At 38.1% G+C, this 288,358-nt stretch overlaps 13 protein-coding genes and 1 long non-coding RNA gene across 27 annotated transcripts in view; 8 read left to right on the forward strand and 6 right to left on the reverse strand.

Annotated features, from left to right (window-relative positions):
- Positions 1-34,402: 34,402 nt before the first annotated feature.
- On the reverse strand, positions 34,403-38,743 carry LOC109852817 (protein NPC2 homolog). Its single transcript, XM_020424330.1, has 3 exons — positions 38,540-38,743; positions 34,912-35,219; positions 34,403-34,617 (listed from the first exon to the last, which is right to left on the reverse strand). Exons 1-3 carry the CDS (start codon positions 38,616-38,618, stop codon positions 34,534-34,536), a joined length of 471 nt encoding a protein of 156 aa, XP_020279919.1. The 5' UTR covers positions 38,619-38,743; the 3' UTR covers positions 34,403-34,533.
- Positions 38,744-42,271: 3,528 nt separating this feature from the next.
- LOC109852679 (gamma-glutamyltranspeptidase 1-like) lies at positions 42,272-51,797 on the reverse strand. Of its 3 annotated transcripts, none has more exons than XM_020424087.1 (11): positions 51,736-51,797; positions 48,858-49,002; positions 48,514-48,638; positions 48,221-48,360; positions 47,785-48,017; positions 47,494-47,657; positions 45,963-46,186; positions 45,344-45,539; positions 44,808-44,973; positions 44,120-44,266; positions 42,272-44,007 (listed from the first exon to the last, which is right to left on the reverse strand). In XM_020424087.1, exons 1-11 carry the CDS (start codon positions 51,741-51,743, stop codon positions 43,819-43,821), a joined length of 1,737 nt encoding a protein of 578 aa, XP_020279676.1. In that variant the 5' UTR covers positions 51,744-51,797; the 3' UTR covers positions 42,272-43,818. The 3 variants fall into 3 exon arrangements, with proteins under 3 accessions (XP_020279676.1, XP_020279668.1, XP_020279658.1); XM_020424079.1 differs by having other exon boundaries at positions 50,868-51,793; XM_020424069.1 differs by having other exon boundaries at positions 50,857-51,793.
- Positions 51,798-53,260: 1,463 nt separating this feature from the next.
- Positions 53,261-54,836, forward strand: LOC109852983 (proteasome subunit alpha type-7-1). The gene is made up of 6 exons (XM_020424661.1): positions 53,261-53,483; positions 53,732-53,858; positions 53,944-54,057; positions 54,149-54,282; positions 54,374-54,556; positions 54,664-54,836. Exons 1-6 carry the CDS (start codon positions 53,382-53,384, stop codon positions 54,751-54,753), a joined length of 750 nt encoding a protein of 249 aa, XP_020280250.1. The 5' UTR covers positions 53,261-53,381; the 3' UTR covers positions 54,754-54,836.
- LOC109853008 (membrane magnesium transporter 1) lies at positions 54,751-56,403 on the reverse strand. The gene is made up of 3 exons (XM_020424709.1): positions 56,194-56,403; positions 55,550-55,602; positions 54,751-55,416 (listed from the first exon to the last, which is right to left on the reverse strand). The coding sequence occupies exons 1-3, from the start codon at positions 56,273-56,275 to the stop codon at positions 55,192-55,194; spliced, it is 360 nt and encodes a 119-aa protein (XP_020280298.1). The 5' UTR covers positions 56,276-56,403; the 3' UTR covers positions 54,751-55,191.
- A 389-nt stretch (positions 56,404-56,792) lies between these two features.
- On the reverse strand, positions 56,793-61,318 carry LOC109853002 (ferritin subunit). Its single transcript, XM_020424697.1, has 5 exons — positions 60,981-61,318; positions 57,763-57,881; positions 57,488-57,649; positions 57,243-57,374; positions 56,793-57,159 (listed from the first exon to the last, which is right to left on the reverse strand). Exons 1-5 carry the CDS (start codon positions 61,066-61,068, stop codon positions 57,004-57,006), a joined length of 657 nt encoding a protein of 218 aa, XP_020280286.1. The 5' UTR covers positions 61,069-61,318; the 3' UTR covers positions 56,793-57,003.
- Positions 61,319-61,474: 156 nt separating this feature from the next.
- On the forward strand, positions 61,475-63,256 carry LOC109852991 (ferritin heavy chain). Of its 2 annotated transcripts, none has more exons than XM_020424683.1 (4): positions 61,475-61,582; positions 62,137-62,241; positions 62,518-62,786; positions 62,877-63,256. In XM_020424683.1, the coding sequence occupies exons 2-4, from the start codon at positions 62,142-62,144 to the stop codon at positions 63,198-63,200; spliced, it is 693 nt and encodes a 230-aa protein (XP_020280272.1). In that variant the 5' UTR covers positions 61,475-61,582; positions 62,137-62,141; the 3' UTR covers positions 63,201-63,256. The 2 variants fall into 2 exon arrangements, with proteins under 2 accessions (XP_020280272.1, XP_020280262.1); XM_020424673.1 differs by having other exon boundaries at positions 61,478-61,629.
- Positions 63,257-63,359: 103 nt separating this feature from the next.
- On the reverse strand, positions 63,360-71,219 carry LOC109852947 (1-phosphatidylinositol 4,5-bisphosphate phosphodiesterase gamma-1). 9 transcript variants are annotated; one of them, XR_002250068.1, is made up of 20 exons: positions 71,029-71,219; positions 70,308-70,504; positions 69,612-69,761; positions 69,356-69,494; positions 69,117-69,279; positions 68,710-69,023; positions 68,400-68,606; positions 67,895-68,315; positions 67,515-67,826; positions 67,214-67,395; positions 66,957-67,134; positions 66,772-66,837; positions 66,372-66,563; positions 66,065-66,286; positions 65,747-65,953; positions 65,288-65,669; positions 65,064-65,203; positions 64,876-64,974; positions 64,708-64,781; positions 63,360-64,626 (listed from the first exon to the last, which is right to left on the reverse strand). XR_002250068.1 is itself a non-coding variant. In XM_020424637.1 (19 exons), exons 2-19 carry the CDS (start codon positions 70,480-70,482, stop codon positions 64,776-64,778), a joined length of 3,555 nt encoding a protein of 1,184 aa, XP_020280226.1. In that variant the 5' UTR covers positions 70,483-70,504; positions 71,029-71,219; the 3' UTR covers positions 63,360-64,775. The 9 variants fall into 9 exon arrangements, 6 of the variants coding, with proteins under 6 accessions (XP_020280226.1, XP_020280214.1, XP_020280183.1 ...); XR_002250064.1 differs by having other exon boundaries at positions 64,708-64,791; XR_002250063.1 differs by having other exon boundaries at positions 64,708-64,974.
- Positions 71,220-71,850: 631 nt separating this feature from the next.
- On the forward strand, positions 71,851-73,838 carry LOC109852348 (ATPase WRNIP1-like). The gene is made up of 4 exons (XM_020423435.1): positions 71,851-72,423; positions 72,511-73,336; positions 73,412-73,639; positions 73,717-73,838. Exons 1-4 carry the CDS (start codon positions 72,094-72,096, stop codon positions 73,794-73,796), a joined length of 1,464 nt encoding a protein of 487 aa, XP_020279024.1. The 5' UTR covers positions 71,851-72,093; the 3' UTR covers positions 73,797-73,838.
- A 355-nt stretch (positions 73,839-74,193) lies between these two features.
- On the forward strand, positions 74,194-91,617 carry LOC109852207 (protein slowmo). The gene is made up of 5 exons (XM_020423155.1): positions 74,194-74,445; positions 75,042-75,210; positions 78,895-78,981; positions 90,566-90,739; positions 91,203-91,617. The coding sequence occupies exons 1-5, from the start codon at positions 74,414-74,416 to the stop codon at positions 91,263-91,265; spliced, it is 525 nt and encodes a 174-aa protein (XP_020278744.1). The 5' UTR covers positions 74,194-74,413; the 3' UTR covers positions 91,266-91,617.
- Positions 91,618-104,241: 12,624 nt separating this feature from the next.
- LOC109852637 (diacylglycerol O-acyltransferase 1) lies at positions 104,242-189,119 on the forward strand. Its single transcript, XM_020423977.1, has 12 exons — positions 104,242-104,796; positions 117,468-117,596; positions 124,133-124,227; positions 138,237-138,289; positions 143,587-143,695; positions 161,274-161,426; positions 167,254-167,434; positions 169,018-169,126; positions 178,809-178,853; positions 184,778-184,956; positions 187,987-188,137; positions 188,599-189,119. The coding sequence occupies exons 1-12, from the start codon at positions 104,666-104,668 to the stop codon at positions 188,773-188,775; spliced, it is 1,512 nt and encodes a 503-aa protein (XP_020279566.1). The 5' UTR covers positions 104,242-104,665; the 3' UTR covers positions 188,776-189,119.
- Positions 189,120-192,169: 3,050 nt separating this feature from the next.
- Positions 192,170-231,793, forward strand: LOC109852584. Its single transcript, XR_002250014.1, has 3 exons — positions 192,170-192,422; positions 204,470-206,396; positions 226,433-231,793. It is a non-coding gene; the product is annotated as an uncharacterized LOC109852584 (long non-coding RNA).
- Positions 231,794-275,448: 43,655 nt separating this feature from the next.
- LOC109853085 lies at positions 275,449-282,220 on the forward strand. The gene is made up of 9 exons (XM_020424833.1): positions 275,449-278,881; positions 279,126-279,367; positions 279,436-279,613; positions 279,970-280,130; positions 280,262-280,443; positions 280,971-281,082; positions 281,161-281,343; positions 281,475-281,714; positions 281,858-282,220. Exons 1-9 carry the CDS (start codon positions 275,866-275,868, stop codon positions 281,936-281,938), a joined length of 4,395 nt encoding a protein of 1,464 aa, XP_020280422.1. The 5' UTR covers positions 275,449-275,865; the 3' UTR covers positions 281,939-282,220.
- Positions 282,221-283,058: 838 nt separating this feature from the next.
- LOC109853092 (partitioning defective 3 homolog) lies at positions 283,059-287,357 on the reverse strand. Its single transcript, XM_020424846.1, has 2 exons — positions 283,262-287,357; positions 283,059-283,151 (listed from the first exon to the last, which is right to left on the reverse strand). Exon 1 carries the CDS (start codon positions 286,633-286,635, stop codon positions 283,759-283,761), a length of 2,877 nt encoding a protein of 958 aa, XP_020280435.1. The 5' UTR covers positions 286,636-287,357; the 3' UTR covers positions 283,059-283,151; positions 283,262-283,758.
- Positions 287,358-288,165: 808 nt separating this feature from the next.
- LOC109853100 (UBX domain-containing protein 4) overlaps positions 288,166-288,358 on the forward strand; it is a 3,528-nt gene continuing 3,335 nt past the window's right edge. For 2 of the 3 annotated variants that reach the window (XM_020424860.1, XM_020424880.1), the window contains exon 1: positions 288,261-288,358. This exon is cut by the window's right edge and continues 126 nt beyond it. The gene's annotated coding sequence lies outside the window, so the exon portion shown is untranslated. The other variant, XM_020424870.1, reaches the window with a different exon arrangement.

Consider the following 288,358-nt stretch of genomic DNA (forward strand, 5'->3'; position numbering starts at 1 on the left):
AAGAGCAAAGAACGTAACTAAAAAAAAAAACGAACAGATCCGCAGTTCTCTCCAAATTGAATGACAGCGAGAAGACCTCACGCGAAAAGCATTGCAAACAAAAAAAAACAACCAAGCAGGAAGAGATTTTTAATTTAATTCATCTCGCAAATATCCCATTGCATGTCACTTTTGACGACTTTCTCGGGATTACAAAAAAGACTTTTTCACATATCATCATTCCTAATTGTCGCTTAATTTTTTTTTTTTTTTTTGTTTTACCATGAAACAAAGCGGAAGTAATTTTCCACTTCAATTATTTTCTCTTAAACTCGGTGTCCCATTAGCTATAATGCAATGACGCGAAAATAACAATGATGGGTAAAGATAAAAATTCAGTTTTCTACGCAAATATATTAAATAAGTTTGCTTTTGTTAAAACAACGTGCGTGAGTAATGTATACATCACTCATTTACAGATACATACATGACTTATGCACGTACGCACGCACGCACGCACTTGCAATAACGCTATATATGTTTTGCAACAGTGTTAATAACATCGAATACGTAATAATTGATGGTGAAGCGCGCAAGCACAATACAATGTAAACGTTAATGGTCGAGAACGAAAATATTAACGAATAATCCTTTGCATGAATTTTGGTTCAACCAATCAGGACGGCAGTACGTATAGCCGGTTGTAAGGAATTATCGCGCAAACAATCGAGAAGGCAAACACACCGAGAATGAGCCCTTCCCTTTCCTCTCATTTCCCTTTTCTCTCTCTCTCTCTCTCCTCTCTTCCTCCCTTCTTCTCTGCTCTCCTTGCCTCTCTCCTCGCATTGACGAGAGGAAGAACTTAACTAATGCAATATTTAGTTCGGTCATACAAATCGCCCCTGGTTTACGTAGTACATATTTACCCCGGCAAACACGCCTTCGCGTGTGTGCGCACGCATAACTTCGCCTTACTACTCATAATCGCCCATATATACACGGACGTGAATCCAGCAGGTCCTCGATCAAATTGAAATATTTTTCTTCGATCCATACTTCCCGGCTAATTAATTTACAAAACTGTGTATACGCACGGAGGATGGACGAAAGCTGCGCGCTTGCGCTCTCTTCCCCACAGATAACATCAGATAGCTCGCATTTCTATGTAACGAAACAATCAATATTTTGATACCGAAGTTTACATATCGCAGCAGCACCGTGGAAATGCGACAAATTGTTATTACGAAAATAGGATTAATTAGCTAGCGCAGTAAATTGCGGTGAGAAAAACGTTTCATAATTATCAAACTTCACCACTAACTGCCACGCGGCGCGCGACGCATCAAGTGTATATAGCTGAATAATTGGCAATTCCAATCTCCGTGATGAAATACTCGATAAGCGGTAATTGCCGCTATACAATGCGATTGTCAGCAGCAAATAGGGTTTTAATAGAGCAGGATATGTTTAGAGACAGCCGAATCTTTCTGCTTAAATATAAAACGCGCGTAAGTGTATGCGAGATGGTTGCGCGATATAAAATCGCAGGTGTCACCGGTGAGTCTCGTTTTCTGCTTTACAGCCTGTGACGAAAATGCCGTCCACGTAGAGACAAGTATGAGAATAGGTGCATACGTGTGATGCATTAAATATGTATTTGGCACGGCGAAGAGATAGGCAAAGAAACGAGAAAAGCGCGCGCCGCCGCTGCCGCCGTCGTCGTCCTTGCCACACACAGTGTGCAGTAACCAATTCGGCATTCAAAGGAGCGATCATCCAAAGAGAACAAAATCCTAGCGAACAAACAGCACGATCCAATCCGTATTGTATCCACAGCCCACGTTGCACGCGTACCAGGTATATAGATGGAGAACCGCAGAAAATAAGAAACTATTGCAAATTCTTTCTACCGACGGCGTACGCAAAACTACGGTAATCTCATTGTTGTTATAAATAACAACAGACTTTTTTTGTTCTTTTTCTCATTTCAAATCTTCTTCGCAGAGACGCAATTTTCGTTCACACTAAAGCTCACGTAACTCGGCAAACACGTTTCGGATAGAATTATTTGTTCTTTGTAATGTTTTGCTCCGTCACATTAAACTTGAAACAATAGTCGCGGTAAATATGCGAAGCCAGATAAAAGACAAATGATAAATATATCGAAGAAAGGAAAAGTATCAATTTTTACCGCAGATATATACTTCGGAAATTCTTCCCTCGCGTCTATCTCGACACGACGGGATGAAATGGCACAATTTTATGGCCGGTTCTCGTTTACCGCTCGGCGTATCTTATAAAATATGGATCTTGAAATCTCTCGAATTCGAGACGAGACGAAGAGATGATATATTTTTCCTTTCTTCGCGCGCCTGCACAATCTTTTTTTGACGTATTTCGACAAAAGTCGCGATTTATTTTTGCAACACTATATAAGGCTCGCGTTTCATTTATCGAGTAGTTTTATTTATTTTATAAATAAAAAATCAAGAAAATATTGACAAATTTTGGTATTTTTAGTTGTGTATAAAAGACAGTAATATAACCTGATATATCATTATTATTTCAAACTTTAGTTTTCTCTAAAAGAATTATTTTTGTTTCCAACAAAAACACCTCATTTTTGTTAAAAATATCAATAAAAAAACGTTAAAAACACTTTTATCTGTCTGCGTCCTTAGGATATTATCATAATAAACTGTTTTTCTTTGTCATTTTAACACATGTCCTGTTGTTTTGTGTTTTCATGAGCAAGTTCAATTACCTTCAATGTTCCGTAAATCACTAAAATAATTTATACGCAATCGGAGCTGTTCGTTGAAATTCGGCTACTATATTGAATTTAGATCGGTTCTGCTTGGTCCGGGAAAGTATCAAACGGCACTTTTCCTCTAAAATGCTTCAAGTATTAACAATTGGTTCTCGCTCTGTTACGTGCCGCAGGAAAGGTTTCAAATAAAAAAATTGGTTCAAGCAAATAGTTTAAATAATTGCTTTTTCAATTGTCCGCGGCTCTTCAAAAAAGAATTAGCAGCACTGCTGCGAGTCTTTTTGCTCGTGAAGAAGATCCGAGATGAAAAATTAACAAGTGTAATCTCGAGAAAATTAATACATAATTACAAATCAGAATGTAAAACTATTGCTGTTCATATAAAATTAAAAACTTTGTATTTTCCAAAAAAGAAAAAAACCGATTAATCTTACCTGTCGTTCTACATTTCTCTAAAGACACGATCTATCTTCATCTTTCTTAATGTAATCATATTTAACACAAATCGAATTCAGGGTGAATATATTTGCCATAAGCGTAATAAAGTGGTACATGTACGCATACTATATGTGACGTCGAGTTCTATATTAAGCATTTAAAATGTAGAAAAATAGATTCGACAAAGATACATTGATTTTGAGACGCGAGATATAAATACATGATAGCGGATATATTTATAGCGCGTAAAAAATAAAAAGAACTTTGAAACGTACATCACACAAATATGTATTTATGTCATCTTGTACACGGTAAGAAGTCTATTTTACTCTTGACCAAAAGACTGTAAATAGATAATTAGCCGATTCGAAGACTTGTCGTTTCTCTCTTCCCTCTTTCCATGATGAGAAATTGGGGGAAAAAAGGAATAGTAATCTCATCTTATATGTGACACCTCTTGAACGCTCTAAGAACATAGTTTAATAGGCACTCTTTATCGTCAACTTAGGACCCCACTGTCGGATCAAGTAGAAACTTCGCTATATATAAAGAGAGGGGATGAGAAATACGGGAAGCGCCCACCCCTCCACAGTGGCACATCATGTCTCCCTGGCCGTAGCCTGTCCTTCTTTTTCTTCACGTCGCTTGTCTAGGCTTGTTCTTTCTCCTTCTTTCTCCTCACATAAGTACGTCTTCGTCTTTGCCTCCCCGTTTCCACTGTCTTTTCCTGTTCTTTCTCCTCTACTTGCTCGCGGACCAAGAGGGATTTTCTTTCCGAGCCACTGGGCTTAATCGACGATCGTTTTTCATAAATTTCAACTCGACCAGAGCCCAAGGGTGACCCGGAGCCCGCGGGAACGCGCGGGGTCCGCTATTGTTTGTACGTGTTCTCACCGCGGGAGAGAAGATGTGCATTACGAGCTCGTTTCTGCTCGTAGCTCGATTTCACCTTCGTCTTCTGTTCTCCGTAAAGCGAACCGCGTGCTCCTACGAGAACGGCTTGTCACGGTTGCGATTAGACGCAACGTTCCGATGTCGTGTCGTCTTCTCCACTTCGAGTGTCCGCTAACAACTCTTATTCTTTCTTTCTTTCCTTCCTTCTCTTTTTCTCTCGCGTCATTGACTACTACCAGCGTCGTCGACGAACTGGAATCGACGGACTCATTTTGTGGGAGGTAGTTCTCTCGTCGTCCTTCGTCTTCACTATCGTTTACGCCCGTTTTATCGAAACATTATGATCATTTGTGACGATGTGCGATCGAGCGTAACAGATGTTTCGATATAATAAATATCGAAATATCCAAAATGTTGCCACGGTCAAAACATAAATTGAAGAAATTTACCAGCGACAGTAGCGCGTAATACATTTCTCGCTCGAGAAAAAAAAAGCCCGTTGCCACACGAGTGTCACGCGAGTTCACCCCTGTGGAGTAGTCTCAATGACATACATCACGAACAATCAAAATCAAATTCGCTCGACAGGATATTTATTTCAACAGCAAAAATCAAGCACTGCGCTCTTTCATTTGTATTGTTTGTACTCTTGCACATCGAGCAAGTCGGTAGCTGTTGCGAAAATGTTGCAAATGAAAAATGTGATTTTTATTTTTATCTGTCATTTTTGTTTTCTTTTTTTTCATAAAAGAACGAAAATGACAGCTAATTGGTTTCGCGAAAAGCATAAACGCAAACACAAAGTTATCAAGTTTTATGTAAATTTGCTTTTAATACGATAGAAAATGGCAGTTATACCAGCATAAAATAGCTTTTATTTAAATAATTTTACCATTCTCTCTATCTCATTTTCCAGGTATTAAAATAATAGAGGATAATTCTCAAACATTTCTCATTTATAGCATTCAACGACATATTTGCAAAGTTCTCATTTTGTTCTTAGTGTCTCGTTCGATAGTGCAGGTTAACAGAATCGATTCCGCAGACTCGATTTAAAATGGAATTTGGTTTTAACTCTATTGGTTTTTGGCTAAAAGATTAAATTACGGAGTTGTTGTTTCAGTTTTCGTCGGAGCGCACAATTTAGATTAGCGTCGATTTCACCAGCATCGCTTAAAACCAGGTTTGCTTTAATTTTGCCGAGCATTCATTGAAATATCATATTACGAAACTCTCTCGCTGTGTGCAAAAGAAAAGGTGACAATTATATTGCACCAGCTTTGAAAATCTGGAATTTAATTAAAGATCAACCTCGTATTTTTATATCAGATTTAAACGTCGAATTTACACAAGATTGAAAAAAATTTTTACTTACAATTAGATTCAATTTAAAATTGCGACTGACCGTACAAGATATTTGCATAAAAATTATAATTATATTCAAGTAATAATAATAATCATGATTATAATTTTGTTTTTGCTTTTCAAGTTGCAGTGTGTGTGTTTGTGTTTATAGTAAATAAAAATAATTAACGTCACACAATTTGCTTCGATAGATTAGATTCGAGTACTTGATGTTGCAAAGGTACAATATTGAGCAAACATAAGCAGAGACTTCCACGTCAATCTTCGATTTTTAAACTTGAAATTTATCAAAGAACTCGGCATTAAAATTTTACGCGTTTATCCCAAGACATTTTGTATAGAAAACTCAAAGAACGTTTGCTTTACATTTATTCTTAACAGAAGCGGCACTACTGACGGAAGCGTTCATCATGCAGATCGCGCGCAGGCTTGGATGAGAGCGCGGCACAGACAAGAAAAATCCGCCGCCGTCGCCGGGAAAAAGCCGGAAATGAAGAGTTTCAGGAACGATGAGCGAGCAAGCGAATGAACGAACGAACGAAAGAACGAACGAACGAACGAACGAACGAACGAACGAATAAACGAGAAATGTAGACGGGAATGGGCGTTAATGAAATTAAATAATACACACAGAAACGGCGAAATTAAAGAACGCAGGGTCGTCGGGACGGGATACGTTTAATGCCGAGAAGAAGAAATTAGTCGGAGGGATATCGCGCATTCTGCGAACAAATCGCAATTAACTGTGCACCGGGCGCGTAACGAGAGGAGGCATATTAAATCGCATTAAAGTAGGAAACGGACGCACCTTTCGACCTCGCGCTCGTCTCTAGATGGAAATCTCACGTAATTTTTTTATCCGTTAGTTCTTCTTTTATCACATCGAGATCAACGTGTTACAAAATCTTCTGACAAAATTATATTAAGTGTTCAGAAAGAGACTTGAGATTTTCGGATGTAAAAACTCCGCTCTCTAAATCATATTTGTACAATATACAGCTAATAAAATAGATATTCACACGTGTGACATAAGTCATTTATATATTTTGTAGTATAATAAAATTCGGCATCACTTACACTTTGCTGATGAGATTAGACAGCTGGAATTCTAACTATGTACACCGTTTCCACAGTTTATCAATCTACTGATTCTGTCGGTACGCATTTCACATTTATCGTAAACATCTGTCGCGATTAAACACGTATTCCAGTATTATTATATTCCAGTTCGTGACGAAACACGCGTAATTTATCCGCGTTTAATTGTGCGGTATTGTTTGCGTCCATTCCGTGCATAGTTCATTCAATTTACACGCGATACCACGCCCGAGTGATCGATGGATCGCGATCGTCCGTGCGATTGCAGTTAACGAAGTCGTTACGTTCGCATCGGCGACAGTGCTTTGCGCATTCTTCCCCGCGAGAATGGCGGTCGAATTGCGGATGCGGAATTTATTGGTGATAAATTCGAGACGTCGAGTTGTCGACAAAGAGAAAGAGAGAGAAAAAGAGAGAAAGACAGAGAGAGAGAGAGAGAGAGAGAGAGAGTTGAATTCATTCTTATTCAAAATAGTCGGTTGAAGAATGTTCAAATAGTCGTTCAAGCGTGTCGATGACCAAAGCGGGGACAATCAGCGCGCAAATTCCCATTGAGAATTGCGGGATATCGCGGCTAAAGCATTTCCGCGTGTAGGAAAATTTTATAGGAGGAAATAAAAACTCTGCGCAGGTTTACTGTGTCTGGACGGTGACGTTTATAAACGACGAATGTGAGATATCGGACGACGGTAAAGCGTTTATACTTTGATATTATGCACGATAACTCTGTGCATGTTAATACAACGCGAATATGACGTGTGCAGCACGGAACGAACTTTTATCGGCTGCATTTAGATATGAAAAAATTACATCTATTGCTCTCGCCTCGCTCGACGTAGACTTTGGCTGGTGACCATTAAGCGAACAGTCAATAACAATCTCTAATATTTATCTTACATTATTTTTGCTTAATATTTGAACTGTATTATGTCGTTTCAAACATATAGCTTGAAACGTTTCTCACACTTTTGATAAATATTACACGTACAGGTACGTATTTTTATCGTATGGACTTTATACGATTTGAGAAGTAATTGTTACGATTCCTTACGTTAATTGCAACGCGGGACATCTCATTACTTATAGTTGCCTCCCGAATTTGACATTGGTCGATCTGTTGCACACAAGTATTGTTTACCTTACGTAATGCCCGGCACGACAGCGCACAATGAGCGTGAATTTTCGCTTGACAATATGCGGATAACACGTTATGTAAATGGGGGGAAACGGGGTCCCAATTTCTGCGGGATTCAGTGTGCGTGAATCCTGGGATATTCGACGAGCGAGCGAGCAAACGGGAGAACTCACCGTCGGAGCCGTCGCCGTCGCCGTCATCGTAGTCGTCATCCTCCGGATCCAAGTTAGTTGACGGCACCTGCCCATGGACAATGGGTCTACGGCCAGTACGGTACCATTATCCGCCTCTCGCGCCTATGACAACCCCATGAATTATGCAGCGTAATGTAGACGGATATGCACAAGCGTTCCTGTGCGCAGGTTCGTGCGTTGTTCCATTACCGATGGTACCGGCGAAGACACACGATTTACCGCTCCCCTCTCGCCAGACTACCCCTTCGCAGCGTCGGTAGATTTATGTTTGTTTATCGAAGCGTAAACCGCGGCGTCCTCTCTTCTTAGTAATGATCCACGTACGCGAAGATCTTTCGTTTTCCGGGACAGAGTTTGACACGTGACAAATGAACGGAATTCGGTCGAGCGTTCTTTTTCCGAACCGCGAAATGAGTGAAGAATTTCTGATGCACATTCAAGATAATGATCATTCCGATGGCAAGAAATTTTTTGACTTTAGAATAGCTCAGACGTGAGGACAAATGTCGACGGAGAACTTCAGTGTATCTGACGGATATATCGAGGTTGGCAGGATATGCGATTTTATAGGAGAAACCGAAAACTTGACTGGATCCGAAGGACATAGTTTCGCAATAAAATACGGAAATATTTCGTCGGAACGTTTTGGTGAAAAGAATGCGACGCGGAATATACCTCTCGTCGGCATCAATAATGTACGCATATCCGTCCACTTGTTTTTCATATCGTCTACTATTAACGATGTAGTCCGATATTCCGCAAGTCGGATCGCATCGGAAACTCGCCGAATATATTCCGTCTTTGTGAAGAAGAAGCAAATTCTTTCACATTAAGTACAGAACAGAAAGATTAAGCCAAAATAGTGCACGATATACTTTTCACGAAGAGAAGTCTCAAGACAGAACATCAGTGAGTTTCGATTTTTTAGGAGAGGTAACTCAAATGATCTCTGAGATCACATGTGATATACCGATACAATTCTTACATACATTTCTTAAAAGTTTTTTTTTAATTTAAAAAAGAAATTTGAGAGTTCTCTTTTCAACTTTACGTATCGACAACATATACGTATGTAATTTTAACGAAATGAATCACGGAAATATATTGAAAAGGAACCACCTTTTGAACATCAAAATACATTTCAATATTGCAAAATGGCCGTCGTGAAACTTTCGCGACAAACTCATATTTGAACACAAACGACCGAGAATAATAAGAATTGAACGATATAAATATATTTTTCATCGTTACAGCGCAGTCTGGAAATAGTATTATGTAAGTAGTCGTTCTGAAATTGTAGCAACGAGAGTTTCAACAAGTTCGGGCAAGTAGGTTAGCCTCCTGGGACACGCGGGGCGAAAGCGTATGCAGTACAGAACCGAAGTATGGTCGATAGGTAACGAGTCGTGAAGCACGATTAAAACTTTAAAGCGTTTTCTTCGAAAGCCGCGGTAGTGCCGTCTAACGTTGGACTTTCCGTCGCTGTTTCCGAAATGCGTTTTCCGGTCGGTTAGACGCCTCGTTCAGGATGATATTACGATTGCCGATAAGTATATTTTCCTTTATCTTCTTTGCTCATCATCGAGCACAGGAATTCAGGAAGGAATTAATATCCGACCAAGTACAATCGAAAAGCTTCGGCTATTTGATGATACTCGAGATCAGTTTTCTCAAGCGGAATCGATATTTTTATTTAAAAAAAAAATAATAATAATAATCGAAAAACGAATATTGGAAAACGATATAGACGTCGCAACATAATATTTTCTTCTCATCTATATAACTATTTTTCGAGCAAAAATGTCAAAAACGGTTTTGAAATATAAATATATCTGCCACTCTTTCTCATTGTAAATTAAATATTAAAAGTTATGATATTATAATAAAGTCAAATATATCAGTTTTGTATTGTTTGTTTTTTTTTTAGCAAAATGTGAATTCTATTATTTATTTCCATCGAAACATTTTAGCAGCAGTGTAAAACATCGTAATGAATATAATATCAGCACAGTCCGAAACAACACAACAAAGCTAGCTTTGAAAAGAAAATACGTGTAAAAAATAGCCGTATATGCAGTAAGCATTCCCAAGGGTGAAAGGAAAAAACTAGCTCGGAAATTAATTCGCGTATCGCGGAACGGTCGATGTTAACGCCGATGCCGTCCCGCTGCGAGTCAGTGAAAGCGTCACTCCCCGAGGGCTCATCTGTTTGGTGAAGGGATGACCTCTGACCACTACAGTCGAGTGATCAGTTGCGCAAGAATCCTACGGGAAATCGAACATTATAACGTACAACATCAGTCGCACGTTACCGCTGCTATTCCGCCAATTGCTGTATATTCAATGTGCTGCTTATACTCACATCTACGTTAAATAAAAATTCTAACAAATTTTTTTTTAAATCAGCCACAGTTGTCAATACTAGTATATTTGTTACATAAATTCGTCATATAAATAAAATCGATTTTTTTACGGAAAAAAATCGATCTCTTTATAACATCCATTTCTGTATAACACGTAAATAATAATTGCACTCGTATTATTTCGCATCGAGATTTTAATTTCGATGATTCTAACAAAAAGAAATTTCGTGTTTTGTTACGTATTTATTTATTTTTATCAACCATCAACGGACACGCTTTAGCTTAGAGCACTTTATATTCCAGCCTGGTCAGTACAAAAAGGTTAAATAACTCGGGTCTAAAAATAAAAAATTATAAAATCGATGAAATTGTTGTAACTTTATGTTCTCTCTATATCTTAGGTGCTGTTTTCCTAACTAGTACGGGATATCAAACAGCAGAGAGAGGTGTGTGTTACTCGGGACAAAGCCGATCGATATCAAGAGAAGGTTACATGAGGGAAAAAGCACGTGTTAATCGTTATGAGACACGCGCAATAACGCGCGCGGTGCGGCGCACCGTGTTTAAAAATAGACGCCGCAACACCTGTAATAGGTACATGACATGACTAACGTGCGTAACTCAAAAATTAGAGCGGTAAACTTCAGAGTTTCCGTTCTCTGGCCGTATCAGAACAGATTTGATAAAGATCCGTACACAAACACCACCGTTCGTCTAACGCTGATTTTTCGAGCGCATCGTGCAAGACGACGTTAAATAAAAAAAAAATAACGCAACAATCCGTGTGCGATTCGATACATTCTCGGCGTGAGAACACGTACAATAAGAAGCCGTATTACGAAAATGTAGTCGTAATCTGATACTGATAATCTGATACTTTTGCACGCAAACGTGACAATTCGTGTGTAAATTACTAAGAAAACCGTAAAGATGTGTCACATTTGTTAATGTTATCACGATTGAAGATTGCATCAAGCACGATATATAAAAGACAAATGCGCATCAATCATGTAAGTTTGCGTTTTATTCGTGAAATGGCTCGATCTAATTTCCTTGTTTCCAAGATTGAAAGCAAATTAGCGTTTAGATAGCTGCACAATTTCATGCGCCGTAAAATAACGTAACAAAGATTGCATATTCAATCTTAAGTAAAACGCAAGACAATATTTTTTTATATCAAACTATATCGAGTCGTTGTGATATTGGTTGCAGTTGCGTGGGATATCACGCATCGGTGTAGCCTACCAGAAAAAGCGTGTGTAAATAATCACAATCGATATTGATTGTTGCCACTTTTATCTCGACGCTAATTAAACGTTTCTCGAATGTGTTTCATGTGACTTTATTTTAGTCACGTAACTTTAGTGGTGTTTTTTCACTCCTCTTTCTCACTATTTTTCGAGTTTGATTTTTATGCGTTATTTCTGACATTTCTCATATGTGTATTATATGATTTGTAAGACGTATATACTAGCTGTCATCGCGGTGACAGGTTGTGTTCACTGACACAACACGTTAAAATAAAAATAATAATAGCGTGCGCGTAGCTGGTGTTGTGCTAGTATTTTAAAAAGTAGTCAAGAATGCAACAGTATAATGATACGTTGTATGAACGGACTTCTGAAATATCCAGTAGTAAAGAAATTGTGACTATATATAGACGTATATCTCTTCGTATCGTATTTCGTGTCCTGCCCCGTAACCGACCTTATCCAGCGCGAGCAGAGAAAGTTTTACGATTTGATCCTGTCTATTATCTTGAATCTACGGCGCGCGAATTACGCGACTAGCGCGCTCAAGTTCCGTTTTGTCGCAAAGTTACAATCGTTGCCGATAAGAGTAAAAAAGAATAGAAGAGAGAAGAAAAGAATTTCGGTGATATTATTAATTTAACTTCAAGAGCGTTTGTTAGGAATATTATATGCGGAAAGATCCCTTATCAATGTAGTAACGGCTATCGTAAATCGGTTACGGTAAAAAGTAGCTACAGTTCGGCATTATCCTGCAGATGACGGAAACACTTTTCATGCATCTTCGAGACGCGGTCATATCATAATACATTGACACGTTATTATTTTTATGATCTGTCATCCGGTTACAGTAAAAGAATTCTCCATGAGAAAAGTCTCCCTCTTATCCCTTTCATCCCAACCCATCCTTATGTCTGACGTTGACATATCGTTCACGCCGCTCTTGACTGACGGCTCGCCATTGGTCGACGGCGTTCCGCCGTTCCTCATGATACGCAATTTCCCATAGGGGGAGACCGCGACCTATCCTGTCACCAGACGCCTCTGATCTCATCGACTTTTTATCACGCTGATGGAAGTACCTCTTATCTACGTTGTGATAAGACTCCGGGAGAAGAACCTACTACCCACTCTTTCTCTCCCTTGGTTGGAACTTTAAAGGGCCACTTCGTTCACCATTAGTCCTGAAAATACTTGAAGCATTAAATTGATAGAACAATTACGGAGGTAACCTCACACAAAGATGTATAAAATTAATAAAATATCACGTTGCGCTTGAGAGTGCAACATTGACGAGAGGGTGTGAGATACTGTCAGCTAAGTGCGCGAGGGGATCTCACTCTCTCTCTCTCTCTTTCTTAGCTTACGTGTTACCGGGGCGAACAATTAAATTTCTCACCGGAGAGACCATGAAGCGCTTCATTACGAGAAGATCCTGATCCCATCATCTTTTCATCACGCTGATGGGACAGACATTTCTTCTTCTTATCTTGCCTTGCTCGACAGCAGCTTCGCATTATTATGACAGAAATATAATTTTAGAAGTCAAGAGCGTCATCAATCTAAACGAAACGTATTGCGGAAAATGTAACGTGGATTAACGCGCTACGTTAATAATACAATTCGGCTTATGAGTATTTTCGCGTGTGAAAATTGCTTGACTTTCAATTAACTTCACAGTCTGAAGCTGCGCGTGTCGTTAGAAAGTCACGAGACATTCCTCGCGCGCGTCTTTGTCGTGATTACGAAGACAAGAATTCGCGAGAAAATACATGCCGTGTGAAATGAATAATTTTCAGAAAATATTACGCGGATGTGACGCGGCGATACTTTGTGTTACAACGACGCAACGATGTAACGCAGTCTGATATTAGATGTGATTCCTTTATAATGCCAACAATTCTCTTCTTTATCCGTGCGACTATAAACGAAGTATAAATGGGTTGCGGGAGACATGGTTTCGTACGGTACAAAAGTGAGTCAAGCTTCAAGACTCAATTAGGAATACGAGACGAGCGAGTCGGAACGCCTTATTGTTAAAGATCAGACGAGCTCGCTAGAATCTTTTGTGCATCTTCGTCGCCTAACGACGGATTATTTGCACCGCCTGGAATTCTCCGCTGCTTTAATTTAGCAGCGGTCTTTTCTCCTATGTCTTCAGAGTCATCATCTCCATCACGGATGGGAAGGTCGTGCTCTCCTCATCACTTTATGCTAAATGTGAAAATTCTGACCCGCTGATATGGCATTGCAAATTCACTTCCCACCCACAATGCAAACGAGAAACGTAACTTGACTGCGCGAGATGCGTGCGAATATTTTAGAGAGAAAGAGAGAGAGAAAGAGAGAGACAGAAAACCTGTAAACGTTGTTTTTTTTTATAAGACTGAGTGCATTAAAACAGCATTGACATGATAATTAAACCATTTTCGTGATATTCGAACGTTGCGTTTGATGCATTGTATTTTATTAAATAAAATATGTAAAGCATTCATTGATAATAAATTTGTTAAATAAATTGTCACATTTTTGTATGATATAAAATTTATATCTTCCAAAGTACGCAAATGTCACATTCAATTTAAGTTTCACATTCAGATATTTTATCCGAATCGAAATTTCTGGTTCAAAGCTGAAGCTCTTTACGTTAATTCGCATTACACATAGTTGTGTGCGTATTGATAATTGTCATTGTGGTTGAACAGTCGTGAATGCAAAAGAACTTAATGCCCGTCAACAATATCAGTTAATGATTAGCAGCATTACGACTGCGAAAGGAGAGAGCCCGAGATAGATACATTATCCGCGATATGACAACACTCATTTCTCCCGCTACTCTTTCGGGCTCTCTCCTTTTTCCTGCAGCGACCATGAATCTCCGTTGGCGGCATTGTTACGAGATCGGGAAAAACGAGCGGCTAAACTGGTACGCGTCGGATGGTCTTGGGCAGTTTCTTAAAGAGAGATCGAGAGGTCCGCTTCAATGACCGAGCACGATAGGAAGTTCACCGAGTAAAGAATAGAAACAGTAGCTTGATCGACGAATACGGCAGAGCTGAGAAAAGAGTGTATAAAAGAGAGTACCGGCGTGACAGGAAAAAGTTGGAGCGAATCAACTTTTCTCGGAACATCATCGAACGATGTGTACCCAATCAACTTTTTTACCGTTAGTCCTCGATCAAAATCGTGAAAGAAAATAGAATAATATTGTTCTCCCTTGCCGTCACTGGCGCAATTGTCAAGAATTGCTTTGATATGAAGCAGGAAGATTCAAAGCGGCTTAAGAACTTATTTTACGACTAACGAAGACGATATTTAACCGATCGCTGTACATATAAATAATGGAGTTTAAATACAACGACAAGTTGGAAAACGGTATGTGCGCCAAGTAAAGCCAATTTTCCGCGCGACATTTTGGCACAGCGCGAGTTCTGTATCGGTGTTACATGAAATCGGATGTGTCATCAACTAAGTTGCGCGATTGTTACAACTGCGAACCAATATTATTCACGGAATCGCATCAACTGGGTCAAGTTAACCGTTACATGTCTATAAAAAACTGGAGGAATAAAAGTGCCAGCGCTCTTGATCAATATTACTATATTCTTGTAATCATCTTCCTGTTCATTGTTCCGCGATTATATATATATACTGAACGATAAGATTAAATATTTCAAGCACTGATTAAATATAGACATTGCTCTATTTTATCTTCTCTGTGGCGTCATTTTCTTCTTCGACATTTAAAAGAAAACATTTAAAAATTTATAGAATCGTGAACGTCGTTTCCGTCAATTCGGGTATTTCTCTCTTTTCTTCTCTCTCATACACACAGACAGCAAATACAGTGTCTTGTATTCTTCATAAATTACACGAATTTTATTATTGTAAAAATCGCCGTACATTTGTGTAGTAATCGAACTATCGCGAACGCCGACTATCGATTGTCGAAGCATAAAGTGGTGTAGCAGTGGCCTGTTTGCAAAATTAATCACATCCAAGTGCGACGATCGCAGTTTAAAGGTGCCTTTATATTTCGTCGTACTTTATGACTGACGAGCGCGGGAGGCTGATGTCTTAAGTACAAACAATTCTTCGTTTGTTCATTTACTGACAGAAGACAAGTTTTCGAAGTCGGAGCAGTCTCTCTCTTTCTCTCGATCAATAAGATGCACCGAAAGTACCCGGATTACGCGACCCAGCCAGTAAATTAATCTGTCGTTAACAAACCGTGGCTTCCTTTATAGTTCTCTCCTCGCCTTACCCCTAGCAACGGGGGGTGCGACCAAATACCAGCTGCCATCCGAGACGATGACGGAGGCCCCAAAGCAAATTACTTAGCGCGGCGTCGCGTTGTCGCCGCGGCTCGTCTACCCAACGTTGATTGTCAAAATCGTAATTCGAGAATCTCGGGACACACTGGTATCGCGTATCGCAGCCGGATTAAATGCTTTTGCGCAAAAGCACGCAACATATATATCGTCTTTGTCGTAACAGCACGATAGAATACTGTATCAAAATATAGAAAAAATATAGACATGTATATGTATATCTCACAGTACATAAGTTTTAATTATATCTACAATAAATATAACATGTATGAGAGAGAGAATAAAAAAATAAAAATAAAAATTTTTTTTGTGCTGAAACATTTGTTTTGTTTTATTATATATCTTTTGTTTTGCATAAAATAAAACAATATCAAAATTTTTACTCTTATAAAGAAAAACTCTTCGTTTTATGTGTTATGAACATTTGTTTCACACGTCAAAACGAATGTGGATCAAGTTTTACGTGCGCACCACTTTATATATACCGTCATATCAATTCTTTGATATGCCAGGCAAATGGGAGGAAAACGTTACGTTGCTTTTACTTTATCGCGAATGGCTCCGCACAAAGCTGACTGCGAGTCTCATCCGAAAGCATTTGCCGCTGACTATAGAACGTGAAAGGACAAAAAGCTACGAGTGGCGGACTCTGCTCTTGCCTCCCAGTAAATTCGTATTTCCCGTCAGATCCGTTGATGCGCGGGGCTGAAACAAGTAGCTTATATCCTCCCCGTGTCTTACCACCTTCGCCACTCCCGCTTATCCTTCAACCCTTCCTGCCGCGCGATACGAAAAATCGACGATGGGAAATAACCAGAAATCGTTCCGTGAGACAACGCCGGAAGCGGAATCGATTCCTTCGGCGAGATTCAATCTCGATCCCTTTCCCGTGTCGACTGCAGCAGTATACCTGCCGCTTTAAGGTTGGGATCTGAGATTGCACGCGCGCATTTTCTCCGGCTGCATGTGCGTGCATCAAATTTGCGATATGCGCTCCAAACACCTGCGAGGAAACGCGACAATTTTTCGACAATGACAGCTGCACGCAACCTCAGCAAGCAAAGTCCGCGATATCGGTACACCAATATTTCTTAGAACGAAAAGACGATATTTTAGCAACAATAGATATAACTTCTTTTTGTCAAATATAAAAACCGAACACGGTTTCTCAAAAAGCAAACATAATCTTTCGTTAAAACTATTCCGGAGAAAAAGGTAAGTAAAGAAAACTATCTTGCAAAAAAATTCTTTTTCTGTTCCCTCGGCAAAAACAACACACACGCACGCGTGTAACTCGCGCGGTAGGCATAATTTCCGGACGAGCAGGATGAGATCGAGATATTTGCATGCAATTTCGAAGAAAGAAGATTCTTGCGTTCTGGAGCTCCCTCATCGCTGACAGTTATAGGACGTCTCGTTTGTAACTGTCGACGCGACAGAATCGGGCTTAAAGCCGAGATGCATCCTCCGAAAACCGACGGGGGATACATACGCCGGGGAAATATTGGATTCGATGTATCTGGAGCAAAGGGAGAGGGGGGTTGACGCGAGTTGAGTCGAAAATATAAATAAAACGAGCGGCATACAAATTCAAATACATGAAAGCTCACTTTTCTCAATGCAGTAAAGTAGGTATCTTTTTTCGAACGCGTATATTCTTTTTGTCTGAGGAAAATTGTCAAGTTGGAGCATGAATAAAATTACATAAAGTAGTAACACGTGCAATTTCGGTAAAATAATTAAAAACTCTGCAACTTTATATGCAACTTTATTCTTTGATGTGAATATTAAAGTATATAATTTTTCTTCTGTGTAATTTTCAAAATTAACGCGCTTTCTCACATATATTACGATTATAAACGTTTCTCAGACTTTATATTATTTTCATCTCGATCTCTTTTGTGCAAGAAAAAAGAAAGCTTCCGTGTGTGTGTGTGGGTGTGACCGAGAATGTAGATATAAATATATTTACGTTCCTCTTAACTAGAAATATGTCAGCTACACAGTGAATGATCAAAGGTCGTTAGCCCGTAAATAGAGAACGTTGTAGAGCATGAAAGAACCGATAACACGTCGCGCGCTACATAGATACGTTAATCGTCGCGTACTTCACACACGTGTCTATTCTGTGTTCGTCTCCTCTGGTCACGATTATTAACTATTTAACAATCGTGCGCAAACTGAACTTGTTTTTATAACGCAAAAAAGTTGATTGATAAATTCTTCTTGTAATAACAAATTACATATTTACTCGAGAGTTTTATACATGATTAATGTAACGTTTAAACTTTCATTTTAGAAAATTGAATTCGATAGAAATTAAATAAGAAAGAATGATGAAATAGAAGAGAGTGCATTGTAATGTGTAAAATACATATGTGTATATGTGTGTGTGTTAAATAAAAAATATCGTATATACAAATCTCGGCGCGTTATCGAAATGAAAATTGCATTTTACTCTTCCCATTATGATGCAAATGCGTTGCATCGATGATGACAACAGCAAACGCGACAAGCTGGATATTAACTTGGTTGACGAAGAGAGTGGTATATACTCTATAAATCACTCACAGCTTAAAACGCAAAGAGCCCACCGAACAAATATACGTCCCAATAATATTAACAACAAATACGATACGTTTGGGAGAGACGGGGCGGAGTGAATTATGTTTACAGGCCGACAGCAGTGCGGAAGTGAAAAATGCCCAAACGATAATCCGCTTTGACTATTATTAATGTCGCACGATCAATTTTATACATTTTTGTTTTTCGCCAGAACAAAAAAACACTCGCAAAACTGTGAGCGTCGAGAAACCAATTCAACAATAAGATTCTCTTATGCAAAGACGCGAGAGCGGAAGGAAGAGGGATTTCCATAGTTTATTCTGATTACAAATTGACGAATTTCCATTCCTTTATATGAAACTTTTCCGTGCAACGGCGGACGCCGATGAAAATTTCATCTCGAAAATTAACTAGTTGATTAAGCGGGAGAAATCGCTTCTCGATTAGAGTTACGCCGACGAATTATCGCGCGCTCGGCGATGTCATCGACGTGAAATAACCGCCGCGGGGCGGAGTGGCAAAAGTTTCTGAAAAGAGTGGATGAAGAGAAGGGAAAAACAAAATCGACGAGAGAATTTCTCTTCGCGCGCGCTTGCCTTTTTGCTCGCGTTCTACTACTGATCGCTATCGCACAAAGGAAGCAGTCAATGAATCGTGAAGCTCCGGGATATAAAAATTACGCGGCAATAAAACATACGATACAAGTTGCGTGCCGCTCTTCTCGCGAGATTCCGTTCTCCCCTCTCGGATTACTTGTATAGTTGCAGAAATGAAGACTTTTGCTGCGAGAAGACAATCCGTGCGATATGATCTCGCTGAGAATAAAGAAGTATATATACTTGTGTGAAACATATATAGTCGCGTACACTATATTCAAGTGATGAATAAAGCACTCTAGTCTCAGTCTTTGCCCCATGTGCGCCTCGCGTAAATGTCGGAATACGTATAATACCGCGCGAATATGAATTTAATTCTCGTGCTCTCTCTCTTTAATAAAACCGCCTTCCCGCGGGCGCGCGGAAAGCCTATTTCATCCGAGAGAAATTCCGTTTCTTGGTCGGTGGCTGTCGCCACAATCGGCCGTGCAAGCACTTGATCATTCCTCCGCGAAATTGGAAAAAATATCGCGGCTGGGTCGTACGTGTTCGCAACGAGGAAATTAAGAAATGAGATTACCGGAATAGGGTGAACGCGCACGAGAGTGAACGGGAGTCGGGAGAGAGACACGCGACAAAAGGGTGCATTACGTGACGACGGCGGACCGTGGATTGGTAGCGGAAAGTGGGACGGGATAGACCGGTCAGTGTATACGTGTATGTCGAGACGGCTAAAGCGGGTAAGAAGAAAGTCGGAAAAACTGTGAGGAAGGAAACTGCGGCGGATCGGTTCGTTAAACCACCTTGCGAAGGAAGAAAACTCACCCCGATACCCAACATCCCGCCCTCCTCGCCTCAGCAACAAAAGCAGGCGATAGCACGTGCTGCTTCGCGTATCGCGTGTACTACGTACGTGTCGTGTGCACGTCAGGCTGCAGCCAGAGTGTTCGCATGTGTGGTACGAGAACCCTGCTCTCTTCTTTGATCGCGAATAGACTCGTTTTCTCTATTTTTAAAGACGCGCCGCTCGTCCCTCGTATTTGCTATTTATCGACTAACCTCGCCGCTCGTGCCTGCTATGCCCGCTTTTCCTGCCTGCCTGCCTGCCTGCCTGCCTGCCCGCCCGTCTATGTTTGCACTTGGAACAAGTGGAGCAGCTCTGCGTCCACGAGCACTTTAATCTTTTCTTCTTTATCTGTCCGCACTCTACCCACCCTGACCTGCGCCGCCATATATGCTACACAATATTGCAAACTGAATTCTCTCACGAAACGCTATCGGTATCCCAAGATATTTACGATTAACTAGAACTCAGTGAGCAACGCGTTCAATCCTATTTGTATTTCGCAGCGCATTTGTAATTTTATAAAAAACAAACATATTAGACTTGTAGTTTTCCCTTTTTTTACATTGTTGTGCACTATTTTGAGTATTTTAACATCGTATATTCCATGTTGCGCATTGGGACGTATTTGTTTTTTTAATTTTGATTTTAATAGCAAATATTTTTTTATAGTCCCGCAACGCCGTTGTTCTCAATTTTATATTAATTAATTGTTTTTTTTACGTAACATTCTCCGATTTATGTTCTGGCTGAAACAAGAATGTCATCAATATTGAGCGAAATAGAAAAACTAAGTGAATAACACTCGACATACGAGTGTATAACGCCGTAATAATTGTTGACTCTCCGGATATATTTATTATTGTGAGTGGCAGAAAGAGAGAAAGAGAAAATGCGCTCTATATGTTTCTCCATTTTCGACCACTATTACGGCGTCATGTTACGACCACGGCGTCAATAATTAATAACGAGTTTGTCCTGCTGGCAGCACGTTCACGCCGATGTCTCTTAACAATGCAAATATTGTCGCGATATTCGCTGGAGTTGCAAGTTCAGCCGATTCTGCCATGAAGAATTATCGATTTCATCCCCCTTCCATAAAAGACGAGTGTGCAGAAATCATTGAGAGGTACGACGAAAAATGTAGGGCGCTCGGGCAAGTGACTATGTCATAACTATGAATCTTACAAGGTAGCAGACATTTCCTGTGAAGCGAACGGTAAGAAGTAAGTAAAATTGATTTCACCCATACCTGTTCACATATCAAGTTCACGATATAGTCATACAGTTGTCCCGCACAAAGATATCAACTGTATTCAATTAAACGCAAAATGTCGCATAATGTATTTAATCTCTTTTCTCTCTCTCTCTCTCTCTCTCTCTCTCTCTCTCTCTCTCTCTCTCTCTTTCTCTCTCTCTCTCTCTCTCTCTGCGCATAGTGCAGTTTTATTCCATTTTTTGTTTATATTTTTTTCTCACAAACGCGTCGAAAATATAATCGTGATTCGCGCGCTTTGAACAACCGATAGAGTTTTTGCCGGGATATTTCTGCAAATGACACTCGACAAAGGCCGTCCTTTGACGCAGCCGTCACAGCCGTTAATTGTTACATTTCGAACATGTTTTTGTTATTACGACATGTGCAGCGCGCGTTTTATGAGCGACATAATTGTGCGGAATCGCCAGCTGTCGGATCAATAAATGAGAAGAAAATGACGTGAAAATGTGCAAAAAAAAAGGCTTCGAACTTTATGTGAAAACTATAAAACACTAATACGCAAGACGGATAAGCGGAAAAATATTTTCCGAATATCGCTGTAGCGATTCAAGATGCGCGACCTCTCTCCGATTTGAGGAATTAAAGATTCTTTAGCCGAGCAACTTTGTACTCTTAATCTTTAACGCGCGCGTTAAGGGAAAGACGATTTAATCTCCGTCGTGAACACGAAGCGGATTAATAAACGAGCTGAAAGCGTCCATCTGCAGCACCGACACGGAAGTACGAAAACCTAAAGAGACATCCTTCTAAAACTCTAACCCCGGAAAGCTCCGTGAAAGTGTCCGGGCGCCCGCCGCCGCGTTCGTATCTAGAAACGGCGGGCGTTCAAGTACTTGCAGAATCGCAGTACGTGTCCGAACTTCCTCGACTCTCAACTCCCTCCCGGTTCGTTGTCCGACCTGTTAAGTTCTCAAACTTGGAGCCTCGTCTATTATAACGGCCAAGTTCCAGTCTGTCCGTCTATGCACACCATCGTGCATACCCTTTAATATATTCGCGTGTAACGTGTCGTCGGCTGGTCGTTTCCCCCGTATACCTGGTCGGCGCTTGTGTTCCAAGCCTTACGTCCTTTGAACGTGAGGTCTGCTCCTGTCATAAAACAAGGCAACATTATCGATCGAGGCGATGCAAAAAGTATAATACAATATGCGAATGAAAACTTTAAGTTAACAGTGGTGGACTTTTGTGTAGAGAGAGTAAAGACTTTTGCGTGTGCGCGCGCGCGCGCACCAAGATAATATATTATGACAATATGCATTTCTGACAAAAACAAAGATTGAAAATGGGGAAATAAAACGAAGTTTAATCAAAAAAATTGCTCTTTGTATTTGATTTCCTTTGATTGAGTATTTCCAAAATATTTAAAATATGTTAACAATTTTAAGAATATATTAAAAATTGTAAAAACTGCAGGGTGCACGCCAATAAACTCGTGTGAGAAATATTATACTCGCATTATTATTTCGCACCGATATTGACTCTTATAGAAGCTTTAAATGTCTCGATTCGTTCAAATCGAATCTCTTTCCGTTTTCCGCCGGAAATACGGATAAGCGACCGGAGTCGTCGTCAATCTCTTGTGATCACCGGAACGAAATGTCAAGACCCTCTCTCCGCCCGATTGACAGGATAGAACATCTTCGCGCCTGAATCCTAGCGCTTTAATCGAATTCCTGAACTTGTTTAGCATCAGAAACTGAGTCAAGTATGAGGAACAATTGGCTAAGAGTAACGACTGTCACGAATAGCAACGAGCGCAAAGAGAATACAAAGAGCTAGAAAAGTTTTAATTGTCAGCTGTTAATAAATAATTTTTTCGCTTGTGACGAGAATTGTGAGAAAAGGCACTTTTTTTTTTAACTGAAACATACATTTTACTTGACTTTGCTAGAGATTTATCTGCAACGATGACGCAGACTTGTTTATGCAAATTGCGCGCAACCGGAAACACGCCGGATAAAGAAAGAAATTTATAGACGAGACTTAGCAAGACGACTCGCTTTTCGCACAAAACCGGCTTCAATTCGGTTAACGATTTTCATTCCTTTTGTGTTGTGTGAAATCAGCGACGAAATCAATAACAGAGACAATTCAAAGAAATTTCACATTTGTGAAATTTGAGTAAACGTTTGCGCGCGTTCGACTGCTTTACACTGGTGGCGCCAAGTATAAGTGGCGCTCATGAAAAATGCAGCCCGTGCGCTACGCTATGCAATGACTTTGAGATAGTTTGAACTAGTTCGCAGTGACATACAGTGTCGACAACGCCAAGTAGTTAAACGGACGAATGTCATTGAGCTACTTGAGGGTGGGGAGAGGGGGGAAGAGAGATGTGCTATTAAATCGACCCCGTCAACGAACGTCAAAGAACACCGTGAAGTTTGTTCTTTAAACAACACGAAGTGTCATCGGGAACTCGTCAACGTAAATCAACTCGAATAATCTGCCATATTTCATTAAAAAATATTCACGTATTTTTCAAATTAATGTATTCGAGTTCTTTTAGCGCACAATTTGCTGAACATACTCCGCATCTACAAAAATCATAGATCGTGTAAACTTGCGACTCTGAATATATTGACGAAAGATTAATTTTGATTCAAGAATGCATATTGATGCGATCAATTCTTAACGAGTAGTTTAATTATTTCGAAAATCCACGCGACATTGCTCGATTACAAACAAATGAACAATGCAGAACGATTTTTGTAAAAGAGGACGCCAAGATCGAAAGATTGAATACTGTTCTATCTATATAATATGTAGTTCTGTAGTTTCTAATATATTTGGATTTATATACATTTATATACGCGGTGTATAGATGAAGCAAATTTGTTCTCAGCATTAAACATTTTTCCATTTACCATTGCGCCAAAGTTTTGCGTTATATTGTGTTTTTATGTGACCGCGAAAAAAGTCGAAACACGAACGATATAACAAGGTTAGAGATTTTCACAGCACGTTATTTGTGTCTTCGTACATACAAGTGCAATTGTCTGAAGGTTTTTCACAAAAATAATTGGACGGTCGACGATAGACGAGGAAAGACGTACAAAGAAATCGCGCAGCGAATTCAACCAACGTAAGTGCTTGATACGTTTCCGCAATATTCTGTATCAACAGTGGTATTTCCCCGTAGCATCGACCGACAAAGAACCGTGCCGTGGTATTCCTCTCAAGTAGCTTCTTATTCCGCACGTAATCATTCACTATGGATTTGCACAAATGTCTGCTCCGTGAGAATCGCGCGAAATCATAAGTCTTCCCACTTTGAAATTCGCGCATATTGTACAGTAGATATAATTTTATAAATGTCAACGCACAGTGTGTCATTTTACAATTTCTCAGTTGTATGTATCTATACACACACACACACACACACATAAAATTCTCATATACAATTTCCTCGCTAACGACAGAAAAATTAATAACATCACCCATTTTCTACATCACAAAATTGCAAAAACGAGCTAAAACAAATATTAATATATAATAAAATATTAATATGAGCAACTGTCATTGCAAATACTTTTTCACACGAGTAAATATAATATATAAAATGACGATTTATAATACTTGCGCAGATTACGGATTGTTTTACGAATAACACGTTTTATTAATATTATGTATATCACATAATAAATTATTTGATTTTTTTATTTTTTATAAAACAAAAGAGAAAACTAATACTTGACGTTCTCGGCAGACAATGATTCGAGTTAACGATGTTCCGCAATATAACGAGAGAAAAAGACAGATAGAGATAATCAATGCCAGAAAGTGATCGCTCGCTCGTTTTTCATTGATTGGTCCTGGAAAAAAATATATTGTTTTGCTTCTAGTTGTCATCGCGCGCGCGCGCAACATTTCTCTGTCATGAGAAACAGACGAAAATAAAATTGAAGTCTGTCCAATGTACCGATATAAAGTTTGGTCCTATCTGATATTTTCTGCACAACGACACAACAGAGTATAGATATAGGAAAACGGAGCAAAACTATAATTTCGAGTTTGTACAAACTTTTACGTACAGAGGCACGCCGAAATTCGACAGCGCATGAAAAATGTAAAACGAGATCAGTGAATGCTTCCGATACGAAAAACTTAATTTGATCTTCCGTGCAATGATCACTCTTCTTTATTGATTTTCTTTTCTAAATACTATTTTTTACAACAGTGTTGATAAAAATATTAAATAACCGCTAAATGACAAATAACAAACATCGAGAGAACGCTTGAATTAATTGAAAACGATTTTCGTGAAATCGTCATTCTACATCGTCAAACGGTATCGAAAGTTAAATATTAATTGATCGACGTAAACATACACCGGCAATTTGCTACAAACATATTTCATATTTTGCATCGACCGTCATGTGCGCGCAGAATCCGTGAGGAAATCAAGTTTGTTAAACGCTGTATCCGGTATTTGGTGTAACGATAACGACTAAAAAACAACCCCTGTTACAAGCGATACATAGGAGGCATAAGGCTATAATATCGCGCAACCACGATCTTTCGTCGTTGTGCGTGCATTGAAATGTGGTAACTGCGTCTTAACGCAGGAATTGCAAAAAAGCCGTATATACGTACCCGATTTCTCGTCGACGGTGGTACCGCTCCCAGCAACGTATGAGGCAGCCTTTGTTAGTCCGAGAAACAACAACACTGCACTCCACATGTTTTCTCGTTATTCCGTGCAAATTCCGTCACAAAAAAAGTTTACCCCGCGACGCAACGTGTGGTCGCGGCGGCTGGGATACGCACTTCTCTTCTCAGGATCTCGGACGCGCGAGTAATTCACGGGATTCACGTGTGTGAATTGACCGTCAAGTCATTGTTTCAAAGTCACCACTCGCGCAAGTCACGCTACGATCGTCACCACGGCTGATTCCATATTCCTTTTCGCGTTTTCTATAAAACGGAGTCACAAACAACGCTGCGCACTCGCAACAATCATCATCACTGCTCGTAATAATCTTCAAACAAATCCGCGCAGCCGCGGATTTTTGTGCGACGGTTATCTCTCGTGATGAAATGTAAACGTGTATAACGGATGATTTCTTTGGATCTAAGATAACCACCGCTCGTCGATGAGAACCTCTTAGACTTCGGCGGTTTACCGGCAATAAGCGCTTTGGGTGCCCGCACGCTCGTGTACCTCTTTTTTGTCTCTAATTAAACTCTAATTAAAGCGCATTCTCTCTCACGTTTTTTTCCTTTTTTCTCTTTTATTTTTCTTTGTTCCTCTTCTTTTTACTCTTTTCACAACCGTGCGATATTAAAAAAAATATGGTATACGCGGTATGGTATAATCCCCGTAGCGGTGGAAAACCTGCCGCACTTCCGGTCTATCTAAGCGCCACCACCGCCGATAACCCGCAACCTTCACCATGGTACCTCCAATCCCCGGTGACCATGGTACGACCTGAGGGACAGATCATCATTGTCGAAGGAACAAAGAGCCGTGGAGAACGGCTGGAGAACGACGTTCTCCACCGAGACGCGCTCGATATGTTTTCTTGATTTCTTACTGCAACTTGGTGAACGTGAAGAATCTACAGTATCAAGATGATATCAAGTAGTTTTGCTCAACAATATCTTTCAAGTTTTATTATGTTGAACAATGACACACGGATGATAAGAAATTTTGTTTCTTGGCAGTTTCAATGGCAGTTATGTGGCAGGTACTATCACGTTCGTACATACTGGGAAATTTTTGTTATTATGCATCATTTGTAGATTGCATATAATCGCATTTATCTATTCAGTTAATTGTGAAACCTGATGTCCACTTTGTATACGAAGTAGAATAATTAAAAGTACGTCGAATGATCCGCGTCGAATCGTTAATTGTTTTAGTGATTAATAATTGCTTGTTCAATATTGAAACGCGAATATTTTTCGAAAACCGAGAAGAATTAAAAACGGGTTCACTTGGAAATTCTGGTTTACCGTTCGGCACACGAGTTTGTCGATGGCGGGCGATCGCAATATGTATAAAAACCAAAGAACTGCGGAGATGTTCAATCACGCCGGACTACCACAGATTTGGGGGTTTTCCTGGAATCGGTCCAAGTAACGACCGAGGGGACGCAAAAGCCTGCAATCACGTTGGGACAGCAATGGTCGCGAACCACCTGGAATCGATTCGAAGGAAGATTGAAGGAATCGACGAATTCGATCACACAGTCACCTTGGAGTTTTCATCTCTTCGTGACAAATTGCTAGATCGCTCGTGTCCAAAACACATATATACATTAAAAATTTTAAACACATGCGACGAAAACTGTGTGAACTTGTTACGTTGAAAAAAAAAAACTAGTCTTTCTCTTTTTTAACTTTAAAGATTCTTCTCTTCTATTAAGATGTTCGTTTCGCGAACGGCATGTGCGTGTCACGCGTCAAATTCGGCTCATAAGTGTCATCCCCAACGTCTGAGATTTCCGAGGAAATGAGGCAGCGCGGCGCGCACGTTGATTTTTCGTGAGTTGCACTTGATAGCTCTTTTTTTTTTGCCGGTTAACGCTCGATTGTTTGCAAGCGGCACGGAGGGATGCGCGACAACCACCCCTCGCGACGCAACATGACACGGGAACACGTGGTTCTCGACCGACGGCGGACGGCACACTGACGGAAAAGACGAGCAAACGGCGCCGCGACGAACGCGCAGCCTGCAAAACCTCCTCCCGAGAAGGTGGTGGTGTGTGGAGGTGGCGGTTGGAGGAAGAGCGGAGGGCGAAGAGCAAAGGAGAAAGGGGTTGCACCACCACCGCCATCACCTGGAGGATACTACGGCAGAAAGGGATGTCTGTTTCTATATTTAAGGGAGCGCGAGTATATTCGAATAATGCAAGTCGCCAGACGAGTGGGCGAAAAGAATAGATACACATGCTTTTTGGCACCCCATCGCGCTCCCCAACTCCCGCCTAATAGAACGATATGCAGAGTGCGGCCGATGGCACCGATAACTGTTTACCTGAAGCTTTGCCAATCGGATATTTTATCCCGATTGATAACGAGATTTATGGAAAAAAACAACATTTGATTAATTTGTTATTTATTAATTTTGATTGATATTATGTATATAAACGACGTACGCGCGACTGCGTATGCTCAGCGCATAGAAAAAACAATATAAAACTCACTCTCCCACTCGATTCGAAGTTTCAAAAAGCATTTTCACATATATAGAAAGACATATTTAATAGACAAATAATTACTATTAATGCGAATTTATGCTCACTGATAATTGGCTGTGCTTACGTAACGTGTGTTCACCTTCAGGGGATGCTACTAGTTTCTATCTAAGGGAATATGTACTACTGCATATCTATATGCATGCAAAACAGACGCCTATATATAAATGACTTATAAACTGTGTATATATTATATATAACTATACATATATATATATATATATATATATATATTTATACATATGCAAATGTGGATAATTAAAGCTAGAAAAACAAACGCACGAGAGAGGAGGCAAAGCAACACTCGATTATTTATTGTGTAAAGCGGTGCAATGCAAAAATAAAGAATTTACATTATAGTTGTAAAATAATGACCAGCGTAAATTAAGCAGGTCGCTGAAACTGTTACGATATCCATGTAATTAGCCCCGCCGTAATATTTGCATATTACTCGAAACTTCTGCGCTGGAATGCGATGGTACGTATGTTACCATTGTGCGATACAAAAGGTCAAAAGCAACAGAAACAGCGCGTAATATTTGATAAAATACCAAGATATATCAAATGCAACAAAATAAATCATCTACCTTTGAATAAGAGAGTTTTTGTAATCATTCGTTAATATCGCGCATCTTATTCAATCTGTGATGTATATTATTTTCTCGTTGCGTTAAATTTGCCAAAAATTCAAAAAATACATGTCTAATAGCTAGCTGAACGCAATGTATGTACATTGCATCGCGCGCGATGTAACTACATGTTACTTCAACATATAAGCACTATTACATCATTATTATAATAATGTTACATAATAAGTAATCAAATAAATTAACATCTCGCGAGATTAAGTAGAAGACTGTTTAATTTAACGATGACTTTAATCCTCAAGACATGCATGTCAAACTGTTCCCTATACCTACTTTTTGTTTTCCCAACATAAAGAAAAGTCATAAAGAAAAGGAGAAGAGACGGTTCAAGATATCTCAAGAGTGACCATTAAATCCCTTGATCTGCTAACATTGCGCGAGATAGTTCGCCTCGCAACTCTCAACGATTCGCAATATTGTTCCCGATCTCGAGAAATTGCTTTCACCAACGAAGAGAGGAGAAGAAAACGTTCTCCTGACGGTATTCAAACGTCAGACAATAATTTAAATCGATTTGTAAGACCGCGACTAATTTTCGCACTGATGTTAAATCCGTAAGGAGAGAGAGAAAAGATCGGACATGCCCGCTCAACTCCAACGTTGACTCTTGATAGTCGGGTTAAGGTGCTGGCGAGTACTCGCTCGTCCGTGCACGAGTAGTTGCTTTCGGTTCAATGTCGAAAACGGTTTATAGTGGTTTAAGAGGAATAGAAGTCGGTAGCGCGCTAGAGATGGTTCAGAACGGGATGAACGAGGAAAAGGAGGAGAAGGAAGAGGAGAAGAAGAGCGCGAGAGAAGGAAATAGATCGAAATAGAGTGAGAGACTTCGGGACGAAAGAGGCGGATGAGAAAGCAGATGCTCCCCAACTGGTGTCACGGATCATGGTCATCTTGAAAGCTCCTGAAAGGCTGAAATGTCCCGCGCGTCCTCTGAAAGTTATCTCTCCGAGAAGGGAATGACTCACTCTGCTCGTCGGGATCACGTGGACTCACTCTTGCACATTTGTGTGTGTGTGTGTGTGTGTGTAAGGGCGCGTATGCGGATATAGTGTGTAAATATGTAGCAAGGATCCCTCTCGAGAACGAAAAATGGCAGGTACTTTGTGGATGACGGTTTCATCCGGAGCTCGTTAACTCGTTTACTTGTGTCACAACTTTCGTTTCTACATTTTTTTTGTACGACCTTTCATCGACACACTTTTTTTGTCCGTATAATTCGCCAATTTCGCGAAATAATCGTGTGATTTTTTATTACAGAAGTAATAGTAACAAAACTTCTCTGTAGTTGTAAAATGGCGGCAATGGCACAATTTGTTCTTCAAAAATCTTGCTTTTTTAGATACTGATACTTTACATTCGATGCTATTTGTTATGTTTTAGGCAAGCAAAATGAAAATGTCGCATAATTTCATTTTGTCTACTAATCACGTTGTAAATAAATAAAACTTCTATCTAGAATATATCACGAGAAAAATTGTTTCTAGAATGCATTTACTATCTAGTTTGTCATTTTGCAACACTTAAATTTCTATTTTTTTGCTGCATCAAAAGCTCATAAACAGTGTGGTAACGATCCTGCTTATTTTGGCGTTCAATGTGTGTGCGTTGTATTTCCGTTATTTTTGCATAAATCACATTTAATTACTACGAAGCATGAGATTTCGTGACATCGAAAGAGGCACGAACGCCACCGCAGCGGTTATCGTCCCGTGTTCGCGTCGATCACCTTTCTCGTGAAACACGACCACTCGATACTACCCGACACGGGAATAATATTTCGCGGAAAATAATATAATATGCCATTGTTACTATGTTATGTCGTTAAAGATCGCGCGAGCTTGTTAAATGCCGTAGCAATCGAAAAGACCCGAACGCGACACTACATCCAACGACTTCGTTCACGCGAACATAAAGTTTTGTGAATTTCCGCGTCCAATTTTTACGACCGTTGATTTTATTCAGCCGTAATACGATCTTAATTGTAACTTTTTGGAATTTAAGTTTCTAACAAACTTTGAAACATGTATAATAAACAGCAATTTTACAAATATTTGAAATTTTTATTTCATGTCTATTTTCGTATAAAAATCCGTGCTCTACAATTCTTTTCCAAATAAAAAGTTAGTTAATCTGGCTCTTTGAATATTAGTTCTATATTACATTCTATAGTACAAACTTTTTAAATTTTACACTGACATTTAAACTTTTAGAATAGGGAGACCCAGACGTAATAATGTCGCGGAATAGAAGATTGAAAAGTTAATTGAATAAACGCAGCTTATAAAACTCTTGAATAGAGTATCCGCGTGCGGTCAAATAATGTAGGTAAAAAACTAGACTGTTATAAAATAAATTTGATGTGGCGTGTTAAACTGTTAACTGCTACAAATGAAATAACAATAACGTAAAAGGAACAGCAATCACCAATTTATTCTGTAGTGAAATCTTTCATTTAATAATTACATATATATATATATATATATATATATTTACATATTTTAAATAAAATGATCGTTAGTGCGACTGATTCGTTAACAAATTTGTCTCTCATTTAATTAAGGAATTATTTAATATTAAACGTTAAAGTGTTTTACCGAAATCGATAAATATATTATATTACATAGCATTTTGCAATTCCCGCGCGATGTTCCTATATAAATTAACTTTTGGTCGTAAAATTAATTTATGCAATGTAAATTAGATGCTGACAAATGTGCTACTGTAATACTGATACACGTTAATTAATTTAAATCACATAGTTTATTTACTATTTTACATAAATGTCAAATGATTGATGTAAATCGTATGCAGGTCTTTCGATGACTATATATATATATATATATATATACAATATATATATATATATATATATACATACAGTGAAATGTTATTATTTGTAATTAATTACGCCATGAAAAGCAAATATATTGTTGATTAATATTTAAATTAAGTAATAAACAGGAAATAATGTAGTCTATTTATATCAAACAGTTTTTACATATTAGTCTATTTAAATCAGTTTTACGTAAAAATCTGACTCATTTAACGAACTAGATTATATTTGACATATATTTCTTAAACAAATATTAAATCTTGGATTTAATGTTACAAGAATAAGAGAGAATGATTGTAATGATTATATACAAAGTTGTTTTCGAAAATGATGAAAATCGAGTTTTCAAGGTTTATAGTATCGTAAATGAGGCGTGTACAAATCGCTGCTGTTATCGCATATTCTACACATTTATAAAATTATAAATTGAACTTTATTAAAGCGTTTATTAAAAAAAAGAAAGTACACACAAAGAATTATTTGCTCACTCAATTTCTTCAGCAAAATATTTTTACATTTTATTTGCTCTCAGGATATGCAAACAGGAATTCAACTGTATATATAGATCGAAACTGTGTGTGATTTGCCAGATTTGAGATAACTAATGTACAGGTATCAAAATGCGTTTATACGCGATAATTGGAAGTAATTGGCTATATTTAATGTAAAATCTCTCGTCAACCGAATGTTATGTATCAGTGCGATATTAATTTATTGTTAATAAATATATGTATACATAATATTGATTAACATTATTTAATTATCATTAATAAATTTAATATTTTATTTGGCATTTTCAAGATGATATATGCACGCGTTTATGCGCGCAAATTATTTATTTGATATTTTATTGACATTCATCATCGTCGCTTTCTGCAACCGCGATTACGTTACGTGTATACATATCATATAAACGTAACATTCCAGATACATGCAATCATTGTCGAGCTATGCGTTGTTACCGAATATTGTTGTTTGAACAACTATCTATTATTGTGTATCTCAATACAGACAGCTAGTTTTTTAATCGCCACTAGCAACATTCATTCTCACACACGATACGCGATATTCATACAAATGATACTCAATTTACTTGCACCTATTTTGAAAAAATGGAAAAGAGAGAATAACGTAAGGTGATTTAACGGTGTGTTACCAATCACATTTATATGAACTGTACATTTTAAATTAATTTATAATAAGAGATTATGTTACATATATCATTATTAATATTTATGATTTTATTTCTATTTTTTCTATTTTAGTATATTGTTTCAAGCAACCGCAAATATTTATTAACAACATGTATCATTCAGATTGTAATAAATAGAATAATCTCATTGAAAACTTGCGAACAATCCAATATCGTAATTAAAGAATCACAGTGGTCACTACATATTTGTAATTATTATCCACATTCCGTCAATTGAAATGTAATGTTACTATATCGGCACGGTCCTGTGGGTTACCATATTATGTTAAACATACGTTGCAAATTCTCTGTTTCTCTCTTTTTCTCTTTCTCTGTATTTCCAAAAGTTAGTTTTGTTACAAAACGAGCAGCTCATATATTACATTTTCGTTTTTGTTTTAAATTTTATTATTCAAAAACGTTATTATTTTATAAACGTCTTTTTAAATAGTCAATGAATTGAGTGCCTATGTACACATGTTCATACATACATGCGTGCGCGCATGTGTGTATACAGGTGATGATAAACAATCATACAAGTAGTGTATATTCGTAATATATATTCTTATCTACATTTTTTCTGTTATATTATATGAATGCAAACACACACACAGACTTTTGTGACTTACTACATATGATGGCAAATTGAACTGAATTTTATTTTATCGTATATAATACTTACTAATATGTAATAGAATTGTTATTTTTTGGAATAAGTTGTGGGGAAGCCGCCAATGTTTTTTTTTATTTGCACGTATTGTTGCGATAATAATATATTTAATATTTTATAATTAATAATATACTTTTTAAATACGATTTTATGATCATAAAACATGTTATATATATATGTATGCTTGTGTGAATAGTTTGTATCGACTATCGGTAATATTGCAATGATAAATATGTATCGTAGCTGTGATCTAAATTTATTAGTTGATGAAAATTGTAAATTTAATACATATATTAAATACATGTTCTTATATATTTATAAAAATAAAAAAATAACACATCTAACATTAAAATATACCTAGAAATTTTTTTATATATTATTTATAAAGCTAAATATGTATGATATGTTAAAAAACTGTAAAAACTAAAATTTATATGACGTGTATCGTTTATTAAAAAAAATTATGATTTTAGTTTAATTTACGACTTAGATACTGTGTAAAAATAGGTGGAATAAATATAATTGTAGAAAATTAAAATTTATTGTGTTTATTGTATTAAAAATTTTATCTATATGTCATCTATAAACATCACATAATTAATGTATTAAAAAATGTTACATGTACATATTTCACACTGTGCATCTCTGAAGAATTATTTTGCATAATATCTTAGACATCATACGATATTCTAAAATTATCTTATAAATATTTATTAAAAATATTGAATATCCATAGAAAATTTAATAGATATTCAATAAATATTTGTGTTGCGTTGAGAATTCTGTATATTATTATTTCATTCCCTCTCTCTCTTCCCCTGGTTATAATTAAATTACGTAAGTCCAAGGTTGCTACTTCGATAACACATGCTGTGCAATGCTTGATGGAGTCTATTTTGTAATTTTCGACGGTACCTCAAAGCATATAAGTTTGTCATTACCTTCTCGCAATGCATAACGTACCACTAATGCAACCTGTAAACAACATAAACATTTATTGAGACAGAGAAGTTTATCAGTTACGAAAGAAACAAGCTGTACATAATTAACCGATGATGTACGTAGTCTTTACAGAACCCGATCTTTATCAAATTATCCCAAATTACGCTTGACTTGTATTATTATATAAATGTCTACTTAACTAGTACTAGTGTAATAAACAGATACAATTATAGTGCAGTAAACAAATATACTTTTACGATCTTATCATTTATTGCACACAATAAATTAGAAGATGCAAACAATATATAAGAAGATTTGCAAACTTACTCTGGGATACAATGCTAGAATAGGAAAACTGTTTCTGTAAAGATATTCTTCGCCTTTCTCAAGTGGACATCCAACTTTGGTGATGCCATCAGGTTTGTAAATATTATCACAAGCATTTGTTCCGTCTACTCCGACAAAAGGCAAAGGTACGTTAAAAAGAATAGCGCCTACTTCATTAATTAAAGTCTCGATAGTTCGATTGGGCACGAGTTTGATTTGTATGGTAGCAGTTGTTCCTTGTTTTAATTCGCACGTAGGTGTCTCACAGTTAGATACGCTGATTTGCGTGGAATCCTCGAATGGAACTTCTGAAAACAAATGAATCATTTATACTAAATCAATAAAATGCAATTATATAAAATTGCACTTTTTACGTAGAAATTGCCAAGATCGTTCCTCAAAAAAAAAGTTTTATCTTTTAATCTCGTATTTAAAAACTGTTTTTGATATTGATAGGCCAGCAAAAAGAGCAACACAAGATAGTAAATAAAAAAATAATAGTAATAAAACAATTAAAATCACATATTACTTTAATTAATTTATACAATTATACAAAACACAAATTTTCAGTCACAAATTATTTTGTGGAACATTTTGAATCCAAAATTCTTTTTTCACTAACAATAACAGTAAAAAAATATTGCAATAAAATCAACAAGATTAAAACAAGAAGTTAAAATTGCGCAAACACAAATATATGCAAAACCGGACATTAATAAAACGCTTGCTCGTCAGCAACGCTCCTTCACATTTTCTCGCAAAGATCAAAGGTTCTGAGCAAAAAGTCACTTCTTTAAAATAATCTCTTTCTTGTTAATTTCATATTGCGATATTTGTATTGTTGCTTCAGTGGCTTTGTATGTAAGTTTATATTTGTATTTTATTGGGTAATTACACTCAGTGATGTTTTCTTATTTGAACAAAATCATAACTTAAAATTAATATATTGTACTCGATTACACACACAGTACATTTACACACTCGTTGATGTAACAGTTTTTTATTATGTTTAGTTGAAGAGAATCTGCTTATATACTTACTAATCTTTTTTTTTATTTCCTCCAATAACTTTAAATTGAAGGTAGATCACCTTGAGACCTGATCTCCTTCGTCGAGTCTCAAAGTCAGTGATATACAGGGTGTCTGAAAAATTGACGCAGCCAAAGTGTAAAGATAGATTGAATCAATCTGAACAGAAAAGTCTTGTGATCCAATGAGCGTGTAGAAAGCAATAGTCTAGATTTTGTAGGCGTGTATGATTTTTAGTTGTAAAAAAAAAATGGTTTACTTTATGCAATCTCTTAAGAGATGAAGAGAGCAAGAGGCAGAACAAATAAACAAGTGTCTTAGCAACAAAAGGCGGAGCAAATAAGCAAGCAGTGCGTAACTGACTGTAACATGTGACACAGCTTCTTGTAATCACCTGATTTTCATACTAGAAAATCATACACGCCTACAAAATCTGGATCATTGTTTTCCACGCGCTTATTGGATCACATGTATTAATTAATCACTCAATAACTATTGCAAATTTTGTAAAATGACACACAACTTTTTGGTTCAGATGGATTTTAATCCAATCTATCTTCACACTTCGGCTGAGTCAAAAGTTTTCAGACATCCTGTATAATAAAGAATATACACATTGAGTAACTTGAAAATTTACTCTTAGTGTATGTATACTAAAGAGATATTCGTGTTAACTATTCCAGTTTAATTTAATTAACGGAACGCAAAATATGACATACATATCTTGAAAAGTTCACAAAAAATATCAAAGGAGAAACAAAAATTTTCTATTTACAGATTTATAAGTTAATGTAATATATCATTTATATAAACAATTATTGACTACTTATTAACGAGCTGTCAAGTTTTAAATAATAAACGATTTTTTGTAAAAGTTATATACGTGACTATAACGTTGCGTGAATATGAGTGTATTTAAGATAGATAGACGTGTTACGTGTAGTTACGTGTTGAAAGATTATTATGTTTTTATGATTATATTTGTAAATCTGAAGGTCGTTACGTTAAAATAGTTAGCAAAAAAAAGATAATAAAAAAGGTAATAACACACCTGTACTGTAGCGTCCGTAAACAGTGACGTATAAATATAAAAAGACATCTGTTTAAATATAATTTTTGTTATACAAATATTTCTTCTGTCATTTTTGTTTTGTTCCGTTTTCTTACGTGCAATTATTGTGCGCAAATAATAATCAAGTTGTTGAAAGAAATTATATTGTTTATAAAAAAACATGCTTTAAAAACTTGACATGTTTTCGAATAAGGAAGTAGAAAAATGACATCATACTCAAGTACGCAATTTTCCATGTTAATATCTAAGAAGACAATATAGTGGTTTTATCGGTTCACGAATCGGCCACAATTGTGTTTTATAATAGACATGCTGCATACTATATACATATATATATGCGCTTCTTCCTGCTTTCGATTACACGTTTGAAATATAGCGAAGAGTACGTTGCTTTGTGTGAAACTTAAACGAATCAAAATATTTACGTACTGTGTGTAACCGATATACTGTGCAGTGAACACATTTTCACGTAGGTTTCTAATATAGCGTTGAAATTCTACCGGTAGAACATGTCAGTGGTAAATTATCGTTCACGTTAGTATTCCGCTCATCACTTTCACCGCATGTCAATTATGTTTTCCCGTAAATAATTACACGGATATCAATAACAATACTGTTAGCTTCGTTACCTCGTTCACATTATGTCTTCGATAATTAAGCAATCATTAAGCGCATCGTACTCGTGATAGCAAAATTACGAGGATTACTAGAATTATAGGCATGTGTCACAGCACGAAAGGACACAATCTTCGACGTAATCGCTCAATATCCATTTGCTCTGCTCGCGTGATAATTTAAAATGATCTCATCATCTACTAATTTTCAAGGAAACATCCTGAACAATGTTATCATATAAAATTCTAGACGTTTACATTTCTTCGGTTTGTACAAATAAAAAACTAGAAAATGTTCGAAATATTAGTTGACATTTTATTTTCATGCGATATCAGAATAGTAAACGCAAACTATTAAAGCTATTATCGGTCGGCATTGATTTTATTTTACGATTTCTGTTTACAATCAAATAAATCAAATTTAATAAAATAATGTTAGGAATGACCTCTAAATATTAAGAATTGTTTAACGCAATATCAAAAGTTATCATAATATCGTTAAGTTTCGCTTATATAGACACTTAGCGATATCAGCGAATTCGCGCAAAGAGAAGCCATAATTTTAAAGCAAACATACTGGCCTTTCCACTAACTTCAAGAAATAATTGTAAGTTTTAAGTCAATTTTAAAACTATTTCTATAAATACTACTCACAAGACATGTACACATATATTATCTAAAAAATTTTACTTAAAGAATTTTATCTACTAAAGATATCTTTTTCTTGCGTTACTGTAACAAAGAGAAGAAGAAGACGTCTTGATATATGATACAATTGAAGCAATAAAATTTGTAGAAGTAGTAAATTTTAATTACTTTTAAACAGAACTTTTATCAAAAACAATTGTTTATTATACTTTTTATGCGTGTGTATTTTTTTTTTTTTTTATAAAACTTGGCGTATCTTACATACCTGAATCGCAATGATTAACTACTGTTGCACTGGCGAATACGACAACTGTCGCGAAAACTAGAACCGTTTCTCTCAGCATCCTGGTGAAAGTATTTTGCCACTGCGTTTACCTGTTCAGAGAACGTCAGAACGATGTGCCAGTGGGTCCAATCAGACCCAGCTCCTACTCTCGACTGACAACTGCGGACTGAACACGCGGTGCGAAGCATCGTTCCTCAACTCTTGCTTATAAAGACTTCGTCAGACATTTAGGAAGGGAGTAACAAAACAAAATATCAAAGTTCGCGCCGATATACAACATACGTGTTAATTTTAGAAACCTCTCACGTATAACGGAATTTTTCGATGAAATATGATTCATTTCTTGTAATTGGATGTAATCAGTAGAAAAATGAGAACGTTCGGCTTTTCTACTTGGTATCATATCTACTAAGACATTTTTTTAAAATTAGTATAGATTGTTTCTTCAGTTTTCTATTGTCTTTTAATATAAATTCTAATATAAATAACTAATTTGAGAATTTAATAATAAATAAATATTCAATATCTCACACACTTAAGATATTTTTTACATTTTATATACTTATTAGATTTAATTAAAAAGATAAATAATTTAAAATTGATTAAAAACAGGTCACATCGTTTGGTAACTCCACTATTTTTACCTCATGTTCTGAAATATCAGAACAAAGGTCACAATCCTTTTTTATCTTGTAAACACATTTAACAACAAACTACTTTTCGAATTCACAAAAAATTTAAAAATAGTCTGTGTCTGACACAGGCTCTCAAGATCATACAATGTATGAGGATAAATCAATGAAAAACAAACTTTATCCTTGTTCTTTATTATTTCTAAATTTAAATTTTATTAAAAGTGAATGTTTGTAAGAGTGACACATCGAGAGATACACGTGCACAACGTACATGATTAAAATATATTTATATTAATCGAAAACACATACTTTTAAATATTATAAATATATTTCTTACATAATTATTTTAAATTTTCTTTTTTACTTAGATATTAATAATTATAACATAACTAAATTGTATGAAGTAAGTGCTACAAATTGCCATATAATACTGACTTATAGAATCAATATGTTAATATTCTTACGCGTTGTTAATATTGAAATTATAGTAGTTAGTATCCAAGATTAACTACACAAGTTTTTGTGAGAGAAATATAAATATTCATGCGACAGATAACTGGACAATTTTTACGTGCAAACGGTCTGTGTTTTAATCGGAACCAGCAGTGGCTGCTTTTCATAATGTTTGATCTTTCTTTTTTCTACCTTCGTTTCGTTTACCTCGGCACAACAAAACGGAAATGAAACGGACTACCATGGTCACAAGAACAAAGCACAGGAAATTAAGAATTTCTGTCCACTATCTCGTGTCTCTTTCTTTCTCTATTTTCTTCTTTTCCACTTTTTTTTTCTCTTTTTCTCTGTGTCCCGCTTTTGATTCTTGCGCGTCTTATTTTCAACGACAAACGGGAATCTCGATTAATGTGTTCGTGAACCGTACACTCTTGAAATTAGTGCAAACACGTCGATTTCATATCGGTCAATGTATTGTATTTTGTCGAAACTTGACTCGCATATGAAGCGTACGAAGAGCCTCTACGCAAATCACACGATCGCACACAGATTCTCTGTCGATTTTACATGTGTAAAATACAGACAAAGCAAAAAAAGCAGCAGTTGGCTCTCTCTCTCTCTCTCTCTCTCTCTCTTTTCCTGTTTTTCTGTGGAAAAATACAGACGTATAATTAAAATAATCACAATCATAATCGGAATTTCCAAGCGCGGAGTTTGCTTGGTGTTTCATTTATGCTCCGTTTGTTCGTGACATTACCATGTCAAAGTGCACAATGACTTTGTAATGTCTCCATTCTTGGAAAATTGCGTTATTACACGTGATACAATAACATCGAATATGTAAATTCAATCTCGTGCGGTTTGATGACTAATGAAAATCGTTTTCAACCAATAAAACAGTCCTCTTATACGTCAGACAGTTTGATAAAACAACGTGCTTGCTTTACAACATGTGTTTTGGATAATTATGTATGTTGTACATTCTGTTCGTGAGATTGTGAAATAATGTTGGTTTATTTGAGACACTACCGTGAATTATACTGTCAAACCAACAAAGTGAACAGATGAGAAGTCTGGTTAGTCATGAAACTTAAACACTTTTGCATGACGATAGAAGCTCGTTTATTCAGCTGTCAAAAAAGTTAATAAAAAAATGCATAGTTTATATTACATACATTTCTGTCACATACATTTTTTCAAATACTTAAATATGAGATTTCTACAATTACGTTATTGTAAAATATGTGTTGAATTTTAAGAATGACTATTTTAATTTTTTTCTCTAAACTGTCTATTTTATTCTGTACACACACATATATTCTTATTTTATAAATTGCATTATCTAAAACCTATATTGCAACAATTATATTACAATATTCTAATTATACAAGAAAAATACATTTAAAAATAAAAATACAAACTTTTTATGTTTAAATTTTTTGTTCTATTTGTGAGAAGATGGAATGGATACACAACTTGCGAGCGCGCACATATTCATACATACACATACAAAGATATAATATGCGGAAGTAAATAATAAAGGTCACATGATCGTATTAACGGACAAAGGTATGTATTTTATATTCATGACGTATGTAGATACACCGAATGTACAATGATTAAGATAGAAATTCAAGCGGAATATCAATTATTGTAGCGGCAGATTAACCTTGAAGAAACTATACAATTTCTGAAACAAAACAAAGCAGACAAACGACTTTTTATGTTTACAATTGCACTCTTCTAAATACAAAAAAGCAGTTTATTAAAAAAAAGATTGTAAAGATTGTTTTACTTATTTTTTATTTAAATAACATTAACATTAACTATAATATTAATTATATTGTTGCCAACATTTTGCGTCATCACGCGATAAGAAGTAATGACAGTTTGATTGATGAAAGGAGCAATGCTTTGTAGAATGAATGGAAACACTTTGTTGATTTCGAGGTTCAAGTGGCAGATTTAAAGAAATCGATGCGATTCGGGCGTTTTAAGAAGCTCCGGACTCTGTATATTTGTATTCGAGTTCTATAATTATTGTGAATAAAACGCGTGTTTAAAAAGTTCTTAGCCTAGTTTTTCTTCTGATCTTATTTATTTTAAAGTCCAGACATCCGGACGTAACAATATTAATATTATTGTGTATGTGTATATACAGATTTTATATATGTATATACATATACGTACATATATATATTGTATCTATCATATACGTACGTATATTTCAAGAATGTCGGATGTTTTAATCACACAACATCCTACATATATCTATTGATATGATTATCATATATTTTTATCTACGGACTACTACATATCTAATATCGACATACTTATGTAGACAATCTAAAAAGTGATCAGATGTCTTTTATCATGTTGAATTACTTATTATCTCTTAAAAACATTCTTTCGTTAGAAATTAGTCCAAATTTAAAGTTCTTTTTTCTAGCCATATAAATACTGTCTTCAAATAGGAACGTATAGCACGTAGCAACTCAATAACAAAACAGACACAAAACGAGTCAGATTAAAATGTTATAGATAGTGTAATTTCTTACTCTAATATATTTTTTTAAATAAATATTAATAAAATAATGTCAAAAATGCAAACAAGTTATAAACTATATTTATGTTCTCTTTTTTAGACGTGCATTATAATTAATTTTTTCTTTAAGTTTGTTAATAAATATATCAATACTTTTAGATAATGCGTGTTCGTATATGTGTGTGAATTAAGATACAACAGTAATATTTACGAAGCATAGAAACCTATGTTATTAATTACAGATTATTTTTGTTTTAAAATTTGTTATATAAAATGACTGTTTTTTTTTTTTGACATAGCTAAAGTCATAGACATAAGTAAGACTAGAAATTGCGTCAACAATGACGTCGCTAAAAAAAGCGGGACAATGTCGGTAGGATGTTACGCGAGAAGGCTGAAGTGAGCTTCGCGCGAAACAAGCAAACGCGCGCGCTGAATGTGCGACGTACGCGAATTTTGCCTTGTGGGTATCTTATATGTAATATAAAAAGTTGCGTTTCTTATTAAGATTTCCTGAATTAATATTATAATACAAAAAAATATATAAATAATAAAAAAATTGACTTCCAAATGTGTATTTTTATTTTACACGCAAATGACACAAATGTATATACACACGATTTTATTAAGTTAAGCTGTTACATACAGCATTGTGTGTGAATTCACACCGTTAAATTCCGTTAAACTTCAGAAAGAAGCGTTCGGTTATTTTTGCCGATTCACGAATTCACAAGATATAGTTACAAGTCGCGAAGCGAATATCTCGCAATTTCTAGTCTATACGTCTATGACTAAAGTAGAAAGATAAATTGAGTCAAGTTGAACAAAAAAGTCATGTATATACTTTTGCAAACTTTGCAATGATTAGTAAACTATTAGTCAATGAGAGCGTAAATATTATATATGAACTATACAATTAGATGCTCATTTGTCTAACGGACGTTATATCTGTGCAAATTATACTATATCTAATCACATAGAAAATTTGTCTATATAAATAAAATACTTGTCTTCCCGAGATGTTTTTTTTTTAACGCCAGATTACTTGGTATACAGATTTCATGCCATGTAAGAAAGTTATTGGTAATTGTAAGCATAAAAGATATCTTACAAGTACAGTATCTTACTAATACAGTGGATCCAAAAAGTATTTGTACACCCACACTTAATAATAGTGCACATAATAGTTTGCCGTTGTATGTCTTATAATAAAGTTGGAAGATTAGCATTTATATCGAAAAAATTACGGAAGTTCGAATGCATATCGATGTGTCATGAGATAATTCAATACAGAATGCAAGATTAAAAACTTGTTTTGTATTAAAAACTTTAAAAGAATTGTGTATTTTCTATGTAAAACGCAAGTGTACTTTTTTGGCATTCAAATTTATGTATTTTCTTTATTAATTTTTTGTAATGCGCATTATTAAAAAATGTTACTCAGCACATAATTGACTATTAATGAATACTGTTTTTGTTAATATATCATTTGTTTATATAAAGATATTGTACAAAACCTAGGTGTACAAATACATTTTGGATTTATTGTAGCTTATTTTTAACTATAGCACACGCAGAATAATTTCTCTAATACAACTATGGCGTTCACTCTAACAAAATACTTCCTAAAATCCTGCTGTCTTTCCTTGTCGGCGATAATCGGAATTTGCAGTTATTTCTCCATTTTCACTGGATACGGCCGTAATCGCGCTGCCAATTCCAGTAAAAGTAGAAGTGTTATGTCCGATTTTGTCTAGATAATCTAATACACTATGACAAAATCCATGCTCGTTCTGAAGATTCATAGGTAGCAACTGCAATGTTTAAAAAAATTATATATGTAAGATTTCAAAATTTTGTTCTAATGTAAAGAGTTAGCTTTAAGTGTTTCTTTGCTTAAACGATTTCTTAATTGTTTAAACTAACTTGGTGATGAAGTCTTCTTGCGTCAATTGCCTCTTTTATGTCATATCCAGACCAAAGATTCAAAAGCATTCCGATCGCGACACCGCTTGTGATTTTAGTGCCGCCGGCTGCGCCAATTACTAATCTCACATTGTTGTTTTGGTCGACCTAAAGAAGAATGGCATGATTGAATTAAATGAGTTCACATTAACTGCTCACGTGATAACTCATGGCTGCGTCCCAATATTCACTGCCAGTACCGGAAATCTACATCACATGTGACGTAAAGTATAGATTTCTAGTACTGCTAATGAATATCGGAATGCAGCTGGTATTGTATGTTGAGTAACTATGCTTTCTCTCCAAATTATATTGTAAAAAAATTTTGTTACGGAAATCTACTAGAAGTTCGTGCATTTATAGCAGAATGAGAAACACAGAAGTAGAACCAAGAATAGCAGTAAGAAAGAATGAAGAATCGCTTTGATGATCGCGCGTGCGAATTGTAATTAATAACGTTGAGCAAGGCGATTCTTAGACTCGAGGTTCACGTGACATCACAATTGTTAATTGCAATGTTCTTGTAAGCATAGTTCATTAGATCTTGATGGTAATGTACAAAACGTCTAATTGTACGGTGTTTCTTAAATTGTTATTTTTAACAAATTAGTTAACATTTCTATTTGCGATATATACACAATAGTCTTACTACTATAGTCGGACACATCGAACTCAACGGTCGTTTGCCGGGCGCAATAAAATTTGCCGGTGACGGCGGGAGTCCAAAGCCATTGGTTATATTGGGCGAACTAAAATCGTCCATCTCGTCGTTAAATATTATACCGGTGGATTTCGAACGTATCATCGCGCCAAACCTGTTAAATAAAGATGCTTTCAGAAGGATACAATATATTGCATTATGTAATGTATTTCTGCGAAGTTACACTGTGGATTTTTCCGCACTTGAATCGTTTTATTTTTTAAACCACTTGCAAACTGTGTTTTTTTTAACGGAAATATCAGATATATTTCGAAGACAAAGCAACAAAATTCAATCGACGTTTTTCGACATCAGAATTTTTAACGTATCTCTGTTACGTAATTAACGAACGTGAAAATAAAGCTGCTGAGCGAGAATTTCCGCGATTTAATCTGTCTAATTTAAATATTTTTATTTCCAGTTTTCTCGTAATAATTTGCGATTTTCTGTTTAATTCAAAGATACATCGCATATAATTTACTTACACCTGATTAATAGTTGATGTAACAGAGACGGCGGAACCATCAGGAGCGAGAACGGAAACGTGTGCCGTTCCTGAATCTGTGCTCGTTTCAGTAACAGCGCCATACTCTTCCGGATCTTGACTCGTACGATCGTCCTTTATTCTCTCTTTTATCATTTCCGCGTAATCGTTGGACGTTAAATTGGCAAGCACCTCGTCTGTACAAAGAAACGGTTCTATATTGCATTTAACTTTCAGAGAATTGACGGGATTTTAGCAAATTATGTTCAAAATCATACTAGACAAAGTCAGACCCACATCAGAATTTTATTCTCTCTTGATATTAGATCTCGCTTTAACTACGTTGCACTACGCGGTTATTAGGCGCAACGTCGGACGCTGCAGTTCTTGGAAAAAAACGCGCTGAATCGCGATGGTACGTGCGCAATAACATTCGGAGAACTATTTTCCTTTCTTTGTTTAATTATCATTACACGCATTAATGTTACGATAAAATTAAAAAAAAATTATACTCTACAGAAACGTGTTGTTAAAAAAATGTTTTAATAAGACGAAATTTGCAGTAGAAATATGCGTGTTAGATTTTAATGCAATTTTAATGTAGAAACAAAAAATCTCACTTATGCCTTCAACAAAATCAGGATCTCCCAACTCGGTTCTTCTTGCATAAGCCCATTTAAAAGTCTCCACTATACGTTGCCACATTATATTCTCATCATTTACAGGTAGAAGTCGACGAAGGACGTTCATTACGAACATCAATATTGCACCCGAACCCGGCGGTGGAGCACTGTATATTGTCATTTTCTCCATTTTTAATGCAATCGGTTCTCTCCATTTAACTCTGTAAAAAGTTTCCGTTATCAATATGGGTAACCGTAACTAACACTATTTTTTGTTTATATGCTTTTTGTAATCTCAAATTTAAGAAAATAATTACATTATTCTCAACATATTTATGATATAAAACTAATTTATGTGAATACTGAAAATTTTATGTAAAAACTGAAAAAAATTTGTCAATAAAAGAAATATTCTCTATTTTCTTTCACATACAGATTATATATATGTATATTTTTACGTTCAGGCGTAATAATCAATGATTAATATCAATATCGATAATGCCATGTAAATGTACTGTTGTTTCTTATACTTTTCTTAATCAAAAATCAAGTAATTATCTATTGATAATAAATTCTGAGTGATTATCTATTGATAATAAATTCTGATTGAAAAAAAAGGAAGAGAGCAATAAATTGTGAGATATGTTTATCATTATACGTATATTTTACTTTAATTAATTGTTTTATCACACAACTCTTTTATTTTAATTCTGTTAAACTTTAATAGCATATTTGTGTAGATTTCGACATTTTAGAAAATATTCTATAATTAATTATTTCACTCATTATAACTTAATTTACATCTTATTTATAAAGCATGTTTTTTTATCGATATTGTGGTTTGCTGCTTTATTAATTTTTTATGAAATTAATTTTTCAATTCTTGTAGAAAGACTTATTTGTATATTACATTTTAAAACGTGTATAAAGTGTAGAAAAGAAAGTTAATTATATCTTATACCGTGTATTTATGTATGCATTGACATTTCGCTAAGATAAATATTTTGTCGATCGGAGATCAATTAGCAGTTTACAAAATCAAAAGTTACTTTACAGATAGAAAACAATAAGGCAACCTGATAAACGTCTTTGAAAACAGAAAATAACGGCAAACGCTTGCTGAGGAGATGGAGAGTCCACAGCCATCGAGATCGAAGCCAAGTCGAACGAATTTCGAGCAAGAACATTTATATTATTTACTTTCATATTGAATCTTTAGTTCGTACTATTTTACGAATTACTTTATATTATCTCTATTCTTATAATTATTTCTTATCTGTCAAAAAAATGTATGCTATCATAACATTTTATCTGCAAAAAAAAAATTGTATGCTATCATAAAATCTTATCACAAAAATGTATGCTATCATAAAATTTTGCTTACTTAAAGACTGAATTATAAATTTGTAATTACTTTTGCTACACATTTCTCTTTTGAAATAAACAGTCAATTTCGCGCTTTACGAATATCTAAAAGTTGAAAATATCCGAAAAGCTGAAAACAAAAAAAGAAAATATTAAAACTTACTTGTAGTTGGCAAAATCCTGTTTTGTGATTATTCCATTGAATTCTTTTATCTCTTTTACTAACTGATCGGTAATGGTGCTGTTGTAAAATATGTCAGAGCTACCACTATTTGCTATCAATCTTAACGTGTCTGCTAGTTTCTCTCTTTTTATTTTGTCTCCCGCCTATAAATATTTTCTTCTTGACATCTTATTTTCTAGTCATTTTTTATAAAATATTCGTTAAATAAAAGACTTGTCTTAAGATTAAAAAAAGTAAACAATTTGAAAAATGAAGTTAGATCTTACTCACAACCCACGTTTTATTAGTAGCACGATTTATAAGTATTTCTGCTAAACTGCTTTCGTTCTTTATCATAGGTTCCTTCTCAACTAAGTACGCGGCAAGATAATCATTAACGAGGGATCCATCCTTGCACAATTGAATGGTGGGTTCAAATAATTCACGCCATGGCAATTTTCCGAACCTTTGATGCGCTTCCCAATAGCCTTTGAGCTCACCTGGTACAGCGACTGCCAGTCCACCTATTTAGTATACATAAGTCTCAATTACATATATACATGCATTCGTAAAATATACATAAAGATATAATAAAGTATTTTATAATTATATGCACAAATCGATATAGAAAAACAGTTTGTAACGATAATGTAATTGTATATATACATATATATATACAATTGTAAATATATCGGTCAAGAAGCTTTTGTGCATGAAAAAATCTCACCATACATGGATAGATGGGCATTGCCATCAAACATGTTCTTGTCCGCAGCGCTTGGAGCAGTCTCTCTTGCGTCTAGATAATACGCTTTTTTGGTTTTTGCGTCCCATATTGTCATAAGAAATCCTCCACCCAGTCCCATGCTTTTAAGTGGAATATAAAGATATTCTCAATACATGTATTTTCATCGCAAAAATTGTATAAAATTAGTCAGATCTCGTTGAAATGTGAGACGTGTCTTGCATGATAAATATTGACTGAACTGAATAAAAGCGTGATGTAGGTAGACAATATACCTGTGTAAGGACGCGACGCCTTCGCAAAGAAGTGCCGCTATTGCTGCATCCACTGCTGAACCATTTTTAGCTAAGATATCGGCACCAATTTTTGCACATTCTTGGCCATTAGTTGTCACGGCGCCCTGTTATAGACATGTGAATATTTGGATTATATATGTATATACTCTATACGTATATACTCTATATACATATATACTCTATATGTATATACTCTATATATGTATATACTCTATATACGTATAAAATATACATAAGATTGCAAAAATCAGTTTTTCTGATACTGCAATTTTGGTTAAAAAAATTTGATTTTTCTTTTTTTCATTCTGATTCCTAAGTATTACCTTTGTATACCTTCCTAAATCGGAAGAACTGACGAATTTCGCGCCGCATTTGGAGTCTGCGTTTATAAGAACGATTATTATTATCGCCACGATAACAATTACAAGTGCGAATGCTGTTAATAAAAATAGCTTTTTTTTTTGTATTCTGTAAAAACAAAATAGAAAAATGTTACAAAGACTTACATAATAGATCGAAATTAAAAAAACATTATACAACAAAGATATATTTTCTCATTTAAATTATATTTTCGCAGTTTATTGTAATCTAAAATGTGAGTTTTTAAGTTTTATACATGCAAAATTATTTATTTAAACCAAAAAGTTTGTTGCAAACAATATTTATAATTGCAAAATAGTTTTTATATTCTGTTATTTACTGTATTGTTGTTCATATTGGCCGGTTTTATTGATATATTATTATTATTTTATTGATATATTTTTTTTTTGTTTTTTAATAAATATAGTTGTGCAACTGATGTACATACAAATTGAAGCTGAGAACAATAGAGATTTTTAAATTTATTAACACTTAAAAAGCTTTTGCTTATTCAAATCTCTCCCATGAGTAAGTACGGCTCTGACAGTTGCCATGACCGCATTTTCACTCAACTCACGGTTATAAGGATCTATCAATATAACACGTAATTATATGAACAATTATTAGTATGTTTAAATTTGTACATTGCACGATCATACGTAATCATATATCACAGAAAGTGTGTGCAAACTACAACAATAATTTTATAACAGCAATTAAAGTCTTGAACGAGACGAGATATCATCATAAATATCGCGCTAAACCGTCACAATAACAAGGCTGCGTGATCAAAGCAACTATCTATAAAAATTTTAAATTATCTTATAAATATTTTACAATTAGTATTCACACGATTGACAAAACTGTATATATATATTATAACTGTGATATTATTTTAAAATTAATGTATTATTTGAAAATCCATCGGTGCGAGTGCAGTATGTTTTTGTCACTACTTTGTCGCACCTTTACTGCTTTAAAGTAAGAACGTGATTCAGTTATCATTGCGTTGTCGCACATTTACGCACGAGGTACACAAAGACAATTACTATGTCATTCACTGATCCAAGACTATGTAACGTATGTATGCATGTATATTGTGTATGAGCTTGAGCGTTGAGCTCCTATATATAACGTAGCATACATCTCGATCTGTTTTATATACTCTTTTATCTCCAATTCAAAGTTACGAGAAATAAAAACCACACTTCTATGATTGATTTTTGAAAGATTGTGACTAAATGTATATATGTGTGCGTGTTGTAAATATTTATTTACTTAAAAACTAACATGTAAACAATAAACTGTAATAAATAATAAAAATATAATTAATAAATAATATTAAGTACAATATGTATTATATACATGTATAAATATATGTATATCATATTTTAAGTATCATATTTTTTACACATATATAGAAATAATTGATATGAGAAAATATACAACTATATTTTTTAAACCCACTTTTTTGTTACATTTGTTCTTGTCTTTAAACTCAATTGTAAACATATACTAAAGATACGCGACGTACCAAAAATAATCTAGTATATCTATGTAAATAATTGAGAAAATAAATTTCTTGATTTTATCTGTGAGGGTCGCGAATTAGCTATCTTATTTATTCAATATGTTATCAAAGCCATACATTTAACATCAGCCTACTATATAAAGAGAGAAAGAGAATTCTTTTTCTTTTTAGATAGATAAGAGTTTACAATGTACGATATCTTGTATTGTTGTTTGATCATCATTTCAAATTTATTCTTCTATTTCTTTCTATTAGAGCAAAAATGCATTCATAGCGCTATTATTTAAAAATAAATTGTATATGTAATTTTACTTATGTCAATCGCTAGTTAAATGATTTTGTAAATGTAGCAGCAGTTAACAGCAAGTAACGAGTGTTACATAAAACGCAATACTATCGATAAATTCTCAAGGTAAAAAAATTTTTTTTACCGATAATATACCTTGAGGTTTTCCATTTCATTTAGTTTATTTGAAACATTGAAGATTTTCCTCTTTTATATGTAATGATTGCGTTCTTGCGGCTTTAATTGCACATAACGTACTGATTGCACGTGATTACACATTGCACATTGCTCATATCGAGTAATCTCATCTTTTATTAACGCTTAATACGTTTTGCAGAAACTTATCGTTCATTATTATATCATTTTTATTATTACTTTAAAAGCAAAAGAATGACTAAGTAAATTATTTATATGTATATCAATATCAGCTATAATATCAATTTATGATATCACTTGTCATAAAAGAAATGAACGATTATCAATTAACATTTTCAAAATATAAGGTTTTCTTTTACTATATGTTAATTCTCTGCGACATTTTATCAGAATTTCTTGTAGAAATAATTAAACGTGTTTAAATAAATTATTTTTTCTGTCTTGATTAGATTGAAAATTATACAATTTGTGAGCAAAAAATAAAAACACGATATAGAGCACGTTTGATCTCATGACATCTGGTATTTTTTAATTCAGTATTACACTATCCTAAATCACAATGCATTTATACGATACAAAGATGTGCGTTTTATTTATTGAAAGTACATTCGATAAACGCATTCTTGTTAATATCTTGCGTAATAATAATTTCCACTGTCACAAGCATCACAAATAAAACTTTTCACACTATAAAACGTTCTTACAGCGTTAAATCGTAAAAACAATTTGATTGAAAGTTGCACGTTAAAAAATTCCTATATAGTTTTTATAAATCGAAGTTTGCAAAAATATCGCGCACAAATTCTGACGTTAGCACTTTTGCTGGCTACCTGAACACATGAAATAGCAAAAAGGAAAGTATACCGACCCGATCATATTGCACAGTATTGCGAATGTAGTGAGCGTGACAGAGCGACCAGCCTTGACTAAACGTTTCTCTAACCGGATGGTTTCTCTTATAAGAGTATAAGAGCGATATTATCATTGGATACCGTTTCCATTTATTCATCCCCACTCTGTCCACTTAAAAATTCTGCAAACTAAAACTGATAATTTATTTATTTTTCTATTTTTAGCACATTTTTGCTTCTTAAAGATGTCTAAATCAAAACAAACATTATTAACATAGTTTTATATTTCTACTTTTTCTCTCAACTGATATTAAAAAACTAATTATAACAATTTGAAACAAATAAGGCTTATAAAATCAAACTAGAGAAGAAATAATGTGAACCAATAATGTTATTACTGTAAAATATATATTTTATTTATTTAAACATATAATTATTCATGTAATTTCAACTGAATTTCAATTCAAAAAGTTATCTTAGATGCTTGGTTTCTAGATCACATGTAGATAAAATACTCCATTTGTTTTTCCATGGAAATTAAAAAATCTATTGTAAAAAAACACCTTGGCCAGAATTAAAAAACTTTTATTTTACATATGATATCTTACTTAAACAGTACAGAAAAGCCAAGACATCTTAAAGATGTCTAAAGACAATATAATATAAGATAATAAAATAATTAGTCTCATGTTTCGGTAACAGATTTGATGATATATTATTATCATCGATAAATTAGCAAATTAAAATTAGCGGCAAATTTCGAGATCTCGCAATTCTTCAAAAGATCACTGTGATGTGCATTATGAGTTTGACATATCTGATCGTTTTTGTTATCAATCTGTCGTCAATTTGTGTTCGATATATTGCTTGGAATTTGTCGATTGTTGCGAGCATTTGAGAAAATCTGTTTTTGAAAGAAAACGTGGCTCAAGGTAAATAAATGGCACTCATTTCTTTCATATACAATGTCGTGCATTTGGGAGGAAAAAGTTACATGATTTAATTCGTTCCCGCGTCATACTCTTGGATGTTTGCTTTGGTCGCTATGGCACGTAAAAAATCTTAGAGCAATAAGACATATAAGCAGTAAACAAATCAACCAATTACATGCTAGCATTTTTTTGAATATAGCTTATTAATCGAGAGACTGCTATCCTGTGATTGGTTGCTTATGTTTAGTGTTTTTTTATGATCTTTAAAAGTCACGAGTTGCGACTCTCTTTCTGAGAGGCTTTCTAATCAATCTTAAATCGCATAGCTGCATAATCTAACCTAACATAAGACTATTTGGACCAATGAGCATTTAGCATACACTAAGTTCAATGAAAAAAGAGAATCGGCTTGCGCATAAAGCTTTTTACTAAAAAGCCTCAAACTCTACAGCCATTGGCTGCCAGCAAGTATTCCGCCAATCCTGCGCGCAACGTTATCCTCACTTTGCCCGATTTTCTTCCTCTACACGATAAGATTCTCTTCTCTCTTTAAACCTAGTATAGTTCTATTTATCATCCGAGTGAAGGTGCTAGTATCGCAATATGGCGATATACCATCTATACTTGCAATTTGCAACAATTTGCTGACTGTATACCATATACTATTAAAAAGGGTAAAGTCATTTTGAGGTTTCTGCAAAACACAGTGAATATTTTTGACAGTTGGAATAATGTCGGCGAGATATGACAGAGCAATTACGGTATTTTCGCCGGACGGACATTTGCTCCAAGTGGAATACGCTCAAGAAGCAGTTAAAAAGGGATCGACAGCGGTACGATCTCTCTGAGCACCTTAACATAACCTTCTTTCTGTGTGTCACACAAAAATAACTTAAATATTATACACCTGTATGTTTTCTATTTTTGTTATTTGGGCATTCTGTTAGCATTTAAATTTTATTTTTATTTATGTCAGTTTTGTATCATCTTACATATGTATGACTTGCGAATTTTCTAGCATAGGTTAAATACAGCTGAATTTTGTCAATATAATATATACTTTTATATGTTAATTGAACAGGTTGGTGTGCGTGGAGCTGGGGTAGTAGTTCTAGGAGTAGAAAAAAAATCTGTAGCCAAACTGCAAGAAGAACGTACTGTACGCAAAATATGTCTGTTGGATGATCATGTAATTATGGCCTTTGCAGGTATTGCATATAATAGTGATATAAAAGTAAATATTAGTTAATTGTTCTGTTATGACAAAAGATAGTTATCTATTCTTTTTAACAGGTTTAACTGCGGATGCAAGAGTATTAATCAATCGAGCTCAAGTTGAATGTCAGAGCCACAAGTTGACAGTAGAAGATCCTGTTACCTTGGAATATATCACAAGATATATTGCAGGTGTGTGTAACCAATATTTATAAGTGTATACATCTATAAGAGACAAGAATTTTACCAGAAACAATGTTATCATTTTTACGTTTTTTTGTAGGTTTAAAGCAAAAATATACACAGAGTAATGGTCGTAGACCTTTTGGAATATCTTGTCTTTTAGCTGGATTTGATTACGACGGTACAGCGCATTTATATCAAACAGAGCCATCCGGCATATATTACGAATGGAAGGTATATTAATAAGATTCTTCCTACATATTTACTCAATGAAAGTTTGATGTACATACTTAATAATTGTCTTTATAAATGGCTCTCTTTAAAGGCAAATGCAACAGGTCGCAATGCTAAGACTGTTCATGAATTCTTGGAAAAGTTTTACACTCCTGAAGAAGTATCTACAGAAAAAGGTTGTATAAAATTAGCGATTAGAGCGCTGCTTGAGGTAGTACAATCTGGACAAAAAAATTTGGAAATAGCTGTAATGCGACGCGGACAACCGTTGCAGGTATTTTTAGCAAATTGTTCGATATTTGAATAAAAAAAAATCAATTTTTACTTTATAATATTAGTGAAACTTTATAAATTAGAACATGTAATCTTTTTTTGACGCAGATGTTAGATACAAACACTATAGGTGAATATGTAACAGAAATCGAAAAGGAAAAAGAAGCAGAGGCGGAAAAGAAAAAGCAGAAAAAGTGATGTCATTGTACCCCATTGTGCACGCTTTTATTGTATCTTATTAATTTTTCTTATAAAATAAATGAAGTACACATTTAAGACGACATATAGACAAATGAGAAACATTCTAAACCTGTAAGACTTTTTACATATTCGTATTTCAAAATTATGTGAAACATGTATACAAAACTTGTTCCTCGTGTAAAGTTCACAATTTAAGTTATGTGATTACAGAAGATCACAATTTCTGGTATCAATGTTGGTTTAGTATAGTACATGATTAATTAAATCTCATATCTATACAAATATTCAAGCTGTATTGTGATTAATAATGATGCTAAATTTTTATATATTAAATTCTTTTAAATATGCGATATTTTACATGATGTGTAAAAAATTTTACTAAGCTACAGATGTTACATAATAATCAACAAATGTTTGCATTTATTTTATATATAACTAATGATGATGATGATCAGTTTGAGAAATCGTTTCATCTCGAATATGCAGTGGTGAAAGAACTCTTCCACGATGATTAAATACTTGAAATGATGGCAGATTCCTCAATGTTTCCCAAGATTTATTTTCCAAATCGACAACTGCTCGAATTTCTTTGAAATCACCGGCAATGTACATAACTCCGTACATGACAATAAATAAACTGACTATACCTTGGATTAAGATCTAAACAAACAGAGTACCATGAAAAAATATAAAATATATATCATAGTTTTTAATTTATAAAAGTATGAATACACATTTTAGTACAATATATTGCTCAATTCTGTATAAACTAGCAGTAGTGATATTAACTCACATCAATTGGCAAAGTAGTAAATTCCTGTTCAGTAATCCGCAAGTAGGAACGATCTGTAAGTTTAAAATAAAACTTTTTAATGCGTTTACTCTAAATTTAATTTTTTAAATGTATAAGTAAACAATCTAACTTTATAGACTTGAATTTACTTTGCTTTTATCGCGATATGTGAAAAAATGTGCTTATGACCCAGTTACCGATCGCTTAATACGCGTATCAAGTACTATATTTGTACTAAATGGGCTTAATCTCAATAATGCCGTTTAAGCTAGTATGATACGTCTTCTTCATCGTATCAAAATGGCTTAAAAATATGCGTATCAAACACGTTTATAATGGTGTAAATACCAGAATTATACGTAGAAAAACAAATTTTATTTGATTCAGATACCAAAAAGATGTGCAGTGTAAACTAGGTCTATATCTAGTGTATGTTTCACCAATATAGTATAGTACACGTATAGTAATGTAAATTATACACGTTTAAATGTGCATTTAGTGACATATTTACAAATAAAAATTATAAATAAAAGTAATATAAAAATATGTTATATACTTCTAATTGCAAGAAAACAATATTGACATTTGCCTAACCTAGAAAGCACGAGAAAAGATCGAATAAACAAACTGAAGCAGATACTTACGTTGTGCTGCGGAATAAGCTGCGTGTAATATAGACATAAATCCTACAAAAGTTATAAATTTATGCATAGCCGTAGCAGACATGTTGATAAATAATATCACAGATTTCGCGTATTGAAATTCCGCAGTTTATTGCAGTAATGCACACCGGATGCGTTCGATTTCAAACGCGTTATCAGCGTTATTGCGTTGTATTGGGCGCCGCCATATTGAATGCGATACTAGATACCTCTAGTTGGGTCGAATAGAACCATATATGAAATTTAACCGCTCTTACCAACTGATTAATTTAACTTACAGTCCGTTTTTAAATTTGCTCTTGAAATGTAGAACAAAGATAAACTGACGCTTAAAGCGCGTCCAAGACAAACGCATTTTAAGTAGTAACGTGACTTGTCAATTCTGCTAAACAACTAACGTGAATGGTCAATTTTAGTAAAATAATCAGCTGGTTAATTAACCAGAATTGGCAAGACTGAACCAAGATTTTAATTCTAATCAAATCGAAGAATTACGCCAAATTAACGCAGCATCTTAAAATAATGCTCGTTTATTAATTTTTTTTAAATTTATTTATAAAGGGTAATATGTTTATTACAGATTAACAAATATTGCATCTTTTTTTTATTTCTATACATATTATAGGCCATATTTAGAAATAACCTTGAAGCAAAAACAGTTATTATACTTCGTAAAAGAAAAACAAATATACACCAATTTTAATTAACACATATATTGTATTCTAAATATGGCCATTATATTTTTTATAAACACATATATTTGTAGGAAAGAACTCTGAACTATCGAAACGCTTAGACTTCACCATTCAACAATTTCTTATCAAATAAGAATTCTCCCAAGGCTCCGTGCGTTTGCATCAGTTTACTCAATACTGAGATTTTGCCAGCGAGATCACGTTGCGCTTTATATTGTTCATCCAAGAAATCGGTAATGAGGTAGTCAACCAACTGCCAAAAAAAAAACATTGCGTTGAAGTAAAAATCAACGATCGTTTATATAAAATTAATTCTTATTTACAAACGACGCTCACATGGTAGTCGTTGAAAGAAGGCTCATTTTCACAAGTCTTGATTATGTCACGAATGCTGCGTGTAACTTTAGCCTCTAGTTTTAAAGCCTCGGTGAGAGCTTTCTTTCCATTTAGTTCTGTGTTGTTGGTTATCTGTAAGATTAAATAACATAACTATTTATATTTAAGATTTTTTTTATCATTTTTGTTCGATATTTTTTTGTAAGATATCCGTACACACACAATTTTTCTAAGAGAGTACTCACTATTGGAAACGTAATAAGTTTGCTAACGTCATTGGTAAGTTGCCCACGCATGAGCAAATATTCAATTATTTTTATTCCATGTTCTCTTTCTTCGCTTGCGCTATCAAAAAAGAATTTGCTGAAACCTGGACGATTGACAGTGTCACGTGCAAAGTGAGCAGCCTGAAATAAAACAATAAATAAACAGAAATCGTTTATTATTTGCTTGTGTTTAATGTAATTATAGCAGTTATGTCAAACTATAAGTACGGAAGCAGAGCAAATAGTTTGTGTACCATTGAAAGATACTCCATGGAAGCATTAAATTCTACACTGACTTGTTTCTTCAATGATTTTACACATGGAGTAACTATGTCTATCCATGAATTTGTAACATTAGAACTTCGAAGTGAGCCTAAAACAGAAAATAAAGTAAAATTAATTGTTATATCTATATAACATAAGAATCATAAAAGTTTAAAATAACTTTCTATAAATCGCATAATAAATTTCTATAATTGTATAAGAAAGAATTGTTTAATATAGTTCATCTTTAATAGATATAAAAAGAGAACAAGGGTTTATTTTATCAACATGTTATCGGAAAATATATATTTTATCAGTTCGTGACTGATCAGTCGCATTGTCGATAGCATCTCTTGAAGATAAAAGTAAGATGAGGAATAAGCGTTTTTTCATTAAAAAAGCAATAAAACTCTATTATATAACAATTTTATACTTTTATGACATTATATATATATATATATATAGTATATATATATAGTATATATACTATAGTTTAATTAGAAGTTTACACATATATAAAGTATAATATATACATATATACATAATACATACATATGTTAAAATCGTTTTTCCTTGTATCATGTAAAATAAATTTATAATTTGAATTACACTTATTTTATATCTTTATAATGAATCATATATGTATAGAGAAGAAGACTTTTGGAACATAGTTAATATCATGCAGTCAATATCACTGACACATTTTTTTCAAAATTATCTTTCAAAAAAACAAGATAGTCAAAATGATAAAATTAATTTATTATAGATATATAGCAATTAATTTACTGTAAAAATAAATATACGTGTTTGATAAGTGTTAATTATTTGGTAATCTTGTGATAACGATTAATTGGAAAAGGAAGACTTTTGCACAAATTGCGGATAAAACATTTCAAGTGTAGTTGATAAAAAGAAATTTTATGTTATTGACAGAAATGTCTAGAAAGATCTAGGCGGAATAATCGTTTATCCTCTCCCTTCTTTAAGGCAAGATATACTCGATAGATCGAGAGTTTTCGGCCATCGCAGCGAGCATATGCGCACAGAAAGACTATTGAAAAATATTTTATTATGCATTTTTAATGGATTTATTAATGTTTGCCATGTTATTCTTTTTATCTCTCCACAAGACTCAATTTATTATTGATTGAATCATATTAACTTATTGTTTGCAATATCATATTTGTTTAATACATGTTTAATTATGTTTAATTTGATACTCTTATGATAACAGTTATAAGAAAAAAAACTTTGTTCATACAAAGTGCACGAAACATACCAAAATTTCGATTACATAAATATTTATGCGCATTTATTGACTTTCATGATATTTTTAAATATTTGTGTATTTAAAATATCGATAAATAGATTAATGTAAGAATCAATATAACATTGAATATGTATAGTTTAATTTTATTGAAATGTAACGTAATTTTATATCACATACTAGGGGAATACATTTCAAGTTTTCTTCGAATATTCTTTGGTAGAAGAATAACACGTATGTTATGTATATAAAGATTTGTGAATTCCGTTACTGTATTGATGTTTATGATTGTAATATTCGTATATGTTCTATTATTCATAATTGTGTATTCATATAAGTTGAGTTTTGTGTAGAATTAAATTGTACAGAAACATATTACGTTACACCGACTTGCAATGACTTATTTATTAATACTTGGATTATTTTTGAACTTTAGATTCTTTGTTCTTTCTTACATATTTCATTTCACAGTATGGATTCTGTAATAGCATACTTTAGACACGACTGCGTATTTGACTACGTATATAGATTTTTGTTATCGTTATCATGTAATTGATAGTGACTTTCCTGTAGCTAATCATATTTTCTGCGTTTAGTTCCTAGTGTTTTTCGTTTACACTCTGTGAAATGATAACGAAATGGGGTCGTAAAAATAATTTGATAAAATCATGACATTTGTATAGAAAAATACTGTAGATAGTAATGGAAAAATGCTTGAAATTATTTTGATTATTGCATGTGCGTCAGAAAGATCAAATATATTTGCTTGTCAACTTTAAACACTAGACATAATTGTGTGATAGCAAACATCATATTAATATTATTAAACTTGCATTTGAAATATTTTTCTAGTATATTATAACATTTTTATGAAAAGATCTAAAAACTATTCCTTTGTGAACTGACATGGATTTCTCAGACCCAGTCAGTTCGACTAGTAAGCTGTTTTGAAAGTCATTTCATGGAGGGCTATGTTACAATGCATATACCAATGCACGTACTATTTTCATAGTTAGTTACTCAAAATATATCATTGGCATTGCAGCATCTAATATACAGTTAACTCAGATATGTATATCATATATGAAAGATGTTTCAACATATTCTTTGTCAATTGCACAAACTTGCTTCAAAATAAAAAACATTTGATAAGCATGACTCAAATGGATAAAGGCTATCTATAAAACAGTCATGTTTTATATATCATCCTCTAAATATATGATTCATTAATATATGATTGACATTATCTCACAGAACAAAGGAATATATTTATAATAGTAATATGTGTAAAGCAAAGTTTTTTTTATATTGTAATTTTATTGTTCAAAAAACCAAAATGTTATCTTGTATAATATATTAGTGAAATATTTTTAACGATAAATGGTCAATATTTTCTCAATTTTTATATAAGATACATATTTACTACGTTTTCTTATAACATAGAAAAATAACAATTTGTAATAATTTGTTGTAATTTCAATCACACAGAGTTAACAGAGTAGAAAGTCAATTGAAAAAATAATCTAAGTCTCGTTTGCTTAATCATAACAAGTGATTATTCACACAACTTTGTCGAATCATCTATCTCTTGCAAAATATGTGTGTATAAAGAGAGCTTCGAGACGTATTTATTCTTATCGTATCAAAACGTATACTGTATAGTAGAATTATATATGACAGTTTTTTCAAACAAAATGTTTTATATTGAAATACAGAAAAAATATAAAATTATATCTCTTTTATTTTGTGGAAAGTTAACATCGAAAGTCAACGTTTTCAGATATGACGTATTCACACAGTAGCATGGCGTGATACGCATGTTACAAATTACGCAGTACGACAGCGGCGAGAGAGAGAAAGAGAGAAAAAGAGAGGGAGAGAGAAAGAGGCAAATAGACGAACTTGACGTACACAATTATAATTGTTTTTTTATATACTTACATTTGAGCCTAGATTCTTGCTTTTTCTCCATTCCAAAAGTGCCGCCGATACAGACCAGAGCGATGAGAATAGCATAAATCAGCTTCATTTTTGTAGATCGAGCGATGACAGGTTATAGAATTACTTCTCTCAAGGAAAACAGAAAGTAAAAAATGTCTTGCGGATGGAAGCACAGCGAATCGTTCCTTCCGTTCAGAAGCAACCTTTATACGCACTGGTATAGAAGGCTGCTTTCATCGGAGATAAGAGAGTACGAAGACTGTTAAACGCGTTTTCTGGTCATCGATCACCTAACAACAATTCGTCTCGTGAACACGCGATATACATTCGCACTTTAACCGCAGGCGGAGCAAAGAGGGCGCTAGAATCGACCCTCTTGCCGTCTTACCGCACCACACTCCGCGTCATCATGATGTGATGCGCGCGAAGCGTCTGCGCACGCGTCGCACCACCCCTTTGTCAGCTGACGATGACGTGCCTAAGACGGTGAAAAGTCATATCTCATCGGGGCAACGTTCATTGTTGGAAGAACGTCGAAGCGAGAGTATTCACGTTGCTTCCTTCCTATCGTCGAATTCGCGCACCGTTTCACGGATAGAAAGGTACTCAGGAGGTCATTCAGGTTTACGTCGATAATATCCTTCCGCACGTACGTAAGATAAGATAATAATCCGAAAATTTCGGCATGTCACATGTATATCGCGCGCACAATGCTCCGCAGGCGACGTGCGGGGCGTATTGCGCACTTTCGTCACTGATATATGCGATATATATGTACGTGTACCACGGGATATATAAGCATTCGTTTCAAAACGCAAAAATCGTTCACGGTTATTTTTCGATTTGAAATCAATTTACGAGCGACTGATTTCGATCGCGGTATCTATTTAGTGTATATCAGTTCCACAAAGACATTACGTATCGTCATTGTAGATCAAGAGCTTGTTGCTCATCTTTTTTTTGCTTCAAAACAATATCGCGGATGACAACATCTTATACGTTGTATTTGTTATAGTATATTTAGTAATATATATAGATATTATAAAACACGCAACAATTTTCAATGCGCACACACATAATAAGAAAACTAGTTTTTTATAGATTAATTGTATATACATAAATTTATATTTGTTCTATAATGCATTAAATTTTACAGCAAAGATGTTGTTCTACGGAGTATTAATTGGTCTCTTGGTAACTGCCTCTGCACAATATTGTTATCAATCTACTTCAGATGCTTGCTCCTCCAATCCCGTAAAAAGTATGTAAATTATTAATTTTTATCAAGTCATATATATTTTTGTTGCTTCTCTTTCTTTCTGTGCTATACTAGTTTTACATGTTTTTTGCAATGAAAATTTAAAAGAATGCTTATCTCGAAAAATTATTTTATAATAAAAATGGAATTTAATTTGTTGGTCATCTTTAGTTTTTTAATCTTTTATAAAGAAAATCTAAATTATCTAAGTTTAATTTTACATAAATAAATAACAATTTGCAAAAAGATTGTGACAGAAAAACACGTTTACAATTTTAGATCCTGTTGAGTGTACTGCCAAGTTCGGAAAGATTAATGATCTTTTACCTGATCTACAATCATATGCAATGAGTAGTATCGACAAAAGTTACGAATTCTTATTGATGTCCTCTCATTTCGGTAGCTATGAAACTAATCGAGAAGGATTTAAGAAATTGTACCGAAAATTGTCAGACAAAACATGGGAACATGCGATAAATATGATCAAATATATTGCGCAGCGTGGTGGCACAATGAATTTCATGGAACCACCGAGACTAAGCAATCCCGTAAGTGTTGATGTAGCATTCAGTTTAAGCTTATACAAGATCGTGTTTACAAGAAAAAGATATTGAGATATCACCGCTTACTGTTCACAGGACGACTTGAATGACAACAGCTCAAATGGCAAAGTATTTGAACTGATTGAACTGGATAGTTTGGCCAAAGCACTTGATAGTGAGAAGCAACTTGTCAATAAAGCATTGTATATCCATAAAGAAGCTCAGCATCAAGTAAACAAAATGGATGCAGGTGTCGCTCATTATATCGAAGAGCATCTCATAGAACCATTGTCCGAAAGCGTGAGACAGTTAGCAGGCTACTCAAATGACTTGAAGAATATGCTTACAGTACATGAACATAACGATGCAAGAGGCGTTGCTGTATTCTTGTTTGATGAATATCTTTCTAAGTCTTTGTAAAAAACCTCGAATTTATATGTTATATATTTAAAAATTACATTTATTATTTTCTTCTATCTTCAATATCGAAGATCTTTCATGTAAAATATAAACAATAAAACTCTTAGAGAAAATTTATTTTTTATGTTCAGTAGTATAACACATGTGTATCCTGCAATAAATGAAATATTAATATCTACATACATGTTCTTCTTGTTTTTATTAATCGTTTACTACCGATTTTATATGTATGCAGAATGTTTTTTAATGAAATTGTTATATATATTTAGCAGTGTTTGCAACAAGAATTTACTACGTATAATTTACATTTCTTCTTAATAAAGAAATCTAATTGCATTTGTTCACGGCACATATGTGATATACGTATAGGCACGATATATTTTTCAAGTCTATTCAAAATACCTTTTGTGTATACAAAGATAAAAATATATTGTGTGTACACTCAAGAAAATCAGATAGTACAACATGTACAGTACAATTGGATATTAAAAGATAGTAAAACATATATAGTACAATTGGATAATAAAAGATGTATACCGGTAAATATTGTAAATTTATAACAAAATAGAATACACATACGTATGTACGCATAATTATTCAGATATTTCTCTGCCAAAAAGTTCCACAATAGAATAATAATAATAGTAAAATTAAATATTTGCTTATCACGTAATTAAGAAATATATTGACATACATATTGATACATACGTACATCTACTTTGGACTAGAAAAAATAGATATTTCGTATATTTTAATTTTAGAGATTTTTAAAGTTTTGGAATATGTTCATTTTTGTTTGTTAACCACTAGTTTTTCAATTGTTTTGCATAAATCTGTTACTATATTGTAGTATATTATTAACAACCACAGATTATACGCAAGCATTACGATGAACCATTTGCTATTATTGCACACTACTATTTATATACGGGCACCACATTCTGCATTTTCTATTAAATGTATCACTTGTTTATTATGCGTACAATTTATTACGCTAGTTGTAACGTCTTTGCGCCACACATTATTATAGACTTTTCTTCTAAATTATATTGAACATTTTTTTCGACACACAGAAAGAGTTACTCTTTTTTTCTAGATAGTTAAACAAATAGTAACAAGTATAAAACAATAATTTGATGAACTAATTATTAAAGGGAAGATAAAATATTATTTCAGTCGTTATGATATGCAATATGTCTCGGATACTTAACAACGCATGTTACGAAATATATAAATTATTAAAATTCGTGTCTCTCATATGTAAAACAAGATGAAGAATAGATCGATCTAGTAATTCGCGTATGTATATAAATTTCAATATGAATATGTACAGTCTTCTACGGTCTGTTAATTTTAAACATACGTATACATATTATCATAAACTACATTGCGATATGTGTATATCAATCAAGATAGTTTGTGTTATCTGTAATGAACGTGAAAGTAAAAATTATCAGTAAATTCTTGCACATATAAATCCTATTTTATTTACACACACATAACTTACCCTTTTGAATCTGAATTATAATTGGCCAATATATCCAATATAACGCAAAATTCTCATGTTGATTTATTTTATACCTATTGAAAACTTCTTACTTTTTATACATAAGATGAAATTATATATAGATGTTAAGTTTTACATATCAGTGCAACAAGTGCAATTTTTTATTACCGATAAAGTTATATGTACTAATAAAGAGGCAAGCTCAAGATCTTCACTATATATGTTTTTTAATGGAACACTTCTATATCCCGATCTCAAACAACGCACCTAAAATAAGTGTTTATTTAGAATGAGAATGTGCACAAATACGAACTTAATTCAAGATGTATCTTTGATACAATTAATGAAGTACTCACCGGGTAAGTAGCTTGTCCTATAAAATTAGTATCGCCAAACATGTCTTCATCTTGCACTAAAAATCGTATAAGAGCAAAATATGGATTGAATATCTCAAATTCACATGTTTCATTCCACATAGGATTAAACCCATTGTCAGCTAAAAATTTTAGAATCATAAACGTAATTGTTAACGATTAAAGTGCTGTATGTGAACTTGTAATTTAAATAGAGTAATGCTAACATATTGTTCTTGTTGTTAATTTTGTTCCAGAATCGTAGTCTGCACCTACGATCTCAACTTCGACAGACGGACTGGCCATACCCCTTCCCGATCTCATTAAATGTCTTGCTCCGATAATTTTTAAATTAATTTTAAGCGATTCAACACCATACAATGTACTTTTATCATACGGATTAAAGTTGTGTCTGAACATAATATCTGGTTTCAAGAGATAACCACAGTTGCCATTTTCTTTAAATTTAGCTTGATTTAATTGCATCGATTTATCTCCAGTTTGATAATTTAAAGCCACCATCTGACAACCGGAATTCCACATTGGTATAGGACTATAATTGGATGAATCAAAGCGCTGTCCTTTTGGATAAACTCTACTAAATTGAATCTACAAAAAAGAAATAATTTGTTTTTTAACATTCTAGTCTGATTTGTATGTTAATATTTAAATTCATCCGTATATACCTGATGATATTTTAGAAAAAACTTAGTCTCTTGTTGACACATCAACTTTTCAGCCTTTGTTTCAGGAAAACTGCTCATTTCGTTGAACGTAAATCCCTTAGCTCTTATTCGTTCTATGTTAAATGCGACTGATCTACAGTATACTATAAGATTGGACATTTCCTTAGCTATTCTCCATGCTCTTTCCATTTCTTTATGTTGACTTTCCTAAACAAAAAACAATATTCGTAATGTCAATATGTATTTCAAATGAATATGCAATATAGCGTTTGAGACAGTATTTAAGATTTTTTTGTATAAAACAGACTATGCATTTACCCTAACGCTTGCATTTTGTGCGGTCTCTTTGATACTTGACATCCATTCTAACGCAGTATCTTTTGATGGCGTCGCAACTTCAAATACTGAACACATACTAGGATTTTGTATTCTTAAAATCCATTCTAAACCCGCCCTTTCTCCAACCGTTAATTCTACCACAGCACCCATGATATCCAATGAACCTTTCTGCAGACTGCCGAGCATCATAGAATCTGTTGACTAAAAAAAAATACATAAACTATTTTTATCAATCAATTTCAGATTAATGACACATATATTACATATGTATATATATGTAACTTACATCTCCTTGATTTTCTTGTTGATTAATTTGTTCTACATAATTGGCAGGAAACCAATGTTGTTTTTTACCACCATAATCACCTCTCCACCATCCTCCACTTTGTTGATTAACATTAGTAATTATAGCATGTTTTACTAATGTTAATTCGTCGTCTCTTCTAGCTTTATAATCATAAATAGCCTTAACCGTAACCTTTAAAATTAACAGTTTTAATAATTTTAAAAAAAGAAAACAAAAGACATACCTTTAATAAACAAAACAGATGTACTTTAAAAAGTAAACATATACATGTTCGAAAGAAAATTTTTATATTTTTGATTATATATATTACAAAAATTAAAATACAAGTAGAAAAAATTAGTACAAAAACTAAATATTGATGCATTTTTGTAGTACTTACTTTTGATGTGAAACTTGTAGGATCCATATAACCCGGCATAGCATAAACAGATCCATCATCGTTATCCTAAATAGAGAGAAAAGCAAAAAGATATATACGATATTTTTTTTACATTATTTCTGTTAGACATATATTTATGTTACAAGAAAGCAGAAAAAAAAGTACAATACATTGAGTATGCATACCAGTCCTATTCTTCTAATAACATCTTGATTAACAGGATGGCTTAATTTAATTTTTTTGTACAATGGATGCCGTTCGTAATAATTTACTAATTCAACTAAACTCTCGAACTGTACAGTTCCCATGGTAAAAAGCCTTCCTTCAAGTTTTATTTTGCAATGTTTTATCTGTTTTTCTGCTCTATATAAACAATAATTTAATAATTATTTCAATGCGCAGACTATACAGTCGTTATTTATTACATGGGTTTTTAACATACCTAAATGAAATTGCGTAACAATTACTTTCTCTTTCGCTAGGTCTCACTAGGAATGCACCGTCTGTAGGTATACGTTTCAGCATCTCTTCTGCCGCAATACGAGTACAGTCGGGATGCCACCATTCTTTTTCCTCGTGTTTGTTCGGTTGAGGCACTGGCTCTTGTAAAGTAATTAAAAATTCCTGTACATCAGAGAGAGAGATTTATTATTTTATATAACTTCTTTTTTATTTCAAAATAAATATTATAATTTCAATTTAAAGATTCTCAAATTTTCACTTTATATTTGTTTTTCACTTACTTGGCTCCTAAGTGGATGATTACGGTAATGAGTAATTAAACTATACAGACTGTCAAAACAATTAGTATCGATAAGATAATATTGCGTCTGGCCCATTTCTTGTTTCAGTTTAATACGACAATGATTCACTTTCCCTTTGCGCCAAAATGATAAACAATAATCACCTACGAATGTGACACACTGTCGCACTAGAAAAGTACCGTCTCCGAGATACGAATAACGTCGTAATAATTCTTCGGCTTCCTCTCTTCCTCTTGCTAATTTTCCATGAAACCATTTTTCCCCAAAATGTAGCTCATCATTTGGCGCACCCTTTAAAATTAACAATAAAATTAGTTTCTACTATATCAAATATATGCGAATTTTCTAATTATACGCACATCCGACGTTCTTCGAACACTGCTTTCTTCGTCGTCGTCATGTTCCGTTTCTTGTGATCTTGAAAACGTATCTGTATAAAATAACTTCTGTTGTGTCAGTACAAAGAAATGAGGATTCCACTCTCTATCGACAGGATCTTCTAAGTAAAGAATCCCATTTTTCACGGTATTTCTAAGATCCATCTCTTGTCTGCTTTCGTCATTTCGAACAAGAAACGAAGATTCATCGACACCATCAGGAAGCTTCTTGTGTTTTAGCAAAATTTTTCTACGTAATACATAAGGAGAAGGTAAACAGGTTTCGTTTTTGTCAACAGGCTGCACTAACAGCATGTCACCAAACACTTCTTGCATAGTTGTTGCCATTTTACGTTGTTGCGGTAAAGTACAATTATCCTCAATAGACAAAATAACAGGATACCTAAATAAACAATGCATATTGATAAAAAATAATAAAAGTATGGTTAGTTATATATATATAACTATTTTTTATCCTTAATCTTACTCAGATGTACTAAAAGCATGTTCCTTAATAGTTTTAATAACATCTAAAAATTTTATTTTAGTAGTGAGAGTGTGTCCGTGAAATATAAATGGCATTCCATCCGGACCATCCCAACAATCAAGCTCTATACATCTACACCCTGCTCTCAGTGCGCGTACATAGGCCTGACAACTGCTTTCGCTACTAATCTGATCTCCCATTAAGTATCTAAAAATTTATAAATAGAATGTGTTACATACATATATGCACACGCACGCGCGCGCACACACGCATACGTTGAAATTTTCTTATATTTTTAAGAAGTACATACGTATTATGCGATGATGCTATCCAATAATGTGCAAGAGGGCGAGTCATGTCTTGAGTAACTTGATTAAATTTTTGATTCCAAATATCATTTTGTTTGGAAAATAAAAAATCTATAAATTCCGAGAAAGTAAAATATGGTTCTTGTATATCTCTTTGAGGATCTTGCAAATATTCTCTAATGAAACGTGATACTTCTAAGTCATTTTTCCCTAAGCTGTCTTGTTGTTCGGTTATTAGAAAGTTCTGAAACTCCTGAAGCGTGACTGTTTCTCCAGTTTTGGAATAATTTAATAGTTTATGCCAATCTGCAAGATTCTGTCAACACAACATATTTATATAATATAAACACAAATAAATACTAATAGTGATAATATATTTGTAAAAAAAATAATATAAATGTAAACTTACATTTTGATCAAACATTAACTTATGATACAAGATAACAAAATCATCAAAACCGAGCTCATTTCGATTTCTTGTATCTACTTCTTGAAACAATTCCCTGAGTCTATTTGTGGCAATTTTACAATTAACTCTAGGCAAAAATGCTTTTACATCCTTTAGTGTAACCCTATTAATTATTTATTAATTAAATATGGCGCATATATAATAAAATATATAATAAAACTAAACATTAGTGTACTAACGTTTCACGAGAATTTTCCATTGCATAGAACTCTTTTCTGAGCCATCTTTCAACTTGTAATGGATATGGTGCATTTATAGTATCTTGTACTAAGTGACGTAATCCTTTAACCCATAACTCACATTCTTTCTCACTAAGAGCTAGTGAACAGAAGGAAGTACTCATTTCTCAATATATCACACAGAATAAATAATAGTTGTATCTTTAACTCACTAATTTGTCATGATAGTAATAGGCTATTTATCAGATATATTTACCAGATATGGAAAGAGATTTCAGTCTAAATTCCGATCCATAATACACAACAAAACATCTTAAATTTTCAATTCTTTTAGCATCTTCAGGCCATTTTTCAAAGTCTTTCGATTGTTTTCCTATCCTAAGTTCTTTAACTTCTCTAATTTCCACTGTAAGTAAATAGAATATCTAAAATTATATATAAGATATACCACAAAGTACACATATTTCAAGATCAAACATTAGAAAAAAAAGTATATGTCTATATATATACATTTATATAAAATTGAAGGGAAGGATCTCATTGTATACATAATATACTTAATGGTTATAGAAAATTAAACAATAATATAGAAATACTTAAGACAATTATGTTCAAATTATTGCTATATAAAGTATTGATTATAATAAATTATAATATTTTGAAAAGAAATAAAAGAACATTTAAAAAGTAAAAAGACATTATTGGATACAATCCATTAATGACATAAACTTAATTATTATTAAAAACTCACCTACATATAATAAGCATAAGAACCTTCCCTTCACCTTACTGTTCTAAACCTTCAGTTAATATTTTGTTCATTTTTGCTGTAAAGACATATCCATATAACTATATACACAAGAGATTACAATATACGTACTATCAAACTATCAAGTAGCTAAATTCAACAACTAGTTCAACAAGATTTATAGATATAAATGTAAAATCTTACCAGACCCATCAAAAGGTCTAAATGTTGCACTTCGTGACCAAACTATTTGTCTAGTTTCTCTTCTTATCATAAGAGTTTTCTTTTCTGGTCTTTTTCTACAAAAAAATTTGGTCACTACAGTACCCCTTTCCAGCTGACTAATGATTTGTTCCATTTCAGGAATAATCCCATTCATCTTGATAAACTATATATTTATACTGTAATATAAATTATATAAGTTACAGTACTTAAAAATTTATATTATTTTAGTTTAGATTGTTACTTCACACATATACCTATATAAATTATATTCATATATACATATATATCAATTATTCTAAACGACTCAACCCATAATTTGATTTTATTTTTGTATCGTTACACAAAACTAGTAATTGTGATCAGATTAAAATTACATCTCTTGTGGCTAACATAACTATTTCTTCTAACCTTTACATAAACACGTAAACATAACCTAGCACATTTTTCTGGAAATGCGATATAACATGAGCGAATATCTACAGGATATGAAGTGACTGATAATTCTAGCTGATAAGAAGAAACCGTTTCTTTCGTGGACACATTTTGAAATTTTCTTTGCTCTCTTGAGAATCAAAACTTTTCAAATTGAAAAACTTTATAATCACGCGTTCCTATTGCTGCACCATTATTTTTTTTCGCGCATGCGACAATTTTTATCACTCATATATCGATGTCTATATTGCTTAAATATATATCATACCTGTCTTTTTCTCTCTCTGCAAAATGATACACTATTGATTATACGATAAAAAAAAATGCTTCACTTATCGTGTGTAGGTATCATCCACAATTCGCGTTTACACGAATTAGAATCCTCTGATTGTTTCCGGTGCTACGTGACGTTTTCTTTCATGTATATATACAGGGTGTCTGTATACTTTTGACAAAGCTTTGGCCAGAGAAAAGACTGAGAGCGGCCAAAGCCATATAAAACACAATAAGTTTTTCCTTCTGTAAGCCAGCGTTATGTCCACAGGTGATGAACATTGACAACTACATAGTTATTTCCACAAGCGATTTGTCGGTGGGTACGTTAAGGTACCTTTTCATATACGCAGCATGCTGCGTCAGCAAAGCATTACGTGACTCAAATTGTCCAGAACTGCTTCCGCTACTATACTTAATTCGATGCCATTCTCAATGTTAATACTTGATTTTACATAGAAATACTTGAGCAGTAAAATTTTCGAATATTTGTATTCTGTTATTACCGCAAAGTGATATTTTGTGCCGGATACAAAAAGATTCTCTTGCCTTTCATCTCGTCCAAGAGCGAATATTGGACATTTGGTATATTGATGTACAAACAAGTCTATATACCGATGCACTTGCACATAACACGGAATAGAACCATGTCCACTTTACATAGCACGGAATAGAATTATTTTCACGTTTGTGCATAACGTATGTACCGACAAGTCGTTCGTGAACATGGCTATGTAGTTGCTAGTGTGCATCACCATGGACATTGCGCTGGTGTACAGGGCAGAAAAGCGATTACTCGTTTTTGTACGGGCCTGGCCGCTCTCATTCTTCTCTCTGGTCGCAAACTTGTGACGTCAATGGCGACACTTGTTTCCTTTGTCTAATCAGAAGGGACTGTCTTCCTGAGAAACTCTATAGGGCACTTTGTGGTTTTATCTTATTTTTTATAACATATACATATATATCTATATAAGATACTTGTAAATATGTATTTATATAAATTACCTATGTAAATAAAAATAATGCGTAAATCAACGATAATATAACCGAAGAAAATCAGATGGAAGGAAAAAGTAAGAGATTATTTCCTTTTGAAAAGGATTTGATAATGAATAACCAGACCAAGAAATTTAAAGTGCACACAAATGAAATGTCGAACAATATGGAAGATATATTTGTATCTGAACATAATTTTACGAGACATTCACAAATGCTATTCTCAGATACAAATAAGGAAAGTGTTTCACTTGTTGAAAAAATGAAACCAATGAACATTGCAGCTTATGTAGGGCAAAAACAAGTTATAGGTCCGGACACTGTTTTAAGTTATTTATTGAAAAAGGGAGAGATTCCTAGTATGATATTTTGGGGACCACCTGGGTGTGGAAAGGTAAAGTTTGGTTTTTATTTTTCATTTTTTGTAATTTTATTTTATATGTTTTGTTTTCTTCTGATAAATATGTATATATATTTTTAGACATCTTTAACCAATATAATAGCACACTTAGGTATGAAAATGATGGGTAGTAACATACATATTATAAACTTATCTGCATCTAGTTCTGGTGTAAAAAATGTAAAAGATGCTGTTACTGTAGCCACAGATAAATCTAAAATTGGGTGCAAAACTATTGTTTTTATGGATGAAATTCATTGTTTCAACAAGCTTCAACAAGATATATTCTTACCACATATAGAAGCAGGGACATTTACCTTAATAGGATCTACTACTGAAAATCCATTTTATAGTTTAAATCCAGCTTTGCTAAGTCGCTGTCGTGTGTTTGTGCTACATAAATTAAGAGAATGCGATATAATAGAGATTCTTTATAAGGCAATAAAGTGCATAAAGGGAAGCATACTTGACACACAAAATATAAATGCACATCAGATTAAACTTTCTTCTATTTCAAACCTTGACTTTTATATTGATAATAAAGCAATACAGTGGCTAGCAGAAGCATGTGATGGTGATGCACGTGTAGCTTTAAATACTCTAGAATTAGCAGTGCTTGCAAGAAAACCAGAGAGGCTAAAAGCATCGTATAATAATGATGTTACAATAACTCTACAAGACATTAAAGACAATATAATAAAAGCACATGTACTTTCTGAGAAAGAAACCAATCAAACTCATCACTTGTATTCTGCACTTCATAAATCAATAAGAGCTGGTAAATCAAATGCTTCTTTATACTGGATGGCCAGAATTATGGCAGTTAAAGAAGATCCAGTAAATATTGCAAGACGGCTAATTAGGATATCTAGTGAAGATATTGGTTTAGCAGATCCTGATGCCTTAGGTGAACACAATATTAATTCAAAAATATTAATTTTTTTTTATTGTTTTTTATATATAAATTATTCTAAAACTATAGGTATTGCTGTTCACACAATGTATGGATGTCAAATGATTGGTATGCCAGAGTGTGATGTACTGTTGGGACAATGTACAGTCTATTTAGCAAAAGCGCCAAAGTCTCGATTGATATACAACGCATTAAAAGCTGCGGAAAAAGTTATTTTGGAACATGAAGGTCTTCAACCTGCTATACCTTTGCACATGAAATGCAACTCTGCAGAAGAAAAACACAAAAGCAGCAATGGTAAGAGTTTTTATTATCTCTGTAATTAGTAGTGATTACTTTTTACTTTAATTAATTTTCTATAAACTTTTTTGCAGATACTAGAAATTTACTGAATCAAGAAAGTTGTAATAAATCTTGTTTACCAGAAGAGTTACAGTATACCAATTTTTTTTAAGGAAACCAAAGTTTGTAAATAAAGAAAAACATTTATATCAAATATTCAAGTGTTTGTCTTGTGTATTTTGTATTTCATCTCGAGTGAACAAGAAAAGTTTTGGCTTTTTTCCCAAAAAATAAACATTTTGGCATTACATTTTAACTTAAACGATCCCAAATAGCATTGTTTAACAGAGTTGTTTTTGATGTATTAAAAGAAAGTTTCGGATTTTATCGGTCTTTTTTCCTTCCGGTTCGAGATCTTCAGCTGCCGCCACGATTGTTACTTATATTAGCTACCTATGTGTGCTCAAGTGGAGTTTATCACAGCGCGGCAGAATTTGACGTTGGCGCGCTATTACTACAATCGATATCGACCTAGCGTGACGTCAAATGTGTAAAATCGCCGGCCATTGGTTGACTACACAGCTGACGCTTCTTGGCTAGCGAGGGGCAAACGGAATGTCAGCGTCAGCATAGTCGTGGTCACACAATTAAACTTCTTCCTCACTTACATCACATCCTCAAAGCGCTCGGCGCACGAATACTCAGAATTGTGATATTCACACACGTTTCGCGCTTTAAATTTATAGTGCCCGGCCTACATGCAGTTTTGTTTATCGGAGTCATAACACTATGAAAATCTGGACATCAGAACACACTTTCGAGTGAGTACACAGTGCATTTCTAAAGGAATACATAGCATATCTCTTTGTTACTTGACACAACTGTTCACGTGAAAGTCGTAGAAAGCTAAATTTTGTTTTAATAATTGCTTACAAGGCCAATAATAGCCACCGTTTGGAAGATGTACATACGTGTTTGAGTTAAAATAAAAGCTTTACATTGATTTTATATAAATGTTATTTATCTCAAAATTCACTCAGTCATTTTATTTAAATTACTGCCATGTGCTGTAACAATGTGTTTGTGTTATATTTATTCATGAGATAATGCCTTGATTATAGTATACAATGGGATAACCTCTAAAATACTTCAGATCAATATATAATCTTTAATTTGTTATATAAATTGTTTTTGTTTCTTTAAAAGAAATAAAGATAATTATTAATACATTAATATTACGTAATAATACATTAAAAATTGACCTACCACAATTTAAACTCTAACCTCACTTAACTTAATCTTTAGAAAGAAAGTCATCGTAGAAAGAAAATAATTTAGTCTGTATAAAAATAATTGTTAAGAATTGTGTACTAATATAATTTTTTAAGATTAATAACTTAAGGAAATATTTTTGCAGTCATCCATGGGAGACAGTAGCACAGGCAGCATGGAGAAAATATCCAAATCCTATGGTGCCGTCAGTTATCGGAGCGGATGTAATCGACAGAAAAATTATCAATGGTGTTCTTCTCACACATAGACTTGTTGTGTCTACACAATGGGGTTTTCCTAAGTGGACGCAAGCGGTAAGGATTTATAAGTTAGATATTAGAGTATATTCCTTGAATGATTGAATGCAAAGAGTAGTAGTTTTAGACACTGCTTAACAATGTCAATCTAGTATATATCTTTGTTTTATTATTGAACCACCAATGCAATTAGTCAACAATTATCAAATCATAATGTATGTTTATTTATACCATATTGTATATAACAAGAACAATTCCTTGACTGCATATTTTATGGTAAAGAAGTTTTCTACATAGCTATGCTATTGTGTAAAGAACTATTTGCTGAACTATTCTTATATATATCTTGTTATTGTAACAAAAGTTCTATTACGTTCTCGAGTAGCCACGACATAGCCACGTGGGTGCTGCCGACCTGCTGCAAGGTCGTTGCTCAAGACAGAACCTTTATTGGCTGAGAAGTGTGCGCAAATCGGGATAACCTTGCGAGAACTTATCTACAGGTTCATTGATTTTTGCAGCTCTCTCTGGCGGAGCGCGAATAAACTTACTTCATTCACTCGTACATTTATCGTAATGGATCTGATTTTGTTCATCTACATTCATGAATAAGTTATTGATTTGCACCGATTACATATTTTTAAGAAAGTTTTATATTTTATTTCTCTTTTGCGTAGTCACTTAATTACTGTTTTATTTAACAGAATACGATACAATGTAGAACGAACAACCACAATTATAGATTACAACAGTATAGATTCGGTTTTTACTTTTTTATTTTTTTATATAATTATTTTTTTTCAATATGTATTATATTTTAGTACGTTTACTTTTAAGAATTGAAATACAACTTTACAATTTTTTGTCTTGAAGTTCTTAGAATTAGTTTTGAACGCAGTAGCGATTGTTGCAACGTAATTATCTATTTCTGGTAATTATCTATTTAACGTAATTATCTATTTCTCTCTAACGATCATGCTAATTGACATTTGACTTTTGAACGAAAGCTGTTCATATATCACGTAGCAGTATTTTAAAATGAAACATTTGATCATTTTCGTCAAATTTATTTTTACTCTAAGTATCCTATGCACGTGTTTTCTTAATTCTTGGCTCTTAAATTCTCATTGATATAGCGTGTACCCAATGTATTTATATCGATTCTAAAATATATATATAGCTTAGTAATTACTTATTTCCGATTTACTTAATTTTTTATCTTGCTAGAATTTTTGTTTTGTACTTTTGTAGACTATTTGTTCATTTCTCTTGTCAAGCGATTTTGCACCTCGATACGCATCTTTCTTTTTTTCTTGTCAGCGTTGTTTTTTACGGTCGTTTGCACAGTGAAATTGATATTGCACTGATCTGCAACGAGCAACAAGAAATCAATCCATGAACCAGCGTAACAGAATCATCCACCTCTTTCGGTATACAGCCCGTAGCGAATCGGCAAAAACTCCCGCGCCGCTTACCCCAAGCTTAGCAATCTCCGCCAGCACGTCGCGGCATCGCAGAGACCCGGAAATTCGAAACTTTCGACAAACGCGCGCAAAAAGAAGGTGCCAGGCTCCCGGAGAATTGCAAAACAACATCCGCACTAGCATCAACTTTCATAATGAGCGCGCTCTCAATGTTACTCCGTTTGGCAATCGTCCAGTCGCGACGCGCTCGCCTTCTGGAATACTCGGGCGGCGAACTTCCATCCTTTGCTATTTCATGGTGTCTTCGTCGGCATACTGAAGATTCCGGGGCGTCGAATCCCTTTCGGCTCGGCGGATCGCTTCCTCTCGTCGGATTTTCTATAAGCTCAGCCATTTCGCCGGGTCGTTTCGTTGTGCAACCACCCGCTTGAATGACCCGATTCACGGTATCTATGCATAGGGTGTGTTCGAAAAAAAGAAAAAACTACCGATATACAAGTAATCGTTCAATAATTGGCCGGCGATATTGTTGTGTACGATATAACTAATTGAAAAAAAACAAGAAAACAATTATTTTCCGAATAAGAAAAATATATATACGTGTAAATTGGAACTAAAAAAAAATTCTGAACTAAAATTCTGCTTGTTGTTTAAAAATATACAATAACAATGCATTAGAACAGATACAGTCAAATGTAATAAATAATGGTATCTATTTTGACTACTCCGGAATGAATATTCCTGCAAAAAGTTAAAAGTTGCGGTATTTAGAGACGTTCGAAATTACTTAACGGGTGGAAAAGTGCGAAGGACCGTTTCGACTGCGCGGCGCTTTTACCGTTTTCAACGCTATGTTGCACTAACCAACGCGCTATTCCGAGTAATTAGTAGATGCACTCGACAACGAAACGCGCTCTGAAAAAAAAAAAAAGGAAACACCGCGTGAGGAAACTTCGCTTATCGCGTCTGTTCGCCTGAAATGCTCGAATTGGCGGCCGAGCAACGTATAAGCAGACCGGTTTATTCGAGCGGCTAATTAGAATATGCATAATTAATCGGCGCGGAACAATAATTAAAGTGTACTTAGTATACCGGTCCAATTAGCGTCTTTCTAATTACCTAATTACTCATGTTAATTTGTTATTAATATCGCGCCGTCGCAGAAACTTATGGGAAGTGCCGTCCTATTTCTTCTCAGTCGGAATAGACCAGAAATGCCTGAACATTTATGCTTTCGAATTATTTATTGCCGGCAGTTAGATCTAATTATTGTTGATAGATGGAAATATTGTTGCTGCTGTGTTTGACTATATTGCGACCATGTGTACATAAATTCTCGGTATAAATTACGTTACAGAAAATTAGTAGCAATAAACAATCGCAATAAACTATTTTATTATCAAAATAAAATTATTGATTGTTTTAGTAGATAATTCCATAATTCTTTTTTAAATCTTTCATTTAGTTATAAAGAAAATACTACAACGTTCAGGTGGTTTATAAAATTAATTGTCGTTTGACTTTTGACGCGCAACCAAATAGTCGTTTATCGCTTTCTGTGTTCAGCGCTGTTCACATAAATAGCGCTTGTTTATTTAATTACACTTTGTGTATCTCTACATACACACATATAAACATACTAATATAATGTAGCACGTTTCAACAGAATTTGTTGGTATCTTTCTGATATTAAGTGTGAATGCTATTATGTACGCAATATCTGCAACTGATATCTTATTAATGCTATTTGCAATCAATAACTAGCGAAATAATTAAATATAGAGTTAATTATTTACTGTGTGTAATATATATGTTGTGCTTTATGTGCTTGCACTTAATTACAGAGTTGTGTAAATTGATACCGAGCAGCTCTATGAGCGCAAACCATACTGATCGTACGTTACTTTTTACGTAATTTTTTTTTGTTTCTACTGCATAATGTACACATTTTAATAAGTAATTTGCCAATTATCACAATTTTATCGCGCACTTCTTTTTTTTTCTTTTTTGTTCTACCGAACACGCTATGAAAAAGTCGTGAAATCGAGTCGAAGTAGCTCTCGAAGACTGAAACATGCCGTTGAAGTTTGGAAGGCTTTATCGTTGAATTCAATGCGGAAAGTTCGAAACCGGAAGTGCTTGTCTATAGCACTTCCGAGATTTTTATCGGTGACCGAATCGGTTTTTAGCAGTTTGCCAGCCAGTTCTCGCCGGAACTACATTTAAATTGTGTGGGCTTCTCTTTTTATGCGAGCAAGACTTTTACATTGATGTCAGAGCTTATTATGCGAGCGCACGTTTCCTCTTTTTTTTACAGTTAATCGGTAACGCGCACTTGTGTTATGCCAGTGAACGAAGCGAGGTCGATCCTGTGAACAGACACATGATTCTCAGAACACATAACGTAAGTATCTTACTTTTTTCTGATACTAAAACATCTGTGGTCGAGAAACCATAACGCTTTTTCATTATTCAATAATTCTACGATGAAGTAAACATCAGATTATCGTACATTGTTCAGGACATTTTTTAAATTTTATGTGACAATTAAACTCGTTACTAATAAAAATGGTTTCTCGGCGAACGCTTCCAAAGATAGAATTACATTTTTTAGTATTTTTGTACTGAGAGAAGAAATGCATTTATTGAGAGAAAACTTTTCTCGTACAAATTGCTAACGTTTCCTACGGGGAGAGTACACGTTGCGTAACGCGAGAGTATTTATATATCGACCGCAAAAGCGATATCTCCGTAATTCAATATCTCCGATCGCGTTTCCAATATGTGGAGCGATTGATAAATATCCGAAATGACAAGCTGTCGTACAAACGCTACGTGCGATAATGAGTCAGCGTTTGATATTCGTTCTTCTGAAGGATGAAACTTGTCAACGACAATATGACACGTCTACGTGTCATTTCGGATACTTATTAGTCGCTCCTCTCGTATGCGCAGAATTTCATCTCAAAGTCGTGAAGATCTGGAATGGGTCTATCAGCATTGTATGCACTTTTGCTGCTTAAGTAGAATTAACTGACCTATGATAAGCACTACGTGCTTTTTTCTTACGTGCAAAGAAATAATTTAAAAAATATATATATATATTTTTGTTATCACGCACAATGCGTAAATCTCTTTGCTAGAATTTTCGCACGATCGGTTTTGTTTGAGCATTAAATTTTCCCCGAAACTGAACAGTATAAGTGATAAAATTGGCAATTTTTGCGGGCGTAGAAGCGTACCCTCAAAAATAATATTCGTCTCGCACTCCGACGAGTGAATATCAACGGAAGCGTCGTGTCGAAACGCATCGGCGGTGGCAACGCGCACGGTTTCCTCGTTTCTGCGACGGCAAAGCGAGAATTTTTGGACGATTTTTCGACCATGAGACGAAATTGCAAATGCGTCGCGATCCCTGTTGCGAAATAGCACTTTAATAGAGTGTCACGTAGAAAGAAAGAGAAAGAACCACAAACGGTCGTTCCATTAACACGTAATAAAAGCATTCTTTTTGTAATGTTGTTTCTCTTTACATATTTTGTTGATACGATAATACAAGTATTAAAAATACATTGTGAACTCCATTTTGTAATATTTTAGATTTAAAATTATTGTATATATAGATTTATCGTATTGAAGTTTATATTGAATTTCATGTGTTGACGCTTAAATTTGTCGTACTATATGTAACTTCGTTATTATTTATAACGATAAAATTTGATTTTGTTTTTTTTAAGGTATACAAAGTGCGCATACAAAAAATGTTCATATATTGAGAATTTATCTCTGTAGCAAAGTCTCTTAAAAACCTAATCTTTTACAATAATATTACAACAGTAAACAAAAAAACGGATTATAACAAAAAAAATGTATAATCTCTCTCTACGCATATTTTTATACATAGTCACACATGTGCAACACGTTTCGGATAGAGGTGCACCGACATAAAATCGCCGGATTTTTTCCGAGCTGCTATCAGAAAACGATTTTCGAGCCCCGATTTACATAACATCCGTTCCAAGGAGTATGCATAGTAAAGACCCTCAGGAGAAGTATCTAGCTGCAAGCTCGAGGAGATCGACGCGTCTGAGATCGGAGGGCGAACGTGTGTTGGCGCGGGAGGAAAGGAGGAAAGGCGGGAACTGATGCACGCCACTACCGCATCCAGAAGGTTGGATATGATAGGTTATTGATGCGCGCATTACCGGGGGTTGCATAGCTCGGAGAGCTCCTCGGTAGGGTGTATCAGGTGGGGTGTCAGAGAAACGGCGGCGGGTTATGGCAAGCCGAGGGAGGCAAAGAGAAGAGCGCGGCACTGGTCGCGGCTCTCTCCCATTCGCGTCGAAGATCATCCCTTGCATCGTCGACGGAAAAGAGACCGAGAGAAACGCGAGGTGGTAGATGCATTACTGGTATGATGAACGATCCGCAGGTGGCTTAAAGCAAAAGGAAGAAAAGCCTCTCCTTCCCCGCATTCGCAAGGAGCTGTTACGTCGACCTTTTATATCTATCGAGATTCCGTATGTATCATGCGCGCAGTACATTATATACCGACGATCGGACTCGGACGCTTCGGTCCCGGCTAATTCGTACGAGAGAGTGTGCTTTCACAAGCGGGAAAAATCGGCGTTCACTGAGCGATGCGCTCGCGCGCGGCAACTGAAGGATAACTGAATAAGATGATAGAGCGAGAGTAAATCGCCTTGCGAAGATCGTTGTGGTGATTCCATTAGCTATATGTAATGCGCGATGGTCGAGCGGCAATTCACTGTTCACAATGTTTAGCTGTGATTAATGACGAAAATATTAAGTACTTCATAGTTTTATACGATATTTTCGTTATTTATATAGTAAAATGTTATTCTCTATTGATTCTTCATCTCATTGTTTCTCTATCGGCATACATATCGGGGACTCAAAAGTGATACATTAAATTGTGTATAAAAGCGAGCAGACGGTGTATCCGTTATTGTGGCGTATGTAAACCGATAGGACGGGCAAAGACAAATCGCGCAGCGTCTGAAGTATTAATGCGGTATACAACGCGGATACAGTCACGCATGATCGATTCCGCTTCGAATCCGAAGGTGAATGTCGCCGACGTCGCGCTGTCGCAATAAATTCGCCTTTATCCGCTCATCGATCGTTTTACAGGTGCAATCTTGCCACCTTTATTCACGCCGATGCGTCACGTATAATATACACGGTCGTCCCACGGGCTTACACGCTGCAAGACGGCGAAATACAGTCTCGCGCACGCACTACGCAAAGTATCTCCCAACAACTGCGAAACGAGAAACGGAAGGCGATATAGGCAGAAATCCTTGCGCGCATGTTGCGCCACCGGAGAGTGCTATGAACGGCATGCAGTTGTGATGCCTCGAATGAGACGGTCTTTCACTGTGTGTTACGACTCCATCTTTCGCTCGCGGAAGAGTCGACGTCATTCTCCTAGTTCCTGCCAACCTTCTTCTCGATGAGGAACGTCTCCGCAATTAAGGCTGCGGCTAAATTCCTCGGTATGTGCGCTGTTCAGCATGCCAGCATGCTTTCAGGATTCACGTTGCGTGCGTATGTGTGTACGTGACTATGAGAGAGATTAAGTTTACTTTCAAAGCAAACATTACACAAGAACTTCCCCGAAGAATGTCAATTATGTTTTATGTCAGTAGATGAGAGACACATTGTATATTATAAATTTACAGTATATTTTTTCAAGTTTTGTTAAGTTCCTTTAGAGAGAGAGACATGATACGCAATCTCCAATTGATTGATAATGAGAATTCTTTCGCCATTAATTCCCAATCAATTAGCGTTTGATCTCCATCGTGAATCATCAGTGTGCGGCACTTACTCATGCAACTAACTGTTTTATGTCAGTAGACGAGAGGCATTTGTAAATTTAGTACATTTTTTCAAATCTTGTTAAGTTCCTTTAGAGAAAGAGACATGATACGCAATCTCCAATTGAATGATAATGAGAATTCTCTCAACATTAATTCCTAATTAATTAGCGTTTGATCTTCATCGTGAATCACCTGTGTGTGGCAACTTATTCATGCAACTAACAGCATTTCCATTCTATTTGTCGCATCTCTTCGAAGCGTATCTCTTATTATTATGATCCTATTTTGATCGCTGATCATCGGTAATCTATGAAAATACGCTAGAGCTGAGTTGTACACTAGAATTAGATAATTCTCTCGGGAAACGTACGTATGTATATTTCCTAATGCGCATGCACGCGCGTAATGCAAAGACAGACACGTGCGTGCGCGTATATATATACTCCGATTGTAAACGCGAAATGCAGCTTGGTTGTATGAGAAGAAAGCAATGAGCGTGTTTCGACATAAGCTCGATAAAGTCCAACCGGGATATAACTAGCGCCAGTCGAATCTCCGGAGCGAGCGATATCTTTTAGCTATTTAGTCCCCTTGCTTTAGTAAAGCCACCGCGTTGCGTATACGTGACGCATATGTTGCACCGTAATACGCCGTTGATCCCACTAAGTACACGCGCGATACATGTACGTCACGTTACAGGGTCGAACATAATGAGGGGTAAGCTGGATATCGTACGGGGAGATCATAGGTACCCGGTACACGCAACTATTAAGACGATCGTGGTCACGGCTCGAAATAATTGAGTCATTGAGCGCGCGGAATTTGACGGAATTTCCGCGCTGGGGCATTAATTGGTCATTACATACGAGATTAATTTTATATTTGGATGTTAATTTATGAGGAGAATCTCATTGCGTACACATAGTCGTTAAGTGATTACAATTTGTCTCTTTGCCTACCCGTCTTCAACGTAATTAAGTTGATACAAGATTCGAGGATGCCGACGGTATAGTTGGTACAGTGGAATAAGGTGTTTTAACGTGCCGACCCGTTTAAGCTCGGGCTAATGAAAATATCGCGCTGTCCGAACATCGCAAATATTGCGCTGCCATAAAATTGCATATTGTTAATTTATAGCGATATGGGGGGTCTTCCTCGGCGCGCCTCGCGGGAATTCACGGGCGTCATTGTTTCATAGTGAATATATACGTCGGTGCAAAAACGATGAAATATTTTCCCGCTGCTACCGAACGGATATTATCAGATTATGGAACGAACAGACGCGCGCTGTAAGCCGACCGCGCGCGTAGCACGTGTCTGCTTGCACAACGTTAATCGCATACACGTCTGTTTAAACCCATTCATCCTTTTCTACCATTGCTCGCGCAGATGGGGCGTCTTGAAGCCCACCGTGCGGCTTAACTTATCGCGCTTTCACACGTTGTACGGCAATAATTTGCTCGCAACTGTTGATAAGTGTTGTATATATCGTACTCTTATTATCAAGACATAAGAAGATAATAATAAAATCAAATTATAATTGAAAACTTTGGACTGTAGTAATTACTCTTTCGAATGTACTATAAATATAGAACAGCCACATTGTGGTGTCGTCCGAAACGATAATGCTTCGAGCGTAGAGATCGTCACGATTCTGGATTGCAGTTCACTTGCGGGAGTAAACAAAGCCACTGTTAGTATCTAATACGATAAAGCAAAGTTGTATCCCGGCGTGCATCAATTAGATTTCGCGGAACGAAGACAAACGAGCCGCAAGTGGACTGCGAGAAAGGGATATTTCGACGGCAGCGCGTGGAACAGACATCGAGTAAGAGAGTTAAAGGGGATCAACGACACTGTCTCTACACAACACACAGGCGAGCTCGTCCCGTGACACAAAATAAAGTTACCATTTTTCATTAAGCCGACCGCCCATATTTCAATCGATACGAAAAGTGCTGGCGCAGCTCATTCTGCATTCGTACAAATATACTCTCGCGCCGGGTGAGACACGTGGCGAGGAGACACTATAGCGCGCGTTGAGCCGCTCGCAATTTGTTGTTTTTATGATTTAGAGCACCGCACATACAATAATTCAGTCTCCTGTGCGTCCGACACACACACACACACTTTTTCTCTCTCGCTCGCTAGTCTCCTGTCGTCTCTTCTCCTCGCGTTCGACGAGAAGAGGGCGAGGGAGGATTTCCCTCTATCACCCAAATCCACGGGGAGTCCGCGAGTGCGAGCTAGAGATACATCGCCGATACGCTGCGCGTCCGTTATTAATTCTCGTCCTCGATGGTGAACGGTCGAGCATCCCCATCGCCACCGTCGGGCCATCCACCCTTTCTCCTCCCCTTTGTCCATCTCGTCCCCGTCGTCTCTCGGTGTTCTCGCGCTCGCGCACGGAAATTCGTCGTCGTGCGGCGTCGAAGGCGGTGGTGCGACGCGGCGCGGGGGTCGTTAGCGGGAAATACACACGAGTCGTTGCCGCTAAAATATCGTTCCGGTTTCCTTCGTGCCCGGCAACGTATTGCGATCCCTGCTTACACGCGGGCGTGCTTGATTGATTTACTAGGTCTCTGTTTTTGCGGGATTCCCGGGAAGCGCGTCCCGCGCGCGAGCCACGAGAAACGGATGCGTATTAACCCTTCGGTGACGCGCATTTAAATCATCTGGATTCGATGGGAACCTGGTTTTCTTCCGAATTGCCGGGACGACACCGCGGGATTTTATAAGCACGTCGCGCTTCCGAGTGATGGATGGTCGGCCACGTTTGTCTCGCGGCTTGCGTGTGCGTTTAATCACTCGCTGGCTTAATTTCAGTCGGAAGTTTTAGCAATATCCAATTTTCAGAATAACGGCTCTATTGAGACAAATAGTCGAAAAAATAGTACATCTCTCTATTGGATTAATTGAATTAAAACAAACTTAAATGTTTTCTCTCGCGCAAAATCGTCAAACTATTATAGTCAGTCGCGAATATGCAAAGTGCGGAATAAAACACACAGTCGCGTTGTGCGTCATCCGCTTGATTGCGAGAACTCGAGCCGCTAGAAGTTCTCGGTAACACGTTCTAATACCGATTTGTCAGCAACGCCGAAACCCGCTGAAATCGGCGATTACCACGCGCCTCGGAAGCAACCGAATTGCATCGGGGTCGATCCAGCTTCCACAGGCTGTGTGCCGCCCGGCAGATTTGGGCTTCCGGCCGCGAAACCCTCTCGAGGCATCGGTTGGTATGGGCGAATTGCGAACACACCGGGCCCGAACAATGCAGCTTGCGCAGCCAAATCCGCAAAGTCCTCTCAATTATGCGGCGATGCTAATTACTCGCGAGTACATGTTGAAGGAGAGAGCTCGCACTCCACACAACTACTCTTCGCTCTGCCGCAGTCTTCCATTCTCTGTTCGTAATAGTAAAGGGTGAAACGGAATCGTGGAAATTCTCGATCGGGAAGTAGAGAGACGCGTGCTCTACAATGATCAGGGAAGAGAACCTTTCCTTCATCATTCAACGTCGTTTTAATTAGCAAAGTTTAAGTCAACATTTCTGAGCCTGCCTATCACGGGAAAATGGATATGTACCCACGTTTCATACATCGAAGACTTGAAAGATTGTTATCTCTCTTCCATCTCACTATGATGCTATCTATTGTGTACATTACAAAAGTATCTGCTCATAATGACGTACCCTCGAACGCACATTGTCGTATGAATCTCGTGAAAATATAAATTGAATCAATACTTGTATTGCAACCATTTCTTCGCTTCTTGTCGCTCTAGTTCAATTTACGAAATAAGTCACTGTTTCTTCAAACTGTAAAATGCACTTTGCTGATAAGCGCCGCGCTGCAAATCGATACAATGCTTTCAAGATTGCCATTCAGAAGTCGTCCGAGAGGTATCTCGCGCGCGTCTCGCTTGATGCATCAAACGGGCGCGGTCGCGTTGCAACGCTCGCCGGTAAATGGAAAGCAAACGAGGGGTTTTGGCACAGAGGCCGAACGATTGGCAAACATCGGTTTCGACGCGCGACGAGAAAAATTTTCAATTAACCGATGCATCCGTGGCATCGCGTAGTTGCGCGCGTTCGCCACCAGCACGACGACGCATCACCGCTTTTCGCGGTCGCATCGAAAAAAAAGAGGCCAAAATTAATTACTTTCGGCGTCAACGACAGATTCGCAGCTGACGGGACGATCGATCGTCTCGACTGATACGATTAAATCTCGTCGATTCCACACCGTCCCCGTTTCCTCCGTGTCGTCGTACATTTTTTTTCCTTTTTACGATATTTACGCGCGATCTTCGCAATGTCGAGGCGTTGATAAAACACAAAGACAAGAAAGATTATGTATGATTTTGTTGTTCGAAGAACGTCGGCGCATGCGCGCGAGTAAACTTCTTTAGATATTCGTCGCGGAGAGAGAGAAAAAAGAATTTATTTCTGCTGGGAAATGCGGTTATTTCATGAGGATACGCTATAGAAATTAAATATGATGTTCGCTGAATTTCATCCACGTAGAACGCACAACTGCTATTAGCATAAATCTGAGTTTTTTTTTTTTTATAGAAAAAAGATAATTTTCGTTCCACAAAAAGGTGGCGAAGCAAAGTGTCAAGACACAAAAATCCACGGAACAGATTTGCAACGTTGACATCAATCATCTCGCGTTACATTATTATCTATTTATGTGTGCAAAACTGTTAGTTACTAACTGTCGCAGTTAGTACGTACTTAAATGGTTACAAGTTTAATTCACGTACAACCATTAACATATACATTTCTCTCTCGAACATTTTTCTGAAAGAAAGAACTTGAAACGTTTCTTTTTCCGCATTTGGATAAGTACTATTTGGATATAAAAGTGACTCATTTACTCTCTCTCTTCTCTTTCATTTGCAATAAGAGTTGAGAGAAAAACGCTTGCTTTTTCATGTAACCGGATTGCTGTGATTCTGCCTGGCATTAAACAAAGCGTTACCCGTGTCGCGGTTAAAAACTTCGTTTTAACAGGAGTACGATTACACTTCGTCACAAACGCGACAATGAAACCCCTCTCGTCAATTATATTATTTTCCATTTGTCTTTCTTCCGTTGTCTGAAACGTTCATCCCCGCGCTTAAATCCTTTCTGCTGCAATGCTTAAATTGTTCGAGGTTATCAATAGTATAGTGTAGAGACGCAGACGTTTAAAAAGTATATTTTCACACAAGCGTAAGAGTAGTAACTATGTCATATTTTATATACCGTGTTAGTATTTTATATACTGTGTTATGAGAAAGTGTTATTTAACTGATTAAAACAATTATACTGAAATCGTGGCGAGAAATATTCAAATTCAATGTTACTAGTCGGGAAATAATAGAACGTGCTCGACTCGCGAACGTAATGTTCTTTCCACGATGGAAAATTAAATACAGAGCATAATAGTAGCAACAACAATGCTAGTATTTTGCATTTGCGAGTTTGCCGTTACGGCGCAGCGCAACGAGAGCTGCAATAACAGTATCTTATTTAGATAACCAGTCGTATACTTTAGTAACAGCCCTTCAATTGCCGACCTCCCCTTTCTTCGCATTCCATGACCTGTGTATACTTGGAAGTACACTGGCGGCAGATCTGGAAACTGTCGAGGAATACATTACTCGAGAACAGCGAAATTTAATACCCTTTTCATTTTTCGCTGGTTACCGCATTGTGTCTTGTCTTCATATTTCAATGTTCTCGTAAACGTAATATCGTAGATATACGTGTGGAACACATTTCTCAGGATTTCGTAATTACGAGACGAGTATCTCTATCAGCGACACTCCATAAATTTCGAAATTATCTTCCTTACAAGATCGCAAAATTACGTGTTTACAACAGAGAACTCGGGATCAAATAATCTATGTATGTGTCCATCAATCAGCATCAACTCGTCGTCGCGATATAATTTCGCAATCGTGATATCGTATCCAGTATACGCGATTCCGCTGTCGGTGTGCGTGGCGTTTCATTTCCCTCGAATTTAATCGACGTCTTTGTTCCTGGCTCGCCATCCGTGAGCCTCGTGAAACGCAGGGTAATGTTAATTTTTCGTTTCTTCTTTCTCGCGTCGGCGCGTTGGAAACCCGTCGTGCCGCGAAGCGAGCTGAACGGCCACGGTGTAACACACACAGTCGGCTTCACTGATTGCCAATATGGCGAAGTGCAGCAGAGGACCGCGCTGTTCTATATCTAGGATGGTCGCGGACCCACAATGTGCCGCGGGCGTTAATTTCCTCGTGAAACGTATTGCGCCCCTGCGATTCAATTGTTCCACCTCACAGCGCTGCTACGCCGCGATGGCTCGCTCGGAGCTCATAATGACGTTGCCCTCCGCCGGCCTCGTGTTCACGCGTTACGAGACCGTGTGTGTAAAATGATTTGAGCACAGACCGTAAGGCCCATTCCACCGCGTATAGTTATTCTAGATGTTCAATTTAGTCAACGGTATTACGCGCGAACGCGATTATTTTTTTTCTTCACCCTTTGGAGTGCCGACTTGCTCTCATGACAAAAATTACAACGTACGAATGTATAATTGGAAGAGAATATCTGTATCTCCTGGGAGGTAATATCTGTGTATATATCAGAAATAACAAACTGAGAACAAAATACATGTTTTAATCATGTCAAAAATTGCTTCGTCGTACAATTTCATATAATTCATCATTCTTGGCCGCATCGAAATTGAGTTACCGAGATTGTTTACATTTGTCATGGGTAGGAAAAATAGTAAACAATCACCGCCGCGGTTGCAATTTTCGGATTGAACAGCGCCGGAAGGCGCGCGCGCACGTGACGTGCATGCGAGTGATCGAAGCGAACGGTTTTCTCGCCGTAAATTTACAGCGGCGAAGACTATAACAGCACCAACAGCAAATACGTTTTAGCTAGTACAAATTCTATGACAGCGACATAGATTAAACTTTAGGCCTCGGGGTAACTAGCTCGAGGCGTTCGGTTGTCGCTTTCAATCCACCTCGCGTTTCCACCCCCTTCGCCTTTATCGCACAAGCAACGCGCGCGTTGATTGTTTCTCTCGCGCTGCAGGAAACAAATCCGCGCGCGATGACAACGCGACGGGCGTTGCACTTTAACACGCTTCGCCTACCAACCGACGTGTTGCGACGCAACAAAAGCGCGCTGCACATCGCTCCGCAGAGTGCTGTTTGTCGCTTTCGCGTGTTTACGCACTGGCGCACTGTAATGAATTCGAGATGGTCTCCCAATGCTGCTCTCTGGATTTGTTATCTTCTGCATTCTTCTTCCTATTCAATTAGTCGCTGTATAACAATAGGTATGCATAGCATATAGTTGCAGCGGCAACGTGCTGTTGCGGGATTGCGATACATCATGATCGTTCGATGCGGAGTTGCAGTATCACGATCCTTTTTGTGAGTAATTTTTGTTGGAGCGCAATAATATCGCGTAAAGTCATTGTATTCAGATTTCATAATTGAATAAGATAATAGATAATAAGTTTAAATTTAAAGTACGTATCATATAATTATACATTATTTTCACGAAGATATATTACTTGAGTCTGTTTGGATGATTAGTTTAGACTTCTACGAATAAATTTCGTCAAAGTCGCAAAAAAATTTAATCATTTTAAAAGCATTGTTTTTGAAAGTTTGCATTGAATAATTTCAAGTAAAACAAGAAAATTACATAGGAAGAGGCATGGAATAAGCACGGATGAGCTTTTGTTCCGTGAGACAGGAGCAACTGCTCGTTTGCAAGCTTGTTTCATGGCATCGATTATTCAAAGATATGTCACTTTTGTGAAACGTTCCATCTCGATAATTCCGGCTACTCATCTACTCTGAGGGTTGCTAACCCCACAAAGTGCATAACAATGGTCGATATATAAACGACCGAAACTCGAGTTGCCGCACGAAGCTAATCGAAAGAAATCTTGAAAGTTTCATGACGCAGTATATACGCTATAGCGTGACACGAATGTAATACACCAAGAAATAGATTTTTGCCGATAAAAAATATTAAAATAAAATTACTAAATATTTGCATTATTTTTTTACAACTTTTTACCTGTACAATGTTCTACGTTTGCGCTAATCGGATCAGCTATTGTTACTTTTTTACAGTTAACCTTTGGCAATCACATCGCTGTGGACGAAGCTGTCAAATACACGCCGCATCCGGAAGATCCTAACAAGACATTACTCACTCAAGAGGCTGTAGTGACTGTAAGAGGGGTACCACTAACCAACTATATGGAGGATCTCTTAGCTTCAAAAATTTCCTTCAATGCGAGTAAAGTAAGTATAATTTCCTATTAGATATTTATATATTACATTTCGTACTCTCCTTTCTGAGAAATCCAAAAAATTTCAAAAATGTTTTAATAATTCCATTGTGTGAGCTTTATTTTCTAAAATATTTTCTACTTTCGGGCAGCATTAATTGGTGTATTGTCAATGTGCGATTTCAAGTAAACTAGAATTTGTGTTTTTTATCGGGCAAAAGCTAGTGGAATGCGGGACATTCCGAGAAGAATGCAGGCTGTTCGAGAAATTTTTCCATTGCGTACTATTATCGCGTTTTCAATTCAACGAACGATGTCAAAGATGTGTCGTAAAAAATGCCTCATAAAACTTTCTCGTACGTTCGCGCGTTCCATAAAAGTTTATGAGTGACAGCTTGGCTGAAATGAAATTTCCGCGACGGACTTACGGATTTTCGCGGATGCATGTAACTCTTTTTTTTTTCCTTACGTTTGAGGGCCGACAAGGGTTGGAATGGGTGATCAACAAGCTCGAATCCGAGATGAAGGAGTTCGCCTGAAAGGCTCGGCCGCCGTCGCGAAACTTGTGAACTGCCGTTATCAGCACAACACGAGCGCCGGCGCCGGTGGGGAGCGGCAACTTCTAGATCGAACGATTACGCGGATCAGAAGAACATTAACGTCCCGGACTTCGTCAGAAACAAGCAGATGATTCGCCGCGGGCCACGTAGATCGCCTAATTGAATTTTGCGGAACTTGTTAACAACCGGTTTACAGGCGAATGTTCTCTTCTCTTGAAGAGAAGAACTTCGTACATAGCAATCTGCAAGAATCTGTTAAGCGACGAGCAAAAATGATTATTTGATATAGAGACGTATAGAGACGTATGAGAGAAAAATGCGTAGATTTAATGTAAGTAAAGAAGTACAACATTGTTGGTTTGGCAGTTGGGCTTTCGACGCTTTTATCCTGTGTATCCACATACCTCTGACTCGGCCGGCTGAATAATGCCGACTTACAAATGTTCCGTGAATCTTGGCCAGTTCCAATAAATGTGGACGTCCTTGATCGACAATTTATAAGAAAATTAAAAAACCGAATGTGTATGTTATAGGTATATATATTTATACAGACATATGTACATTTATAGTTAATTTAATCGTACAAAAATTTTAATAAGTAGTACATTTGATATCTTACAAATGTAAACAAACCGTTGTTTTTGTTTGCTATCCTTCCATTATACTCTAAAATCTTTTGTTCGATTTGTCACATATCGGTTTACTTGGTAAATTGCAAATTGCGTCTACAAGTCTACTGCAAGTTCAAATACACGAACGATCCCATTGACTAGCCGAAGACGAACAATGCAGACGCAGACCTCTACGAAACTATGTTTCCCGCAACTATGTTCACCGGATTCCTTCTCAACGAGGAGTCAAAGCTCTTTGATCGCGGCGAGGAGGCAACTTACGACGCGTTCTGAAATCGTTGCGTGGTCTCTTTGACGCGTCTATCACATCATCCGAAAATTACACCGTTGTCGCGACCAATTACTTTTCAAGTTTCTCTTTAGACGCTTTGTCGATGTGTCGAACATTTTAGTTAATTTCTTTCTACATTAACTTTCACGCTGCATTGATTTAAGTTAAAATATTTTGTTTCTTGAACCGATAATCCTCAATTTAAATGCAACGATCGCTTTTAAATCTCAATTACAGAAACATGAAAGCGCTCTTTGGCTATAAAAGAGGCACCGAGCGATGTATCAAAGAATTCAATAGACACGGAGGAGTCGATTTCGCGTACGATCTATATGCGAGGTTTTACGCGGGCAGGTCGGGATGCTTTAATTTAAGCAAGTCGACACACACGTCGAGAGGACGTTGATTTACCTATGAACTCAGCGGTTTGATACGAAAATCGAGCAGACATCAAGCAGGGGTGCGTGGGACGCGTATTACAAAGGATACTGCTCACCGCTCTGTGATCAAAAGCTGTCAATATTTGTCTGCGTCGAGTAACAGAGAGGTCAGCAATGAACCGTAACATCATCAATTATCCTTACATACCACCATCAAACGAGGCTCATGTTAAATTTGTCTTTCTCATTCTACCTCTACTCTCCGCGTCCACCTGGCTCGATACACCTGGTGGTGATGATCGGCAACAGAACGTGGAGTCCTTTGCGATGGAAATTATGCCTCGATGACCGAAAGCAATAATGATTCGGCCGAAATTCCAGCTCGTTCGATCAGAAACTGCTCGGAATGTCGAATCCGATTCTCCAATAGCGAATCAATCTACCGCGCGTACGATGTGTACTCTACACATGGAAGTACTCGGTAGCCTGCATGAGTGCTCTTGAAAGGGTAGTCGGAACGGGGAAACGTCCAGAGAAGAGAGAATATCTTGGAATGTTTCGCGAAAAGGGTTGCGAAGCGGTGGATATCACGACGTGTGACGTATCACAGTAGGTTTTATCGTATTGCGAGAAGAATTGATCAAACCTTATACATATCTAACGAAAAGGTCATCACCTTCGATTTTCGACATGCTATCGCATATCGAATGACTTGAACGTATTACGCGTGTATTAAATATCCACGTTGGTATCGCAGCGAAGGTTCGCGTTATCTACATTTAAATTACAACGTTTTACATTAGAGTAGCTGTGAATAAAGTGGCAATACTCCAGGGAGCTCACATGCGCGTTTTTCGGAAAATCGGAAAGTGTCACCCGCTACTTGCCCGGGAACTCGTGACTCTGCAATGAGACTGCGAGACGGGAACGCGGGGAATGTCGTCGTGCTCTCGCTCCTTCGGGTTTTCAGCGTATGTATCCGAGCTCGTAAAAAGGATTCGCCTTTCAGTCGAATCCTGTTGCCCACCTCCGGCGTTTCGCGTCGGTCTCCCGTTTCTCCCGCGCGGGAGAGGGTGAAATTCGAAGAATCGTCGAAGGAGTTCATGGTTTACACATCGTGACGGCGCTCTCTCGTCAAAACCCGTAAAAGCTCTCGGGGACGATCAACTCAGAGAGCTAGCAAACGGTCAAGGAGATCCTTCACGCTGTTGCCGATTCACGACCTCGTGAAAAGCTATCCGCCGCAGTCTCGGCGTTCGTCTTATTTCCCCCGATTCGCTCCGCTGCGTTTCTTGGCGCCGATGGCCTCGAGGGACCACGGGAGCGGCGTCGATTTTGTTCCAAATAATAAATTTGACCGGCCCGTTCGGACCTACTCCGCCGCACTGGTCGGCCAGTCGAGTGCCCTCCTGGAAAGTTTTAACGGCTGCTTTATTTCCATCGGACGTTTTTAAAAGTTTCGAGGACGCACTTCCGCGTGCTTCGACCGTTTCCGTCGGTAGAATCTGGATCGACGGGGAGAAAGTTTTCCGACTGTGCAGCGAAAAAAAAAATACATTTTAAATTCGAATATAGTTCTCAGAGCGGCGAAGAAAAACGTATTTATATAGTGACGAGAAGTTTTGAAACGGGTCAAACGGATTAACCATTAAAATTGCGTTATTTCTGTATGCAGTGGTATCATTTCTGGATTAAGGAGGGATCGCGTAATCGTGATTTTAATGCGGTATTTTTTTCGGATTATCTACCGGTGTTGCTGCTCGTCAAACTCTCATGTTACTTGCATCAGTGGATAAAGAGAATTGGCCACGAACTAGCACCCGATGTTCGCAAACTCGGTATATTTCTAAACCAACTTCGTCAATACATCCCCGCTTTATCCTTTCTGGGAAAGAACTTTTAATGAGTTCGCGTATACTGTTTAAAGATTTAAAGTTTTGCGAGAGCTTCAAAGAGATCGTGCCACGCTTCTCTAAAGTATTACAACAGGGGCAGAGCATTATTATGACGTACAGAATGTCTGCGATATTACATCGTAAAAATTGCCTCCGTATTACCTCCTCGCTGCTCGTTCCTTATCAAATACTCAAAGAAAAGTGCGTACTCTCTGAACGGAAAGAAAGAGAAGCCCTCGGGGCTATCTAATAAAATCACAAGAATCCTTTTGATATCAAGAAATAATTTTAATTACACTTAATTTTGATATTTGTGCAGCAAAACTTTAAGGGAAAGGAAACGAAATTTAAATATAACCAACTGAATAACTCTTGGTATCAGACAAAAAAAAAACTCAGTCTGCGAAACCGTTCAAATTGTACGTTTGATTTTACATTCTGAGCGTTCAAAGTCTCCTCACCGCGAAACTACGAAGATAATGGCGATGTGATTGTAAATACACGTGACGAGCGCGCATCAGCGAACGGCGGCCACGAAGAGAAAAAGAGAAAGAATGGATAATCTAGTTATAAGTAGTGTATATATTATTTTTTTTTTCCACACGGGCACACTGGTAGGATATCTGCTTAGCTAAAGTTGATCGCACGAAATTGGCAATATCGTTGCGTATGACGTAACTGAACTATGCGAAGTGTTTATATAAAGCAGATATATACGGATGATAACGGGAAACGTCGAGCCATTGTGGACGACGCGGTGCATACGCCCGCTCTATTAGCATACAATTATCTTTATGCTTCTTTTATGATTCATATTTAGTACCAGCTTCTTGCCGCCACTCGCGTCGAAACCGGCTTAAAGTTAGCGACATTTACGATCGCACTTGTTCCAAGACTCGACGTATCCCCGTACCTACCTGCCCGTTATCGGGCCCACCACGATTCGCTCTTGCACTCTTGTTAAACATGTCCTTGGAAAGTACTTTCGAGAACATGCGCCACATCAAAATTTATCGCCATACGTGCGAAAAGTCGATAGATGCGATAGGCGTCGATTATGTTTGCTTCGTCGCGCCTAAGTCGACGTGACTGGTCCCGAGAAGATTAAATATAAATTATTAAATGATAAATAGGTAGATTAAATTATATATCATCGCGCGTGCGTTTTGGAACAAGAACGTGTGTGTTTAATTGTACATAAAACTCTAGTAAAAACAAGCGAGTGTGCATGCTTCACACACAGGTACACACACACAATGATTTTATATAATAAAAAAAGTATATAAATGCAAAGAAAAACAGTAGATAGTTAATATAAAATTTGAAAGAGATTTCCTGTTGTATAATTTTCAGTGAGATTGTTACAGATAAAAGAAGAATGTATGATTAAGAGAGATGATAAGGAAATCTTCTGCGGAAAGAATTCTATAAAAAGTGATCTACTGTATATATAATAGAATGAATACTGAAAAATAGGAGCTAAATCACAAACTGGAAGATCAGATATTGTACCGATTTTTTATAATACTATGTAAACTCTTTTATAAAACTTGATGTAAAAAAAAATATGAAGATTAATTTTCAATAACAAATTAAAACATTTTGCTGTTTTTTTTTTTAATGAAAAAGACCGGTTTTTTTTCTACTTTCAATTAGTAAATAATTTAATTACATGACAACGGTATTACTCCGATGACACTACGGGTTTTGATATATGCTTGTTTCTTTTAAAACAACAAATGAAAAAAGGTCAAAACAATAAAATACAATAACGCAAGGATAGCATACCCGCATAGTGTCACCCGTGTATATGGCTACGATCGTGGCTCCAATGACCCGCCATTGCCACTGGCTACGACTACCCATTAATTTAATTAATACGCAGCCATTCGCACCGGCATGCAAGCGACCCATTTCCGCCCTTTATTTTGCTCCATTTGGGTTTTACTTTGACGAAACGCCGGATCGAGTTTACAAAACACATACGCGCGTTTTCAGCTGCGCTATGCCGGACCCACAAAATTGCATGTTTTGCACGCCAAACATCGAGGTGGGAAAAGAAAAGAGGACTGTGAAAAAAAATATATTCAACCGCAGACAGCTGCCGTCCAAGTTAATGAGGGTGTCTATAATAATGTATTCTTTATTAGAAGTAGCTAAATAAATTATGCATACAGAATATTATTTTTAGCGTAGCATCATGGCCAATATTTTGCTTTAGATTTTTAGGAAAAAATATAAATAATTATGAATAATTATTAAAAAAGTACAAATATAACTTGGACTTTTCAAACAAAAAAATATTATCTATTTTTTGAGAAAAGTTTTGGAAAAAGAGCTTATTTCAAAATTTACAACATACAAACAGAAGTCTTAAATAATGTAACGAAAATGTATGTGTGCAGTTTGTCATAAATATACCGTTCGTGTAATTTTATTACGCGAGTAATAAAATTGCATATTTACGTTTGTACATATCATGGTTATAAATTTTGCCTTATACACGTTATCCTTTAATACCACTAGTATTACATATGTTATACGTATATTCTATATTTCCCTATTTATCTATATATTTTATCTCGTTGCTCAGTCTCAGCATATATTTATTATTTACATTGTGTTACACACTTTATTACCTTTCCAGTATCTTAGCTTAAATGAAATTTTGTGCGACGAGCGGAATATGCGAAAATGGAGAAGCGGTTAGTTTGTTTGATATTCATTCCTTGCTATTAATCGTGTTCAGGAGTCACCATCAGCGTAGACAACCGCCGTGCAAACATACGTGAAGAGCTGGCTGGCTGAATATCCTGCGATCCCGACGAGGCAGGAAGGTGTAAGTACCGTGTTAGTCTTAGGGGTTATGTCGCAGCTAGCAGAGCTAACTAATAGCCTCTTAGCCTCGGCTTAGGAAGGATCATGCTGCAAGCGACCGCACCCTCCTTGGCTCCTCTCAGACTCCGGAGCAAGCCCCTTAACCCTGATGCGATCCTTAAACCTGTACGAAGCTTGCAAACGGCCGATTTCCTTTTACATCCGTCTGACAATGGATTAGCTTGCGTCGTTGACTGATTTTTATCTTAATCTAAACATGAATCGCGCGTATATAGACAGTACTCAAGATGTATGGTTTAATCTGATAAAATATATGTTTCTAATACATAATGTTCATTAAACTGAATTATAACTTTAAATTTAGACGTGCAAATATGTTATTTCGATGTTTTACTGATTTTCTTAGTAAATAAGTTTGAGTAAAACATGTGTGACTAGTTTAGGTACATGTACTAATGATGAAAAACTAATATATGTGCAGCATGTTTCTTGAACAGTTTAAAAAAATGTGCAAATAAGAAGTAAAGTTCGCTATGTTTTGTTCTTTACGCGTAGAAGTTAAGTCGTAAAGAGTATGAAACTTGATAAAAATTACATGGAAGAGAGATAAAGGCAAAGAGTTGCAAAAATAAAAAAAACAGTGTAATAGTCTATTACGAGGCATCCGAAGCATTCTTGTCAGGTCTTTTCTGAATTCAGCTATCAAAAAGTTTCAAGTACAGTATTAATAAAGAATGTGTTCGTGTACTAAAATAAATGTACACCAACACACATATACAGTTTACTCGCCGTTCCTCGTAGTCGCCTTTATGCGCGGCGACATTTTAAAAGCAATAACCTTTACGAGCGTTTAAAGGGAGTTTCTTAAAGCATTAATACTACAGGTGCATATGCATCACATTCACCAATAATTTCGCGGATCTTTATAGCAATTTTCACCTAAGGCGACAAAAGAATTCATTGTGCGAGAATAATGATACCCGGCACGTAATAAACTGGCGAGCGGAACTTCGCTAATATATATCGTCGATCACAATACGTATTGATGTGAAAAGTGTTTTGGTGAAACACATCGGCGATAGTTGCATCGTATTTCTTTGCCAAAGAACAATATAACGTCATTACCGTGTGGCGCACAATAAAGAAAAACCTTTATCGACGATAACGAAATGTTTCCGATCCCGCGACAAAAGATCGATACGACATACGTAAACAAATCTACGAGAATTTGAAGCCGCTGGTTCTCTACATGCTATTAATTAATTAAATTACGTTTAAGTAGCCGAGACATCCAACTGGCGGTAAATAACAGAGCAGTCGGCGGATGTGTTCCGATAAACTAGAACGTCTGGGCCGCCCTAATTCGAACGTATATGCCGCCGTTTATTTCCCGGTGAAATTAATTCGAGCTCGTGGAAGTCCGCTCGAAAGGGGCCGAACAGCTCCACGCCGGTGATATTTCAAAGCTGTGAAAATTCGTCGATACAACGGCGACATCGAACGGAACTTGTCTTCCCTTTGGACTACTAAATAAATTAGCTGGCACGTTACGCCCAATCGTGATCGAGTGATTTTTCACGTCTCTCGCGTTCACCGCGCATGTATATTTATTATATAATTTCGAAGTATCGACCCGCGCGTTTATATCATCCGTTACTATCGCGTCAATATGTCGATATTTTGTTACTTGTTCATCGTTAGAGATAATTATTACGGATGCAGAAATTTACGTAGAGTATATTAAATTTTTTATTTGAGCAAATAATGCTCTTTGTAATAATTATATCTCATATAATGAATATCGCGTAAAATTTATTACAATTAGAAAATCGCGAATATGGGAAGTGAAAATAAACCATAACGAGGGTATAATAGATTGCGAGAAAAGCCTGATCCTTCCGCGCGCTCGTAATTATGATAGTTTAATAGTCGGCGTATAACTAATCGCGACTTGTGATCTCCGGGAAATGTCTTTGCTGCGAGCGGACAATGATGATACCACGTCGTTCGGGTGTACGGTGTCTGAATACGAAGTGTAGCTCGCGGTGACTGAATCCGCCTCGAGGATGGTTTACAGAACAAGGGGGCAATAATCCCGGGGACGGTGACGGTTCGACCATTATTGTGAAAGTTTCAGAGTTCGCTCTTGGACTGCTAAAGTTCACCGAGTCGTCTCATCCGGAGACGACTGACACACGACCGCGAGACAATAAGGAATGCAGCTCAATGTGCCGCAAAAGTCGCTAGACATTGACGGATACTCGGAATTTTTTACTCGCGATGTATTACGTCATATTTTAAGAGCGAAATGCACTACTAGCTCTCTGCGAGCATTTGTCTGTTCCTCGCGCGTCACACAATAAAAAAAATCGTATACATATATTATTATTATGTTCCAAGTTCAAATTGCATCTCTCATCGGATAAAACTAAATTTAGTAATTTTATTCTGAGTTTTTGTGACACAATGTACACAAACATTGTAGAGATTGATAAATCTAAGAAGAATCTTGAAAAGATCAAAATCTAGAGACTGTGAGATTGCAACAATTGTGTTGGTTATAACTGAAAAATGCAACGCATCGTATTTGCAGCTGTTAAACGATCGACAAACACTATCAAACGTGTCAGTCATTTCTTGCGAAAATTTCATTTCATGAAGAAAGCTTATAATTCCTCGTAAATCGATTTTCCTACAACGATGCATGCTTGCGTTTGTCGCAGGAATTTACACTGCCGATTCTCGCGTATCGTTTGATCATTACGAGCGATCGATATGAAATCACGGGAATATATCGCGCAATTTTTTCTATCGGTCTTTTTATGAAAGTAACGTATCTGACGGAATACGTACACGCGCGCATAATCGGTTGTAAACTCTCGAAACAGCTTCGCGCAGTCGTTCGATCGACTTCCGGAACTCGTGAAGATCGTTCAAACGAACCGCTTAAAGGCGCAGATAAAGGAAAGATGATCGAGAAAATGTGACAATAGATGTCACATATAATATTTTTCTGTGATCATCAAAATGTGCGCAGCAGTTAGTAAAGAGCTACAACCTTATCGTAACGCCTCGCCTGTGGTTTAATGCTTATGTGATCACGAAGTCTATTAAAAAACAAAATGAGTTGCAAAAGATGTAATGTTCTCTACTTTCTATTAGTGTAATTTTCTTGAAAAACTCGTACATTAAAGTGATACATTAAATTTAATAGTGTAATACATTACACAAAACGCGTTTACATGAATGTACTATGTTATTCTAATTCACAGATAAAATTTAAAAAATCCACTTCGCAGATGTCGTATCGAGTTCCAGTAAAATATTCTGCCACTCTCGTGATAAAAGAAATTGTTATCTTTCTTTTAGTGAACAAAACGCTTTAAAACGTGAAATTTAAACTGTCCGAAAGAACAGTTCTACCACCACTTTTATATGTAAATGTTCTTTTTTGGATCGTATTGTTTAATCGACTATTCGTCGACTCGTATAAATTTACGTTCGCTAACGTTTTAAACACAGAGCAAGCGTGATTTGATATCTTGTCGTAAGAGAGTTTATGTTGTACGAACAAATGTTTATTTCGCGCGAACAAATGTTCTACAAATGTGCAGACAGACCTTTGTTCTTCTTTCTCTCTCTCTGATACATTGTATTTAACACTGATTAATATATTTTTATCAATAAAGCCCGATTTTTTCATACCTTTCGATAGCTATCCTCTGGATAAAGATATACAAAAAGATATACTTTATCTTTTAGATAAAGTTATTGAGAACTTATCAGAGGTGAAAAAATTGGGCATAAGTCTATCAATACAGAATAACTTAAAATAACAAATTTTCTATTTTTTTCGATCATCGACATCTTAATTTTAAACACTATCTAAATATATATTCTACTCTTATACATATATTATATCTTCCATCCTTTCGAGGAAATACAGGAGTATCGAAACGTCATCAAATAATAAAACCTCTAGTAGTTTCGTGCGACATATGAAAGCGCGCGTGCAGAGTCATGACGCTCGAAAATTCAACCGTAAATAATGCATTGTGATGAGTCTCCGGATATCAGAAACACCGACAGAATATCCCATTTCACGAATATTCTAAACCGCCCGTTAAAAGGCGACTCCGACTGCAGAGAGGCAAGAGCAGTTCCCAAATCCCTTTAACTTTCGGCGTTGGGGCTCGGCAGATGTCTACAGGTTACTCCGACGACATGTAACTACCTATGTGGCGTAACATGCTTGCCCAGTAATATCCGCGGTTGTCTATAAAGGGAGTTCACAAACGACTTCTACCCTTTTCCTCTCACCGCATTTTCCCTGCCGTCCTGCAACGATCACGCGCGCGGAATGCGCGAGTTCCCGTTGAAAAGCCTGCGGGAGCAAGTATAGATGCGCGACGTGTAATGTTGCTACGTGCCGATCTAGCCGCTTCTGGTTTTGCAGAGCGAATGCGGTTTCGCGGAATTGTTTACGAATTTCTGTGGATTTCATGTCGGTAAATATGTGGCCGCACCGTGGAAATTAAATTTAATTCATGATTCTAAGTACGGTCAAACCTCTTATAATTTAAGAGGTTCGACCGTACCTTTCACTTCTCAAACATCTTCTATATTTAAAGAAACTGTTCTCTCACTTTTCAATTTCTTTAATCCTGTACTTTTACTCTACTAGATACAGTGGTAGAGTGAAAAACAACATGCACTGATCACGCATGTGTAGACTGAAATAACTGTTAGTGCGCCATTACGCACTCGTGCACTTTTTCGCGCAAGCGCTAGATTTTCCACAAAGTGAAAATAGAGGAAACAGTTGAAGTTGAATTATAAGAAATCCGACATGTTTATACTCAAAATTAAGGTGCAATTGAAAAAAAATTGAAAATTTGTTATTTTAAGTTATTCTGTATCGGATAGACTTATTAATAAAAATACATTGATTGGTGTTACAAAAAATCTGAGATATTACAAAGTAAACATTATGGTTTGACTTAAGTATACTTAAGTTATCTTTTCTTTATCAAGTTGTCATAACAAAGTGACGATTTGATGATAAGAATACTGTTGAAGTTTAAAATCAGCCTGAAGTGGAAAACGGTTCGTGGATATGTATGGCAAACGTTTACGAGAAGGGAAATGGTGCTCGCATTTACAGTAGTTTACATTTTACAATAATCTTGAACTTTGATGACCGCGAGTGGAAAGCGGAATGGAAAGGTAGATTGTACTGCTGCTACGTGCCAATCCGCTTTCTCGAGGTTTTCGTACAAACGCGATTTTCAGTTGCAAGCCTCGGGGTAAGTTTACCAAGGGTATATGGGTAAATATGCGACTATTCTGTTTTTCCGTACATAAGGATAAGTAGTTTACCATCGAACGAATGTTTACTTGGTATTCTGTGGTCTCGATAGACTGCCAGTGGAATACTAAAAGTCTATACAAGATTAGTGTTTGTTCTGCGCTTGAATTTTGAAATTGAATTAGATTAAAAACTTGGATTAATTCAACTGAACTAATATTGAAAAATAAGTTGAAAAAGTTCTTGAACAACTTTTTTATGTTTTATTCATGGATTTCTCCTTGGTTGGCGACAGAGAAAAATATACGTTATAAAATATCACGCGCTTTACGTACATGCCTTTGGAGGGATTTCGATTGGCTTCGGAGAGAAAAAACGGCCTAAACAGTTTGCAACCCATCATTTCTTCCGTATAATAACGGATCATGAAAAACTCACACGCGTCATCGCATCGTAAGCCCGCAATCTACGTTGGATGGAAAGAGGATCCCTCATACATTTTCCAAGGATCTTTACAGCTCTCAGCGCCCTGCAACCGTGTGTACTTTAATTAGCTCGACGTTCCCCGTCTCGTTTGGGTTGACGGTACCTTTCAACCTTCTACCGACCGATTCTACGGAACATTCGCGAGATTGTCTCACGTGCCGGAGCACAAGCTTTATTTGCCCTAAACTTTGCCGTTTCGAGACTAGAAGTTACTTGAAATCAAAGTTTAAGCGAAGTGACAGCACTGCGTTATCTTGAAATCTTAATGGAAGTGACGACACAGTGATCATCTCGTTGTCGATGGAACTTTATTGTTTGGGATGTGTCACGATCGAATGTTTGCAAACTCGACCACTACTCGCAACATTGTTTTATCGTAATTGGATCGTAATGTGAGAAACGAGTGTCAAATGACTTGACAAAATTAGAAGCTGCTTGTTACAGTATACAAGCTCATGACTATTTAGAAACATTCCCATTTATACACAAACACACACACACATAAGCATTACTTACAAACCTAAATTTTAAAAAATACAACACTAAACTAAAAAATAAACATAAAAATAATTGACTAATTCTTTTTCTTTTTTTTACATGTACATTCAATAATACATTTTATAGTACTTCGGTTTACCGTCGGCTAATATTTAAACTTAGACTGATTCTTCGTTTTTCAAAAAGTATTACAATAGCGTTTTTTGCGTTATATTCTAAATTAAAACTTAGCTTAGGACTCTTATAAGTATTTAAAAATGTTTTTCTATTCCGTCTCAAACGTTATTATCTCACCTTGTCAAGATGTGAATAACAACTTTCTATTACTGCGTTACAAAAAACAGAAATTCATAAATACAGAGATAATTGAAACGTGATGTGATCTCTTATTACTTATCTAATATCAAATACGTGATATTATCGAAAGGACTTTAGACTGAATATTTTATTTTTACTAATTCGAACTGACTTTCGATATCTTAGATATGGCAAGTGACTTTCTGAACATGATCTTTGTCGATTCTGCTTCAAAGTGAATGAGCTTATTGATTTACCACTCGAGATTGTTTATTTGTCGTAAAGGACAAGTGTGTACGCTATTTGTATACAAATGTTGCGTAAGCACGTGTGCCAGCGTGATTACGCAAATGACTTCTAGCTTAAAGACGACTACTTAATGACGATAAATGAACGTTATCTACCGGAAAGGAAAAAAATAGTGTGCCGAGAGTCGTGCCAGTAATCATTATGACTGTACAAATACATGTACATATTACGAAGAAACCACGGCTACAAACGGAGATAAGTTAACGCCGTTCGCAACGTTTGACGTGCACGCCTCTCGTGCGTCGACAAGAAACTTTCTTCTTATCAACATTAGTTGTCGCCGCTGTCGCACAAGTCTCACGAACGACGGAAAGAATCGCTCAGAAACGTGCCGGCTCTCGCTTTCGTTCCTACGAGTTTCTCTCTTTTCCGTCTCTGTTGCGTCAACAAGCGAGATTCCTGGCGCGCCGCGTATAGTATCACAAACACGCGTGCTTGTGCGTTCTACGTCGTGTGTAACACAATATGACGACATTGACGGCCGAACATGAGTACGGCGATTTTCGAATGCGATCGCGCAGAACGAAGAGTGTCACGAGAGCGGAGGAGATCCAGAAGGCGGAATTAATGGTCCGAAAATCGCAACCTGACAAACCGTAAGTACATACACACTGTTATGAATTAGTCTCGCTTGTCTGCTCGTACGCTCGAGTGCCCAGTCATGCCTATCAATTGCGGTATCCGTTTGTCACGATGACACTATCTGCGAAATATAGATACGATGACGATGACAAGAAACGTGCACTGTCCCATGATGACGATGAAGACAACATTCACCACATCGCCAAATACGCGACGGCGCGATGGTTTTTAGTAACCGAAACGCACGACATAATAGACGCGCTTCGTTTAACGTGCGCATGCGTGCTGCCTTAAAGTATCTGGCGTGGCGCCACGGGAGGAGATGTTCGTTCTCGCTCCATCTTGCTCCGTTCTGTGTTCCGCGTCTCACTTCGATATGTATTGTAATCGATGCGCGGAGGTCAGCTGTCTGGCGTTTTGCGTGTGCGGTTGCGAGTTACAGCTCGTTTCACAGATACATCGCGTAGATATATATCTGACAAGCTGATTGTGAAATAATGAACTCAGGTATGCGCACATGTTAAGAAAAAAGCAATAGCAGAGCCGTCCGACGTTCGTTATGCAGATTTTTGCGTTTTTTTTTAACGTGCGCTACACCTGACTTATCTATCGTGTTAGATCAGACTTTTAAAGAATATAAAGTCTATATACATTGTGTAAAACTTGTATCTTAGATTTTAGATTACAAATCATATTTTGAATAACATTTATGAAGCCAAATAAAGCGAAATGAATTTTCTTATTACGCTTATAAAGTGTGTGATAATATATTTCTAAATATAAAAATTATTCTCCAAACAAACTGATGTAATATGTTAACACAATTCGGACACCGACGATACATCTTCTCGAAAGTAAAACTTGTTCGAAGCGAATATTAAGCAATATTAAGTAGTGATAATTATTTTTTCGGAATGTTTGATGATCACACTTGATGTGTTGTTACATCATTAATGACACGTTCAAGTACATACGTTGCTTCACAAACCGAAGGTCAAGTGTATATAAAATATTTCAAAATGGCGTGTACATGGAGCATGAATCTTTCTTTTCAAATGTGAGATTATCGATATAAGCTACACATAAAGATAATTTGCACATAATTTGTACATAATAACGCTGCAGGTTATAAATATCGTTTTTTTCGTCAGTGACTTATTGACATTGTCTTATTTCTATAAGATATAATGAACGTGAGCAACCATTAAATACAATTGAATTAATTCAAATAAATAAGGGTTAAAATGTACATTTATAATTTGTGAAGATTTGATAAAAATGTCTTTTTTATTCTTATAAAATAAAAAAAACGAATTTAGTTATGGAAATAGTATTATATCACTAACTTTTATTTTATGCAAAATTATGCACGGTTTTTATGTACATGTGATGGTCGATCAGTCGATTATGATCTGAAAGCCTTAAGTGATGTTGTTTGCGTCGTTCATTTGACCTCGACGCTTCAAATAATAGCGTGGCATTAAAATTGTTTCGACAGCACGTTGAGAATATACAAGATATAAAATTAGATGCCTATATTGCGAGGAATATCGATCATTAATAGTGCAAGCAATTATTCCGAAGTTAGGCACTTGCTTGACTGGACAAATCTCGTTTGTCAAACTGGAGCATAAGTTTCTTCCCGATTGTCTATAATTAATGCACACTCCTTGCTACTTTAGAACGTCACGTTCGGAAACGATCTATTCTATTCGAAACGTCCATCAACAAAGTCAAGGTAGAGTTTGCGTGCATTATGCTTACAACTTTGACTGTAAATCAATCTTTATTCAGATCGATCGCGCAAATTGAATATTGAAATTTGCATTTTGTCTCGTTGACATCATAAGTCAAGTCAAATTTAATAAAAAAAAAAAAAAAACAGATTAGAAAGTTTATAATGATAAATATGTGTATTATTGGAATAACATTTAAGAATTCTAAAAACTTTACACAATTCTATTCTGATGAACTAATAACTTTGATCTTATATCTCATCCGTATTCTGAAACTACTTTCGTCGACTGAATTTTGCAAGATCGTAGGTCAAGGTTAAGGACAGCGAACTTTCGATCACGCAAATGCACGAACAGTTTAAACACCTCCGTGCGCCTGGTGCGCCTAATTAAGCTCTGGGCTGTGCTGAGGTTTTGCTTCGACGCCTTGGCAATCCCTTCACGAAAGTAGTCGTCACTCTCGAGCGACTTCCGGAGCTACCGACGCGACGGTGGAGTGAAACGCAGAGCAAAGTACGCGCGCCGGAAACACCACGTTCTCGTGCCGTTAATTAAAATGTTAATTTAGGTGACGCAGCAAAATCGTTCTGATGCAACGTGGTCGTTAAGCTTCTTCTTATCGATCCACCCTGTGTGTGTTTATACACATCAGTTTTTCTATTATTCGAAATAAAATGTGCACATACACAATTCAATCAAGTTTTTATTTTTCAGAATTATTGATTTTTTTCATATATATATATATATATGTATAACAAAAGTATTTTCGCAAAATCGCGAGCTTTTTCTTTTACATTTCTTCTTAATTAAATAAGCGTCCAATGAGAATTATTTCTTACTTGAGGAAAAAAAAGAATATTTTTTTGTGCTGCAGGTAATTGCAACTATGCAATTACATGAGTTCAGGAATTCGACTGCTCTATTATCAAGTACGTTTCCCGCTTGGTCGAGCATTCCACTAGCAATGGGAACCTAACAAATTGATAGGTCATTCATGATTTAACTCGAAGTATAGAATACATGCTTTGGTAATCTGAATCGCTAATCAGAGTAGGTCGATTTTGTATCAAATTGCTTGCGCATTAATAGAACGTTATCGACGAATAATATCTAATGAAAGAGAATACCGAACAGGGTACGACAATATTTTTCAGTATCATACATGTTTTGTGAACCATAAAAAAAGCAATTAAAAAAATTTTGAATAATAAAAATCTTGCTTTTAAAAGATTTGATTAAATTACTAGCCATACAAACGTATTTTATTTATATGCTACGAGGGTACGATGGAACATACATGTGATATTATAAATATATTATTTAATGTACATTTTCAACTCTTATACACAGAGGTTTCATATTGAAAAAATACGAAATATTTTTATAATTATTTGCAGTGATTTTGTAGTACAATGTAGTTTGTAATACATATTTGAATCTATATAGTTGCAAGAACTGTTACTGTATGTAATTTGGTTTTATTAACAAACGTTTTTATTAACAAAAAAATATAGTATCTTTATTATTAAAAAGAATCGTAAAATTAAATAACAAAATACTATAATAATTAAACGGAATATATTATGAAATTGATAAATAACATATTTCTAATATTATACTCTATAATGGTGGATATATACTTCGATGAACAAAAACACATTTCTCATGGAAGTATCTGAAATCACCTATTACATATTTTATATTATTCTTTCTTGTAAAAAATATATCGCGCAATTTGTTACGCGTTAACTTTTTTACGTGTCTCTTTTCGCATAGACATATGTGTTCTATTGCCGGTATCCCGTGCCTCTCACTAAGACGGGAGGAAAAAGGGAAAGACAGAGTAAAAGCCACTCCTCTTCGGTACGATATAATGACTTGCAAACAAGAGTTTCTTGTTCTTGAAAATGGCGAGTCTCTTTTACCTTGCCGCGTCGCAGCTTCTTTTCCATTTCGCGATCCTTCTTTAGTCTTTTCGGCCCGCTTTCTTATGTCGGCGAATTCATTCTCGAACAAACGATTCTTATATTTACTCGCGGTGTGTTTGTCGAGCGTTTTCTCGTGTTTTCGTGAGTTTGCAATTAGACGCGCGATGGCAGTCCGGGCAATATCGGATTCTCGTCCTCTTCTTTTCGCGTGCGAGCGAGCAAGGTTTAGAGAGAGGCAAGGCGGTGCAAGAAGGGCGGTACCGGATTGCTTGCCAGTGTATTTCCGGAATGTCCGGGATTGACTTCGGGGAGTTTCCGATCTCTCTCGTTCCCGATTTCGACGTAGCGCAGTACCTAGAACGTGTTTGCCGAATCGATTCGGCGGTTCGCTTTCGCCTCTTACCGTTAAAGGGAATGGCTATAAGTTTACCGATGCATTGTTTAACCACGTTGCAACGCTGACTCAGCGGAGCAACAATCGATTACCGCCGAAGACAAGATACAAATTGGTGTGTTCCGCTTTGCATGTTGTTAGAGAAGATTAGCGGTATCAAATATTATGTCTAAAGTTTGCATAAACTAGTTTAGTTGAAGAGCCGATACATCTTCTAATAAAATGTAAAATTAAAAATGACTATCTTATAATGAAAATATTTTTAAATAATAAATGTGTAATGATCACAATTATAAATAAATAAAATATAAAGAAATTCCATACAAGATGAAAAAATTTCGATAAAACTTCCTAGATAAATATACCATTCTTTGGTGATTAGAAGGGTGCGCGGCATATTGAAGTGGGGATCTTGCTTTCAAATTTTAATTTACGCCAAGCTGCTCTCGCCGCATTATTATCGCGTGCACCGATACTAACTCCAGCGTCAGCTCTATGTGCGCCTACGCTCCGACCAGGTAACGCGTTTCTCTGGCAAAAAGCCCCTTAATAAACCCTGAAACCACGCGTCATCCCCGCGCGGCAGGCGGCAAATTTTCGCCCCAACGTTCAACGTGCCGCAGCAAATTTTTGCCTCTCGTCTACCTATTCCACCGCTCTTTCCTCCGTCGCGACTTTTTTTGCATTTCGTCGAGTTCGGCAAAAACTTTTAATCTCTCGCGAGCCTGGCGTAGAGGACCGTCTCGCGTAGCACCTTCGAAACGGATGAGGATTAACGCTATTGTGCTGTCAATCCCGCAACCTTTTCTACTCAGTGCCGCTGCCTCGCAATTTTTATCACCGTTCTTTCTTTTTCTTCTGTCTCTTGGCTCCGGCCGACCGTTTCCACAGTAAGATTGTAGGTGGTGGATTTCGCGCGCGAAATCAGGCGGAAGAACAATGGCGGCGATTACGCCGACGGAAGGGACGGAACGATCCGGATTAGGAAGGGTTGCGGTTTTTTCGCGGTAACACAACGTCGCCGGAGCTTTTACTCTGCTGAATCGCCGCAAAGATGACGTGTCGGATGATATATATATCTCGCAGATTTATATTTAAAAAATTCTAATATCACACTTTTTTCCAAATAATTCAAAACAATATCCAAGAGTCAAGTAACATATAATTTATATATATTTGTGTTATATAAATCCTTTACAAACCGGTTAATCTTTTCATTGCGTCAATCACGCACGTGTAACAAGATAAATGTCACTTTTTGTCGTTGCGGCGTCGCGCCGTCGCGGTTGATAAAATCGAACAAAGGTGAACAAATAGATATTTTACGTCGAGATAAATGAGTGACATAAACATAATACGGCCGTATTTACTGCATCTTCGCAGCACACCGAGACCCGCAATTATACCGGCGCAACCAGTAATCACCGGGTCAAAAGAAACGCAATTTAGCCCGACCGTGGCCGAGTGCAAAGCGCGCGTTCGTCTGATTTCGCAAAAGCGGAAAAAGCGATCGTGGCATACGACCGACTTTAAATTAACTTTTTTAACGCTTGTCCGATTTGTGCGAAGTCTGTCGCTCACGAGAGTTAGGTGAGAAAATTTTGATGAATCTTCGCGATGCGAATATGAAGATTGGAGATGCTATTAGATAGAAGCGGCGTTAAACTAAAAGGTAGAAAAAAACAAGATGAGAAGACAGATGGATGTTTGTATATATAGGCAAGTGGGATAAGTGGATAAATAGACAGATAAGGAAAGAGTAAATCGAACGCGGAGTAGCATGAAGACAGAGCGAGCAGTAACGCAAAATGAATTGGGAAGCAGGAAGAAGATGATGGGTAATCGATTTCAGGAAGTAGTCGGAGATGCGGAAAAAGAGGCATGGAAGATCGAGGTGAACGAAAGCGAAGGAAGAAAGGTTTGTTTAAAGTACCATTTAATTTCCTTTCATGAATCATTTAGAATATTCTTCTGTCAGCGCCGTCTCTTATTCTCTTTCGTTCGCTTTCCGACTCACCAGCCGGATGTTGTAGCGGAGAGAGAAAGAAGGAGAGAGAGAATTCCCTTCTCATTACACGAGTAATATATGTATATCCGTCTATCGTTTAAATATTCACAAGACCTTCCGGTGTCAGGAAGATTCGCGAGGAAGATACCATCCGGTGTAGAAGGTCCCGGCGGCCTCGCGCAGGGTGCCATTCTTCCATTTCACCCTTTCCATCGGCTGCTTCTTATCCTCCGGCTCGTCTGTCCTTGCACGAACAACCACTCCTCGCCATTTTCTTACAGAGCTTGAGAAAGAAAGAGGAGAGAAGGAGAAAGAGAAGAAGAATGGCACGAGTGGCGTTTCCTTTGTCGGGGTGGCTCTCAGACCGAGCCGAAAACAAAAGATTCGGCTTTATCTTTCACGAAGATGCGCCGTTCTAACGGGTGGCTTGTAAAGTACACGGTCTTCAAGTTGACGTTTCGTGCCGTTTCGACTGACTCGGTTCCATCTTAAAATTCTCAACGGCAATCAGATAAAAAATGTACTTTCTCTCTCTTTCTCTCTCTCAAGTGAAACGAAGAAATTACTAGACGTTACATTACGGATAATGAGAACGGCTGTGAAATCGTATTACCACTGAAGAATATGTTACGAATCTCTCTCTCTCTCTTTTTGTTAATATACAGACAAGTTCTGTGTTTGCATGAACAACTACAATCATCAAAACGTAGTAACATTTTCTTGTAATGAAAATTTGTTTGGCGAAAAGTCGAGTGCTAAAAACAAAGATGATCTTGCGCTTACAACTTAAGAAAGATTTTCTCTTCTCAGTATTTCTTTTTCTCTGTTAGTTTTTTTCTAAATATATAATTTATCCTTATATTATCGAGACATTTAATATCTTGTGTGTGTTTAATATCTTGTGTGTGTTTTTTTTATTTTTATTCAACGTACTTGCTTCAATACAACGATTATCGCATTTGTGCTGCACAAAAATATGCAAATGAAATACGAGCACTATCAGGAATAGCGAATGTCGGACGCGCGTGGAACGGCGCGGAGTGTGTTGTACAACGGAAAAATGATACTTCGTAGCTTCGTACGCGAACATGTTGCGCCGTTCACAATAACGAAAGAATAATATTCTTTTAATCTTGGCGCGCGATATTATTCCGCGACGTCGTTGGCGGGAAAATCACGTAGGCGCGCTGAATGTAAGTCCCTAAATCTCGGAATAATTCATGCAACTCGGTGTGACGCGACATTAGTCATCCTTGATATGCTGAATAATTATTACACAGATAGATGCGCAGCGAGACATAATCGTTATTATACAGAGTAAGGTACATGATTTGCATATCCGTTTCGATAACACTAGGCAAATAATTAACCGATAATATATTAATGATGTGCGCTACGTTTCAATAAAACTGAAAAATAACAAAGTTTGTATCGATTATCTAAAATCGGTACACATTTAATGTTTTTCCAATATTCGTGATTTCTTACTACTGTGGAGATAAATGTGCGCAGTTTAATTTATCCATTTGCGGTATTAATCGTTCTGTTTGTTATTTCCAATAAAATTGTTCTCGAAAAGTGACACACATAGCGTCAAATGGAAAAACGTTGGTTAGATCGCAAATATACCGATGATGGACAGTGAATCAAGAATTTATCTTGATCGAATTATGTTTTGTGTATTGGCTTTTTGCAATACGCATGAGTAATTACACAGCAACATATCCGCATTTTCGGATATTTTCCGACGCAAAAATGCGTTTTTTCTTTTATTTTGTTTTGCGCGACCATCATATATCGATTATCCTCATCCCTACCGGTCAGTCTCATTTTTATGTCCACCCTGGCGGGAGTTTTTTGCTCGACAACTTCACGAGTGTACATTTTTTTCAGATAGGGGAATAACAATCGTCATATTTTTAAATTAGAACGCAACACGAGGATGCCAATGACGTTTTTTGCGCGCGGCTCCTTTTATTTTGTTTAAAATCTGCCCGCGAGCGTGTGCGTTTGCATTTTTCAATACGACGTGAGTTTCGAATAAACACGATTTTTGTTTCAGGCGCTGTAAATAATTCCATTTGAAAATTGTCACGGGTTTTATCGGTTGCGACCTGCGTTTGCTTGTTTGCTTTTTTTCGCTCTATTTTCGTGCACGTACGAACTTTCGAAGTAATTTGCACATTTAATGGCGATAGTCTACGTTCCCATTAAAATCTTTAGTACAAGCGTAAAAAATGGCGGAAGAAAATTCCATTCCCATCATAACAGGAATCTGCAACTCTCTGTGGGATGTAATACTTATTAGTACGGAATGTGATAATGTGATATTTTTTATATTAAGAAAACATTTTACAACCTATCACACAACTGCCTATTTTTTGTTATAAGACTTGTCAAAGTAAAAATAGATTAAAAATTTAAAAAATATATAGGAAAGGATTAGTTTGTATTATTTAATATTATTATTCTAAAAACTATACATGTGTACTCTTTAATCTTACTAAATTAACTTCTCAATCAAAATATAGCAATTTCTATTGCAACACAAATAAGAAATAAATTCTTTTATTTTTATTTAATGAAAGGGCATTTGTGACAATGATTCAAGGATGGTGGTGGGGCTGGGGAACTTGTCATGCAACGAGCGTCAAAACGATGAAATCAATCGTTATTCGGGCGCATCAGTCGGTCATAACTCAGAATTCAATTAAATCCACAAATCGGATTAAAGTCACGTCCGCCATATTGATGGAGAAAAACGGGGATCTTCGTCAGACAAGCAAAAACCTGTCGCTGAAGTTGCACGCGCGAACGCGGTATCGAAGATCAAGGAACGCGGCGGATGTTGGCGACTACGTGCCGAAAACTCGTCGCGTTGGCGGAAGTTTCGCTTAAGAAGAACTTTTTCCGGGGCTTGTAATATGTCCACTACAAAAAAGCGGAAGCGATTTGCCTCGAAACGGTAAGAAGGTGGCGCGCGCCCGAGGAGCGCGTCTTAGTTCCGAGCTTCGGAAGAGCAACGACAACTTAGTTGGTTGTTTTTGTTCCTCTGCGGTTTGTTCAGAAAGTGGACTGAAGTATGATATTGCAACTTATCCCGCGGATGCCGCTCGAGCTACGTGAAAAAGTGCCGTCAACAATCGCAATAAATCATCCAAGAATGTACTTATAGCGCGAATCTAAACTTTAAGCATGGGTTTCTCTTGACAAGAACATATTATCTATCCTAATGTGTTACTTTAAAATATAATTATTAATATTAATGCGTGTATACACACACATACACAATCTGAATGTTATTATAAAAAAACAAGAAGTCAAATATCGATAAAACTAAAAATCTCTACTTCTCTTTTCTACACGATATCAAAGACGAAGATTAAAGACAAGGTACGTATTACTGTGTTTTTGATATCGTCTGTTTCATACCACATGATTCAAAAGTGATAAAAGTCGAAAGGTCGTCGTTAATGCGCTCTTGACTCACGTATCTCACGTTTCCCCAAAGACGTCGGACGCAACATTTCGGACACATTGCACTCTCATGCATATGGAATTTCCAGGTGACACGTCTGCGCGTTCTGTTCGCCGTGCCGTCCCAATACCAGAAGCGCGAGAGATAGCTCTTCGTGCGCAAACCGCCGTTTCTATCGCGGCTCTATTAATTATCGCGATCTGCCATAAATTCTGAGTAATAGTTACGGCGTACAGGTCGAGAGGGTTTATTAGGGGTGCTGTTGTGCGGGGTGCTGTTGAACGAGGGAGATGCGCGACGATGCTGAATACGTGCAGAAACCGCGCCGGTGAGGGTGGCTGCGGGTAATTACGACAGAGCTCTATATATAACGTTCGCCTCTGTTACAATTTTGTACGCAAAACCAACGGAATTCTTCGCCAGACAAATTGCGTCGTCATCATTATAAGAAGTCGCGTCGTTGTGAAAATGTATAATATTAGCAGCAGCTGAGAAACTTCGATGCTAGAATTTGAATAATTACGAACTAAAATAACAGAAGTGGTAGAGAGATAGAGAAGAGAAGATAGTTAGCGTGTTACATTTATGATTTTAATTAGAATTTATCTACGTTTTCGCACAGTCAAAATCATCACATTTGCGCTTAGAGGAAATCTTGTTTGGAAATCTTTCAAGAGATTCCGAAGCAAATATTTATATTTAAAAGTTAAATTGTGCAGAGTAGTTCGAAAGATATATAAATGTATACGTATATGTATATAAAATTCGATTTTATAGCCTTTCGGTTTTCGCGATCCTTTGATTCTCCAAATTCTGAAGAGATCCGATCTCAAGGATACATCTTATCGCCCCGAGTTTCTGCTAGGATCTTTCATGTAAATACTTAAGACGAGAGGTTCTTCCATAGAAGTGGTATAGGAGCGTCTCGAGATCTTTCTCGATGATGGCATAATAGTAGCGGTCACGAAGCAAGAGGCAATCGAGAAGTCGGCGGAATCGAATCACTTGATATGAGATTTACTTTCTTCGGATACATATATATGTATATATCGATTGCGAATACAGTTGTTACTTTTCTAATGATTGACAAAAAATAATTCGCGAAATAATCGAGACGTATTTTTATTATCAAAATGATTATGAAAACAAATAACCGCAATTTGAAGAAAACGAGAGAGAGAGAGAGAGAAATTATAATTATTTATCTAAATTTATTTATGAATTCAAGACAGTGTTTGACTCGCGAGAGACATGGCTTCCTTTAAACACGCTTAAGAAGCCTTTCGCGTGAAACTCATCTTCAACGATATGGTAATATGCTGTTAACAACACTGTGAGAAAATAAACACGTTTAATTTCGTTTTAAACAGTTTTCTTAGTTTCGCAAATGATCCCGCAAAGAAGTAACGTCTCGATACGTTAAGAATATTAACTCTGTTACAAGTAACTTTTCGGAAGACACAACAAAGAGACACACATACACAAGTTCCGTCTTATGATCATTATATTCCTTTGTTCTTCGCTACGTAGACCCACTCACCGCGCGGTACCGCTTCGAGATCCTTTTAGTATACGCTCCTTTCAGCGTCGTCATGTACGTCCAATAAGCACTTTAGATATCGGAGATTCCATATGGTGCGCCGCTTCTCTCGCGTGACTTACAAGTGCGCATCGCCGACTATATTCCGTGCATGAAATCTGAATGGTATCTTATGGCGCATGACGGAGAGTCGCGGTACAAAACCCTCTTGTGTCTTTGGCGTTTCTCCACGGCTGGATTATATACCGGATCCGTCTTCGTAATTGGCTTCTGCGATCTGCGTCTATCATCATCGTGGGTTGCGCGCTTGCAAGAGTCGACGAGGACCATCGTATAAACTTTTTGAAAGGGTTTTGTCTTGCGGCACAAAACATTCAAGTGCCACTCGTATCGCCGATCGATAAAGCGTCCTCGCGATTCATGACAGCGATTGGTCGTGTCGGACAAGCAGTTGCTGTGCCGTATCGCTGTGCCGAGCTAGCGAAAAAATAAATAAATTTCTTATCGAACAGGGGAAAACACTTGCTAAAGTTGTTACTCGCTCGAGAGGATTACAGAATGAGATTGTCGTTTATTTCTTTCGTACAAAACTTTTGTACAAAATTTAATTAATGTTTTAAAAGAGGAAGTTTCTTGTCTGTTTATTTTTTTTACCTGCCAGTGCGAACTTGTCTTTGACACGCAAGTATGCGTAATTATTTTTTAATGACTCGTCGAAGTTTTTTTTTTTTTTTAAAGAAGCACATTATACTGAAAAGAGAACTAGTTTAACGTAAGTGAAAGAGTGAAACATCTACAGCCATTTTATATATTTTCGTGACTGCGTTATTGTTTGTACTTGCCTATCTGAATGTCTCGGCGGTCTAAACTCCAAACAGAATTTGCGATGCTCCGAATGCTTCTGTTAGATGCAAAATACCGTTTCACCGAGGAAAGCAAAGTGAAAGGGTCGTGACACGGGCAGCAGTAATCTCGCTATGATCGTATGTTGTAAACTACATTTTGTTACTGGAGTTATACGCGAAGAATCGTAAATCCCGTCGAGCGCATCCCCGAAGCAAATCATCATGCGTTTCGAACATCAGTCACGCAACGAGCATCTCTCTTATTGTTAGAAAAACGACTCATATCATATTTGCCGCGTCGTCACGTGTGAACTATACGTCAGTCCGTAAATTGATATAAGAACATGTATAACCGTGCGATATGAAAGCTTCTTTATTGCTCTATTCTCATCCGTTGCGCGACGTTCGTACGTCTTTCTTCATACTGTTCACGCACAAGGGACATTTTGCTAGTATGGCGCCAGAATGAGAATATTCTCCTTAATACCTTCTTCTCCTTGAGCGACTCGGCGCCCGGTCTATTATCGAATTTCCGTACTATAGTAACGAGCTCGCTATTCACAAGGAGAACTATGAAGGGCCGAATAAGAAACACACATGAGAAAAAGCATTATACTTATAATTCTATTTTTAAAGAAACTCTATTATTACGTAATATATTTTACTTGTAAAATTATCAGACGGTTTGCTACATACATATTGACAAACGAGAATATATAGAAGCGGATAGTTCGAGTTCTTTTATTTCTTTTACAGATGTCATCGTCCAAGAGATAGCCTCTTCTCGTGGAGTTCCGGCTTTGATAACTTCACGGGATTCGTCAACTGGGGTTTCTTACTACTAGGCATTGGTGGTATTCGGTTGCTACTGGAAAATTTTATAAAGTGAGTATTTCTGAAATTGTCAATAAAATGCTTTGCTCTTGTATCTAACAGACGTGACACACTTTGTTGGATCATAAGTAGTACTTCACAACATATCTGTCCACTGATTGATAGAACATTTAAATAAATAAAGAGTTAACGAATTGTTCTACAGCTATTATTCGAATTTATCGTTTATTATTTGAATTAATTTATAAATTGTATTTTACTTACGAAATTGAATAGAGAACATTAGAAATCGGTAGTTGAATAGTTATTTTGTCGTTGAGATTTCGATCTAAATGTTATTCCGTGGAATGTTTTTCTCTTCTAAAAGACACATTGACGGAAACCCTTCGATCGTTCGGATCGAGATAAGTCTATTTCGAGGAAAAAAGAACATAAAAGGAGAACTAAACGCTATAGGCGATCGTGTTGGATCCATCGGTCCTAATAACACTGTAAAAAAAGAGGAAGTCCTGACAAGCAATAGCTCCATCAAGAAGTTGTTACTGACCCAACGGAGGTGGAACAGGGTGTCTCCACATGGGGTGGTCACCAATGGGTATTCGATGGGAGAACAAAAGGCGATCAGAAGCTCTTTTATCGGTTTGATGGATGCGCTGCCGTAGCAATTGACGGCGCGCGACAAAAAGAATCGATTGCCGACTAGCTGACAAAATTGAGTTTGTCGTAACTGTAACTGCTACAGCACGATTATTCGTCATTCTTCAGGCGCGGTTACAAATCGATCATGTAAGTGGATGTTATTTGGTGCTTGTCGGCGATTGTTGGTAGGACGTATAACGTGACAGATTGTCAAGTGGTAAGGTTGCACGATCTGTTTCGATGAGCTCGTATTTGATCGAAAACACGTTTGCAGGTGGAAATAAATTTGATACCTGTAAAGTTTAGAAACTACACATTATATCATTGCCGTGTGATATTGTGTTTGCATTGACATTCGATATTAACTCTATAAGATTTTTTATAATAAAAGAAAGATATAATAAGAGAGAAGGATAAAGAGAGGTAGAGAAATAGGATAAAATAAGAAAAATCAAAATATTCTTTTATCAGATATATCTAAATTATTCAACTTGCAATAAGATATAGAAATAATTATAAAAGATAATAATAAATGTGCATATATGAAAATATAATATATATTTGAAATACAAAAATAAATATTTAAAAAAGACTGTGACAGAATTGAATTTGAGTTTGATATAAAATAAATTATTACGTATGTCAGTAATATCGAGTGAAATAATCTATGCCTGTCATCGTGATAATTTCATTTGTCTTTTAACGTTCGTGAAATTTATGTACTTTCTACTATGAATTATTCGATTGACTTCTCAAAGTGCCGATCGTTACTTTTACGCTACTTGTGAAAGGAAGAAAAAGATAAGTGCGAGTAATATCAAATTAATTTATGGATGGCGGGAGTAGGACTGACCGTTCCTCACCTTTTCGAATCGAATTAGCCGTCGTCTGCAGCACAGCGATGGTTACGAGCTAGCGCTTGATTCCAAAGCTCAGACAATTGAAATTTAAAAGCTCTCTTCTATTTTATATTTATAGACTATTTGGGAATCAAATATAACATAAATCTTGACTTTTTCTCACATGTTCGTTAATATATCAAACAAATTTAACGCACAATCAGTACAATTTATTTATATTTATATTTGTTTATTTATCATAGGATTTATTTATAATACTTAATGATTAATTATTTAGTGTTATATTTTTTAATTATAATGTATTTAATATATTTTTATTTTAAATTTTTTATTCTTATATGTCTCACACGTAGATGCATATGCACATGTTTCCTGGGAATTTTTTCTGACGCTTTTTTAAGCATTAACACCTCAACAACTGACATGCGAATACATTGTGCCGCGGTTAAACATTAATTAAAACATTAATTAAAAATTAATAACACTCTCACTAAGAAAGGTAGAAAAACTATTATAGGAGCTAGTTGATGCGCAATAATTGCGATTACTTCTAATTTCATTTAATTTTAATGAACATATGTGTTTGACAACAATGATTGATTTAACTAAGATTCAACTAAGATTGCAGTATCAAAGATAATCACTGTTTTATTCACACATTACTCGTGCCATTACTCGCGCGACGCTTCCAGGATATCGTTCTCATACATAGTAGTAAGTTAGCTGCCTTCTTTTCTCATAGCGAAAGAAGAGCGTAAGCGTTGCCCATGAATAATTTCAACGAGATTTTTATCGCCGTTGTAAACTCTCGGCCTCGCGTCCGGCTGCTCCTAGGGGCGCGTAACAGAAATTTATCACGCTCGTTAAGCGTGGAAAAACTTTTGAGAGAACTTTTGCGACGTAATTGCGCGAGGTAGCCCCGACACGCTTCATACGCGCCTCAAACAGCTGCAGGCGGCCTAAGACATTGTGAGCCGTTTCCGTTCGATGAAAATCCTTTGTGAAATCAGTTTAAAGACATTTCATTGATTTGCTTTTAATTTGCTTTCTAGAAATCTTTGAAAGATTTTAAACACTGCAGAATACTTTAAAAAAAGATATATTTATATGTATTGTAAAATAATTCAAATAATTTAACAAAGCATATGGTCCGTTAAAATTAATCTTTATATGAAATTTGTGATCAATAGATATATGCCTGCGGCGTTTTATCGCGCCTTTGTATTATATAACGTAACGCTCAATCGGCCAGATAATTTCACGTGCGATCGCATCACCGCTTAATTAACTTATCGGCGTTTCCGATGGAGCACTTCGGCAGAATCGTAACCATTTAATACCGCTGCGTTCTCGACTGATTCGTTTCCAGCTGATAAAAAGTCTTTCCTAGACTTGATTCGCGAAGAACAAGAACAAAAGGCGGCCGAATCGTAAGGATGAAGTTGTCGACACGATTCCACTGCGATCGAGATTAATTGATGCGAGCGAAGGTATGGAAGGGGGTATGAGAGGTCGATTGGCGACTGAAAAAAAAATACGTCGGTAAGAAAGCGGGTAGATGCTTCTCTCTGCGAAGTAAAAAAAAAAAAGAGCAGCAAGAGAGCTCAATTAATCGAACTCCCGACGAGAGGTTCCCACGCTATCGATAAAAGCGCGCGCCGGGCGGATAAAGAGAGTTACTCTTGAAGTTTCTCCTTCTTTGTCTTTTGTATCCACGGATCGCTCGCGAAACTTTTTCTGAGATTCGCCATGCAGTCATAATTTATGCATTTTCAGATCCCAGATACAGATGCGCGCTTATTTCATGGTTCGGTTTTGTCGATTGCCTCGAATCATTTTCTATCCATTTGTTCGCGTCTGCATGCGTTTCTTTTTTTTTCCGACTATATTTGCTGCGTAAGTTCCTAAAAATGTTTCAAACTCGTGATATTCGAAAAATTGCCGCTTTCGCCGTGCGATTATAAATGATCCGACAAGTAAACAAATGTAGGACACAATTAATTTGGTCCTGTCATAGATTACATGTATACTTGATATATATGGTTTTAAATATTTTGGATTTTTCACAGAAAACGTATTATGTATATTTTTTTATGCAGATGATGAAAAATACTGCTGTATTTCTGTGGATATAAAAGTTTTTTTCTATTTATATACAATTTTATGTCAGTTTTCACTAGATGGTACTCATCAAATTAACAGAAAACGGAGAAATGTAAGATTAGTGAATCATGATGTTTTTTTTATAGAAGCATCAGTTATGACACTGATAAAATATTGCACATCAATATCACAGATGCATCTAAATGTGTCACAGTGGCAACTTTTTCCAATGTTCTGTTTTATCAATGATTTTCACTCGCGCGTCATGTCAGAACATAAAACTCATTTGCTGTGTTCGACTAAAGATTATTGGATATTATAGTCGGATATATTATTGTGCAGAAAAAGAAACTGACATCTTCAGAAATCAGATATTATATAGTTTTTAATATTTTTGCTTAAGATAAACAACCTCAAATGTTCTTCGTGAAAAATCCATGTTGCTGAGTCAATCCCACATTTGAAACGAGTTTTCTCAAGTCATGCCATTAATTCGGAAAAGTATCATTCCTTGCGTTCGCACAATCGCAGAAGCGAGGAAGACGTTTTTGTTCGCCGCGCGTTTTATTAATATTTAATGCGAATTGTTCGCGCGCCCACAGTTTCATCCAAGTCGGTCCCATATTGGCGCCATAACTCTTTCAATCTGGTTTTCTGCGCGCTCTTGCGCTCCCACTGAGAGTCACTCCCGGGGTTCCGACGTTTCCCTCTCACCAGGTTCGACGTGAAATTGGGGATTTTATCGTGACGCTGTATTAACGAACTCCGGCGGACGGAGAAGCGTGGATTTAACGGTCGCTCTCGGATCAAGACGGCTATTCCCGCTGGGGAAAGAAATTTAATATCGTTTCTGCTCACTCGCGTCTCGGAACGATGAGTTTCGATAAGTGTGATATCCCCTTAACTTTCGAGCACTCGAAAAATGTTTTATGAGACTCCGTATGTATACACGCGTATATCGAAATCGAATCGGTTTAATCATTGAACGATCGAACGAATGTGTTTTTTTCTCTTCGAATCTTTTTATTTCGCCAAAATAAATATTTACTTACGAACTAGATCATTAAACGGTAGTTTTTTTGCTCGTGGTTTCGGCAATTTTTTTTTATTATTTATCTTTTTAATAAAACACAAAATGTCTGTAAAATTTCTTCTAGTTTTTGTTATTATAAAATATTACTATTCTCTATTATCTGAGTTCAATAAGTTTGAGAGATGTAAAATAATGAACTGATTGCTTGGTGTACGTTCGGAGAAGATATATGTCAATGTTTGCTTATTTATAGGTTATTTGTGACTGTATTAGGTCACAGAGCTTTAACTATAGCCCAAAATGTTGTGATATTGAAGATGGGGCTTACATTATTGATGTGCGTATTCGATGTTTGTGACACGCGAGACTGTTTTCGTAAATTATCACCGATCAGCTGTCACACGGCGCGTTACACCGTTTAATTATGAACGAGAGTCATATTTTTTACACGCCGCTGTCCAATTATCGTAAACTGCGTCAACATGACGGATTGCATTTTCCCAGAGAGAACTAGGTCAGTGATTGCGCCCCAATAAATATTGTCTCTCTGTAACAACCACTCCCACTTCGAATACTTTAATTACTCGACCCATAAGCCTCGTTTATCATCGTTAACGGAGAGAGGGAGCGTACGACCTAAAGCCATTAATGTACACCGTTACCTTTTTTCGGCCGGTACATCTATCGTGTCTCGCGAGAAAATAATGTTTTCGATGGCTTAGGTCGATACCATTGCAAATTACGTTTTCAGACTAATATTACGATAAAACATACGCAAAACACATATTTTTATTCCACAGTAATGATAACTACCGTCGAATATATTTGTATATCATAAAATAAACAGAAAAAAGAAAACAAAGGTAATTTACGCATGTTATTTGCGAATTATCTTCTCTTGCTGTAATTTTGATTGCGTATCGGCATATATTTGCGAAACATATTAAAATTATGTAAATCCTCTTTGTATATTTTGCCCCGCTCTTTTGTAATCAATATATAGATTTTTATATTATAGACGAATGTGTACACATACAAACATAACGTAATCGACTATCATAATTTAACATATTCCATTTATTTATTACGTTATTCGACGCATCCTGTTTCTGCATAACTTCGTTTGATCTACGTGCAGAAATTAATATATGATTCGTATGAAATTCGTGTGTGTAGAAAATGCCATTTCACGAAATTGCCAATAAATAATCCCAGCACGATTTAGTCGAGGGCATCGTTTATAATATTTTCCGACGTGCGCCATCAAAATAAATCACAGACTCGAATCAAGATCGCAGTCAATCACGAGACAGACGTTTTCTACATTTCCACCGCGCCGGTCTTTCAGGAAAATCGTTTTATTTCCCAGCCATGGATTTTCTCTTTGCATGGTGCGATGTGGCGGTTATTATTTATCACGAAAGAACAAAGGAACGCGCTCAAATCTGCGTCTTCTTTATATTTTCTTCCTTTCTTTTGTTTTTTCTTCAATCATCTCTGTAGAAAAGATCGTACTAAGAAACAAACTATAATAATAATGAAACATTTGCTTCTCGGTTTGTATGTTAATATATCAGTGGTAAACTAAAGATTCTAATGAAGAACGTCGTGTGAAGGTGATTTTTATTTTTTTTCATGTTTATGTTCTTTTTTCATATTTTTCATTTTACGCTTAAACAAGATGTGAAAGTTGCTGAAAAAACAAGTAAATATCTTTCAGCAATTGTATATTTTATTTATTTATATTTGTTAGCATTTTATAATTGATTTGTGATAATACATTATCTCTAATTATATTATTAGACTTAATAGATAGTACATTGCCTTCGTTATTATTGCTGTAATATAAATTATAAATAGTAATGTATATTCAAGTATAAATTATATATGGCAATTATTACATAAAGTGATTTTATAAAAATCTCTCATTTATTTTTTTTATTTTCTTGCAGATATGGTATCAGAGTGGATCCTTGGCAATGGTTTCTTTTTCTCAGTGGCAAAAATGACGGTGGCGAAGAATATCCCTCGTTGTTGCTGATATGCTGTAAGTAAAACTGCCGATGTGTCATTTTAGTTTAATGAAAACGGAGCTGTCAATGCTCGTGACCTCAATTATAAAGTGATCGACAATTATTGTAGAAAGCTTTTGATTGACGTTACTTCGTTCATGTCAACAGAAAAATGTCAGTTAAAAAAATTACTTTTAACATTTCTTCTATTATTAAAAAAATTGACATAATTTCTTTTTCTGCCAACTTAGTTTTCGTGTTTCCATGTTTCCACGTTTTTTTGCCTATATTAAACATTCTATAATATTATTTCTCGGATTGTGAAACTATTAAACACAGAATTAATTTATTAAGTTGGAAAAGACTATAGGAGCGCCGGACGGAAATGTTATTAGATTACAAAATGCATTTTATTGAATTTATTATTTTACATTAAAGTCATACGTTTTTTTCTTAGAATTACGATGCTAATACGAAAAAAATTGATTACGTAAAATGATAAATTAGTGGCCTTGCAATCGTTTTTCTTCAACAAAACCTATAAAATCGAGCTTCACTGAGGGAGAGAAAAAAAACTACAGTTCGGACTCTAAATTCCACTTTATTGTCGAGGACTTTTGCGGTTGGTTCTCTGGTATTCGCGGTAATTCAATTTCTCCGTTTTTCCCGGACGCCATACTTTTTTAATCTTAGGTAACCTATATGTAATGTGAATACATGCTTCTGAACATAACGACATGTAATACCTAGGTGAAAACGCGTAATGACGCGCACCAGTTTACTCTAAAAGAAAAGATAGAAATATTACATGCGTTATTTTATAGAGAGAATGATGAACTATCCGAAAATGTAAAGTCAAATTTTTTCTTGACAGCTGTCCGATAACATTCGATCTGAAACTGGAACATATGTACGTACAAATCAATAATAAACAAAAAAAAACAAAATATCGAGAACGCTAAGAGAAAAAAAGAGTTTGGCAAAATAAAGAAAAATAAAGAAAAAAATACGTGGAATTGCGTCGTTGACAGTGATACAAAACGGGGAAAATGAAAGCCAGTCTGGCAACTCGAGCTTTTGTTTTAGTTCTCTCTCGTTACAGTGCGCTCATCGCAAAATTACAAAAAGGTAGAAACAGTTTGGCGAAGTAATTCCCCATCTCTCCAGAATTTATCGATTCTGAATATTCTCTAGGTGATGTTGGTTATTCAGAAGCGATATTTGAGCGTTTTTGCAACGCGGTGTATAATTTGCTGCGCGTTTGGCGCTTTCGCATTTCCGCCACGCTCGAGAAGTTCTCTCAAAGAATCGTTTTCATAATTTATGATCTGCTGTCTCGGGTGTATCCGTTGCTGACATTATTGTTTCACTCGGTGCCGATGTCTGTGCATCCATTTTCCATTTCGTTAAATATGCGCGCTGTCACGTAGCAAACAATACCAAGCCTTTGTCAGGCTAGCTCAAAGCGAGCGAGTCCAAAAATTCAACGAGTTTCTCACAAACCAAAAATTCAACGAGTTTCTCACAAATGTATAAATTTCAAGATATACGTATCATGTCTTTAAACAGCAAACATATTCCTCGCGTATTGTCCCTTTAGTGTCGCAAAGTGCGCTCGCTTGTTGCGTTTTCACCCGAGGTTGCTGCATCATAACTTACATCCGTGCAATAACCGAGCACATGTGCAGTTGCGAGCGCAACTTTCATGCACGATGGTTGCAGACTAGACATTCAAACTAAAAAAAAAAAAAAAATTGCGAAAAGCTTTGAAAGTTTAATAACTTATAAAGTAAAATATATAAAACATTGCAGAATTTAATAACATGAGTTTTTCTCTCTTTTATTACTTGAGATTCTAATACGAAAATAGTAAGAGAAATTTATGTTATAAATCTACTTTTTTGCCATTTATATCTTCTGTTACAATACAGATTTATTAGATAGCGTTAAAAATAAGAGTAACTCGCGTCTTTCTATCAAAGCGTTATTAGAATTGATTATTATTTTGAGGATTTTTCTTAATTCCGCGTTTTAAGAAAGAAACATTTATATAATTTATTTTCCAAATAGTTATTTTTCTGTTATAAGAATTTCAATCTATAAAGCAGATTGAACGCAGGAAGCTTGTGTCAGACAAGCCGCCACGGAGGGTTGCATCATTTACACATAAGGGAAGGTAATGCTCATGGGAAACTACGGCTAATAGCTCCCGTATTTTAGAATCTGCACCGTGCGCTGTTGCTTCTTCCAACGGGATACTAAACTCGTTTTCTTTTTACAGCCAACCCTCAGCTTTCTTTCTGCCTGCTCCCACGACGCCTTCCACGGGAGCAGACAGGATGTTTTGTTCCTCGTATCCCGCGCAACCCTTCGCATAATAATTTTCATTGCGAGCGCGAGCCGAAATTATTTTTTAAACGGAAATCTCTCAACGAAGTCGCTTTGTGATTAGGATGTTAATTATTCGGTAGATTAAATTATTTAGGAAGTGCTTCTCCCGGAGAAAGAAAGAGGACGTAGTTTTATTTTAATTTGGGTCAACTATATTTTTTTTTGTAGTATTATTATATCTTTATTGAACTTGCACGACTTGTCAACTGGAATAGCGCAATCAAATGCGAAAGTTCAACGGATTTCAATAGATCGGTATATAAAAAATATATAGAGAGTTTGAAAAACATAGGATTGGAATTCTGTTGTGTACCTTTCAACGTGAAAAACACTGAGCTAATAAAGTGCAGTTTGTTACCAATGTAAAGAATATCTATAGTTCATATATGTTATTTACTTGTTTTTTATTTGGATGTATATATTTCTAGATGTGACATTATTTGACAAACATTTTGCTATATATTATAATATGTACATATATACGTGTATATATATATATATATATATATATATATATATAAAGTTTATTTTATATTATGTTTATTTTATAACGTTGAGACGAAAAAAACGTAGGTCGTTACCTACTATTAAAATAATTTATTAGATTATCTATTTTCTGATTTGTGCTTTTCCTTATACATGTACATTATTGAACTTTTACGTTAACCAATAATTAAATATCTTTATCACAATGTAAAAATAAACATTTTCAGTGGTTTATTTCTTCTTTCGAAATATAATTTATTCAAAGCAAATTACTGAGGATAGAAATACCTATAATAATTTAATTTAGCTACAAATAACGTCACAAAAAATGACACAAAAAACGAAGAATTATATAAAATCGAACGTCGGCTTATCTTTTGTTCTTTCGGTTTAGACCTTCGGGGCTTGTACATACGTCCGGTACGTGTAGCGGGCGTCCGTTTAGCGGTTTTCCGAAAGTTCCGAGACAGGAAGTTCCACGGTAACTTAAAGTTAACTGTAACTCAATGCTCACGGCCCTCGAGCTGCGTAACGAGTACGGGGGCTAAATGTGAAAGGGTGTACCGACCATTGCCGACTACCAAGCTAACCGCTCGTGATAGCTCACTGGCGCGGGCGTGAGGGTTTGTTCTCATAACGTCGGGAACATCGTCGGCGCCCTGCCGCGCCTTGGCGTATCTTACTCTCTGTTGGCCGAATGTTTAAGACCAAACCCAGCGCGAGATTTGCATGCCATGTCTGTGGATTCCACCGCGGCGCGCCAGAAGCAACCGCGCCGCGGTAAAACAATTAACAATGTCTGCTGTAACAGTTGATCTTCCCGTACGTGCTGGTCCGCGAAAACCTATCCTTGGATACAATAAGTTTAGCTAAAACATCTCATTTTAAAGTTTCAAATAAAAATAATATTTGTTTATAATATTTATACGCACACATATTTAGTTTTATTTTAATATTTATTTATTTAGTTTCAATTTTGATACTTGCATATATGTTTACACACAATGCATTTTTTACTTATATTATTATATACGTGAAAAATTTATATATTTTTTTGTGTATGAACAAACGCAAAACTTAGAAAAACTTTTTATGACGCGTCACAGCCAATTTAGAACTAGACGTTATGTACGTGTGTTTGCGTATGTTCTTTTCTCGCATTCAGTCGTATAATTTTTTTGTTCCATTTCTACGACATTTTTATAGTTTTCCTCAGTTGTGCCACGCGTTTTAGTAGTTCAGATACAAAACTTCTTTTCAGCGCCAGCTCTTTATTAATATTTTAAACTTAGTTATACTTTGTTCCACTTGCCGCAATTTCTTTTTATCTTTTTGTTTCAATTTAATGAACTAGATTCTTCAGAGTAACAAATATTAATTAAAATATTAGAAATATAACGATATAAAAAAATAATAATTTATTCTTTTAACAGTGTATTAATAACATATCATTCGATTATTTTTGTAAGTTTTAAACCAATTTATATTATATCTGAAAAAATTTCGTACCTATTGAACGGTTGAAAAATTGATCTTTGTGTTTTCTTACCAAATACTATGGTAGGTAAAACAATTCAAACTTTTTTCGTTATCTTGTGTCCAATTGTGCCGTTAAAATTACAGAGGTACCGCTAGAGAGTTTCACGAGAAGTAAAATTTTAAAAGGGCCGGTGCGACCGAGCTATTCTGTCGTCAGCGGTGTGAGAGAACTCGCATGATAGGGATCGCTTTCGCGTTAATTTCAAAAAGCGAATCTCCGGGCCAGGTTTTCACGCCGGACGTGATGTTATACGTTTCGCCATTCGTGGTGGTCATTAAAGCGCGGAATGGAAAACGGAGGAGCAGGCCGTCATATATATGAATTACTTAATCCGTGCACGGTGCAGCACGGCGCGCGAGTATAATCGAATTAAATGCGAGATTGCCCTCGCGGATCCCTCCGCACGCATTTGCGCTGTTTGCGTATCTTCCCCGTTTATTGTCTATACCCTCGGCCGAGCTAAACGTAGACTTATTATACAAGTGCGCATCGACCCGAGCCGTTGTGCGCTTTTTTTGTGCTCCTCTCTCGTGCACTTCTGATTAGAGATACGGCGGCGCTGTGTGTACATTATCATTCTTCCGCGTGCTCTTCTTTTTCATTAGAAAAATCAGCACGAAAGATAGGAACGTTAAATCACACTGCATCATTAGAGCGTGGATAAAATAACGCGCTGAAATTTTTTTGAGATTACATATTATATATGTTGCACATATATTATTACAAAAATTACAGAAATACGTATCCACAAATTTAGATATACGCCAAAAGAAGAAAGAGATAAGGAAGTGAGAGAATGTATGTGCGCAGTTCTATTTATTGATCGGGTAAATAATTAATAAGTTCCGGATAATATATTGGATGACTGACGTGATGAGTATGAACGACAGAAGCTGAAATAGGATATGAAAAATTCACCTATATCCTTTTTCTCAAAAATCACGAAGAAAACCGCAGAGTAAGCAAGAGAGAAAAAAGTACATAGACATGTGTGATTTTTTCATATTGATTTCTCTAACGCGCGACTTGGACATTATTTTATTTTACAAAATGTTTGTTATGTACAAATTAAACTTGGAATAATAATATATAAAGTGTATAATATGTAAAGTATTGGAACACTACAACACACAACTTCGGAATGTTTATCCATTATTTTACCATACTGTTTAAAATTGATTATTAATGTAATTATAAATTGCTCGAAAATTCTTAACAGATATTAAAATGAAATATTCCGTTACGGAAGAATTAAGAACATTATGAGCTTTTTTCATGACGATAATAAGCTCTAGAGGTAAAAGGCCTGGAAGATCATTCTGCCGCAATCGTTTCAGAATTGCGTTTATAAATCTCTTCTGTGCGTTGCGCCCGAGGACGAAAACAGGGTACCGCCGGTTAAAGCTCACGGAAGCCTCCAGTTCAAGCGGCGCGCAAGCCCACTTCTGGATTAAGGAGGTATAAAGAAAGATAGAGTGGAAAAAGGACTTGCCCGGTAAGGGAGTGAGAAGTAGAGGCCTGGGGAGTGAAAAGAAAGAACGAAAGAGAAGGGCGGCGCCGTATATANTATATATATATATATATATATATATATATATATATATATAAATTGTATATATATATGTATGTATATATTTTGTACATAGAGTCCACTGAAGTCGGAAGACGGGGTATGAAAAGGAGCGATTTTCCGTCCGCGGTTTACGTTGCCTTTTTATCGCCAGTAGCGGGTGGCGCCGGCACCGTCACTAGCCGGAGGGTTGTCGAGAGTAGCCTGAACTGCGAGCGTCGAGTGCTAATTACGAATAATTATGAGTGCTAATTAAGGCCTTCTTTTGCCACGTCGTCTCACGGCGGCGCGTCAGCGTGCGACACACGCGCGCTTTTATGTCTAGTATAAAACCCGCGCTAACGCTCGAGATGTAAAAATAATCGGTTTAAAGATCGCGTAAAACGTTTTTAAAAAGCAAATTGAAATATTTGATATACGGTGCGATAGATATTTACACACACACACACACACTCTCTCTCTCTCTCTCTCTCTCTCTCTCTCTCTCTCTCTCTCTCTCTCTAAGCGGTGTTCTTGTTTAATTAAGATGCACACAACATGTGTACATCCGATTTTATTGTCTTTTAAATCGAACTTTATTATTAGTGAATTTCCATGCAATTTTGACAATTAAATGAAGATAAGAACGCAAACTGGAGTTAAAAAAGTAGAAATAATATCTATTGAAATATCTATTTATTGAAAGAAGTATATCTCGCGACAATCTTCATATTATCTTTAATTACTATATTACCAAGGAAAGATGAGAGTAGGAACGCGGCAATAAGACGCGCCGCTCCGCTTGCCGGCGTTTATCAAACTTTCATGAAACGCGTCGGAAGAATGTCGCCAACTCGATGTCAGAATCTAATTAAGATCCGCCCTACCGGGATTTGATATCTCTCTCTCTCTCTCTCTCTCTCTCTCTCTCTCTATCTATCTATCTATCTATCTATCTATATATCTCTCTCTCACTCTCGCTCACTCATCTCTGTCATTTCGCGAGCTGCGCTAGCCGCCTGAGACGCTTCGAAAGATAGGAGAAGACTCACCGTGAAAAAGTAAAAGTCTTAATTAGCGGCTGAGATCGGAGTGGTGTTCGAGGAGGAGGTCGATTATCTCCGAGCCTGCGGATACTGCTACATTCGCTGTCGCTGTCTATCTCGTACCGACGTACGATGCTACGTTCTTTCCTCGTGTTTCTCTCTCTTTTTCTCGTTCCGATGAGACCTCGGAAAAATTTCATCCCGTTAACACGATGGCCTCGTCGTTATGTGGCAAATCACCGCAATCCTTTAAGGCATCCCTTTCATTCCTAGCAAAATATGTGTCGCGGCGTGAAGGCAATTTCTTTCGTTTGCTTTTACGTCTAGCTTTTGGCACATTCATGACCCAAGGAATACATATCTGCTGCAATTTATCCGTTTTAAGAGGGTAAATTCTTTATGCGCACAAGAAAAAGCACTATTTTTATCATTATCAATCACTCATTTCATCACGCTGAAAATATCGGAGATGTAAAATTAGTATCCTGGTAATAAAATTCTGTAGTTATTTTGACTAAAGTTCTCGCTTTATTTTGAGTGATTTCTCAGATAAAAAAAAATTAATAAAAAAAATGTTTCGCTGAACAATCTCAGACTGGAGTTTAAAAACTAGGGTAAACCCCTTTTGCTTTACAACAAATATTCAGATCGTAATAGATCTGAATTGCCTAATAGCTTTATTTCAGGAAACTTTCTAAAAGTGTACCAGTTTAGTTAGTTTTTTTGCGAGATAAAATAATTTATTTTGCTTCTCGTAAAAAAAATACGTTTCTTTTTGTCGCAATAATAGCTCTTGTTTGCTTTTGCACTGAGTCTTATAACGTATTGCATGGCAAACATTTAAGAATAAACAAGCGTGACACCAAACAGCCCGAAATATTTCATTGATTTTTCGACGCTGACATTCGCCGGCGTTTGTGCAATAAAACGCACTCGGACGTTGGCCGCCGTTCACAACGTCGACGTATCATTTTAACGGCGACTGTCCATCAGCTCGTAAATCCGACTCGCGCTCGCCGTGAAACAAACCGTTACTCGTGAAACATTGTTTTTGGAATATCAGGTAGAGTTCAAGAAGATCAAAGAAAAAATGCATATGCTTGTGACGAAATTACGGGGCGCAATCGCCGCGACTCGGTTTGCTACGCGCAATTTTTTTGTCACCCATTAACCCTCTCACGCCACCCTCGCCCCTCTCGTCAAAGCCCATTTTTTTCACGCTTAATTCCTCTCGGACGAAGTGAACTCTGAGGGCTTTCGCGATCATGCCCCGCGGTCCGCGTGAAAAACTGGGCGAATTTCCACGACGAAAAGAGTTCCATTAATATCTATTAGCGAGCCGTGCTCGACATCGGCCGGATTTATACGTCTCTTTTCATTCTTCGCTGTCTGCCTTTCTTTCACTATCTCTCCTTCTCTCTTATTCCGAATCCCTTCCCGAACCTCTTCTATCCAACCGACGTATCGACGAAGAAGAAGAAAAAAGACGCGAAAACGGGTGAGAAAAAGTCGAAGGTGTTCTGAAATATGAGACGTCGTTTGTTTTCATTAATTAACGCCAACGCTGAAGTGCCAGACACCAAAACCGATACGTTTTCCGGATTATCAATATTCCGGCAACGATGCAAGCCCTCGTCGTGTGTTCACGACCAGTTTTCATTTTCACGCACTCCTATTTCTGCTTCACGTATTCCATCATGAGAAAACACACAGGAGAAAGTTTGTCCCGCAGCGCTTTACGAGTTCTATGGTTAGACTTTTGAATGTGACATAATTAGTGCACGGTTTACATATTGCAACTTGAAAACAAAGTTTTATTATAAACTACAAACATACAAGCAAATTTATTTTTTCGTCATGCTATATTTTATAATGTGTTTAAATACATTTATATGTTACATCTGAAAAAATAAAGAGATGTAGATCCACAATAAAAGAACACAAGATAAAGACAGACTCGAATGAGAGCCAAAAAACAGAAGTGATAGTGTGTTTAAATAAATTTATTTCCAACATATTATGACAGACGTTTTTTTGTGACGTTTTCAACCGTGAGATTTTGTGATATATACATTTTACTGATTTATTTAATTTATTATGATACTTTTACTAAGAGCATCAGTTACATCACACAACGTTCAGATTTTTAACATATGCTTCTTTTTTTTATGCTTCTTATTTTCTTTATTGTCACTTGTATCTAACGTTACATAAATAGAAGCATCATCGAAGCGTTTTCACTGGTGCGTCTTATTCACCGGGCAAAGGGGATTGTTTTCGTCGCTTTATTTCAATCCTCTTATCAAAGCGGCCGTGCTTCCAATTTCCCGGGTGCTTTCATGCACTTTGAACGATGCGCTTAATTCACCGAATAAACGCCTCTCCTGTGCTTTTTCTCTCGCTCAGCCACGCGCGATCGTAATTTGCTCGAAAAAGCAGTACCTACGAATCGTCCGTGGTCGAGGCCAAAAAGCGGCAGTGACTCGTGAAGCGTGTTCGAATTCAAAAGGCTCGTAATTAGTCGACGTGAGCATGTTGGAACAATCGTCGCTTGACCCTCGTCCATCGCACTCTACAACGGGCCGGTTTGAAATGTCTTTCCATCCGAAACCTTCGTTTCCGGCAGCAAAACACAGAAAAAACGAATGAAAATCGACATAAATAAATAAAAGGTCGGAAAACTCTTGGAAACGTGCACGCGAACAAATAACTGCATTTTGCATCAAAACTATTTGTAACGTCACTATATGGTTAATTTTATTTGAACAAAAGTAGATTTTTTTTCGCTTCGTCATAATGCGTTTGTTATCGCGGAATGCGACAGCAGAATATATAACATTAATGTAAATTTTGATATACGTGAGCAACAAACAAGCGAGGTCGATTATCCTCTTCCGTAACATTTGTTCTCGTAAATCAACTTATCATAGAAATTTGTCCGGAAAACGGGAAAATATTCATTGAGCTGCATAAAGTGATAATGACGTCATTATCAAAGTTCACAAAATGTCTCGGAAATGAGCTTGCCTGTATTACTCGTTCAATAGGATGAGAGATTACAAAAGCCGTGCTTGATTTATCGAATAAAACACGTTTTATGCAACAAAATGAGAAAAATTATAATTTTCTGTGCTTTATTATATGATTTATTATGACGATACGTATATTCGTGCGCGCAACATCTTTTGCATTGAAATATTCATCCCGTTAATTGAAAATTTAATTAATCGTTGGAGTGACTTGACTTTTCAAGCAAAATAACATAAGGAAAAAAGTTCGATAACATGGCAATTACTGCATCTCTAATTATGCCTAATGTGTTCTTAATTGCCTGCTTTACATTTTATATATGTCACCTACTCGTTACATTTGTTTTCTTTGTTAGCTTAAATTAATTTGGGATTAGCATGCCGTAAAGCTCGACGCAACGTTTACGTACTTAATAACAGCTGTAAAAACAAAAATATTCACATGTAGTCATTACAATAACATATGATAGTTGCGTGTTGCAAAACACGGATAATTATGCAGAATGCTATACGAGTTTGTGACCTATATTTTGTAATATAATTTTTTCATGCAAATACTTTTGTTACGTCTGATGGTATATGCGGTTGGTTTTCTTTGTGAGCATGAACATGACTTAAAATAATAGTGCGGCATAATATGCTGAGGCCACGTATGTTCGCTGTTTAAAAAAAAAATAGCTTTCTCTATTCATAATGTGAATGGATACACCAAAGCTGTGTGCGCTATGTAACGCTATGTTCGCTATGTTCGCTAGCGATAGATTCCGTCGTGGAGTGTTTGGCTCTCAGCTTAAAATCAGCATCAGCTGTTGACCCGACTATGAGACCTGGCAGATTCACTCGACTTGCGCAGCGTGACGTCCACGTGCCGAGATCTAAAGTGAGTTGCTTTCACCAATGCTCGATCGTATCCAGGAACCAGAACATAACGTTTTACAAACCTGTTACATTTAACGTTCGTCACGCAACAACTCGACTTTTATACTGCACACATTTATTTCCGAAGTGATTGGAAATTAACCAAGTAAACTACTTTTATTTAACTCTCATCCTACCAGAAAAAGCGTGTGTAAATAATCACAATCGATTCACTCGATATTGATTGTTGCCACTTTTATCTCGACGCTGAGTGGACGTTTCTAGGATGTGTTTCTCGATTCATGTCATACATATCAAGATGCACGGTAGTGTCTCGCGCCAAGTTTACGTGAACCGAAGTCGCGTTCGAACGGCGCGAGGCACTCGTGCATCTTATACGCGAAATTCATGCGATTGAAAATGGAGATCTTCATGGAGCACTATCTCAAGAACGACTGAACCGATCACTTTCGTTTTAGTCTAAATCGCTTCAAAACAAAAAACACTAGAAAACAAAAATATTCTTGCGTTTCTTAAAGTCACGTAACAGAGAAGAGAGGAAAAGCCCCACGTGACTAAATATATATTGTAGATATAGAATATTATATATAATATTGTCTGTTTTACTTTTTTCCCTGACCTTACTTTAATCACGTTTTTAAAGACACGTGACTAAAGTACAGTCATGTTACTTTACTCACGTGTTGTTTTTTCACTCTCCCTTTTTTCTATTTTTCGAGTTTGAGTTTCATGCGTTATTTCTGACATTTCTCATATGTACATGTGTATTATATGGTTTGTAAGACGTATAAACATGTAATTTATTATATATTTATAATATTATACTTTATATTGTATTATATGTATTATATACATACTACAGTAATGTCACTGACCTCCGCCGCGCGGCCTTGGCGCGGTCACTGACCTCGGCCGCGCGGCCTTGGCGCGGTACTGACCTCAGCCGCGCGGCCTTGAGGGGTCACTGACCTCGGCCGCGCGGCCTTGGCGCGGTCACTGACCTCGGCCGCGTGTGTACGGTAGGATCACTGACCTCGGTCGCGCGACCGCGGCAGAGTCACTGATTTTGGTTGTGTGATTACGGTATACATATATATATATATATATATGTGTGTGTGTGTGTGTGTGTTATATATAGATGTAGAATATTTTATATAATATATAATATTTTATATATATATAATATATATAATATTACATATAATATTATATACTAGAATATTATATATAATATATATAATATTCTCTTTTTTACTCTTTTCTGTGTCATGTGACTTTAGTCATGTGTTGTTTTTTCCTTTTTTTTTATTTTTCGAGTTTGATTTTTATGCGTTATTTCTGACATCTCTCATATGTACATCATGTGTATTATATTGTTTGTAAGACGTATATACTAGCTGTCATCGCGGTGACAGGTTGTGTTTACTGGCATAACACGTTAAAATAGAAACAATAATAGCGTGCGCGTAGCGCGCGCTTGTGTTGTGTGCTAATATTAAAAAAATAAAACAATTTTGAAAGAAAGTACAAAGTTTGAGCAAAATATGATATAGGCGGTTTTTACTTTTTATAAGACGAGAATTTTACTTTTTTATTGAGATGATAGCTAGATGTTTCTCGGAGTTGAGAAGATTACATTTCTGAGTGGAAGGAGAGAATAATGCGTAACTTTTATTAAAACAGTATAACTCGTAATATTAAAATATTTTGATGCCGCGGGCGCTTGCATTTCTGGATCTCCAGATTTCTTCGACGCGATGCCTTCGCGGTTCGCAGAATTCTGCGAGTTTGCCTATCATCCGGTTGCATCTTTTAAACTTATTTAAGTTACGCCCATATTTTATCCAAGAACGGACGATGCCTCGAAGAATACGACGAGCCAGTCCGCAGCGAAATTTCACTGAGCTATAGCTACCGCCATATCGCGTGTGTCCCATCCACATCGAAAATCCACGTAATCTTCCGAAGTGTCCGCAAAGCGATGCAGAGAAACGATAAGTGGAACGGTGTGAAATAAAAAGAGAAATTTTGTGTTTCGTCAAATCCGCCGTTGGGAAATCGATTCTCGAGTAATCCCGTTCGGTCGTAATTTCGTATACGATATTGAATCCGATTTAATATCGAACTGCGTGCCTTCGCTTGCAAGTTGAAGTTTGCAACCGGATATTATCTTCACAGTTACTGCAATCAATTAATGCCATTTTCTTTGCTGAGTTTTTTCTCAAAATAGATTATATCACTTTGCATGTTCTACGTCTTCAATTACAATTAAATCCGTCTAATTTGCTTAATTAAAATAAATCAAAGATTTATCTTACTTGAATATTTAATTTTTCTCGTATATATAGATATTTGTGACATTGTACTTTATACATGTGAAATGACATTACATGTTGAATTTAAAAATAAAAATAGTTTTAGATACATACATATAATAGATTATGTTTATTGCTTGTCTTGAAATTTTCGGAATGCAGCAGTTTGTTGGCATTCAGCAGTAGAAACGCAATTTCGCACAGACGATTCTGCAATAGAAATTTGGATGTATAAGCGATTACGAAGCACGCGCATTTCTCGTTCTTATTTCGCGAATAGAGTTGGAATCGGGGACGATATTGTTTTCCGCGAGCTCCCCGGGCGCGCGCGCGCCGGGCTCGGCGTACGCGACGTCCAATCGTACTTCCGCTTTATATCGAGTGCTATTTTGGATGATTTATCGACGAGGCGCTTTCGTCGCTGCTAGCTCGATATCGGCTTCCTCTCGTTTTTTTCCCTCCCTCTCGATCACCGGCAGCGTTTATCCTCGCTGCGCAGCCTTCGCCACACTCTACTCTCGTTTCCTCCTCCTCTTTCTCGTTCTCTTCGTTCTTTTCTCTCACTCGCTTCTGTACCATCACTCTGAGTGACAAGCCTTTGTCACTTCCTCTCTTCAACCCGCGCAGCTGCGATCGGTCGGCTGTGCACTTCGAAGTTCAGATCGGTTTTAAAAAGCGAGAAGAGGAAGGAAATAGAATGGGAAGGAGAGTGCGAGAGAACAGGGAAACGACAAATTCGGACGAGGAGAGAGACGACAACGTAAAGCTGTATGATCGATATAAACGACCTCTTTTTGTTTGTTTTTTAGATTCTACCGTGCCGGTGGCCCTTTGTCTGCTGATCGAGAAAGGACTGTCTGTGGTGAGTGAATTTTTCTTCCAAATATTTTGGTATACATATGTATAAGAGGCGCGCGAGCGGAAAGTGAGCAAATCCAATATCCGGGTAATCGACTGAACGATAGTCGCGCGATACCGCAACTCGTTCGACAAGGGAGGCGTTACATTGTAATTTATTGTCTCTAATAGCGTCGATGCTTTCGCATTGTATCGATTTGAAATAAAAGAATCGGCGAGGTCGCATCAGCAACAGCTTTGTAAAATTTTACGTGCGATTAATTCATTTGTTTTCTCTCTATGCGATCGACAAAATACGCATTGTAGAATTATTCACATAGTTTTTATTAATAAAGAAGTAGAGCATTTTACGCGGAACATTTTAAATATTTGTATAAAATGGTATTTAAAACATTATATAAGTAAATAAATGAAATGTTATAACGCATTTTATGATGTTTGTAATCCACAAATCTAATTTACAGGCGATTTATCTTTAATTATAAATATTTACAGATATTTCTAGCTAACTTATATTGTATTTAGAGCAAAAATCATAATGCTAACAAAGGCTTGATGATAACAAGCGCTATTGTCTTTGAAGTTCGCGCTTCGAAATAAAAATACGAAAATAAATACGTCCGAGTTTCATTTGTATGAAATCCTAGGTGATCAAGAACGAGGAAGAAAATTCTCGCCTCGAAGAAAAGTATCCGCGTCTGTGTGCTTTTCCGCTTCTTGCAACATCCGCGGCGAACATTGAAGAGAAACCAAAAATAAAGAGAAAGACAAAGTCAAAGAGAAATAAACACGAGAAACTCAGAGACACACATGCGCTTTTCACTTCTGACTGACCACTTTTTTTCCAGATAGCGGGACAGAGAGAACTTTAAATTAATAATGATATGGAGAACACTCGCGCGACGTAAAACTTTCCGTGTAACTATAGGAAAAAATAGAAAAACAACATCAAGGGAGACGTTTGTTACTCTTTTCCAAATTCTCGTTTAGACTTTTATATCGTTAAATTGTTGACTTCACTTCTGCGTACAATATTCAGAATCCTTGTATTTATCATACAACGCAATAAACATTTTGTTTCATGAACTATTTTAGTTTGCATGAGAAAGAAAGAAATATTTTTTTATTATTTTTCTCCCTGTTCGTGTATTTTATTCTCTTGTCATGACAAATACTCAAGATTCCATTTAGATGTGTGTGTTTATCTTTTTGTATTTATCTTTTATATTTTATCTTTCCTTTATATTTTTCATTGTACGAATTCTAACAAACTTAAACATAAAGGAAAAATAAATAAACACTTTTATGTCACAACTGTTTTCATTAAAAATAAATTGAACTTTGAAATGATACTCTTTCACGATAATTACGTTATCAAGCATCGCGGTCTGACAATGAAACTTTTACTACTCCCCTTAGACAGCAGTAACGCCTAGGAATACCACTTAAAGTTAGTACCCAGATTATTGGCCGTAACTCGAACGAAGTTTAGCGGACAAATCAATTCGATCGGTTGGCGATTCCATGGCCCAGCAGATAAGAGCGACGATATTTTTCCCGGTGCCGACGGTGAAAGTCGACGCGTGTGCGCGCACGATGCCATATATAGTCCTTTATCTGCACCGATAATGCCAATAGGCGGGATTTTAACGTTGAGTCTCTCGCACGTTGCTCCCTTATCTTTGAGTCGTAAAGGTGATCGCTGAGCGAGTTTCCGATCATCGTCGCAACGTAAACGTTGATTCTAACTATCACGCGTATTAGCGATGCTGTAACAGACTCTCTCTCTCTCTCTGCGTCGTTGTGTATTCCCTTACGAGTACGTGTTCGCCAGTTAGCTCTGTATCGTACAAGTTACGTCTGCGACGTAAACGTACCTACCAAACAAGGTTACATTATCAGTAATTGTTTGACGATGAAGTAAAAAACTCTTCTTTTTCTTCAAAGAAAGCCCGTTCTCAATTTCAATATTAATTCAGGCTCATATATAATAATACTCTTATGCAGAGAGTTACAGCCGTATCTGAATTATTTCACACGCATTACGTAATCGCAATGATACATAATCAGCTCGATACCTGTAATTTGCAATGTCCAAGCATCGTATTCAATTTGCACGGCTTCCTTTCCTGAAACGGAATATCGGCATTGACACATAAACGATATCTAGACACGCAATAATTACAGACCTTGCTGATTAATCGTTGTTCGCTAATCGACTAATAATTTGGCTAATGATGAAAATATAATTACAACGTTGTATGAATAATCCGATCGTTAGCACCGGGCCGTACGCGCAGTATTCTGTATGAATAATATGTAGCAAATTAATTCTCAGACCTCCACCGCATCGAACGCGCGGATAACTTATGCTTGCGTTTTCGCATGCATTTCGCGTGCATTTACGTGATCGCGCTTACATTCGAATGAAATTGTCAGGTTTTATTATGCGACCTGCTCGCGCAATTTATTCTGTTCAATAATTTAACGCGCGGCGGCTACCCTATACATACATTTGATGACACGGAAAACTTATCGGGTTACGTTTGTTTGTCGGGTTGTAATTTTTTTTTTTTTTTTTTTTTTTTTACCGCCATGTCAGCCGCGACAATGATATGTACCGGCCGGTAAAAGTATGACCGTTATGATAAATGTATACATTTTCAAAATGTAGTGGTCCGACTTTATTCACGCTTATCTTTAGCGAGTAAATAGCGCAAATAAATATGTCACATAATCAAATGTTTTCATTTATCAATGCGTTACACTGACGTTACGATATAATGACATAATTTAAAGACTGTTTTAGTAATTATAACATCGCTTAAATTAGGAATAAACGTGCGCATCGACTTTCAGTCAAATTCTCACATTAACCTAAAGTTTCGTCTGTCATGCGTTAAATATACATTGTGACAAGCATTTATAAATTTCCTTGTCATCAATTTTGCCTTCTTCGTCTCCTTATTAAGCTTACATCATGATGAAACGAATACGAGAGAATCGTGTTAATTCTACTGTATTTTCCCGCGCGGAAAAGTACGGTGTACGTCGCATAAATGTTTAGGCATGCAATATGCCGGGGATCCGTATCAAATTCATAGCATTCTTTTGTACATCATAATTGGGTCAAGCGTAAATATTTGACCGGACAGGAAACGTTGAGCTTCGCCCGTTTTCAGCGTTGCCTTGTGAATGCCGAGTGATGTTTGAATCGCGAGAGATCCTTTTATAACCGTTAGCAGCTGCTCGTCATCGCTTGTTCGTTACACATTTTTCCAATTTCATTATTTTAAAAATACATGCGCGTTGCACACACACACACACACGTTGTTTGCCTTTCTACCGTGTATATATGTATAATTCGCATTTTTATTGAATTAGAAAAAAAAATATTTACGCACACACATATGAAACATTGCGCACACAGAAATTTGAGCATTTAAGATTGTGAATTATGCCAATAACTGAAGTATTGTAAATTGCCAAGCTCTTTTAGTCTTCTTCATCTCACGAGAGAGACCGGAGCTCATTAATTACTGCAGGATTCGGCAGACAACGCGCTTTCGACGAAGAAATTTCTTCTTAACGATCCTCCGAAGATCGTGCATTCTTCACCAGCTGAGTTCCAAGGGAGCTGTAAAACTGCATTCTTTATGAAATCTATCTTTAGCCTTTAGAGATAATTACTTTAGGTACAAAACTTCGCGAAGTGCGCGAACGAAGGGTGAGTCGCCGGTTTTTTTTGCAGCACACAATGCGCGCTCTGCACGCGGCAACGAAATATATTTTCCGAACGACGAGTGTTTCTCACCGCGAACACATCGGCGTTTGTTTTCGCGCCATAATAACTCGCCGGTGATAAATCACGCTCATACGATACTTTGTCAAACTGGTCTGACAGCGCGTTTAAATAATTAACCTTTTGTCCCAGACGGGTGTGTAATTTTTTATTGAATCCTGTAACAGAGAGGCTCAGCCAACTGTGCGATCTCGCACGTATATGAAATAATGTGATTCAATTTTGTGAGCGCTGATGACGATGGTGATTTATATTGGCTCTTTTGTAATGCGTTTTGTCCTAATAATTAATCTCACACTTAAATATTTATAATTTTTATACTTAATATTTATAAATTGTCTAACATTGAATATTTATATTAATTTATTAATGATCATCTTTTTTTCTTTTGTTCTCTCTCTCATAGTTAAAAAATAGCATTTTAAAGAGAGATTAACATCGAAACTCGAGGGTATTTAATCTTAGTAATCAATAATCTTCTAATCAATATTTATTACTTTTCCGCGTTACTGATTTTTCACTTGTGATTTGTGCTTGATAGTTTGAGAAACTCAAATATATTGCGTATATTTTTGATATTTCGGAATTATATGTACAAAAATTGCGTAAAATCAATATCGCACTTGTAACGCATTGCGTTTAGTACTATATAAAACTAACGATCGGAAAATAGAGAGTTTTTTTTATGTTCGTTTGGTAATACTATCTTGAAATTTTTTATTATTAATAATACAAATGGTAAATGATATCATGTTCACATTTTATCAATCAATCAATCCACCATACTGTAACGTGAGACAAAAGTTTAAATAATCCACTATTGTGCTGTAACAACGTTTAACTTTATATAAATTTTGCCGCAGGTGTGCCGGATTACATCTCGCTTCCGACATATCACGCATACCAACGTGGCAGTGATTTACACGTATCAGAATCCTGTAGATTTTCAGTCGAGCACGTTGGAAGCGCAAACAGAAAAACATTACTGTTTGCTTGATGAAAAATATAAAATTATAAATATTTCAGCGCGTAACTCATTTAACTGTAATAAATTTCTGCTGTTTCTGCACGTTTCGTGACATTTACGTCGCGTTCAATTATTTATACCGACTTATCCGAATGAATAATCTTTCGCAGCTACAAAACGTTACATGCTTTACATATAAAATAGTATGAATAACGTTATTTTTTTCTTGCTCATTTTAACTCATACGTGTATATATTCTTCAAATGTATATAAAACGCGCGAGCGTGTGGGTGCATGAGTATACTTAGTATTTGCTAAACAGAATCGCAATGTGTATCAAATTTTTTATTTTTATCAGCAGTGTTAAAAAGAGAATATTTATATTTATTACAAAATATTATATTTATATGAAACTTGCTGCGTCGCAATATCATTGTCTCTATAATAACTTTGACTCCCGCAGTTTTGTGATGTACCACGCACCATGTAACGATCCCTACCGTAACTTGTATCTCTTTATTTTGTGTCGTAGAGTATCATAGCTCACGGGCCGGGAATGGTGTTCCACGTCATAAACCTCGTCGTGATGGTACTGACGCCGATGGTGGTCATCCATGTGAAGGATTCCGGATTCAGCTTGGGTAAGCGCCATTTTACGTATCGTTTCACTCGTGAATTTCGCGTGCAACCGCATCCACTGCGATATTACTTACGTGCCGGCATGAACGGTCGCGGATCGATCGCCGGCTAGCGTACGGATGTACGTAAGTAATGTTGTCGAGTTACCCGAACGCGCGATTGGAATAATACCTACTATATAGCGTCGTCGTGCATGCAAAGAGGCGCGAGTTTATATGCAGTCACTCGGTACACGCTTCAAATCGTTCGGGTATTCATCAGCCTTGCTTATCGCATGTATCCACTTTTTTTTTCCGTGACATACAATTAATTCCTAATCTATTTGCTCACGCTACGTTTCTTCCCGCTGTGCACCGTAGTGCGTGTACGCCATTATCGGTAGGTGTCTACGAACACACGTGTCCATTCATTTATGAAAGTGTTAACGTGAGCACTTTTAGAACCTTATACGACAGGGTGGATAGTTTTTTTAAACACCGTCATCTCTCTCTCTCTCTCTCTCTCTCTCTCTCTCTCTCTAATTGTACAGCAGTACAATACCGCAATTTGCCGAGACACTGAACGACTAAACTCATTATTTTTAACAAATTGTGCGCTTATTTTCATTATGTGAGAAATTAAAGGTACGCGTCGGATTACGAAATAACAGATTTTTAATTGCTCACCGTTGCTACGTCCATCGTGCGGTGAAAATTCGTTTTCGAGAAAGAGAGAGAGAGAGAAAGAGAGAGAGAGAGAGAGATCGTGCTGCCGTATCAAAAATTCTATTTAAATGCAATACGTATGGTCATCCGCGCAAATCGAAGTGCCAGGGGAGAGTCACAGAGAGTTCACATGCAAATGCAATTATTCGCGTGCTCTCTTTTACGTCTACAACTTAATGAGTATTCGCGCCGTATATTAAGATAGATAACTAATATATATCACATATTTTTTATCTTGCTTTTAATGAAAAGCGCGTGAGAGAAAAAAAAAGATATCGAAGTTTGCGTAATTAGAGCGCGCGTCTCCTTCATAAATTAAATCGGAAATCTAATCGCAACATTACTCTTTTTCCTTGAGATTGCGTGTCATAGTCTTATCCCGTTTGGAGAAAAGCAATTAAAATGTAGCTGCGCCAAAGCAACGCGTTTATATCTAATTAAAAGAATTTAAATTAATTCTCATGAAGAAAGACGTGTTCTTCGCAAACGACCGATCGATTCTATAGCTTTATTGTCGCGCGTCGCGCGCGCGATCTAATTTACTCTTTTTTTTTTTTTTTTTTTTTTTTTTTTTTTTTATTCTGAATGACGAATTATCTCAGACAAAAGTCGGAACTTTGTGGAAAATTTCCTGGACTTTAATTAAAAGATCTTTAATCGTAGTCGGAGCGGAAGAGACGCCGAACGTAATAAGTCGGTGTTCTTCCGGTAATCACGTTCAGTATTTTCAATATTTCTTGAGCATTTACATACTCAACACAGAAGTACCAGTAAGTACTCGTGAGAGTCCTTCTCCGGTTTCTCGAGTGAACTGAATCGTATGCTTCTCTTGACATTTGTAAGAACACTCGAACTGAATCTTGTATTACCAACTTTATACTGTTATCGAGTATATCTCTACCGTTCGTCTTTTTCCTCTCAGCAAAACTGAAGAGGCTTTTGATTCTGTTGCGATATTCGGCCGTCAATCGTCTCCGATATGGTCAATGGGAGAACGGGAGATTTGCGGATCGATCGTAAGTTCAGATAAAACGAAAGAACGCGAAGAACTTGCGGAGAATAGAATTGTCAAAGCCCGAGGTATTGACAAGAGAAGATCCTTTTGTTTCGGAAGAGATACATTCATCTTTTAATGCTTGTATGTGTGTTTGCAAGGAAGAATTAATTTCTCTATAGATTGCTCGAATGGTGAAAGACGTATAATAAAGAGAAAAGAAAGTTAAAGACGACTCTCTCTCTCTCTCTCTTTCTCAAAGCAAAATTGTAGAATTCTCCGTTTTTAATGTTTCGAATATCAAAATTCTTGGTACAAGTGCAGATTTTAAGACGTTATAATAGATGAATATTCACGAAACGTACAATATTAAATTGCGAGTAATTTGAAGTTTGCGGTCGTGGAAAGTTTTCTTGGCCCGCGGCCACCGCCACTTCACACCAGAGAATTTCCAGATTGAACAGTAACGGATGACAATGAAACTTCGAAGTTGGATCGAAGCTTTTGAACTTCGACAGGAGAACATATGACCTCCTATCATCGGAGACGCAGTGTAGTCGAAGGTGAAGGATCGTCATGCTTCAAGCTCCGCGAGATTTACTTCGCCACTGCGAAATTGTGGAAGTGTTACTGTGGATATTGGCACATTTGAAAACTCGTTACCCAAATAACTCTGATAGTTACGAGTTTAGGTTACTGCAAATTGGATACAAAATACAGTATAACTATGTAACGATATATATTCTCGATCGGGAATTAATATGTTGGAAAAAATAAATATTGCGCGAACAAGAAAAGGTACACCAAATTTATTATATACGTATTATCGTGCCAATGACAAAATATGTCGGAAGAAAGATTTGTGCGGAATTTTTATTGTACTTAAAACATTTTGCATGTATATATCTTGCATATTACGATGTTTGCGATATTACTAAGGCAAACCGTCGTAAAACATAGCGCTCGGAGAAGCATTAACGTCGAGAACACGTAGAACGTGATAGTTGAAAGAGAAATTCTCTGCGAAAATCTAGAAATCTTTGACGAGCGTCCAAGAAATCCTTAAGAGCCTTATTCTCCTTTTATTTTCGTCCGTAAATCGTCGTAGACGGGCATCCTGGGAATATCTCCGTCGGTGTGAATGCGTCTTTACGTCCCGACTCGCGTAAAGACATCAAGACCTCGGTGTCTACGTGAGTGAATACACTTTTGAGTGCACACTCTCGTATACGTCTCGCATGTTGAAGGGTGCATCCCGGGCAAAGGGGAGACGAAGAGTACTACTATTCGGCGGTGCGGAGGGAGAGAGAGAAAGAGAGAGAGAGAGACCGTGAGAGAACCCGAGTCGTCCGAGCACTTGAACCAAAGCCACTGCACTCCCGCTCGCGAGGCGCACTCGGCTACGACTAGGGGAAGTTTTAAGAAGCGCTTAGGCGGCCCAAACTCGTGCGAATCTTTGCCTTTCGCGCCGTTGCGGCTTCCAGAGCTACCTCTCGCGCTTTCACGTCGCTGATATAAAAGAACATAGTTGCAGTAGATCTTTCTTAAGCGCGCCGACACATACATTACTCTCTTCACATACTACGCGGAGAATCTATTTGATACATTAGCATATACGTATGTTGCAATTTTTATTTTTATTATCTATTATCCTATTTTTTCGAGAGCGACACTTGCAATTGGTAGTCATTAAAAGAATTTCAAGTTTGGTTAACAAATTAATTCGATTTTTTTTTTTTTTTTACGTTCAACGGGAGAATGCTCAACAATTCGCCATTAAACGGTTCGTTGAGTTTTTCTGATTTCACCCGTCCGTCATTGTTTCATTTCGCGTATTCACTTCGATAATCGCCAGACGCACTCGGCACAACCGAGTTTTTTTTCCTCCCTCGAACGCGTACATCGAACGATTTAATTCTCCCGAACGAGCTTCTCTTCCGGACGAACAACGGGGGAGTTGGAACACGCGAGGTACTCGCGAAAAACTATAGCGCAGAGGCGGACGCGACACGTAGCACAATGCCGTCGACCGCCGCAATTACGATGGTCGATGCAAAAGGACGTCGAATTTCGCTCATTCGGAAGTGCTCCTACATCGTCCGACGAGTATGCCGTGTTTTTTTTTTTCTATTGATACTGCGAAACGTGATACCCGATAGAAACGCGACATGGACCAGTCACGGCCTTTCGACCGCTCTTTTCCTCTCTTTCTCGCTTTTCCGATCTGTCAGCACGCCGCTGCTCTCGCGACCGTTTTCGCACGCGCTCTGCCCACATTTTCCCGCGTCGTTCGCGTGGCAGATAGCCGCAAACGCAGTAAAAGGCGTCGAGTGTTTGCCGCACGGTTAAGTGGTGCCATATTGTTCAGAGAGGACCCTTGCCTTCGGTTGAATGATTGAAACCACGTGTCGATATAAATACAATCGCATGTGTCATCGCGTCGAAAGCTCGCGGACCTCGAAAATGGAAAGTCAATACGCGATTATTAATGATAATATCTGATGCGATTATTAATAATATAAAATTTAAAACTTATATTTTTGCGCACATATGCGCAATGAATAGTTTTTAAATGAAATATGTAGGTATTTTTAGTGAGTGAACGGTAATAGAACTCACAATCAGAGTAAAAAAGTCACTTCAGTAGAAAAGCCGTTTATTGATCCGACACGTCAATGAAACATTTCGTTGTATTTGACCTTTTATGTATTCATTGTAATTCTTTTTGATTAAAGTAGTTATTTACAAAATAATTACCTTTGCTTTTTATGTTTGCTAATTAGACAATCTCGAAATTGTTTTATTAGTAGAGTGGCCGAAATTTAGCTTAAAATTAAGTTTAACTTGAAATTTGGTTTGACAGAAGCGAAAAGTTGTGTTTTAATTAAAATTTTGCACATATATGTATATGTATTTTAATTAAAGTGATTTTCTCGTATTTGGTTTACCTTCTCTAATATGTATATTTTTTATTTTACTTTGTTCTTTGTATACAAAAAAGAGAACTAAGTTTTTTATTTCAACTACGGAATAAAGCAAAAAATACATATCAAAGGTAAGAGCAGTCATGAGAAAAAACAAAATTGCATATTTAATAATTGAAAAACTAAACGTTATAACTCTTTTTCTGGCTTGGAATAGTTAATTTTGCTATTACTGAACTGATAATTACGTCAGTTTATAAACTTTTGAACTTTTTACAATATTTTTTATTATTTGATAACAAAGTGTGATTTTCCAGTTTAATAATGTATATTATTTTTAACCTTTAATCATTAGTGATTATTTAATCCGGTGTTATCTCGACGCAAACTCGAATCCAGTCACCTGAAATTACCGGTCTACCCTCGCGGTATTTGCAAATTCTTGCTGCACACTCTTCGCGGCGAACTGTCACGAGCAAGAATCTACTCGAGCGCACATATACCTATACATACATATATATAACTCGGGCGTTCTAATAATTCTCCGCCTCCACGCTTTCAATTTCGCAGGCGATCCATAAATTCGCCCTCTAGGTGCCACTTCGTACACGCATCTTGCTGTGTAAAGGTCGATTCACAAAAGTCCATGCGGATTTTTATACGAATCAGCTGGTAATGATAACGCACTAATGATAATTAACTTTTAGCGCTATAACAATTACTACATGAAGTACTAAATGAGAAAGGAGAAAAACGATTGTATTTTTCGAAATGTGGTGGTGATAGGCGGGCATGTGTGCGCGTGTGTGAAGCAGACCTCAAGAGCTCTCGCGTTTATCGGCGGAGGTGAGCCGTTCCTTCGGATACTCCGCTAACGGGAGAGCTGTAACGAGCACACGACAAGTCTGAAAATCTTGACGCGATAACGTCAACCGCCAGATGGAAATGCAATATCGCACCCCACGAAACAAAAGCCGCGAGTGAAACTCTTTCACGAATTAAGGCAGGCAAACGCGTATTCCGCGTCTCTTGTTTACGCCGGCGCGATATTCGCGTTAACGTCCACAAACGCGAAACGTCTTCGTCGTATATTATTACGGCCCCGTGACGCGAATGTTGCGATATTCCCGCGCGCTTTTCCCGGTCGTCGCAGCTTTCGCTGGCAACGTTAATCCTAACATGAATAAGTAATTAAACAAGGAGGATTCTGTTGCGGAATAAGAAATAGACTGCATTAAACGATAAGAATAAAATGTCTTTTATATTAAAAGTTTGATATTTGTGTGTGTCATATAATTATATTTTAAGTGAATAAAAGATAAACATGTAAACAAAAATTTAATACCCTCTGTGTATTAAAAATATTATGTATTAAGTGAATAAATTGTTATACATGTTTATTGCATGAGCATATCATAAATTACGAATTTTTACAAATCATCTTATATCCATGTCATGCGTTTCTGCAAGTTTCGGATAAAGCTCTTCGCGTTTACCTGACAAACGCGACGTTACCGAGTCGGAGATAAAAGCTTTACGTGGAACGGAAATTACGTTCGAACATAGCCGGAAGCGCGAGCAAGCGGACGCCTTTCCGCGGAAATTTTGAATAACAAATCGGAGTCCGCCACCTAATTCGAAAAGACCTCTTCTTTCCTTCGTCCGGCTCTAGCCGGAGAAAGACGGGTCGCGCGGAATAACTATTTCGTTATTATGCTTTAATCTATTGGCGTCTACTTCAGCAAGTGAGAACTTCCGTCGGTGAATATTGCGTGCAGTCTCTTTAGGATTAGTTTTTGTCGCGTGAACAACAAACATGTAGATCTCGCGTTTCTCTCGCGTGCGCGTTTTTTTTCTCAAAATTTTTGACGATCTTTAATAATTATTTTTAAATATATTTACTGATTAAAAAATCTCACAGAAAACATTTAAAAACTATAACTGTACACTTTTCTAACGCACGAAACAAGTTCCTTTCCCTATCATCAATCCTTCTATCGTTTGAGCCGCCTTTTCTTCCACATTACCGCGAGCGTTGTGCTAAGACTTCGCTCGGTACTCTTTGGAATTACAAATTATGCAACGGCAGTTCTTCGGTACGCCCGTTCTCCTCCGATGAGTTCCACCAGAATTACAAATTGCGTGTCCAGACACTCCGCTTCTGTGTACAGAAGGGTCGCGCGGAGGTGCTGAAGGATACTGTTGGTTTAGGTAGGATAGGGTAGGTTGGAACAAAGGAGTACAGAGGGTGAATTAGATTCAAGTTTCCCATGTTCTGAAGTTCTAACGTTCGTACGATCGACGTGGAAGTGATTCGATGTGGAAGATTGCTCATCAGAATGTTTATCTGCAAAGGTTATAAGGGGAATGTACACACCATCAAGTAGATGGAAGAACGGTTGATTTTTCGAAAACAGCACGTACCGTGGAAAATGAACATTAACGAATTCCCGACGTCGGCGTCGTTTGTTTTCGGGAAATTTCCATAAAGGTTGGCACGACTCGAGATCTTGGTTTGCGATAACAATCAAGTGCTATACGCTGAAGAGATTGTATCGTGAAAACACAGGGGAGAAATAACATTACATAAATAAATAATGCCGATTTGATTATCATTGAGAATATTTTATGGAGTTTAACTCGCACGATGAGAAACTTATTTCATTGGCAATTTAAATAAATATATTATGATATAAAAAAAAGAATACTAAGTAGAGAGAGAATGTAGAATGACAAATTTGTTTTATATAAAGAGAATAATTTAGAGACTTTCCTTTCAGTTACTCAAAATTTCTTTTTTTTTTTTTCACTCTCATATGAAACATAGAACTTTCTTTAGATACTGAAGATTCAAATGTTCAGTTCACAAAGTCAACAGATCGATTCTACTTAATCATCGATTTTTATAAAAAATGATCGAACATAACGGTTAGGTAATCACAAAAATAAAGAACAAGCTACTTTACTGTGAAAGCAGAAAGCAAGGATGGCATCACTTCAAATCTTCTTTTTCCATTTTATCACGTAATATGGACACGTAGTCGTTCGTCAACATCAAAGAAATATCAAGTCCGTTTGTTACTTTGTTCCCGTTAATTTGTTCGAATATCACTGAAACTCGTTTCGGGATTAGAACGATGAGACGAATCTTCGAAATCGTTCTGGCGATAAATGAGAAATCCGTTCCGATATTGATCTATATACTTATGCATGAAGCGCGGAATCGTCTTTGACAAGAAAATTAAAAAAAAAAGAGAGAGAGCAACACGTGCACACAGAAATAAACAGGGAGGGAGAAAAAAAATTTGACAAACAGGGAAGAGGGTGCAAGAATTCATCTCGTCGGCGGAGCCTGTTAACGGGATGCGCAGCCAATTTCGTAGACTTCAAACGAGCGGCAGGCTCGACGTAGCGTGAAATGTCGCGAGGTAAAGCGAAGACGTCTACGCGTGCGCGCGCGTAATATCACACGCGTGTGCCAAAATGACGATCTTCATTTACATACGTAATGAGACTGCAAACTAAATTTCCTACTACTGTTTGTTCAATTAGTAATACTGAGACTCATGAAATTATTTGCTTATCTATAATTAATACTGTACGGATACAACTGAGAATTAAAGGTACACTATAAATGAATAAAAAAAACGCGAGAAATTTTTCGTCTGCGAAGGAAGCAGTAAATAATTTTTGTGTACCTACGAAGTTAATTTTGTTTTGAATAATGTATACGTAGCATAGTATACGAAGATTACGTAAGAATACATAGATCGTAAGATGCTCTAATCCTGTTACACAGGATAATCCAGTCAAAATTAGGCTACGAAATTGGTTCTCGCACGGATAATGCGAACGGAGAGAACAGTATGCTTGCGCGCGCGTTACAACGGGAGACCTCGATGTCGCGGGGAATTCTACGGAAATGAACGAGTCGCTGGTGGATTTCGTGGGTTCGAGTTTGCTGAGGAGAATCCGCTTTTGTCGACGCAATGTCACGTCGAAATTCCAGTACACGTAGCCCGCGATGGTCTAGAATATTAATAGTTACGGCTACGACATTGCGTACTTTCGAATTACATTTTTATACCACACCGATAGTTTTCAAAGAGTAAAGAATTTTAATTCACGAATATCTTCCAGGATATTAATGCCGGCACGTTTACCGAATTCGATACTTTTAAGTCAGTCGGTCGTTCGATAATCGCGCGTTACACGACACACGATTTTATTACCGCATTATTAACGTAGAAAAAAACTTTACCTTTGAAATCCAAATGAGTCTACAATTCGCACGATCCGTTTAAAAGGTCATATCACGGATGTATTGCGACACGGTTATGAAAAAAGATTAATTTTTTTTCGCTTAACCTTTAGATCGCCGGCATTTTCCCGTTATTAAAAACATAGTATTCTTCCCGCAATATTTGTATATAAATTTGTATATAAATTAGAGTGTAGTATATTACGTGGAGTGTTCTCTCTATCCTAGGTTTTACTTGGCTCCGATCGACTCCAGGCCGGCGGAGAACGGAAGTGAAAATTTATAAAATTTTCAAATTTTGAAAGATAGTGTTTCTAGGGGTTTTTCACATCGCTAGTTACATTTTTGAGGTCTAATTGCAAAAATCTTTCAATACAGTAGCATTGTTACTGAGCTAATCACGTAAATGTAAGTAAATGTACTTCAGATTACGGCGGATTCGAAAGCTAAACTACACCGTCCAGCAACATATTTAGATTTTCTAAATATTTTGTCTCACAAGTCAAGCCAGATGAAAAAGAACTCTTTTCCAAAATACAATATAATATTAGCGTCTTCATAGCAATGCCATGCCGGCGGTCTAAAGAATTTCAAATTATGCTTTCTTTCGTATAGATCGTTTCGACATGTTCTGTTAGCTTCAATCGGATGTCGCTCGTACATCCTTGCGAATTCGACAGGATTCTTTTTCGCCACAAACATCCGAACGGGTGCTAGCATAGTGTGGATGTCTCGAAGAGCGTCTCGCGCGAGAATAGCCCGAATTTCCGCAGGGTTTCGGGTCAGACCAAGAACGTCGTACCGTGAGTGTTTCGCACTGCGGAAGCGAATGGTGTCTCTGATCGTGCGGATGGCGGCCCAACCGTGACACGTTTCGTCGCGTGAACAATGCACAAGTGCGGTCACTCCCGCGATTCCAACGTGCATTCAAGCGTCTTTCCGCCCGTTGCAGTTTCCAATTAACACCCCAACCGCGAAAGTCCCTCATACAAGTACGTTCTGTTGTCAATGTTGTGGACGGTAACACCAATCGTTATCTTGGTAAACCATCGGTCAAGGCGTCAAGTTTATAACTTGTTATAGTCTAATTTATATGGAGATTGATTCGAATCGTACAAATATGTGTTCCAATTGTGATGCATTTAAAATATTTAGTTTTCACAATACTCGAGAGGTGTGCCTCGAAAACGGAAATAACATTACGCTCATGCGCGCGTGAAATGGATGGCATTTTGTACATTCTGCTTGTGACTAAAAACGCGCTGCAGCGTGCCGAGAAGTCACAGAAAAATAACATTTTCGACCGGAGATTGAAAATATAGGTGAAGTGGGAAAGGGGAAGAGGGAGGAGATAAAAACGAGTTCGATGTGCTCGCATTGGTTGTTCGAGAAGTCTTCCTTTCACGCCAACTCCCCCAAAAGAGAAACATCCTTCCATTACAAAACGACAAGCTCGGTCTGGCATTCTGGAGTTGTCTATTGACTTCTTGGCGAAAGATATCGCGCTCTTTCCTGGCGCGCGCGCGCTCGCGCGCTCGCTGGTGAAATAAATGCGCGTCTATTGCCAAGAAGTGTGTATTGCATTAAATCGCAAGGCTCTCGCGGGACTCGTTATCAGTAACAGAAACTCGTATAAAATTCATTATTTCAACATCACATGTACATAAAATCATTCCACTATAGAAACACTGAAATCGTCATTTTGTCCGCGAAGTTCCAATTGAACGTCTCGACGCAAACGATGCGGCGCGCGTGTGTACAGACGTGCGTTAAACGAATGCGTGCCGCCTGCCAAGATTCTGCTTCACGCACGGCAGCGGCTGGGTGATTACGCCTCTTTGCCAAGTGGATACCGTGCCAGAATCAAGGACGATTCTGAAAGATCGGAAAGGTCGCGATAGAACGGGGGAAGAAATCGTCAGGATATAAGTAGGGAATTACGCGTGTTAGGTGAATTATGACCGACGATCGATCTCGAAATACATACGTCTGAGTAAAAGGTAAGATTCCCGAGACGGCAAATCGGGGGAACAGATTTATCGCTCGCATCCGGCCGGATATCGTCGAAAATAAAGAGCTCACGCGTTTCTGCCACCCGCATGGCACCGCTCGAGCGAAAAACTTACGTCACGTCGCAAATTGTTTGTGAAGTCTCTACTCTCGGATGTAACACGAGAGAGATCGTTCGCGTAAGATTGATAGATTATCTTAATCGGGCGACGCGACTTACTTTAGAAAAATATCTTAAAAACAGCAGTTAAACGTTTATTTAGGTTTAATATAAATTATGAAAAATTAAAAATATTAGTATTTAAATGAAAATGTAAACGCTCGACTGTGCGATAATGCGAGCAAAAACGAAAAGATGCGAATTTATTGGTAATCAAAGTTCCAGACAGAGCTGTTACCTTCGCGATCGGAGTGTGATCGCAAATGGGAATTCTTCCAAATTACCACGCGTATAAACATCCGCCTGGATAAATTTCGAGAGATTTTATTTAAATTCAGCAAAAACTTGTTCGGGATAAATTACACAAATTAATAATTCAGACGCAAAGATCGACGCGATATATTTTCAGCTTCTACCTCTGCAAATAAATTGCCTGCAAATATGGATTTTACATGTACTGCGTTACCCAGATTAATTCTAGCATGTTGGTTAAATTTGTTGAAAACGTGCGGTCGTTTCTAATTTAGTCTTGATTAAATCTGGCAAAAAAGTAATTGGTCGGCTGTAACAGCCAAAAAGGTGATTCTTTTGAATCACAAAATGGTGCTTGGTGATATGCAAATTATTATAAATTGACAATGACAAGAGTTTTCAATCTATAATACAAAACACTTGAATAAAAGTTAAAAACATTTATTGATGTTTTTTTCGAATAGTTTCGGAGACACGTATAGAACCAAAAAAACATATACATAGACTTTTGCAAATCGTTTATATAACGTTGTTGCGATGCATCGTCGTTTATTGGTTCCCTAGCAGCGTTAGTTTGTTGCGATGACCGAGAATTGAAATTGCGGGGAGTATGTACGAAGTAGTTTCGCGCAGTGCGAGATATAGCTGTAAATACTGTTATCATGTTGCTTTCCATCGAGATGGCTTCAATCGATGCCCGTGACATATCTCGCTCACGGTAACTCATTGCGCGGAATTATACGCTCCGCCGTTTACCGGCATAATTATGCGCCTGCCAAACACCGCAAAGTTTCGACGTGCCGAAATTTTGTAACACGCAACTTCTCTCGCCAAACTGATTTCGGCCTTCATTCACGGAAGTTGAGCGCCCGCGCTAATTGCGTATTGTTTTATTAAATTAATGCGCGAGATATCACGCTGTCGCATTAAATTAAGACTTCGGCAATGGCTCGAGCTTGGTAATTATCGGAGAGCGTGGAGGAAGAAGCGACATAGACGATAATATATATATGACAGAGACATGCGTCAATAATTAGTGAAAATAAGTAAAAAGTTACATTATGTTACATCTTTTTCCCCAAAAAACATGTGTTTCTCGAAAAACAATATCTGTAATATATTACATCTATATATATCACTTTCTGCAAAAGTTGTAAATATTTAAAATCATTTTAATTTGTTTAAATATATGTTTTTTTTTCTCTCCGAAAGAAATAATATCAAAAAATATAATATTTTTGTTATATTTATATTTGTACGTATAGATGTTTTTTGTTCTAACAGTTTCTGCAAAAATATTCCACGGCATTCTTTAACGGAAAATCACATCATTGTATTGCAAAACCGAACTTAATATCGTTTCGCATAATATGAAACGTAAAGCGCTCTCAAATTTTTTTTCACGCATCGATGTAGAACGAGCGAAACGCGCGCAATCGAAAATGCGCAGCGTCTCCGATTACGTTCGCGTCAGAAATATACTGTTTCACCGTGGCAGACAACTCGATTCCCTTTTTACACCTTCTTTTCCGATCCCTTTTTTCTGAGTGCATCGATTTGTATAGCTGGTGTCTCTCGGAAATGTTTCGAGCGCTGCAGTTTGCGTCCACGTGTTGTCACGCCAAGTACATACACAACGTGCACGCGATGCAGAAACGCGCGGCAGCTGTAACATTGTTCGCCTCGTCGTGTACTTCGATATCGCGCCTGACAAAGGAATTAATCGAATTACATCGACATGAGAAAGAATATCGGCTTCTGAAATAAAATGCGCGTTGCGCGCGCGCGCGCAACTACGTTTTTGTATCCCGCGTTACAAAATACGCAGCCGCGCGGAAATGAATTCTGGTCTTTTCGTTCATCTGCCGCTTTTTATCGTGTATCAGACACGAATTTCCACAGGCGATTGTTTATTTCGCAGGAACAATATCGCGTGCAGTATTATTATTTAGCAGCGCGCGGTACATGCGAACGGTGAAAATACTTCAGCAAAATATCAGACCACTGGTTTCCGATATCTCTTTTTCAGTACCTTATGAAAGACATTTGACGGCTACAGTCTTCTGTTTACATCACAGTTGCAATAATCAATATGTAACAACAAATATTTATTTATTTTAAATATATGAAAATGAATTTTATAACTTTAATTTTTTTATATTCGTAGATGTATAAAAAGCTGAAAAATAAAAGAAAAAGATCTTTCGAAAGTGAAATTGGGAACAATGAACGGAAGAATAAAGAACGAAATACATAGTTTAAAGAGCAAGTTATCTTACTTGATAAGATTCTTTGGTGAGTTTTATTGTAGATTGGTCTACAACGTGTCTGTGTGCAAATTCACGCGAAGTTTCATTGTGCTCGCTCGCGAGATACACGCGCGGTGCCATAAAGGATGAAAGCTGGATCGACAGAAACGCACTTCAAGAAGAACGTAGACGTTAGATGCGTTTTCACGCTCGTCGCCAGACGATCCAGCAGATTGCTTCATTTCAGCTGACGCGTAGAGATGGATTCTAATCGAATGGGTCCTCTTTCACGTGTCAGGATACATTTGCACATGTAGTAGCGCACGCCCGAACGCATCTAAAATACGTCGGAATTGACGTCAGAAGCGTGAGAGAAGATAGTGCTAGAGAAAGAGAGAGAGAGAGAGATAATTGGATCTAAAGTACTGAATATTTTTGAAATGATTATATTTTTTATTATTTGTATAATGTTTTGATACTATTTAACTCTTTGCATACAGACACGGGTCTCTTAGATCCACTCAAAAATTTCAAACCAGTGTTTTTAATAAAAATTAATTTTTTTCATACACTTATATCTTTGAAACTACTAGAGATTTTTTCAATTTGGTTTTTTTTCAATCGACGCAGAATTGTTCTAACTTTTGATTCACAAAGACAAAATTGAAAAAATATTGATTTTTTGCAGAGATATTTGATTTTAAAATCGCTTGGGTCTCACAGATCCAGTTTGTATCAAATGACAGTCGTCATTTTTGGAAAAGTTAATTTTATATACAATATACTTTATTTTTTCTTTTTACAATTTTTATTTTATACTTTCTATCTCTTTCAATTTATATTGACAGAAACTTGTTTAGCACTTCATTCTCTTTTCTTTCACGCTTCTGATACGGAAAGCCCGAGCTGATGCATTTTGATTAGAAACTATTTTCGCGTGCGCTCCCCGAAGTGAAATAGTTCGAGACACTTGGTCTTGGCAGAGGAGAATACGTGTCGAGTATGTCCTCTGTGAGCGGAAGTCTTGATCATTGATCTGGCTTCTTCTTTTATACTTACTCAGAGTAGTGCACGGAAGCGTGCACGATGAAATTCGCCGGGGAATGTTATACCAAGCGCGGTCTCGCTGGAAATTGTGTTTCGCTGTTTGTTCCTCCGTCCGTTCGGGGGCTGACATTAATTTAACCTCGTACGAAGTGTGTCTAAAAAGTTCCGCCAACGCGAGCGCGAAACAAAGACAGATGACGTTAGCAGAACTGAATTCTTACCTCTCTGTAACATTTCACGGCGCGTCTACTTGGAGAGAAAAGAAATACAAGTGTCAAATAAAAATGTTCCCTTGCGTTGCTGATAGGACCGAATGGGTTTAGATCTCACAACCAGCATCTTGGCTCATATTCTTATTCTTTGGTTTGTTAGTGTGTAAATTATCAAACTATAAAAGAATATATGCATTGTGTTTTATATGTATGTATTTTTTTTAAACAATAAAGTCTCTCTTATTTTTTGTTACATTTTGACATCACAGTTTCTTTCGAGACTGTGTTTTGGATTAGAATATTTTTGTCGGAGTTTATATATTTTTCAATTTCACCAGATGGTAAATCTTCTGATAACATATACAAATTTTATTCGAAATATTACACTGCGTATCGGAACAGCTTATCGACACGGGATACCTGTGGAAAGTGAGAAAGTCGAAAATGAGATGACGGAGTCGAGAATTGTGGGCCTCGAGGTATACCAGACAACAATGGTCCGCCGATGAGAACTGGCAATTTCTCAGTTCGGCGAACGACCGTGGAAAATTGAGAAACTATTTTCGTTCGCGGTACGTCAACCTCATCGCGCACCAATGGCACAATGCACTTCTGTCAATACGCCCCGACCGTACCGGGTGTAACAGCGCGATGGCCTTTCTCGCCCCCTATCGGCCTGAGCATTTCACAGTGGTGATTTTTTTCTTGTATCGGATAAAATATAGCCCCGGCACTTCGTCGTCGAACGTACGGGAATTTAATGACTTTGCAGAGAGACTGAAAAGTAATTTTCCATCAAGCTGTATCGGTCCACCGGGACACGGTCGACGGATATCCGTCGCGTTTGCACTAAATAACATCGCAGAACAGCTCGCAACGTAAGTGAGTCTGGAAGTTAATTCCGGGACTTCGGACGAAGAAATATGTTCTGCCGTCGAAGCGAGACAAGCAGGTGGAAATAAATGTGTAAAAAAGCAAGTCACGCAACGTCTAATCATTCATGTTACAATTTTGCAAAATGCATTATAGCGAAGAAACGACTATGACAAACATAATAGATTTAACACATATATTTCTACGTCCTCTATACTAAAATGTGGACTAGATCGCAGTCCCCATTTAGTTTTGTAACAGACAATATACACAACATGTATGTACCTATACGCATCACGACATTTGGCAATTATCTCAGCGTGTACGAGCAGTCGATATTCGCGTGCGATAACGGCGGTTGTCCAAGCGAGTACTCGTGCGGACGATAAGCCATAAACGAGCAGCGGTATACACTAAAATGCGTCCCAAGGTGCGTTTTGACTACCGAGCAATTCTAATACATCGAAGTTATTGAACAAGATTAAAGTGGATTCTCCTGGAGAGAATGATAGATATTCTAATTTCTTAAAAGGATTTTTATTCATGTCGTTAAAGTTAGAAGCGATTACAGTGCGAAATAATATCTGTTAACTCGCACGTGATACTCAACATATCATTTCTGTTTACTTAGTAATTTTTGAATGGTTCTCGGGAACAATATGCGTTTTTTGCTCAACAATGGGAAACATCGAAAAGAAAAAAGAAAACGGGATGAAAAAGTAGAGCGAAGACAACTCTATTCCCCTTTTTAGTGCTTCTGCGTACGCCAGAGTTAGTTAGTTGGGGTGCCACAACCCGCTGGGATGGCAAACACACACATGGGAGGACGCATATTTCGCAGAAACGCTTTGGCGCTTTCGTGCGTTGCCGACGAGCATGTATACATTAACGAACGATACCATCGCCGTGTAATATTTGCTTCGGGCTTTCTCGTTTCCCTATTATCGCCGGTCGACGTTGCGGCGAGGGCTGTCGCTTTCGATCGCTTCAACAATTGTGATTTGCGCCGCCACCGTTGCCGCCGCCGATTGTTACGTGCACGTAACCGACCGATCTACTTTATCTGTTGTTTTCCTGTTCGATAGTCCGCAAACTAATTCTAGCAGAGTGGATGGGTAGTAAAGCCAGCCTTCCTCCCCCTCTTCCTCATCGATCGTCCCTCATGACGCTTAATTTTCTCCCGGTGTATTTATCCAATCTTCCCGTGCCCTGTCAACGTTCTGAGGTATTAATAACGCAAGAGCGGGGATAAATTTTCAATGACAGCCGGTGCGCGCGCGCAGGCAAATGGTTAGGGGATGCAGGTGGCGAGACGAGCACCTGCAAAAGCGAAAGGAGTGGAAGCAGAACGGTTTCGTTCTGTTGAAATTATGTCCTTCCGCTCGTGCGGAATCTCGCTACCTCGGGATCGGGAATAGCCCGGTAACAGGCGCGATTTAATTAAGATACGAACAATCCGGGACGCGAAGGAGGTCGCGCGCCGGTACGCTCGATGAAAATATCGGAAAATATAAAGATCGTGCCGACGTCGCCTCCGTCATCGTGTCTGCAGTTTTCCAACGGCGCGATTACCGGCACCGCATAATAATAACGGACATTCTCGAGATCACGACGAGAATATCCGGATCAATAATTAAGCGACGGAGCCTCCCTCCTCCCTCCATCTGTGTAAGCGCGCAAATCTGCGATCGTCATGGACGCATCACGGAAGATGCGAAATTTTCGCGAGAAAGCAAGCGATCTATCACTCTGGAATTTAAACGATAAAGTGCGTAGAAAAAAAATGACACATTTATACACACACATAAAAAATAGGCAAATAAAAATATTAACTTTATGATATCCCAAAATATTTTGTCTCTAATGCTTAGTATCTTACGGTTTGTTGTTTCAGTTGGTGCGATGTATGTGTGCATGCTGTATGCCATACTGTTTTTAAAACTATGGTCATACGTGCAAGTCAACATGTGGTGTCGCTTGAGCAGCCGAAAAAAACCCACGTCAGGTCAGGGAATAAGACGTCAGCTGTCTTGTAATAATCTCCAAAGTAAGTACAAATTACTAAATATTGTATTTCATATATGTTTTATTTTTAACGCGATATTTTAAAACACTCTACTTATATGCTTTACGTAATAAATAAACATGAATATTTAATACGCGGCGTATTACACCACGTACGTGTGATTTTATTTTCTGTTCAAAGACGCATTTGAAAACAAAAAACCAGAAAAAAGATAAAGTATACTTTAACATCTTCTCACGTTTAATTTACGAGTTATTTTACGTGTGTGTCATTCTGCTTGCTACTTTGCAAAGAACTCTCAATAGCTGTGCACAAAAGTACGTCATTTATGACGCATACAAATTACTACCTTTTTTACGTGTAGCATATGCACGTCCGTCGCATTTGTTTTTACAACTGTGCGATGCGTCTCATCGATGCCACCGAGAATCGTACTTAGCGGATTTCCACTCGCTCAGGCGGAAGCCGAGTGACGTAAATCTTCGTCGTTACGAGCGTCGACATGCATATTCGCGTTTACAGGTAATGTTCACATCCAAGTAGTGCAAACACATCCTTCGAATCGGTAATCCACTGCACTCGCGGTATTTGCCCGCTTCTGAAGGCGCGTACACATCGTCGCGGCATACCGCATGTGTATGCGATCCGTTTGTACGTATGTGCGACATGTATGTGTGCGTATACGCGCGTATGCGTTTGCATATATGTATGCGGTGAGGAGAGGAAATAATTTCCACCCAATTTAAACTGCCGATCCAAGCCCGCCTACGTTTCCGGTGTCGGACGCACCGTGGTATATCGATTATTCAGACCTGGCCAACAAAGTCAAATTATACCAGCCTTTCCCCAATAAACTCACCGCTCGGAGTATTAACCCTTTCCCGCGACACTCTACCTGTCCGTGTTATAGCGACACTAAAGCACCGCGCATGGTGCGTTTGCACTTTTAATCGTGATTGCGCAAACGATCGATTTACACGCTCGAGGTGACGGAGTTGATTGGCGCGTAAATGTCGGAATAGATTCCGATTGCGTTTAGGCCTATGCGCGGCAGTCTATGATTTATGTGACGTCACGTGACTCTCTCATCTACGGAGATATCCTACCAGAAAAATAATTTTACATAAAAATAAAATAGTCGAAAAATGTTACTCAAAAATTTGTTTTAGTTTTTTTCATATTTTTAAGGTAAAAGTGTGTTTATTATTATTTTTTTCTCTTTCGTAATTCTATAAACGCGAAAAACTAAAATTAATTCTGTACGGGGATTGTGTGCGCATTGATTGCAAAAATATGAACGTTATCGACAAGATGTTCACGCTTCATTGAAGCGAGAATTTTCACGCTGGACGTGCAATTTCCAACTTTCCTCTAAATTTTGGCGTTCGCCAGCATCCAGGGTCGGGTCTCTCCGCGTTTCGCACCGAAAATTAAGATAGATATTCTCCGATATATGGATATTCGCGTTCGACGTTTTCGTTCGCAGCTAATTAGTCCGTTATTCGCTCGACCGAGCCGCGTCATCTTTTCGCCGGAGAATGTTCTAATTGCAACGCAAAAAAAGTGACGTAGTCTGATATAATTATCGGGTAGCTTCGCGCGCTTGCGCTACGTCTCGACGCTCGGTGCGCGTCTCATCGCGACCGCATTGTGACAGCGACCGGCCAATCGATCGATAGACAAATGCAATCGACAAAAGCCCGCCTCGGGACTCCGTTATTACGACCACGAACTTGTGTAATCTAGCGCGCACATGGACGCCGTGTAATTTTCGTTCTCCTCTACCCGGTCCGCATTTCTCTGGCACGTCGTATTATTACGTCCCGTAATGACGACGTAGAACCAGCCGCGGCGCCTGTAACCGCGTATACGCATCGCGAAGGTGGAGCAGCTCTCGCGTTTTTGTTCGCGTCACGGCTCGATCGATTATAGGAGAAATGAGGCTTCTTCTCGACAGCCTCGCTTATCTCAGAAAAAAAACCAAAACTGCTTTATTGCTAAATTTATGCGAAAGTTCGTACTTTACGCCGCGCACAACGCACACAGAAATTTTCTTTAGAAAATACAAATGTGTGTGTGTGTGTGTACATATAGTTCTTTTATACAATGCAACTTTTAATGAGAGGAAAAAATGAGATGAGTTAAACGGGCACCGAAAATGATAATTAGATGTAAGAATGTAACTACTGATTAGGGGATAGTAGAAGTAGCTGAAATAAATAGAATAGTATCAGCGAACAAGTGCTTAATTTAAGGCAAAAGTAGACGTCGATGTTGTATCGCGACAAGGATGCGAGATAATTTACGAGTCTGCAGGATTGCGTGGTCGAAGATCGCAGGCAATCGTATCGATTGGAGGAAGGTTCTCTTCCTCGGTAGCACCTCGGCGCTTAATTTGTGAGACTTCCCGTTCGAGCGCCGTCCTCGTAAGAATGCTTGCTTCTTTCATCCCCCTCGCGTTACCTCTGTCTCGATATCGATCTTTTTTTTCTCCGTTGTTCGTCTACCGTTTGCCAGATATATGAACGAGGGGGTGGCCTTTAAGTGTGAGACATCCCTTGGCACAAAGACGAAATTACGTCGGCCCTCGAGACACGCCTATCCCCTCGGGCCGAGATTGAAAAAAATAGAAATTACACCCGTCGCAAACGGAAGCTCACCGTTCGATCCACAGCGTTCCCACGAGGCTTCATCCCTTTCTCTTCTCGCCGATAGCTACGATTCTCGACCTTCCAGCATTGTACGACCTTCCACGAAAACGTGACGAGAGCCACTAAAGAGGTCCTGTGAACGCACGAAGGGCCCATCTTACGCAATCGAGGAACGCGGTTGACCCTCACGTACAAGGTTGACGTCATGAATTTCCGTATATTCTCTTCTTTACGATGCAGTATCTTTTATTTACCGCTGTCGGATTGTTGAAGCAACTATACGTCAAATCAAAACAAGAGAAAAAAAAGTCAATGAGAACTCAGCGCAGATGTAGATAGATACGCAATATATATATATAAATCAAGATCAAAATTATTTTAATTAATGTATTATCTGCAAATATTTTGATCTACACCCACGCTAAATTCTTATTGACTTTTTTCTCTCAGGTTTTGAATTGAAATCTCAAGAACTCAATTTTCTATTTGTCAAATACTTGTATAAATGGTTCGTTACACTTACATGTGTACAAGATATTCCTAACACGATTTGATTATCGACATTGCTGAAGACACTTGATTGCTCACTTGACGATTCTGGTTTGTACGCGTACACATTGTGTAATTATAGTTGTGTATAGTGCATCACCATTATCGCGATATGGCATTCTAATACAACGACATTGCTTTATGATGCAGCTGAGACATCTCTCAGCATTGAGATAAGGAATGTCATGTTCTGTCAAGGATATGTCAACGAACGGCAAGACAAGCTTGCCGCCTGCCACAGACAAAGAAACATTTTCTCGAGACTGATGCTTTGCTGTTGTTACAATCACTGACCCAAAAACAACTCTTGTGAAGAATGAAAGAATAGTCACATTAACAATAACTAGAATTTGTTATTTTTAAGAAAAATTCGACTGAGGTATCTATATAAAAAAATTCATGTGTTCCGCGAAGTGCGCGTTTTGGAGCCGAATGTATCGCATCTATTGTTGCTTCTTTTCCGCGTTGCCGATTAGTTGGTTGGTTGATCGAGTCGAATCGAATCGATAAGATTGAGAGAGTAAATAATGAAAAGCGATTTTGAGACAGTTTGTCGTATATGTAGAGAAAATTAAAAACGTAACTAAAGTCACGTGACAGGAAAGAGTAGAAAAACAACACGTGAAAATAACGTGACTGTAATTTATATTATATATAACATTAAATAATACATATTATACATTATAATTTATTATATATTTATAATATTATACTTCATATTGTATTATATGTATTATATACATACTACAGTAATGTCACTGACCTCGGGCGCGCGGCCTTGGCGGGGCACTGACCTCGGCCGCGCAGCCTTGGTGGGGGGCGGTCAGTGACCTCGGCCGCGCGGCCTTGGCGGGGTCAGTGACCTCGGCCGCGCGGCCTTGACGGGGCACTGACCTCGGCCGCGCGTGCACGGTGGGATCACTGACCTCGGTCGCGCGACCGTGGCAGAATCACTGACTTTGGTTATATACTAGAATATTATATATAATATGTATAATATTCTTTTTTTTATTCTTTTCCCTGTCGCGTGACTTTAGTTACGTGTTATTTTTCCATTTTTTCCTTTTTTTTTACTTTTTGAGTTTGATTTTTATACGTTATTTCTGACATCTCTCATATGTACATCATGTGTATTATATTATTTGTAAGACGTATATATTAGCTGTCATTGCGGTGACAGATTAAGTCTACTGACACTACACGTTAAAATAAAAGCAATAATAACGTGTGCATAGCGCGCGCCTGTGTTGTGCTAGTATTATGAAAAAATTCAACTTCATATTTTTACACGAATAATAAAAGTATACACAAGTGGCATTAAATTATTATCATACAGTACTGCAGACCACATAATATTAATTGCGATATACACGTTGTAATTTTGCGTGTCAGTGAAATGTGTAATACACATTCGAGCATGTTGTATGGTCAATCAACCGGAAAAACTTCGAATAAATACAAGCAAATCGAGTTGCAGAGAATGGTTTTTAATTAATAACTCGACGGCAAAGAGTTTACCAATGCACGGTGTGGTCAAAGATTACAAGATTGGTCAAACGAATTTACGTGAAATATTAACGAATCATTCAACTGTTTTCGTGTTTTTTGTTGCCCTATCTCGCGGTTTTGCTGCAACTTCGTGTCTTTAATCGTTCACCGAAATCGCGTCGTAATTTCGTTATTTCTTACGAGAAAGTGCATGAATTTCATTACGCTCTCAATTTACGATACTCTTTTTTTGTTTGCCTGCAAGATACTTTGCTTACAAAACTCACATTGTGATATCGCTAACTTGTTACAATATGTGTTTTTATAGTTAATTACCATTTTCTTTTATTATTTAGTATTTACATTATGTTCGATGTATTTAGTTTTTCACTAAAACAAAGAACTGAGATTCGCGTCGCGGTATCTCAAACGACGATGCTTAGAATAGAAGACTTGTCGGTTTCGCGTGACAACGGTTCCCGAAATGAGAAAAAGAAGTAACGTTTATTTCGCTGTTCGGTGAAAAGAGAGAGGGAGGAGGGGAGAGAGAGAGAGAAAGAGGGGCGCGACGCGATGTTAAAGGGCAGGTGGAATTTAATTTGGTCGAATTCCTCTACATTTATTACGAAGGTCGTGGAGCAACGGGGGCTGTTCCGCCGATGTGGACGTCGATCGGCGTCGCGAAAGCATAACCCCGCGAGCAGTGCAAGCCCGGCGCGTCGCGACGCTACCCGGCGGGCGGCACGCTGTCGAGTTTCGAGCGCGGCGCGGCAGCCGGCGCGCAACCCGAGCTTATTTGAATTCCAGATTGGATTATTCATCGGATTTGGATAATTGAGGGGATTCTATCAGTTACTGGTCCGCGTCGGGGTGGGATTAGACGCGCAGATGGGAATCTGTGCGCCTAGCGCGGCTCCCGAGGAATTCCGAGGTTTCCAGCCAAGCGAATCGCGCGAGCATTCGGTTTCGTTGCTTAAGGACAGCTTGAGAGACTCGACTGGAGCGATCACACAAAGGAAGATAGAATTATGAAACTCCTGGAAATTCTCGAGTCTCGATTCATTATGTATAATCTCATAGACTGCGATCTGGTTGAATGTGATTAATGAAATATATGATCGCACCGACAATAACAAGATTCTCATTATCTTTTGTTACAGCTTCCAACGTGAAACACAGTACGGATGACACCAGCGATTTGGAACACGAAGTAAACGGTCAAGGAAACGCATTGGTGCAATATCCCGATAATCTGAACTTTATCGATCTTTATTATTATATATTAGCGCCTACTTTGTGTTACGAATTGAACTTTCCCCGAACACAGCGGATTCGAAAGAGGTAAATTAAAAATTCTTGCAAGTAATTTGCTTATTCGCCGTATATTTGATTAATTCAGAAATGAAAAAGAATATTTCAAAATCGTAAATTTGTCGAAACTCTCTCTCAGCGACAGATTTTTTTCTCCGATTTGATTTCTTCTTGCGAAAAACGACATCTCTGGTCTTTGTTTCTGTTTACATGTGTTTTCAGAATCCCACCTGGTTCGCTTCGAATGGGAAGCGAGTCAAGTGGAAACTTGATATTGTCTGAGTTAGGTCACGCGAGCGCATACATTGCGTGAGGCGTATAAATCCGTGTTTGCTCTCAGATTTCTCGTATAGATTTCGCCACGACAAACCCCCGCGATACTCTCTTTCTCTTTCTTATTTTATTTTCTTTTCGCAAAGAATGTCAACAGAAGTCGACGGTCTTCGAAATTCGGGAATTTCAAAGTGAACAAATTTTTTTTATTCCGAGAGAAAAATATTAAAGAAGAGAATTCTTTGTTCGATTTTATCGAGAACATGAGTTACGAGCGTCAAAATTGAACAGTTTTACATTGTAACTTAAAATTCTTATTTCCATATTTCTTATTTGACAAATATGAGTTAAATGTGTTATATTTTTACATATTTATGAATAACCCTTCATGGACAGACTGGGTCTCCTAGACCTACCTAAAAATTTCAAACCGATGTCTCTAGTACAAATTAGTTTTTTTTAAAAAACGTTTACATTTTCGAAAATACTAGAGATTTTTCTTAATTTTTCTTTTTTGATCGATGTCCAAACTTTGGATTAAAATAAATTGAAAAAATATTGATTTTTCGCGCAGATATTCGATTTTCAAGTCGTGTGGGTTTCACAGACTCAGTCTCTCCAACTAGTTGGCGTTTTTGGAGTCTGTCCACAAAGAAATAATTTAATTGAATATGTACGCATAAAGAACGATCTAATTTAACTATTGCGTACGTAACTAAATTGTATTTATAACAAATCCAACTAAATTCGATCATTATATGAAGCTTATCATATTTTTCCCTGGAAGCTCGTTCTTTTGACTATATCGTCGCGCTTACCAGTTTTCATAGCGCACTTTTTCCTTTTGCGCCTTCCATGTAGCCGCTTTCGTCGAAAAGTACATCCTGCCTTTACTTGTCGCCGGCAGTTTATCGGAAACGAAACTCACGCGGACAACGTACCGTCGAATAGGAACGTCGTTTCACGCGACAGTACTCAAAAGTCGTATTTTCGATTTTTCGTGAATCGGTTTACGGTTGAGAAAACGAATGCTAGGACATTAACGAGATCAAGAAAGTTGATCGGAAATCGGTTTTGCACACAGTCGTCGATACAATCTAGAAACAAATAGATGTATAGACACTAGTGTCGCATAACGATCAATGTAATGGAATCACACGAATCAAGACATTCGATAAATCCGATATCTATTGTAACGTGTAGTAAAAAATTTACACGTATATACACACATCGGAAATAATATTTTATGACAGAGAGAGTCATATGTAGAAAATACTTAAAAATACTTGTTTTACTAAATGTAGTCTTTTTTGCACAATCGAATATTATCTTATTTACAGATTTCTGATAAAACGAATTCTGGAAGTCGTAGTAGGATGTCAAGTGGTGTTGTCACTTTTCCAGCAATGGATGATACCTTCTGTAAAGAATTCATTAATTCCTTTCAGTGTGAGTATTTGTTATATATTTTATTATTTTGTACGTCGAAAAAATGTTTAGTTTTAATCTCTCTGTGGAAAAATTTAACATAGTGCGGTTTAAATTCATAAAACTTAAATTAAACTTTATAAAAAAGTATGTACACATTTGACGTCTTTCCGATAAATCAGTTTTCATAAACTCTCGACGCGCACTTTTCCATGCAACTTTTATTCCGAAACAACGTAAATAATAATTTATTAAATGAAATATCGAGTTTATAATTATTTATGGAACTAGGCACAAATAAATCAGGGTAACCGCAAGAGCGAAACAACCGATAAGATAGAAGTCGCGGGAGACGAGCAGAAGTGTAATTTGGTTTCGGCAAATAGGTACGATCAATCTTTCGTGTAATTCTCTTGCTCGGAAATTCGGTAGACACATAAATATACGGCAAATTTTGCATCATACTGAACAAGCTATTCTCGAGCTTCCAAATTTTCCCCTGCGACAGAATACACAGGAAAGAGGCAGTTGTCGCGCGTGCACAGTTGCAGTAATATTGTTGCGAGTTACACCTATATCAGGCAATATACTCGTCCGTGCATAATATCGCGAGTACGATGTAAATTGCATTTCTTAAAATGCTGAACAGATGCGAAAAGGAAGGAAACTAAGAGTTTCAGCGACACGTACAAGGTATATTTTTTATCGCTTACGTTTTCGCTTGGAAGTCTTGCCGGTATATTCACGATGTTAATAACTTTGTCGCGAGAATTCGCAGTGTCTCCGTCGCGGCAACAAAACATTTACAGCGGAAACGATATATATCCAATTTATTTTCGCGGCGCGATACCGGTTGGCGGGGGCGGTCTTGATAAAAATAAACGAAAGTGAGGTGAAACGAGAAGAACGCGTCAGCGGCACGTCGTTTTTCCCGTTCGCGTCGCAATAATGCTCGAGGCACACCATCAGTTTTTATCTCGCGCGGAGTTAAATCCTCCGCCTTGATTTGCCAGTTATATTTGATATCGCGCGAGTATATGACGTTATTTTCGCTGCAGATATACCGCCTGTCCAACCGGACGATCCTTCGTCCGTGAGATAAAGGTTAAATACACTTGCGGAATCTGAAATCGTTAATAGTCATTTATTTGTCATAAACGCGAGTTTTCTTGCTTTTCAACGACATTTCCTTATATTACTTGTAGGGTGAAAATGTCTCTACGTAGAGAGACGTAAAACAATTGGTTTGTAATGTCATTATTTCGTCAATACAAATCAGCACTTATCAAAAAATCATCGATGCACTTTTCAGTATACTTGCTCGTGTTTTCTAATAAATTATGAAGTATGTATATTACGAGGTAAATACATAGGATTAACTAAGATAAAGGATATTATATTGGTCAGGAAAAGATCTACCTCTCTCATTTTTTCTGACAATTTTTCTGATATTTTTCCATGAAAAATATAATAAAAACAGACGTGTGTAGTGAAAAGATGCGGCAAATTAATTAAAAAAATCCGTACACACGCACGGAACGGTTAATTAGCCAATTATCAATCGTCGTCAATGAGGTGTAATAACGAACGCTTAATTAAGTAAGCTGCATTGGTGGATGAAATAGAAGGCGCGGGAGGAGGGTTGGTAGTTTAAAGCGCTAATTAGAGAAGTACGAAGAGCGCGTAATTTGATATTTATACATACTTCATAGCCTTGCACGCGTGTTCGTTTGTCGTTCTGACCGGTGCAGCAGCAAACTGCATGTATGCACGCGTCGCGTCGCGCGACGGATAGAAATTTTCCATTGCGTGGCCGTGAGAGAGCCATGGATTTAAATGAGACCTTTTACGCGGCCGGGTTCGACCGCAGCTGATCCGCGGCGGGCGTCCGCGGTTCACCAGCTACGCCCATATTTCGTACGTAATGCTATCGAAAATCCGGATTCCGCTATCGATCCGCTAGAGCTACTGATAATTCAGCCATTCGTACTTTAATGCCACGAGCGCAATAGATTTTTGTTAAATTCGTTGAAAAATATTCTTCTCCTTTTATAAATGCGACCTGATGAAACGGGATTGATGAAATGTTTGTCGTGCTCCTTGTATCAAAAGTTGATTCATTTGATTTGTAGAAAGTGGGAACGCAAATGGAAATATAATTAATTTTCGATTAAATTCGATCAATCCACGACGCTTTCTGATTTGCAATCATTTGTGCAAATACGGGCAAACAGATTGGTACGGCAGGCATCGTAAACATATCATTTAAAACGCATTCAGATCAGATATTCCAATTTTCGCTTCCATCCGTGATTAAAAATTAATTGCTCTTTACAAGGGAAATATTCACCATATAATTGAAATAGCTTTAATAAAACAGATCGGCTGATACTAATATGTTAACATTAATGTCCTTGACACTAAGTTTGTTGAATAAACAACAACGTAAAACACATCAAAGCAACAACATATAAACAACACACAATATTCATCATTTTGTATCACATACTCGTATTATTATCACAGAGCAGTCTTTTTGAAAGTCCGTAGTTTACGCGTTATCCACAGTCGAGCGCATTGTTGCGCGACTTTGCTCTATAGCTGCTCCTTTCGCGTATAACATCGCCCGGTCGAACTTTCGTATTCTCTTCAATTAGTCATCCGTTTTCTCTCTGGTGAAGTTAGCTTTCCGTCGCTTCGTTCGGGACAGGATCCCGCGCAGGATTATTAAGCGTTTCCATCGTCTCGAATCGAGATCGACACGAGCCACTCAGCGGGGAAACCCGGGAACTCGGCCGCGTGATTTCGCGCCGCGGACAAATTGCTTCTGCAAATCGTTCCGACGGTCCTTCCCACCTCCGTCTCTTCCTTCCCTCTCTCCGAACCATCTTCCATTCATTCCCCAAAGAGACTCGAAGGAGGAAACGCTTCGATGGGGACGCAGCGGGAAATACCGTGGTGACGACAGCGTTCCCTCGCCTTGCTGTGATAGAAGCGCACGAAATCGCGATATCGACCGAACGCAAAGTAATTGCCAGTGCTGCTGGGAAGTTAATGTCGGAGAAGGGGCTGGTGTAAACCATCTCCTTCGTCCGTTTTCAAACGCTCCCGGCTTCGAGATCGCTTTTTGCGCGTTATTCTTTCTTCGCTCGGTGAGAAATTGGATCTGATAATTGCAAGTTGCGATTACGACAGTTCTCGATCGAGCGTCCAGCTGGCACGAAAGGAAGACGTACTTGCTAGATTTAGCTCGGCGTGGTCTGTCACTGTCGCCGACGTCACGGTAGCGAGAAAGAAAGGAGTTCGGAAAGCGAGAAGGAGACTGCGCGAGATTAAGAAATTCACGAGGATATTGCTTCTGCCAGGTCACGAGCCGCGGGGAGAAAATTGATAACTGCGGATGATGCTTGTCGAAGGGTAATCGCTTTTTACCTACCGGCGATGCTTCAGGCTGAGCCTCGTTATTCTTACAGACCGGAATGAATGGATAAGAAGATCGGCGCACGGGCAGCGCGCGACCGGAAATCCCAGCGATTTCCTCTGACAAGCAGCCGATTAACCCTTCCAGCGTTGAGAAATTCTTCACATTGCGTCGTCTGCTTCGGAAAAAGTGCCGCGTCGATCCCGTGTGAAAATCATTCGCGTGCGACACGTGTGGATAATTTCGCTCGCTTTATTAATTATTCGCTAAATATAATTACTCTTAATTTAATCTTAGTTATCGTTTTGTTTATATTAGATTTTATTTGCTTCTTTTTTCTTTTTTCTATTAACAATTACATTTTTGTTTTCGTTACACTGTAACAACGCAGTTCATAAAAAAAGATCATAAACGATTTCTTCGTGACAAAAATGCAAAGATAACAACTTGCTTTTCCATAGCTTTTACGGAATTGTGAGGCGTTTTACCTCGGAGAGATCGATTGAGCGATCGAGAAATGGTGAAGAGGGTGCATGAAACGTTGGCTTATCGCCTCATGGCACACTGCAGCTTAAAGGGATGAGCGTTTAAAGGATTTTCGGCGGTACGTCGAAGGTGGTTACTCGAGAAGCATGCGGTTTTATGACGGCTATCAACGAAACATATGGAATATCTTTCTGGAAAAGAGAGAGAGAGAGATTTTCTATATATATATATATATATATTACAATATATCTCTGGATACGGAGAAAACTTGATTTATGTTCCTAATTTAGTATATATATACAAAATTACAAATATTATATACTTTCTTATAAAAATTAAAACACACTGAAACATATCAATTTTTATAGAAAAGGCAACTTTTACATCTAAGAAATAATTATATATAAATATTTCAACAAAGGAAAAAGAGAAAGCGGATCGTATTAAAAAATTTTATTCGTTCGCAAGTTTTTCTTTTCTCTCCGTTTTCTTTCGCATATCGGATCTTACCAAGGTGCGACCGGTTAAGAAGCGAAATGGGAGAAGCTGTCTGGGGTATGCGCGCCGCTCGCCTATTGCTCCTTTTTCCTCCTGTCGGCAAGATTCCAGACACTTGACCAACGTTGTCGAGGCAGAATACCAGAACCCGGTACCTCGCACCTTCTTATATCGAAGTCGCCGATATGCGTTCGTTGGCTGGACGGAAGTTCCGGCGCCGAGTTATGACGCTGCAAAAATTCTTTCGCTGTGATAAGCAAGCAAAAGAAAACGCTGTCAAGGCGGCAGCTAATAAGTAAAACGGTGAGACAGCACGTGACTCGAGCATCGCCGGGAATCGGACTTTCGCGAAAGAGACGCGCGCACCTTTTGTCGGTGATTCTTTATTCAGATATAAAAGGACGTATATGCATAAGCATATTTCAGTTTTCAAATTTTGTGCTGACATTTTATGTGAAATTCTCTTGTAGTTTTATCAAGTTTTTCCTAAAATCTGTATCTCTAAAGGAACTTTGAATTCTGATGTTGTATAATCCGTTTTTGTGTAAGTACATCGACACAGTCGAAACTTCAGTGTTATTCCGAAGTAGTTTGGCAATCCGCTCACTGGACGTTATTACAACCAGCCGTTTAACGTTTAGCGACGTTAACATTCTCGAACTAAGAGACAAGACGGCAAAATTTTATTGGCGACGTATCTTTGTCGAAACGAAGAATCTCAAGCATGTATTTCTTTGACTTTTAACTGACGAGCGAGAAGCGACGGAGCAATTGGTGTTGTGCGCGGAAACATGCTACGGAAACATTTCAATCTTGTGGGGTGGTCGTGATCAAAAAGAGTCCCAGAGAAGTTGAGATAAAATCTCTTGTAAAGAAGAGACTCAATTGTCTCACGACTTTGGCGAAACTCGTTACAGCCGCGGAGCCAGTTATTGTTCCATCTTTTTTTCTCGGCCTGTTTGTCGCGACGTGGGAAGAGAAAATGCAGAAGGTATTTATTCGACCGCTAACTGGTAACGGAAGACGTCGCCGAATGGAGAACAGTGGAGGGTAGTTGTCCGCGGAACCCCCTTTTTGCCAGCGCTCCGGCACGAAACACTTAAGACCACGTCGAGTGCCTTTTAATCCTATTTGTCTTCCACCGCGTTCCAGTAGCGTAGTCTGGAAGTGCGACTCTGGAAGTTGTCAGATCGAAGTAAATATTTTGGTTGCTGCCGGAAAGGAGTTGAGTTAAATTCTAGGAGTAACACACACACATACGGGCGTTAATTCGCCGAAAAACAGATTTGTCGCATAAGACAGATAGAGGAAACTCGACGGAAACTCACTTGACAAACGTTAATAAACGCTACTGTTTTTCGCGTGGCGAAAACAGAATTTATTACGGCGTTTCCTTTGCGAAAAAAGCGCGTAAAGTCGTCATATCTCGCGTGTCCCGAATTTATTGTTATTTCTATTACGCGATCGGTTCTTTTTTCGAACTCTCTGTGATTTGCTATGTCAGTTTGCAGCTGTCAAATACTGATGAAGAGCCGTTGCAATTTTCGCTGTCAATAAGAACTTCGTTTCGAGAACTCGCTCGATTTAGATGACCTTTCGGCAATTTTATCAGCAGATCAAACATATTCACGTATTTTCCTATAGCTCGTAAAATTCTTCAAACATTTATTTGCGTACGTACGCGATGAAGATTCGATAACGTAAGGGCCGCAATGTCGGTACGTAAGCATCTCTCGTTCGCGCCATTGTCAATCGACCGGGATTCAATTCGACTGGAGCGAATTCCCAGTATCTCGAGGACTCTTCCCGGCAGCGGGACAAGGTGTTCGTAGATGCAAAGCCGTAAATCTCTCGGCGCTAATTGAAACGACGGCGGACGAAGGAAACGACCGGCGACGAACAACGGTAGGAGGACTCGTTTTCCCGATGGCGCGCGATGCCGAGGAAATCTTTTCTCACTTCTCCCCTCTTCTCGCATTTATCTTTCGTTTTTCTCATCTTCTCTCGCAATCGCAGCTCTGCAACGTGAATATTCGTTAGAGCATACCAGCAGCAACGCTCGCTTTCACACCGCCGCGAAAAGAGCATCAACACTCGACTCGTAAAGCCAACAAGAAAAAATGACAGAGTAAAGTCGTTGAAGAAAAGTTTTCAGAGCATTAATACAGTAAATAGCTTTGCAACTTCAAAGCGCGGTTTTTTTTTTTTTTCAAATCTATTAGTGTAATTTTTCTGATATTTTAAAGTGTAATATGATATTTTTTAAGGTGTAACACATCATACTCATTAACACTTACAAGGTGATGTAGATATAGAGTAGATAGTGAAAAGAAAGGAGAATAGAAAAAAATATAGATGAGGCTCGGGTAGTTACACGTGTTTTGGACGCGATCATTCGGAAAAAAATCTACTCTTTATTTTCGAGTCTTCAAACATCTTCCGTCACCTCTTCTTTTCATCCGTCTCAAGTGCTGCTATTCATCTACAGAGGCTCTCTCGAGTCTCCATCGTAGCTGCAAGCACCCTCGCAGTTTCACGCAGAATGCAATCACTGGAAATGCGATTTCATAGTAGGTAATACATATCTTGCAAACCGTGCAACAATACGAACAAACATTTCGCTATGTATTCGAGATGGATTGCATTTGAGAGATAAATTTTGTGTTTATTTTGTTTACCTTCTGTATCTCTGATGATTTGTACAGAGAAGATAGAAATGAAATTATCGTTATTGGAGACAACTGTAATAATTAAAATATTTCTTGACGAAAAACATAATTTGTTCAGATTTGTATTTAATAATTATTCTACTCACGCGTTTTTTTTTTTTTACACTTTTCTAGATTAGTTTTTTGCCATCGTTTTCCTTTAAACGGTTTTTCTTAATTGTTCAATAACTATCACGTTTTATAGCACATGTGTACAAGCAGCCGAGCTTGCTATGTCTCGGATCGTAATTATCAGACCGCGTTACGTATCGTGTCTCATTAAGCCGCGCCGTAAAGTTGGCGTTAAGGAAACATGAAATTCTCGTTGAGACAACTTGTTGCTGTCGTAAAAAAATCATTTTCTTCGGAATCGTTGTTTACGGCGCAGTCTTGAACTTTATTGGTACTCACTAAAATCCCTTAAAACGGTAATTTGCAATTAGTTTTCGAGGTTTGCTTTAAAAGCTTATTGCGATAATCAAACGCATTGTCTGTCATTTCTGCACAAGCGGATAGAATTTGCGACACACGTTAATCGTTCCGCGCATTACATATTTGACTTGCGGATCGCCATATAATACGGTCATTCTCTATTTCGTCTTTGTCGTTTTTCTATTTAACATGTCACAACGGCGACATAAATGCGAGTGATTTAATTAACATCGTGTTGCCACTGCGCGTGTGCTACAGAATATTAACTGTAATAACGGCAATATGTCACGATAATTGCAATTAGCGTGATCCAGTTGCGTGTGCTTCACATTGTCATTTCAATCCGCTCTACGTTGCAAAATTGGGAAACAAAACCCATTGTCATTCTCAATTTTTTAATTCCATTTTTGTTATTTTTCAACATTTTGGACATTGGTGTAGAAATTTATGTTCGCAAAACTAAAGATAGACTTCTCGAAATATGTAGATATTATATATGAGTATCTCCTCCTATATTTTTCTTATATTTTGTCACAAGTAGAGTAACAAGAACTTCTACGTATTAGATTCAAATAAAAATCTTTATGTTATAAAGATTTTTTAATTAATGTGTGTAATAATATTTCTTAAACAAATTGTGTGTTTGTTTGTAATTTTCTGTTACGTTTTACGAAAAGATGTTACTCGGTTAAAAGGAAATGCGACTAGTGGCGTGTAGGTGCACGTAATAATGACGTGTTGAAGTCGAGGGTAAGCTCCACGGGTATTTATTTGCAAGCATGGTGTACAAGCACGGCTGACTGTTGTAGCATTTGGAGGGACCTCTCGCCGACAATCGCCACTTAAGCGGAACATCGGGAAATGGGACAAGCTTCCTTCCCTCGTGTTCAATTAGCGCCGCGTACGAAATATCAGTTCTATCGGCGGAAAGCTTTTCTCTCTTTCTCTCTCTCTCTCTCTCTCTCTCTCTCTCTCTCTCTCTCTCTCTCTCTCTCTCTCATTCGGCATACACCGAGCATATAAATCTGTATTAGATAGAAGAAGAAAATCTCAGACGTCTGCACTCGGTAGCTACTGTTAAATCAAGTTAAAAGTTCGCTGTTTAATTTAATAGGGTACATCTTAAGAGCGTTAACTCGGATTTGGAATTCCGGTAAACTTCGTTGATTAATTCATTTATAATTCAATTGAATCTGTGAAAAATATGAAATTCACTTACTCTTATTATATAAAATTTTGATGTTGAAAAAAAAACATACACACTTGTGTGGGTACCTTCCAATATATGATATTCGGTAATGGAATTCCACAACCTCGCTGTGTGTGTAATGGAATAACTTTATTTTAAATATATAAACGTGAAAAATAATTCACGCAATAAGAAGATGATGTTTATATTGTTAATAATCTTTGCAATGTCACATGATCTAATTATTTATCTTTATATGTGTAAATATTCTGTCTCTAGTTAATAATTTTTATCGCATTTTTATAGTTTTGCACATCTGATAAAATAATATTATTTAAAGTGAGATGTACAAAATATCACTATGAAATGATATATTAGCATTGAATAAATTAAACATTGCAGTTTGTTTTCTCGATATTGACGTTAATTCAGTTTTGCATGAAAACAAAATCTTCAATTGTACTGCAACAGAGAATGGCGTATATCGTATATATAGAAATGCGAACAAATATTGCATTCTTTTCAAAAAAATTGACGATACATTTTATTCGATTTAACTTCAACGCGCAACTCAAAAATTCCCGCACACATCGCGGCCGTGGTCTGTCGTATTTTTTGTTTTTTTTATTTTTTTTATTTTGCAGATTTCGTATCACGCGTTTTTCACGCGTGACGTACAAAATAATTCAGTCCCGGTGATCTTGCAGTTTATTGTATTCACGATCCGAAATCCAATTAGAAAGTTACATTTTGTAGTTTGTAACGTGTTTCGCCTATTCGCACACACACACGCACACACATACACACATACCGCCTCACCTCTAACTCTTGCATTTGTTTTGCGTTCAGCTTTGGAGCATATCTACCTCATTCCTGCTCTCTCTTTCTCTTAAAGCAACCCTTCCGCACGTTTCCCACGTATTTACCTTCTACATTAATAATCTCGTGCCTCTCTCGTTTGCGTTGCAGAATATGGACGTAGCCAAGGCCTCGGAGCGTCTTCTCAAGCTGGCGGTGAGTACACACATATATCTACGTACACGTGCAAATTTATAAGCGCATAACGGATGAGTCCGAAACATCTGTATACGCTGGAAGTCGACAATTATCAAAACTTTATTGTGATTAAAACGAACATCTCATGAATGACTCGAAACTATTAAACGTTATTTAATATACACGCAAATATTATTGTTTGCAAGACGTGAGACATTCATGTTATTTTATTATATGTCACGGTATTTCTATAAGACATCAGAGAGAATCGAAAATATATATATTATTTTTATTTTATTATTTTATTTTTATATTATTTTTTCTGAATTCTTTCTTTTAAAGATAAAAGCTCATTGTCATATTATTGTTCATGCTCTGTAGATAGATACTTTCAATTTTCCGCGTTAGATTTTCTTTCCTTTTCCTTCGCGCACACCTCTTATGGGAAAAACCTCGGGGCAATATTTGCGAATTCAATCTTCTCCCCTCTTACAACTTTTCGTCTGAACTTTGTCACGGCTACGAGCTCGTTCGACAGCCGTGGAGAACGCAGAGGCAGAGAAAACTCGTATCGAACTATGTGTCGTCGATAAACGCCGCGCTTAATGCAACATGTTGTAAATCCACGTGGTGCATAAGTCTGCAAGCTGACGCCAGCTTTCCCGTGCGAACTTTGAGCAAGAACATAATCCGGAATGCCTAAGATAGGATTTTCAGATAGATAACGTAGAATATTCAGGACCCTTCATAAAGACTACTTAGCGCGATTTAACTATTCATATCTCGCGGATAATGTCGTTTTTTTTTTATTCGCCGATTTAATAACTCGCGCTCGTTTTACGTCTTTTTTTTTTTTTTTTTTATTCGTAAGAATGGCAAGAGACGGTTAACTTCAATGGTTTCGGTTAGAGCACTCACTTTACGATAAGTTGGATCTGTTGCACGTCGGAAAATAAAGTAAGCTATCCATGAGAACGTGAAATAGAAATGTTGTGTTTCTTCAAGAAAGAGCGAGTCTGGTAAGGATACAAAGAAGGCCCTGTGAGAGCTTCGGGCTCTCTCTTTCTTTTTCTCTTTCTCCATCTCTCTCTCTCTCTCTCTCTCTCTCTTTCTCTCTCTGTTGTGGAAAGTACGCCGGAATCTATGAATTCCTGATTTAAGTTTCGTCGTGCGTCGGCCGTATTCCCGTGACGCTTCCGGGTGAAATATGCACGCTCGACGATGGAAAAAGGTCGTTTGTCGCCAAGTCCGCAGGGAGATCGATGCACAACGATACACCAAGGATGTTGTTTTCATACTTCCGATTCCTTTGTTTTTTCTTTCGGTATAAAAGCAGTTTGTTGGAAAGTGCACGTAAAAGATAGTACAAAAATCTTAATTTTTTTAACATAACAAAGTTTTGCATTTTTTAAACACAGAAATTGTAAAATAATCCATAGAATTAATAATCTATAGAGATCTCTCTTTATTCATAGATATATAATTTGTTTGTTAAAAGAATGTACAAGACTCTCTTAACTAAAAATAAATGTTATTTGTACATGAAATGTTTTTATTGTAACTTATCACAAAATTGAAGAGAAAGTTCTCTATTATTCATATTTCGTTGTCTATTTTAAATTCTGATATCTGTTAGTTTTTTGAGAAAGCGAGAGAAACGTAGGTACGATTGTTTTAAAATATCCTACGCATCGGGAACGTATATTCGTAGCGCAAAAAAAAGACAAAGGGAAAAAATGAACCGATATGCGCGCTGCAAGGATTCGTTCATGCGAGCGCTATAGCGCTCATCGTGTCTTTTTATTCGTGTTCTCCTTGCATCGCGCGCCGACACGCTCTGCTACTCTTCGACGTTCAGATCCGGTCCAAGCGATTCCGCGTCCGTTCATTCGCTGTCGCTCGTTATTCTCTCGTTAGCTCGGATGCTTCGGATCGGAACTAGCCGGCCGTAGTGTTTCGAGTGCTGGGCGGAGTCCAGTGAACCGAATTCAATTATATGAATTCGTCCCAAAGCGACTGTCCTCGGAAGCGTGTATAACGCCGCGCGCGGCCAGACTTTCTCGTCGCCGAATTCGACCTGCCGTTCGGTAGATGTCGATTATTCGCGATTAAAACAGTAGACCGACGGTCGTGCATGACCGAGTTTTGTTATGGGACTTCCGTTCGCTCTCCACGTTAATTGAGCCGGCTGTACTGTTAATTATCACCGCACTCGTCGCGATTCGTGTCGTCAACTTTTTCCGACGAGATGTCACAACGCGCGACTCGGATAACTGCAATGTGAAAATACACGTAAACTTGTTTATAAACAAAATTAAGATATTAATATTAAATATTTGTCTACACGTGAAACATTATTATTACGCGGTGACGCGGCACGTAATCTCTGAAAATTTGCATTTGTCATTGATTTATATTCGCAGCTCGATTTGTAAACCTCATATATTAAGATCAGAATCTTGAAGTAAGATGCAATTAAATATTACGTTGAACACAGTACTAAAATATACGTGTGCAAATCGAAGCAAAGCCATGTTTGAGGAAAGATATCGTGTCTGAATAAGGTCTCGAGAGAAATAAAAGCATCGACCGTCGAAACAGAAAAAGAATTCTTCGACGCGTTCTTTAATAACGCACGAAGGGAAGAAACCTAACCTCGGGGCAAAATAAATTCTCCCCTGCACAAGGGCGAGAGTGTACCCTAAGGTGAGCATACGTCTGGAAGAAAAGTTCTTTCCAATAAGACGAAGCGCAAAAGGTTGCTCATTCGCAGCGGTCGTGACATAATGTTTATTTTTACGCGCGCGGAAAAAATAATTGTTTACCGATCGTCGAACCGGTTTCACTCTCTCGATCTTTCGCGCATCCTTACTTTTCGTTTGCACCGCAAATAGCCGGGAGATCTGTCGTAGACTTTCGTGACTGTCGAGGGTTAATTGCGGTTTTTATGTACGAAGTCGAAGAAACGGGGCACAAAGTACAGGACAAGACTTTAATCTCGTCGTAATGGAGAAACGGCATTTCGCTCTGCTAGCGAAGCCTCTGCTTTCTCTTTTCTCTCGTCTTTCGTCTCGATCTCGTCGCTCTTTACACACTTTGCGTGCCTCGTTCCGAAATTCCTTTGACTGTGAAAATCACTCGAAAGTGCAAAACGGCTCGTCACTTCGTCGCTTTTATACAAAGATTGTAACTATCAATGGACACACAGTATAAGTGTGTTCTTTAGACGACACGAAAGATATTCTCGCGTCAATATACGTGGCATATACTGCCTTCAATATCAGTCGTTCCCAATTGTATAATGTGTTGATACAACATTGTTACATTTGAATTATTTGTGAATAGCGATACGAGCGCTCGAATATTCGCTGTCGATCAATACCCATCTTTGGTAGAGTTCTTTCCGAGCAGTCTTGTGTCGCTAACTTTGATTATTCAGCGTTTGCATATTTATTCGCATAATATAGCTTCGCTCTCGCAAGCCAATAGCTCTGGTTCTCGGTAAAGTTTAAAAAATTCGATCTACTCGTATTTACATTCTCTATCCTGTTATTACTGGGGTATATCTTTCACATGTTAATGTCCTTCGAGACCTAGCAAACGTAAACGTCTCCGATAGACAGATATATGTCATGCATCCTCGAAACACGAAGAAGGGGAAGGGAGGGAGAGAGAAAGAATAGCACTCCAAGAGTGGCTAACGTCAAGCGATCGAGAAGAAAATGGAAAATATCGATTATCGGCGATGTACGCGCATAGAATACATGTTCACCTCGTTCTCATTTTTTTATTTATTTTTTTCTAAATACTAATGACGCAGATACATCGATCTGTTTGAGCACTACATAGGTACGTATTGATACGCACGTGCAGAAAATTCACGCGCGGATCGTCCGTAGTAATTCGATATTCTCCTGCATTATCGATGAAAATCGACCGGCGGATGGTGCACGTAAGCCAAGCACGCATTAATGTTATGCGGTTGGCGATGAGATCAAGCACGAATCGGACGGTATTGCTAGTTTCTTGCGCGACGAACGATGGTTCCGAGTCGTGCATCAATATGAATGAAACGCTCTTCTGTTCGCGCGCAATCCGCGCGCGCGCGATGTCTCGTAAACCATTCGCTGGTTTCGATATTAGATCTTTCTTGGATCTCGACATTAATCAGTAATCTGTATACGAGATCTCGGGGGAAAAAGAAGAGTCAATTTCTAGATAGAAATCCCTCCGAAAGGAAGAAGAGAGACATATTGTGGAAAAAGATGTACTTTTTCGCATTGTGATACAGAGAGAAATTCAAATTCTAACAGATATACGAATACATCTCAAGATCGATACGTATAAAGATTTGATAAACAAAGAAAGATTCCGAAATTCTAAGAGATAACATTTCGCAGAACTTCAAGACGTAGCACGCGGATACATAGAGGAATTTAAAGGATTCGAACATTTCGAAATCAACATATTTCCGCCTTCAAAGTTTCTTAGTATCGATGAAATGCCATACACACGCGTGAGCGCGCGCACGTATCCTTTGGTCGCGTTTCACCGGCAAGATTTTACATCTTCCGTATAACCCCTTGGAGAGCAAGCGCTTCCTTCTCAGATAGCCTCTGGCCAAGGAGGCAGCTTAAAGTTTACCGCTTTTCCCTTTGTGGTATCGTCGACGTGTCTCAAACGATTCACTGGCTTTTGCTTTGGCTGCCTTCAGCCTTCCCCTCCTCCCTTCAGCATCGTCATTCCCTCTTCGCAGATCCCAACTCCTTCTTCGTCTTTCTTTTTCTCTTTCTCGGTAGCATCCCCGAGTAAACGAAATTAAAACGCCGAGGTAAGTTTTCCCGGACTACCGTGGACGCCGGAAGAGGTTGCTGGAGACCGGGAGGAAGTGCTGAAGGGTCCTCTGTCCTTTTTTCGAGAAAGTGCCGCGGATGCTTCGCGTCGCAAGAGACTTGACCTTTGTGTCTGGCAACATTATTAAGTCTTTTGCTTCGCGTGAGAGAGCTCGGTGGAAGCACGCGGATGATACCGCAACTCGGCGGCTCCGAAAATGGCATCCGAAACGAAATAACTTCGAAATTCTTTCCCGTGAAGCGAGCAGTCCGTCGAGAAATTTTCGCAAAGGTATTCGTCTGATGTTAGGTCGAGCCTATACTTGTTCTTTTTTTCCTTCTCGTCGCGCTGCTTCTTTGATGCGGAAACATTTATTTTGGTTGTTTTGCTACGGAAAATGTCAACAATGTTGCGCCACAAGGGAAAACAATCAATCTTAAAGAACAAAATCTTGAGATAAAAGATCCAATCAACTGTCAAGAATAAAATGTAAATATATGTACAGAGCGACATTGTATAGAATATATACAATCGTGTATTTTCTCTTTCTTACAGCTCAAGAGAAAAGAGAAGAATTATATATTCAGAAAATATAATTTACAATCAGATGGAATATTAATATTTGAACAGCACATCGCATTATGCATGCGATAAATGATCAAAGAATCGGTTTAAATTACTTCCATTAAAGCGTAATTAAAGGAACAGACGGGGATAATTTATAAGTTCGTTATACACAGTCGTCTCACTTTCATCTGCAGATGCGTAAATAATACTGCAATACGCTCGTCTCCGTGCGCTGATTACCCTCGTTTCAGTTAACTTTTTCCGGCGTCGTTATCGGGCATCGCATTTTATTCACTCCATTAAAAACATATATAGTCAAAGAAGGAGAGAGCTTTGACGATTTTCTTCTACTTTTCTATAATTGCAACTTCTTTCTTTGCTTTCTGCATTTCGGATCTATTTTTTTCTTTTTTTTTTCTTTTTTTTATATTCTTTATTTATACCCTTATCTATTTCTGTAGAAATTTGTTTCTGACAAAACTGATAGATAATACTAACAGATGATGATAAATAATTTACATATACATGAATCTTTGCTTCAGATACCAAATCACCTAGTATGGCTTTGTTTCTTCTATCTGACGTTTCACTCCTTCTTAAATTTGATGGGCGAGCTGCTACACTTCGCGGATCGAAATTTCTATTGCGACTGGTGGAATGCCAACAATATCGATACTTTCTGGAGAACTTGGAACATGCCAGTTCATCGTTGGGCTGTACGGTAAATAAAATATAATGTTTATTTATAATAATATTTGATATCTGACATTTTCTCGCGTATACATTGTATTATCTTTTTATTTTCAATAGTTCTATTTTTATTTTTATTATTGTTTTATCTCGAGATTCCGCTGTAACAATTTTCTATTTGTGTTAAAATTCCTATTTGTAAGTTAATATTTTTATATGTAATTTTTTAGCTCATGTATATCAAATTTTATTCTATATATATATATAAAATAAAATTTGTGTAACACACAATTAACTTATAACAACATAGTCAAATATACGAAAGATACATGCAGCTGGAAATTTCTGGTCCTTGAAAACACTATAGCTTTTTTTTTTATAAACAATCAGACAGAAACTCGCGAAAAATGTAATTAAATCTTCTTAAAGCAGGGCATACTCATTAACAAAGTTTAACCTTGCTTAAGTAGAACAGAGAAAGTCGATCAAAGGTCCGGTTTGTAACGTGACTATCTCTCTTTCTCTTGTTCTTTTCTCTTTCTTGTGTGCTGCTCTCTTGCGCTGTTTACTCTTGCCATCTCTTTGTTCCATAACACTCAACTTTCTCGCATAGAAGGAAAAACTCTCCTTTACTTTGCGTACTTCGCATCTTTGACTCGACTTTTAGAGATAATATGATTATATAATGCAATACGCATTTTGCGCCAAAGTCTGTTTCACACCGGCCGTCATTTTGACGCGAAACACTCTCAGGTAACATCGGGGTCGTGCCAATTACGTGCAAGCATCAAGCAAGCAAAGAAAATGACATCACATTACTGTTTGTTTTTATTTTTGTAAAATCGCTTATTGTTTTGCAAAATTATATATATAGAAATTTTATTCTAACTTAATAAACTCGGTTACATATAAGTTAAATAAACACATTTATGCGATTTAAATTATTTTATGCTTTTAAAATTACGAGAGAAATTTGTATATGAGACACGTGAAAACATGTTACATTAGATCGTACACGTTATTCGAGAGACAATATTTTGTCTTGCAAGGATGAGCTTTCGTGCGCGCAAAAACCTTTTATTCCACCTAAAATGTCTCCTTCAACTCATACATCTCAGCTGTCGTCGCCACATTAGATTATACATCCCTCGCTCAATACAATCAGCGAACTTCCGAAAGACTTTTCCAGCGGGCCTTCCATCTTCCACGGTAACCCATCGCACGTGCACCTAACAACTCGAGCCCATAGTGACGACCTCCTTTCACGAACCCGCGCCGAGTTCTTTGTAGTTCGGGTAGTAGCCCAAAAGAAAGTTTAAATCCCTGTAAAAGTGGTAGCCGTACGAAGTTCTTATTATGTGACCGAGAGAAAAAGAAGCCGTCGGAATTGCCATGTGTAAACTGCAGGGATTTACCATGAATGTCATATGAAGAGACGATTTACCATACTTTGTGTGTCATGAGATGATATTTTGCTCTTTATGAAAACAATGTAGAAAGGATCTTTTCTTGATGATATTGCGGAATACTGCTTGCTTTAATACGAATATATTGCGACAAAAGCACTTAATTTTATCACGCTTAAGAAAAACGCTCGTTTCTCGAATTAGTCATGACAAACGTATATATGTAGAAGAGCAGCAACTGACATCGTGCGACTAGAGCGACACTGTGTCTTACGACGCATTTCTTATATAAAACGTGACACGTAACGCGAAAATGACTCGCCATGTTTTCCTTTTATAAATGATATAAAAATAGAGAAAATAAGGTTTCACACTAAAGAGAGAGAGACGTCGCGCGAATTTCCGCGACACGAATTTCCAAGTCTTACTCCAAAGGAGCTCGGCGCTCCTTTTTTATCCCCAACGACGCACCTGCGCGGCTTACGGGGTCGGTCGTTTCTGTTTTTTTTTCTTTTTTTTTTTTTCCTCCGTTCTAACCGAGATACGCAGCTGCAATTGCAAGGCTGCGACTGGCATGCAGCCCATAGTGCGCGCGGGAAGGGGAGTCGAGGTGAAAATGGAAATGTTCCCCGGACGACGAGGGGAGAGAGGGAGACGACGCAGACGTACGTAGGTTGACGACAACGTCGAGGCCGACGACGACTGCGGAGCGTCTTTTCAGCGGTTTGTAATAGGAAAAGCCGATACGCATCGCGATGCGCACTTAAGGCTGTTTATTCCTCGCGGCACTTATAATACCTCTATAACTGCGAATGTTCCCGAACGCTTCGCCGCGAAGAAGACGCTCGCTTTGGAAAAAAAAAACGAGGAAAAAGAAAGGACGATGAGACGCGGAGAAGAGGAATCGAGCAGCGAGAGAGAGTTCTGAAGACACGGTAAAACGCGCACACTCTTGAAACCCTCAAAACTGTCGTCGGCGACGTCCGATCTTTGAATTTTCTTTCCTTCCGCCATTCTCTTCTCTCTCAGCACTTCTTTTACCGCTCCTTTCTCCCGGGACATACTCCTTCGCGCGTTTTGCCTTCTTTCTGATGCAGCTGCACCGATAACCAGACGGCTAACGATCTTGTTCCGAGTTACCCGTTTCTTGTCTCGCTATACACAAGCTAGACCGATAATGGGGAAAATGTCGCCAATCTTGGCGAAACTTTTCCGAATATCGCTTTAATTTTTCGGTACCTCTTGACTTCGCGCGTTTCGTCGACTATCGTATTTACCTTATCGGAGCACAGCTTTTGTGTGTATTCTATCGTCTAAGATTCTGTGGCAATGCATAGTCCTTTGTGATGCCGATAATAGCATTGTCGTTATAACAGACAAGCGTGCTCTAAACGTGCTTCTCGTTATCAAGCTTAGAATCACCAATTTCAATCGCAATTAAACCGCGCTGTTAGAGTATTTTCTGTCGATTTGATTGTAAAGATTTAATCGAAATGTGTTTTTTTCTCTTTTACAAAAGCTAGAGACGTTATCGAAAAAGGAGTCGAGAAAGAAAATTTGATGTTTATCTTCAAATGAAAAATAAATTTTATTTAAAAAATTTTCAAAAACACAAAAACTTTCACATTACGTTTATATATATTTATATTTTACAGACATCTTTATATTCCGATCGTAGAGATGGGCTACGGTAAGACGACAGCATCGGTCACCGTATTTTTTATCAGCGCCTTTTTTCACGAATATCTCGTAAGCGTACCTTTAAAAACCTTCAAGACATGGGCGTTTATGGGTATGATGGGACAGGTAAGAGCTTCGAGCGTTTACCTCGTATGTATTGTTGACTGTGCAAATATTGATTCTAACGTCGAGAAATTCTTATTGATCCTTCAAAGACCATACCGTACTTCAGGCATTTTCAATAACACTCGTTCAAGATCAGTTGATCCTAAAATAGAATTAGAACTTTTTCAAGCTATGAGAGAAAATACATATATATATATTTTCAGTTAAATAAAAAAAAATATATATATATATATATTTAAAACATAATGTCGGACCATAATAGACTTTGTCATTGACATGTCTCGTAGTTGTATAAGTGATATAGAGATTTCACAATTGTGGACATTGCAACATCATTCGCTATGCATCTTTACATGAAATTACGTTGCGCATTACAATACGTCATGTATGCACATGCAAGATTTAGTTCGCGCTCATAAGTATGGATATTCTGGTCGTGCAACGCTAATTGTTCATTCTAGATACCACTGTCGGTGTTGAGCAAGATGACGGAGCGATACTGTGGCGCCAGATGGGGCAACATTGTCGTATGGGCAAGTCTCATCATCGGGCAACCACTTTGTATAATGATGTATTATCACGATTACGTTGTAACTCATTTTGGCGAGACTCTGATCGAAGATTATTCCGTGGTGTAAAGCAGATTAAAAGGATGAAAAACGTAAAAATGCGAAAGAAGAGAGAAACCTCAACGAACAATCTGCGATCGATCTATTCTCCAACATTGCCTGTTTTATCGATCGCAATTATTCACTTGTCTTTTAACAAGTACTGTGCGATGATTTGCCTCCATTAAAAATTAACACAATAACGTGAAAATGTGCCTTAAATATAAGTTTAAGTTTTTTTTTTTTGAAGATTTTTTTTTTATTCATGAGAATGTAGAGGGTGCGATGTGAGAATAAGAGACTTAAAAAATGCAAACAAAGGTGTCTCGAGTTCGATGATAATATTATTATTATCTTATATTTTAGAAAGATAATATACTATACATTTAAAATATAAAAATAATATAGTATATATATAATATTATAAAATATCAAAATAAAGTTGTAAATATTATCACATGTAACGTAAAATTATTGAGTGTAGGCTTAATAATTTTTATATAAAAACTCTTTGGTTCGCTCTTCATTATAGTCGAGCGAATCTGTTGTCGAATAAACAAGATATTTCATACGAGTCTTGTTAAATTTTGTTTCCACACCTCAAGAGTGGCCGCGGGGTCACTCGGGATATTATTCTTTCAGCTTTAAGAACTAGAAAGTTGTCTCGTGAATAGTCACGAAAAAAGATAGCTTTTTAAGGGCGAGCCCACATACAACTTTTTCTCACTAATGAGGCGGAAATTATACATATGTAAGAGGTAAGATTTTACATATACATACACACATATACGTTATATAAGATTTCCCTGATAATACATATTTCAAAATACAACGGAAAAAATTGCCCTTGCTTGAATATATAAAAATTACTAAGATTTTATTTTATGTCAGAATATTAAGATATATTTAAAAACTTGATTAATTAAAACTTCATATTTGCTAAGTTTATCTCTTAAATTTTACGGGTTTTGAAATTTTAGTTTATCTTACGAATAAAATTTTTTACTTCAATACATAGTTCAGTTTTTCCAAAAAATTTATTTAAATAATAGTCTTCTTGTTTTCTTTTAAATTTATATCATATAGCATATAACTTTAATTTTTAATAAAACAAACAAAGTAAACAACCAAGTAAACAGCGTATATCTGTACAAACTATTTGTTGTCTGCGGGAATAGTTATAAAGCCACGTCACGAACAAAAAAGCTGAACCCTCGGGAGAAATACTTCTTTGAGCTCTGACCCTTGGGTTTTTCTTCTCCTTGATGAGCCTGGATATCATGATATGTGTGTCTCTACGATGAATTAATGACACTGAAGACTGATGAAAACACGTTGGTGGCAGAATGATATATGTACAAATATCCACAAAAAAACGTAGTGTCAGAATTCCATTTTTTTTTTTTTTTTATAGATAAAACGTCGTTACTGCTTTGTGTGACAGATATGTTATTGTCGATATGCAATGCAAAATACTAGGGCATGCAGTCATTTGTTATTTAAAAATAACCGTGTTGAAATGAAAGACGCTTTGTATAATTTTTTAACACCACGCACGTCACAATACGTATCACCTCTTAATCTCTTAAGATATTAAGTGGATAAGAATTTTATAGGCATCTCACGAGAGTGAACGCGATGCGTGTCGACCTTACTTAGGATCGCAATCTTCTAGAGCGACAGCATATCTTCTACAAGTATATGTGTCGTCATAAAAGAAACTTGCGTGTAACATTAAACGTAGACTTCTTATATAAGTTGCAATTTATTAATCAGATAAAAGGAAAGGGACACGCTGGAGTTTAAACATGTATATATGTATCTCCTAGAATAAACTGGTATTTTTCTTTCCACATCTCTAATGCGTCAAAAGAAATCTAATCTGTGCGTATTATAGTTATGTTTTACATAAAATTACGATAAATTATGTCTACTCTATATTCTTCTTAATTATTTACGTTGCAATTTTTTCTCTTACATATATACCTTTACATTTACATTTCACTATTGGCAAAAAAATGGAACAGTAAAATTTTTGTGATATCGGAAACTTTTAAACTGACAATTTAATATTTGAAATATCGTTTCGCTCGCTTTTTTCCTAATTCAAGCATATTTACATACAATATAAAATATTTTCGCTCTCAGAGGAGGATTATAAAACTTGTTACTGTCAGGAATCAACGTTTAATCGATCGAGGGCGACGTAAATGCAAATGTCGAGAATTAACTCGACAACATCTCTTCGAAAATTTTCCGAATTGTTTTCAGAGTTAAAGTTTCGTGTTGCGAAGATATTTTCTCGCTAGTAGTAGCAGAATGCCCGAATGTCTGTGTCGCGCTGCGCTCAACAAGTTAAATCTTATCAGCTTGCCGGTTTGACTTTAGCATCATTATAGCGGTTACCTGTTAAATTGGCATTTGCGCCTGACGTGGTAAATAACTTTGTTGGCGCCGAAACTCCGAAACACGAACACTTTTGTCGCTCCAAGCAGCTGAATTGTTCCGTAAACTGACACGCTCGAGAGTCCGCTTGAAAGTAACATAAAAGCAGGAATTACTTCTCTTGATACGTGGGACTTTTAATTTAATTGCCTCCACGGCGAGAACGCGGCGCGCTCTTAAATTGACCCTACATAAAAATAATGAAAAAAAGCAGTCGCGAGAATATCTCTACCATTTTTGAGGCACGTGGCTGACGTGTACTGCGTTACAATACCCGTTGGACGCTTTTTATGACGAACGACTCGGCCATTTGCGAGAGCAAAGCGTGAAATTCATAAATACCGGCGCGCTGCCACGTTAATGTTAATTTAGTGTCGAGTAAATACAACGATAAAGAAAAATTTAACAACTTTCCACCGGAGGTTCACATCCCGTCGTACATATATTTACAATTACTCACTTTCACTTTACCAACTTCGGCAAACTTTGCGCAAAGGATCAGATCTTTGATACGCATATCCTTGAGAAGTGTAAGTATACAGCGTCCCTACAGCGATGAGATAACGACGATAAAGTGACACGTCGCGGGAAAGCGTATTTTTCCGCTTTAATGCGATTGCAAACAAAAGATTGAAGTAACCCATGAAGGAGGAGAGCCCATTCTGTTCGCTCTCCTATCTAGAGCTCGCTACACCAGGCGACGAAGCATCCCCGAAGAATGCATCGCTCGGTACCTCGAACGAACGCTCGCGTTATCCCATAAGGTGAGCCGTGGGGAGAGGAGAGGTTAGGGGTTGCGCGAGAAACGTTGGAGAGGGGATGTCTAAAGGGTGGCGAGGTGGCGTGGCGGACTATGATGGTGGAAGGGTGGTCAGGGGGCACAGGAGGCGCAGAGTGAGCGCAACACGATGCTATAAGGGCGGGTACGCGGCGGAGTCTCCGCAGTGAGCGTCGCGACGCCTCCGTGGAGAGTGTCGCACGGGTCGCACGATCGGTGATCGCCGGTGCACGAGGTGTCCCGCTCTTGTCGCGAATTACGCCAACGGTGTGAAGTGCCGAAGGAAGTTGTTACGCTTCTGTCGAGCCGCGAGCCCTGATAAAGGGTAAAAGAGCGGCGCGGGGCCGGTGTTCCGCACCATAGAAACTGCAGCTGCGTTTCGATCCGCCCGGAAAAGCTCTCTCTCTGTCTCTCTGGATGACCCAGGACGAACTCTGCGCTGGAGCGCAACCAGGTTGGTTTTTATGAGATTCTGGGAGGCGGAAACCGGGCAAAGAAACACGGAGCGTTTAGACGAGCGAGCAAATGAGCGAGCGACGTTTTCGCGTTCTGCAAAGACTACCACCGAGTCTGCCCTTTGGAAAATAATACATACGCTTTGCCGGAAAGTCTTGCAGCGACAAGCTGAATAACTACCGGCATAAATACGTCAAGTGTAATTTATATTCCATTCAATTTAAACGTAGCGTCGTTGGAAACGAAATAAGGTAAGCAAGATGGGACAGAGGCATGTTATATGATCATAAAAAATGGTCGGTGTATTCATTCAAGAGAGAGATATATATTTTCCGGTTTAAAAAAAATATGAGATTTCTTTCTCTTACTTAACGTCATTTGATGAACATGACTCTGTTTCATTTTGCTCTGTTTTATCTACTTTATACTTTTCATACATGACTGCGACACATATACCAAGAGCTTTAAAACAGCTCCGTATATTCTTTCTCTCTGATAATTTGTAACATTAATGATAATTTAAATATTAAATAACAAATAACGCGGATATCGATGAAGACGTGAGCGGAATTAAGAGTCACTATATTACCCATAACGTATTCCATAAGTACTAATTAATGAAAAGCAAACGCACGCGGGTTTTGCGCGAATAAAACATTTAATAATCCCGATAACACGTAGCCGGAAGATATGAACTGCCGATCTGAGCGTCGTCTCTAATGAATAGGGGGAGATTCACAATGTTCCTGTTTATTCCGTGAATGTATGCCATTGGGTGGGTAAATTCGATTCCCTCGCGATATTTACTCGGATACGAGTGACGTACATTCGAGTAAATCGAGCCGCGGACGATTAACGAAAGCCGGATATCCGAGAGTGTTCTCGACGAGCAGACGTATAGTGGATCCTTTTTGCTTTCGCTCTTAGATGCACGTTATTCTGTATTTCTCCACCGATTTCAATTACGATGCTACGCTAGGATCACTCGTTAAAGAAAACGCAGAAAAAAAATATATTACTAATTAAATGCGCTCGATTATTCAACTTACATCGATGTGAATTTGTTTTTCTTTTTTATCTTTTTACGCGGCACGTCTTGCATAACTTTTATAAATTGCTTTACAAATTTTTTCATATGAAAGTCAGTACTTCAGTTAATTCATACGTTTATATCATGGTCTATTTTATGTACGATCTCATTCTACAGAATGAATATTTCGTAAATCTAGAAGTGAGATAAAGAGACAGAGATAGAGAGAGAGAGAGAAAGAGAGAAATTTAAAACAATCAATTGCAGTAAATCCAAAGAAGAGCATATCCTTCTGAAAAAAGGACTAGATTGACTGATACTAATTAATTGATTGATACAGCTTTATTATTAATTGCGATAACTTTTCAAATTAATAATTCAAAAATGTCATTGTATATCCCGGTATTCTGAGATATAAAAATAGATTGACTAATCATTTTTTACAAAGTTTTCATTGATTTCATTTATCATTCAGACAACAAAGTTTCTTAACGGCAGTTAAAAAATGTTAATCTCGATACACCTATACATAATTATACACATTATTATAGTTTTTATTAATTTGTATACTTTATTGAAGCACTAATATACAAAATATTCATTATTAATAGCTGCCAGTGGTAGAATAATTTCTTTGGAAAATTTTCTTGGAGAAGTACGCACAAGCTTCATTTAAAAATTAATTACTTAGCACCCGAGTTTACCTGCAGCACTAAACGGCAGCGGTTAGTTCGCTTTAATGCGCTTCGTTTATAAACCTCGTCGAAAATAGTCCAAGATCGATCAGCGCTGCCACGACTCATCGGTTTTCCTTCTGCCGTTTCTTTCTCGTCTCGGGAAACCGTCCCCTCATTCCGGACGTCCGATAACAATGACTCGACGTTTGTTAAAAGCCACGCGCAGCAATCTCACGTGCAAGAAAAATGGTACTGCTCGTCTGAGAACGAAGTACATGTCCGCTACCGACACATGGAAAATTGAAACGATCGTCATCGACTGAATTATCGTCTCTCACGCTTGAATGTACGCATTATTACTATACTGGTAATGAACGCGATGCGACAATTTCTGAAGAAAAGAGTTTTGAGCGCGATTGCTTGTTTTTAGATCAAATTTCCGCGGCAAAAAAAAAAAAGAGGTTTGAGGTAAAAATTTACGCGATTGAGATGACGCAAAAAGTTAATTGAACGCGTTTTGATGTATAATTCTCGAGTAATGCACACACGAAATTATAGTGGATATTAATCTATAGTTTGAACAGTCTGATCTATTGTTTGAATAATCTGAGTTAATCTCTATTGAGGGAAACTGTATATGCAAATCGGAAGTTCGGTATCTTTACGTTAGCTCCTTTGCACTGTCCCTTGGGATTATAATGCGAACTACTTTGGTTATATCGAAGCGGTGAATGCCCTGAAACCATCCACGTCATGACGGGCCAGATTATGCAAAATTTCAATCGATTAATCTGTTCCCCACTGTTCCGCGAACATTGTCGCTCCGTCATCCATGAATCGCCTAAGATAACAAATATAATTTATCATATTTCCATGATTAGTAACAGGCTGCTACGTTGTCGGAACTACATATTCAAAGGTGTATATACCTATCTTGTAAATTTTTGATAGCCCGAACTATTATCAATATATACATGTATATACGTGTACGTATGTGTGTGTGTGTGTGAATTAACAGCCTCTAGCGCACAATTCTCTGTTATCACAAAGTCGATAGAATAGAAATGTGCGATCATGTTGATCGTGCAACGCGTTTATATAACACACTCGCAACTTTTAACCTCATACTGCGAAAATAAAGGCCGATTTCACGCGTAGAAGCGCGTGTGGTGGATTGCATTTCCGTGAGCGGAATCATTACAAAATCGGCGTAGCACGAGCGCAAGTGGGAATAGTTATTTGCTGTTCGATTGCCGAATGATCGCTTGACCAGGCTTTTGACCCAATTCCCGACGGTCGTTACCGATTCAGGATTATCCGACGTACAGATAGTCTCGTTAATGGCGGCCCGTCAAGCGCGACACTGTCGGTTTACGAAACAAAAAGTGGTACCGTGCAAAACAGCGCGCAGACAGTTCCGGTAAAACATAAAGTGGATATTGCGCCTTTTATTTTAATATTCATCTCAACTAGAAAGACATTAAACAAGAGAACTTGTTTTTATGCGATCGAAGCTTCGGAAAGCTTGTGCGATGTTTAACAGTTGGACGTTTCCATTACTAAAAAAACTAATTGAACGTAAAAGCATAGAAATACTAGTAGAAAAAATTAAAAAACTTTAAGACATGTTGATATATCAATCATATATACATATATATATATTTAGTAAAAAATAAATATGAAAAAAGTGAAACTATTTTAATTAAAACTTGAGATGGTTTGTTAAAAATGAGAAAATATGAATACTTTTAATTAAAATGGCAGAAAAAATGCATGAAGGTTTTATTTTTGCATTTAATACTGCGAAGTTTTCTCTAGTAACTGGGAAGGTTAAAATTTCTATTGCTATATGTGGACTTTCTCCTGCCCTTAATATTCCATTATTTAGTTAGTATTCAGTTTCACGGAGAGAGAGCCAATTAATTAAGTTAGACAGCTGGAGACATATTGTCAAAGTTCGAGAAGCGAAGCAAAGGTTCATCACCTTGCCTCCAACAATTTATTCTTAGTTACCAACTTATTTTCATTCAGTTTGCAAATTTCTATGTATTAAAGTCACATTGTAGTTTTATTATAAACAACCAAGTTTTTAACTCTTTGTAAACAGATCTCAAAAATGACCTACGAGTTGGACAGACTGGGTTTGGGTGAGACCACGCGACTTTAACATTGAATGAACTTAAAATTTTTCCAATTTTATTTTTCGGAATCGAAAGTTTAAACGATTCTGCGTCGATAAAAAAACAAATTGAAAAACTTCTTAGTAATTTCGAAGATAGATAAGAGCGTTTAAGAAAAACTAATTTTTACTATACTATACTATTTTAGAAACACCGATACACAATTTTTGAGTGGGTCTGGGAGACCTATGTCTATCAGTAAAGGGCAAGGAGCTACGTTTTCGAATATCGCTCTTCTTCGCGACATTTTGAACAAAAATTTTTAGGAAGAGAAAATAGAACGGACCAGAGATATGAGATTGAGGAAGCGAGTGGGGTGTGAAAAAGCGATATGAACGGACGTGAGCTTACATATATATGTACATATATATATATATATATATATATATATATATCGAAAGGAGAGATAATGATGAAGGTTGGAAGCGAGTGGTTACGAGAAGTGAGAAAGCGTGCTCAATACGTGTTTTCTTTATCATGTTTTATCATCAAATCGTGAGGTAAACGGAGTGCATATCTGACTTGAAGCACGGTCAAATTTTTGATACCTGTTTAATATATATGTATTGGTTACATTTTGCTTGTTTTTACACAAAAAAGATAAATGTTTGTAAATTTGTGTTTCTCTCGTTCTTTTTTTTTATATATATAAATACGTAGAGTTTATATATATATATTGTATATAAATACATAGAGTTTATCTCCATATTTCCCCCGGTTGTTGTTTTGTTGTATTATTTCACATTTTTCGTGAGTTGTTACTACAGCTATGTATATTGTTTATTGCGTTTTTACAGTAAAATTTTACCTTTCGTTGCAGTAATTTTCTGTGCACGTAAACATATTTTCTGCGCACTGGCCAAAAAATCCCTTGTTGTAACGCCCGAGCGTAAAGTCAACGGACTGTGATGAAATTTTTAATCGTGAAATCACGGGACCGTCGCGTCGTCACGAAGTGCCAATTTCTGAATTCGCCCTTCGTTAAACTCGTCAAACAACCTTGCCGAGGGAGTACTTTATCAAGGGCTTGGTTGCTCAGCACACACCGAGCTGTCATCGACTTCTTACACCGACAATGATTTTGATGAGGGGAAATAAAATCGCGCGAACAGCTGGTTGAATCAAGTAAGAGCAAATCGGGGGATGCAGTGGAAGAAAAAGGGCAATGGCGGAGAAGGCGATGAATCTCATCGTCCGGCGGCGTCAGATCGTAAATAAAAATGAATCGTCGTCGACGTGTCAAGAGCGATAGATCAAAAGGTAGTAGGCGATCGAGCGCGGCGAGGAAAATAAAAGAGAATTACTGAGAAACGAGATAAATCAATGCTCACCCCCTTCTATCTATTTTGACAGGATGTTGGGCGACGTTCGGCAAAGGACGAATGTGTGGCAACGACGAACGTCACGCTGGCATTAGAGCGACTACAGTTCGTGGTTTGAAATGAACGCGATAAGGGAAACACGTGTTGAGCACGCTTTCTCACCCTCTCGGGAATATCTGTCTCTCTCTCCCTCTCTCTTTCTTTCTCTCTCTTTCTTGCCTCTTCCTTTATCCTCTAAGCGCTCTTGTCGCCGACGTATAACCACGACACACTACTTTTGAGTTTCTTCACTAGAAGTCATATAACGTTATTTTCTGATATTACGGAAGCCTTCTTTTCTACAACACATTAGAAAGTAAAACTCATTTATAATAATGTCTATCAAATTTACACTAATGTGTTACCAACAACGAGGAAATCGAGAAAGTTGTATGTGCAAAAATAGTAGAAGCATACACTTTTGATAACAGATCCTTCTTTGGTACAGAATTTAATTTGAAACTTGGTTAACAAGGAAAACGTGAGGGATTAACGAGATAAAACAAGCAGAAATGTAGTATTAAACTTTTTTGCAGAAGTTTATATTTTGGGAAAATAACTGAAAACTGGTGTGCACTCTAAATATTTCGGCCGAGTTTTAAACCCGGATTGAATTGTTATTTAATTAAGTATTCGTGTCAATCTCATTTGTTAGCTTCATTTTTATAGTTGAAATCTAATAAAGTCGAGCAATCGACTCGAATGTAATTTACTTCAGTATATCTGTTTTTAACATTGCTATAAAAGACAGAATAAGATTGGAATATAATACTGATGTCACGAAATTTCAAGAAATAATTCCGCAATTCGACAAACGGTCTTACAATTTCGTTTGTAAACTGAAAATCACGTCATTTACATAAAGTTCTCGTTAGCATGAACGACAAATTCTCACCGATTTTGATAACAATGCGAACAATTGCGAAACTTCTATATCTCGTAAGTAATATATCCCAAAATCGTCCAACATTCAAGAGATCCGGTTGGAATACTCTTGAAGATGCGAATATACGAATGTTATTCGATGAGATCAAGAATAACGAAGCCTTTTTAAAAAGTCGACAAAAGCGATTTTTCTCACGGGAAACGTTTTTAAATTCGACCGTTCGAATTTCAGGTTTATTCTCTCTGTGCGCGTGATATTTATTCATACACTTCCCCCTGCGTGCAACGCGAATACATTAATCTTTATTCACAGCACGCGTTTGAATTAGCAAAGTTTGCTCGCATATTTCAGAATTGCGGGTAACAAACGCTTGTATTATTTACAACGAGGAAAATGGCAATTCATGTATGCGGCTTAACTCTCAGAAAATACCTGTGATTATAAACAACGATGAAAACATAACGTTATATAGAATGTCTCGTTCGATCTGTGGTTTAAATTCACATTGTAATGTTGAATATAAAACAAAAACAAACAAGAATCTATTCGGTTAATTGCTGTAACACTTGTTTGTTTTAATCTTCTAAAAAAAAAAAAAACCAATCCGCGAAAAATGCAAATGTACATCGGTTGCTGTTCGATCTTTGTTTGATATTATATTTGCATATCGATTTTATTACTCCCACTGAAAACGGTGACTCTACGTGGTAAAGAAGTACTGTCATCGACAAATTCTCGATATTTGACGTAGCGTAAACGAACGCAATTTCGATTCGCGCGCTGCAACGGAAACTGTCCAAAGGAAATGCGTACAGTGAAGCGAAAAGAGACGCGGATGTGTTTGTGTATCTGTGTACGTGTGTATGTGACATACACGCATCAACGAGAACGTGTCCTTTCGAGGGCTAAACATGTTCTGTTCTTTGATCCAATCGATCGTTTTTGAGAATTGAACATTCCTACAAAATGTCGAAAATACATAGTAATATTAATTCTGAATACATAAAATATATATATATATTAAAGAGTTATACATTTATATTCCACAAATTTGTCAAATATGATTTTGTGATCTAATTAAAAACTTGAAAATAATTGAAACTTTGTTTAAAATTTATTTAAAAAATTAAACTATACGTTATATACAAATATGTATCTATATAGATATTTGAAATTATGTATTCGTAGCGGCGTTTCATTGATTACGGGGTTTACTACTTGTGAGTTGTTACGCGTCGCGCAGAGAGCGGAGAGATACGAGCGTAACGAGTCATATCGTTTTACGACTTTATCCTTTCCCATCCTCGCCGATGTCAATTTCGCTTCTGGACGTGCCCAAAGTAACCCGAGTTGTCACGTATCCAATAATTTCCCGGAGCTTTCGAAACATACGGTCCATCGCTCGAAACTTCTGTCCCTCCTGTAAATCACATTAAGCCCGGCAAGTCCACCGAGTGCGTGTAACTGGACGATATATCAAGCCATAACCAGGCGAGCCCGAACAAGTTTCCCTCACGCTTCTCTCTCTTCCCCTTCTCTCTCTCTCTTTTAACGAATATACTTAATTTCGTCGAAAATTCGAAAAATTCTCGCGATATGAAACGCTCGATTGTCGATATCTCGGTTTTTTTACAAAAGCGAAAACCTATATTGCTGCACAAACATCTGTATCTTTGTAAAATATGAAATAGAGATTGCAGTAGTGTCTATTATATCACGTGTGGTGAATACAATTGGGAGAGAATAATTTTTTTAATTCTAATAAATATATATAATATTTATATTATATAATAAAATAAGTGCAACTACACATCGGGCTATATATAATTAAAGATAAGCTGCGCATTTTGCTGGAGCGTAAATCGTAAATGAAAGATGTATCTATACATTTTGCAATGCATTAATACGCACAATTTGTTAATGCGATTTATTCAATTTCCGCGCATTTTGTAGTATTCAATGCCCGCAATCTGATATTCCAGCCGAAAATATTTGTGCTGTTCGCTTTGTCGATGCCATTTAAATTACCGTTCTCACAGTACGATATAGCATCTTCGCCTCCGCGTCTCAGATCGAACGCTCGATAGCATGCCGATAAATTACTGAGGAAGAGAGCATCGAAGCTATTTTATTTATTCATTCGAGCGGCTCTGGAGCTCTACCTTCGAGAGACACGTAGCTTGGAAGAGATCGACCCGACGAGGATATAATCGCTTTAGCTGCGTCACTTTGAAGATATTAAATATAATGCAGTGTATAAATTAGTAATATTATTAAATAAGGTATTCAAGGTTATTTTGCCAAGGTGTGTTGAAGTCGTAGTCTATTTCCAGACTTTTTATGTAAATTATGCAAAAAATTTTTAGAAAGAAAACATGTAAGAAATCAATAAGAATATATGGCATACATGTGTAGTGAACCATCAATAGCCGTTCAAAGTCTAAATATCTCAGTAATATTCACGCGCGCGCGCGCACACACACACATATATTTTTTCAAGTTGTAAATACAAATAAAATCTTTACTGAGATAGAACATTACTGAGATAGAACATTACTGAGATAAAACATTGGAAAATTCAAATTTCTTATTTATGTCACAGCGTTTTATATAATTAAGATCAAGTGTCATCTTTAAACGTCGCGCGATCTCCTTGACCGTTTTACGTTTAAATATTTACGGAAGCTCGTTTAATAATCAGTTCAAAGCCAATAACACCAAACGTTTAATATTTCGACGCGACGTCGTCAATGCAGAGACGCTGTCGGCGCCGATTTCTAGTGAATCGTGCCTGCGACATTTATCTGTCTGGAATTCCGTGAGAGAACGGCGCGGTCTTGGAAATCCTGTGTGACATTTCAGCCGGAAATAAATGGGAATCTTAAGCGTCGCATTGAGACGCCGGCGCGCGCGCTTACACTCCCGCTGAAGCTATCGGTATTCTAATTACTCGCAGCGCGAAAATAGCGAGGAACTTGGGGCGCGTAATTACACCGGAGGACGCCGCCTTATTAAGCTATCTCATTTTCTTTGGCGAGCAGCAGGCCGCTCGATGGCTTTGCCGGCCGTACTTCTTCTTCGAGTTTTATCCGATAAAAGCGCCGCGATCTACGAGCTTGGGGGGAGGGAGAAAGAGGGGGGAAGATCTCCGGGATAGCGACCGGACGATGCACGGAAGTTCGATGGTCAACGTCGACGATTACCGCACGACAGCTAAAACAGAAGAAAAAAGAAAAAAAACAAAAAACGCTGTCGCTTTTTCCGATTTTATTTTATTTAACTTTCGAAGGGGTCTACCGAACGTAAACTCGAAACTTTACTTGCCCCGGGGACGCGCTTCCAAGGATACTTTTGAAAGAACGATACGGACTTAGAGTTTGGACTCTGACGACGTTAATAACAACGCAGTTCTTGTTTTTTTTTCTCTTTGTGTAGTCAGTAGGAAAGATGATTGAAGATTGAAATTAATCAACATGAGTCTTTGAGAACGGCGTTTATACCCGCGGGCAAATATATACAGTCGCTTCCGAGAAAATTAGAATTCGCTGAGAAATGCGAGGTGTATACATATTTGATATTTAGTCAGGCAGCGTAATGCAATTCGCAAAAACTTTTGCCCCTTTGCAAAGTAGTAATTTATAAATTTAAGAAAATTATTTTCGTGCTATATAAGAGTTTGTGATTACACTAAAATTACATATAGGGAAAGGCATGAACATTTTATTTCTTCTTTTAGTTTTTATACATGGAATTTTAGATTCATCGAGTTCTCGGCAACACAGGAAGCAATTTTCGTGCGCCAAGCCAGACGGCAATGCTTCACGCGACACATTCACGCACCGATACTATCGCGAACGACTTTGCGGAGGCACAACTCCGCGAGAGTTCGTCACACGAACCATTCCGCGAAACTTGCTCCAAACGGCCGACGCCTGTTCGCCCACACTTAGCAACTTTTCTACGGGGGTTCCAGGTCCGTATCTAAATCACTTCCCGCTAACGATAATCTCGGCCTTAAAGGGCATAAGCTTAATCGTGCCGTGCTAATTCCCACTCGAAACTCTCCAGACTGCAATAGTCGTAACATTCGCATGAGAGCCCGTGTATGAGAACGTGCCAAGGAACCTCACCATTTTGAGGGCTCGTTCTCGAGGTCCTCTTACTGTGCCCGCTGTGTGCTTTCAGCCGGCTTAGAGGCACGTAGCCTTTAATCGTGAACTTTATGTAATGCGAACACGAGCGCGATGTTTAAGGTCATGTACAATCTGTGGGAACTTAAATTCTAATACGCCGGGATTCTTCGGTCAATGCGACGAGCTAATTAGCGCGGTCTAATGTAGAGTCGACAAGGCGATTTTGGATCCGCTATATTCCACCGTTTAATTCTAACGACCGGTGCCCTGCTAATCTCCCGAAATTAATCACCGCTGATGTAAGCCAGAAACGCTCACGGTCCGCGTGCGACGTAATTTCCGTCGGCGGCGCTCCATTCTCCTCGTTTGTATCCACCACTGGGATTTTCAATAGATATGGCGCCAGCACACTCGAGAACATTTCAGAACCGTTCTCCGGACCGCCTTGTTATCTTATAAATGGCGTTCCCGTCACGGCCACGCGGGTTTGCTTTAAGAACTCTTCGTGCTGCGAAATGAGATGCATGCTTTCTTTTGTCCAATAATATTGTGCGATACTTATTTTATTTTGCGTGTTAATCTCACAATCGTGTCAAAAACTTAATCACATATTTTCTTTTTCAACTACATTTATCATATAAATAAAAATTAAGAAAATGAAAGGAATCATTTCTCGATAGTTTATGCGAAAACAACGTGAATTAATGGAACACTATTAAATAACGGTTGTATTGTTGTTTTTGTAAATTAGCAATTGCGAGTGAAAAACTAGGCATTATTTCTCTCAACAGCAGTTAAAAAAATACATATATATTTATATATATCCCGTACGGTACAAATAAAAATATAGGTACGGAGACGTAACATTTTTCTATTCCCGTAACTCTCAAAGAAAGAACTTTTTCCCCACAGGCGAGCGGCGTGGCTTGAAGCATTGAGAGAAACAATGAAACCGCATTCACGGGAAACGATATATTCGTACGTGACCGTTGTGAAAAGGAACGTGTTTTCTCTCAGACGTAATAACGCAATTACCAGCGGATCCTAGATTAAACGGAGAAGAGTTACGGAAAAGAGGGAAGGAGCCCCGGCGTCCGTCCGGCCGGTCGGTCGACGCGCCGGCGCTTATACGCGAGTCGACGGAAACGGGATGAAGCGGATGGAATTCGAGAAGCGGAATCCGGGATAATTCTCACTTAATCCTCGGACATAGCCCTTGTGACGAGCCATTCGTTACGTGTCCTTCTCTTCCTCCCCACGGCGGAAACAAGTATTTTCGTCGTGGTATCGTTGGCCACGCGCGCGGGTAATTCCATCTCCGATATTGCTTTCATCTTTAATACACTCGAAATCCATCTACTCACCTCGAGACACATTATATCGCGATCGATGAGCATTGGAATCGAATCGCGACCGTCGATCGCAGTTTGCCAGTAGAACTAAATCGTTGAACCATCTTCCCTTCTCTTTTTCTCTCTCCCTCTTTCTCTTCCTTGTTTTCCAGAAGCATATCTAACTTTCCTACGACAGAATAGTGCTTTATATTAGTGTTTATGTGCTGCTTGGTGGCACTATTTTGGTGTAATTTCGTGTAATTTCACGGAAAATGAAGAATCAATGGTGTTCTTTTTCCTTTCCTTTTCGCTCGGTTGCTGTAATATCTCTATATATTTGTAGCGTATATAATATTAGATATATCAAGAGTGGGTAAAAATTTTATATATAAATATATATCAGCCTCTGAATTATGCTATTAAACATGCAATTATCTTTTACAGATGCTGCGCAACGATACGGGCAAATGAAAAATGTTGTTTGATCATTAAGAACTCCACGTTTGATCGTAAAAGAAGTCTCGGGTGAATAAACCGTGAAGTGCCAATATCTGACAAATAAAAGTTACGTCGGCGTATATAGACAAGCGACGCTATACAGAAACGGATGGGCTAGCGTTCGTCGGACGGTAAAATTGAAGCAAACTTTGACGGCGCCACGAACGAGCGTTTCTCTCTGAAAGAATGAGGCTGTCGTGTGAAAACCTATTCGATCGAGGAGAATTAATTTTCTCTTCCGGTCATCGGGTCGCGGCAAAATGACCGAGCTGGCGAGATTAATAGCGTCTTCATGAGAGCGCGAATATCCCGTTAGTCGCTCGATCAGCGAACAACAAGCGATCACTCTTCGATCCATGATTGGGTGCGAAAGATACGCCCAAGTAAAACGACTAGTCGCATCGGAACGAAGTTTTCTTCGAATCAACTCGGAAGACGAAAACAAAAAGAAACAGATAAATTACACTACTTCATATAATTTTGAACTCTTTTTTTGTAACAACATTTCTTCACAACATTCTTTTTAAAATATCACAAATGCGATGGGAGTTTCTCAAGCAACGTGATATCTCGTGAAATTCTAACAGTGCAAGAAGAAATAGACGGTGTTGGAACGCAAGCCAAATCGAGGTGACCAAGGGTCGCGAATATCATCTGGCAAATAGCAAAATTCAAAAGGGTGTAGCATCGTCCATCCTGTCGGCTGCAATCCTCTCTATTTTGCTGGCGGCTCTCTCCCGGTCATTCTTCGTTCTAAAATTCTCATTTCAGCACCGCCGCCTTGCCATTCGGTGTCCTCCCACGTCGCGAGCATAAAAGTATAACGACTTGGGGGCGCGTTACGTCCGCGACTCAAGAGGCGAGAGCCGCGATAGCGCGGAATCGTCCGGTATAATCTCATAAAACCCGTGGGAGAGTTCACACACACACACACACACACATAGGAAAAGTAACGAGTAGACGCTCCAAATTGCACTTTTCCGATAGTTAAAGAAAGTACAGCGAGAATATCATCACCTCTCGAAACAGATAAAACGTTTGCAAAGTACGAAACGTTCGCAATTTACAAAGTAAACTTGAGCAACACGATATAGTAAATTGAGATTAAACAATCATACTGATAAGATCGTGATAATGATAAGTTACATTATTTTATGCAACTATTCTGTCTTTATACTTTCAAAGTACACGCAACGTGATAGTGATAAAACGCAGTGCGGTGAACCGTAAAGCTCTTACCGGTTCGACGCGAATTCCGAAGAGAACGCTGTCCGGCGTGTTCGACACGAGAGAATTCAATCGCGAAATGGACCGCGCGATATTTGAATACTCGCGTTGGTTGTAGTAACGTGGTGAGTTTAGTGAATCCCACACACCTCGAAGTGAGTATTGTGATCGAACAGAGTCCATTTCCGGACAACGCCGATACTTCGATACTCGTCCGATGTTCGTTCGCGCACCTCTCGAAACTTGGACAGATCGCAAACAGTCGGAGAGAGCTTCGGGATCTCTTCTTTGCTAAAGAATCGGGCGAGTTCGCGCGTGTAATTTGTTATACGTGGACACTGAAACGCGGCGAATCCCGAAGATGGATCACGTGCACGTAAGGTCGAGGAGCTCAGCTTCGAAGAGCAACCCGACGAAAATGGCTTGCGAAAAAGCGTCGAGACGTCTCAGGACAATTCTCGTGAAAGCGTCCCGCTTTGGTGTCTCTACGACGGAAGTCGCCAGATTACCGGCGGCCAAGAAACTTATTCCGCAAAGAGATCACGGCTGGAAACTGGCGGTATTTCTTCTGCTTATGTTCGGAGGCGGAGTCATCGTCGCCTTGATCTGCACCACCAGGAAAGGATGCTCAAAACTGGAGGATATTGTAAGTAGAACGCGTTCAAGTTTTGTTATACGCTTTGTTACATTTGAATTTTCTAATAATAACGTGCTTCAACACACAAATAGAACAAAACGCGGAATAAAAAAAATGTATAATGTGAGAGTTAAAATTTGCGTTGATTAGAGACTAGTATAAAAAACTTTATTAATTCCAATTCAAAAGCTACATTATTAATATCTATTGGATTAATTATTTATATGTTCGAGCATAATGGTATACATGCAAAATTTAAAATAATACAAGAAATATAAACGAAAATCGTTAAATCATGAACAATTTCATTTTTGAGAGATTAAATAGTCGCATTTTCCCGTAAAATTCGCTCCGACGATCGCAAATACGTGACTTTCTAAAGAATTTCATGAAACTGTGAGAAAGAGAGAAAAAGAGAGGTGGATATATACGTATGTGTGAAGTATCTGTCGTATGTAACATGCGGTTGACTTGAGTAAAAGTCACACGTCGTACACATTTTCCAATGAAAGGGGCGAACGTGAAGTTTCGCGTGTATTACGAGAAACTATTTCCGTCAGAAAGAATTTGATGTCACGCTCTGGTCGGACAGGAACTGTCAGATCTTTTCTCGTAAAATATATTTCACCAAAATTCGCCTAAATTTCAGACCACCTGTAGAATAAATCCCTCGTTGCTGGAAATGTATTCTCGTTGGTTTCACTATTTAGTTTCCAAAAAAAAAACCAGACAAGTCGAGAGAGAGAGAGAAAAAAACGCGTGTGATAATGAAAAATTTTTATAATTTATATATATAATACATAGGTTATTTTGTTTTTAAGAATACGAGAACTTGAAACAGAACTTTCATCGTTGCATATAAAATATGTACACATGGGTGACATATTTTTAAATGCTTATTTTTTGTACTAATTTTCTTTAAGTAACTATATTATGTTATAAGAATTATACTTGATTAGATTCTTCTAGATCTCTTAAAGATAATACTTTCGAGAATAGAAGATATTTTTTTATTTTAAAAACCTAATTCAAACCAAACTTATTTTTTACGTCAAATAATACAATACTTATGTTATCTGTACTTGTATTTCATCTGTAGCAGAAAATAAGAAATCGTGCATTTTTAATTAAAAATTTAATATTTAATCATAATAGAACAACATAAAATCAACGGCAAATTCAATTTGCCGAGCTCTTCGTCTCTCGCATCTTCTCGTTGTCACATGCAAGATTCCCGACCGCAGGCCGCTTCTCCGAGGCGCACCGCAACCGATTCCTCGCATACCTCGTTCAATCTCGCGAAACAAACCTCTGCGGAGTGAAGCGTGCGAACCACGCGTTATGCACGCGCGCTAGCTATCAAGGGTGTGCGAAAGCCCGACAAAACGGGCGATATATATATATGTATATATATATAAAATATATATATGTATATATATATAAAATATATATATGTATATATATATATATATATATTTGTATGTGTGTGTACATAGATCCGTGTAGCGGCGATGGTGGCAAGGCGTTGGAATCGTGTTAACGATGTTTCGCGCGCAGGGAGGATAGTCGGGTGCGCTGGAATTACAGATCAAGGGGTTTCTAAACAATTACGCTGTCGGCGGGAGGTCAAGCCTGGAGTAGCGTGACGTTAGAGGCTACGGCTCGCAGGAACTGAGGCTTGCGGCCTGTGGCTGGTTGCGGACGAGGGTCGAGGCTAACAGGAAGTGCTCTCTCACTGGCGGCCAATGGGTGGCGGTGGGTTACAACGTCGACCGGCACATAGCGGTAGAGGAGTACTCCTCTTCTCTGATATTCCCCCGGGAATCACCGCTCTATTGTGTCCCCGGGCAAAGCGGCACGAATATAGGCGCGTATATAGGATTGGCGGATTCTCTCGCCCGCACTCTCTGTTGCCATCGAACATAGCAACCGCAACGAGGAAAGTTCGCCTTTGAATTCCGGATTGACAGCGATTTTAACTGACGTGACCGAGCCGCGATTATCGCCCGCCGGCTGATTGGCGGTTAGAAACATCCCCCAAGCGCGACTAACGTTGCCCTACAGGCTAAGAAGAGGGTGCGAGCAAGGAGGATGAGGAGAGAGAATACACGGTCCCTTGAACGTTGCTTACTGGATGTTAAATAGGATACTCTACAAGGTCGTTGCTGATGGATCCAGTGGAAAATCAGGGATTCTCTTTGATCGCATGGTCAGTAGTCAATTGCTCACGTATTGCTTATGCAATCCTCGTTAAAGCGCACGGCTTTGATCGTATCCTAAATCTTGTGCTAAGTGTAGGACGATCATACATAATTTATTCGAAACACGAGCGCGCTTTAGCAACAACGTATTTGTGTGTGTGTGTGTGTGCATGTGTGTGCGCGCGCACACACTTGGTCATCAAGCTGTTTCTTAATAAGAAAACTAAATCGAAAATATGGAATAAAAACAGTTACATAACACACATATTTTATCTTTTTATCTATCGTGTGTTCCGCCAAGAATTTGCAAAGATCACGTTTTTATTGATCCTTTTAACTGTATATATGCGCACGTATATACTATGGTTTTGACATGCAAAAATAATTTCTCGAGTCACCGTGCTGGTACAGTTCTTCGAGTTTGCCGTATTAGTCTATAGTTGGCTGCGCAGGTTGTTCTACTTCACGATGGATCAGGGCGGAGAGGACGGATTCTCTTTGATGTCGCCGTGGTTGGTAGTTGCTTGCGCCGTTGCTTATGTAAAGCTTGTTAACACTGCCTTGCCTAACCAGAAACGGGTGCCGTCGATTACGCGAGAACAACGGATTACTGCGGCAAAAGCTAAAAGGGGTACTCGAGCAAACACTCGACGAATGCGAGACGCGTAAATTGCCATATCTGTGAAATTAGAAAGACAGCAGTATCTCAGCGCATTGACGTCGTTGTACTCGGGCTAAAGATTAAAGCACATCTTACTCTATCCAATTACTCGAATTGTGGGATATTTACCTCGCGCAATTTTCTCGATGCTTTTCACTTATTAAACGCCAAGCATTTGCGTCTCTATCAAGACAGAGTCCGATGATACGACAGTTTTTTGCACTGAAAAAGGCGGTTGACGCAGAGTACGTCGCGTCACTGTTTATCCGAGGCAGCAAGCCGCGCGGTGTACAAAATCTACGGTAACGCCGTCAAATCCCATCACGGACACGGCTGTGAATTTCGCTCCCGGCCATCCCCACCGCCGTTGCCGCCACCGCCGCCGCCGCCGCCGTACTCTATTTACCTCCGGGCCACGTCAACCTGCGATTACCTTCTCGCGGTGCGTTCCTACCGTGGTCGCGCGGTCCCTCAAAGCGCGTATCGGACATTCATGAGTTCACCCGAACGCACGCAGCTCGGGTTGTACGCAATATGCGAGCAGGGGCGAACACGGGGATGCGTGACGGCCACCTGTGTGCGCGTACGCATGTCGGAGGTGCACACACATGCGTATACAGATGCGTTATCGATGAGCACGCGACCGCGGATCACCGCGACAATCTCAAATTCCATTTACATCTTTAATGCCGAGGCAACTAAAAAAATCGCCCGAATGGAAATTCCTCGCTTTCGAATGAGGCCGAATCTGATAGAGAGAGAGAGCGGGCAAAACCGACAGAAGTAATATTTACCCAACGGGACGAGATTGACTACCATCGTTGAATACAGAACATTTTTACGAGTAGAATTCGGGAATTTTGTTGGAGTAGTGCGGCTAAACGATAGCGGTGTGTCACTGCAGGATTACGTCGATGGGATATGCAATGTTTATCTAATAGAATCGAAACTGGATGTCTGTTTTGAATACGGGAAGTTCTTTTGCAACTAGGGAATTACGCAAGCAAAGCCGATATTTCTGTTGTACGCGCGAAACGTAGCGCTAGTTTCGACGGATGACATCGAAATTTATCTTTTGGGGATCTATTTATTATATCTTTCACATCGCGATTTATTACACAGACATCCGCTTATTCGTTTAACCATATTATCGACATAGTTTCATATTGAACTTAACCAACAGTCTGACAGTAGTCGAAGTCAACCATATTTGCTCCCTTTGATCTATTTCTCTTTAGAAGTCGTCGATTCTCGAACGTAGGTACTTACTATGCTTTTTCCTAGATATTCTTTCAATTTTCTGAACAATGCTGACACAGGCATCTGAACGAGTTCGACTCGAGTGTTTCGTGGGTAACATCGTCACGAATCGGACATTCATGATACCTTCCGTTTCTCATCGCCGTTGGTGGCGAGTGCATACTCGTTCGGAACAGTGCACGCGCACGCATCGTCGCACGTGTGCAACGGCTACTACGTGTCAGCGAGCGGAACACGTTCGCGACGCGAGACAGTTGCTATCTATGCCGACGTGCCACGCACGCGAACCAACCGGAGGCCGCCATTCGCGGACAGGTTCACGCAGGCCAGCATAATTCCGGAATAACTCGGACAGCTGCGTGTGATACCCGTCAGATCATATCGGTGCAATATCCCTGCCGAACCACGTCACACATTGGGCGTCCGTGTCCCTTTAGCCGGCTTACAATTAATTAATGCGTTAATTTATCTGTTCTCGTTCCACGCTCGAACAGAGAGAAACTCCGGGACTCTCTCGGTATCGGTGGCGCGCTTCGCGGAGCGTTTAGCGAGAGTAAACAGGATGTAAACTGAACGCTGATCGATATTGACTCGTGTCATCAAGGTCCTGTTTGTCGCCCTTGTTTGCTCCCACGGGACATCCAGCTCGATACGGGCGCGCGCGGATAATTCTAATTTTTCCAAAGAAATTCAACACCATCGATTTCAGCGCGACAAGTATATTTTCACAAATATGTTTCACGAATAAACGAACCAGGGCGGTGTGTTAATTCTTTTGTGTTTATTTTTCAATTGCAATTATTTTTCCGATTATAAACGTGACGGTTGTCTTGAAAATATTTCAATGTGCAAAAACGAACACACGAAAAGAGAAGCGTCATTATTTTTTTGTCAAGATGTATGTGGGAGTAAATCCGATGATACATAGCTAGGAAAAACGAGTGCTAAAGATGGGCCGCATTCGAATGTCGATCCGATTATCGCACAAGCGACGAACGACTGTCACCGGCCATTAGCGAGGCCTCGAATTTCAAATCCCGTTTCCGTGATTACCGCGGCGGAAACGAGGCGGAGAAAGAGAAGAGGAGGAATTGAAGGGAAAGCACGGATCTGCGGCAGCTGGCGGGCGTTCTAGATCAGATCCCTTTCCAGAAAGTCGGCTTTCGAATGTCAATTTCGGCCGCCGATGCTGAATTCCTGACATTTACGGCTACGTGCCGTCCTGACTTATACCTACGTCGATAGGTATCGAGGAGAGAATTTCCCAGATTTTCTATTTGAGCATTCACCATTTGAGCATTCTTCCCGCGATCATCCGATAGTCTTGATGAAAGCGAACTTTTTATTCGTCGAAAGACGTTTCCTTTACGCACATCGAATACATTTCAAATAGTTGAGATCGATTTCTATAAAATCTGTTTTTTTTTTTTTTTTCTAAGTTATTAGTGAACGTTGCGCACTCTTAATGCGTATACCGCGCGAACTAATTACTTTCAAGCTCTATATCATCTCTATATTACCAGTTTTAAACTCTGCGAGCGATCGTCATGTTTGCAGATATAACACGGCTTTTCCCGTTAAACCACCTATTTTATTTCCACCGATTGCAAACCTCGCGTTCGTATCAGACAAAATGTATACGAGCGGCGGTGCAACGTCGGTGGTTGTTGTCGGCATTTCGAAAACATTGTCGCTTGTTCGATATAAAATACGCGGGAAGGTGTTGGAGGGAGGAGAAGGAGGAAAAACGAAAGGTGGACGGACGAGAAAGCTGGAGAATACCGTGGCGAGAGATTCGAAGAGCTGGCGGATAGATAGGCGCCGGAGCGTAACTCGATATAGCTGCCAGCAAGCTGCCGGTATCGCGTCCCTCTTTCCCACCTTCCGCTTCCCTCCTTCTTTACCCCGCGTTATATACCGTGTGCTGCTTTCTCTCCTCTTCCCACCAACCTTCTCGGCGCGCTCGGATGCAGGAATATTCTCCATGTAAATGCAGCATCGATGTTTTCTCAGCGACGAGGCCTCTCGACGCCCAAGTCCCGTTTTCTGCACATCGCACCTTTCCCTTCTCAGCGACTTCAGCGTTTTATTTCACGATCTTGGAATACTGCAGCTGTTACACCATCGCCGGCACTGATAGGGGACAACTGCTCGATATTTCCGGTGAGACGCGTCTTGGTGCATCGACCTTGAGCTTAGATGACGGCGACGCACCATCGAGAGAGAAGCAACATCGAGATATCAGTGTCGGCGAAAAACTAGAGAGAGAGAGAGAGATCCGCTTTTCCATCCGGACGGAAAAGCGGAGGTCGATATTCGAGCATTCAAATTTCGACGTTGAATTTGGTACCGCGTATAAAAGCGACCGAATGGCCATTTCGAGTCGCTCGATTTCGAGTCATGTTTCTGAACTTCGAAATTTAGGTCAAAGTAATTTTCACGTTTTAGAACCCAAGAAACGAAAATTCGACAGAAGAGGAAAGAGCTGTTCGTCAGTTTTCTCTATACAATAATTCCGTTAGACTCGGAATAACACGTCTCGAAAATTGACGGAACAAATAAAAAGATCGTGTTATGTCTTTCTGGGAATAGTAAGGGAAAACGGTAAGTCAGGACACATACGCGATCCTAACTCCGCGATGTTGTAATGATCAACGAAGCGAGTCAAAGTTGGAATTTGATTCTACGAGGGTAGCATCGTGCGTCGCATTAAATTCAAGCCTGCAAGTTCGACATTCGGATCGCAGCAGATCGTATCTCGGTAACATTAATATGTAAGACGTAAGAGCCAATTAGCGGTAGTTCGGTTCATAGAGCGAGGAGTTCTTACTTCACCGTCGTAATGGCGGCTTTGACGCGATACGCGTTCGCCGAAGTTTCCGAGACGGCTTTGTCCCGTCGTTTGCGAGAACTCGAGAACTCCATTAGTCTCGCGCCGTGCCACGAGCATTCCCGAAAACGGAGCCACCCTATTGACCGAGATCCTTCTCAGGGAAACTCCTGGAGAATGCGCCGGCAGAAACGGCCTTGAACTTGATTAGATCCTTGCAATTCTCCGAAATCCTTTTTTTCTATTTTTTAAATATGTTATAGAAAATTTCTCCAATATCTCTTTGGAGGAATATCACCAAAATCAAAATTCTTCGTGTTTGACGTAAAATTAAAATTCATAAATTACTACTGTGATCATAAAATATAGAAGATGTGTTATAACTTCGCTCATTTTTCTTTTGCAGTATGATTTACAATGCAATTTTGGTAATATCAAGTGTCTGTCGCTCGCGAGATACGAGGAGAAAGAAAAAAAAAACAGAAGCAATTTCGGCGACGTAAAAATAATCAACGCGACACAAAATATCCAATACATCCGTATGGATGCGCAGCGAGAACGTCGCGATATTCCAGCGCGACGGTTTATAATAAATTCCGGGGGGCAAACACGTTGCGTGCGATATTTAGAGACGCGCCTATATTGTGCGTCACGCTCGCGCCAATATTGCGACCATCCCACATCCCGGACACGTAGCAATGAAATTACGAAATTTGCAAACAGACGAGATGCACCGACGGATGCGACGCGGTGTCGGGCGTATATTTTCCAGTATCCGCGCACAGGCGCGCGAGACCTGTTCTTCCGCGCGTACCAGAAATCGAAGTGGCTTTGATTAGACGATGAATCCGCAACGTTTGAAAACATCCGCAGTGAATTAGTCGTGATTTTCACGACGAAGATTAGACTGCGCGTCGTCGTGATTTTCGTTGACCTTCCTAGCCCCCGAGAGCTGTTCGAGAAAAGGTCGCTCGAGATGAAGTTGGTATCGACCCGAGCGTTAGCCGACTAATTACTTTGATACGAGTTTGGCCATGTTCGACCACACCCTACCGTGACTATCGTTACGCGAAAATCGCTAGGTCGACGAATGGTCTGTTATTTGCGCTCTTTTAAAAGCAATACAGCGTCATAGCGTAGAATACACACAGTTCCTGTTCATCGCGATAACACCTCTATTTTCTGCGTCGAGATAAGAATATCTAAATAACGCGTCGGTTGTGACGGACAGCGTGTCACGAACTTAGTAGATTCTTAATCTTTCTCTATCAGATAAGAGAAATTTCGCGGTTTTTTTCGTTTTTTTCGCTACACCAACACGCTACAAAAATGTACGGCGAAAATAATGTAATTGGACAATTCTCGCTGAGTATTTTCACTTCAAATATGATTTGCGACTTTCGTTGAATGAAAAATAGTCTACGCCTCAAAATAGACGTGAAATTTGCGCACGCGTATTAGCGTCTCGTTGTCGATCGCTTCGTGAAACATTAGCGTTTCATTAAAATCGCATTGCAACCCGAATTCATAACGCCGCAAATTCATGTTCCGGCAACTCGGGTTTAAGTGGACACCGGCAGAAGTTGGACGCGACCGACGCCTGTGAAAGTTGCACCTGTGGCAAGAAATCCATTGATCCACGCGGCACATCCATTCGTTAATTGCCTCCCACCAATGCAAGAAACTCCTCGTTAAATGTCTTTCGTAAAAGTTCCGAACGCGAATTATCGCTGATCCTTGCAGCCTGCTAATCTCGTTATCACCGATTCGTCAGATCGCAATCGCACGAGATTCAATGTACCAATAGTGCTCGAACGTTGATTGCAATTCGTAATGGATTCGAAATTGAATAATGAAGAAAGGAACAAAATCTTTTTGCGCGCTCAAGAAATTACGGAACATACTATGTATATATATGTGTGTCTAAAATGTTTCTACGTTTAGCGTCGCGATGAGCGTCATTTTCCGAGTTTGAAGACCATATAAAAGCATTGTAGTTGTAGCTATTACACCTTTAACGTCTTTACTAGAACCGAGATTGTCTTACGCGAACGTAAACGATAAAACGACGAGACGGAAGCCAGCAGACAATTTTGTTCTCGCCTGACGAGAGTTTCAAACGAACCGAGTAACGGTAGCAACGACCTACGCCGGCGTTCCTGGCAGCAGCTGCAACGTCGGTGATGACTGCATCAGAGGACGAGAGGGATGCGGACGAGGGTCTGCGCTTTCGGTAGCTAGAGGTTGCGAGTGCTGACGCGAAGAACCCGTGCACGTATTGCAAACTAACAGGCACGAGACGTCTGAAAGAAATTTAGCTGGACGTAGCCTGTATCTGCTACATCAACCTAAATTCAAGTTTGTAAGTTTCTCGAATTACGAAAAGTTAATTGTTCTAGCATGCGATCGAATAACCAGATTGTCGTTTTTCTCTCTCTCTTTCTCTCTCTCTCTCTCGACGAGCAACCTGGCGTAAGGAAAACAAAATTGTTCTTTCTTGTCAATTAATCACGTTTCGCTCCAGTTTTTGTCCTCTGCTCTTTTCGGCTAACAAGTTGAAACCAATTATTTGAAAATCAATGCTTTGATAAATAGTGTACGCTTGTCCACATCCTTGTTTCAAAAATCGGGAAGCAAATGGACTACACGTCGGATGTCCGTTGCAAAACGTTGTTTGCACGGAGTACGACAGCCGATCAGTGAAATTGCGACGGACTGTGAAACTAGTTGAACGAAGCGTAATTACGAACACGACATCACCCCTTCGTCTTTCGCCTCTGCAAGCATGTCTGTCCCCCGCACAAGCGCAAATGTTGAGAGAGAGAGAGACAGGTTTATTTCGGCGCGTGTGTAATTGGCCGAAAATTCGCGACATGTCGATACACATTATCAAGAGCGCTCGTATGTACCACATTATACGTTGGATTTACGACGGCATGTGAGTAGCGAGACGTGGCGAACTTGTCCGTGAACTTTGAAGTGTGTTTTAGTGTATGCACGCGAAAATTGGTACGCGAATTTGCCAGGATCGCGCTTATAAATCATATTGATAGTCGAGAGTGTCAAATGTAACAATATGATTTGATTTCCGTTAAATATTTTTTTTTCAAAAAAAGCCACATTTGTTTGCTATTATTATCAATCATTTATCATTTATTAATATTTACTGTTATTTAATCAATTTTATTTTATTTAAAGTTTACAATTTGTATTTTCAATTACAGCAATTAGTTGAAATTAAAATAAAAATTGACAATTTAAAAAATTATGTTGGAAATTGTAATTTTTTAAAATAAATACATATGTACAAACTTACTAGAAAATATCTATCAATAAAATCGCGCACAACGATATATCAACGATTTAAGATGTTATAAAATATTTTTTTGTAACTACGAAAAAACTGCGTAACTCTCAGAAGTATCGGATTGAAGATGGAATCAGACTGGAAATACAAAAAAAAAAAAACAAAAAGAAGAAGAAGAAGAAGTAAATTCGTCCTGAAACGCCACGGGCGATGCTCGAGAGTAACTGGCGACCGTAGGTAATAACTTGAAGACGTCCACGTGGATGCCTGGCACGATCGGGAAATACGACACGAAGGGTTGCAGCCGCAGAGTCAGTGGCGGAAGGTTGTCGGGAACGTGTGCCCCGGGGTTGCAGGGGAAAAGAGAGAGCCGAAGAGAGGAATGGTTATGGCAACAATCCACGCGGCTACGAAGACAAAGGAGAGGCACCGAGTGTACGAGGAAGAAAGATAGAAGAACGGAGAGAGTAGAGCACGCGCGAAATGGGTAGTGCGAGGGTAGAAATCAGCCGGTGGAAATATTTTAGCGCCACGGGCGAATCCCTTGATGACAATTCCAGCGCGCGACCAATGCCGGCAATGGCGGTTCTCCGCGAGCGGCTCTTTTTTTTTTTTGCATGTCGCCTCCGCGTTCCACGCGCACATCTCTAGCCGGAAGCGAAATTTCCGTATTATGCTTTGTGTGCATCGTGTGCCTCGATACCCTGCGGACGCTTCTGTTGAAGCTGCTGCTTTGATCATCGATTTCCAAGAGAGAGAGAGAGAGAGAGAGAGAGAAAGGACATCGCGTCGCTGCTGCGCGTGGTTAGCGTTTTGAGCGCGCGAGGCGAAACGTTGTAAAGGCTCGTTAAATTGAAACGCGTATCTTTATCCTTCTGATTTCCGAGATAGACAGTGTTTGAGACTTCGTGCAGAACACGTTTTAAAAACTTTTCTTATTAAAAACCGTGTAAAGTATATTTCGAAATAACCATTTCTGTTTCATGAAATGCTTGTTTTTTGTTTCTCAAAAGTCTGTAATATATTTATTTATTATTTTTTTAATTTTAAAATTTGTGTGATAAAAGCAGGAAAGTGTGTTTTTACATACATAAAAAACCTGGAATTCTCTTTCAATGTAACTTTCGAAAATTTTGCTTGTACTTGAGCATATATTGATTTTACGTAATAGTATCCTTCAAACGCGCGTTTCAGTAGCCAATAAATAAATAGCTTTTGCAAGTATCTCTCTGCGAGCATTATTATATGAATGTTTGATAGTTGTAAAATTGAAACACACAAATTGCGCGCGCAAGTGTATTTCGTTGCATCCGACATTTACCGGTGAGAGAGTCTGGGTTTATAGACACGAGGATGGGCGGTCGTCGATGTGGAATCGAGTGCTGTTAGTAAACTCGCGCGTTGGTGAGAGTCGCGGCACAAAGGCTTCCGTAACACGATGTCGTTTACTCGAGAGTGCCGATCAAAGCGTCCGCGAACGGTCAGTCCAAAGATATCGAAGTACGCGTCGCGAAGCGTGACACAGGAATTTTGCTTCCGGTATTGGTGTGAGAGCTCTATTTATTAAATCTTTTTTTGCGACATTATTTCCTCTACCTAGATTAAAATGTCACGTTACGCGTACGGTGTTGTTGTTATTTATTTTTTTTTTTTATTTTCGCATTGCGTGTAAAAGTGTACGTGTTTACAGAACGAGTTTGTCTCTAGTATATTTTTTTTGCTGTGATACCTTACGTATTTTAATTCATAATTTTGCATTTTACTTTAGAAAATATTTCTAGAGATGACATTTAATTCGAACATATTGTTAATCTTGGACATTTGTTATTGATAGATAGAATATTACTTTTCCAGTAAAAAATAAATGGTTCGCGTATACGCACACATACACATCTACATATTCATTTATCACGCCGAGTTCAAAGAGACGTGTTACAACTGTGATAAATCGCATTGCTTCAAACTGCAACTATTACTTGTTTTCAGTCTGCGAATATGGAAATTTACAGGTTGATCTGTTTGTTTCCTCTGACGTTTATAAACTGATGCGTTGAATAATTCAGGGGCACATGCGTATTGATTTTTGTTATTAGATAAATGGACGGCTTTATTGTCCGTCGGATTTATCGATGTACAGTTTACGCGATTTCGCTTTATTAAAATAAACGAGCGTTGTAAATAAGTCGCGTGATGTAAAATTGAAAGGGCGGATTGCGTAGCGCTACCAATCTGCAGCAATGAAACCTTTTGATGGCTCTAAAATGAGAATTGCAAATATTGGTTTATGGGTTTAATCCCTGGGGTTTTTTTTGAGCCGCTTTGCGGTATACTATAATCGAGAACTGTAAACGATTTGTAAGTAAATAGAAGGCGATTGCATCAACGTAATTACGATCGAGACATATGGTACAATCAGCAATATGGCAATAGCGTAATTTGATTGGATTTATTTCTCTCTCTCTCTCTTTTTTCTGAATATGCACAACTGTTTATTTTGGTTAGAATAAAACAATGTATTAAAATAAAAACGTAAAAAAGGTGAAATAATAATAACAAACAACAGTTTGAGCAAAACTTAAAAAAAACAAACAAACAAACTTTTGTAGTCGGAATAAAAACGAGCCGAGATAATTTTCTTTTCACAATCATGTACAATTATCATTTTATGTTTATCTCATAATTACAACAGTAATGTTAACACAATTGCTGCAGTTTATGTAACAATAACATGTATATAACCGTTATAATATATTGCACTAAATTATGTTAGGTTACGCAAACAATAATATTACAATATGCGGTTAAATTGCGTCATTGCGTGAAATACACGCGTGCAAACGTATCGTATATCTGCAAATAGAGCTGCATAAATATTATTTACCGCATTTGTGCACGAATCTCGTTAGCGCTGCGCGATATGCGCATTGTTTTTTGCGCCGAATGAAATTATCGCATTCGTGAGCGTCGCGCCTTCTTTTCCCGGCGAGGCAGTAAGAAATGCTGGTGGCACGTCAACCACCGGCGATTTATTGCTAATTATTGTTCCGCGTGGAGAGTCCGGTAAAACCGCGAAACGAGCGAAATGTCCTGCGCACGAGAGCGACATGCACACGTGAAGCCCTGACACGCGACCGCCGCAGACCGTGTATAAAATCGCCGGCGACGTTGATGGATGCGAAATCGGACCTTAAACCAACCCAAGGGAGGCCCCCGGCTTGGACCAGTCTGCTATACACAGATATTAGAATAACAAATGGTGCCCGGAGATCTCTAGCTCCCTTTAAAAAAAAGAAAAGTGCCGAAGGAGAGCTTACGTTTTTGCATACTTTGCGCAATTTTTTGCCAAACAAGTAGGCACTTTTATGGTGACTGGAAGAGGACTTTGACGAGAGACTATAATATTTCACAGAGTATTTAGAAACAAGAACCGGCGCGTAATGTAATTTATGCCGAGTTCGAATTTTTAACTAAATTATAGATGCGATTTATAATGTACATGATTTTTTTTACGTAATTATGTATATATGTACATACACGTTTGAGTCAAATATCTTTTTTGTATTGAGTTTCCTTTCTCGATAATGAGATGTACGTCGGGATTATTTCGAATTCCGAGCTTGTTCGAGGCATATCGGGAAATTATGCGGCTTTGAAGGGTTCGCACCCCACGTACGTGAGGTTTGAGGAAGGGATAGAGATCGACTCCAAACGCAACACGATATCAATTTGGGCAATTAAACGATCCCCATCTGCAAGAGGCTAAACGTGTTATCTGCTCGGTTATATCCGCAGCCGCAGCCTCCTCGTTGTATCGCGCCGCCCCACTCCCCCTTATAGTATTTCCAATCCCCCTTGCTATTTGCCGCGAGTCTGCTACCCCACCGAAATCCTAAGGGGACGTATCTATCGGCCTCGTGAAACCTTGTTACATGAGCGCGCAGTTGGCGCTACATTCTCATATCGGCGTTGCTATCCTTGGAGATGTCACTGTGATGCTGCTCCTGAGGGCACTTCTCAGACCAAATGAGACCTCGGAACACGAATTTCGTTTGGAAATGTACGTTTTGTGTGAAATAAGGGCAAAAGTTTTACTTTCGCACAGATATTGAAAGTTATTGAATTATTTTGTATAAAAAAAGAAAACTTTTTAACGTATATCGAATTCTTAACAATTTTTTTATCTGGCTTTTATTACTTTTCCATTATTTACCTAAATAGTCTTGCACAAGATTTCGTTATTTTTACTATTTATACAAACATTTATTAATTCATTTTATTTTGATATTGTGAATGTCATCTCTGTTTTAAATTCTTGGTTCTTCCGACGTAACGTTTTACGAAGGATTACGAAAACTTACAAGAGATACTCATCTTGCGAAGCAGACGAAACCGGAATCGGAACTTGCTCCGACGTCGCAATTTACCAAGTCACCGTCGGAACTCTCAACTTCGTCTAACAAATTCGAACAAATTTTAACCCGGGTATTTCGTACGACCGCGAAAGATGACGTTCCACATGCTGAAAATAGATGTTTTTTTTCCTTAAACTTTTGTATCTTCAACTTTGTAAAGTTGAATAAATTTCCAAACGATCGATCACATCATAAGTATTGGCCTTGTACATACTGAGCATCTCAGTTTCACGTTTTTCTGGACATTGACTTTTACAGTTTTTATACTTAAAAAAAAAATATTAGATTGAGTTTTTTACTTTAACTAGCACAACACAAGCGCGCGCTACGCGCACGCTATTATTATTTTCATTTTCATGTGTTGCATCAGTGAACACAACCTATCACCGCGATAACAGCTAATATATACATCTTATAAACTATATAATACACCTACGAGAGATGTCAAAAATAACACATGAAAATCAAACTCAAAAAATAAAAGAAAGAGAGAAGAATGGAAAAACAACACGTGACTAAAGTTACGTGACAAAGAAAAGAGTAAAAAAAAAAATATTATACATATACATATATTATATATAATATTCTATATCTATATATAATACACATACATACACACACACACACACACATATATATATATATATACCGTAATCACGTGACCGAAGTCAGTAACACCGCCGCGGTCGCGCGGCCGAGGTCAGTGACTCCACCGCAGTCACGCGACCGAGGTCATTGACCCCCTCCCACCAAGGCCGCGCGCCCGCGGTCAGTGACCCTCCCCCACCAAGGCCGCGCGGCCGAGGTCAGTGCCCTGCCAAGGCCGCGCGGCCGAGGTCAGTGCCCCGNCGAGGTCAGTGCCCTGCCAAGGCCGCGCGGCCGAGGTCAGTGCCCCGTCAAGGCCGCGCGGCCGAGGTCAGTGACCCCGCCAAGGCTGCGCGGCCGAGGTCACTGACCTCGCCAAGGCCGCGCGGCCAAGGTCAGTGACATTACTGTAGTATGTATATAATACATATAATACAATATAAAGTATAATATTATAAATGTATAATAAATTATATGTATAATATGTATTATTTAATATTATATATAATATAAATTACAGTCACGTTATTTTCAAGTGTTGTTTTTCTACTCTTTCCTGTCACGTGACTTTAGTTACGTTTTTAATTTTCTCTACGTATACGACGAACTGTCTCAAAATCTCTTTTCATTATTTACTCTCTCGATCTTACCGATTCGATTTGACTCGATCAACCAACCAACCAATCGGCAACGCCGAAAAAAGGCAATAGATGCGATACATTCGGCTCCAAAACGCGCACTTCTCGGTTCAAATGACTTTTTTTATATAAGATAATTTTTGATACAATTTTAGTCAACAGTTGTTTTCTGCCACAATAGTTAAATAACAGTTTAAAACCCATTGCCTTTTTTTTAAACTCAGAAAATGTATTTTCGACGAATTTAGTATCCTCTTTCACTCGAGCCGCGAGAGCGCAAAAAAATAGATGCCACGAGTTCGGAAAACCGCAATTCCCCGAAGTAACTGTTGCATTTTAATGTAGTGGTCGAGCTTCAGAGCAAAGTCACGCGCTGGTAAAAAAAATCTGTAACGTTCTTCAATCTCCTGTTATGAAGAAGTTCATGATTTTTTCACAATCGAGCTGGTCCTCGAAATCATCGGGAAGTGAAAGTTTTGTCAATGAGTTGCAAAATTTTTATTGGAAAAAAATACATCAATCTCAAAATGAGGATGTTTCTATTCGAAGCGCTTGAAAACTGAAAGTGTTAAAGAAAAAACAATTCAAAATAGTATTTATATAATTGCTTTGCTAGTCATATTTGTGTACAAATATTTTTACACACGAATAACTCGCCATTTTATTCTTACTCTTCTTTTCTCTATCAGTTGATAATAATAAACGGTTTTGTAGAAAAAATAGACAAAATATATATTTCCTCATATTTGCACACTATTTTACCTCAATTATTTGCAAAGTTATAACAGACTAATTGTAGAACGTAATGAAAATACAACTATCATTTAGTGAACTAACATAAGTAAATATTTAACAACCTTGATAGTTTCTGCAGATAATTATATTACAGTAGCAAAGTAGGGTATTTATTAATAATGTGCTATCGTCATTGTCCTCAAAATATACTGTTTAAAGATTTTATGATCTTTGGAGAAATATTCGGAGTAGACTATTAACTTTATTCTGGTCTTAGCCGCTAGATTAAAGTGAACAAACAACGACTCTACAAGAGCGCGAGTAATCTCTTTGTCGACCTTTCATAATGGTCGACGATGGGGCTCGTTTGCAGCTGTGAATCGCATTTGTAAGAAATTATTTTTACAAAAAGAACGGGTGAGAAAGAAAGAGAGAGAGAGAGAGAGAGAGAGAGAGAGAGAGAAAAGAAGAAGAAAAACGGTCTACTATTAACCATCCGCACATTTCTGATATCAGCGTGCTAAAATTCAAACACGCGTAACAAATTTAACGTCATCCCCGTTTTCCCCTTCATTCTTGTTCGCCAAAAAGAAAAAAATATTGTATGAAAATTCCAGAGAAATAACACACACCGAAGTTATGCGAAAGTTTTGCGTTATCGGTGAAAATTCTGAACCTGTGAAATTATCACGAACAAAAAATCACTCATACTCAACGATCGAGTATCATCTTTTTAAGAGACTTTTAATTATCGATACGTGAATGTTGATGCTAATTACACGTCGCAAACAGTTACAGCATTCAGCAGAAAATTTAAAAGTGAAAGCATGTAAATCCTAGCCTGTTTATAAATATTTTTACATTAAATTCAAATATTGTAATAAGTATTTTATCTTGCAATTCGTATCGAAAGAAAAAAATTCGAGTTCGACTTTTATATTTTTATCATTGATTCTTCTCTATTTCAAGTTTCTTTTTAAGTATTTTACACGTACATATTTCTTTAATACTCAATTTCTCTCTCTTGTATGCAGAAACGTATAATTGCACTTTTCTTCTAGACAATGCAATACAAAAACCGTTTACTGACGGCTGACCCGCATCCCATGCGAAAATAAGTGCATCATAACTCTGGCGAAGCTGGGAGCCGCCCCATAAATAGATAAAACAGCGCGACTCGATAGACATCATAAACGATTTACCAATAACGTCGGCACGTCCATTCGCGTGCTTTCATCGCCATTCCATTCAGAGATCGATTCTAAAGCCATCTCGATGAAAAAAGATGCTTCCGTAACGGAAAGCGAATACTAATATTTTTTTTATTATTATTGAAGAAAAGTATATAGACTCAAGTTACTTATATAGTGAAACCGAAAATATTTTCTTTTGTATATCAAAAATTCAATTTTATATTCTCTACACTTTATTTACACATATATATACATATCGAAAACTTGTTCTTATAGTATTTGAAGTATTTTGTGATTGTTTATTTTTTGAATAGAATTCACACATTACTTTTTACATTATTCTCGATATTGGACAATATAAGCAACAAATATACATACATGGAGCAGCCAGTGCTCTCTGGCTACATTGTTGCTGGACAATTCGAACTGCACATGTGTCTGTTTTGGCATTTATAGGAGCATTTATACTAGCTGGTGGTTATACAGCGGTGCAGAGATAGTTAGGGGGCGCGATACTATCGGCGAAGGCGCCTCCAATCATTTCCCAATTAACAGCTAATTGCGTACAGTCCCCGATAGAAGCAGCTATAGCTTCGGTTAACTGAGAACCTCGCTGGAGAAAGGGGAAGATGGAGAGAGAAATGGAGAAAGCAAGTTCTGGATAGAGTGGAAAGGAAGATAGAGGGTTAGAAGAGAATATGACAGTAGAGAGGGACGATTTGCAACGTTAATATCCAACGATGCCGAACGGTTTGGGGCGCAATATCGGTGATCGTGCAAATTGCGATCGGCAATAGCGATCTTTATACACGGACTCGTGCGAGGGATAATATAATAGTGTCATTAAAGATAGCGCCGCTATTCCACGGTCGTATTGTTATTGGAAAATCGTCCAGCGTCGCCGTCCTACGGAGTTAAGTTTCATTTTTATAGCCCGTCGCTTGATCTCCGCTTTTATAGCCGCGGATGATAGATTCCGATAGAATTTTCATTTCTGCAGGTATAGCTAATTTCTGTTCGAATGCGATAGATAAAGATAATATGTGTGTGTCTTGCTTAATCTCGGTTTGAAGTAATTTATAATAATTTTTTCAACAAATATGTGTTATTGTTATTATTATACATATGTATATATATATATACATATACACACAGTATATTTATACGTATACATACACACAATATAAAAAAAACGCAAAGATAGTTAATAGTTATAAACTACCAAGTGCACAGTATAAACTAAAAATATCTGAAAATTAATACATTTTGGAGATACGTTATTTTTATAACTGCAATTTGCGTAAATTGTTATATCGTTTATTGGATATCACGTAGTCACGTTCTAGCGCACTTCATATAGTTATAGATATCGAAAACTGTTTTCATTTCTAGCAAAATTCAATTAAACAAGCTTGAATCTTTCGATATTGTCGTGTTAGAAAAATAAATGACGATTGGGCTCTCTGCAAATATCAGTTCTGACGATTTGATTAATCTTGAATCTCTTGTTAACGGTGATCTCGTCGATTTAATTTTCTTTTTTTTTTTTCATCAATGCCGAACGGACTCGCAAATCAAATTTTGTCGGAACTGTACGTTGCTTAAAAACTAGTGGAAAACGGAAAATAGAAAAATTCAATTAACTTACCGTTTCGTGAAACACGCATGTATCATTTGTACAATAGTTTTGACCCGTCGGTATTAAACTGTCTAGACTTTTCAAAAATATCTCCCCGGTAATTTTCCGAGTTTTCTTCTTTACAAAGAAAAAAGTAAAACCAGACATTGACGGAAAAAAAACCGATGGAAACTGCAGCAGCGTGTTACGATACAGACGCTGGTAGTTTTCCTCCAACACGGAAGTTTATGCGTTTATCGTATTGGAAGCAAAAACAGTCCAATAGCCGCGCGTCGCGACGATCCGTTGGCACTCGCGTGCATCACACTCGAATGGGGCGGGCGCGCCGTTAGTCACATCAAGCAGAAAAATGGACTAATGGCCCGGAGGAGTTAAAACGCCGAAAATGGCACAGCGCCGTCCGAAAGGCGTTAAACGACGAGTTCTCTCTCGTTAACGTCCATTGTCTCTCAGGCGGATTAGCCGCTTTGTCGATTTGTTACGCTCCTCTTCTTTTCTTTCGTTTAATCCGTCGTGACCATACACATATGTACGTTTCAACGAGAGACGCCGCGTCTCATCGCTCGCATTTTCGGGTGTTTCAGAGTCTGGCAACCTAGCCGTTGCGGCCCATTATTCCTCGGGGACCCATAACGACGATAACAACGATGACGACGACGATGACGACGATGACGACGACGGCGACGGCGACGGCGACGGCGACGACGACGACGTCATCGGTGACAACGATGGCAGTAATGAAGAATCGTCCGAACATAAAGTCCGTCACGTGTCAACACGGAAGCAGCTGGCCGAGCAACGATCCCGATACGAATTATTCAGACGGCCCTGAAACTACTTCAAAACGGTGGGACATCATACTCAAGTGTGCCCGATGGCGCGATTCGTCGTCGCCGGATGGTGTCGTGTTGGAAGACAATGGTGGAGTGACGATACTTAGAGTGTGTTGAGTGACTGCGATTGATCGATAAAGTGTGATGATACAAGGCACTGTATCTTTTTACAGATAGTTTGCCGAAGAGAAATGTTGCGTGACGTTTGAGACAAAATAATTGCGTGAACAAATGACGAGCGATGCAGCAAAAGCAATTTGTATTGTGGATCGAGAGAGAACAAGCACTTAAACTAATTTCTTGTTCAAACATGTTTTATTTACACGTTTTGAATTATATATCGTGTGTTTATTTTACATTAAGTTTATTCAAAAAAAACTGATTGTTGATATTGACATTTGTATTTACAAAAAAAGCTTCTTGTAATTGTGTACGGAAACGCTTGAGACTCAATTACGTGGGGAAACACGAAGTATTTTCGAAAGCGAATGTTTCTCTCTCGAAAAAATTGGACCGAGTCGGTATGTTGCAGCGAATGAACATGAAACGCGAAATTAAGGAAAACTACAAACGAAGCGAACAAGAAAAATAGAAGTTTACGAACTCCAGTCGGTCACGCACGCGTTTTCGCGTGTCTGAAACGAATAACGGAAATATTCTTACGTATTTATATTTGTCTCTCTTGACGTTTTGTTTCCGCGATCACATAAATCATACAAATTATCGCAATTCTCTGCGGGATATATTCTATACCGCGTAATAGCGAATATTACAAGCAATTTGGAAAAATAGCGAAAATAACACCCAGCGAAAAGATCGGACAGAAATTTTTACCGCACCTCTCATTCGATTCGCGATAATTTGTAAAAATTAGATGTCTCTGATTCTTCTCCTAAATACACTTTAACTAGAAACATATATTTTTATAACTTATTTTTAAAAAAGCTAGAAGAAGAAATATTATAATATTCCAAAATTTTAACGATCATTATGTTATATGATGATATTTGCTACATAATGTATAAAATATTTCCATCGCTTCTGAATAATTTGATATTGCCAAAGATTGCTTCTATATTATGTGAAGAAGGACGGAGCAGTGTCGTACATACATACATATATATATGTAACAAATTTATCAAATACGTCAAAAATATGACAGAAGCGCGAACGCGAGACAGAAAGGGAAGGAGAATCAGAGGAAAGCCGTCCAACAAAGTAGAAAAAGTCGATTCCCCGGTGACTCGGACACGCGTCATCGCGTGTCCCGGACAAATTAGCGATCCCTGACTTTGCTATGGCTGATTTATTCGTCGCGGTATGCATCGTTCGGGCATATTATCTCCGTCCTCGTCGGGTACATGGGCTCGGGGATTGAATATGTGCAAAAATCGCCAGGAACAGCGCGTAAAAGTTTCGCGGGCGGAAGGGCTTTAATCAATTCCCCCGGCGTTAATAGAAAGTAACTTCGGATGGTAACTCTCATTCGCGCTAATTTAAATTTATGAGAACTTTGAGTTAAATTCGATACAACATTTATTGATCTTTATTGAATAATTTCATTAAGTAAAATATTGCTTTTGTTAATTAATGTCATACACGACGCGTTTCATTTGTTACGGGACACATATTGAAAATTAATTAATTTCACCACATGTCGATTTAATGATTCGTTAATTGTTATTTTCATTTTGCAAAAGGACGATTATTATTTTTCTTTGTTCGACATCTGCTCGCGCCGCTTTCAAATTATATCCGGGGTATAATGTAGGCGGAGGTTAACGAGACTAACACGCTAACGATGCCAGCGTTAATTACCGTCCTGGATAGACCGCCTAATCGCCGGGCGAGTGGACACACTAATTACGCGCCCGATGATCGAGCGGATCCCAATTCAGAATCGGTGAGAAATCGCGGAATCAGAGATTGAATTCCTCGTTTGTTGGATGTTCGCGGTGCGAGTCCGTACATTTGTACATTTAACAACACGCACAGATTCTCTCGATCCATCAATACAGCAGTTTGTATGATAATCCAAATACACAAGAGTTCTGTTATTATTGGAATTGTTAATGACGCAAACGAGAAAGATGTGTTTTAAAGACGTATAATTCCGTGTGAGTTATTGATTTACCTTATTTATTTGAACTCAAAAACTGTTTGTCTCTTATTTCAAACATCAGTGATTACCAGTATAAAATTTGCAATTAATAATAATCTGTGTTATGGATTAAATTGGCGCACAGACGTTCCGTACATTCAATCGCTTGATTAGACACGAAGTTCGTTTAATGTGAGATTTATTTCACATTTTGCCTCGTTACGCGATGAGTGCGATTGAAACTACAATATCGTATATGCATCTCAGTTTTTATACACATCAGGGAAAACGTTGCATCAGTCTCGTCACGGAGCTTTTGTAATGTAGACAAAGTGAGCGCGAAGACACGTGTGTGAAAGTGCACTAGATAATAATTCAAACACAAACCGTTTATATATTTAAGAGAATCCAGAAGTAACATTTTATAAATTAATAGAGCTTGTCGATGAGTGACATAAACAAATATCGTTGGCCTAAGGTAGGAGCGATGCAACGCTTTTTATGTGTGTATACTTGTGATAGGTGTAATTGCGCGATCACAAAACAATGGATTATCAGTCCTCGATACCATTTAAGAAATTTGTACGAGAATGCAAATTACATTATATATATATATACATATATACAATACGCCGCAAATTTTTCATCAAAATGTACAAATGCTTTTTTTCTCATCAGTCGGCAAAACGAATTCTTGTGAAGATGCGCGCGCACGTGACGTCCGTAGATTCGCCTGCTCGATAAATGCTCGAAGACACAAGAGATACGCGGTCAGAGAGAGAAAGAGAAACACGGCGTTGCAGTTTAGATTTACGATAGATAAACGAGACACTTAATTCGTAAGATAGAGTTTCCTACATAGAGATAGCACGCGAACGAGATGCGCGCCGAGAATCTAATCGCTTAAGACACACACAATACACACACACACACACACACACACACATACATATATCGACACTACTCTACAAGCGCAGCATATGTGATTTTGTAAATACGTGAGTGCAACGAGTGTAGCGTCGATTCGAGACAAAAATGAGAACGACGTCTCGCTTGTATTCTTTCCCATTTCCTCGCGAAGAAAACGAATCAACGAAGAACCCGCTCGATGATTGTACTGCCGATCTTTTCTAGAGAGACAACGATCGCGTGAGCTTGGCTTCTTCTCACATGTGTATGTATGTATGTGTTTCTCTCGATGTATATGCGCGGTGTATATGCGTGTGTGGTAAATTCGTGCGAAAAAGGATCCTGCAGATGAGCAGGTGCAATGTCCAGGAAGAACGAGCGCTCGCGATCGCGGAAGTATTTCTCCGGCTTGTCCAGACGTGCGTGATTACGTGATGATGAAGAGGTAAGGAAAGATGAGCGCGTGTAACACAGGGTAGACAATAGGGACCATCGAGAGAGAGACTGCTACCAGGAGCGAGCGAACGCGATGGCGACGCGCGAGACGGCGAATGTTCGTTTCATGAATATTTCAACATCCGTCGACGACGGTAAATACCGAGCGTCGTGAAATTATGTTCCGCGAGCCAGTCGACCCAAATATGCGTTTTTCGCGACAAGAGGTTTCCTGCGAAGAATATTATTCCGCGACACAGCATCGTTTCGCGAACGAGAAAGAAAAGAAATTTCCTTGAGACCATTGTCGTGAATGGCGCAGAAATATAACGTAGAAATTGTAGAAATTGCAAATTTGTATATCACTTTTAGCTGGAACCGGTCGCGGAATATTTCACGTGTTAATGAGAAAAAATATCTATCTCTCTTTCTGTTATAACGCTCTTTTTTTAAAATAAAAAAATCTTGAATAATCTTTTTAGATAGTTAAAAGCGCAATATACACGCAAATCAATATTACTTTCGACTTTATATTCCGCGAATATCACAAAATCGTAATTCTTTATGGAAACATATGGAATCCGGAAAATGATAATAGTCCCGTTGCGGGATTACAGCACATATTACATTTCGAAGTATAATGGAATGTTCGAAAGAGCGTATTACCCCGCGCCGACAGCGTGCTCTGCGGCATATTACATTTTCAAGTATAAAATTGTTTCACGGTGCCGAGTCTTTGAATTTTCCCTCAAAGCTCCCGTCTCTCTTTTCCGGAAGAACGCAATCTCTATTCCGCGGACGCGTCGTGTATACAAGAGGCGGGCCGAACTTTATTACGGAGGAACGGCGCGCGGTTCTCGACGACTTGCGGGCGGTTCTCGATCGACCGTGAACGGGAATTCATTCGGCACCGCAGGAGACCGAGGTTAGTAAACCTCTTTCGTTGTGGGAGGAACGGGTCAATAATGACGACGAAGCAGCCTCGCCTCGACTCGTGGCTGAATCGCGCGTCGTCGAGGAAAAAGAGCGCGAGAGGACGACGCGATAGAGGAAGGGGTGAGAGAGAAGAGGGTGAGAGAAGCGAAAGCAAGGGAGAGAACGTGCCACCTGTTACACCCTCGTCTTCTCGGACTCTTCCCTCTCTCCGGATGGTCGGCGTGAACGTAAAGTCGAAAGTTCGAGGTTTCCTCGGCGCTCTTCTTCGGTGGGAACTGGCTATCGCGGAATGTTTTTCAAGCGACTCGCCAAAAGTTTTCGGTTGAAGGGATTTCTATTTGCGCGACGGCTAATTCAATCGCCCTCTCATCCGGCCATTACTGCAATTGCTCCGCGATTTATTTTATTTGCCATCTTACGTAATAAACTTAACGATCTTATATTTGCGATCTTAATTTGAGTGAAATGGTTCAACGCGAAAGTGGATTTTAAATTGTTGTTTTCGCGTCGAGTTTGCGCTGCACGTCTGCCATTTCTTCGCCCATTCCTGAGCATCGGCGATCGTGACGCACCAACTATTTCGTGGGAATTTCTTCTTCGAGATACGTACGGCCACGCGGCAGAACGGAGAGTGGATCGACTTGTCTCGACGAAGCGAATTGTGAAATCGTGCGAGATGGTCAAACACAATAAGCTTGGAACTATGTACTCAACATGATAAACCATGTTCGAATAAAACTGTCACATAATATAGTGGCTACTTTATTACTGCCTCAACCATAAACTCGATAAAAACTTGATGTCGACGTTTTGTTATTATTAATTCTTCAGCAAGACTGCATCTGAAGCAAATTAAGGTACGTTTAACTTTTTATTCGAATCATTGCCACCCATCAACGAACTGTTACATTTTGTGTTGCGATGTTCTTTCCGCTTGTGATCGTATCTGAGATGCGGATAACAGATAGATATTTTCGCCGTATTGACATTTTCATATCCGTGTCATTTTTTTGAAAATGAAAGAATTCTTAAAAAAAAAAAGAGAAAGAGAGAAGTGTGTGTTCAATGGATGAAGGGAAAGTACGGCGTGAAAAGAATTTGACGTCGCATCTCTATTTCGTCCAAGAGCCACGCGCGTTACTTTCTATAAAAGTGTCGAATGCGATATCGACTGATATGTGATCAATGCAGCGCTCGCGCCTGGCTGAACGATAAAAGCGGCCGCGAAATAGAGGCGCGTCGGCCTCGCCTTTTAGCGCATCGCACTTTCGAATGTATCGCGGCTTTTATTGCGCGTCGATGCGTTTTTCACGCTCGATCGGCATAGCAAACTACTCAGTATATATCCAGAGCGACACCGCTCTCCTTCCTCCCTCTCCTCTCTTTTCTCGTATATCCCCGCGAGCTTCATTCAACCACTATCTGCGCATTCTTGTTGCTCCATAACCGTATAACACGGAACTGTGTTACTCGATAAACTACCACGATCGATCAAGCTGGCCAAAATATGTCGACACGTCAAATGCAACCGCGTTTTTAACATCTCGAACATTTCCTGGTTTTCGGCACGTCCCGTTTTGAAATAACGATGCGCCGCGCGCCGGGGTGGTGCATTACTGTGTCGGTGTTATACTCTTCACGGTCGCTCGTGAATCAACAAAAAAAATTTGCCGGTGCTGTTGGCAGAAATACGGCGGCGTTTGTCGCGATGCTTCGCCGTGTAAACACAGCATTCGATAAAACTTTCTCTACTGTCGATTACACCGATAACAATGCGTCGTTGTGCATCAGACTCCCCCGAATCGATTATTTAATAATCGGCCGCGTTCAGTCCTGATCGCGCACCAATAAAATCTGCCGCAGACAAAGCCTTATCAAAAATTTCATCTCGCGTTAAAACGTCGATGAGTTAAATATTGACATTGGGTTTTTGGAACACATCACCACTCTCTTCTGCTGTGTTGCATTTATACACGACAATTTGGATTTTCGAACAATACGGAGTCTGCAGCTTGATTACTCGAATAGTTTATTACTGAGACGTTGTGTAACTTAACGAGTCACACAATGCAACTGAAATTTCAATATTGACGATTGTTTGAAACGATTGAATTGATTGTAAAATCATTGTAATCGCTTCAGATTGTATTACTAAAAGCGTTTACTACTCGTTATAGGTACTTTGATATTTCTTATTACGGAAAAAAGACAGATTTTTGCTAGATTAGCAAGAAATTAGTTACTATAATTAGCAAAATAATTTGTTCGGTCTATTGAGATTTTTGCCAACAAAGTGCTTTGTTGATTAAAAACAAATTTAGTAGACACAACAAATTTTTCTTGTTAGCCATATACCAGCAAAACTTGTTTTCGTCTTCACATTTCTAGTGTTACGTGTGCTCGTTGTTATTGAAAAAAGTATAAATTTTACATTGCAAATATGACGCAAATATTTCTACGTAAATATCTTGGAAATTCGTGACAAATTGCATTTTTATGTCTCTGTCTAAGCACTTTCTACAACTGCGCACAACGTATGTTTGAAAATTTATTTCATATAAAAAGCATTCTCAATGCTTGATAGGCAATCATCCAGTCTGTCAGTGTTCTAGCTACTTCATAAACCTTTGTAACCATGTTACCTCTCTATATAGTTTCCCTTATCGATCAAACGTAGGAAATATGTTACTACATCGAGAGAGAGAGGAAAAGATAGAGAGATAGAGATAGAGAGAGAGAAAGAGAAAGAGAGAAAAGGAAAGCCAATGTTCTCCCAACAGTGGAATATTTTATGATTTTCATTGTGCCGCCGCGTTTCCGTGTAGTCAATCGGGGAATTTTTCCTTCGATGTTTCATGCGCGTCCACTTTTGCAACATCGTGTACCATCGCAGCGTAAATAGCTCAGGGGAACATATTTTAAAAATCTTGCTTTATTACAACATGCTCGATTTAGTTTGGTATATATACGCACGTGTAATAATATATTACTAACAATTACCATAGCAAACATTTTGGTTGTTCAACGCGCTTATTATGTTACAATATTAATTACAATTTTGCATAATGCGTTTTGCAAGAAAGGAAGTTGCAAATTAAAACTGGTTACAGTAAAAAATATCACATCGCAACTTTTACATGCGCAATGACACGATAAAAATTTGTGTTGCAAAATAAAAACACAACGTTGAAGAAGATCCATCCTTTTTTTCGCAAAAAAATAAAAACATGTTACTTTTTGTGTTCAATGTAATTTCTGACAGTTTGACATGTTAAAGTTGCATAGTACGATCCTATAATCCGCAGCTCGTCCGCACTATCAAAACGGTCTAACGCGAGAGGATACAAATACGTTTTTTATAGAGCAGTCGTAATAGCGGCAGAATCCCACGGAAACCTGGAGATAAAGCACAAATGGAAAAGGTAGAAATCTCGAGGCCTAGTACCCTCAGGACGATATCACAAAAAGTCATAAAAAAAATCCGCTATCCGGATTACCACGGTTACGACGTAGACGAGAGTTCACGACGGATAATAAACCATGAAATAACCGAACACATATCAGTATAGTTGCGGATACGTCTTCCCGTTACAAAATTGCACTGTCCGTTAAGAAGATATTCGTATATACGAGCACTTCACATATACATATATATATGAAACATATACCAACATATTAAAGAAAATCTTAATACGTGCGCATATATTCACACGCGTTTACGAACTTTCACGCAGCACACATATGCTGTTAAAAAAAAAAAAAAGAATAAGTACGATTAACTAGATTACAGTAATGTGTTGGCTGAGAGATACGCATCACACAGCAATCTGGTTGGTTGTATTTCTTGACGTTTGAGTTGTGATACAAACTTCAAAGAGAGAACAAGAGAACTACACGAAAAAAAAAAAGATTTGCTAGAATAGCAGTAAATGAGTTACTATATGGCCAGCAAAAAACATTTGCCAAGTTTATTAAGATTTTTGTTTTGCCAACAAAACATTTTGTTGACGAAACAAAAACTTTCGTAGAGTCAACAATTTTTCTAGCTTCTAGACCGTATAATAGCAAAACTTTTTTTTTCCGTGTACGCACACTGTATATTGAAAAATTAACTACGTCTCTTTCATAGAGTAACAAAGACTGCGCGAGTTTGGAATATCGTCTGCATTTTTAAAACAACAAATGCTCTGGGGAGACATGCGTGAGGATGTGGAGTATGGGACATTGGGCGAGATGGAATCAGGATTACGGCTTTTTAACGACGGTCGTTAAGCCGATGTTTTTAGCATAGTGCCAGAAACCTGGAACTGGTCAAGTCCCCCGGGGCAGTTTCCTATTTTGCGCAGAATCAAGGGAAACACATGCGTGAAATCGGCAAACTGTACTTAATACGCGCATGCATATGACACGCTAAGTACATACAATGCTGATACCAATAGCCTCCTCGAGGACTCTTTAACTTATCGTTCGTATAACTCACTAAAGTTTGAGAAAATTAGTGTTTCTCGACCGTTTTACCGAGATTGTACGATACACTTTAGAATAACGCGCGAGCTCGCACGACGTTTAATGACGAAATTTTTTACGATCCACTTACCTACTACGCGACGAAAAGTTGGAACAATATTCGTTTTGCATTTTATTTTGATGAATATTTTGTGTGTCGAAACTGAGTTGTAAATCACTTCCAACTATTTTGGCAGTATTTTTATGGATGTAATTTTAGTATCTATGGTTTGGTGCAGAGAGATATGACACAATAACACTTCGCGAGGTGTGTCTCAATTTGCACTTGTAACGGGAAATTTCATATTTCGCTATGTGAATTGTACAGTTGTTCAAGCATGATTTTATGTATTAAACATTAAAGTACAGTGAAATTTTACAAAAGCTTTCAAACAATTAAACTAAACATTTCAATATTCAATTCTATTAACTGCAATAAATATGTGAAGAGAGGAGTAACACTCGTCGTAACACTTGGTCTGCGGTATACATATTGTAACGATAAACAGCATGCGTAATTCTCATGTTCTCTCTCTCTCTCTCTCTCTTGACTCGAGTAGATATACATTTCATCAGAGTTATCTTCCATATTAATAACAATTCAACGTTCACGATTTGTATAGTAAATATACGGACGTGTGTAACATGTTCTCGAGATAAACTGAATTGTCTATTTTTCAGCGTCGCCATTGTTAATTATTAAGGTAAAAAATTCGGAGATTAAAAATTCAATCATACCGCGCGCAACGTGTATTTCCACAGCGGGCTTTAATAATTTCCAACACTTGTTCCTCGCGGGACAATTCGTAATAAGTATTTCAACGACTGCTCGTTAAGTTGATGATTCCACTGTGATGTTCTCTCCCTACATTCGGGGTAGTCAAAGTCGGCCGGTATACTCACGGGGCAGTTTTACACCGGAAAACTTGTTTACGTTACACGCCCTCGTTAAAATATAAAAGCGTTATGCACGCGCGTGCGAAAACACCGGTCAAAATTAACTTTTGTCAGGTTTTTGCGAAGCACGTTTGTTTGGAGGAACATTTCCGGCGAATATATTCTCGCGAGCAGATATCCGTCTTGGAGCAGCGTCTCAGCGTTGAAAAATGCGATTCATAATTAGACATTCTCGGAACTCGCGACAGAAACCGCGCGTAGCAGACGGCACAGAAGTCGGAAAACACATTAAACTCTGAACTCTCTCCTTGTCAGCGATAATGCGCCGGAAATGTAACGTGTCTGGCATGCTACTTTCTCGCTCGTAATATCTTGTTCGCCGTTTCATGTGCTGGAAGGTAAGTACTTTGTTGAGGTTGGACGAGATGTCTAACGCGCCGTGAGGCTAACTGCGAGACACCGTTGTTTGTGACAAATGTAAAAAAAAACTGAAAGAAAACCTCGCAAAATTTTCTTGAGATAACTCGAACGTCAACTAATGAATCCCCATCTAATTATCAGCTTATATGTAACTTATATACATATATATACATGTTCCTTCTTAGCTAATTGTACAATTACACGGTTGCAAAAGAGAGAGGAAGTTTCTCATCTTATCTGTGAAACACTTGACTGCAGGAAGTGCGGATAGAATGAATCAAAGCTCTCTCCACGGTGGAAGTTAGCGGAGGTAAGTGCGCGCGACCGAGTCCGGGATACAGAAAATTTCCCCATAACTCTTCTCGTAGCACATTGCGAAAAGCGTTTTCAAGAACGCGGGAATTGTTTTGGCTGCGCGCGTCCGCGGTTGAATGCCCACTTGTTCGCCCATCCCACCTGGCGCAAGTTCGCGAAGTAATTGCTACTCCGTAACGTCGGAGCTCGAATGCAACTCTCGCTGTGCGCGAGGTAACTAAAAAGCTATTACACACCAACCAGCAGGAAGACGCACGAGAAATCTTTCGTTGTGAAAAGCCTCAAAAGCCTCGCGCTTCTCCGGCTTCTTACCGGCTGGCGAATCCGACGTTGTAGAACTTTTGAGCTCTCTTCCCGTTGCGTACTTACAAGACCGCTTACAGAAGGAAAAGCCCGGCAAAAGTCTTACAATATATATTCGCATATCGAAAATGTACATAAATATATTCTACATTTGCGTGATGCATTTTCTCCAACAACTTTATTTACTTCTCAATATAATTTATTCATTTGATGTTGCGAAAATGTTATTCAACAAAAAAATTAAAACTGTTTCTATTCACACACACGCGCGCGCACACATACACACAAGCAGTTATTAATTGCTCTTTCATCATTATCGCTTTAATCGCGTACTTGTGCCACGTCACGGTTTCGCTCGTATCTCAACGTGTCTGGAAAGACGGATGACGTACTTCCCGCGTGCGGCGTATATCGGATGTCGCGCCGATTTTGCAGCGCGAAAGACACACACGTGCACACACGCGCGGCTACGCGGGATGGTGCTGCGAAATTTAAGCAAGCGCACGAAAGCGACGAAATTGAAGCGGCGCATGGAAATGGCGGAGACACCCCGTGACAGAGACGTATACAGGGAGGGTCGACGATTTGTGTCGCGTGAGCGTCGGGACGCCGATACCCCCTTCCCTTCTTCTACCCTCGTTCTCTGCCACACACTCCCGCACACTCACTGCCACGGCGAAGGCAACCCGGGTGCGATGTTTTTCAATCGATCGACGAAACCGTCGGTCGGCGCCGCGCTACTTGGTACGAAAGCGTATGTATGTATTTTATGAATTTTTTACAGTCGCCACGCGCGTTTTATCGGCGTCGCCGTCCGACGCATCAATTGTGCGCCCGCGAATTTGCATGATTAATCACCGCGCGTCGCGTGCCTGCATCGGCGGGGATCGGTTAAACGAACGATGACAGATGTGTCCGTAACGAATCTGGTCGCGCAGAATGCATCGTCGGCCAGTAAATTATGTATTTCTCGAACAGCCATGGTAGAGTTAGGATCGCGAGCGTGACGGTTATATCTGAAATTACATTGCGGATATGTCGAAATTATACAGTCAGACGCGAGAGAAATAAACTATCATGTTGGATGCTCGAATTATATTCGCCACTTTTCTATGAGCAAACATTAATAGAATTCCGAAGAGAAATGATTCACATCGTATGGATGCATTTGCATCGTGCATATGCATCTCGTAAATCCGATCAATTTGTTTGCTGATATAAAATCCAAATGTTATCAAACGAATCTCGTATCTCTCATGGTAACATATTTATATTAGCATGAATATTGCAGCAGAATCGGGTGAAAAAAATTTAATACATACTCATGAGAAAAAAATTCATTTAATTTATTTCGTTATTACATTTCATTTTTTCTTGTCACACGTCCCATAGATGCACAAAGTTCGCAACGAACAAGTTATTGCGAGCTCAATAATGTGGGGAAGAGGAATATTATATAATTATAAGAATATATTATTTAAAAAATAAGTCTATACTAGGTTGCGGTATTATAGACATGACCCAATTTTGTAATAATCAATAAAACAGCCAACCATTTTCGAGTATTATAATTCTCTTAATTTACACACGCGCTTTAATTCCATTTTTTTACGCGTGCGGTATGTATTTTTGAAAAAAAAAAAACAATTTGCAAAACTACGTAATTTATTTTGTTTGTGCTAGATTATATAAGTTTCAATTATTCAATCGATTATAGTGGCGTTTAACGACACATTAAATTATTAGTGCCTTATTCCTATCTACAAGCCATTAAATCCAGATCCATTATCCATTCTATACCACACGCGCATAACATGGCGCTTGTCGCATCGATATCCCCACGGTGAGCGAAAAGTTATTTACACCGATGGTGCCGGTTCGTTTGAGAGCGATACATATGCACCGGTACATGTACACACGTGCGCATGTGTCACGGAGGCTTAGCTTGCCGTCTAGCACGGCTCCTGTTCTGGAATTCTGCGTAGATGTATCGGCCCAGCTGGATCTAATGGTCATTTCACGGACGAACACGCGTCTATTCTGCGTACAATAACGACCAAAATTCCTCGTTCTTGCGCTCTCGCAGTAATACGGGGATTATATAATCGCCATAAAATGAATACTATTATCACTGAAAGGCGATTTAACACGTATTAATTTCATAATTGTTCTTTAATAAAATAGACGGATTAAAATCTAAAATGAGGTTTTTGTAATTTTGTTAATCTTGTGTTTTTAACGCAAATTTAATACGAAAGACCGAATGTCTGACAATACGCGGTGCTTATCTATTTAACGCGTCGTTTAATATAACATGTGTCAGCAATATCGATTGTTGTCGGATTAGTTGTGCGACATATTGAACTCTCATCTCTATTCTCTCGTTTCATACATAATGATACACACATTTATGTCTCTTTTTTTTTATTGTAATATTATTTTATTGTAAGATTATTACATTTATTTAATATTTTGAGTCTGTGTATAAAAGTCGGTTTGTTCCAAGTTTTTTGATGAAATTCTCTACTTTCGCTACAATAAATTTCTATACTTTCGCGTAACTCAGCTACAGGATCTCATTACAAAATCAGCAAATGTTGAATTCTACTCGCAGTCCAGTGTTCCTTAATCCAATTACGATCAGTAGAAAGTAGCTTGTATCTCTCTTTACTTCTTCATCGTTGTTCCGCTCTTTGCTTCTTCTTCTCTTCTTCTTCTTCTTCTTCTTCTTCTGCCCGTAACCGCCGTTTCGCATTTCGATTCGTGGAAACGAGCTAGGGACAATCACGGGAGAGCAAAGCTTTACGATGTGCTTCAGTAAGTTCGTTAAACTCCTTCACTGCGTCGATCTCTCCCGGATATTTCGCTTTCCGACTCGCTCGTGCAATATAAAATAGCGACGGCATATTTTCGTCTCGCGGGTTGACCCGGTCGTATTTAAATCCAACAGCATTTTGAAATCCCAATCCGTTTCTCATTCCTCTTAAGAGTCGAGATTATGACTGTGCTTATACTGGCATTTCAAGCCGACGTGAGAATCGGGTCACCACGACGCCTCAGCGCCAGCGTATGGATCATCATGTCGAGTGGCTCTATTAAACTCTCGACTGTAATGCGATCGAATGGCAAGCAGGCGTGTCATTAGCTCACGTATCCTCTTCTGGTTACACGTAATATTCATGATCGATATGTTGTAGTCATTGTATTACATCGCGCAATAAACACTTCGTTTAGTACGCGTTTGCGTAAATAATTCACTTTTAATTACGTTGCGTTCTAAGACATTATTAATAACATTGCATAACATTTTCTCGTCACATTTTATTGCATTTTAATTTATTAAATGCACAATCGAAGTAACGTATATTATATATAAGTTTTATAATTTCTAGTAAATTTTTTACTTCTAATAAGTTTTTATTTTTATACATGCTTTGATAAAAAAAACGATAGTAAAAAGAGGTGCTTTTTTAAGATTCTCGGACGTGTCGGCGAGAAGATTCTTCCGACGATGCATTATCTGTCCTTTCACAGGAATATCACAGCACGTCGTGCCATTGTCAGCGGCGCCGTGGTCGAGTGTCAGCAAGTACTTCGTATACAGGATCGAGATCGTGTTACCATCAAGGGATTAAACTGAACTAGAATTACTTGGGATCACTGAAGGATAAGGGAAGGATGGCCAAGTGATTCCCACTCTCTTCCTTCTGTTCCTCTTGAGAGTTGAGCTTAGACGGCCATCCGGAAAGAGAGAGGATCAGACTAGGCGAGAGCAAAAGACGTGTTGAGTTCAACAAGGGTGGGACGTGGGTGGGACGAGGGTGGGATGAGTTTCCTATTCGGCTTGATGAGCGGAGAGCAACGCGCAAACTTAAATGGCAGTTGAGAAATATAATTTCCCCAGCTGTCAAATGTGTGTAAGCCAGAATTGTGTCGTGGCGTCTCACCTCTTCACCACGCAACAGCCACCGTCGCTATTACCGACCGTCTCGCCACTCGAGATACTCGTTCCTGCTTTTCAACCTCACGCGACGCTCGTCCACTTCTGGTTGGCCCGCGCGCGCGTCAATTTAGATTTTAATTACATAATTGCATTAACGCGCTTGACGACACGAAAACCCACCTCGGTTTAAAATCGTTTTATCCTCTATACGTGACGGGATCTGGTTTGTAATCGTTGCGGAAAGAGAGAGAAAGAGAGAGAGAGAGAGAGAGATAAAACGGATCGATCGCTTTGGTAATTGTCAAGCGTACAGTTCATTGAACGGAAAAAAGTCAATGGGTTTTTATTGCAGCATATTTACCGCGAGTATCTTATCGCGCACTTTAGCAAATCACATACAACACGTCGCTTCGAATTAAAACCGCAACACTTCAATTCGCTTGATGGCTCGTCAGTAATCTTACGAATTCAGTTCACGGTCATTCGGGACGCGACTCCCACGCTAGCCTCTCCGCATTGGCAACGAATTCGTCCTTATTCCCGATGCTCGGCCGGTCTTTTCGTGTCGGCAACCGCAGCTACGATACACTCGGTCGATTTTACGAGCGGCACTGTTTTACGATGTACTTTAGGGAAACTGCGAGCGGTCCTTTTCCCTAGGTGGCTACCTGGCCACGCATAAATACGTATCGGCAATAATTCTTTTCCGTTCTTTCGTCACTATCTCGATGGGTTTTCATCGATCGCACGTGCACGCGTCAAGTGACGAGGATCGCGTTCTATTTGAAAAGTAAAGAAACAATTATAGAAGAATTAAAGAAAGAAAACAGAAGTCTATTTTCCGAGAAGACTCTCTCTTCGCTCTTCTCACGTCGATCGCGCAAAACCTTGTATTGTAGAACAAATAGATAAAAACTTCTGACTGTGCTCTCAAACACAGTGAAACACACACAGTGTGTATTTTTGGTGGAAGATTGATGGAACATGGTAAAAAGGCAAGAGTTTAGATGTGTCTTCAGTGTATACAATTGTTTTCTTTTCATTTGTTTGAAATTCATCGAGCGCGGACGCCCGCAGGAATGGAACAAGTACAAGAAGAAATAACCGAGAGATGTGCTATCACATATCAAGCTTTGAAAGAGATGAACCAACCGGAAGAGCAGCGAGGAAGAAATGAAAGTAGATTGAGAAAGGGAGACGGTGTAAGAGAGCGCAGCTGCGCGCCGGATTCTATGCTGCACTCATCCGCCCGGCTCGTTCATTTGTTTTTTGCGTCCGGCACTCCCGGCAAACCGCAAATCCCCAATTCCCACGGGCTCAGCTCAGGTGGTAGGGGAACCCAAAAGATAGAAACGACGATGAAAAAAGGGAATGTCGTTGGCAGGGAAGAAAAATCCAGAAGACCGACCGCTTTCGTTCGAATGGCGAACCGCCATTCTTTCGAGGATATTCTGCCAAAATTCTTTTGCTTTTGGACGTGAGTTTTGCCGATGGGATCGATTTCGGTCGTCAAGGTCGCCGCAAGCATGTTCGCGGTCTAGACGGTGTCCCGAATCTCGCCGCGAGCGGCTGACTAAAGTTGCGCCGTAACTACTGCGAAAGTGGAGCTCTTTCTGTCAAGCCTTCGATCGCGTACTAACCGTTTATTATATCATACCGCACATTTTTTTTCCGAGAATTGAACAAAGAAATGTCAACGCTGATATTTATAAAGAGACATAAATGTAGGAAATGTCAATGGTAATAAAGCAATTAAAACAAAATTGCATACATATTTTATAATATGCGCATATATTTTTATATGACAGTATAGAATGAAGTTAATCAACGTTCTCTTTATTTCGAGTTATTTTTTTTTGTAATTATAATTATTTTCAATACGCCGTATTTTTGTCTTAATCACACTCGACTGATGCGCTGATTTATTTTATATGATAAATATTCTTATTTTAAAGACATAATGTAAATTTACGACAAAGTGTTTCAGACGCGAATAAAAATCCACGATCTCAGTAACGCCCTTATCAGATTCTCCGCTTATCGAGTGGCAGATATCACGGACGGTGATTACTGCCTTCATCAAAAATTCTTACGGCTGTCTCGGATCAAGCCGTCCTATCACGCGAATATCTAACGGCTTGCATTCATCGTTAACGCGGAGACATCGCCGTGCGCTGAATAATTTGTCGCCCCGTAGTTACTGTAAAGTACCTTCTGCTTCCTGGTACGATGGATCGATTGTTCCGGAAGAAGAACGAGGATTGCCACACGATAGGCACATAGAAAGATACAAAACAATGTGCCTCCAACACACATGTTTTATCGCGTCACATGTCTCGACGCGATCAATTGTGGGAAACTTGCCAGCTACATTTTTTATATTATATACAGCATATATTTTATTTATTACGGTGTACAGTTATTGTCAAACAATTATTTTTTACAACATTATTACGATTATTACGATTATTCTACATATTATTATAAATTGCGTATTAAATTAGTTTTTCTTTCCTGAACAATTACGCTAAATAAAACTCACAAGCATTATGTTAACTGGTAGTGGAATATTTATTATTTGGTTTAACTAAACTTTTTCACTTAACTATTTTCAATTTAATACATTTATTAACGTTTGATAAAAATCTACGTTATTAACAAACGATATAGTTACACATTATTATATCTATATATAATGACATCTAATAGAGGATTTTTGCTAATTAAAATTGAATAATCCGGGATTTGATACTGTATAGCTATCGCTCTATTGTGTTCTGAATAATTCCACAAAGTTGAATTACGACTGATCCTCTTAAATTCGTTTACCTCGTTAAACTCGTTTGATATTATACTTGGTGGATACAGTGGATGTATCTATAATTGATTCATTTATCCTAACATATATGAATAAATTGACAAAATGTTGCAAATCGGTCATAAATAGGCGCAAAATTTCATATCGCCGCTTTATCGTCTCGCCGTGTACAGTATGAACCATGATTAACCTCTTTGACACATCGAGTACAGTACGCCGATAATTACCGTGGCAGGATGATCAATAATTCCCAACTGGCAGATTAATCGCAAAATTTCTCGGCCACGCAATGCCAGGGACAAACGATCCTTTGTGTTCTCTAGTCGAAGGTAATTAAATAATTCCGAATTATTACTCGCTCCCAGAGGGCATTATTATTTACAACTGCGCCATGTATGTATCCGTGGGTGCTTACAATATTGCGGCTAACAATGTTAGGACAAAGCATTGTTTGCCGCGAACGTGATGCATACATCAACTGACCAGCCCATTGAATCTCAGCTATTTCCTATTTAAGGCACCGAGACCTTTGAGTAGCCGAAAGATGCGTAAGAGGAATTTCGACGAGTGAGGATGAGTTGCGAATAAACAAAGGGCTTATAATGTGTTACATATATCATATATATATATTTATCTTAAATATTTTTTAAATATACTCTATTATTTCAAAACAATTTACACGCGATATTTGTAGTTTTCAATAACACAAATAATTCTAATGAAAATATATAATAGGTATATACGAAACATGCACATAAAATCTATCTTGTGAAAGTATTTGCAAGTGTATTAGCATTTTACAAAAATCTCAGCATACTTGATGTGGATTTAATATATTCAGACAGAAAATGGTGGTGATTCAGATAGTGAGCTCATAAAAACAATAACCGTATAAATCGTAACCAAAGAGACGAGTAAGTGAGCAAGATAGCAACACAGAATCGAAGAGAGGACTCATCGTAAAATCCATATCGCGCCGATATATATATATATATACATATAGTGCCGATCGAAACAGAACGGAGTCAAAGCGAGCCGATACACACAGATATACACGGTCCATACACGAGAACGCAACGAGCGTTAATCGTCGCGCCGTCGTTACGTTAATTGGCCGACGACGCGGCTCCCGGCAAAACTGATCCGCAGCGCAGCGTCGTTAAGCCCCGATAATGATGTTCGTGGTATCGATTTTGTATCATCAAAGCGCGATACACGCCGATCCCGGCTCGATCATGACACGAACGACGTGCGTATTATTCACACGTCGAGTCGTGCTCTCGTCACCTCGAAAATTTCGTCCGACGCGCCCTTTCAGGATTCTCTCGCCGGTTATCAGCGGGCGTCAAAGGGCAAATTGTAATGCGGCCCGATCGTCGTCCCGACGCCCGCCTGGAATTCGCGGTTGTATCGTTTGGAACAAGATTATTATTAATAACGTATCACACACCGGGAATTCCAACGTGACCGAGCGGTTTCCTGAATATCTTCGCACGATGAATATGTTATTATGCACATGATACATATTTGATAGAGAGTAAACACGCTGGAAATTAATTAAAACAAATTTTATCGCGCGCGTACAACTCTATATGTTTTTATACACTCAAAGAAAATTATTTTTTTATGAGTTTGTTATTCATTCGTGCCTTCGTGAGCGAGGATTAAAATTTCATAGATTTTTTTAGAATATTATTGCGTGTACGCGCGCACACATCGATCTTATGCTCTTATGAATAAATAACTTTGTTTGCAATAATTTGAAAAATCAAAGTAAATTATACAGAACCGCATATTAAATAAAAAGTAACGAAGTTAAACAAATATTGATATATGTGTGAGCAAAAGATATTATTTACTCAATAAGTTTCATTGTGTTCGTTAAACTTATACCAACTAAAATATAAATTAAATTCTTTATTGTGTTTGTCACATTTGTGTTTGTAATTCACGATTAACAATTTTCGATTTTGAGTCTCATCACTTGAAACGTAATAATTTATGATCAGACGTGAACTGGAAAGGAAATACCCACGAAATTAATACCTCGTACAGAAATGATTTCTCTTTCTTTTTTTTAGAGAAAAAAGGAATAAAATATTTGTTATTTCCATTAGATGGGCAATCGAATGAGATTCAAAGTCTTTTTATTCCCCGTAAAAACTTGCGGTTTTTTTTTTTATTTCTGCAGAGAAACAGAAGGATGCGTGACAGAAATTGTTTGAAATGTAATAGGACGCCGAACTTTGCGATGGGAATATCACCATCTGTATCGAATATTGTAATATCGGTTCTGTAAAAAAACACATGAAACATATACTGCGAATCTTCTTGAGATGACATAAATCCTGTAAATCAATAAGACTAATTCCGCACACTGCGGGACTATTGATTCTCTCGGTACTGTACACGTGCGTAATGTCTGTAATTCATCTAGTTACGCTATCATAAATACAATAGGATGTCGAACGGAAATTTAATTAATCTGTTTTGCGCTTTATCAAGAAATGACGCGCTTGTAATTAAAATCAAGATCAATTTGTTGCGACGTCAACATAATTGTTATTTCAATAAATATTCAAGAAAAGATCGAAAAATACAAACGCATCAGTTTCGCTCTTATTGAATCATTTGACACATGTGTAAGTAGATATTATAAAAATAACAATAATTCTTATTTTTTTAATCGATTTTGATACAAAATTTGGAAATATACATGTTTTACGATATTTATACGTTAGTAGGACAAGAATGAAGAAGATGAAGACTTGTTTTCAATCGCGTATGTAATTAATTTAAACCGCGTCAAGCAGCGTCGCGAGAAATTTAGACGTTTGCGAGACATAATCGTATCGACGGATAGCAATGAACGCGATCAAAAAGTCGTAATGTTGCGATTCGCAATTCGCTCGTCGACGCGGCGATAGATTTAACGACGCGACGGACGACGAATGGCCGTTACGTCTCTCGCGAAACGTGACTGGTCAGAATCATAAGCTACTTTAGTCTAGTCCAGTCGTAACAATCGTGTTGTCGACAGCACAATTGCTACGCTATACTTCTCTCTTTAGAATAGACGGGCATTCACGTTGCTAAACAGAGTTACGTGACGCTCGCCACCCACCCCGTTCATCGGCCGTATTTACTTATAGAAAACGCGCCGTAATAGAATATCTATATACCTCGACATTTCCATTTGCTTTATTCATTTCCTTTGTAGACTAACTCTCTGGCGTGATGAAACAAGTGCTAATGATAAGTCACGAAGATCGTGCGGAAACTGTGTTACGTAGCTTTCGCGGTTACGTGCGCTCTTGAAAGAAATGTAAAACACACAGAAAAACACAACATTTCAAGAGTGTAGGGCACTATAAAATATTAGTGAAACATTATTTTGATTGGTTATTGTTAATTGCTAAGCCACACAGACAATTGTCAACATCAAAAAAAAAAAAAAGATCAAACATGTTCCGCAGCACATACGCTTTATCGATGCAATTATCGTCGTTACATCTGGTCGTTGCGCTTTGTATAATTTCGTCATTTACATTAAGTATTTATCTAGCAGTGTAAAGCGCATTTGTTTGTCGATCGATAGAGGGGATTTATTTGTTACGGCACCGCGTATTTCATCGCAAATACATACATACATACATACGCTGACCGTTCACGGCGTTATTAGTTTGCGATATTTTCCAGCGACGTCATGCAATCAGATGAATGGAAATATCGCGGTCGTGATGCAATCTGTAGTAGCGCGAGGAGAGGGCGGTTATACCGCATGACGCACGACGCCGGCGCTGGCCAAAATCATAAGCCGCCATGACTAGTCGAGATATAACACGGCTAGGTGTTACTCTAGGCTTGTATCACACAGCCCCTTTGCACGAAGAGAGTTCCGTAATTCTCACCCTACCGCTTGGGTGACTTATGGTTTCATCGTTCGCACTTACGCTCGAAAGCCGCGGTGTTAGCGAGGTCGTTGTATGTACGTAGAGAGAATGCTATAAAACAGTTTATGTAGCAAAAATAGTCAGAGACAGTGTGGAAAATGACAAAAGACGCTTGCGAATATAATGCTTTGTCAAGCGCTTAGTCATCGCAAGTGTTATCGCAATAAAAACTGACTGTTGGGAGTTTCTAATTTCCACGTTTCGATAATCGTCGAGAATTAATCGTTTCCGCTAATAGACATCTGTCTTATTTAAATCTCTGCTCTCAAATTTCAACGTCTCAGTCATAAGTAATGAAATTATCAATTATTTCGCGCCTGTAATAGACTTTGATTCATTTAAATGGCCGATCAAGGAGGTCGCAACGCGACTATTTATAGTGCGGAGGGTGGCTGCTACGTCACGCGTAACGTACCGTCGTCGGGGGTGGAGAGGAATCATAAGCGTACCGTCTAGTCAAGACATAACACCGCCCGTGCCTTGCAACGCATTTCCCTTCGTCGTTGTTCTTCGATCCTTCGGGTTCTGCGCCGTGTTCCGCGGCGGTGTTTCCGCAGATGGAAGCCGGCCAAGTCGCGTCGGGAGAGTTATGGGTCTGGTGCGCGACGGCGGGATCAGGGGATCACTTACCGCGCGATTTCTCGAAGACTCGAGTCAAGGGGTTCGTCGTGAAGTCGCGGACGATTGAAGCCGCGAGTTTTGCTCGATATACACGCATTTCGAAGCGTTGCTAATGAGAATTACTTCCGTGATTAAGAGACGATAGGAGTACGAACGATGCAAAATAAACGACCTTAAAATAACGGGCTGTGTATTTACAAACGCTTGAAAAATGTCATTTGATAACACTTTGTAGTAATTATATAATACCAGCAAAAAACGTAAATAAATCAGACGTTCGATAATGGTTCTTTCGACGAATACCCAATTCGTCAGACATAAATAAATGATAAATGTGATAATAATTAACAATGCATAGCAATAATATCTAACAAATATTGGAATTATGTAAAGTTGACCTCTTTCAATGAGGCACCAGGTGACAAATAAATTATCACGCGACAGGATTGTATACTTTATTTGCGGACGGGAAAATAAATAAGTCGCGCGCGGCGCGCGCGTACAAATATACGCATTACGTATGTAGGTGCCACCAACGTGTCGCCATAAAGAGCATAAATTTATCGCTAATATCAATTTCGTCGATACGGATTTGCAATCGATGTTACGTGTGTGCGCCTGCGAAACCGTCCGCAAAACGAATAGGATTTGTTCCGTCGTTTCGCTGCGGGCGAATACATACACCATCCATTATATCGGATGGGTATTTATCGCCGGGGCCGTCCAGCGTCCCCTCGCCAAGATAAAACCCCCGAACGCGGCGACACGAGGTGGATCGGTGGTGCGGCGGTTCCGATATCGTACGTACGTAACTTCCGTTCGACAAAACCCCTGCCCTCTCACTTGAGATACCGCGATAAGGTTATTCGGTCCCGCCCGAAATCGTGCGACACTTCATCGGCACCGATAACAGCATCGCACGCTAATTGAACGCGAGAGCCACATCGAGAGCATGGACGTGTATCATTATCGGGAAAATATTCATCGCTTGATTTACCGATATGTGAGCTGATATATATGACGGGCGATACGGGCTGCGGAATAAATATTTCAGCGTGTCTCGCATCGATTAAACTTTCAAACTGTAAGGTAAGTTAGGAAATAATATAATAATTATCACAGCGAGTGGAAATTTATAGATTTGTGACGTGCATTGAAGCCTTTATAAATTATTACTTTTCATATCTCATTCGATTCCTCTACTGTCAACGATAAATTGCATAACTTGGGCGAGAGAGATTACTTTTTAATTTAATTATTATAAAATTAAATTAATGGCATATCAAATTAAAGTTTGTATTAACAAAAAGAGAACTTACACGATATCGGAAAAATTAACGATATCCAACTTAAGTTAACTGTTGGAAAAGTTATACTTTCTTTCGAACACTAAATAACGTCATAGTGTCTTTATTCATTGTGACGTGAAGTTACCAACACTGATCATCGTACCATACTTTTCGCGTTTCACTTATTTACTCGCAGTTACCCAATATATCAGATACTTATCTTCCTCTACACTTTGTTTATCGCTCACGAAGGAAAAGAAGTCCGCTCCCTCGGCGCTAGGGCGAACTATTTACGGAACTCTTGCAGTCTGCAAGGAAATAAGTAAGTTTCGACTGCTGTTGCTTCGATCACCTTCTCCGTGTTGCTCCGTGGTAAGAAAAAAGTTTCTATGACTTTCGCCCGAGTGTCGGTGGAAGAACGAGAGGAAGCGCCGGCCGCCGCCGTTGGGATACATTGTCGTTCGTCGTTTCTGCACTCCATCCACGTCTTCCGGTCGCTTTTTATTGTCGGCGCACGAAGGTACGCCGCAAAAAGACATACGACCATGGCCGCATACCCAATAATGTTACGGGACGATACACACTGGCGCGGTGCACCACCACGCGCCAAAGAATCGAATTCCATCGGCTCGATCCAGAAGAGTAATCGAGCCGGTATTGAAATAGCAATTCGTCGCAGCGCGAGTAGTTGCGCGGTTTACCATTTTCTCTCGAATTCGTGATCATTTTTGGCGTGAGCAATGAAGGTTCGATAGTCCTCATATCGAAGGTCGCGCTCGGTCGCGAAATGATCACGGTAATCATATCAACTCTCTGTCGATGTATGTGCGGAACAAGCGAAAGGCAAATATGAATTTCTGACGTTATACAAGTCAATTTGCATAAAATTCAGATTATTGCTATCAAAAAAATTGTATTTAATTATTATTACTTATGAAACACTGAAAAACATTGTTGTTGAAAAAAAAACAGAATACTTTTTTTCTTTTAACAAGTAATATAGTTTCTTTTTTTATAATCGAGAAACGTACAACAGTTACTCATCTATTTCTTTTATTTATATTATATAATGTTATAAAAAAGCTATTTAACGAGCACGTGGAAAATAACGATGGCTCTTCTCGATTGCGTTTACGACACTTCGTTTACGATGTTTCTTTTGTGCTGCGGCGAGGTATGAGATGCTTCTCGCCAAGACTGCATAAAACAAAGAGAACACACGTGAGAGAAAGTAGCGCCGATAATGGTCGGAAAACAGCAACCAACTGGTGATACCTAACGAGCTGCCACCGAAGAAGCAAAGAAAACGATGGAAGAATCGAAACAAGCGTGAAGAAACGACTTGAAACGCTCGGGCAAAAAACCGGACGGGAGAACGCAAGATTCCCGACGCTGTTATAAGTCGAACCTTTTCTCTTCCTCATCCGCGTCCAGGTTTCTTGTTTATTGCTCCTAAGTGGGCAGCTTTACGCCTCAAAGAGAAATAATAAAGCAGCTACTTTATCCGCTTTTCTATAGCTGCTTGCTTATCCTTCGACCTATTATTGCCGTCACGCTTTTATATATATATATATATCCTACGATGTTGTAACAGTACACTTTCTCGCGTGCGCACACACTTTTAGCAAAATTATAATTTCGTAATTATCTCGGATAGAAAAACATTTTTGATTCTTAAAAATACATAAATTTTATATTTTTTTTGCTTTATATATCTATAAGTTATACGCGTGTACGTAAATCGTAGATTCAAATAAAAAAAAGATTAAAAAACTGCGATGCACATTAATTAAAAAAAAAAAAATTCAGAGATAGGACAGTGCTCGTGTTGACTTCAAAACTGCTGTGCCGTTTATAACGACGGTTTATAACGATGTACGGGGCACACAGTGACGATTTATTAGGCTCGCTTTCCCGCAACGCAAGCCGCGACGCGAAACAAGTAACAAATGGTTGCTTGATCGTGACTGCTACGTAGACCGGCCGATCCGGTCCGCGTTTGACACGCTTCGCATCCGCTTGAAGCCGCGCGCGTCCCGCGAGAGGCGCATTTATCGTCTATGCCGTGTGCGACCGCGGCTGCTCCTTTTTCACGAACAACGACACCCGGTAAATCATAACCGGGTCGCCACACTTATCACGTACGAGCACCACGTATCGCACGGAGGTCTTACTCCGATGCAACGGCGCTTTATGGGTTCCCATATTCCGCACGCGCGTCGCCGCGCTATCGTCCTCGCAGCACGTGCGCCGCAGAAACCCGGGTGATTTCTATTCATCGATCCGCGCTAGGAGCTCGTCGCGCGCGCAGCTTATATATATGGGAGTAACAGCGGTTTTATGGCGAAGTGCCCGTTCGTCGCACCCCTTCAGCGTCAATTGTCCTAGTTATGTCTCTCTTTTTATTCCTTCTGCGCCTTCCTTTCGTCACGCGCAACATCACGGATGCAGCTCGGATAGGCCGCAGGTGTTAAGCTCTTCTTTGCGCGCTCGCACGCGAAATGTGAGCACCATTTAGTTGTTTAACGGTACATTCGATTAAGCTTATCTCGCACGCAACGTCGTTTTGGAGTATGTAAGAGTGCCTTATTGTCTCTGCTCCCGCGCATTGAGCGCACAAGTTGCAAGATACCAAATGATGGAATTATAGGAGTAGTTAGTACGTAATGCTTGACTAGTTATCTCGCAAATTTGAAACTAAAGTTTGCTATATTCGCGTGCGCGATACGTCAATTTCATCGGTTATCGGTTATTTAGCGTATTATCAGGTGGAGTGACCTATTTGCTCCTCGCGAGCCATTAAATAACTGCTTGAAATTATAAGGCATCGCGATGTGAATCCGCGTCCTAGTTTCGCGCGTTTTTCCGATTATCGATCGTGGGTGGGGAATCGCTGATGGAATAAGAAATGCACATCGACGTTGTAATGAAAATATTCTCCTCGATACGAAATAATACGATTTTCAACTTTGTCTTTCAACTCCGTCGCAAAATCGTGTGTTATCTTATTTGTAATTTAATTATATTTTTTTAAAGTCTGTTTTTGCACTTGTTTTACTGAAATTTTCACTGAAATCGTTCTTGTTAAATCAAATTGTATGGGAAACATGTAACATCCAAATTTGCTTTCCATTCAATCAATAAATCTGCCAAATGTACATATATATGTATATCTTACGTCTAACTAACAATGCATCTGTACGTGTATATATATATATATATATATATATATATATATATATATATATATATATATATATATATATATATATATATATATATATATATATTTGTATATGTATGTATATATATATATATTTACTTGGTCCTCAGCTCGCAATCCATAGAAACATTTACAAATCGCATTACTCTGCAATCTCAAGAGAGAGAGAGAAAGAGAGAGAGAGAGAGAGAGAGAGAGAGAGAGAGAGAGAAAGCAAAGTAGAAAAGATCGAGATTCCCATTCACACCTGCCTTCGTGCAAGATTTATTCTCGGAGATTCACCGCAAATCATCCCTTATACGAAACTCGGCCTTCATCCTTTTCCCTTATCTCGAGCTTTCCGAGCTTCTTCTGTCATATCGGTTTTTTTTTTGTACGTGTTAGTATATTCTCGCATCGTTCTTTTATGTTAGTGACAAATTTGATATTTCGCTCCATTCTCGAATTTTTTAGCACATGCTGCACGTCGGAATACGCAATTTTTTTTTCTTGTTTAAGAGCTGGAAAGTATTATAAATCATGGCGAAATATCGGAGCGACACTGATACAAACGGTTAAAAAGCGCTAAATTTTTGACGAAATACACGGATAGCACTTTCCATCGAACTCGACGTTTCAGCGTCGCGTTATGTCGAGCGTCGTTTTGGTGGTTGAGGGGAAGGGGAGAAGGGAGGGCAGGAGAGAGAGACAGAGAGCGAGAAAGAGCAATGCGCGATAGCGCCAGTCGCGCATCGCGTTGAATATCCCGGCACAAAGAGCGGGCGGCTTCGGAACGATGACGCCGGGGTGGAAAACCGACCGGGGGAAGAGAGAACGAGGAGAACAAGCGCGCACGTTCCCCCGTTACATTGCGTTACAAAGAGAGCAACCCGTCCGACGAAATCTCTGTCAACGTTAATGCGGGTTCCGCGGTGCGTTAAAATTCCTCGACGGCGAAACAATATTGGCTGCGCGCGCTGTTTCGCGATCCGTTCCCTCTCCCCGTTTGTAGGCGAATTGTCGTGAACGTTTTTTTTTTTTTTTTTTCTATTTACTTCTGTTATTTTCCTTTATTTGCGATCGACCATTCATCTGTTCGCGTACACCAAAGTGCTTTTTTGCGCGCGACGCGCGCGATCGGATCGGGATTGAAATAGGAATGTGATAGATTCTTGAGTGGGCTTAAGCGCGAAGTTTTACCACTTCGATAAACCGCAACCGGTCGATTCGTCGGGAATCACTCTTACAGTGTAAACGACATTATCTCTCTTCCGTGGGATACGCTTTCCGACGCAGACGTAAAGTTCGAATTCCAGCGAAACGGGATATCTGTGACGTTCGGCCGCACGGGCTTGTCTGCTTCCGCTTTGACAGCGCTTCAACTCTCAGCTTATGTCGGGCATGCGAGAGATATTAGAAATATCCCGCAAAATATCGGAAATACAGCGCGCTTCTCTTTCTCTCTTTTTCAACGAGATTTCAAAAGAACAGTCGAACTGACAAACGCCTTGCGGCACATCGCGCCGTGGCTCAGCGCGATTTAATGATATATCTATATACCACATTACTTGAGCATCAATAATTCAACCATAATAACAATGCGTCGCGCGCGGTTCATCGGCCTGTAACAGAAAATTGATTCCACGGCTGCATGCTAGTGACCGCGTGTGTGTGAGGCGATATCAAGTCAATACCCGCCTCGGAAGCTAATATCTTGAGTATACACAGCCGTTACTCTTGGACGAGAGGATGCTTGAATTATAGGTACTCCGTTTGAGGGATGATTCGCAGCTGGACCTGGTTAGTCCTCCCTTCGAGCTTATTGCCGAATTACCTGAATCCCGTACATGTTCTCTCAGTCGCATTCATAAGCCTCGATATATATTTGATTATCTGAATTACTGATTTACTGAATTACTGATCGAACAAATACACACACAAATCCAAAGATCAAGTAATACAAACCGTAAACATCAATAAAATCTATTCTTATTTTATAATCACGAAATATATCAAATAATTGTTTTATCGCACAACAAAAAGATCAAATTAATATTGTAACAGTTATTGAATTATTAATTTTTTTCTCTCTACTTATCGCGGAAAAAGATAAAAAACCAGACAATGTTACTATTTCGCGTGACTGCACGCGACATTACACTTGACACTGAAATCAATTCTAAATAAATTAGGTGAGTCGTCACACGAGTAAAATTTATTTGATAGTATCGGACAACGTGTATACGATATATCGTACAGTATTTTCACGATATCACGAAGACGTCGCACGAGTTCTCGGCGATTCTTCTTTGTTCCCAAATGCTCTGCGCTATATAGAGTCACATTGTATGCATTGAAATACTAATACCAATGGAAATGCCAAATCGACCAAACGTTTCTCTCTAGTGCCGAATTTCAGTTTTGACGTCTACTATATTTTTCGTTTTATCTTATACGTGCGGAACGTTATATGGACGGATTATTCGCTTATCGCTTGACAGGCGAAATCAAGGAAAGAAAGTAAACAGAATAGTAGATGAGACGCGGCTGTGTGACAGTTGAGTTTTTAGCGAACCAGCTACACAATGAAACTTTTATTTAGCCGACCTTGCGTGAATCGAAACCGGCTTGAAATTCCGCCTATATTCGTTAAACCTCACTGTCAGTCACGATGTCAGATACTCGTGTAGATACAATGCTCGTCGTTTTATCCGCAATTACGATATATGTATATGTATGCATGCGTGTGCTCCACATTGAGTTTTCTTTTTCAGTTTTTCTCATGCCACTTTATTCACATCGTTGAATCCCCTTTTGATTCCCGTCTCCGTCCTCGATGATTGAATTCTCTGAGCGAGCAGCGCGTTTCGCTGTAATGAGCTACAATCATATTTCAATTCGATCATCGGTCGTTTCTGCTGTAACCTATGATTGTAATATTGATGCGGGGAATGCAATCTCCCATATGCTGATAAATGTAATATACCGAAGGAACGGAAATTATGCATATTCGTATAGTTGTGCGAGAACACGTGTGTACGAAATATCACAGTGTAACAAACTGTGTAACTTCTGTGATATATTAACAATGTTGAATATTGTAAATATAAAAATAAAATAATAGAAATAAAAAAACTCTTTAAACACAAGACGGAGTGTGTATATAATTAATGATTAATTTGAATTTTAACTTATTGATTGATGTGCGTTCTTCTCCGATATTAAACATTGAATCGAGATGTTTCGAGACAAGATGATAAATTTGCCGGGGATAGGTATAGGCGTACAGAACCGATAGCGCGAAGCGGGAAAAGTCCCCGCTCCCGTCTCATCTTATTAGCGAAACTTGAAAACTGCAAAGTCGGCTCGTAACACTCTAGATCTCCCCGTGAGAGAGCCGTGTGTACCCGACGAAAGGCGACGATGTCGTCGGCTAAGGACGTTCTGTAAAGTTGCCTGATTTATGAGCGTCGACGAGGTAACGCGAAGGATTCCGACGTAACTTTAAACATCTCGCCCGCGCGCGCTCCTTTTCCCTATTCTCTCACCTTCCTGATCCTTTTAGTCGAATGAATAGTTGGCACCGAAGTTTCCAGTCGGCGGCGTTATGCCCACGTGCGCGAGCGGCGCGCACCTGCACGCGAGAGAACGAGTCTTCCGAATCTTGATTAATGTAATCAGGATAGCTTCGTATCCACTCCTCCGGAAGATCCCGACAAGCTAGAAATCGTGTACGTGTTTCTCCTCGTCCTGTGAGTTCTCGATTGATGAGACCCTGCTTAGGCTAACAAGCCACCCCGCACACACCACTCTATCTTGCATCAGCGCGCATTGCGCCAAAAGTTTAAAGAACATGGTTGGTCGTTTAAACAATATTTTTATACACATGTGTGTTTCATATCAGAGAAACAAGAAAAAAATATATTCCTTCATAATAATTACTCTTTTATAATAATTTTATAAAAATACACTTTTTTTATAAAATATGGATACTTTTTATATTATAATTTTGCGATAATGCTCTATATATGTATCAGATAAAAAACCAATTCGTTAATTTCATATTATTAAATATGAAATAAAAGAACATTCCAATATGTATGGTTTTATGTCACGCGAGCTGAATATAATTCACGTAAATCGTTTTGCTAAAGAGTTTATTCGCGCCCTTCTTCTTTCCGCTAATTTGCTGAACCTTTGTTCAACTCATTACGAATGTATCTCGTTTCGAACGATGAGAATACGAAATACGCACGTGCATACCTTTTCATTCCTATCGATAACATTGAAAGAGGCTCGTTTGCAAGATCGAAAATCAACACTACGTGTGTGTGTTACGGAAATACGTTGTTTCAGAGTGCTCGTTCCGCTTTCACATCTGTCGCGCGAAAATTGATCAGCTGCATTAATCCCGGTATTAGCGCCAATTCGGTGCCGCTAATTGGTCGGGTTGGAAATTCGAGTCTGGCTTAAATTTTAAACTGGATCTCCGCATTTCGGTTTCGTCACGCGCGGTTTTAAAGTCGAGAGAACGGCGCGGAAAAAATATTTCGCTTCCGGCAATACACACTCGGTCAAGCACGTCCTCTTTAGTGTTTGTTTGTGCGACGAATATCGCGCGATTTATTACACAGATCTGCCCCCATTCTCCCTCTCGATTTTTTGATATCTTCTCGCACACGCAAGGCTTCGCTGATGTCGATTACGTTTAAAATAAAATTGTGTCGGCGCGCTCGTTAGACTATCCGTAAGCAAGCTCTCGTTGCGAAAGTTTCGGCAAACTAAAAAGTGTAATTAACAATTAAACTTCGGGTCGTCGTTAAATCCGCCAGCAACGGATTTTTTTACTCCGTAGGGAAGCAATTTTCATCCGTCGCTTCTTAATGAATTATTTTCGAGAAATTAACTCAAAGTGTCGAGCAAGACAAAAGTTTACGAAGCGGCCGACGACTAGCGCTCGGGAGAGAATCCCATTTCTCGATGTCAGAAAAAGAAACGTCGCTTGCAGGTGTAAGAATAAAATTGTACAAATGATGCCAACTACGATAAAGAGAAATGCGCTAAATTCTTTCGTGGCGCGATAACGTCTAATATACTTCTCGATTAATCGCCGTTCCGTAGCTCGATAAAGTCGCTCCAATGCAACGTAAAATATTGCATGCATTTACGTACATAGGAGACCTATAGTTTAGCAAATAGCTTCACGCGGTTCTGCTGCTGCACTAAAATCACGGGACGATAAAGGACGATTACTGTGCCGCAATTGAGTGTGATCAAAATTCTGAATTGAAACGCGTCTGTGCCCACTTCCGGACGGATTTTTGAAGTGGTTTCCGTCGGTGGACGCTTCTCTGAAAATGGAATCCCGCCGCGCAACCGGCCGCGAATTACCAATTCGGAAATGAATATTTTGTCATTAACTTTGCGCGATTCCATTGTAGTAATTGTGAACACTTCCGGCCAGCGGGTGCCAAACCGCATAGCGCTACAATCAATTACGACGGCGTCATGCCACACTCCATATATTATGCAGCACATCGAATGTCCTGTCAAATAATACCTATACGTTTGCAATCAAGCGTTGTGCCACTCACACGAGTGACGTTCAAATTTAAAGGTTTGTTCACACTATCGATGTTTTACAGAATACAATTCAAAGAAGAATTTTGAAAAAAAGAATTCTGTATATAATTGTTATAAATTATTTAGATAAAAATGTTTATATTGTACATTTCTGCTGTACTATGTACATGATACATGAAATAGTTTTATTGATTGATTATTATATTATATTGTAATTATTATATATCTTTAAAATATTGCACAATTTAATAATAAATTATAAAATAGAGTGCAGCAGCAAAAATATCGTTATGAGAGAAATTCGAGGCTACATTCTCCGCACTATCGTGGCACAGCATGTCCTTTTAATCAAAATTTCAATGTATCACGTTGTGATATCACGATGGCCATAAAACTTCGTCGTGTATAAGCGCAAATGTGAATTAAGCTTGAGCATATGCACTCGCGCGCATATGTGACATAGAAGAGAGAGGGAGAGAGAGAGAGAGAGAGAAAGAGAAAGAGAGAGAGAGAGAGAGAGAGGAAGAGAAGTGTGCGGCATGTCAACGCGCCGCGGCGTGCGCCTCGATAAATTGGCAGCGTTAAATTTAATGTCATTCATTCTAGGTGTGTGCGCAGAGTGACGTCAATGTCGATGCAAGCCCACGCGCGTTTTACACGCGTGCGAAACACCCGCTTCGTGACGCAATCAGGGTCGATCCTGCACTTTCCGAGGCTCTTGTGCGTGTACGCATGTGATGTGCTCTTATGACGAGGCGTAAAATTCTGTGACGCGCGCAACGTAAATTAAAACAACTTATTTTAACAAAATGTTGGAGAGATGTTTTACACTAATGTGTCTACATTTTGTTTGTACAAAGTGAGATATTGCAGCATCGAATTTTGTCGCTTTAAAACTTGCGAAACCAGTAAATTAATAACTTGGATTGTCGGTGTAATAAAATGCTCGTTGTTTGAAAACAGAAATTTAATTTTCGTTCTAGATGGATTTCAAATGACATATGCTTTAGTTACGGATAGAATCGACCCTGAACGAATTACATCGGCCGTGTGCAATATTAAATTGCTCACGCGCTCGTAATAAAACTGCTCCCTTCCCTTTTTGTCGGAGTCGTCTATATCTCTTTGCGGTAATGCATGTGTAAATGTTTTCGAACAGATATTTTGACGAAAATAATAAATGCGTAAAAGACTTCGCCGGTGAAACGCGGATGAGCCGTATTTGATCACACATCTGTTTTTGACAGAACAATAAGTGTGACATCCATTATAAAGAAAGAACTAATATTTTTTGCGTCACTTTAATCTTTGGGTATTTTGTAAATCACAAATATTACACCAAAAAATTGACCTAGAAACATGAAGAGATTATCAGAATTAAGATAAAAAGTGTTCATTCAAAAAGTAGCTTTTACATCATATAATAAATTATAATAAATATTTTATATCAGTATCTCTTAATTTTTAATCTAAATTTAATATCTATATTTTACAAGAATTAAAATAGATATTTCATCAATTAATGGAAATTAGCAAAATTAATGGAAAGCTGCACGTATGTACGCGCAACATACATAGAGCACGTGTAAATAATCGCGTATTAAATTTATTTGGATATAAATACCACTAATCCTTTACCGCGAGATGTAATGCACATTACCGCATAATATTGCAACACCGAAAAGTGTCAAATAAATGTCTAGAAATTATTTATGAAAATTATTCCAGATGTTTATTAAACAAATTTATTCTTATAACAATAAACATAATATTTTGATGATAATGACTCAGTAATATGTTTAAAAAATATATCTTAAGAAAAAAAAGATATTTTTTGATTATTTCTTACGGACAGGATTGACAAAGAAATAATGTTTTAGGCTAGGCCGCGGAAGCGTGAAGCTTTCTTTCTCGTGATTAAGCAGGCTCTTCTGTTCCAATTTTCATGTAAAACGCAGTCCTGGCACGTTTTTTTTTTTTAGAGAAGCACGTGAATCCGAGGCGCGGACGACGCTGAGTAAGCGTCGACTCTTTGCTGCTTTTTCCGGTCGGATACTCGTGTTCCGGTGGAAGGAAAAAAATCATATCTTTCTGATTTACTGTTCAGCCAAGTTTCATCTCGCGTGTTCTCCAGACACGTGGAATTCGTCCGCGACAAAAACGCACTTGCGCGCGTCGCTCCTGGCACGACCCAATATCTTTTTCGCTCGCGAGCAATGTGGCAGAAACAGCGTCTTCTCATTTACTCGATTATGCACCTTGCTCATAAATAACGACACGCGACATCGAACATTGTTTTTCCGTTACGAAGAGAGCGATTTAAGGGATCGATTTGCGCGCTGGTGAAAATACGAATTTATACACAACAGAAATAGATCCAGGTCGCGAAAAGTCTTGATGGAAGTCTCGATAACACAGAAGCTATTTTCGTACAAAATCTAACTTGCAAAAGTATATTTGTATTGAGACATTTATAATGTGAGAAGAAAAATAAATGTGCAAATATATATATAATTTTATTGCATCTCGTTAATCATCTTTCTAATTACGTCGGAAATAAATTTCAATCGCGAAATTTGCAAGAGACAAAAAATTAAAAACAAAAGATAATAAACGCCAGGTATTTCTTATATGACGTGATACGAAAATATACGAACGTAAAAGCAAAATGCAACTTGCTGGCAACTATCACCTACATCATTCCGCCTCGTCGAGCCCGACGTCCCTTAATTCCATTCACTCCGATGGCGTCTTTTACGCTTGAGCGAGTAAACGTATCAGCCATATGCTCGAGCGCTGGATGGAAAATATTGTTTCCCGCGATGTTATAACAGCGTGAGAGCGTATCTTTCTCGGGAGGTTCATAAAGGGGAAGCACAAGTGTCACTCACTCGAAATACGAAGTTCTCTGTAAGCAGAGACGATAATTGAAGCTTCCGCAAGAAGATCCGTGTTACTGAATGTCTTCTTTTTACCTTTTTCTGAGAAAAATCAGAAGGAGGTTCTCTCCAATACATTGTGTAGACGTGCTTTTCACAGGTGCGAGAAAAAAAAATCGAGAAACAAAATAAACTTCGCACAGCACAAATGTTACAATGTTGGTTACTACAAATTAATTACAAATACAAATAAAACAAATTGATATTATCTTTTCGGTGCCAGACATAAACAATTATCTACGAGTTGTGCAGACTGGGTCTGTGAGATCCACGCGACTTTGCGAAATTTAAGTTTGCATATCTCCGCAAAAAGCAATATTTTTCCAAGTACATTTTTTTTAATCGAAAGGTTGAACAATTCTGCGTCGATCAAAAGAAACAGATATCTAGTAAAGACAATGATTTACAACTTTTGTGTAGATCTCGGAGATTCATATCTGGCACTGTGAAAGGTTAAAAACGTGACTTTAGTCACGTGTCTTTAAAAACGTGATTAAAGTAGGGTCACATGACATGGAGGAGATGTCGCGCTAAATTAATACCTAGTAGAGACACTGGTTTAAAACTTTTGAGTGGATCTTGGATCCAAATCTGGCACTGAAGGATTCGTATTCTTTACACATATTTTACCATACACGTCAGGGTTATTAAATTGCAAATTGAAAAACAAGATTTTGACTCGTAAATAGGTTTGATAAATAAAGAAGGTAAAAATGCACGTAATATATTTAACTTTAATAACAGAACGGCTCTCTGTGCGGCGTATAATAATATCAATTACATATATAACATGTGTATATAGCTGATATCGTGCTCTTTTTTTAATGGAGGAAAAAGAAGATTCACGACATTTGCACACGCGTGTCGTATCTCTCCGGGATCGTCTTGTCACGCAGATCAAGATTCCGCGGCGTGCTTCGCTGGGAAGAATGACCCCATAAAAAGTTCATAAAAGCGCCACTGCGAGAATATGCTGGGGACCTCTCGCAAGCGAAACCCCTCCTCTTCAGTCAGCCGCTGCAGCTATGGCTCGTATCGCGCTTCCGCGTAGCCGCGATATAATGGACCGAGGCATTTACTGGAATTTTCATTTTTCCGGTCGACCTCGCGGAAAATCATAACCCGATGCGCGCCTACGACGCCATAAGAAAAGTCCGCTGACGTTGTCATCGTCGTCGTCGTAGTTGTCGTGCGGCGACATCGGCATCGTCAACATCTCACCACAAGCTGAAACGTACACGCCTTGAAATTCTTATGCTTCTCTACCTCGCCACCTCTTTAAATTCTGGCGTATAATCGCAATGAGACTTTATGGGTTTTTTTCTCTTGAACAAAATCACGGTCGTTCGTGTGATTCGAACGATGAATAAACGAACGACATAATAGAATTTGTTATTTCGAGAGCAAATTTATGTGGACGAGTGTTATTAAGGCAATTCGATAGAATTTTGTTGATCATTCTTCCTGATTATTGATAATGTTAAGAACGACGACACGCAGGGTGTGCAACGAGAGTTGTATTTTAAGAAGACTTACATAAACTAGAGGATATACATGTAAACTCTCTTTTGTTCTTATACAGAATTGATTGAACACAAAAGAATGGAACTTAGTATCGCGAGATATAAATGATTGAAATCGAATTATAATTTCTGCGAGCACACACGTACAAGAACATTCATTCGCTTTGTACTACTAAAGGAAATGACGATATTGCGCGGCCGTGAGTGCGATAATTAAAAAGAAACATGAGACTATCTTACAATTACTGATCACTTTTACTACTTACTACTACTACTATATTACTATTGGCGCAATCCCAAAAAGTTGAGAAACATTCTTTGACAATTCTTGCAATCTTACTTATTTTATTTTCGAGAATGAGAATCACGGATTAAATTGTTTTCTGCAACTTAAACACGCTTTTATATTAATAAGGTGGATTAATGGTTTTGAAAATTACAAACGTCACGACTGGAAATTTATATTGATGCAAAATAGTGTTTCAAAGGCATTGTCTCCCACTTAGTACGGCTTTGACTACTTAAATATGATAGATTGCGATATTTTCATAGCATAAGTAGATATCTCTACTTATATTAATAAATCTGCCGTCACTATACAACAGCAATAACCGATATATCCAGTCGTAGATTGTAAGGTATAATGGTGGATAAAATTTTCATAGCGCAGCATATTTCGGAGTGAATGTTTTATTGCAATTGTGCCGGCAAACTGTTCCTTTCTCTGTGTGCGCGTTCTTCCGCGCAAACGTATCGATCGTGACGCGATAGAATGTCCCACAGTTACTGTGACATCTATTATCCCCAGACTCTTTGACGAATTTGTAGTCAATTTGCTCCGTGAGAAAGTTTATCGCAACTTCATCTTGGCAATCAAGTTTTCTATTAAATTCTTATTACGGCAAAGTACTTGCATTGGAAAAACTAAAGAATAAAATCCTTGTTCACTTTTCTTTCCATTTTTCTTCTCGAAGTTAATTTAACTAAAATCCTTTAAATCTCATTCTGATGAAATACTGATATTAGAATGTTTTCCCGTGCGCTATTTATATTTGAGTTACAGAAAATGTGTCACGTCGCATCGTAGAGAACATAATGAAATATCTAAAACTTCTCTCGTACAATGTTTCTATTTTGAGTGACATTTTGAACATCGCGAAATTTTACGTGTGTGTGTGTGTGTGGGCGAGTCAGTCGCATACTTAACGTCAATGCATGTAATTTTTTCTCTTTACTTATTTTTGCACTCTAATCTCCGTGTTGAACTGTGAAAGTGATTCTCAATATCTCCGGAGCAATCTCACCGGATTTGCTGACAAAGATGTCACGTTCGTGTCTTGTATCTCGTCGAACAGTGAGAACGAAGAACGCACTTGAAAGTTTAGATTTCTTCTCGTCCGCGTGACGCGTATCCGGACGCGTCATCGCTCGCACAAATCGAAAACTGAACTGTAGCAATGGAGTTCGAAGTTGTTTCTTCCCGACTGTTTCTCCAAGTTGGCTGAAAAGCCAGAATCTCGGATCGCACGACGACCGTTCAATTTCCGCGTGTCGTTAAATCGCGTAGAGGAAAGACCGGGGAAAGAGAGAGAGAGAGAGAATATCGATTCCTCGATCATTCTTCCCATACACGTCCCGCATTAAAGCAAGATAGAGCAACTTTGCAGGATTCACGAAAGAGTACGCATGGCAGCTATAGTGAGTAAATGCAAAGGGAAAGGACTGCATCGCGCGCACTGCACGTGAAGTCTCAGAAAATACAAGCGCGGTTTTCGCGAACGAAAGAGCGTAGATGTTGCTATATAGCGCAGCGATATCCAATCGTGATATAGCGTTGAAGATAAGTACTGGCTCACACTAAGGAGAAATTTCATTAACTTAAAATATTCTTCGCGCTAGAAAACGCATATGTGCGTTTCGCGAAGTTTTTACCAAAATAAGATAAACGCTATAAATTGTTTAATTTGTCTTTAGATGTCATATCTAATGTTTCACGAGTTAGAATAATTAAATACGTTTTTATTTTCTTAGTTTTTAACGGTTGTTTTGAAAATATCGCAATTTTCGAAATTTACGAATTCGCGTAAAGATCTGCTCCAAAATGCCGCGGCGCGAAAGTGTTGAAAGATACAAAATTTAGTATTAGATATATATACATATATATATATGTTCTCTCTCTTTAAATGCATGTTAAGTTTGAATCAAAGAAAGCTCAGCCGAAAAAACTTCTATACAAGAAAAACGCGAAAAGAAAATAGGATAATAAAATGGTAGAAAAGGAGAAGAAAACTTGTAAACCCAACAGGCCTCTGAAATCTTGGTGTAAGCACATTGAGCCAGCCGATATTGAAGACGGACACGAGTAAAGCAAGCGCAACGAAAGGTGCGGTCGCTTTTAAATCGTTGGGCATGAATGGGAGCGAAAAAGGCTTTGCTGTAAGGTAAGGTAAAAGATATACTTGCACGTAGGTGGGTATTCAAAAAAAGCGATACAGTTCAAAGTATTCAACGGTGCAGGACGCATTGTCAAAACGCACTGCTCAAGCGTGCCAAAAATTCAGCGAAAGAGAGAGAGAGAGAGAGAGAGAAAGCAAAATGTGCGGCAACTGCGACCATTCAAAGATTCAAATTATTCCGCGTACATTTTCCAGAACGCGGTAGTCAAGTCGCGATTTTCTGCCAACTGGGAGTGTAGATCGAAAAGGGAGAGAGCAAGCAGAAAGAGGAGAAATCCGGTCGGTATCAAGAGAGTACGAAAAAAGAGGAAAAAGAAGGAAAAATACGATATTACGAGTTTATACCGGGTTTCCGGAGCCGGTACAAGAGTTTGTTCGGGTTCGAGTATTCGATTTTAAAGCATCTCTCTTGGGCGAGCATAACCGTACTATCCGTACCTTGCCATACCCGTGAAGGTGGGCACTCATGAAAATATATTGCACTTTCCGCCGCGGTTTACACGTTGCATTCTCTGACGATTGGATTGAAAATCGATCCCCCGCGATTGCGTTATTGGAGCCGACAGCCGGGGATCTCGCAGACGGACAAGATGATACTTCTTATCGTCTGCTTGTCCTTCCTCTTATCCCTCTCTACGGATAGGTGAATCTTCTGCCATAGAAGCAACAATTTAAACCGTTAAACCTTTATTAGATTCCCTTGATTGTATCGTCAATCTTCTCCAAGACAGCTTTCGTTAATTATTTCTCAAACTTTTCCATCAAAACGTGTCAGAGAGATTTTTAATATCTTTTATCACACACACACACACACACACACATACAAACACGTATTTTTTAAGAGAAACACAACACAGGCGCGCGCTACGCGCACGCTATTATTGCTTTTATTTTAACGTGTAGTGTGAGTGAACTTAACTTGTCACCACAATGACAACTAATATATACGTCTTACAAACAATATAATACACATGATTTACATATGAGAGATGTCAGAAATAACGCATGAAAATCAAACTCAAAAAATAAAAGAAAAAAGGGAGAATGGAAAAACAACACGTGACAGGGAAAAGGGTAAAAAAGAGAATATTATATATATTATATGTAATATTCTATATCTATATATAATAGACACACATACGCATATATGTATATATATATCGTAATCGCGTGACCGAAGTCAGTAACACCTCCGCGGTCGCGCGACCGAGGTCAGTGACTCCACCGCAGTCGCGCGACCGAGGTCAGTGACTCCACCGCAGTCGCGCGACCGAGGTCAGTGACTCCACCGTAGTCGCGCGACCGCGGTCAGTGACTCCGCTCCCACCAAGGCCGCGCGCCCGCGGTCAGTGACCCCGCCCCCACCAAGGCCGCGCGGCCGAGGTCAGTGCCCCGTCAAGGCCGCGCGGCCGAGGTCAGTGACCCCGCCAAGGCCGCGCGGCCGAGGTCGGTGACATTACTGTAGTATGTATATAATACATATCATACAATATGAAGTAATATTATTATAAATATATAATAAATTATATGTATAATATGTATTATTTAATGTTATTTATAATATAAATTACAGTCACGTTATTTTTACGTGTTGTTTTTCTACTCTTTCCTGTGATTTTAGTTACGGTTTTAATTTTCTCTACATATATGACGAACTATCTCAAAATCGCTTTTCATTATTTACTCTCTCGATCTTACCGATTCAATTCGACTCGATCAACCAACCAACCAATCGGCAACGCGGAAAAGGGGCAACAATAGATGTGATACATCCGGCTCCAAAACGCGTACTTCTCGGTCCAAATGACTTTTTTTATATAGGAGGATATAGAAAAATATGTTTGTGTTAAAAACTTACTACGTCTGGGAGTGATCAGCAAGAAGTTACAGAAATTACGGAAGATAGTTGTTGGTTTTACTTACAGCGTTTTCGTAATTAATTTTGCACAAAGGTAAAAAGCCGGCACGTTTACGACGATGCCGTAAAACATTCTCAAGCATAAGAAATACAGCTCGGACGTACTGTATTGCGCGCGAGCACCATATGCGCCAGTAAACTTCCGAAACCTAGAAAAGCTCGACCGACGCGACCGGATTCCGACGCCTAAGCGAATAGTATACCTGCATAATACCGGGATTGCGGATATACAGACCATAAAACTGCTACGGGGGTTGGCAGGGCAAACAAACGTTCCGCGAGACGTAAAATTCGTCGTATAAAAATTCGCGTACAGTCGGTCGCGCGATTTCCCGCTTCGCAAAGCACCGAATGGCGTTTAACGCGGTATGAATATGCACGCACGCGTGTGTGGACGCGGACACGCATAAATACACGCATTACCCTATGGCTACAAAGTTAAACAATAACACACGTTGTACGCGTGTATGCGTCCTAATGATTTTTTTCTTTTGTTTCAAGCATTACGCTCTAATAAATATCCAGGTGCTTTTATCGTTTTATTAGCTACACGTATGAACCGCATATAAACGTATGCGGAAAATACACGAACAAAATAGGAATAATATAGTTTTTATCTGCAACGTTTCTGTCTAATATTTAATTTATCGCGCGCATAAAGGAAGTCGAGTAAAAGAGAGAGGTAAATAGCTGTGTAATAATATATTTGCACGCTGTGTTGTGCAATTGATATTCTTTCAAACACAACTGTATCGATGTCTTGCTGTTTATTTTTCGAAAAATTACATATTGGACAAGAAATATTGAACAGAAAATATTTGTACAAAGAACCATTGGCATGAGCTTTGTTGATCATTATTCGACTAAAACGACACTGTATATGATTGTGCACTTAAATACGTGAGCTACGGTGCGTGATACGGAAACTATGTCTGCGCTTAATGAACGGTAATTTATAGCAGATACTGATGATGATTGAAACATCGATGGGAAACAGAAATTAGCACCGCGACTGATGAGCTTTACGCTTGTACGATAACTGTTCACAAAGTGAGAGACGCGACTGCAGTCTGCTTTAACTGGATGATTAATTCTCTTTGAGAATCTGTATTCGTGTCCATCGATTCTAAATATTGAAATTTACTTGCGTGCGTAAACAGCATTGAGTTTGCAAGAGATGAAACCAATCCTCTATATATTTCTACCCGCAGCACGAATTTACCAATGCAATGTCTTTTGACGTGACAAAGTTCGATATTCAAAAAAAAAAAAAAAAACTAATATTTGTTGTAAATAAAAATAATGCTGCCGCAAGTAAGTAAATTTATCTCTAATGAAAAAAATTCCACAAATAGCGAGTGACATATTTCGTACTTTCACCCACGAATCGCCAAAATAACGTTGACGTCGTCTTGCATATGTACAGACGATAAATTGCGGTTGAAGCTTACGCGCGTGAGAGAAGAGGAAAGAATTGGTCGCGGTAAAATAGTCTTGAGAAAAATCTAGGTTGTTAGGCGTCGCGGCGTCGCGTGGTGTTCAAACGACGCGTCGCCTTATGACGAATTTCTCGGATGGCGGTAAAGTATACCGGACGGAACAGCAATATGCAGTTTTGTGAGTTTCTCTAAATTTTGCACTCCGGAATTCGAGCCAAGAAAAATAAGTAAACCAAATTAGAAATGTAAATTACGATTGTCGGCAAAGCTATGCAATTAATGCAAAACTTGAATAATACAATGCAATTAAGCCGAATATATGTGTTGTTGTCGGTGTATCATACATATATGTAACAACTTCATATATGAAATATTCCCGCGGGTAAATCGCGGAAGATTATCGCACAAATTGACAGAGAATGTGAAACGCGACAATAAATGGTACACATCTGTCCTTATAAATACGCTTATATTTATTCACAATGAATTCCGAGGCAATTAGTAGCCCGGAATAAATCCTCCTAATAGTTGGAAAGCTCGTCGAGATCTGGCAAATACTAAAGCGGTAATATGTTACTCTCCATAGGCATTAAAATGGGACACGAATCGACGATTAAGTTTCGCGGCTACTATCAAGAAGCTTAATGTTATCGCGGTCAGCTTCTCGCTTCGGAGCTTATAAAATGCATTTGCTCGGCGAGTGTAACCGCTAAAACGGGATATTTACATAAAGAATTGTCATCAACGTTGAAGCATTTTCACGTTAAATTGCACGAATAAAGAGAGAAAAACTACCTGCAACGCTGAGAATATTATACACCCGAGCAAAATAGAGATATATTTACGAACATAAAGCATCCTATAAACACAGAAGATATCTGACAAATATATTTATTTGCGAAGAAGAGTGAATTTTCTTCTTTCTCTTTCCAGGATTAAGGATATTCTTTCAGTTACATGAGATATGAAGTCTTCGTTGTAGCTTTGTTCTTTCGCGGACGGCGAACTACTTGCCGTTATCGCGGACGATCTGTCTCTTCTTTTTGATAAATGTCTGCTTCCAGTGACTCGCTGTATTTTAGCTAATGGGTAGAAGAAAAAAGATATGACATGTATTAAAAGTATGTCATATACTTTCAGAAGTAGATACAGTAGGTATATAAAATATGTACGGAAAAAAAGAGAGAAAGAGAGAGAGAGAAAAAATAGTTGTACGAGAAAGTCATTGAGAAGAGTTGATTTTCGTGTACAGATTAAGTTCTTCACTTTAATGGAACTTCAGATCGAATGCGATATTTCAGATTACGTCAATAAGGGAAAGGAGAGTCCACACTAGCCAATTGACGTCGCGGATATTGCTAAGTCTCACGTTATACGATTATTAAACAAGCACGCTTAACGCCGGGAAACTCACGATGACAACACGTAAAAAATTGAGTTTACGCGAGAAAAGAAAAAAGACAAATATATGCTTTATAATTTATTTTGTACTTCGGAATGTGTTCAAAAGACAGACAACTGCTAATAGTCACATTAATGTAATATGTTTTATATCGATTTCTCCAATCATGCTGATTATCTACCTGCCTATTCGACTTTAATGTCAAATAGCTGTTGTAAGATCATAGATATTTGATATTCTAATGTGACAAATGTAACTTCAATTCTTCTTCTAACAATTTTCATATACTCTTCACAAGATTTAATTTGCTTGAATTAAGAAGCTCAAGAAGCGATATGTTTTATACGTTTTCCATATTTGGAGTGAATTTATTGAGAATATTTATGTTCCTCCTGACGGGGTTCACGAATTCGCGTAATGTAATCTCCGTCCACGGTCTCATATTCATCAGCGAGTGGCGCGGATATTGTGCAAGTACGCCAGAGTACGTATGGTCAATGGAAGCTTGAGAGAAGTTTAACATCATGTAGGATAACTTGGAAGGAAGACAATCTAACTATCTCGCGCACGTACGACGTTGTAAGTGAAGTAGCTGGCTGACTCGTCCAACATACACTGAAGTCTGCTTGTGAGAAATACTTTCCACACTGTATAGCTTGGGATATCTGTTTTCTTAGATCGCGCAGTGAAGATATTTGTGTGATCCGACATATAATATCCGTGTAATATTAATATTAACATTGGGGAAAATTAAATACGAAAGTTAATTCAAAATGTGTTTAATGTAAAACAAATTTGCGCGTGCTGCTGTGTAAATTTATAGAATTAAAATGTCTCACTGAATATATATTCACGTGAATGTTTCAGCTTTTCTCTCGCAAAACTTTTTATACGATTTCAAATTATTTTATTTCTACCTGAACATGACTTATACAGACATATATATTGCATTTTATAAACAAAAAATATAGATTATTTTTAATAATTAAAATGCAATATATATGTCTGTATAAGTCATGTTCAGGTAGAAACAAAATAATTTGAAATCGTCTAAAAAGTGATGTTATCACACTACATTGGTAAGAAGTATTAAAATTTATTGAACAAAAAACAGCTTGTAGACACAATGTATTTTTACCTATCTCTTAGAGAGATGCTGAATCAAATTGCTGTACCTTTCTCTTCTTTCGATGTCTGAACACAAGCGATAGGCGTGGAACATCGTAAAATTTGCATATTGAAGACATCGCGATTCCTTATCAGGACTACCGAGAATCCACGATTATCGTCGACAAGGTTCGTTTGCATTTCTCTTGGTGCAAAAAACGCGAAAAACAGCAACGCTGTGCATTTCGCAAGTAACGCAGCAATATTCACTAACGCTCCGCTATGATCCCACAGTGTTCCTCTTTAACATATAATACAACGAAAAGTCTTGGATATCGATCTATTGATATAAAACGTTTCTTATTTATATTTGCTCAACCTTCCGAAGCGGAACAGTTAAATTGAACTTTTCATCTTTGCCGTCTTCTATTTATCTAACGTCTGCAAATAAAACTCACGTCTTAGTTGAGTTATTGCCAGAGCTATAGTATTCAATTCTTCATCGAGAAAATGGTCTGTTGTAAAATAACTTTTCGAGAAGTTGTGTAGAAATTAATAAGAGAAATCATCAGTAGAAACAAAACGCGCAAGAAAAAAGGTAAAAATAATAATGAACGATATAAAAGGACACAATTTTGCACCTGTTTTAAACCTGCATTTTAATTTTAATTCCGTTGTAATTAAAGACGACGGTGCATCGACTTGACTTAAAGCACGACGTTTTAATCTAGCGGTTTGATTGAGCGACGCAAACATTTCTATGAAATAATACAACCGTCGTGCTCGTGGCGCGCTCCCGCGCACCTGTTTTATTATACATTCTCACGTATTTACATGACCCGTTCATAACTTAAAAAATCTTCACGATTCATAATTCAGTTCGTCCTTTGCTCGTTCAAGACCCAATTCGCGTCCTCATTTGAACCTTCTCTCACCAATCAGAAAGACTTTTCGTTTGCGCTCTTTGCATAAGAATCCGACGTTATTCGATAACTAATTTACATCCGATTCTGCGAAGTCGAATGCCACGACGAGAAAAAGGGGAACGGGAGCGTCTAAATAAAACATCCTCTACCCGAAACTGCACGGCACCGTTGACCTTTCTCGCCGGAGTTCAACGGCATTCGCGACGACATTCCCTGAGGACGCGCGGAGTATAAAAATTGTAAATCGTTGAATATGGACGCGCGGACGCGCTTGTATATCCGGCGGGAATAATTCCGCATTACTATCGGCCTCGGAACTTCCGTCTCGGTCATCGTGAGTTATACGTCTAGGAGGATGCAGACGCGGGGTGAAGAGGAAAGAGGTGGCATCCACGATGCTGCGCTACTAGTTTCTTCATTAATGGTAATGATCGCGCGTTCTGGCAGTCTACGGGAGAGAGCTCGCGAAAGGAAACGCGATTTGTATTCAGGACGCAGGATACAGAGCCAAGAGTCGTGGGTGCATGCGCGGGGGTAGGGACACCGAATGGATTCGCGAAATAAACCCCCTTGTCTAGCGGACGATGCAACGAGGAAAAGAGAAAGAAAGACAGAGAGAGAGATAGAGAGAGAGAGAGAAAGAGAGAGAGAAAGAGAAAGAGAGAAAAAGAGAGACAGGAAAACGCGCATCCTCGCGCTCCAGTTCGACTTCCGACAATAAAAGTGAGCTAAGACCACGCATCCCGGTAACCACCGAACGATCTCTTATACGACGACGGCGCTCGCTCTGCCGTGTCTCGTCATATAATCAGGAGAGATTGGGGAAGGATCATTTCTATAGCACTATATGTCCTACCGAGCAGAACAAACCGCTAGATATTATCCTCTTGTGCCATTTGCTAAATGCAGATGAATCTGCATAATCCAAGCGAATCTTTCGTTCAACAGCAGAGTTTAGTTAATTTTCGCGTTACGACCGTTGCGGTTGTTTACGTGCAAATTGCACTCGAATAACACGCTTCTTCCTTTTGCCATTATAGGTAATAATTGCTTACGCGTGCTCCAAGTTATTGTAGAATTGCCTTAGTTAAAGCTTCTGTACGTATAAATTTGTTGTACACTATTTCGCGCCTATGCTTGTAGAGTTGGTTTTGTGACAAAATCGCTTTAAATAAAAGTATTTAACGACAAAAACGGTCGCAAGGTAACACTTTCTTTGTGTTGTGAACGTAATTAAAAATACACGTTTGGTTAATTCTGAAACAGATAATTCAGTTAAAAATAAGTTAAAACATTCGCAACCAGAAATTTTCGTGATGAGATGCAGATGTGAAAATGAAAACTTTGTGTATTACCAATAGTATATTTTATTGAGATTTACTCTTTTACGGATGTTTTAACAGATTTTTATTGAGATTAACTCTTTTATGGATATTTTAAACACACTGAAATACGTGGCGCGACTATTCGCGTCGAATATTTTACAAAGTTTCTAAAAGTATCGATTTATTGAACTTTTATATTCAATTTAACGACTAATCAGTGGAAAAATTTGGATCATCGATTTTCGATTCCTTTGTGACACTGATAGCGGTACGCGCCGCTTTCACGAGAAGAGTTCTGCGTATTTTTGGAAAATGCGATTCGAAATGTGCGCGCGCGCTGATGCGCAAAGCGTGAATTTATTTTCGGTGGAAATTCTACATGAGGCAGCAACCGATCGATTTAAAAAAAGCATCGTGCTTGTGTGGGATTTTCAAGGTCACAGAGAAAGCTTTCCGGGGACATTGTATCGAGTGTCGCCGTTTCGGGAATTTTGTCAAAACTCACACACACACACACACTCTCTCTCTCTCTGATTCATTCGACAAAGCACAGAGAGGCGGCGATCATCATTTTACCAGTCCGTGCCCTCTCACGGGATTAGTCAATTCCAAAAATAATACCTTCGCGCGGATCGCGCGCCGCGCGATGCAAATGAACGCAACGTTGTAAATCAGACGTTCTAAGTCCTGTAAACTTAAGATTCAGCGTCTGGCGTAACAACGTTTTACGCTACTGAGCGCAGATAATGTCGAAAGTTATTGCGGAAATAAATACAATCGAGCATACCACGTTCAGATATAACGGGATTTGGAGAGCGAACATTTGTTCAGCGCCTCGAAGATTTCGACCAACTATTAATATACTCCGCTGTGAAAATTGGTGACCAAAAATACAACAGTTCCTAACGGGAGTTATGGGAGTTTACGATTCAAACTTATTTTTTTTATTTTTTATTATTGTAAAAAAACCACTAGATCTCTCCATTACTTTCTGTTAAATAGATATACGTTATGTAAATAAGAAAAAATTAACAAATCAAATATAAAAGTTTTTACCAAGCTTTTAATTTATACGATTTTTATTCTCTCCTTCGTCTCTCTCAAGACAAAACCATATCTGATACATCAACATTTTGTAAAATATTCATTATTCCCATTTATATGTTTTCGTTATTAGTTCCAATATTTTAAACGTAGAGTTGTTTCAAAAACAGAAACGCGAACTATACACGCGGAATCGCGTATCACTTGCAGCTGAGAACATTTCTACATCGATTTCTGCCCGAGGCAGCCGCAACAGTATTTTTTCACGAAATCGTGCATTGAAAGAGAGCGCGCGCGCTCTGTCCCGTATTTCTCTGTTTTGATTTCAGCCGGCGGCGCGCGCGGTGTGCAAAGTGGACTTGAAAATAACCCCGCCACGAAGAGGACTATCCGGTGGACTATTAATAGTTTTTACCGACATGAGTATCTTTGTCGCCGGTTCGGCACCGACTACGCGCGGTTCGCCTGCAAAATCCGCCGATATAGTTCGCACTCGTGCACATGTGTCGTCGCCCGAAGACGTCGACGCGCGATGCACCTGACACCTTTATCGTCTGGTGAATTCTGCGGTGGACGGCTCTCGACGTCGATGAATTAGAAACTGTCAGTTAAGTACGCGAACGGAGTTAGAGAGACTAGGGAGGATAGGAAGATTGTGATGTGAGAAGAGAGTTTGATCGGTTGACACGATCGTCGTTGCGATGATATTTTCTGCAACTTCCATCGCAATTTTTGGCGTTTGAGTGTGGACGAACTGGAAGGAACTTAAAACCGCGTTTCGAGTGAGAATCTAAATAAAGAACTATGCAACGCGACGGCTGAGGCGGGGCGCGGAGTGCGTCGCCCCGAACGAGATATGCGAGAGTGAGTAAGAATGGTACAGCAAGACGCGTACAGCGGCGAGACGAGCGCATCCCTCAATGGCGTACCGAACGGCGACCAAGAAGGAGGAAACACATCCGGTGTTGTCTCGACGGATGCGGTGGTAGCGCGAGGTGCCGTCACCAGTGAAACGACCTCTCTGACACGTGGCAACGGCAGGTTTTCCCTGTTCAAGTGGTTCAAGCGCAATCGCAATTCAACCGTGGAGAAACGAAGGAGAACGAGCGCTAAGTTGGACGATGATGACATCGTCCGACGACACAGTAGCGTCTACTCCAGCGTGGAGAGCGTAGACACCTTCTACAGCACCACCACAGTCCGCAGTTTTGCGTTCCATACGGGAACTCTGAACCGTTGCAACGTGCTGTCCCTGGACATCCTCAAGCAGGCCGCCGAGGTCGGACCGTTCGCCGCCGGAGCGTCAAAGGTGTCTAACGTTAACAAGGAGAACAACGCTTCGGTGTTCGTCACATTACCGACGAGCGCTCACTCCAGAAGACAGGACATCACTACCAGATACTCGCTGCATCCGTCAACGACTTTCGGCTCGTGCGAGAATTTTTCAACACACGAGGGAAACTCACCGGACTCGAGGAGACCAGATGAACGCACGAGAGCTAGTTACAATGGATCCGTGCGTCGGCGTGTTTACGTGAAGGGAAAACGAAGAGCGCCCAATCCTCCGGTCAAAGTCGTGGAGGTCGATGTACGCAAAACGCCCGCGAAGAACAGCGGCAGACGAAAACGACGGGCGCCACCACCTCCGGAAAACGTGACTGTTCCGTCAAATTGTTCTACCGAGGAACGAGCTCAATCAAAACTCGTCATCAATGGCGGCAACATGGAGATAGAAGAGAGAAAGAATGAAGAAAGACAATCGATCAGTAACGACACACTGATTCTCCAGGACGGCATGCTGTTATCGAAGAAAGAAGTTTGCGGCAGTCCCAAGACCACCAAGAATAATGACGACGTCGCGTCATCCAATATGACAGTTCAGCAAGAAAGAGCGCAAAGTCCCATTGGCACTTTGAACGCGAACATGTCGCGACCTTGGTACAAACGTAGTGTCTTCGAGCACTCTCGCGATTCCGGAACGTCTAAGAGAAGCTCTGTTTTTCGCAGCCCTGCGATGTCCATCGAGGTAAAAGAGGAAAGTGTCGGGACGAGTATGTCAAATCCTTCGAATTATTCTGTTGATGCTTCTCTGTCGAGATTAAGTTTTTTCCATCGGCATAACGATGACAGAAAACGGCAGGAGGCTAAACGGAAGTCCGGCCTGTCTATTCTAACGAACATCAGCGAACTAGACAAAGAAGCGGCAGCAATCGTGCAGGAAGAACAGGCGCGAACGCGGGCGTTGTTGAAGACGTCAAAGTTTACCGACGCTTTTGAAAACAGGGACGACGTTAACGAGGAAATTGTTCAGGACATGATTACCTCGGCGATGGAGAATTCGTCGCCCCGACGAAGCACGCGCGCGTTGATCTCAAAATTTAATGCCATCAGCAACATCACCAAAGTTACGGTCAACGCCAATTTCTTTGCTAGAAGAGATCAACCGAGTTACAAGTTCGAGCGAGATGCAGCAAGAAGTAGTAGATTCGAACAGGGCGGAGATTGGAGAAATCAGAGATTCTCGGTCCAGCAGGATCTCGGTCAAAGCGTTCGCGTTGATAAAGATATTTCCAAGTACTTCTTGCCGCACCAGAGATCATCGAGGAGCAAGCCCGAATCGACACATGCAGACGTGAAGCCAACGGACATTAAAATTGCATCATGCAAAGAACAAAATGATTTACTGATGAAAGACACATCTACTAGAATATCGTTGTTACAAAGTCAACTGGCTGCGAATCGAGCGGGTGAATCGTCAAGTACCGAGAAGAACATTGCGTTATCAGAAGATAACATTAAACAGCGACAAGAAATCACCAAAGAAAAGAAGAACAACAATATGCCGAGACCGAACAGTGAAACTAATAGAAAATGTTTGTTTTCTCGTGCTCGCAACTTAGCTGAAAGCACGGAAGGGGCATTGGAGAAGGCAGAGAGAGGCCGAGAACGATTGGAGGGAGCACAAAAGGATTTCTCGGACATATTCGACGAGATCGACCGACAGCTGCGTTCAAGAGAGTTCAAGCTGATTGAGCGAAGACCAGTAGTTGAATCCGACAAGAGCAAAGTTCCGAAGGATGAAGCAGTATCGAGCAAAGTGGCCAAAGTGCTTGATATCTTGGTGGAAGCCGAGAAGGAAAGTAAGACGAGATCGGTGATACAGTCGGAAAGATCGATGCAAGACAAGGAAACATCGCGTTTGATTGATGCGGATCAGAAGGCGAAGTCTGGCAAGACAAAATCAACTGCCCTCAATACTGTCGAGGACCCAATTACCACGGATTTGAAGGAGATGCTGAAGGAGATGAAGCACTCGTTACCAAAGCGGCCAAAACCGAAGAAGCCTACGTCAAACGACGACGATGGCCTCGAAAAGGTCGACAAACGCTCGCCCGTATCTACAAACAAGACGTCCTACGTTGCCTCCGTCACGACGACAAGAACGGAAGGAACGTCACCAAACGATTACGAGAGAGATAAGCAAAAGGTGTCCTCGTCGGTGCAAACCAGTGGAAACATTCGTAGATTAAATCAGCCTTCTATTTCCGCCGAGCAACCGTCCACATCGGGTTGGAAACACGAGAATGTGCTCTATAGAATTTCTGGCAAGGGCTCGGCTCTTGTGAAGAATACTTTCCAGCTGATACAACCGCGCGATTTCGCTGAGATAGAAGCTACAAAAACCACCAATGAGATTTCCAAGGAAAACACTTATGCCAATGTGATGGAATCGTCGCTGTATGTCAATGCCCACGTTCCTCCTACCTCGCCGAAACAACGACTAAATTCGACGCGATCTAAAGATACATCACAAATTAATCGTGTTAGAGAATCGCTTGATGCCGTGACCGAAAAAAACATTACACCAAGCGACGATGAATCTACGAAAGGTAAAGTTGTTTTTTTATTTTCAAAAAAAAAAACAATATTTTCATTTTTATTTAAAAAATAAACTATTTTTTTCAATTATTTGTTCTACATAAAAACAAGAACAAAAAATAATAAATACGATTTTTGAAATAAGTGAAAAAAACCAAATTAATAAATTCTAATCTATTTTTATTTAGAACTCACTCTTTCTCTCTTTCCCTCTCTATGTCTCTCACAAAAAAAATTTGATATATGGTGTTGCAGACGATTCATCAGCGAGAAACATGAATACCTTGGCCATTAATCGATTACTAAGAAAGCTGGAAGGTGCCATCGCGTCGGGTCATCATCAGCAAGCGGCGGGATTAGCGAAGGAATTGGCAAGGCTCAAGATCCATTGTTCCGTGATACGACAGCGTTCAGCGGCGCGTTTGAAGGATCAGTCGATTAAAGTCAATATGTATATTGAAGACAAACTCGCTCACCAAGGGCCCATACCACTTCAGGTAAGTAACCGATACTGACAGCTCAATATGCAAACAAAACGGCTTCACGAACCGGGCTATGATAACAGCTGCCGACGAGGATGACGGTAGCCGAGCTGAAGACAAAGATACATACAGAGTTCGAAATACCCACAAACGTGCAGCGATGGATCATTGGGAAAAACTTGGCGGATCGTGACGAGGCCACTCTCGACGAGCTACACGCGGAGGATGGCTCACCGGTGTTTCTTTATCTCGTGGCGCCTGGTAATCTGATTTCTATGATGCTATTTGTTGTGTGTTTTTACTTTTTATGTTATTTCCGCGTTTAAATTAAACAAGTTTTCATACAAGTCATATTTAGAATTAATTATAATGTTGCGTAAAATTTTTCTTACGCTTTTTCTTTAAAATAAACATCAAGTAAGAGAAACATTATCATTTTACATCAATGTTATTATTTACCCCAACAATATAATTGTTACATATTGTAATAATATAAATATTAAACACGTGTTATGTTACATTTACATTGTTGAATGGGAAATCATGATAATTGTTATTGTAATGTTACTTGATGTTTACTGGATTAGTTATAAATTGATGATCTATTTCAATTGTAGAACATATTGACGATGCAGCTCAAGCAAACAAGGTACAATCCGTGGAGGATAAAGTTACTGAGGAGTTGCCGCAAGATCCGCCTACGGAAGCTTTACAGACAATTGAAGAACATCAAGAAATGATCGAAGGAGAGAAAGAATCAGCAACAAATGAATGTCAGGTAACGTCTTTTTCTTTTGCTCAGGCGCTTCAACAGTTTTATTGCTCTTCATTTTTTTTTCCGTGCTGGCAGCAAGTGCATTTTAACAAAAAGGAAAGATCCATATATAAACATCCATTTGGCAACAATAGGGAGGAAAAACGGAGACAGAAGATACATCAAAAAACGTCAAGATGTCATACGAGGAACTGATATCGCTAGAGGACTGGGATGTTATTCCGAATTCTGAGTCAATCGAGTGTCCAATTTGTTTCGTTACCTACGGTCCGTGTGAAGGTGTAATTCTGAGAGATTGTTTGCACATGTTTTGCAGGTAGACATTTCTTCGATATGATTTTTATCCTGTCTTATTTAAATTATTCGTTAATTCATTATTAAATCCAGTTGTTTTCCCATCATTGTCTCTATCAATTATCGTTTATCGTGTTCTAATTTAATATGTCACTCGAGACGCATTTGACTCATTGAAAGTCTAGATACATTGTGTACTGAATCATAATGCGTCATATTACATGTATCTGCTCTATATGATACACTGATTCATACGTGTTATGAGAACGTTAATTATGCTAGTGTTATTGCGAAATATATATGACTATGAGAGTGCGTTTTAGAATTCACCGCCAATACTGAAAATCTGTTATATATATGTAATGTGAACTGTGTAGATTTTCAATATTGTCAGTGAATTTTTAAACACAGATTATATCCGCAGATCGTGAATTTACTGTGCAATAATCCCCCTCCTCAAAAAAATATTAAGCCAATTAATTTTTTGTTATAATTCAGACACGTGTCCGTTTTATTTTTCGCGAATTATAAACAATTTCATTTTTATAGAGCTTGTATCGTCAATACAATCGCATACTGCGAAGGACCGGAAGTGAAATGTCCATACAGAGACGCCAAATATACGTGTGAATCGACCCTTCAGGAACGTGAGATTAAGGCGGTGAGCTTCTGTTTTAAGATTAACTGCACTGCAAGTTTTAACAAAGTTTGCGATAATCCTATTATTCTTCATGCCTAGCTTGTCGAGCCGGAAGTTTATCAGCAACATCTAGCGAAGTCAATCGCGCAAGCGGAAAACAACGCTGGAAACAAGGCGTTCCATTGCAAAACGCCGGACTGTCCTGGTTGGTGTATTTATGACGATGATGTGAACAATTTCCTGTGTCCCGTGTGCCAAGCCAATAATTGTCTTACCTGTCGAGTAAGTGTTACAAAACTTTTTCTAGAAAATATAATATTGAAATAAATTTAAAAAGTCTTCTCTCTTTCTCTCCACAGTTTATTATTATTTTTTATTTTTACTCTTTATCAGTTTATTTTAACTTTTAAAAGGCCGTACATACTGGAAAGAACTGCAAAGAATATCAGCAAGAAGAACTTTCAAACAACACTGATCAAGAATCTAAGAGGACAGCAGCAATGCTCAAGGAGATGGTAGACAGAGGCGAGGCACTTCCTTGTCCCACATGTGCTGTCGTTCTTATGAAAAAGTTCGGTTGCGATTGGCTAATTTGCTCCATGTGCAAAACCGAGATATGTTGGGTTACCAGAGGACCGCGTTGGGGACCGGGTGTAAGTATTGATTTAGTTTTCATTGTTTTTCATACATGTTACGATTTCTATAATAAAGTTTTAAGTTTTAGTAAACATAAAAAAAAGTTTATTAATCATTACATTCTACGTTTTTTATCGATTGTGTTGGTTGCTTGTTATAGGGTAAAGGGGACACATCCGGTGGCTGCAAATGTGGTGAAAACGGAGTCAAGTGTCATCCTTGCTGCAATTACTGCCATTGAAGAACTACAATTGCCGCAACGATAAGTGAACGCGACGTTTACGTCACAATACGATGTCCCGTGGAATTGCTTTTACATCGTTATTCGTACTGATATTATTGACATAAAATAAATTAAAAAAGTCATAATATGCGTGCAAGAGTCTTTTATATAACTTCAAACTCTGATGAAAGAGTATGCAATAAGAGTAATAGCATGCTGTTTGCTCAATAATTAACTGTATTGCGGCACTGCCTTTTTTTGATGAGATTGGAAGTGAGATAATAAAGTGAGAGAAACACATATTACTTTGTACGAATATTTCTTATTTTTATCGCAAATATAAGATGTAAAAGGAAATAATTCGTACTTAAAGCTTTAAATAAATTTAAGTATTTTTGCAATTATACGGGCACCGATTCTTCGTCCTCGGCAGAAGCTGTTTCGTTTGTACCAATTTGTTTTAATCGCGCAACTAACGTCGACTGATGATGCGTGAGCTGCTGATTTAAGTTATTGCCACCGGCCATTTGTAACACTTGAACAAGATGCGCCCGTGACGTTGTAAGATCCATTTTGCCATATTTTAAGAAGTCAATCTTGTTCAACACACGTCCCTCCAGTATACCCGCTATAAAAAGAAATTTACAAACACATTCAACATTTGCGTTAACATCTATTTTTACAACTTAGTGCCTTTTTTTCAAATAAAATTACTTACCTATTAAAATAACTTGTGGAAACTTTTTGACGATTTTATCGAAGTCAGCGACATTTGTATCCGAACCAAACACCACTCCGAAAGTCGCCGAATATAACGGCAGTGTCGCCGCGTATGGTGAATCTTCCAACGCTAATCTCATGATAGTCTTGCTATATCTTTTATAATACATATTTGCTCTTTTCAACGGAACTTTTAACTCAAATAGTTCTTCTTCCGTCATAGAATTTTGATGGCATATGGCAATCATTTTGGAGTTGTCATACCAGTTCCGAACCTCACGTGCTATTATTCTTTGGTAAGGATTAATTTCTTTCTCTCTCATCTTTATGTTTGTTACTTTCTGACATAATTCTACTAGTGGCTTGTCTTTTATTGGAGACGGGTAAAATGGTGTCATAAACTTATTTATCAATGCTCGATAATAAAACGGCGCTCTGGGTTTTTGTATATTAATTTTTCCTCGAAAACGTTTCTGTTGACAAAATATTGTGTTTGGCGCAATTTGAAGTGCTGCAACATACAAACAACACAGCTTTGTTAAATACTGGTGAAGAAAAGGTTTCTTGAGAAACTTAGAGTTTAGCGAAAAATTTCGTAAGTAATTAAAAGTGTATTCTTACCATTATAATTTTTGTGATTTTTTTAATCTTCTTTTGTGACTTTTTTATATTAATGATATACTTTGTTAATGTGGATTCAAGATCACTATGGAGATACATGCTTAATTGATGGAGGTAATGTTTTAGAAGTCTGAACCGCGCGATCGTTAATACAATAATTCCTATCTCGGAATTATTTTTTATTGCTTAATTTTAATAATGTAATAAACTAATACAAATATTTATATTTAATTAAGTACAGTGATTCACATATCGATAAAAGACGAGTACAAAATTATATGTACAGAGTTAATTACTTTCTTTTACTGATATAAGGCACTTTGGAACCGAGATAATATATATAGGTAAAATATATATATATATATAATGCAAGTGTGTATGTATATATTTATATTTGGAGAAACGCGATAATGTGTACGTATATATACACATGTATATATATACTGTTTATTTATACTGAAGTTTTTGCATCTATATTAAAAATTGCTTTTGTAATTTTATGCGATGTAATTGATTGTTCCGCTGCAATAATTACTAGTTTCGTGCCTCGTCTCAATGTTATCGCCGAAATTGAGCGATTTCCTGTTTTTGCCTAACCGGAGCATCGACCTAATACCGCCTTTCTTCCGTGAGCGCTTATATCGATCGTCTAATGCTGAATTAAGAGAAGCCTGCTTTACGTCCCCGCGACTATTTGAAAAACCTTCTGGTTCGTCTTTGATATTGTTGCTACTCGTAACTTCGCTGTGCACATCGTCTACAAGCCAATGTTTCCTTGGCGAAAGAAACTTATTGTTACATCCTGGTATAGTGTACATATAATCCGATTGAGCAGGATCAACAGACTTTTCGTAGATTTTCACGTTATTGTCGACATTTGTTTTTTCAGCTAAGGTTCCTTTATTTACATGCTTCTCGAACGTGTTCGCTTTGCTGTTCCTCTTGGTATAATCTTCCAGGTCATTTGAATGATTGCTCGTGTGGCTGATTAATTTCTGACTTGTCTGTTCCACGTTCTTGTTTTCCCTACCTTCGCGCAATTTCTTGTTTCGTTTGTAGGTATCCGTAGTTTTAGCATCCAGCGCTGCGTGTCGTTTCTCAGACATGCTCTGTCTGCCAAGAGCATCGCGAGAAAATTTATTCGACGAAGAGTTTAATTCTTCTAGAGATAATTGACTGTCGTACGTAGGATCTCCAGAATATTGGCTGTCCTTGTCGTCGGTGTTTCGCTTGGTGTCGTTTCCTTGAGAATTATCATTGTTGGATTCTTCTAGCAATACTGATTCCACTCGATCATCGCGCGGTCCTATAATTCCCTTTTTTGCATAAGGTTCTATCCAAGTCTTATTAGTAGCAAGACAATAACTTTCATTTCTTAAACTACTTTTACTGTATTGCTCCGTTAGCCTATCGATTACAGGATTCCATGGTGAAGCTGTCACACAAGACAACAATCCTCCATTATCTAATACATCCGTCTGAGAATTTAAGGTATTTTTTTCCTTGACACCATTGTTCATCTTCGCAGAATCTGATATGTATATACTACTAATTGATTTCGGTTTATGATGAGGCTGCAAATTATCTATAATATTCTTCTCACTTGTGTCATATGACGATATTCTTCTAGCTATTGTAAGAGTAATCACACCAGTTACTGAGCTATTCGTGTTAAGCATCGCTCTTCTTAAAGTCTCCATTGCATCTGAATTAGATAATCCCAATAAAGACACGCCATTAACATTGAGCAATTGATCATTGGTTCTCAAGCGGCCATCTCTGGACGCTGCACCCCCATGGATAACACTTTTTATAAAAATGCCTGAATCCATATTGATATTGTCATCAGAACTGTTGGTTTTGCCTTTAACGCTAATACCTAAGCCAGCTTTCTCAGAATCATGTACTGGTATATCTAAAGTCAATATCATACGATTCTTTCGTGGAGATAAGACAATGTCTTCAGAAGATTTTACTGGTTTATATTTATCGTAATTGTGAGCGGGTAATTTGTCATGCAGATCGTTCTTTTTTGCAGGAGATTTATTTAGTGGATTCCAATACTTTGAATTATTATCCATTACTTCAGTAGTTAAGGGGATTGATGCTGAAGTTCCCTGAGAATCTGGAATGTTTGAAGAAATTTCCTCCTGACGTGATACTACCATCCTAACTTTGCCACCAGGTGGAATATTTCTGAGCAGTGATACGACTTCAGCTTGACTTTTGCCAGTCATCTCCTTGTTATTTACTTCTAACAATCTATCACCAGGCTTTAATCTGCCATCTTCTACCGCAGCACCTTTTGGTAATATATTCTTAATGTATATAGGGCAATGTCCTCCAGCAGGGTTATCACGTGTGGTAACACTGAATCCTAAACCATCAATTCCTTTTGTTAATTCTATTTCTATCATCCGTCCAATTTTTCTAGTATTTGCAGTTTGTAGAAGATTGTAATTGCTGCATTGAAGTCTCTTGATGTTCTCATCAGTTTCAATTTTCTCCGATCCTCCACTGATATTTCCATGATTTTTGTGCAATGATTTTTCACTTCTTGCCTTCCTCTTGTGTTTAACAATAGATATTTGCAAACAGGGATCGTTCATGCATGTTCTAAAAATCTCTTGAACTTTTGAAAATGGTATATGCAACAAGTTATGACCGTTTATCCTTATAATTTTGTCATGTAAATCGATTTGCCCATCCCTAGCAATACGACCGTTTGGTTCGATACCCTCAACTCTAAGTCCTTGATCATTGCCTAATAAGTCATAACATGGCACCACGTGGAGTCCCAATGGTCCTGCTTCGTTCTTTATCACAATTTCTCTCACTTCTTGCTCCTCAGGCTCAATGTTAGTACCAAATTCATATGAGGCTTTAGAATCTTGACCCAAAGGTTCTCTACGTCGAGACTCTCGAGGTAGAGACTGAGCAGAATATGTGGTGAGACAAGGTTCTCTGGTTGATAACGCATGCATCGATAATCGCTTGGTGCTTTCTCTTTTAATACTAGGTACAGAGGAATGGATATCAATTGGATATGTTTGCTCCTTTCCATCAGTATGGAAGAAATCAGGACTGTTTGTACCAACTGAGCTTGCACCATCTCCATGATTTACATCAGAGCTCACAAAATGAGCAACAATTTGTTCCCTATCGTCAGCTACGTCGCACAATCTATCATCTGGATCCAATAGGCCACCTCCAGTCAGAGAAGACAGGCTGCTGATGGTCAGGATGCTATCATTCTTGCCAGTAGCCTTTTTGTATCTCAGAATAGCCTCATGCATGAGATCCTTCACAAGCAGTGATCCATCTCCGCATGGAACCACCACTCTGACGTTGTCGAAGCACACGGTTACCTTCATGCTCGCTCCGATTTCATATTATGGAGATGCACGCGCGCGTACAGGTGCGTGCTAAAAACTATCGCGAAAATATCAAGATCACTTAACAATTTACGTTTATTCGGCGCCAAACAAGAACGGTACGCGGAGTAGCACGTGCTCTGGAATGTAATACGTTACTTAATCGGCACGAGTAATGCAATTATCGCGTGTTATTCGAGTCCCTCCATCTCATATCTTGAATGATTCACCGACGCGCAATACACTCTGCGCTGCGAACAGAATTATCACGATTCGTGGGCCGAACCAGTTGCGCGCGGAATCGACGGAAGAGAATACTCAACGGTATTAAAAAAATCTCGTCGGAATAACTGATAAGACAAACGCGCGGATCTAACTTTATCGCAACATCAAAATATGTGAAACAGACGCACTCGCCATTACACACTCGTTCCAACGTTTTGCCGTAAGTGATTTACGGCGGAACACTGGAATCGGACAAGATGGTCGCCGCAATACTACCACCATAGAAAACATCTACAGACGCTACGAATATAAATAAACCGGCAGTTGCTTGTAACCGTGTCACGTACTTGTTTATATATTCCAGAAATCGCACTATTAAATTTTTTCGCGAAATTTTATTCCGAGTTTCCAGTGTCTTTCAAGTCTGCCTACGCTTTTTGGCACTTTCTTAACTGTATTGTGGAGAACGAGGAGGTTAGACAACAAGAGTGAACGAGAACACAAAAGTGAGATCACACGAAAGATAGGATAGGTTGACAACTCAAAAGTAGAAGGGATTACTCTACCTCTTATTTGTACATTTGAACAAACACGAATGCGAGCATTGGAATGTGATGAAGATGTGTATTTGCTCATGCGGTGCACAATTTTCGTATATATATATATATTACACCAAATCAAAATTGTTTATGTCTGAGTTTACATGCAAATTGTGTACACGTACCTTTTTTCAAACAATGTGCCATTCTTGAACAGTTGTTTTAATCACTTACAATGTATTAATAAAAAGATAAATGTACAGCAAATAGTTTTTTTTACTGGTTACGACAACATCATTGCACATGGACTGCGCAGGAAGAATGGTTAAATTCCGTCGTTCCTCTTGTTCAAAACTTAATTAAGCTTGTTCTTTTTAGTCGAACGTCTCTTGCACAGTTTAACTTTTGTCTTTTTTTCCCTCCCTTTCGAGAAAAAAAGAAAAGAGATGAAAGGTGCAATAAATTCATCTAAAAAGAACAGATCCTATTGTATGTGCGTAAGTTTTCAAATTAAGTAAACCGTAAGAAATTGACCATTCACAAACAAATCACAGAAGAATAATCGATTGTGATTTGTCAGTTTCTTATTGTTACAGTCTAAAACTCTCCATTGTAAACGACTCTTTAAAGAACAGGCTTTAAGAGCCGTCTACAATTAGATATTAGTAATAAATCAGAAGCAAGAAATTGACCAATCACAGACAAATCACAGAAGAATAATCGATTGTAATTAGTCAATTTCTTGTTTCTGACTTCTGATTTAGTACTAATATCTTATTGTAGAAGGCCCTTTAAACTGCTGTTACCATCATCAGATAAAAGCGAAGAAGTGACTCATCGCAACTGCTTGCGTGTGTAAAATCGTGTAATTTGAACTTGAACTCGTCGATACGTCATAAAATTTTCAGTATATTCATCATTTTGCAGTTGTATCCTCTCATTCCGACATCATATTGCCA

The sequence above is a fragment of the Pseudomyrmex gracilis genome, unplaced genomic scaffold (genome assembly GCF_002006095.1).
Source record: "Pseudomyrmex gracilis isolate BER0280 unplaced genomic scaffold, ASM200609v1 scaffold_1, whole genome shotgun sequence".
NCBI lineage: Eukaryota > Metazoa > Arthropoda > Insecta > Hymenoptera > Formicidae > Pseudomyrmex > Pseudomyrmex gracilis.

What these genes read in the sequence shown, in the direction of transcription:
- LOC109852817 (XM_020424330.1), bottom strand. Translation starts at nt 38,618, where the DNA reads ATGCTGAGAGAAACGGTTCTAGTTTTCGCGACAGTTGTCGTATTCGCC. An exon ending in AGTTAATCATTGCGATTCAG is followed by an intron (nt 35,220 to 38,539) that starts GTATGTAAGATA and finishes ATTTGTTTTCAG; the next exon opens with AAGTTCCATTCGAGGATTCC. An exon ending in TTCTAGCATTGTATCCCAGA is followed by an intron (nt 34,618 to 34,911) that starts GTAAGTTTGCAA and finishes TGTTGTTTACAG; the next exon opens with GTTGCATTAGTGGTACGTTA.
- LOC109852679 (XM_020424069.1), bottom strand. Translation starts at nt 50,882, where the DNA reads ATGGAAAACCTCAAGGTATATTATCG. An exon ending in CTACTAATAAAACGTGGGTT is followed by an intron (nt 47,658 to 47,784) that starts GTGAGTAAGATC and finishes AAATATTTATAG; the next exon opens with GCGGGAGACAAAATAAAAAG. An exon ending in TGATTTTGTTGAAGGCATAA is followed by an intron (nt 45,540 to 45,962) that starts GTGAGATTTTTT and finishes TTCTTTGTACAG; the next exon opens with ACGAGGTGCTTGCCAATTTA.
- LOC109852983 (XM_020424661.1), top strand. Translation starts at nt 53,382, where the DNA reads ATGTCGGCGAGATATGACAGAGCAATTACGGTATTTTCGCCGGACGGA. An exon ending in GCATATATTACGAATGGAAG is followed by an intron (nt 54,283 to 54,373) that starts GTATATTAATAA and finishes CTCTCTTTAAAG; the next exon opens with GCAAATGCAACAGGTCGCAA. An exon ending in GACGCGGACAACCGTTGCAG is followed by an intron (nt 54,557 to 54,663) that starts GTATTTTTAGCA and finishes TTTTTGACGCAG; the next exon opens with ATGTTAGATACAAACACTAT.
- LOC109853008 (XM_020424709.1), bottom strand. Translation starts at nt 56,275, where the DNA reads ATGTCTGCTACGGCTATGCATAAATTTATAACTTTTGTAGGATTTATG. An exon ending in AGCTTATTCCGCAGCACAAC is followed by an intron (nt 55,603 to 56,193) that starts GTAAGTATCTGC and finishes TTAAACTTACAG; the next exon opens with ATCGTTCCTACTTGCGGATT. An exon ending in TTACTACTTTGCCAATTGAT is followed by an intron (nt 55,417 to 55,549) that starts GTGAGTTAATAT and finishes CTGTTTGTTTAG; the next exon opens with ATCTTAATCCAAGGTATAGT.
- LOC109853002 (XM_020424697.1), bottom strand. Translation starts at nt 61,068, where the DNA reads ATGAAGCTGATTTATGCTATTCTCATCGCTCTGGTCTGTATCGGCGGC. An exon ending in GCAAGAATCTAGGCTCAAAT is followed by an intron (nt 57,882 to 60,980) that starts GTAAGTATATAA and finishes TTTCTGTTTTAG; the next exon opens with GCTCACTTCGAAGTTCTAAT. An exon ending in CTTCTTTCAACGACTACCAT is followed by an intron (nt 57,160 to 57,242) that starts GTGAGCGTCGTT and finishes TTTTTTTGGCAG; the next exon opens with TTGGTTGACTACCTCATTAC.
- LOC109852991 (XM_020424683.1), top strand. Translation starts at nt 62,142, where the DNA reads ATGTTGTTCTACGGAGTATTAATTGGTCTCTTGGTAACTGCCTCTGCA. An exon ending in CTCCTCCAATCCCGTAAAAA is followed by an intron (nt 62,242 to 62,517) that starts GTATGTAAATTA and finishes TTACAATTTTAG; the next exon opens with ATCCTGTTGAGTGTACTGCC. An exon ending in CACCGAGACTAAGCAATCCC is followed by an intron (nt 62,787 to 62,876) that starts GTAAGTGTTGAT and finishes TACTGTTCACAG; the next exon opens with GACGACTTGAATGACAACAG.
- LOC109852947 (XM_020424594.1), bottom strand. Translation starts at nt 70,482, where the DNA reads ATGAATGGGATTATTCCTGAAATGGAACAAATCATTAGTCAGCTGGAA. An exon ending in GAAATCTCTTTCCATATCTG is followed by an intron (nt 69,495 to 69,611) that starts GTAAATATATCT and finishes TCTGTTCACTAG; the next exon opens with CTCTTAGTGAGAAAGAATGT. An exon ending in ATAGCATCATCGCATAATAC is followed by an intron (nt 68,607 to 68,709) that starts GTATGTACTTCT and finishes ATAAATTTTTAG; the next exon opens with ATACTTAATGGGAGATCAGA.
- LOC109852348 (XM_020423435.1), top strand. Translation starts at nt 72,094, where the DNA reads ATGGAAGGAAAAAGTAAGAGATTATTTCCTTTTGAAAAGGATTTGATA. An exon ending in GACCACCTGGGTGTGGAAAG is followed by an intron (nt 72,424 to 72,510) that starts GTAAAGTTTGGT and finishes ATATATTTTTAG; the next exon opens with ACATCTTTAACCAATATAAT. An exon ending in AAAACACAAAAGCAGCAATG is followed by an intron (nt 73,640 to 73,716) that starts GTAAGAGTTTTT and finishes ACTTTTTTGCAG; the next exon opens with ATACTAGAAATTTACTGAAT.
- LOC109852207 (XM_020423155.1), top strand. Translation starts at nt 74,414, where the DNA reads ATGAAAATCTGGACATCAGAACACACTTTCGA. An exon ending in TGATTCTCAGAACACATAAC is followed by an intron (nt 78,982 to 90,565) that starts GTAAGTATCTTA and finishes ACTTTTTTACAG; the next exon opens with TTAACCTTTGGCAATCACAT. An exon ending in TTTCCTTCAATGCGAGTAAA is followed by an intron (nt 90,740 to 91,202) that starts GTAAGTATAATT and finishes CTTACGTTTGAG; the next exon opens with GGCCGACAAGGGTTGGAATG.
- LOC109852637 (XM_020423977.1), top strand. Translation starts at nt 104,666, where the DNA reads ATGACGACATTGACGGCCGAACATGAGTACGGCGATTTTCGAATGCGA. An exon ending in CTACTGGAAAATTTTATAAA is followed by an intron (nt 117,597 to 124,132) that starts GTGAGTATTTCT and finishes ATTTTCTTGCAG; the next exon opens with ATATGGTATCAGAGTGGATC. An exon ending in TCGAGAAAGGACTGTCTGTG is followed by an intron (nt 138,290 to 143,586) that starts GTGAGTGAATTT and finishes TTTGTGTCGTAG; the next exon opens with AGTATCATAGCTCACGGGCC.
- LOC109853085 (XM_020424833.1), top strand. Translation starts at nt 275,866, where the DNA reads ATGGTACAGCAAGACGCGTACAGCGGCGAGACGAGCGCATCCCTCAAT. An exon ending in CGACGATGAATCTACGAAAG is followed by an intron (nt 278,882 to 279,125) that starts GTAAAGTTGTTT and finishes ATGGTGTTGCAG; the next exon opens with ACGATTCATCAGCGAGAAAC. An exon ending in GACCGCGTTGGGGACCGGGT is followed by an intron (nt 281,715 to 281,857) that starts GTAAGTATTGAT and finishes TGCTTGTTATAG; the next exon opens with GGTAAAGGGGACACATCCGG.
- LOC109853092 (XM_020424846.1), bottom strand. Translation starts at nt 286,635, where the DNA reads ATGAAGGTAACCGTGTGCTTCGACAACGTCAGAGTGGTGGTTCCATGC.